This window comes from Leucopleurus acutus (assembly GCF_964270905.1).
Source record: "Leucopleurus acutus genome assembly, chromosome: 2".
NCBI classification, from domain to species: Eukaryota; Metazoa; Chordata; class Mammalia; order Artiodactyla; family Delphinidae; genus Leucopleurus; species Leucopleurus acutus.
In genome coordinates, this window is record NC_139143.1 from 147,956,945 (window position 1) to 148,239,873 (window position 282,929).

The 282,929-nt window shown below is 51.8% G+C and overlaps 4 protein-coding genes and 1 pseudogene across 6 annotated transcripts; 3 read left to right on the forward strand and 2 right to left on the reverse strand.

Annotated features, from left to right (window-relative positions):
* Window positions 1-12,697: 12,697 nt before the first annotated feature.
* Window positions 12,698-13,008, reverse strand: LOC309957207 (transcription and mRNA export factor ENY2-like; annotated as a pseudogene). The gene has a single exon. The product of its transcript is annotated as a transcription and mRNA export factor ENY2-like (transcript).
* A 5,491-nt stretch (window positions 13,009-18,499) lies between these two features.
* Window positions 18,500-183,017, forward strand: SSBP3 (single stranded DNA binding protein 3). 2 transcript variants are annotated; one of them, XM_082833889.1, is made up of 18 exons: window positions 18,500-18,601; window positions 19,617-19,689; window positions 19,912-19,973; window positions 22,532-22,616; window positions 132,905-132,994; window positions 154,807-154,887; window positions 155,787-155,846; window positions 160,003-160,069; window positions 160,184-160,260; window positions 168,664-168,728; window positions 169,438-169,486; window positions 170,117-170,152; window positions 170,634-170,688; window positions 172,121-172,191; window positions 179,862-179,940; window positions 180,178-180,206; window positions 180,321-180,422; window positions 181,279-183,017. In XM_082833889.1, the coding sequence occupies exons 1-18, from the start codon at window positions 18,546-18,548 to the stop codon at window positions 181,306-181,308; spliced, it is 1,167 nt and encodes a 388-aa protein (XP_082690015.1). In that variant the 5' UTR covers window positions 18,500-18,545; the 3' UTR covers window positions 181,309-183,017. The 2 variants fall into 2 exon arrangements, with proteins under 2 accessions (XP_082690015.1, XP_082690016.1); XM_082833890.1 differs by lacking the exon at window positions 154,807-154,887.
* An 8,272-nt stretch (window positions 183,018-191,289) lies between these two features.
* On the reverse strand, window positions 191,290-212,703 carry MRPL37 (mitochondrial ribosomal protein L37). Its single transcript, XM_082834611.1, has 7 exons — window positions 212,296-212,703; window positions 208,965-209,148; window positions 208,755-208,870; window positions 199,173-199,358; window positions 196,667-196,824; window positions 193,383-193,586; window positions 191,290-191,503 (listed from the first exon to the last, which is right to left on the reverse strand). Exons 1-7 carry the CDS (start codon window positions 212,639-212,641, stop codon window positions 191,426-191,428), a joined length of 1,272 nt encoding a protein of 423 aa, XP_082690737.1. The 5' UTR covers window positions 212,642-212,703; the 3' UTR covers window positions 191,290-191,425.
* Window positions 212,704-212,851: 148 nt separating this feature from the next.
* CYB5RL (cytochrome b5 reductase like) lies at window positions 212,852-234,669 on the forward strand. The gene is made up of 7 exons (XM_082834612.1): window positions 212,852-212,861; window positions 217,991-218,266; window positions 219,162-219,310; window positions 222,056-222,143; window positions 225,537-225,641; window positions 229,687-229,890; window positions 233,714-234,669. The coding sequence occupies exons 2-7, from the start codon at window positions 218,075-218,077 to the stop codon at window positions 233,915-233,917; spliced, it is 942 nt and encodes a 313-aa protein (XP_082690738.1). The 5' UTR covers window positions 212,852-212,861; window positions 217,991-218,074; the 3' UTR covers window positions 233,918-234,669.
* Window positions 234,670-246,163: 11,494 nt separating this feature from the next.
* CDCP2 (CUB domain containing protein 2) lies at window positions 246,164-265,436 on the forward strand (the record flags this gene model as incomplete). Its single annotated transcript, XM_082856478.1, has 6 exons — window positions 246,164-246,242; window positions 253,815-254,162; window positions 257,028-257,363; window positions 258,390-258,743; window positions 262,141-262,319; window positions 265,110-265,436. The coding sequence occupies 6 exons, from the start codon at window positions 246,164-246,166 to the stop codon at window positions 265,434-265,436; spliced, it is 1,623 nt and encodes a 540-aa protein (XP_082712604.1).
* Between the last annotated feature and the right edge of the window lie 17,493 nt (window positions 265,437-282,929).

Here is a 282,929-nt window from a genome sequence, read left to right on the forward strand (position 1 = left end):
AGGGGACATGGGTTCATGCCCCGGTCCGGGAAGATCCCACATGCCACGGAGCGGCTGGGCCCGCGAGCCATGGCCGCTGAGCCTGCGCGTCCGGAGCCTGTGCTCCGCAACGGGAGAGGCCACAACAGTGAGAGGCTCACGTACCGCAAAAAAAAAAAAAGAAGAAGAAAGGTGAGAGATGACCTTTTTAGTAAGCTTGCCTACACTACTAGTATCTTGAGGCACCATGTACATACTATGTCTAAACCGAGCTCTTAACAAAGCTTGGGAACACCCATACAAAGCTTCTTCTGGCATTGCCTTCTCAGTACATGGTATCACCATCCTCCCAGATGCCCAAGCCTGAGCCCTGGGAGGTTGCCTCATCCCCTCTCTTGTCCACCACAGCCAGTTCATCACCCAGCCTGGTACCCAACTCTGCCTTCTTACTGTGTCTTGACTTTCTCCTGCTCTCCAACTATCTCACTGCCATTGCCCAATCATCTCTTCCCACCTGCATAAGTCTTTCAACTGATCTCCCTACCCTAACACTCTCTTTCTCTCTCTCTCTCTCTCTCTCTCTCTTTCTATCTCTCTCCCTCCTGCAAATTGTTCTTACCTATTAGAGTGATTTTCCTACGATACAGATTTGAACACATCACTTCACTGCTAAAAACTCTTGGCCAGCTCCCCACTGCCCTCAGGATGAAGTCTTGGAAACCTCATGGCACAATCTTGTCATGACCTGGCCCTACTGGCCTCTCCGTTGTCAGCCCTTGCCGTTCCTCCTTCCCATACAGCTTCCCCTGCAGCCACACTGAACTACAAGCCATTCTCTCTCATCTAGTCCTGGTGCCTAGAATGCTCTTCTGCAATAGTGAGGATTCTTTCAGCTGCGAGTAACAGAACACCTTGACTCAAACTGGCTTAAACAATCAGGAAATGCCTCTCTCACTTGCCATGGAGGCAAGATGGGTCCTAGGCACTATACAATTAGCAGCTCAAAAATGTGGAGGAGTCAGCTCTTTCAGCCTCATTTCTCTGCCACCCTTGGGAGTAGATTCATTCTAAAATAGAATCCTCTCCAGGTTGGAAGAAGATGGCAGTAGATTCATACTTCACTCCTAGACATGACAACATCGACAGGAAGAAAGAGACCATGCCGAGTGTCTCTTTATTAGGCAGTTGGAAACTCTTCTTAGGAGCCCCCTAGCAGACTCCCCCTCACCTCACATTGTTCAGGATTGGAAACACCATTTCTAAACCAATCACCAGCAACAGAAATGAAGTTATAATTGGTGGAAGAGACAGGGGTGGGGGTCAACCTCCATGACTACAACACCTCCCCACTTAATGTGTCTGGCCAATTTATTTCAAAACTCAACTCAAGTGTTATCTCCTCTGGAAAGTCACCAAATAGAAACATTCTTCCTCTTATGTGTCTGTCACCATCACCACCACCACTGCTACCATCCTCACCCTCAGACTGTAAGCTCTTTCACAGCAAGAAGCGCGTTCTTATTTACTCTGTATGCCCAGTGCCTAGCTCAGGGCTGGCATAGGAAAACCTCAATTAATTTGTTGAATATTTCTGTAATTTAAAAAACTCTATTCTTTTTTGGCCATACCATCCGGCTTGCGGGATATTAGTTCCCCGACCAGGGATTGAACCCAGGCCCATGGCAGTGACGGCACAGAGTCCTAACCACTGGACCGCCAGGGAACTCCCCAAAACTCTATTCTTTAAATGAAAACGTATTTTACAATATATTCTCTCTACAACCAAATTTTTCCATTTAACAATACATTATAAAAATCTTTTCATCATATTATATTGTCTTTTAAAATAGCTACATAGTATTTCATAGTATTGACACACTGTACCACAAATTATTTAACCAACCCCTGTGAGTCTTTGGTCATTTAGATTGCTTCCAGTTTTTCTGCATTAGAAACAATGTTGCGGTAAACTTCATTTCACATAAATCTTAGCCACTAAGATAAATCCCATAGTTCCCTATGATAAATCCTCACAAGTGGTGTGTAGTCTAAAAACGCAAATGGTTGCAAATTCTTTGATACTCCTCCTATCAAGTTCTCCCACCTGAAATCTGGGAGAACTTGTGCAGCTTTAACCACTAGAATACAGCAAAAGTGATGCTATTTGACTTCTGAGGCCAGGTCATAAAGATTCATGCAGCTGGGCTTCCCTGGTGGCACAGTGGTTAGGAATCCGCTGTCCAATGCAGGGGACACGGGTTAGAGCCCTGGTCTGGGAAGATCCCACATGCCGCAGAGCAGCTAAGCCCGTGCGCCACAACTACTGAGCCCACGTGCCTAGAGCCCGTACTCTGCAACAAGAGAAGCCACCGCAATGAGAAGCCCATGCACCGCAACGAAGAGAAGCCCCCGCTCACCGCAACTAGAGAAAGCCCGCGTGCAACACAAGCCCGCGTGCAACAACGAAGACCCAAGGCAGCCAAAAATAAATAAATAAATAAAGATTCATGCAGCTTCCGCCTTGGAATTTTGGAAAGCATCCCCTCAAGTCTCTCCCGTTTGAAACACAGGTGACGTATGGTGAAATGTCCAAGCCACACAGAGAGGCCACAACAATCCTAGCCAAAACTAACTTTTGCGTCATCCTAGCCTAGGCACCAGATGTGTGAGAGAAGAAGCCTCTGGAATATTCTAGCCCCAGTTGTTGGAGTCTTGCTAACTGAGTCCCCAGACACCATGGAATGGAGGTTGGCCATCCTTACTGTGCCCTGCCCAAGGTCCACAGAATCCCTGAATATGATAAAACAGCTGTTGTTTACACCACTAAGTTTAAGGTTGTTGATCATACAACAATAGTACTCAGAAAACTGGAAATTCCTCTTCTAAAGAGCATACACATTTTAAAACTTTTGATTCTTTATTAAATACTTAATAAAATTTTACAACTCAGTGGAAGAACACTTTTGCTTCCTTTGAGAAAGTGCGTCTATGACACAGGGGGCATATGTATATCTGGGTTGATATCTTGAGCGACTACACCAACATGCTTTTGATTGGGCTTTCTGCAAACCGACTGACCCTGACTTTGAGTGTTGTAGCTCAAGGTTTATTGGAAAGTGCTCTTGGAAGATATGCCTGTAAGGAAGGTAGGAAGGCAGGATTGGTCACAGGTATAAGCTGACTTGCAATGTGGCTGTAAAGGAGGCCTCAGCTGATCCTACAGAAAGCTCTGGAGCTGGGATGGCCCTTCAGAGGTGTCCCAAATTGAAGCGAGGTAGCTGGGCACGGCAGCTCCACATTAGCCACCCCTGGGAGGGGGCAGACCATTGGGTGAGGACCCCTGCAGCAATATTCCAAGCAGCTTAGGGTGGGTGGGTCAGCCTTAAAGAAGAGATCTAGGTGGGGACCAGAGTGTCCACTACAGAGTGTCCCCTTGCACTGTCCTGATCCATTTGCTTCCGTGAAGTTTGACCCATTTGGGAATCACTTCTCCAAGATTCCAGTTGGGTTTGTTTCCTGGGAAACTTGAAAGAGAAGGTTAGTAGGGTGAACTACAGCACCAGCTGTGGAAGTTGATCTCAAGACTACAACTGATACTAGCAATCACTGTTCTACCACCTGATCTGGAGTCTCCTCACCTGCTCATATCTCTTCTGGTCTAGGCAACTTTCCTGGTGGACACCCAGACCCTCAACCATAAAGGGTCTGAACCCCACCTTACCACACTCTGCCTGTCTTGTTCATGTACCATGAAAGCCAGGCATGTAGCACACAGGAAGCCCCTGTAGATCACCTGAGCATGACACGGATTCTCCTCTGCTCCTACTGTTCAGCCGTACCTCCTCCTCATGACCAGGGTCAATCACCTCTGTCAGGGTGGGGATTCCTCTCCTTGCTGATGAGCTTTAGGTCAAGGAGTTCAAAATAACCGGGCAGCAGCCATATTTGAAGTTCATTGTAACACTTCCCGTGTCCCCGATGGAAATGTTACCCCATTTGGGAACCTCTAGACCCTAAGAGCAGGACTAAGAAGTTCTACTTGAAGGGGAAGGGGGGAGGGTGTCACTTTGGGTGAAGTAGTTCCCTGCGGCCAAAGTCAGTTCCCAGGGAGGAATGCTGTTGTGAGCTGTTGGCAGCCAATTCCCGGAAGCTGAGGGATGAGTGCATTGGTCCTGGAGAGGACATCTCAGTGAAGCACCATCACAGTATCCACTGCAACATCTGAGATTCATTCTCCTTCCCAGAAAATGGGAATAACAATGGCTTATTGGCAAGTGTATTGGTGAGGAAATAATACTATATATGTTAAAAATACCAGATTGTACTCAACAAATGTAGTTTCTATCCCCTCTGTGTCAAGAGCTCCATAAGTGATGTTTCCCTTTTGCCTTGGCCCGTGAGGAGCTTATAGCTTTATTTGGTACTCAGTCCCAGTAGATGTATCATTCATTTTTATTCTCTTTTTATTTCCCTAGTCCTGCTTTCTTTTCTCTCTTTAACTAACCTCAAACACAATCCCTTCGTTGCAAGCTTTTTGAACTGGAATCATGTTTGCAAAGTGGCAGAGGATAAATAAATGCCGAGTAGAGAAACTTGCTGCTCTGAAGACAGTTCTTTCCCAAGAAGTGACAGTGCCTCACCTACAACACCGCCCCAGCACCTTGCTCAAATCTAGCCAAGCACTTTGCTGCTGGGTCTTTGTTTTGGCATCTGCCAGCCAACTAGCACCTAGGCGTGGGAATCCCTTCACTTAGAGGGTGACTCACAGCTCTGACAAGTTGAAAAAAAAAATTTTAAATGGGGGGATTAGTGTTATCAGGCACTTTCATCAGCTAAAGTCACTGCTGGTAATCTCTATTCCCACACTCTTTCCACAAGGAACCCTCCATTCACCCGCAGATGGCTCAGTTAGCAGTCCCATGCTGCTCTCGGAATTGACCTATGTAGAGAATAGAATGGGGCGTATGTGGCCCAGATGTTGTGACTGAGCTGGGTCCTCCCATCCAGGCTATCCATTGGGTTTGAACCCAGCCCCAAGGCATTTGGGGGGCTCCGTCCTGGAGTCTGTAGGCTCCAGGTGTGCCTGGCCTTGTTTTCTGCCATGACATCCTTTCACTGTCTCCCAGGATAATTCTTGTAAGCAAACGCCTCGTCTCTTCCCTCCCTCTGTAGGAGGCCTTGGAGTGCCAGTGGGGTGCCACACCTACTATTCTTGTTTCCATGTCACTATACAAGATGAACCACATTCATGAATAACACTTCCCTGGAACTCACATCAGAAGACACCCTTTTGCTAAAGGACTTCACATGTTCCATTGCTCCTGGCTCCTGGCTCTCCCCACCACTCTCCCAGTCTTTGTGGTTCTATGTCAAGTTCAAGAGCTTGGGGTGTCCTGGATGAGCCTGGGTATTTAGCCTCCCAGAGCAGGGGTTTTGCTCCTATAACTTGCTTCCTCTTGCAATCACATCGTTGCCTAGCAAGAGTGAGTGCCTGAGCTTGTTCAGGGAAGACCTATGGGCTAGGGCTCAACTTCTAAATTTTGGGTGATGATGCCAAGAAAATGGCTGGAGTCAGGATACCCAGGTTCCAGTCCTCACGCTGCCTCCTGCCCGCTGGGTCACCTGGTAAATCACTCCTTCTCTCCAAACCTGGCTTCCTTCCCCGGAAATGGGTGAAATAACACGCACTTTTAGAACAGCTGTGACAGTCAATGAGCTAACATTTGGAAAACTAGTATCATCTAATAGTTCCTGATCACGCAGCAGGCCAGGTACTTGGCCAAGCACTTAGTGCTATTATCTCATTTAATCCTCCAACAAACCTAAAGAGTTGGTGTGACAACCTCTATTTTACAGACGAGGAACCCCAGGCTTACAGCAGGTCAATGACACAGCAGTAAGGGGCAGAACGAGGCCTCACACTTAGGCCTCTCTGACCCCAAAGTTGGAGCTCTTAACCACATAAGACCGGCCTTTACTCCCAGCATAGCACATATTTCATATATCTTTACTCCATTTTTTTTTTTTTTGGCATATCCTGTGTCCTAAGAGAGAAGTGGAAATGGTATTCACTGAGCATGTACTATATGTGAAGTGCTTGATATACTTTACTCTAAATCTCACCCCAAAAGGATGGTATCCTGACCCCCATTCTCCCAATGAGGAAACAGAGACTCAGAGAGGTCAAGTAGTTTGCCCAAGGCCACACAGAGAAGAAGGGGTAGAGCTGAGGTTGAACCAGATCTATTGTGGGACTCCACGGGGTGTTCCTCCATCACATCCCACTATCTCTCAAGTAGGGGCTGTCTACAAGGCTGGTTACCTAGGGGTATACAGCCTCTTTCTCTGAACCCACCACACACTGTTCCCTCATGCTTCTAGGGGCCTAAAACACCTCTTCCTGGGGCAAAACCGTCGTCTTCCCCCAGGCCCCCAAGAAGAAACTTTTAGACAGGCCTCTGAAGAAGGCTGGTGGTGACTGGGGTCCCACAGAGCAGTGAGTGGCTGCCTCAGAACCTTTCCCTACAGCGGATTACTGGGAGGCGCAGTCTTTCGGCCCTGGGAGGGTCTCACTGGTCAGGAGGGGCACCGGGCAGAGGAAGACAGTGACCCAGGAGCCAGGTGAGGGCAATAGAAACAAATCGCTGACCTCCCAGTTTTGCTGTCAGCTGCCCCAGTGCCTGGTCCTGTTTATCATGGTAATTGGGGGTGGGGGGAATGTGTGTAGGCAGCTATCTGAGGGTTGAAGCTGAAAGCTTAACGTTAGACTTCCTAAACCCACATCAACCTAGGAAACGTTTACAGGAAAGAATGCCACAGATGGTTGTGTGTGTGTGTGTGTGTGTGTGTGTGAGAGAGAGAGAGAGAGAGAGAGAGAGAGAGAGAGAGAGAGAGAGAGAGAGGGAGGGAGGGAGGGAGGGAGGGAGAGGGAGGCCGGCAGCAACTGCGAGACAGAACAGGGAGAGAGGGAGAGAGAGAATGAGAGAGACTGAGCAAAAGAGATAGACAAAGACAGAAAAAGAGAGAAGCAGAAGTTAAAAGAAACACAAAAACAGTAGCTGGGCCAAGGGAGGACAGAGAGAGGAGGAAAAGATAAGCAGCAAGGGAGAGAGAGAGAAAAAAAAAGACATATAAAAAGATAATTCATTCGACAAATGTTTGCTGAGCACCTACTACGTGCCAGGTGCTGCCTTAGGCATTGTGGATGCAACAATGGACAAAAGAAAAAACCCTGTCCTCGTGGGTCTCTCTAGTGGGAGAAATAGAGAAACCCAGAGAGACAGATAAAAACCCAGAGAAGCCCACAGAAAGACCAAGAGGCAACTGTATGGAGAGACCAAGAGACAGAAGAGGCACAGAGGATAGGAGTGCAGAGATGGAGAGAGCAGTGGACCGCAAGACAGAGACAGAGCAGAGGGACGTGAAGGTGTAGGCTGGGAGTGCGGGTGGATGGACAGCATTCCAAGGGTGGAGAGGGCACAGCCCAGTGGACAGTGCCGAGAAGCCTTTCTCGTGCTAGCCTGCTCTGTGCTCCCCTCCCCACTCCCAGTGTGCTTGGGGGCAGGTCCCCAGCCCTCAGTGAGCAGGAAGCAGATCTCGGGTTCCAGTGACATCAGCCTTGGAGACTGTGGGCTGCTCTAGGGTCAGGATCCCAGTCTGACCCTGAGATGCCCAACAAGCACGTGTGGACTTCAGGTACTATCTTCTCATTATACGGATGGATGGGTGAACTGAGGCCCAGGCTAATGAGGCAGGAGGGCTGCTGGGCTTCCTGGGTTGGGGGCAGCGCTAGACAAAGGACAGAGTGCTGACCTGGGAGCCAGGGCCCCGTTTTTGAGTCTGGCTCTGCCCGTGATGCCTGGCTCTCCTCCTCACAGAGCGGTGGAGGGTGGGCTGCTACCACCGTGGAGTCTATGAATCACGTGAGAGTAAGTTTTGGAAGAGACCCGTGTTTGAAAGCCGGGACTTTGACAGTTGCTGATGTCTGTTTCCGTGGAAACGGAGCTCAGAATGGGAGAATGAGCTGGAGAGCTCTGCTCTGAGTGTCCCAGATAGCTGGGGAAGAGGGCAGCCACCACACCCTCCTTCATCTGTGGGCTCTGGAGTCCTCAGTGCCCCAGGGGCTGACCCCACGGGAGGGGTGGCTCCCAGGGACATTGACTGAATGCTCGCTGGGTGCCCCGGCCCAGAGTCATGAATGACTCAGATGAGGAAAGCCTGTGGTCTACACAACACTCACCCTCAGGCTGGACGTATTCTGTCTGAGCACAGATCCTTTGTTCACTCAACGCACATGTAAGCTAGGTCCTGGGAGCACAGAGGTGAACGGGACACAGTTCTTGGCTTCCTTCAGGGTCCATGGGTGCCCACACTGGGCCCCGAGTTCCCAGGCTCTCACAAAGTTAATGCAGAAGGTGCTGAAGCTCCCTGGTGTCCCGTCCTTGCACCATGCCACCCCCTCAAACTCCCGAACCAGCTGTGGCACTCTGACCTGTTAGCTGTCCTAGGCATCATGCTGCTCCCTTGCCTGGGATCCCTTTACCACTGCTGGGCTGCCTAGCAAACTCCTACTCAAACTTCAACGCCCCAGCTCCAAGCTTAGGTCCTCTGCAAAGCCCCCTCCACTAGACGGTAAGTACCTCGAGGGCCCAGGCCCAGTCTCCTCATCTCATTCCCAGAGAGGTTCCCATCTGTGTTGGCTGCTACCTTACCATCTTCTTCGGGACTTTGCTCTAACGTCATCCTGGACCTCCACTCAGGACCTCTGGCCTCTCCCACTCTACTCCATCCTTCCAATCAGCATTTACACAGGTCTAGTCTCTCCTGTCTTCAACCCAAATACAGCAAAGCTCCTTACCCAGAGGTGCTAGTCTGTCTCTTACCCCTCACAACCAAACTTCTTGAAAGAGTAGTCTGCACTGATTGTCTCCGCTCCCATGTGTCCATCGCCATGATCTGGCTTCTGCCCCCATCGCTCCCCTAAGGCTGCTCTCACCAGCCCACCATGCCCTCTGCAGAGCACTGTCTGAAAGCCATGTTCATGCACTCTGCTACTCAACCACTGTCAGGCATTCAACATCCTCCCTGCAGCACTGTCTTCCCTGGCACCCCTCCCCAGGCTCCTTCCCCACTGGCCCCTCTGGACAGGCCTCCTCAGCCTCCTTCACCAGCTCCTCTTTCATCAGACCTGCTGGTGCTCCTCAGAGCTCCATCTCCAGCTTCTCCCTGAGAGCGCTTGTCCACTCCCATTGGGGTCCAAGGAAGGCCACCTCCTCCAGGCCACCGTCCCTGACCCCCCAGACCAGCTGAGCATCACTGTAATACGTAAAATGCCTGTATCCTCCGTTGTGACACTTGCCATGTTGTATCATAAGTACCAGTGGAGTTGTCTGCTGTCCCCATAGGCTGCAAAGTCCCGGGGATCACGTCTACCCCTGATGCCCAGGACACTGGTAAGCAACGGGCTGCAGAGGGAGACAGGAGCCAGATCGTGAAGGACCTTGAACTGTTTTTTTTTGGGTTTTTTTTGCGGTACGCGGGCCTCTCACTGTTGTGGCCTCTCCCGTTGCGGAGCACAGGTTCCGGACGCACAGGCTCAGCAGCCATGGCTCATGGGCCCACCGGACCGGGGCACGAACCCGTGTCCCCTGCATCGGCAGGCGGACTCTCAACCACTGTGCCACCAGGGAAGCCCTAGGACCTTGAACTTTTTACTGAGGACCTTGGGCTTCATCCTGCATGAGATAGAGTTTTAAGCACTGAGGAGTTTTAAGCAGGAGCGTGCCATGGCCACATCTGTGCCTTAAACGCATCCCTCTGGCTGTCAAGGAGAGGGCGGGTGGTTGGGGGAGAGTCTGAAGGCAGGGAGATCCACCGGGGGCTGTAATCCGGGGCTCGATTGCAGTGATGACAGTGCAGGGAGGGGCTGGGGGGAGCGGACAGAACGTGGGGTGCTTATTAGATACAGCTGACCAACCCTGGTATTGGCTGGGGGTGAGGAAGAAAGGGAGCAGAGATCCACTCAGGGTTCTGGCCCAGGTGCTGGTGTGGTGTACAGAAATAGGCGCTGAACAGGAACCAGATAGGGAGAAAGAAGGTGCGGTTCTGGATACTTGGACCTTGAGGCACCTGAGGAACATCCAGGTAGGAATGCCTTGTAACTACACAGACATGGTGCTGAGAAAAAGCTCTGGGCCAGATGCAAGAGTCATCGTCACGGAGGTTAGGTGTGGTCCATGCCATGTGCATGGCTGAACTTGCCCAGCGAGAAAGAGGTCAAGGACAGAGCCTGAGAGATGCTCATTTGCGGTAGACTGTGTTTCTGTTTAGCAAACATCCAGCCCCTTTCTGTGGGAGGCATACTCTTCCCTTCCCTACGGAGGCTGGGGTTGGCCATGTGACCTGGGAGGAGATGCGATGCTTGCATGGGTTGGCTTGGCTCCTGGTGTTCTTTTCACCCACTCTAAAAAAATCATGCCAGGCAGCCTCTGCCCCTCAGCCTGGGTCCGGGCAGGGGAGACCCACGGAGCAGGTTCGAACTGCACCCTGAAGCAGAGCCATCCAGTTGACTGCGGACCTGTGAGTGAGAAATAAACGGCTTTTATTATGAGCCACTGAGATAAGGGGGCTCTTTGTTATGTAACATTGGATTAGCAATAGCCTGACTAATAAAATTTTGAGAGGAGGCTGGAGAAAAAAGCATCCTTCAGAGGATAACAGGAGCAACAGTCAGAGGGGAAGGAAGGAAATCAGGAGAGAGCTGCATTCCTGAAACTGTGGTAGGAGCGGGTTTCAGGAGCATGGGGACTGCGGATGCTCCGAGGTCCGCACGGTTTGCACCACGCCAGTCTTCTTCCTGACAGGTTATGCTCGGATCACCTTAGCTACCCTTCCAGGCCTGAATCTAAATTCCAGATGTTGATGACTCTCCCAACTACATCTCCGGGGCAGGCTGCTCTCCGGGACTCCAGGCTCGTTACCTACCTGTCTCCTGGATGTCTCCATCTGGACATCCAATGGGCTTTTCAAACTCATCACATCCCAGACTGCGCTCTTCATACTCCCCCACCCACAGACCTGCTCCCCCACCTGGACTCCCTGACTGGAAGCCCCGTCACCCACGCCAGAAGCATAGGAGTCATTTTCGGCTCCCTCACATCCTGTCAGCTACCGAGCCCAGGAGATTCCCATCCATCAGCTTCTCTCCACCTCGCTGGCCTAGCACCCCTCACCGAAGCTGCGGCCGGGTCCCTCACTGCATTCCGCGCTTGGCTCTTCCACAATGGCCCCCTGAGGGCTCTTTCTGAAGCAGAAATAGGTCACCCCCTGGTTAAAGCCCCTGCCGGCAGGACAAAGACCAAACTTCTTAGCATGACACCCAAGGCCCTGAATGGTCCAGCGTCAGCTGAATGAATTAATGAATGTCGTCCCTTCTGTCTGAAACACATCCTACACCTGCCTCCCACTGCCTAACTCCCACTCAAACTTGGCCCCCACCAGCTTTCTCTGACCACCTCCCACTTCATCCCCCCCCACACACATACACACACTGGGCTAGTTTAAATGCCTCCCACCTTTTTTTTTTTTTTTTTTTTTTTTTTTTTTTTGCCTGCGCTGGGTCTTCGCTGCTGCTCGCAGTCTTTCTCTATGGGGAGCAGGGACTACTCTTCGTTGCGGTGCGCAGGCTTCTCATTGCAGTGGCTTCTTGTTGCCGAGCACGGGCTCTAGGTGTGCAGGCTTCAGTAGCTGCGGTGCGTGGGCTCAGTAGTTGTGGCGTGTGGGGTTTGCTGCTCCGTAGCGGGTGGGATCTTCCCCGACTAGGGATTGAACCCATGTCACTGCAGGCGGATTCTTAACCACTGCGCCACCAGGGAAGCCAAGTGAATTATTTTATTCAACATTTAAGACATTTTTATTGAGAACCTGTTCTAAAAGTGGGGATAAAACTCCCATGTGTGCAAAACAAAAACAAAACTCCCATGCACAGTGCTTAAATTCTAATGAGGGAAATAGTAAGAAAAAAATAAACAAACATATGTCAGGTGGTAATGGTTGCTATGGAGAAAAATAGAACAGGATAAGGAGTGGGGACAGGAGCCATTCCACAGAGGTGCTTTAGGGAGGGTTCCAGTGATGTTTGATCAAGGACCTAGAGGCAGTAAAGGAATGAGGGAAGCCTTGATCTGGGGGAAAGTGTCCCAGGAAAAGGGAATAGCAGGGGCAAAGGTATGGCAGGTGAGTGAAAACAGAGGCATGCTAGTCCAAGGCAGGGTGGAGGAGGCAGGGAGGAACCCTGTCACGGGACTGGACAGAGTTTTACTTTCAGAAATAAAACCACAAAACAACACAATCTCATTCAATCTTTTTTTTAAAATTAATTAATTTATTTTTGGCTGCGTTGGGTCTTCGCTGCTGCGCGTGGGCTTTCTCTAGTTGCAGAGAGCAGGGGCTACTTTTCATTGCGGTGCGTGGGCTTCTCATTGCGGTGGCTTCTCTCGTTGAGGAGCATGGGCTCTAGGCGCACGGGCTTCAGTAGCTGTGGCTCACGGGCTCAGTAGTTGTGGCTCGCGGGCTCCAGAGCTCAGGCTCAGTAGTTGTGGCGCACGGGCTTAGTTGCTCTGCGTCATGTGGGATCTTCCCAGACCAGGGCTCGAACCCGTGTCCCCTGCATTGGCAGGCAGATTCTCAACCACTGCGCCACCAGGGAAGCCCTCTAATTCAATCTTAAAGGCTGGCATGCTGAGCAAGGAATGTTCTTATTCTTTGTAGGAGCTCCTTCTTTACACTGTCAGGTACCAGGGCTCTGCCTTTTGGTGTGATTTCAGCCACCAAGTCATCAACAGTAACGTGTTCTAGTCCTTTTTCTTTCATTACCTCTTTACAGTGTGCCTTCTACTGATCCTTCCAGCCACATTCAATTAATTTAGCTCTCAGCAATTTTTTGAGGCGTTCTCTTTCTCCAGTTTCTATCCACTTTTGGTTAATCGCTGCTCTCATCTACTCATCTTTGTTCATCTTACTAACCACCATCACCGCGGGCGAGGGCTGTCCCTTCCCAGTGACAAAATGACCCTTGTCCTGATGACTGTTACCTACCACACTCTTCAGCTGCCCGGACCTAGACCCTCCATGGAGCCTTCTCCTTGAGTTCATGAGAATGAACTCCATGCTGGGGCACTCTGGACAGGAGGTGAGGGAGGTGTAGCAGGAACCGGGGAAGGGGCAGAGCGTCAGCGTCCTCGCCCTAGCCATCCCTGGCACAAACTTGCTTTGTATATTTTTGTACTTCCCAGTCAGTGTCCCTGACTCAGGGCTCAGCACATAGTAGGTACTTTCTAGACAGAACTAAACCCATCCAAGAAATTGCCTAAAACCCATTTTGCTACAAGGTGGCTCAGGACATCAGAAGGCATCATCAGAAGATGTAAAAACACATTTGATTCTAAACTTAAATCCTCTTCCTTCTTCCTGAGAACCTCTCTGTTTGCTGGCTCTGCTATGCTATAACATCAGGAGTAATCATCTTTTTCGAGTTACAAAATGTTACCCCAATTACTACCTCCTCAGAGCCTCCACACAACCTTCACAGTAGTGACTCTCCATTGTCCAGAGGTGTCAGAACCGTGGGCTCGGCCAACACTTACGGACAGCCCAGCAAAGGATTCCCCGTCAGTTCCCTCATTTAACATCCTCATTTCACAGACAGACTCAGAGACAGAATATCATGTGCCCAAGGTCCAGCAGCGAGGCCCTGAGCCAGGCTGAAGCCAAGTCTCCAGGCCCTGGATTTTGCATCCTCCCATGGAAGCCCCCAGTGCCCTTGAGGAAACTTCTGCTAAAACTGGGGCTGACCAGCCTGGGCCTGAGCCTCCCTGGGCAGAGTTACCCAAGGTATTGACCCGAGGTGCCTCCTCAAAATCCCAGGACCCAGCGGGCAGGAAGGGGATGGGCTGCGTGCTCAGCATCCATTCAAACGTCCCTGGGCGTGGTGTGGAGGACAGTGGGGCAGCCCCCAGACTCCCAGCAGCTGTGGGGAACACAGAAACAGAGCTGCAAACCAGGGAGAGGAAAAGGGATCCTCTGGCATCCTTGGCAAGCACAACCTCCTGGGTTGAGCCCATGGACCTGAAGCCTCATTCCTTTAAGTGCCACCTTCTGGAGGCCTGGCCCCCACCAACCTGATCCCAGAGCCCAGGATTTCTGCCCCCCCAGTTTCTGGCACCTGAGTGAAGGAGTGGTCATCTTAGCCTAAACTTGTAATTCACCTCTCCTTCCCCTCTTCCACCCCACCTGCCTGTCCCTCCACATTCTGGTCACTCAGGTACTCACTTGTTCTGTTCCTTTCACCACTGTTGCTGTGCACTGGAGGTCCACAGGTGAATGATGATCATTCCCTGACCCGGAGGAGAGGTGCTCACATTCCCTTGGGGGAAATGCACACAGGACCACACCCATGCACAGAGGCCAACAGCAATAGGTCATGGTCAGGGAGAGGCAGAGGGGCCACCAGGGGATTCCTAGCCCAGAACAGGAGCCCAGAGATGGCTTCCTGGGAAGGCTTTCCCAGGCTGGATTTTAGAATATTAGAAGTCTGTCACAGGAAGAGCCTTTAGGGCAGAGGATTTCACACCAGTGTAAGCAACATGGCATAAGGATTTCTTTCTAGATTATTACCCAGTGCCTAGAACAGTGCTTGGTACATAGTAGATGCTCAATAAACATGTCCTAAAAGAAAAAAAAGGAAGGGAAGGGAAGAAGGGAGGGAGGGAGGAATAGAGAGAGAGGGAGAGGAAGAAAGAATGAGTATAGGGTGGATGTGTAAAATAGCTTGGTGTATTCTGGGAACTGAAAGTACAGTAGTTGCAAGCTGCTATAGTTTAGGCTGTGGGGCCGAGCTGGGGGTGTGGCCTTATCTAATGTTATTGTTGTTGGTGTGCATTTCTTATTTCCTTACCCGTCCCAGAGCTACTTTGGGGATGAGCTCACTTTTTCCTTTCTTGTTCCCCGTAGCCCCTGGTGCGTACATGGAGTGCTAACTGCACACAGGTACTGAACCTGTGCTGGGTGCTGGAGACACACAGATGACTCAGAGTTAGTTCCTGCCCTCCCAGCCCCCCAACCACCTCTGGCTGGGGAGACAGACAGTAAACAAATGGCCACAACAATGGGCAGAATGAATGGAGAGCTATTCTGGAGGTTCAAGCAAAATGAGACCAAGCAGAGGGTTAGAGGGATGGGTTTTACTCCAGGAGCGAAAAGCCGGGAGGATTTTATGGAGGAGGCATTGGAGGGGATGCAAGCCTTAAAGAATGAGCAAAGAAGGGGGCTGGGGTGGGAGGCACTCCGGGCCAGAAGATGTGGGGGTGGGGTGGGGAAGGTGGGGATTGGGGGATCCAGTGGGGAAAGATAGCCTGGGGGAATGGGTGGGGGACTTGGGGTAAGTGAAGAGAGAGTGATTGCGCCCAAATTTCCCAGGTCTGCCCGTCTATCATGTTAGTCCCTTGGCTTCTCCAGAGAAAGTGCCCTTCTGGGGTAGGGTGTTTGCTTCTGATCTGACCGCATTTTGGATCACTGTGCTAGCAACTGCACACCTAGTTGGGGCTGCTCAGTGGTCCTACTTCCTGGGAACCCATCAGCTCCCCTCTGTCCAGCAGGCTGGGAGGTTATGGCACCCTCCCTTCTCGCTCTGCCTGGGCCCTCCCACTATCTCTTTTAGGTCCACCATGAACCTACCAACATTCTGGGTCAAGCCCCAGCAAAGGGAAGACCACAAGGACAGAGAGCCTGGCACAGGTTCCCCAAATGCATGCCACACCTGCTCGGAAAGGAGGTGCTTGTCCTGTTTTCAGGGTGGGGTGTGGGGAAAGAAAACTATAGAAAGGAAATCTTAGCATCATAGAAGAACATCAGACTCTCAAGAGATATTAAAGATCCCCCTTCCCATTTGACAGATGAGGAAAATGATGCACAAACAGATATACCTGTGTTGCAGCCCTAACTCTGACACAGCATGGCCAACTTGGTAGAGCTGTGATGCAGTAGGGCCAGAGAAGGGCAGTGTTTTCCTTGAGCTGGGACCTAACCCACACTCATGACACTCATAATTTGTGGGCCTTGCAGACCCAAGATGAGTCAGGCTTCTTGTGAGTCAGGCTGTTGACAAGCCATTCCTGGCCATTCCTAGCCCATCAAAAATAGAAGTCCAGGGGAAGGGTATGAGCAGGCCAATTTAATTAGTGTGGGCTCTAAGGTACCTTAAGTTAGCCCTATTAAATTAAAACGCCTGGGGGAAAAAATAACTGTAATTATTTCCTTCTCTCCCCTATCGTTGTATTTCAACTCCCTCCCAACCTCCATGCTTCTCTCATTCACAAAACAACCTTTAAACTGGGAGCTAGCACAGACAACCAGAGACTAGGGTTCAGTTTTCCTTTTTCTGCCCCCTTCCCCTTCCAGCACTAGGTCCCAACAGAGAACACAGCGCGTCCAGAAGCGGTGGTAGGGCCTGGCTATATTCTAATTTAGGGAGGCTGCTACACTGAGCAGAACATTATTCCAAAAATGCACCCAGAGTCTCCTTCCTGAACCAATGCAGATCCGTTTGCTGCGGGGCATTTCTTTTTAAAGCCCCTTTTTCTCTCTTCGACAAATCAAAATAAGCAAACTTTAATGGTAGTGAATTATACTTGATTTTGTTGAATCTAGTTCTGAGTTTTCCTACTTGAAACGTGTTTCCCCAGGACACTGACCTATCCTTTAATTGTTTGGTGCGAGGCATGTTAGGGGGAGGGGCGTTACTTGTTTATTGGAACAGCGCTGTTAAAAAAAAAAAAAAAAAATCAACCTAGGCTAACAGTTTCAAGGCTCCCCTAAAGATGTAGCCAAACAGGCAGCCAATCAGCGCTTACACAGCTTTTTCTGCTTGACTCTTTTAAAGAGACAGTGCCGACAGTGTTTTATCACATTTAAAGAGAACCGCGCTCTAAAAACAGTCTGAAAATGGGGGAGTCTTCCCGTTTGGTTGGTTTTTCGTCTTAAAGAGTCTCTAATGAGGTACACTCAGTGTGTCCTCGGGTTCTCGCCGTGGGCAGAAAGGAGTCAGCAGCAAATAGCTGGGTCACTCTGCCAGCCCCCCCCTCAATTTCCCATTGTACACCTGGGTCACTGACAATGGAAGCTTCCCCTCCCCCCACGCCTGACTCTCGTCCCCCGCTCCCCAATTTAGCTCCATTTATTTGAAGTTCGCAGATTTCTGTGGCGCGCATTCCGCGTAGCGGGGCGCCCAGGTGACGCCCCCCTACCCCGGAATGGCACCGTCTCTCGTGGAGAAGCCGAGGGGCTAACTTGCTAGGGCGGGCAGACCTTGGAAATTTGGGAGCAATCACTCTCCGTTCTCTTAGCCAAAGTCCTCAGTCCCTTCCCCCAGGCTCCCCAAAGCAGTCCAAGGGCCATTTTCGCGCGACTCCACTTTGGGGTTTTCCAAAGTATTTTAATGATCTAGTAAAGGAGCAGCCTCGCGGCTCGGCGCCGGATCGAGCCGCCCAGTTCTCAGCGTGGAGCCCCGGGCCCGGCGCTCCGAAGCCAGACTGGGCGAGAGGGAGGACCGGGGGCGGGGCGGCCAAGGGGTGGACGGGTGGGAGTCTGGGGAGGGGGCCGAGGTCGGAGCCCAAGGGGAGGGCAGGCGAGGGGGAGGGGGAGATAAGGGCTGGGCCGGCGCAGGGCTGAGGCTGGGGGAGGTGAGGGGCAGATAAGGGAAAGGGACGTGGCGGGGGGGAGCCGACGGTGCTCCGCTCAGGGGTCCGCGCCCCCTCCCCTCAGACTACGCCGCAGCGCCACCCCCCCACTCCCCAGCGGTCCAAGCCGCGAAGAGCGCCCGTCGGACCCTCTTCTCGTGGGGGCCGGGGGACTAGATCTTCCCTGTCCCGATTTGTGTCTCCTCCCCACATCTAGAGAAAACGGAGGCTCGCGCCCCCGGCCCCCCCCCCACCCCGTTGGCCCGCAGGAGCAGGAATAGCGGCTCCTCGGTGGCGGCCGCAGCGGGGACTGCCGCGGTCGGGCGCTGACAGGGCGTCCCTCCCGGGCCGCCCCGGCCCCTCCCCCGCGCGCCTATTGGCCGAGGTGCATATCAATCACGGGACGTTGACGCCCGCCTTGCTCCCTCGCCCGGGTAGCCACGTTCGGTTGAGCTCCAAGTAGACCAGCGGCAGCGGCGGCGGCGGTGCCGGAGGCGCTGAGGGAGGCGCAGGCGGAGCCGGGCGGGCGCGCGAGCGAGCCAGTGGGCAGCCGGGCCGGCGGGAGAGCGGCGGCGGCGGCACCGGCACCCCAGGCCGAGCCGGCGCGGGAGGAGTTCCAGGGCGATGGGGCCGCGGCCGGGGCTGACGCTTTGACAGCTGGAAAGAGCGCGGAGCCAGCGCCTGGGGGGGAGGGAGGGGAGCGCGGCGAGGAGAGCGCAAGCGAGCGAGCGAGCGAACGCCGGGGAGGGGGCCGGGAGCGAGGGGGCAGCTCGGGAGCAGCCGGAGCGGTAGCGGCGGCGGCGGCGAGGCTCGGCGCCCTCTTCTCTGCAAACCATGTTTGCCAAAGGCAAAGGCTCGGCGGTGCCCTCGGACGGGCAGGCTCGGGAAAAGTAAGCCCTATTTTCCAAGTGGCGGCCGCGCCGCTGCCGGGCTGCGGGCGGGTGGTGGGAGGCAGGTGGGCGGGCGGGGGCTGCTGAGCCCCGGGCCCCGGCGCCGCCTGCTTGGCCCCTTCCCGAGGCCGCGGCGGGCGGCGTGGGAGAGCCCATTGTTGGGAGCCGGCGGAGGTTGGGGTCTGGGGGCGCCGCCGGGGGAGGGGGCACTTGGTGGCCTTGGGGCGTGCCGGGCGCGGGGGCCCGCGGTGAGGGATGGACGAGGTCCCGCGAGCGAGCCTGGGCGCTCGCTCCAGCCGGGGCGCTCGCCGCGCTGACGGCACTTTGCCTACCGGGCGCGGGCAGGGGGCGCGTGGCTTCTGCAGCCCCGAAGGCTCCTTTTGTCCGCCCGCGGCGTGAGGAGTGCGTGCCGGGGGCTTTGTTCGGCCGAGAGCGCTCTCCCTTCCCTGCCCTTGGCCTCGCCGCCGGCCCCGCGCCCTCCGGGGCGCCGACCTGGGCAGGGACGGCGGCGCCGGCTTGGCCCTAGGCTTGGGGGACAGTTGTTTTGGGGGAGGTGGTGAGGGCGGTGCTTTACTGCCCTCTCCAGAGCTCGCGGAGCACTCCAGAGTCCAGGACTGAGTCTCCCCGGACTCTCAAACGTGGGGAGAGGGTGGATCGGTGGCAAGGAGTGGATCGGGAAAAGGAGCGAGGCTCGGGGGGTTGGGTTGCTTGCGAGTTTGAGAGACCTAGGTGGGTTTGGTCCCGACGCTACTTGGAAGTTCAAGTTCGGGGGCTGCTCTGCAGCCCTCGCGGCTTGAAGTAAACGCGTTTCCTCCTACCCACCCCCTAACTGCTCGCACCCGTGGCCCCAGGCAGGACCGAGCTAGCTGCTCACCTCTGGTTGGGGCCACAATGGGACAGCACGGACAGGCTTGGAGGACAGGCTTGGAGGCCAACTGGCAAGGTCCAGGAGCGAGCGCCCGGTGTGGTCTGACGCGCTCTCTCTCTCTCTCTGTGCCTGCTACCCACTTTCCAGGTTAGCTTTATACGTCTACGAATATTTACTGCACGTAGGAGCACAGAAATCTGCACAGACCTTCTTGTCGGAGGTGAGTGGAACTCCCCCCATCATCCAGTTTCTTGACACCCCTCCTCCTCACTCTTCTTAAAGCCTTTGTTTTCTGGAGCAGCCACTGTGGCCACCATTTTGAATTTTTATCACCTTTTGGCATTTATTGTTAGTTGGTCTTCACAGCCTTTTGGCTCTGGGAAGCCCCTAGCCCACCCCTTCTCTCTGCTCCTCTAAGCTGTCTCTGCTCTCTCCTTTCTAGATTCGATGGGAAAAAAACATCACGTTGGGAGAACCGCCTGGGTTTTTGCACTCGTGGTGGTGGTAAGTTTGTGTGATAGTTTTGTGTGTGCGTTTGTTTTGTTCTGAGCCCCCGGCTTCAAGTGAACAAAGATGGGAGATCTGGAGCGGGTCCCTCCATGCCTTAGTCCCCAGCGTTGCATAGAGCAGGGTGCCGTGGGGCCCTCAGGACTGGCAAATGAGAAGGGCAGACGAGGTCGGTGCCTAAGTTTCTGCCTCCTCTTTGCCCACTGTTGAGAACCCTACTAATCGTGCCTGGTGTTTGCATGGAAACTGTACTTTTACATCTCACTCTGAGGCGCTGGGCATGGGCTTGAAAAAAAAACCTGCATGGGTTTTTGTCAATTCTGCACGTTGCTTTAATTAGAGGGAGTGGGGGTGGGGTGGGTGGAGGGGCACCAGGTCTGTTTTACAACTGGCCTACCCCTTCCTTTTTCTTCTGTGAGCTCAAAACCTTGAGAGAGAAATCCATGGGGACCTTTTCCAGGCACCCTGAGAAAGAGCAAGAAGGGACTGCCACTTCCTTTAAAGATACTGATTCAGACCTACTGGATCTCCCCCCTCCCCCCACTGCTCTAAGTATCCCTAAAACCACCAAGTTTCGTTTTACTGAGAATCTGGCAGAGTGCCTGTAGTTGGTAGATGGGGGCTCTCTCTTGTCTGTGACCCTCTCCCAGGCCCCTGGGCCCTGTCTGGGTGGGACCACTGCCGGTGTGCTCCCGGTTTGCAGCCCGCAGGAGGGAGGCTTAGGGTCAACGGGAAGGAGTTGCTGTGAGTGTAAGTCTTGGGTGTTTTGTGGGACCGATTGGTGGAGTCTTTGACATTCTTTTCAAAAGGAAAAGAGAGCGGAGTGGCTTTTGATATTTTGGTGAAGTTCAGGAAAACGGAGTGCCCTGTCTTGGGATCTTAGCGCGTTTACCTGACCGCCAGCTCACTGGGGTAACTATTTCAAGTGTCTTTGAAATGCATGGGGATGAAGCGTCTGTTCTAACTTGCACGGAGAAAATGAGGTTTTAAGTGCTTTTGCCAACCTCGGAACTGCGGAGTTGGAGGCATTCGGTGTGGTGTAAGGATTCTGTCTGTAGGAGTGGGTGGTAGGTTTTCTGGGGTGGCTTTTGGAGAGGAGTGTGGGGCTGGAGCTGGCGGGTCTGTCCACCGTGGATTTTGCAGAAATTTAGGCTTTTGAGTAAAAGTTACTCAGAAGGGACTGGGGAGTTTGTAGTGTTAGAAATCTTCAGTGTGTGGAGGAAGTTAGTCAGATGTGTGCAGCCTCAGAGCACAGAAAGAAATGTTCTCGAGCCTCCCTCTGCAGTCAGCAGAAGTCCCCGATTATCCTGTTCTATCCTTAATCCCCCGCAACTTCTCCAGCCTTATCTCAGCTCCGGGAACTAAGAGTGCGTCGTGCTGGGCGCAGGCAGTGGTGGCTCTGTGATTTGACACCGACGGTGGCTTTTGGGGTGGCAGGAAGTGGTGGAGCTGATCTGAAGAGGGCCAGGCTGCGTTCTTCACGCACCTGGAGTGAGGTGCTTGTCAGGTGACTGGCAGGGCTGGCTGTCTGTGATGGTGACAGGAGCACTGGTCTGGTAGTCAGACTTCCGCTCTGGTGCACGTTTTACCCTTCAAGCGGGTTCCTATCCCTGGGCCTTGGGCTCCCGACCTGGAGAAGGTTTTTAAGGCCCCTTTTTGGTAGCAGTAGCTACCCTGTGTTTGTATAGGGTTTTACTGGTTGACAGAGGATTTGTATGTCTGTTTTCACATAATGCAAAGTGTTGGGGTGACCATACAAGAATCATGGAGGGGGGTTAGGCAGGGATATCCGCCCCCCTCCTTTTGCTGGACAGGTGGTTGTCTGAGGAGGGCTCTCTTTCAACGTGAAAGAACGAGATACTTGGTTATCCATAACATAACTTTTGGTTAATTGATACACGTTCTTTGGTGGGCAGGGGGGGAATGGTTTCTGTATGAGAACACCTTGGGGGAGGGCCTGGTTGAGAGTCGGGTGGGCTGGAAGGAGATGGGGATGTGGGCTCTGGGATGAAGAACCTGTAGATTCCCTTTATTGCCAGAGTCACCCAGTTTGCTGTGCATATGAGTCATAGTCCTGACTTTGACAATTTAACCTTTTTATGAAGTGCAGCCATTTTGGGTGGAGGTGGGGGGTGGTTACCGGAGCACAGAAGAGACAGGCATGGATTCTCATCCAGATTCCTGTCTCCCATCTGGGCATCAGTGGGTGGGTTACCCTAACCTGCTGGAGCTTTAGTTGCCCCATGTATAACGTGGGGATAAAATCACCTACCTTACAGTGCTGTGGTAGTTACAAGCAGTGTCATGGGCGTGAGGCATCCAGCACATAGTAGGTGTCTGATGGATGAGAGCTATTACTCTTATTACAAATGCCAGGCTGTCAGAAGAGGTTGGGTCTATTTTGTTGTTAGGCTGAGTATGCCCAGTGAAGGCTGGGAAGGTGGGATTGAGCCTTGGGGAGACGTGGTGCTGTTAGCACCGTGCATTGTACACTTGCTGTTGGGCACACAAGTAATAATTAGTAACCTGATCTTATTTTATTTTTCAACTTGCAGCGTATTTTGGGACCTTTACTGTGCAGCTCCTGAAAGGCGAGACACTTGTGAACATTCAAGTGAAGCAAAAGCCTTTCATGATTACGTGAGTAACAAATTTTTAATCCTGGCGATAATTGCAGGGTTGGATAACTTGAACTTCTTTAGTACCAAAAGCAAATACACAGCCAACTGGCAGTGGTCTTTGTTTTCTCCTTGCCTTTCTTTTTGTCCTGCCCACCTCCCTGCTGCCCTCGCCCCGTACTCTCCTCCAGCAGCGGTCTGACTTGGTGAATGGTGTTTCATAATGTTATAATTATGCAGAAGAGTGTAGATACCTATCTGGAGAGTTAAATGGCGTTATGCGGGGCTCAGCCATGTGGGGTTTATGTTCTGATTGGGAGGATGGTGGGGCTGAGCCTCTTTGGTGCTGGTTTATGAAGAAGTTGACCACAACCAAGAAAAATGAAAAGTAAATATGAAACTTGTGTTTTGGAGTAGAAGGTGTGTTTTGAGTGAGAATTTGGTGAAATAGATTCTTAGGTTACTTTCCAGGGAGGGATCTTCCAAATTATGTTTTTGGAGGGAGGTGCGTGTGTCTGTTTATTGGGGGGGGGGGCTTGTGTTGTCCATTAAGACAGTGTGTACTTTGAGGTCCTTGGCTGGTCCATAAACCTGTGTTGAAAATGTTCTTGTGAAGATAGTTTCATCACATTGTAGTGCTTTCTACTCTATCATTCATTCTCCCTGGATGAGTTTCTTAAGATTGTAAGAGAGATGTCTGTCACATGTCCATATCCCACCAAGGTCCCCTTAAAAAAAAAAATTGGACTACAGTTGGGGTGGAGTCGGACTTATGATCAGATGAAACAGGTTAGGATCTTCTGCGGGGGGATGGAAGGGCAAGTGTCCGAAGATCTTCCCAGCCTCCTTTGCTTCCTGTTGGTCTTGTAGAAGGTTAAGTGTGTGTGTGTGCCTGTATGTGTGCACACACATGTGCACTTAAGAGGTCATTTATTGGATTTTGCACTTCTGCATGAGGTGGGAAGAAATGGTCCCAAAGCTCTAGGGCATGGAAGTTGGTTTTTTTGAATGTCATCAGAGCCCACTCACTTGGCAGGGCCATCTGCATCCTCTGCATGCAGTTTTAAACTGGCCTGGGAGACCAGAACCCATTTGGTTGAGTTTCACAAGTGGTCAGATCCCATGCCACAAGTATCTTTCTGGTGAAAATTTCTCCTTGTAATATGAGGACTTAAGAGACTCCCCTGGGGGCTCCCTGGTTTTGAGAACATTCAGTGCGATGAAATTTTGCTATGACTGTAAGGTTAATACCCTTGGAGTGGAATGCTGAGGAAATTGCCCAGTTCTTGTGCCCTCTCCAGGGTTGAAAAAGAGAAGCTGCTGAATGGTACTTATAGCCTGGTGAACTTTTAGTAGTACAAGGTGAGAGGGCTGGTTCACTTGTGATGTGGTTCTTCTGGGAAAATCGGTGGTGATGATCACAGGGTTTCCTGGGGTAGAGGCTAAGAGTTACGTTAGCCATATAAAAATAGTTGGGGAATTTGACTTTTCTACCTAGTAAAAATCGTGTGTGTGTGTGTGTGTGTGTGTGTGTGTGTGTGTGTGTGTGTTTTAACCTGTGGATGGCCAATTCCTGTGTGGCCTGTATCTGACAGCTATGCAAAATGGTTTCATTTTAGAGTGGGGCGGGGGACGTACCTATTTCCAGTCACTCTCTTGATATGGGATGTCTGTGCTATCTTTCAGAGAAGTTAATAATTTTTAACTAAGTTTGGCTCTCTAGTACATAATGTGAGACTCTCTTTGGCAATTTGTGGTTTGGTCTGCCATCTTGGAACAGTATGGTGGTAGTGAAAGTTTACATGGGTTTTCTTTCAGTAATTTGCTGAGGAAGGGCAGCAGAATTGTGTAGAGATTGCTGAGGTCGGTGTAGACATTTAGAAGAAGCTACCAAGAGCTGAAATCACAGTGCCTGAGGCCTAGGATTCACAGATCTTGGGATCAAAACCCTTTCTCCTGGATTGGGATCCACTTGGTGTCCTGTGGCCTGAGAGTCAGGTCATGTGAAAGGAGGGATGGAGTGATGAATGGGGATGGGTAGGGAACGTCTCTATTGTGAAGGAGTTAAGGGGGGGTGGGTATTGAGTTGCAGGGGTGAAGGAGAAACAATGGGAAAATGAAAGAATATTTAAGAAAATGAAGAAAAGGAACCTCTTTTTCTCTTTGCCCTCCTCAAATTTTCGTGTGTTCTCTCCATTCTCATGGCTACTGTCTTGTTCACCCTCATCTTTCTTGCTAGAGTTATTGCTGAAGCCTCTTTGGATTCCCTTCCTTTTGTCTGGGGTGAATGCCTCTCTTATCCGTCACATCCTGTCCACTTTTCAGCTTCTTTGTGGAGGACTTTGGTGATAGTTTGCTGTACACTCTGATCACTCCTTCATCTCAGTGGCTATACAAACCACCTGTACAAACCTTTGTTGGTGGCTTTCCATGTGCTGGGCCCCTGTGCTGGGCACTCTAGGTTCAGGCTCTCATTTCAAGCTGCCAGTGGCCCTGGGAGAGAAGACATGTTGCTAACTCCATTTTGCAGATGAAGAAACTGAGACACAGAGAGGTTATCATGGTTGTAAGAATTAGGATCCAAACTCAGGTCATAACTGACTCCAGAATCTGTGTTCCTAACACTGCCGAGACTTGGCCGCACAGGTCCGTGGCAAATGTCACCCGTTTGCACCTATTCCTGCTAACTTCTCATTCAGGTTTGTCTTTCTAACCACAGCTTATTCATTTTTTCCATGCCAGAGACCATTCATCTAAGAGTTATTCATTTCTGTAGCTCCCACAATACCTTGCACATAGTAGGTACGCATGCTAAATGAATGAAGGTATCAAGGAACTATGGGTAAGAAAAAATACTCATTTTTGGGCATTTTGGTAATTTGGATAGCCAGTAGAATATTGGAAGATGTTCTTTTAGTGACGCGTTTTTGCTGGGTCATCTTGAGCCAGGTGATTTTAATGTGGGTTGACTAGTTACCTTAAATCCTTTTTAGAAGATAAAGTGGAGTGTAAATAAGAGCATGCGGTAACTGGCCTTCTGTTTTCAATCAAGGAGATTCAAAGATTCTCATGGTTTGTCCGTGCAGCTCAGATATACCCGCCTGGGCCTCAGTGGGTAGTGAGTAGTGAGTGTGTGTGGGGCATGGGTGAGGAGGGACTCCTGTGGGGCTGGGAAGGTCCTCATTCGGGAAGATCCTGGTCTCAGCTCTCCTAGAGAAATGAATTTGTGTCCCTGGCCAGTGGTCTCTCCTTCCTGGTGGTGGGTCAGTTCAAGCCAGGCTACAGGGCTGGGAATGAACCAGGTGACTCAGCGGTGGGAGAGGGGGTTTAAATTTTCTCTGAATTGGTGAGTTTTTATTTGAGTCACAGTCTATTTTCCTCCACACACCTGGAAACTTCAGTTTGCTTGGCTCAGTGTGTGTAAGCCGGAGCACCCTGATGTTGACCACACGTAGTGAAGAGCGATGCAGGGTTTGGTACCCAGAATGTACTTTTATGAGAAATTGGTTTACTTGAAGTCAGAAGAGCCCAGAGGCCATGGGAAGAGCTCGCAGGGACCCTGCCTGTGGTTTCCTTGCTGTTGCCCAGAGGCCATGGGAAGAGGCTCGCAGGGACCCTGCCTGTGGTTTCCTTGCTGTTCCCCTCCGGCCAGGGCAGAGGTTCTCTGGTAAAGCCCTTGGGTCCCCTTGGGTCCTCTTAGATGCCGATGTCTGTCTGGTCCTGGCCTTTTGTGGAGTGGACAGTCCCTCCTACTAGCTCAGTGCCTCTGAGTTGAAGGTGCTGGAGAGCAGTGACCCTCACATTGCTGTACTTTTCAAAACGCTTTTTCAGTACATGGTTGTGGTTTGGCTTCACAGCTGTCTGTTGGTCAGGTTTTATTATTTAATCTCACTCCCATTTTACAGATGAAGAAACTGAGGCCTAGAGTTTAGATGGCTTGTCTGAGGGTATGTAGCCAGGAGGTGGCAGAGCTGGGACTAGACCCCAGTCTTCCAAATTCCACCACTGAGCTTTTGACAACCCTCATTTGATACAGAATTCCTGCAAAACAGAGGGAAGATATTATCATTTGACCCAAAGTGTGCTCATGTATAGTCACTGAAGAAATAAATTTAGCAGAGAATTAAACTGAAGCCCCTGAGAGGTGAATTGCAGAGTCACTGGCAGAGGTGGGACCTGGCCTCTGAGAAGGGAGTTTGTTATGGTGCGATGGCTCTTTTGGCAGGGAAAATGTGATATAAAGCTATGGCCTTACCTTCCAGAAAACGCATGTATCCCCACTGGGGAGACTTTGTACATGATTTCAGGAGGTTCATGGCTGCTGTCCCCTCTGTGATCCCCAGTGAAGAAGGTGGGGTGCCAAGTGGATGTGGTCCCATGACCTTGGCGAGTCGTGGGCCTCAGTTTCCCTGCTCTGAAGACCTGCGGTCCCTTTCAGGTCAGCCTCAGTGGGGCTGGCTCTCTTACCCCTGTGCTCCCCCCAGCAGGACCCAGCTGACCCCCCTCCACTCCCAGCTGTGAGCCTGTGTCTTCAGGCGGGTTGGTTAAAGTCGGAAAGCGCCCCAGAGTCCTGGGCGTGGACGGGAGCTGAGGTATTTGTGGCTCTGTGGCAGGGGTCCAGCGTCCTTGGTGGGTTTGAAATAGCAAAGTGATATTTGAGAGGACTCTCCTTGGATGTGCCGAGCTAAGGTTCCTGCCAGGCGGGGAGCGTCCCCGCCTGCCAGAACCCTTTGGGGGCAGGGGTGTGAGAGGGTGGCAGCGTGGGCAGGAGCGGGAGAAGGCTGCAGCTGGGCTCTGAGGAGCTGGGGGTGTGCTCTCCCCCGCGATAAGCCGCTCTAGCTATCTGCCCAGAGGTCCTGGCAAGTTCACGGCGTTGCCTTTGGCTCTGACCCTTGGCACCCTTGTGTGGCGGATTATAAAAACAAAACGTACACACGGTTGTTTCCCCCCAGCCCCCCATTGGAGCTCAGACTGTGTGTTGTGGCCTTTCTTCGGGCTCCCACCCTGTTTGCTGCAGCTCCTCTTAACCCCCGAGGCTGCCAGCCTCCTCTATCGGTAGCTAATTAAACACTAAATGAGTAACTGGAATTGCTTTTTGCCAGAACCCGGGCAGTGTGGCCATCTTAATGGGTTTCAAGTGGCTGCAAGACCCCAAATTGCAAATCCTTGCCCTTTATTTCAAGGCGGGAGGTGGGGCGGGGGGAGCAGGGGGGACCCAAACAAAGTTTTTGGCAGTGGTCACTTCATTTGAACTCCAAGACTAGCCGTGAGCTCCAGTCTGTGCATAATGCCATCTTTGTTAGCTAAGCCTTTGCAGACTTGGACCAAGAGTTAGCTGTGTGCCATTCACCGCTCTGAGGGAGCCGGGAGACACCCAGCTCGATTTTCCAAGGCAAGCTGCTTCTGTAGTGGGGACCTCGGGCCAGAGCCTCCTCGCCCCTTCTCTTGACCTTCCCGCCTCTGTGGGTGAGTGTGTGTGTGTGAGCTTAAGAGGGAGCGGTGGAGGGGAGGTGTGTGTGCTTGAGGGCCTGTCAGCCAAGATAACAGAAATGTTACACTAGCTGTAGCCTTTATAATAGTGTCTGGGGTTTAGAGTATTTAGAAAAATTAATCTTTTTTAGCTTGGTAATAATTCTGACCACGGCACAAGTGCATTAGACGATTCACATAAACTTCTTTAATACATGTTGCTGGGAGCTTACAGCAAATAGACAATAATGATTGTTTGTTTTTGATTCGCCAGGGTAATGGGGTTTTTTGTAGCCTGGGCAAGATGAGTTTTAGGAATGTTTCTCTCTCATGTTATGCTTTTTTCTCCCCCTTGGACCCTGAATCCTCTGGATTTTGAAGGGTTTGGGTTCTGACTGGTGGCTGGGATGCACACCTGAGTTCCAATTCCTGCTCTGTCATTTCCTGGCAGGGTGAACTTTTGGAGCCTTGGTTTCGCCATCTGTAAAATGGGGAAATGGTGAATCCTTTATGGGTTTGTTGTGAGGGTTAAGTAGGATTATATATGTAAAATGGTTGTCTCTCTGTGGCCAGTGCTTGGTGAGTTTGTTTCCTTTCATTTTTTTTTTTTTTTTGCGGTACACGGGCCTCTCACTGTCGTGGCCTCTCCCGTTGTGGAGCACAGGCTCCGGACGCGTAGGCTCAGCGGCCATGGCTCATGGGCCTAGCCGCTCCGCGGCATGTGGGATCCTCCCGGACTGGGGCACGAACCCGTGTCCCCTGCATCGGCAGGCGGACTCTCAACCACTCTGCCACCAGGGAGGCCCTTCTTTCTTTTTATATCCCCAAAGTTTCCCCCAGAACCTTTTAATATGATGGAGATAACAGCATGTTTTTCTGGAAGAGCAAGTTGACCCTAGGGAACTGGATACATTAATTTCCCGATGATGCCCTCCGGTGCCTGGGCTCCTCTGATGTGTCATGGAGTCCTCCCCCAAATACCAGTGTCTTGTCTCCCCACCCCCCAGACCCCTGCCAGGGCCAGAGCAGGCGGTCCTGGCATAGGCTGGCACTGATAAATGCTCCCCTGAGACGTCTGTGCCCCTTATCTGTGTCGGACAGAGTGGTCCTGTCCCATTCCCGTGTGCGGCTGCCACGTTGCTGAATGGGAAGAGCATGCAGCTTGGCACGTGCAGAAACCTAGATGCAGATTTCGGCTTCACACCCCTTGTCAGCTGCGGGGGGCCGCCACTTTTCAAGGTCTGTTCTCTTGACTGTAAGGTTGGCACAAGGGTCATACTAGCTCAGCCCACTGTGGGGGCAACAGTGAGAAAGGCGTAGAAAACTGTCCAGGGAAGGTTACCTGTGCGGGACAGTGCTGTGTCAATATTTGCAGGGATGACCAGCCTCGAAAGCCCCGCAGTTGGGGTCTTGTCTTTGTCCTCTTTTTTTTGCAGTACGCGGGCCTCTCCCTGTTGTGGCCTCTCCCGTTACGGAGCACAGGTTCCGGACGCGCAGGCTCAGCGGCCATGGCTCACGGGCCCAGCCGCTCCGCGGCATGCGGGATCCTCCCGGACCAGGGAACGAACCCGTGTCCCTTGCTTCGGCAGGTGGACTCTCAACCACTGTGCCACCAGGGAAGCCCTCTTTGTCCTCTTTGGTACATACGTTGCCCTGGCCGGCCTCGGGCCTCACTTCACCTTTGAATTGAGTGAGGAGTCCCTAAAAGGGCCCTTAAGGAGAAGGTGAGGAAGGGATGTGTCAGCCATTGCAGGTCCACGGGAAACTGGTTCTGGGTGCCCGAGGCCTTGGTCAGCTGGCCCCCAGACCAGGAGCAGAAGACACTGCCAAGTTTTGAGGTGTTGATTCAGTCCAATTACCGAGTGCCCGCTCTGCTCCGTGTCCAGTGGAGGAGGCAGATGCTGCCCAGGATGCGCTCGTGTGCTTAAAAAACCTTCTCTTTGGAGAGCCCAGGATGCAGAACATCACGACTGGTCATGGGAGTAGGTAAACAGCCCCATTCCCGTGTGGTGGCCGGGAAGGGTATTTAATGTAGTATGTGTAGGTAGCAGGGTTGCAGGTGGTAGAATTGGAGGTCACGTCTTACAAGGAGGTACCCTGAGGCCCAGAGGGGAAAGATGCCCCACCTGAAGTCATCAGTAGGACTCAAACCTATAAACCGTATCAGATTCCATAACTCTTTCCTTTGCCCTATGCTGTCTTGCTGCACTTACAAGCTGTGTGAACTTGGGCACCTTAATTAACCTCTCTGTGCTTCAGTTTCCTCAGGTGGAAAATGGGGTTAATAAAGTATACCTGCCTCATGAGGTTGTTACAAGGATTAAATGAGTTTATGTACGCACACACACATTAAACACGCACACACACGCGCACACACACACAATACATATTGTGTCTGGTACAGCGTAAGTGCCGTAAACGTGTGCTATTTTTTTTTTTTTTTTTTTGGCCATGCCATGCGGCTTGCAGGATCTCGGTTCCCTGACGAGGGATTGAACCTGGGCCACGGCAGTGAGAGCACCGAATCCTAACCAGTAGACCACCAGGGAACCCCCTGTGCTCTCATTCTTATTATCTCATTTCAGGCCTGGTATGAGTCCTGGCTTTCTGATGGCCGAAAGGGGGGGCAGCAGCAGAATGATGCTGGTGTGAGAGGTGTGCTCCTGGGATACGTGACCCACCTGTTGGTTGATTAGCACTCTGGACCCCTGGGTTTGAATCCACCTTCTTCAAGCAACCGCGAGTGACTGGGGGTGGGGTTCATACATGCAGCCTCCAAACCAGCCCCGCTGCTCGTGAGGATGAAGTGCCGACGCGTGGACGCTCCTGGCCAGCGCCGGCCTGTGGTGTTCAGTCAGTGTCCGTTCCCTACTCTTGTAGCCGTTTTCCTTGCTCTGGGAATCTGGAACTTCCCCAGGCCCCTCTGACCCGTCCCTGGTGTTTCTCCTTGGTACTTAAGATGGGTTTTTTGCTCCAGCCCTGCTGTAGAGCACATGCCAACCTGGAATGTGGCTGCCTCTACCAGGCCTGCCAGGACCACCCCTAGGGGAACACCCACCTTTTCTTCTGTCTTCCCCCCGGGAGCTCTGTGACTTTTATTCATTTGCTATTTGCTGCCTGGAAGTAGAGTGATGGGGGTCAAGGTTGTATCTCTTCCTCTCCCTCTTCTAGACTGAAAGCTCCTGAGGGCAGGAGCTCTTATCTCCACCCCCTTTCTGCTGCCCCTGCTCCTGGGGCCTGTTGCAGAGTTTTGAGTAAATCCTGAGGGTGGTGAGCTAGGCTCTGGGCCTTGAGAAGTGAGAAGGGTTTGATCCCTGCCCAGGGATCAAGTATGTTAAATATGCGTTTTAATGGAGATGGACAAGTGGTGAATGGTAACTGTGAGTCATGACCCGTTAGTGCTTTGTGAGATCAACTTAGTGGGTCACGACCTGGCAATTACAAAAAAAAAGAAACTCTGGGGCTTCCCTGGCGGTCCAGCGGTTAAGAGTCCGCACTTCCACTGCAGGGGGCACGGGTTCGATCCCTGGTCAGAGAATTAAGATCCTGCATGCCAAGCAGAGCAGCACAACCAAAAAAATCAAATCAAAACAAAAAAAGAAACTCTGTATCGCAAAGAGTAAACATAAGCATTGTTTCGGGAAACTTCTGTTTTCAGCAATTCATGGGTGCCTATAAACGAACATGTGCCCTGGGTTTTCAATGTGAAATTTGCCTTGTTGCGGGTCTCAGTCTAAACTTTTTTTTTTTTTTTTTTTTTTGCGGTACGCGGGCCTCTCCCTGTTGTGGCCTCTCCCGTTGCGGAGCACAGGCTCCGGACGTGCAGGCTCAGCGGCCATGGCTCCCGGGCCCAGCCGCTCCGCGGCATGTGGGATCCTCCCGGACCGGGGCACGAACCCGCGCCCCCTGCATCGGCAGGCGGACTCTCAACCACTGCGCCACCAGGGAAGCCCTCAGTCTAAACTTTGAAAGCTGCTTACCCAGAAAAGGCTGAAGTTGAATCTTGGGTCTTATAGGCTTGTGTGACTTTGGCCAAGTGGCAAGCGATTGCTGACCTCAGTTTCCTGATGGGTTATAAGGAGGGAGTCATTCGCACCTCTGAGGGTTCTTGGGAGAATTGATTCCCTGCCTTGCTTCCAGGTGGTGCCTGGTGGTTCCTGGGGACCTTTGCCTTTCGTTTTTGCTGCCATATTCTTAGTTCATGGAGCCTGTGAGAGGTGCCCAGCAGATGCTTGCTGAGTGCTGAACAAGCAGTGGCTCCCACTTGAAGTCCGTCGCTTGTTTCTGGTGGGTGGCAGCTCCCTCTGCCTGTCTGCAGTTGAGGTGGCGGCGGGGGCGTGGGTAGTGGTGGTGGTCTCCAGCCCCTTGTGATGGTTGTTGTCTGAACATCTTCAGGGCTCAGACTCTGGTCGCGGCAGGAATCTTGAGGACAGGTCTCAGGGCATCCTGTCTGACCTAGGTTGGCCCAGCTTTCAAAATTCCCTGTCCCCTCCTGGTGACAGCTGTTTGCACAGCTCCGAGGCAGGCTTTGTGTCCCTCGCTCTTTGTGTGTTTGGGTGAAGCGCCTGACATTTCACTTCTGTTTTATAGTCCTCTGACCTTAAGAAGCACAGCTGCTCCCTGGGGCCCCCGTCTGAGGCTTTCCTCTGATCCTTCTCTCCCAGTCACAAAAGGCTGTTTGAGAGAACAGGCTCTAGGGTGGCAGCCCTCCCCACTGCCCGGGATGCTGGCTGCAGCTTTGCGAGTTCTTGGGATGGACAGAGTGTGACTTTGCACACTGGCCCAGGATAGCAGTCTGCTGGTGGGCAGTTATTCCTGTGAGCCTGCTGCATGCATGGCCCTGTGCTGGTTGGTGATGGGACTAAGGCAGTGTCGCGGACAGCACAGAGGATTTGGACTTGGATAACCGGGGTTCAGGTTCTGATTCTTCCAGGTGGCCTTGGGTAAGTCATTTGGCCTCTCTGAGGCTTGGTTTATCTGTGATAACAAATGATGTGAAACAAGGCTTGGTTTTGGTTTTTTTTGCCTCTCAAGATTTTCTTTGAAGCCAGGTGAGAGCATATAAGAATGGTTTGTAAACTGTGGTCTATTTCAAATGTGAACAAATCGTCAAATCATAGAACGTATATCAAGAAAGAGCCTCTCAATTTACAGAGGGGGAAACTGAAGCTTGGGGTAGAGTGGTAGCAAATCTGTGACTGGATGGGCCCCTGATCCCTGTGGCAGCCACTGACTTTAGAAAACCTGCACCTGGGAGGTTGGCGCCTGGGTCTGCCTCTGTGCCATTCGGCAGGAGTTTGCAGCTTTTTTTGGGAGATGTCGTGGGCTTCCCGTGGCTTTGGCCGTGCGGCCAGTGCTGAGGGGGCAGACGGCCCAGTGGGCAGGCCTGGTGCCGGGCGTGTGCACGCGGCCGCTCTGTTCTGCTGTCTTTTAGAAGGCTTCCAGGAGAAAATGTTATCCTCTCTCTGGAGGCCCTTCCTCTTGGCAGTGCCCACTGGTGTTACACGAGCGGTTCTGGCCACAGCTCTGGGCGCAGGTTTCCCTGCGGGTCTCCGGGCTGCGGAGCCACTTCAAAAGGGGATTTTACAGCATGACAGGGAATTTCAGCCACCGTGTTATCTCCGAATTGGCCAATTGATGGTTTCAGCAGAGCATTTCAGCATCGGGGAAGCCAATACAATTTGAGTTAGTCGTGATGGCTGCCACTTTAAATACCACAGTGACTTTCCATCAGCGGGCTAACGCGCAGCACAGGGCATCGCAGAAAACCTGATCACTGGAGTGCTTCAGTCGATTTTGACCCCAAGCTACGGAAAATGAACTTAAATCTAGTGGGCTGTCGCCACATACTTTCTTCAGCATTATTTTGCTAGCAGCATCTTTGTCAAAGGGAACTGGAAGGGAAGAGAGCAGGTACAGATCACCGTGTTTGCCTGTGGCCTCACCCGATTTGAGTGAAAATCTTCCAGGGGGAGTGAGCCGCTGGGAGTCGGGGTGGTGGTTTCCTGGTGAGGTATGAGTTACTAAACTACAGCGTCGTGGTTTAATAATGATGACTCTCTAGTGAAGGAAACTGGTGTTTATTGAGCACTTACTATGTGCCAAGTTTTTATTGTTTTTTAAATGTTCTTATTCTCACCCTATTCAGGCTGGGTAGGGGACAGGACATTCCTCCCATTTCATGAAGGAAGAACTGATAACAACAAACAATAATTGAGTGCTAACTGTATGTCAGGCACCTTTCTAAGTGCTTTGGGTTTTATCTCATGTTGTCCTCAAAGCAGCCCCGTGGGTCAAGTTCTGTTTTTTGGGTTTTTTTCCTTTTAATTATTATTATTATTGTTTTTGGCCGTGTTGCGTGGCATGAGGGATTTTAGTTCCGCAACCAGGGATCGAACCTGTGTCCCCTGCAGTGGAAGCACGGAGTCCTAACCCCTGGACCGCCAGGGAAGTCCCTAAGTTCTGTTTTTTTGTCCTATTTTGTAGAAGAGGGAATTGAGGCAATAGAGGGATTCAGGAATGTTGAAGGTGTACTTAAACTAAAGTGCTCTGCACTGCTCTACCATGCTGTTTCCCTAAGAGTTAATACCAGATTTGGCATCTTGGCTGCTTAAGTAGTTGGTGACCCACTGCCCAGCCCTGGTGGGTCTAGGTGGCAGAACTAGGCGGGAGCGGTCCCAAGGGGGCAGATGACCTGAAGCCCTGTCTGTGGGTCGTGTGGCTCCTTATCAGCGCTGTGCTTCCCGGAGGCAGAGGGGCTGGGCTGGTTTTCAGTGACCTCACCCAGGAAGGAGATATTTTGCTTCAGCCTCATCATATACCTTAAGGAAGAGTTTCCCCATCTCTTCACTTTTAAGCCTCCCTTTTATTAATCCCCTACCACCCTGTGTGGACTCGATGCTTGAAAATATTTCATTTACAAATAGATTATATACATTGTGACCATTAATTTTACTGAAGACATAGGAAAAACAAGAGCTATATAGTTGCTGATTAGAGCATTTCATCAGCTCAGAAAAAATTGGGAATTTGGGATTTATTTCAGTTGAGGTAGACCCGATTTTGGTGTTGAATTAAAAAAAAATATATCAGCCCGACTCCAGAATCCGTGAAGTTTTTGAGAGACCTGGCTGGAGTCCTCAGGCTGGGAACCTCTGACTTAACGTCTGTGCTTCCCCCACCTGCCTAGCAGTGTAGGTGGCTCCTTCTAGCTGTGTTCTAGAATGGCCAGAGTTGGGCTCTGGTGGAAGAAAGGCCCTCACGTTCTCCCCTGAGAGTCAGGAGGGTCAGAGGTCAGAGTTTGCTCTTAGGTCATCTACCAAAGTTCAGGCAAGGCTTCCCTGTGAGGGAACATGTGGGTTGGAAAATGGACACCACAGGTGTAAGCTCCTGGGTGGAGAGCTCCCACCTCTGGAGGATGCTCCAGAGCCCCCACCCCTACACTCAAGTACCATGTTCCCTGATGTTCTGAGCTGGCATCCAGTGGAGGAGATGGATGACTTGACTGTGAGTCCAGAAATCGTTCTTCTCAACCAAGCTCCCCCACTTATTAGCTGTAACCTTTGAGTGGCCATTGTCTTCTTTCTGGGCCTCAGTTTCCCCATTTGTAGCATGGGGACAGGGAGGGATACAGAAGCGATTTCTGATGTAGCAGTGACCAGCCTTTATTGCACACTTACCCTGGGCTAGGTGCCGTGCATGGGCGTGCTGTCTAGTCCTATAACTCTACAAGGCAGGGGCTGTTTTTATCCCACTCCTTGGATGAGTAAACTTGAGGCTCCAAGAAGTGAAGTCGTTAGCCTTGGTTATGAAGTCATTAAATAACGGAGCACAATTTGAACCCAGGGCCCCATTCCTAGTCTTTGAGCCACACCGTTATTTTAATAAACTTTAGGATGACTTTGAGAGATGAGGAACTTTGGGGGAAAAAAATGTTCTTAGAAAGAATTGAATCATTTCTGTAGAAACCCGTAAACATGTGTCTTTAAAAAAAAAAAAAAAAAAGATGTTAGTGACAGTTTGCTTCCCAGTGAGATGAATGCAGATAAACCTATTTTGACTGTTAACTTATTTTGTTGCTTAAAAGCCAGTGACATGTAGTGTTGAATTTATTTTTCTTCACAGCGTTTAAGTGTTTGCCCCTTCTTGAGTGACGTGTGTGAATCTGGGAATTGCCTGTACTTTGGGGATCGAGGCCGCTGCTCGCACTTCAGGATTTTGCCTTAAGAGGGGCGACTCGGGGGAGGATTTGTGCGGGCGCAGGGTGGAGCTGAGAAGTGGCTTCCCAGCCACGCGCTTACCTGAGTTTCAGGGTGCTTTTGGAGCCAGAGCTCACTCCGAAGTTGGGGTCACGGTGGAGAGCTGATCGCAGGAGTCTCTGTGACTAGAAGCCTAAATATTTATTCTGTTCTGTCCCTAATGAAAACAAATTGTCAACAGTTGTTCAGTAACTGACTAAATTAAAATCTGTAATTAGTCAATTGGATTAAAGAGTTGGCACAACCTGATTGTATCATGCTGGTTAGGTTATTAAGAGAAAGGGTGTGATTTTTAATTACTGAATGCTAATTTTGACAGTTTCAAAGAGAAACAGACGTGTTTCTCCCCCCTTTTCCTAATTTTGAATGGTTTGGAAAGTAAAGACACTCGATGTGTAAATTATGTTTTTTTGAAGGAAAATAATCCGAGAAGGCCCTTCTGTAGAGTAGAGGGATTTTAGTTAAGAGGCCACATTGGATTTGGTTGAAAGGGTGAGTTGGAAATCCTTCCTTTCTTGAAGGAAGGATGGCCCGGCGTTTGGCAGCTTTGCTCTTGCTTTGAATGAGAAGTTGGATTTCACATTCAAGCAGTTCAGTCATTGAGTTAGAGTTCTTTTTAGTGTCTCTCCCAGTCTCTCACCTAAAGGGGGTTTTCTGACCGGCATCCTGGAGGCGAGAGGCAATAGGAGACAGAATCCAGTGAGGACACTACTGTGTGTATGAAGCACAGTGGGACCGCAGAGACACCACCAGCACCTGTGAATAACATCATCAGACTTTTTATAAAGTATTTTCTGATATGCTGAGCAACCCAGTGGGAGGGACAGGAGGAATGAAAGTTCTTACTGCTCTCCTTTAGAACTGAGGCAAGTTGAGAGCTGGGGCAGGAGGGGCCCAGGTGTGGCGGGTCCAGGCGGGAATGGGCTGGGGGCTGGTGGGGGAGGAGGGTTGCCAGCAGACAGGCAGGAAGGGAATTCTGTTAGGTAGTGGTTGGGGACAGACAGAGGCCAGAGCGGAGAGGGGCTTCTTGCCGGGGAGGAAGATGGAATCAGAAAGTAGGGCCTGTTTATGGATTTCAGGGTACAGAAAGCTAGCCAGAGAGTTGAGGACGAATTGGGTAGGCCAGTTTTAAAATGGAGCAAGCCCTTCTTCTGTTTTGTTTTTCTGGGGGATGCTGTGTTGTTGCCTCCTCTGTGAGGCTGGAATATGGGTTGTAAGCAGCCTTGGAACTGGGAGTGAGGTCTGAGCTGCTTCTAGCCACAGACCCCAATGTATAGCCTGGATCCCCTCATCTGCAGGGGGGCCCTCCCTTCTCCCCCGCTACCCCCCAGCTCCTGGGAGTTCACGACATGGTCTGCTCTGTAAGGTGCTAGGCCCGTGGGTCGCGTAAATTGGAGAACCTCAAGTCTCAGAGGAGGTCTAGGGATCACTGCAGGAAGGCCACCCAGCCCTCGCTTCTCCTTCCCTAAGTTCTGGGGGCAGCAAGAGGTTAACCTCGGCCGCTGGGCTGCCAGCTCCTTGCAGCCCTTCGGGCAACCTCCCTGTCCTGGGGAAACCTCCCAACGCCCTAGACCCTGTGCGTCCAGGAGCCACGTGAATGGTGTCATCGGTGTTGAAGCACAGGCTCAACTTTCTGCTGGCTGGGTTTTCCATGATCCTTTTTGGAAGCACCAGTTAAAATGGCCTTTTTCAAGCACCAGTTTTCAAGATTTAGTATTAGAGCTGCTAGTGATCTAGAATGAGTCATTTTTTCTCTTTGTTTTTAAAGGAAGCAATTTTGCTTTTTGTGTTTGATGGATATATGGCAGGGATGCTGGGAACCAGGGTACAGAGAACTGGGTGAAGCCACCTGGGTTCAAGTCCCTACCTGGGCCTTTACCACAGTGTGACCTGTGCCAGTTGCTTTACTTCTGAGCCTCAGTGTCCTCATCTGTAAAATGGAGATTGCACTCAACCTGCAGTACTGTTTTGCGGCAGTGGTGCAGAGTGCCCTAGAAGATGCCCGGGAAGTATTTCTGGAATGCCTGAGTGAGAGACTGAAAGGTAGCCAGGGTTCTTGGGAAGGTATTCCTTCTTAGGGAGCTGTGCTGGGTATGTTTAGACGCATGAGTAAATGAGAGGAACAGAATAAAAAGCAGGAAGCATTTACAAGTGGTGGATTGGTGTGTGTTCTGAATTTGGAATTTCTCTTTCAGACTCAGGATCCACAGCCAAGGTTAAAGAGGTGGAGTGTGTGTGTGTGTGTGTGTGTGTGTGTGTGTGTGTGTGTGTGTGTATGGGGGAGTGGATTGTAGCAAATAGAAGAAAGGAAGTGACAGTGCTGGGAGAGAGTTTATTTTAAAAGCTTCCCCACTGATAGATTTGTAGCTCTGGGTAAAGAGGGAAGCTTGTAAAACTTGATTCATTTTCTTCCCAAAGTCTGTTTTTGGTGGGGACTGGGGCTGAGGATGGAGCTTCCAAGTGCTTTTAAGTTAGAAGTGTTTGTGTGTTTCCAGTGCACAGCATGTGCAGGGCCAAGAGCCTTGTTCTCGCCGCTGCTCCCTGCCCCCAGACCATCTTTCCCTTCGCGGAACGGAGTGCCGGTTGCGGGGCTGTGCTCTGGTCTCATCTAGGGATGAGCGAGGACTTCCTGCACTTGCGATGACTTCCTACTTCCTTCCTGGCCTACGCTGTCCAGAACAGATCGGATTCGCTCTTTTCTTTGGGTTAGGAAACATGCCCTCCCCCTTCCCTGCCCAGGCCTGCTCTGGAGACATGGACGGGCAGCTGGGGTGACCATTAGACAGTGGGGAGCTAGGGTGTTTCCTGAACTGTAGGTCTGTGTGAGCTGTTCAGGAATGAGAAGCTCCTGCTCCCAAGAAGCCACTGCAGAAATGGAAAGGTGGTCAGCAGGGAGAGCTGAGGAGGTGGTGGACCTTGTATGTTGGGAAAAAAATTTGGGTAATTTGGAATGTTTCTGTGTTGGAAAATAAAAATTATGACTGTGTATTTCTGTCATTAGGGTGGAGTGTGAACCCTGAGACTTAGATACAAAATGTTGCCAGGCTATAGTTAAGGAAAGGAAGGGCCAGGCTACCTACCTCAGGGCCTTTGCACAGGCATTCTCCCTGCTTGGAGCACCTCTCTCCATTCTCTCTCTCCCTGGGGGATCCCTATTCATTGTTCATGTCTCAGTTTAGACGTCACCTTTTTTTTTTTGTTTTTTTAAAAATATTTATTTGGTTGAGCTGGGTGTCAGTTGCAGCAGGTAGGCTCCTTAGTTTCGGCACATGGGCTCCTTAGTTGTGGCATGCAAACTCTTATTTGCAGCATGCATGTGGGATCTAGTTCCCTGACCAGGGATCGAACCTGGGCCCCCTGCATTGGGAGCGTGGAGTCTTTTTTTTTTTTAATCTTTATTGGAGTATTATTGCTTTACAATGTTGTGTTAGTTTCTGTTGTACAACAAGTAAATCAGCTGTAAGTATACATGTATCCCCATATGGCCTCCCTCTTGAGCCTCCCTCCCATCCTCCCTACCCCACCCCTCTAGGTGGTCACAAAGCACCGAGCTGATCTCCCTGTGCTACACAGCTGCTTCCCACTAGCCATCCATTTTACATTTGGTAGTGTATATATGTCAGTGCTACTCTCTCACATCATCCTGGCTTCCCCTTCCCCCCATGTCCTCAAGTCCGTTCTCTACATCTGCGTCTTTGTTCCTGCCCTGCCACTAGGTTCACCAGAACCATTTTTTTTAGATTCCATATATGTGAATTAGCGTACGGTATTTGTTTTTTGGGAGCGTAGAGTCTTATCCACTGCGCCAGCAGGGAAGTCCCTGACATCACCTAACTTCAAGAAAATTCTCACAATCATCTTTGAGCCCATGGGCTAGGACCTGTAAACTTGGGGGCTTGACACCTGCTGGCTTGATACCCAGTTCATATTTGTGGACTGGAAGAGTGACCAGGAAGAACCCCCACCTCCCAGGGCCCTGTCTCTGTGTTTGAACGGCTCCCTGAAGCCTCAGTGCCCTCAGAACATGTCCAAGTGTGGCTGCCTGCTTTGAGCCCTGGCCTTGGCATTTGCCTTTCTTTCTTTTTTTTTTTTTTTTGGCCACACCGTGTGGCATGCGGCATCTTAGTTCCCCGACCAGGAATCAAACCCATGCCTCCTGCATTGGGAACGTGGAGTCTTAACCACTGGACTGCCAGCGAAGTCCCTGCCTGTGTTTTCTGAAATAGCTTTTTGATGTTGATGGAGCCTTAGACGTGAAGTGTCCTCAGAGATGTGTGCAAAAATAACCAGTATTGAATTATCCCAACTTTTGCCAACTTCTGAGGCCTCTCAGACTGAAAGCCCTGTGATTCTTCTCTTGCCCAGTTTTTGCATTTTGTGAAGAGGATTGAGGAGTGGGTGGGCAGGGGTGTGGTCTAGAATCCTGAACGGTGTTACTCAGCTGGAGTCTTAGGGGGATGTTAACCTCAGATGATGGGAAACAGCCTGGTTCTGATTCCTCTAACTCCCCCTGCTTATCTGTGCAGGAATATTTTATGATTTGACCCCCTGTAATTCAGGGTTGGTGGCGATTTTATCAGCCCACACAAGTCTACAGTTGACCTTTGCATTATCTGAGAATACTTGTGTTTGCTTAGCCACGGAGGATAAACAAGATTCCAGGGGGCGGCTCAAGACTTGGGCTGTGGTTTTTTGTGCAGCAGCCGTGTGGCTTCTAATTGCCAGTGGCTCCTATCTGTGCTTCGGGGAAGGTCTTGGCCACACCCTGTCAGGGGCGGGGTGGGGGGAGTGCTTCTTTGGTTCTAAGCTGGCCATTCAGGCTTTTCCTAGAACATGAAATGCTCACTCCCTTTAAATCACCCCTTTCTAGTAAGGCTACCGTAATGATATCAGTTCAGGAGAACACTTTATCCAGAATCCGCTGAGGGGTCAGTGCACATACTTGTTTTTCCCAGGTATTCATCTGGTCAGTCTAGTCTTTCCTTTGAATAGCTGGTGCCCCTGAAATGTGGCTCCAGACAAAAGGACATGGGCAAATTCTTTGTCCTCAGAGAGCTTACAGACTATTCTTGCCTTTTATCTGGGGCTCATGTGTTTTAAGATGCTAACCGAGCATCTTTAAATGGGAGACATATCCTGCAGGTTCAGATGGCCTTTTCCCCCAAGAAGGCACCGGAATGCATTCTAGCCTCCCCTCGGCTGCCGCTGCTGCCCCCAACCGGAAAACAGCCGGGTCGCCCTTGGCTCCACCTGCCCCAGCCCCCTGTGTCGTGCCAGCCGGCTCTGATTTTTGGACTGGTCACTTGAAGATGACTTGAGTGTTTGCTTCTTTGTCTGTAAAGTGATGGTAAAGGATACCTTTGTGGTCCCGGTGTCTAGTGTGTGGTTCCATGGAGCCAGGCCATCCAGGACCTCGTCAAGGTGTGGCTAAGAGATTGGAGAAGGTGATGATTTGCTTGCACCTTGGAGACAGGAGAGGAGTCAGAGTAAAAACGTTCACGTACGGCTGTTACTCTAGTGAAAATTTTTGAAGAATTGGTTGCTGGAAACACAAATCCACAAGGACATAAACTAAAAGAATGAAGGGTACGCTGGTTTTAAAGAAGCTTTCAGGGGTCTACATTCTCTCCAACCTGAGTTAAATTTCCTAGGCTTTACCAAAAACACAATCTCTCTCCTTGCGGTTGGGGGCTGGGCATTGCAGCCAGGCCCAGGCCACCTCCGAGGCACAGGTGCCTGCCACAGTGCCACCCTTTCCGGTGGGTGAGTCAGTGAGTTTATCCTGGAATATCCCGCCCTGGGGAGGGCCAGGGTCACGGGCTGGGGCCACTCTGGGCCGCCGTTTCTCAGGAAGCCGTGTTGGCCCCATCCAGAACTGCTTCTCAGACTTGAGATACACATGGCTTCTTTCCTACTCCCTTTTTTCTTCCTGAAAATGTTTTTTAACTCGGAGCATGTGTCACCGCAGAGTTCTTTTCACGAGGACAAAAGCTGGTTCTGATCCAGAGCCGACTGTGGCCTGATCCTTGGTCTGATTACTTGGCGGGGCAGTTGCTGGGGCTTGACCAGGGTGTAAATGGGACTCAGCATTGGGCCGGTGGGTGGGGAGAGGTGAGGAGGAACCGTGGGGAGGAGCTGCTGTGACAGTGAAGGGAAGGGTCGGGGGAGGGGTGATTTAGCCTGTCCAGGCCACAGACAGCGCCACTCCCCTCCAGAACAGCAACATCTGCTGCTCTGGGTGAGGATCTGCCCCTGACCCTGATGCAGGAGCCACGGCCACCAGCAGCTTGGCTGTCCAGCCCAGCCCCAGACCAGACCACACAGGAGGGAGGAACCTGGAGCAGCTCTCCCAGCCTCTCTCTGGTTGATTGGCCCGGCTGCCTTCTTCCTCTTCTGGGTACAGGCTCTACCACTCCTCAAGCCCCATTGTCCCCACTGCGAGCCTAGGAGTGTCCCTCCCCAGGTCCCAACAAATGCGTGAGCCCCCAGTGCCTGGCGCACAGTCGGTACTCGTAAAAGTCTTGGTTTAAAACAGTGTGCGTGAAGGACTTGACGTGTTATGAGTGATGGTCTTTTGGGAGGGCGGGGACCGTACTGCCACGTGTCGTGCGTGGTGCATCGCAGGTCCTCCACTCTTTGGGTGAATGGAGTGGTGTCCAGAGAAGCAGGGCTCTGGCGCGGGCAGCAGCATGGAGGGAAGGAGCCAAGCTTGTTTGCATAGGAGGGCTGTGGTCTCTGGAGGGGGCTGCTCCAGTGGCTCCTGGCTCTCTCCTCCTGTCCCTCCAGACAGCCTCCTGGCCTCACCCTTTTAACGGCCCCTTGGTTGGCTGGTTGGCTTGACCTCAGTGTGGATGTCAGATCTGCTTTGTTAATGTAAAATGCGGGGGCGTCCTTTCTCTCCCTTACTAAAATCAAAATCAAACCCAAATTGAAATAAAACAAATCAGGAGCTGCAAGGAAGACAGCCCCGAGGTTTCCCTGACTGTGACACTGAGAGCCAGACAGTCAGGGTCTTTCTGGTCTGACCTTGCCCGCGTTTCAGATTTTGCCATCTTTATTGCAGACCTCACCTTGGTGCTTGGCACGTTCACCGTCACTACAGATTAATCATTACAACCTCCCAGTGAGGTAGGCAGTGGTGTAAAGGGGAAAAACCCCAAAGGACCGAGCACGTGGGATTTTAGAAAGCATCTGAGGGTGCAGAGGGGCACCGGTGTGTGTTGCTGGTGAAAGCCCCCGCAGACTAGAAGAGCCGGCACCTTGCTCCTGCCATCTTGCTTCTGTAGAGAGAGTATCACGTCTGTCACTGGCTGACACTTTGAGGGTTTTTCTTTTCTCCAAATAAATAATTCTTTGTCTCTCTTCAGGGTGTCAGATCAGGGCTGGAGAGAGGCAGCCGATCAAAGGCAGCCTTGCTGACTTTGAACAAGTGGGCTGAGGAGGGGATCTGGACAGGGCGGGGAGGGGGACGATGACGAGGAAAGCCAACACACTGCAGAGGCAGGAGGAGTGACACCTGAAGCCACCACCTCCTAAAACCTGTGATCATGCATTTCTTGCCTGGGGATGTGTGAGTGAAATATTAGGCTCAGTGGAGAGTTCCTTCCTCAGAGGAGAAAGCGGGCTCCCTTTTCCTGTCCCTTTGTCTCTTGTCGCCTTTGTCCCAGCCCTCCAGCTCTGAGGCCTCCCCTCCCCCCCCCACCAGGTTCCTTCCTTTGTGCCCCCGCCACTCACCAGCGAAACTTAACTCGGGCCTCCAGCCCGCCTGAGGCCCCTGCCTCCTCTGCTCCCCATGAAACAAAAGTAGCTGGTAGGTCCTGGCCTGGCTGTCATCACGAGGACTCAAAGGAACCAGGCAGGGGCCTTGGCCCCCAAAGGTGGTGGTTAGTTTTGAAGGTTGCCACTGGCTGTTGGCAGCCCCTTCGGAGGGAACAGTGTTACTGGGGGCACCTGCTGCCCTAGTTAGAGCGGTCTGGGGCTGCAGCTGTAGCTGGGGGACCCTCTTCCCTGGTGAAGCCCCTCTTTCTCCTGCTCTGAGTGGTCTTGGGCCTTTTCACTCATGAGTTCTGTGTGCAGCCCCTAGAAATAAGGACATGCTGAACTCTAAAAGAGCCAAACCTACACTTCTGGGTACGGAAACACCCACCTTTGTTAAAAGATTGTGTTAATCATCTTTAAGCAAGCATTAGCAATCACCTGGGGGGTTAAGCAAAGATTGGGGGAGAAAAACAACGTTGGGGGAAAAACTCTATCCATTAACTTAATTTGCTGAGTATATGGGAAAGGATGGGCTTGATTTCATTTTTCATGATGAAAATGGGAACTTCAGCGCTTGGTTTCTAACCTGATGGCTTCCTGGGTGGTGTGGCCCAGCGCAGGAGAGAGAGAGGGGCCTGAGGCCTGCAGAGGGGGTCGCTGGAGTCTGTGTGCATCTGTGATGCAGAGCAGAACTGTGGCTGGTCGGTGCGGCTTCATTGTTGCTGGCGTGGTTCTCCCTGCTTAGAATGTTGGAGTTCCTAATTTAATTACACGTGTTTAAAATATGTCCTAGAAGATAACGCGTAGATTTAGAAATATTGTATTCTGCCCTCAACTTGCATAAAAAGTATTTTTCTAAGTTTTCACATGCATTTTTGGCATCAGTATCCTAAAGGTTGTCACCACAGCCACTTTTTATCTTCTGACCCACCTTTCTAATGTGTATCATCCACACTCCATCTAAGTTGTTTGAGATAATGTGTTTTCAAATTTACTTATGATTTCTGTCGCTAGGAATTTTATCCGAAAGCCACAGGGACTCATGATAAAGTTTAGACAGTTGAATTTGTAAGATTTGTCTCCTAATTCTATTGCTGGAAATGCTCCAGCAGATAGGAGACCCCAGTTCTGGTGCTGGAGAGTGAGAGGGGGGCACCCTTCCTGAGCGTCCCTGTGTGACCCTGCTGTTTCTCTGAGCCTCAGCGTCCTCCTCTGTAAAAAACAGAGGATAACAGTGCCTAAGGCTCGCTTCTCAGGGTTAAGTACGTGAGGAACGCAGAACAGTGCCCCGTATACAGCAAGCACTCAGCAGACGCATCGCTGGAGGTTGGACTGGTTGGAGCACTCTGGCCCTTCTGGTTTGTAGAGTGACTTTGAGGGCTTATCAGGCGAGGCCTGGGGGCAGCCCTTGTGGGGAAAGCCAGAGGGACCATTGTGCGTTTTGGGAGTGGGAACTTTCCAGGGGAAAAGGAAAGGGGTTGCAATTTCAGCTGATGAGAACCCAGCAATGGGGTGAGGTGAGGCCTGTGGACCCCTCTAATCGTCCCTGTGTCCTGTCCTCTGGCATTCCCAGAGTGGAATGTTTTAAAAGTCCTTGGTTTGGGGCCCCTGTGCCCAGGAGGTAAGAGAAGCCTTTACCAGTCTGTAGTTGGGACTCAGAAAACATTTAGGCTTTGTCTTTTAATGATTTTTATTTCAAAGCTGGCAAAAGCTTAGCTGGAGGTTCAGGCACTGGGTTCTGCGTGTGCCCACAGATGTCTGTCATCATTGTTGTAGTCATTGTTTGCCATCTTGGGGCTGCGGGTGACAGATGACACTCACACCCCCCAGTTATTGGTTGGGATGGAAGCTCCTGGGATGGACAGTGGCCTCGGTGTGTGTGTCATGCGTGCCCAGGTTTACGGGGCAGATTTGCATCGCCGTTTGCATCGCCGTTTGTCAATAAGTCCTGCTTTGAATATCCACCTCTGATGCGCCACTGGTGGAGGAGCTGGGATTCCCAATTTAGACGCTGACGGTAATCTGAAACTGAAACAATCAGAAGTGTGTATCTCATGAAAAAAAGAGCAGGGGGGTTATTAACAGCTCGGGCCGGAAGTTGTCACCTGGCTGCGACTTTCCAGGTGGATGGCAGGGGTCCAGACTGAGCTCATGTGGAGGGTGCCACCTTGAAGCCAGTTTTCCCTCTTCAGATTATTGTATTTCGTTGGGAGAACTGGCGAAACGAAACGGAAACGGGCCGTGTGTTTAGTTACTTTGCGAAGCTTTGAGCAATGCATCCCTTCTTCCATTTGTGAACTTGGTCCCTGGGTTAGCTGTTCCTGGCCCCAAAGTGAGAAAGTAAAATGGAGAAAGAGGCTGGCAAGGGTAAAATCAGGGTAAACTTAATTTCAAAAGACTAAAGGTCTTACAGGAGGGGGTGGGGGGCAGGGGCCTGTTTCTTTTCTGAATGGGTAAGGCCCCAGGGTCCGTGTGTGTGTGTGTGTGTGTGTGTGTGTGTGTGTGTGTGTGTGTGTGTGTGTGTGTGAGAGAGAGAGAGAGAGAGAGAGAGAGGGAGAGAGGGAGAGAGGGAGGGAGGGAGGGAGGGAGGGAGGGAGGGAGGGAGGGAGGGAGGGAGGGAGGGAGGGAGAGGGAGAGAGAGAGAGAGGGAGAGAGAGAGGGAGAGAGGGAGAGAGACCGACAGACAGCAGAGACAAACCTAGAGACCCAGAGCTAGGAGTGGTGGACGGCTCAGGCTCGGGGGAGGGGTCACTATTTGCATAACTGTTGCTCTTCGGGATTGTGATGGGGGATGGGAGGCTAGCACAAAGGCACTTTCCTCCCTCTCCCCTCCCTGACCCCTCCTTTCCCTGCCCTGCTTCTTTCCCTTTTCTTCCCTTCCATCCGCTCCCCTGCCCCTTCCCATGCCAGGCCCCTGAGCCTGGTCAGCACCACCTGTACCCCTGCTAATGGCACAGGGTTGGCCTTGCTTTTGTTGCCCAGTGGACAGGGTTTTACTGCCCCGTCTCCAGTTGCGGGCAGGGCTACCGCAGATGCCTGTCAAGTTAAGATAAAGTCCAAAAGGAAGGCCTCTGGCTGTGCACGTCTCTCTTTAAAGACTGGTGCTTTATAAAAACGGTTTCTGTGTGAGCTCTCAAGTTCTTGCCCCCATCATCTTTTCTGCCTGGAGGCTGGAGGCTTTTGGAGGGAGACCATGTCTGGTGTCCCCTCACATAAAGTGGTTTTCCGGGGCTATTTCCTGTGACCCACAGCATGATACTTGCTGGAAAGGAAGGGGGCTGGTAGCTGGGCTGTCCCGTAGCAGCTTCAACCAAGCCTCAGGGAATCCCACAGAGAGGAGGTAGAGACCCGTGTACCAGCGTGGACGCGAGACTCACCCCTGCAGACCCTAAACAGTAATATCTGGTAGGTCCACCACGCACCTTTGCTAAACCAGTAAACGAATGGGCACATGTCATGTGACCCCAAACAAAAATAAATACTACCTAGCAGTTTGTCATCCACTTCTGGGCTTTTCTGTTTAGCATGTCTGTGTATCAGGTGCCTTCTGGGAGGCCTGTCTCCCTGCCTGGGCCTCAGTTTTCCCATCAGTAAGATGGTGGTGATATTTCTTGCTCAGGCTGTCACGAGACTCAGCTGAGATGCCCCATGATGATTATTGCCATAATGCTGAGCACATTGAGCGCTCCAGGCTCTGACCAGCGCGTCCTCCCCATCATCTGGGGACATAGGGACAGAAGCAGGCCCCGAACAAGTAGAGAACCACGTGGCAGAAAGCTGCTGGGCAGTGCGGGAAGATGACCTGAAGGGGCAGGCGGGGTCAGCATCCTCTGCCTCCCTGTTTCTTTTGCCTCAGGACAAGGGTATGTGTTGTGAGGTCAGACTCCTAGGTTGTACTGGGGAGGTAGGTACCTATTGCCATTGACATCTCCCCGGGGGTGCCCACTCCCCCACCCCCAGCTTGATCTTTGTATTTATGCTCAGTTTGTGGTCCTTTCACACAGTGAGGACTGAAAACGTTAAAGCAAGTTCATGCCTTAGCAGCCAGTTAGCTCCCTGACACCCCAGGTTGGGTTGGGTGGGGATGGTGTTTGAGCCACCAGCTTCAAACCCCTCTGGGTTCCTGCGGGGCTGGGGCTGTGTGCTTGGTATTCCTGGCAGGTCCCCTGCGGGGAGTGTGGGGTTGCCTGGCATCCTTGATGCCAGGCCGGGTGGAGGATGGAGGAGAGGGATGGGGAAGCTTGCTCCACGCGGTACAGTTTCACTGACTGCTTGGTTTCTCTGAGCCGCAGCTTCTTTACCTGTGAGATGGAGAGAATGTAAGTATCCATTGCAGGATGGGTTGAGGGTGGTTGGTGAACAAATTTCACTCCGGAAAACGGTAGGTATTTGGCATTGATAATCCGGGAAAGGCTTGGACAGGTCAAGAACTGATGGGTGGGAGGGGTAGGGCCAGTGGCGCTTGAAGGAATTGATGACGCTGCCCTTTGTGGTTTGTCAACGGGATTAATAACAAAGGTCACTGGGATGAGACAGCTTTCCCAGGGTGTTTGCTCAGAGGGGCCATCTTCCTGGAGCGTATGCCCCCTGGTGAGTAGCTGTAGGAGTGAGGGGTCAGGCCTGCCAGCCACCTGGTTGCTCTGGCCACTGGCTCCAGACACCCCGTTTGCTGCCCACCACCCGATGCCCGCACACATTCCCACTCCCCTGCCTCTTAGCTGCTCCTAGAAAACTGCTTGGATGGCTTGGCACTCTCCGAAGGTGGGCTCCCAGCCCCATGCCTATTGGCCCTTTGAGCCCTCCAGGCAGCTTTTCTTGGGAATTTCCCAGGTGCCGGCTCTCAGGGGAGGCATCAGTAGTAGCCTGTCTTTCTTGTCGAGTAGGCTTACAGTCTAGTAGAGATGACAGAATGAAAGCAATTAATGGTCGCTCCAGCTCCAGTGGTCCCAAATCCCACACACCCCGGAACTGGCTCAGCCCAGGGTACTCGGCCTGGACACCTTGGTGTACAGCCCCTGGGTATAAATAGGCTGGTGGGGGAGGGGGTCTGCTGAGCTAGGGTGCTGAGAGGCGTTCCTGTTTTTAAAAACACTTGCCGGGCCATCTAAATCCATCCCGGGCACCCGCAGAGGCCTGATTGACTGGATTCCCTTAACCCTTCTCAGCTCTATAACCAGAATCATGGAGAGCGGCACCCGCTTTTTATAGAAGTGGAAACTGAGGCCCAGGCGGGGAAGAGGCTGCCTTGAGTGACAGAAAGGGGCCCCAGAGGCTGTTGAAAATTTCCCTCCAGCCCTTAGCAGCGGGCTGGTAGGTCTCACCTTGCTCCCAAGGCCGTTACCATTAGCAACCAACTTCCCCTGTTGGTTCTGGGGGCCCTCGAGGGGAAGAGGGAAGAAGGTGGAAGCCAGGCTGTCAGTCAGTCAGGTGACATTTGAGTGTCTGTGTCAGTGGGTTAGGGCTGGTGACACTGTGCGGAGGGCCGGGGCACACCAGAGTCATCCAGTGCACAGGCGAGATCTTGCTACTAATTGTTCCCAGTACTGGGGAAATTACATGCAGGGACGCCTTGCTTTGTGCAAAAAGATGCCTTCCCCCCCACCCCTTATACACACAAAAGAAATTTGAAGAGAAGCAAAGACAAAGTAAAGGCTAAAGTAAGGTCTGCTTGGGTCAGGCAGACTTTGCTCTTGTCCTAGTCCAGCTGTTCTCTAGCTTTGTGGACTTGCATTAATTGCTTGGCCCCGCTGAGCCTCCGTTTACTCATCCATAAAACAGGGATCAAGGCACAGGTGTTCATTAGCAGCGCTTAGCACCGCCTGACACCCCGGAGCCCTCAGTAAGGGGTTGCTACTCTAAGAAGAATTGGCAACCTGTGGTGGGTGGGTTACCGTTTATTGAGTGACATCTAGATCCTGCCAGAGGCTTGACACCCAGGGGATTCAAAGCTGGGTGAGGATCAGGTTGGTTGTCGTCCAGAAGGGCAGACACATCAATTGACGATTGAATAGGCAGGTCATGGTCAGTGCTGGGAAGGGGACACAGGCAGAATCTGAAGGCAGCCCAGAAAGGGGTGTCGCTGGCTGTTTCAGGGGCTGGGAGGGCTTCCTGGAGGGGACGTTGCAGCTGGGCCTCAAAGAACACAGGAGAAAGTGGAGAGGAGGGCCTCTGAGGCAGCTGCAGAGCTTCGTCTTGAAAGATGTGGACAGTGGACGTTGATAGCAGCTGACATCTCTTCAGCTCTTAGTCTGTGCTGGGCCCTGGTCTGAGTGGTTTGCATGTGTGAAGTAATTTAATTCCCATAACGGACATTGTGAGGCAGATGTGATCCCATTTTGTAGTTCAAAAACTGGGCCATAGGGAAGTTAAAAACGTTTTCCAGACTCACACAGCATAGAAGACCTAGTGTTCAACGCCCGAGACTCAGGCTCCAGAGCCCACACACAGGCTGCTTGAGTCACTGCCTTGCCCTACAGGACCCAGGACTGGTTGTTGGGAGATAGATGCTCGTTAACTAGTGGTATGACCCACTAGTTGGGCAGGTTGAGGAGTCCCCCACCTCAGTTTCTTTATCTGTAAAATGAGAATCGCCCATTTCCGTGAAATGAGATGAGGTTCTTGGGTGGAGTGTGCTCTATGGGCTACATTCGCTGTCAGCCCCAGCTGCTTGAGCAGGCCATGGTTGCAAGGTAGCCGATATTCAGTCTTCCAGCAGCCCCCTCCCCAGCCCCTGCTGGCTGTCCTTGTTCAGGAGCCTGTGGGACTGGGGCAGGATTAGATGGAACGTGGGCAGAGTGCCCAGCACAGCACTGGGAGGCCATAGCCCCTGGAAACAGTAGTCATTTTCATGATTCTGTCTTATCTCTTCATATTAGTAATTACGATTGATGGTCCGCTCATCAGTCCTGTGGGGTGATTTTAGCCACACTTTATTGAAGAGGAAACAGTTTCGTGGGTGAATAATGCCTCCAAAGTCACAGTAATTGGCAGACACACTGAGACTCCCAATTGGGCGTTTCGCACCCCTGTCCTGTGGTCCTGTGGTCCTGTGGTACATCACGGGAAGGCTCCAGCAAACAGGGCTTCCTCGGAGACGGCCTTCCAAAGCACGCTGGTTGTGGAACGTGAAGCATGCTCACGGCGTGTGGTGTGCACACACACTTTTTCTCTCACTTGGGCGCTTGAGCTCGTGAGAGTGTCTCTGCTCCACCAGCAGCGCAGGAGTCCTGTGTGCTGGTGTGTGAGCATACCCTAAACCCAGTCTGGACCCTGGGTACTAAGTCTTCCAAGAACAGGCTGCTCCAGCCCAGATAGTGCGGTGTTTACCTGCAGGGCGACCCGTGTGGTTATAAAAACAAAGCAGTGGGAGAAGTGTCCATAGCTTAGGGGTTGCCTGGAGACCCCACCCCCACCCCCGGCCCTCTGGTGCCCCTGTGGGTGGTCTTCTGGCAGCCACATCATTGCTCTCCTCCCACCCCACCCTGCTGGGAGGAGGTGGTTGGTCCCATCGGTTTGCAAACTGGGCCCCGTGGCCTTGCGTGTTCCCATCTCGGGCCCTGTGTGCCCACAGCCCTGTGCCAAGCAGCAGTGGGAAGAACCGGTGAAGACACAGGGATCCCAGCATCCCTTGGTCCTGTGTGACACAGCAGAGAACCAGGCCCTGAGCCCGTTCCCAAGGGGAGATTCGAGGCTCGCCTCCCTGAGGGCTGCCACTGCTCGCAGCCACCACGTTCGTGCTAATTCTCTGTTGATTTAGAAAGCTCTTCAGGATCGTGTAGTGCCTCGGGGCCACTCTTGTGGAGAGGAGCTGTAATCCCTTAAATATAATAATCCCCCGCGCTGGACATGTTTAAGAACAGCCTCCTATGCGTGAGCCCGTTGGCACCCTCCCTCCAGCAGTCCTCCCGGGGGCGATGGACCAGGCTTGTTATCCCGTGTTGTTGATGAAAAGGCAGGTAGGTGGCTTTTGTGACTTTCCAGAGTCACAGGTCCAAGTATATAACGAAGCTAAGAGTCAGAATCCAACCTGAAGGCTAGTCCTGGCATCCAGGACAGACGGCAGATGCTTGGCACACAGGCCGATGCTCCTCACTCACGTCAGATTTTGCAAGTGGATCACAGTAACTCTCTTCCTTCCGACCCGTGTTCAGAATTCTTTTCAATACAGCATTTTAGTCAGTCGTCATCAGTCAGACAACACTGGCATGCGAGATGAGTTCCTTGTCATCGGTGTCACACTCCAGGCTGGAAGTTGGCCAGTGATGACGTGCGAGTTTCCTGGCTCTTCGAGTTTCCAGATAGGTGAAAGTTGGATGCAGAGCGTCACTGAATTCCAGTTGGAAGCCCCGTACCTGTCTGACAGAGCCAAGCACCAGCTTCCAGGAGGGCCTTGGAGGATCTCGTAGGGCGTGTGGTGTCTGACTGGAGAAGAGCTGCTTGAATTGGAGTGCCCGCTGGCCAGCCAGAAGCGAACGGATGGGGGAGACGGGCCAATTGCCAAAATGTGATTGAACCCTCCTCGTTGGAGGAAGCACGAATGCCCTTCTCTTCCAGACACCCTGAGTTCCACTCCACATTATGATTTCTCTTCGGATGTTCCCAGGATGACCTTTCAAACCACGCAAGACCCTCCTAGGATGTGGCGATCCGAGCAGTGGAGGAATGAGAAAGTCGGGGTGTGTGTGGCTGGCATGGCGTTGCAGGTACCATCCGTGGGAATCCTACCTTGGCCAGAATGACAAGGTCAAGTTCTGAGACAGGTGGGCGAGTCTGAGTTCTAATCCTGTTCTGGTGATCTTCATGTACCAGGTTCGAGCTTTAGGTTGAGTTTGAAGTCCTCATTCAAGTTGAACCTTGGATTCTGCAGCTGCCCTCATATAGCTGGACCGTGAGCACAGGTGACCGCGGTGCTTCTCCTCCTCAGCCTTTCCTCCACGCTGAGTCACAGAAACTGTGCGCCACGGTCACCTAACTAGTGGCTCTCTTGTTTTGATCGTGTAACTCTTCAAACGTTAGCTGATTTCTTGCTGTCAGCCTCCACATGGATATTCTTGACCCTGGTTTTCAAGATGCCTTTTCATCCATCCACTTAGTTGCACGGTCCCTCTCATCTCCCCCAGCAGTGTCACCACTGCTCCCTGCCTTCCTGCCCATAGGCAGGCTCCTTGGTTCATCCCGGCCCTAAACCCGCAGAGCCTCTTTTGCAGTAAGTTCAGAACCCTCGCCTTTTCCAGATAGCCTGGCTTGGCTCGTCTGCTCCCTTTGAGAGGACTTTTTCCCACCTGAAATACAGATTTAAAGAAAGTCAACTGTAATAGTTAGAGGAACCTTACAGGACATAGGCTTCAGGAGTTTTTAACTTACTTTTTTTTTCTTTTTAACTGGAGAGCCCTTTCTTTAAATGAAATCTTAGGTGGAAGGCCAAATAATAAAACAGAAAAACAGAGCCATCTAACAGTTTAGGGGGAGGAGGGTGCAAAGGGTCCTGCCTGCCGAGCTTCCCACCTTTATGCATCCCCCTGTGGCCCCCGTGGCCCTCTGATTTAGTCCAGCTTCCAGATGGAGAGGTTGTGCCCAGGATAAGGAGATGACTTGGCTGAAGATTCCCCAGGAAGTGAGAGACACGGGCATCCCCAGGCCTCCCACCCACATCCAGGGTGCTGTCAAGCTGTCAGCCTTCCCCAGCCCTGTAGTGCGATGTTCAGACATGTTTCAGTAAAGGGCCTGCTGCAGCCGGATCTTGTGGGAAGTGCAGGGTTCAGCAGTTTCTCTAATGTAGGGCTTCTCAAGAGTTTGCAGTGCATTAAGATGCATTGCAGATCTCAGAAGTGGGATAGGACATAGAGGGTGGATAAACAGTGTAAAATACGAGTCTGACAGTTATTTGACCATAGGACCTCATCTCGTTGAGGAATCCTAAAACTTTCATAAATAGTGCAGGCTGGGAGATGACTGGGTTGTGAGTTAGTCCCCGATTTTTTTCGAGATATGGACAGCTGTGCGTCCAGTCGGCACTCACATTTTCCTGGGTTGTATCTCCATCCTTTAGAGCCGTCTGTCTTTCTTCACTAAGCACCTGTTTTGTTGGGTGAAGGACTCCTGTAAGCCTTTGCACTTCCATGTAATTAGATAGTTTCCATCTTTTTCAGTGATCACCGAGTATTCTGCTTCTTGGATGTGACATAATTTATCAGTCCCTCACTGTGGAACATTAAGATTGTTTCCAATTTTCTCACATTGTAAACAGCATTGTGGTGAACACCCTTGTGGCTAAGTGTTTGTGCACATATATGTGATGACGTTCTTAGACGTGGAGTGGTTGGGTCATACGGTATATACAGCACACTTTAGAAACAAAAACCTGGGGACTTCCCTGGTGGTCCGGTGGGTAAGGCTCCGTGCTCCCAATGCAGGGGGCCCAGGTTCAATCCCTGGTTGGGGAACTAGATCCCGCCTGCATGCCGCAAGTAAGTTCGCATGCTGCAACCGAGTCCGCATGCCACAACTAACAAGCCGATATGCCGCAACAAAGATCCCGCCTGCCGCAACTAAGACCTGGCACAGCCTAAATCAATAAGTATTTAAAAAACAAACAAAAAAAACAAAAGCCTGTCAGAACTGCCAGCACATTGCTTCACAAGCTGAGTTTCACTTCCCGGCTTTGTCCCTGGTGCAGTTACTCATGAGTGCCTTTGGAAGGGGCCGACTGCAGAGGTGGCCTAGCCCAGGATCCAGTGCTTGGGAAGTCAGAGCCGGCCTCCTGTCATTGGCTGTGCTGCCCTGTCTGGCCCGTCTGGCACTGGAAGGCTGGGATCAGGCTCATTCTTTGTGCTCTCACCCTTCCGATGTTGTCTCCGGGGCATGGCTCTGTGGGGACTTCATACATATTAATTGATTTAGATTTAGATGCTTTTCCCTGCGTAAGAGCTCGGTAGTGGAGACCCATTTATCTGAATGCTTTTTACATCCCTGAAACCTTGCGTGAGAGGCACAGATTGGACTGCAGAGACAATGGGGCATCAGGGACCTCACTTGCAAGGTTTCTGTCGCCACTTTTATTGCCTGAATCTTGCCTGACTCTGAAGTGCGGGCTGGTGTTCTCAGAAGGGGAGTCTTGGGGGTGGGGATTTATGGGCAGGAGTGGTTGGTGGCATTCTTTTTTTCTTCCTTTCTTTTGCCCAAGTAGATCATTTTGGAGAGGGACAGACTCATGGATATAGATTAGGAATAGACTGGGATTAACCCTTCACAACCAGGGGGAGGCAGCCATACTCTGGCCTCCTGTGGCCGAGTGCCGGAGCAGGACTTCAAGTGAAGCCTCATGGAAATCCAAGGGTAAATTGGGTCCCTGTCCCTTTCTGCACAGGGATTCAAGACTCCAAGAGGTTTAGAAACTTGAACAGGGTCCCTCCGCTGTAAAGAGAGGGGTGGTATTGGGACTGGAAGCCACGTTTGTCTGAATCCAAAGCCGGTTCTTTTCTGTTTTTGTTTTTTTTGGGCTGAGCCGCGTGGCTTGGGGGATCCTAGTTCCCCGATTCCCCGACCAGGGGTCGAACCCGGGCCCACGGCAGTGAAAGCGCGGAGTCCTCACCACCGGACTGCCAGGAAATTCCCCAAAGTCAGTTCTTACCATGCTTTTTGTCCAGGAAAATTGAACAGTTCTAAAGTTTTATTAGAATTAAATCTGAATGGTTTCAAGGTCTTTTATTTATTTATAAATAAACTATAAATAAGCTATAAGTGCCATCAGAGAGGTATTAGTGACACTTGGAGCTCCAGCCTCCAGAAAAGAGCAGCTAACCCACAAAAGGAATTCGGGAAGGCGTTCTGGAGGAAGTGCCCTCCAAGAAGGAGGGGTGGGGACCTTAGTAATGTTATTTAGCTCTTGCTTTGTTCCACGCGGTGTTCTCAGTGCTCCTGTAAATTAAGTCATTTAACCTACACCAGTAACTATGAGGTCAGAACTAGAATTAGTTTCCTAGATGAGGACGTTGAGGCAGAGAGAGGTTAAGTAAACTGCCCCAGGTGACACAGCAGTAAATGTCTGAGCTGGGATTCGAGCATAGGCATTCCATGCTCTTTAACAGCTGGGTTGCACAGCCCACCGGATTTCAAGGAGACTGTGGCCAGAGCAGTATAGGAACAGTGTGAACAAGGCTGGGGAGCAAGGCAGCTGTTGGCAGATCTGGGAAACAGCAGGGTGTGCAGGCGCATGGGAGTGGTGGTTCATGACGCGGTTGGATGGGGTGATCGCAAGCAGATCAGGGGGCGTCCAGAGTCCCCAGTTCCTGTCATCGCTGGGCCTCATCCCACGCTAGCTCCGTCACTTGAGTGGAGGGCACCTGCCCTCCCTGGCATCCTCCATGGGAGTGGCCACTCCCAATGCCTGGCTTCCTCCCACAGGCCACTCGGGAGCTTACAGGCAAGCTTTGGGCTGCGCAGTTCCTGAGCTGTTGTCTTTCACTTCAAGTTCGCCGATAGAAGAGTAACTATTATCGGCGTTTTGGTCATGCTTTTTTGAAAGTAATTTAAGAAAATCTTAACTCCAGACCTGTCTTTCCACTAGCCATTGCACGTACGCACGCACACGTATGAAAGTATGCCTCGCCTTCGTTTAGGGTGCCATGTTGGTGACACGACAGAGCATGTCCTCGCCTCTTGTACCCGTGGCTGTCACGGCCCTTTCAGCATTGTGTGTGATGCCCTTGCGCTTTGATTGCTTCACCGCACAGCACAAGGAGCCTCTGTCAACATGCCAGCTAATTAATTTTAACTTTGTGATGTTGCTCCGTCTCCACGCACCGTTCACGTTGTCTGGTGTTTTCCCGGTGCAGATTCGAGGAAAGGTCTGGAAATGGAGGATGTGGATTCTGACCCTCCCTCTGGGCCCCTCCTCCCCCTTCTGTGAGGGGACCCAGGGGGGTCCTTTCCATCTGCATTTCCCTCTCTGCCTGATTTTCCACAGCTGTTTTGGGGGAAATGCTGGGCACTCCTTTTGGGAGAGGTCTTAATTACTGGGGAGTGTTAAAATTGAGCACAAACCTCACTAATTTGGTCTCTTCGAGGGCTGAGTTGTGTGAGAACCAGGAAAAAACTGCAATTGTAGACAACTGGTAAAAAAAAAAAAAGTCTATTTGGGTTTGGTACTGCCAAGTTCACTATCTGCGGAGAGGCGGAGTGCCTGGGCTGGATTAGCATATGTGCTTCGGGTATGTGGAAGGGGTATTTCTTAAGGGCTTAAAATAGTCTGTCCTATTGGATATTAATTTGCTTAGTGCATCCCATGTTGTCGTGCGCCCCTCCCCATTTTTCACATTTCTGATGTTAAGCTTGGGTCAAGCATTAATATTTGTTTGTAGGATTTGGTTTTCTATTTACGTTTTTCCCTGCTGCTGGTGTTTTGTTTTGAGAAGGCTCACACTTTGTGTTAAATGGAGTCTGGGCTGAAGAGCAGGTGGGACCTGTCTTTCCAGCAGTTGGACCCTGGCAGGTACCTCCTCCTCTCCAGGGCTCAATTTCTACATCTGTAAAGTGGGGATGCTGGACTACCTGTTTGCATTCTTTGAATCCCGTCTACTACTATATCCTTTATAACGGAGTGCATTTGACTCCGGAGTGTAGGGTTCAGCAAACTGTTTCTGTAAAGGGCCGGATAGTAAATATTTTAGGCTTTGTAGATTGTATGGTCGCTGGCACCACCACTCAGCTCTGCATTGTAGCACAAAAGCAGGCACAGACAGTGCAGAAATGAATGGGTGTGGCTGTGTTCCAATAAAACTTTATTTACAGATATAGGTGGTGGGCCAGATTTGGCTCATGGACCTTAGCTTGCCAACCCCAGCTCTGACGTGTTCTCTTTGGTTGCCATAACATCTTCTCATATACCAGGCTAGTCTGTAGGAAAGAAGTACTTGAATTAAGGACCGACCGCTTGAGCCTTCCTGAGGGCTGACCTTGCCAGGAACCTGGTCTCTCGCCCGTGTTTCCTCTTCTGGTAGCTGGGGAGGTGGCCCATCCAGACATCTCTAGAGAGGAGGTGTGCCTACCTCTACGCAAATCTCCGTTTCCTGAAGGATTATAAGATTTGGTAAATCCCAGGTTAAGTCCGATTAAGGAAACTATTACAAAATAATATACCTTTCCCTGTGATATACCTGTACAGTGGGAGGAAAAAAAATCAAACCTTGTTTTTTGCTCTTGTCAATGTTGTGGTTTTATTGACATTAAAAAAAATTGGTGGTGCATAAGGTGGTTTCAGGGACAGTTGTATTGTGCTCTCCCCCACATAACCAACATAACTTCTTGGTTTTTTTGTTTTGTTTTGTTATTTTGCAGTACGTGGGCCCCTCACTGTTGTGGCCTCTCCCGTTGCGGAGCACAGGCTCCGGACGCGCAGGCTCAGCGGCCATGGCTTATGGGCCCAGCCGCTCCGCAGCATGTGGGATCCTCCCGGACCGGGGCACGAACCCGTGTCCCCTGCATTGGCAAGCGGACTCTCAACCACTGCGCCACCAGGGAAGCCCTTCTTGGTTTTTTAAGAGGCTCGCTCTTTGAGAGCAAGAGAAAACTGGTTAGTGGGGGGAAAGGAGTCTAAGTAAAGGTTATCCCTCTTCTTTGTAACTGTTCAATGTGGTATCAGATGGCTGATTTGGTAGTAAGATTGTCTCTCATTTCCTTGAGTTGTGCTAAATACTTTTCTTCCAGGTGAAGAAATGCTCATTATTCACATTGTTGCTGAAGGCCCTGTGTGTCCTCCTTTGTGTTGGGGAGAAGGAACACTTATCCCCTTTTCCCAGATTGATAAAACAAGGCAGCATGCAGTTAAGATTGAAAAGGCAGTTTGCAGTTCTGGATTGAAAATCTCACTGTGATAAGCAAAGTGTCTTTATCATTTTCCCTGTGGAAACAGAACCGTGTCTTAGCAAACAGTTTCTGGGCGTTCAGGGGTGCTGTGCTGGCGGGGGCTTCCTAAGGCCTGGTGCCTCCCTTCCCAGGAATGCCCTCCAGAGAGTGGTGTATCCTGAAGGTGGTGGCTGGGAGGATTATGCCACGCCCCTCTTTCCAGACTCCCCGTGTAAATATGCAGTCTAAGTAAAACTACAGTGTGCTCTGCAAACCCACTTTGAGACAATTCACTCTGTTCCACCACCCCCATCCAATAAAATTAAGACCCCTGGGAAGCGTACAGCTCTTGTAAATATGAGGTATTGCTGTTATCTGGGGAAGAGAATGAGGGGAAAAAAAATTCACCACACTAAAAGCACTACTAACCTCTGGGGCAGCCTAGCATGTGGCTGAGATGCTCTGACGAATGTTTGGACAGCTTAAGAAGATAAACTAGAACTTAAAGAAATAAAACCCCCTATCTGGTCCATGAAAAATTAGAGTTGGGGGCCTGCTATTTCCTGAAGCTTTCAAGGCCAGGAGCTTATGGGGTAGGAAACCTGCCATTCCCGATGGAATAACCTCTTCCCTGGATCTCTGGAGCCTGTGCCTGTGCAGGGGCCACCTAGAGGAGCAGGGGTGGGGTGGAGCTTCCACCTGTTGGGTCCTCACTCACCAAGTGGACTGCCACTGTTTGTGACCTTAAGAGGGGGAGGGGTGGGTCTGAGCCCAGATGCCCCTCCCCCATTCATTAGCTAAGTCACTCTTTCCACAAAGCAGCCCCTGGTGACCCCCACTCTTCGCCAGGTTGTTTTGGGGACATGAGGACTGTCGGTGTAGAGAGTCTGCACTCCTTGACCATGAGGAAGTTTGTTCTTTTTTTGGTTTAAAAATTTTTTTTTTTAATTATTTTTGGCTGTGTTGGGTCTTTGTTGCTGTGCGCGGGCTTTTTCTAGTTGTGGTGAGCGGGGGCTACTTTTCGTTGCGGTGCACAGGCTTCTCATTGCAGTGGCTTCTCTTGTTGCGGAGCATGGGCTCTAGGCATGCAGGCTCAGTAGTTGTGGCTCGCGGGCTCTAGAGCGCAGGCTCAGTAGTTGTGGCGCACAGGCTTAGTTGCTCTGTGGCATGTGGGATCTTCCCGGACCAGGGCTCGAACCCGTGTCCCCTGCATTGGCAGGTGGATTTTTAACCACTGTGCCACCAGGGAAGTTCCTAGGAAGTTTGTTCTTACTTGAGCACCTACTTGGTGCTCGGAGTGTCTAGGGGATGCAGTGCTGGCAGTAACCTCCCCGTGTGCTCCTGGGAGCTCCCGGTGTAGAGTGAGGAAATGAGTAGTGAGAAAAGAGAGAGGGTTTTTTCCTTGCTAGGATGTTTTTGTGGGTGTGTTTATTTGTGGTCTGCTCTGCTTGTCCTAACCGTGGAGATGAAGACCTGGATGAAGATGATTAAATAAAATGCCGGCCTGCGAATGAAAAGATGTAAATTCTAAATTTTGCCTTAAGCCAACCGAGAAACCTTTGTCAGGCCTTGAACCCCTTTTTTTCCTGAGCTCTTTTAATTATTCCCCCCCCCCACTCCAAGTCTCTTTACAGGAGAACTTCTGGTGATACCCTCTTTTAGTGAGGAAGGGAGAACTGAACCCATGGTTGGGGGGATGGTAATACCTCCCAGTCAGGGAGCGTTAAAAATGAGGCGTTTCACTTTTTAATGATACCACATACTGCCCGGCAGCATCACTGTGGTGTGGTGGTCCTGAATGCATCCGGTGTGTCCAGAAGGGTCAGTTATCTTGAATTTGGCTGTCACGTCTGCTGCTCATAGATGCTGTGTTGATATATACCACTGATGAGGGCTTTGCTTGTTTGCGTGGCTGCCAGGCTGTGGGGAGGAGGGTGGGACGGCCCCTGCTCTGTGAGAACAGGCTCCATACCTCCTCTCTGAGGCCACACTGGGACCAAAGCTATCCTAGAGGCTCTTCCGAAAGGCCACGCCTCCTGGGAGGGCCTAGCTCTATTGGGGGCAGCAGTCAGTCTCTGCTTATCCCTTGCTGGCCACCAGTGTGGGTTGAATTGCAGCTTCAGAAGGGCTCTTGTCTTCTTTTTCGGGGTGTTCAATTTTCCAAATATTTCTCCTTCTCTGCTTTAAACTTCTGTCTGTTCAGTCTTCTGAGAAGGGAGCAAAAAGCTGAAGATGAACCATTGTATAAAAATTTATGTCTTCGTCATTAGGACAGGTCAAGTTACAGATCATGAATCTTTGAATAATGATATTTTGTGGACTGGTCTTGATCATCCTTTGTCTTGAATTGGCTTCTCGCATTGAGGGTAGAAGTAAATTGTAAGGTTTAGAGCTGGAAGTGACACGGGTGCCTCTTCATGGGAGGGTTTGTAGAGCCTCGCTCTCTGCTAACCTTAACCCTTGCAAGGTGCTTTTCTATGCATTAGCATCGTGTAATCCAGGCTGCAACCTGCAGAGGTACCTAGGCATGGCCCCTGTTTTGCAGAAGAGGAAGTTGAGGCTCAGGGAAATTCAGTGACATCCCTAAGGTTTCCGTATCCCAAGCTGAGCTGGGACTTGAAATATTTGGGCTCTAAAGCCTGTGCTTCTTCTGTGGGACCACACTGCCTCCTAGCTTCCTCCCTTGTGGAAACACGGGGTGTGGGGGGAGGCGGGGGCGAGGACCCAGGCAGGCTTTCTCTGATCAAAGCCATTCCTAGGCCAGCTTACCTGGATCAGAGACTTTCAAACGCATTAGAACTGGCTGGGGACCCCTGAGCCCCTCTAGCGCTGTCATTTTATGGTTGAGAAAAGACGGCCTAGAGAGAAAAGTGAGTTGTCAGGATCATACAGTGGATATACTTGCTGATTCTTTTTAGATACTTGAGTGCATACCGAGCGCCAGTATTATACCACAAAGTTGAGGATAAAGCAGTGAACAAAACAGACGAAAATTCCTACCCTTTTGGAGCTTAAACTGAGCGTTCCATATTCCCACACCACAACTTTTCTCCCTAAGCTTCTAGATAGCTAGCTCCTTTATCCCGCCATGGACTCGGGGAAGGCAAAATAATTTTAGTGCAGTATTTTGAGCTGAATGCAAAGAGATGGGTGAATCAGCTGGAGAAAAGAAGTTATGTAATTGCTTCCAAAACAAGAGAAAAAGAGCTACTTGGATTACTTATTCGTTTACAGAGCACAAGTTGTGTGCTGGGCCCTGTTCTAGGTCCTGAGAATTCAGCAAGTAAACAAAGCTCTGCAGGATTTGCCACTTAGGACACCGCGCTTGAGTCTCTTGGAAACCTGGTAGTGGTCGGAGGTCCCCCTTTGCCTGCGTGGTGATCACTGAGTTGTGATCTGGACATTTCCCCAGGGTAGGAGGTGAGTGCTTGCTGTGGTCTGCCGTCCACATCAGCAGGCCAGGCTGGGTGCTGCTGGTGTGGGAGGACCAGAGCCAGCTCATCCTCCTAGGATGATGAATGCTGACCCACTACATTTCTTACATGGAGTCTGCTGTCCGAACTTGTTTGCTGATCTGATTCTCTTCTCCACAGAAGCGGCGTAAACATTTGAGTCTTTACATAATGGAGCTTTTCTTACTTATCCAGCATCTCCGTCACCACCTGCAGCTTTTGCCACAAAAACACAGTGACCTCTGCAGCCGGGAAGAAGTGTGGGTGGAGTTTGACCGAGGATATTGGGGAAACCTTCTGTTTATCAAAAGCCCTCCTGCAGGTTAGTGAGAGGCAGGAAGAACATTTCCATATCCCCTTAGGAGTCCTACACTCTTTTTTTTTTTTTTTAAAAGGAAAAGCTATTTTAAAACATGAAGGACTTGAATGATCCCCTTTGTATTTTTCTCTCATCAGCATTTTATCAGTTGATAACCTTTAAAGTCCCTTCTGAATATGAGAGTCTCTTTGGCTCAGGTTTCCTCTACAGCCTCTGCTTCGCCTCCAGTGACGGGGAACTCATTACCTGACAGGACAGCACATTTCAGTTTTAGATGGTTAGAATGGTTAGAAGTCTGTGTTCTTGGTATTACCACCATCAAGTGGAAAGACTTCCTCTTCCTTATGACAGCTCTTTCAAGGGGTTAATTATAGCAACTCATTCATGTTCTCTGTTCTTCCCATAAAACTCCTCCGCCTCCACCAATGGGTTTCCATTTAAAATAGCTCCTGTTGTGTTTTGGAAGACATCTCGCCTGGCTTCTGGCTTGCCAGTGTTCTTCTGAAAGCGTAGCTTCCAGAACTGACCTCCAGCCCCTACGCTTTGGCTGGGCACCCTCGAAGTATCTGCAGTTGGCAAGAGGGAAAAGTGTGGCAGGGGCCGAAGATGCTCTTGAGTCAAGAGCTGGCTGTGATCCGCTTTACTCTGTGGTAGGTATCGAGTACGTTCCCAGGCCTGTTTCCTACTCCCAAATGCCAACAGCTCTGCCTCTTAAGTGAGGTTTAGTTTAATGCCCAACCTTACCTAAATGTTACTTCTATTATTATTCAGAGCCGCGGGTAGAGTTTCCCTGTGTCGTTGAGCACATGGGTGGGGATGTACCAGTAGGATGCTGGCTCTGCTTGGAATCCTCCTCCTGCATCCTTTGTTCCCGGAGCCCTGTCCAGCTCGGATGGTACTGTTCTACTGTTGTTGTTTATTAGGATGTCTTTAGAGATCAGGCTGGACAACCTCCTCGGTTTACCAGCAGGGGAAACCGAGGCCCAGAGGGTCAAAGTCCACCTGTCCCTATTCTCCTGTCACACAGCAGGTTAGCCTTTGTGGCTAGGAGCCAGGCTTGTCTCTTTTGCTGGTGCTCTCTCTGCCCTGCAGTGAGCCCCCAGCTGCACTCCCTAAAAAACTGGGGCTTTAGTTTAGCAGTTGTAGAATTGCTTATGAAGCTTCTGGTTGGTTAGCAGTGGGACTGGGATGTGCACAGAAGCCCTGAGACTCTGCCATTGTTTTCCTCTCCACCCGAGCTTGGCGTGCTGGCCAGGCCTTAGGGGCACACATAATGAGAATCCAAGAGTTCAGGGTATCCATTGTATACCGAGGGCCTACCGTGCACGAGGCGGGAGTGGAGAGCTGTCAGAGCACGACGGTGAGCTGTCAGATAAGAGGTGCTCCTTGAGGGCAGACAGGTGTGTGAGTCTTCATTTTTGAATGCACTGTGCCCGGCACATAGTAAGTGCCCAATAAGGATTTGTTGAATGAACCAAAGGATTTGTATAAATGAGACCAAACAATGCATAAGCTTGGTGGCAGCCTTCCCATCTGGTGGGTTAAAATGGAAAAAGCAGATGCTTTTTTACCTTGCAAATGTTCTTGGAGCTCCTGCCCTGTCCTAGATGCTACAGAGGGATATAAAGGTACGGTCACAGCCCTGCCCTCGAGTAGGTTAGGGAAGGAGACCCTAAGATAAGGACTGTCCCATGCCTGGATGGTACAGGAGGTCCCCTGTAAGCGCTGGTTGCCCACCGGCCTTGGCTGTGGAGGGTCCTTCCTTGAGGGTCCCTCCCCAGCTGCTTTTATCAGTGTCGCATGTGTAACATGGTGCCCAGATAGGTGCCTGTTAAGCGTGCAGCCTGAGGCTAATACTCCAGTTGAAGCTGCGCCCTCCCTCTCCCCAAGGGCAGGGCCCACCCTCACCCCCACCCCCACCCCATGGCCTCTCCTTGGCTCCTCTTTAACCCGACCGACCTCTCGGCATGCAGAAGGGCTGGGTGACCCGTGAACATGCTAATAAAAGTCATCACTCCTCTCCGGGCGCCGGGCCGTTTGTGGTACGTCTCGTTAATTACTTGGCAGAGAGAACATTAGGACTATAATTCGCTGGACTGGCCTTCCTCCCAGGTGTCCCCCTGCACGGGTGAGAGGTGGAGGTGGCCAGGCCAGCCAGGCAGCAGGGTGTGGAGGGGTGTGCGGGGTTGAAGTTGCTCCTTTTTTTCTGCTGATAGTGTCAGCACCCTCTCCCTCTCCCCCCAACCTTACCGAAGCATGGCCCATCCTGCCCTACGTCCCCCTGCCCCACTCTTAGTGGATCCCGAGCCCTCTGTTGGGAGCAGGGCTGTGAGCTGTGTGTGGCCCAGCGGCCTCGTTTATCAGGGGCCTGCTGCCGGGGGCGTGGGGGGAGGCACCGTGCCGGGCTCTCTGGGGAGATGCTGGTGGGCTGCGCCCCTGCCACCACTGCCAGGGCTTTCTCTGGAGCCCCGTTTGCCCCTGAACCTTCCTCGCTCCCTGGCTGCCTGCTTCCTTTCCTCCCCTCCTCCCGTCCTCTTTGACATCTCTTTCCTCTAAATTGCCTCTCCTCTCTGCCTCCCCTCCTTCCCAGAGGCCTTTTCTTGGTCCTTTGGGGAGCCACACAGGCCTCCCGCTGGTCCGTCCCTAGGCCAGTCAGTCAGGAGCCTCTGCTCCCACCAGGAGGCCCATTCGCTCCCCACAACTCCCCCCTGACCCCAAGAAGGTGAGGTGTGAGCTGGGGGGCTTCACCCGCAGTGGTGAAGCCGTGGCCAGCGTTTTTCTGCCTCTGGGTGGTGGTATTCAGTGTCCCCATCAAATCCGATAGGCCGAGGAAAGTCGTTTTAAAGATACATCCTTGAAAGACCCCAGGAACTCTGGTCTCTGAGCACAGAGAGGGCTGAGTGGTTGGCGGGGAGGAAGACTTCCTGCGAAATGGAGAGGGAGTACGGGGCAGTTCAGGGGGGCCCCCGGGCGCACCTCGCAGGGCTTGCAGATGTGGGTGTCAGGGCGGGAGAAGCCTGCTCCCCTGAGCCCTGGCGCTTGGCCTGGCGTCCGTGTCCCTCAGAGCCCGCACTGCACCCCCAAGCTGTGTGTGGGGTTGGGGGCTGGGGAGGGCTTATTTGGCAGCAGGCGCCTATCAGACAACTGGAAAGTGCCAGTGCTTGCCCGGCCATCTGTCCCCATCCGCCTGGCTCCTGGCCGCCTTCTGCCTACCCCAGAAGGCCCGCAGTTGTCTGCCGGCGAGGCCGCGGAGCCTGGCCGGGAGGGGCAGGCGGAGGCCCATCTTGCCTTTGTTTATTCCCATCTAATTTTCGGCTCCTGCGCTTTGGATGATTTGCCAGGTGCGTGAAAAGTTTGCTGCGCGACCGCATCGCGACGGTTTTCTGGCGTGCAGGTGGACAGGAAAGGTGGATGTGTGCCGCGCTTCCTTTCCACGGTTTGTCTCTTGGCTTAACTGGGGACCTTCGCCCCGCACCCGCACCCCTTGCACTCCCTCTGCTGTTTTTCTCTTTTCTTGCTTTAATTTGTAAAAGCGCAGCCTAGAGCAGGCCAACTCTCCCGCCATTTGGGTTCACCCGCACACCACCCTCTCCAAGCTAGCTAAAGGGTTAAAAATTATGGGGAAGTTCAGCCGGCACTTGCAAGATATGGTTGCCGTGGCAACAGGCCTTCTAATCTGGTAGGTGACCTGAAAGACTGGAGAAGATGTAGGGGTTGGTTTGGCATTTCATTATTTCATGAGGCTGCCTCTCCAGCTGGTTTCTCTGCTGAGCTTAAAGCTTGCTGTTCCTGCCACTAGAATTACTGGCACATTCCAAAACAACAGTGTTGATGGCTCGAGCAGTGCATTAATGGGGGTCTGGCCAGGCCGGGTGGGCAGAGGAGAGGGAGCTGGGTTCCAGGAGCGCTAACATGGGACTGTGTCCCTCACACAAAGAGGGGGGTGTGGGTAAAAGGGTGTGCACTCAGGTTCGCTTTCTGCACACAATAGCTGCCTTCTTGAAACACCACCGTGTAAACTGAATCCTGTTTTTTAGTGCCCTGAGAGGGACTGACTTTTTAGGAGGATTTTAGGAGAACTTTAGTTTGCCAAGAATCCTCCTTAGATTTGGTGGTGGTGGGGGGCTGTTTAAAGTAGGGGGAGACTCCCATTGCAATTTCTACACTTGATGCCCTTCTCTTTTATTTACCTTCAGCTGGATGTTGTCCAGAAATTTGGTTCAGTTCAGCACATTAACTGCGTGTCTGCTGTGGACCCGGCCCCGTGCCTGGAGCAGAGAGGCGCAGAATGGAATACCTAGTTTCATTCATTCACTCGGCACATGTTGGTTGGATTGCCGCATTTGGGAGAAGGGGCAGCTCAGATCACTGTCCTGGCGTGAGGGGCTCCGGGTGTGTGAGGGGCTTCTGCCTACCTTGCCCCTTACTTTTAGAGGGACCTTATATTGAGGAGAGGGAGGGGTTTTCTGGCTTGGAAAGGCATGAGGCATTCACATTTCTCAGCCCGCCTTTCTCCGAGGGGTCTGCTCTGTTTGTCCCCTTTTCCTCTTGCCTGTAATTACCCGGAAATCCATGGGCCCGATAAATGGTACGTGTGGATGGCGTGTTCAGAAGTCCAGACCTTCCTAAACACAGAACATGCAGAGTTCTATGTTAGCCTATGCCCAGGTTCTGAGGTATTGCCAATTGGTGGCTTCCTGGGTTTCTCGCTTCTCCGAATTTTCTCCCTTCTGGAGAGGTTGAGCGTTCCTGGGATTTGTGAGGGAATTTTACGTGACTTACTCCCTCTTCCCATCGCAGTCGTGAGCTCTCTGAAGAGAGGTCTGTGGGTTAAAGGCCCAGTGGACAGTTTGGAGGATCACTGCTTCCACTTCATAGATGCAGAAGCAGAGGACCAGAGAGGCGAGAGTGTGTCTATCTTCAGGGCTCTGGGATCTCAGGCAAGGACTTGCCCCACACTGTACCGTGCCCTTGATGGGCTGCCCACCCATGTGTATGGCAGGTGCATGGGAAAGGTTGGGCCAGAATGTGATTCTTGATGGGCGGGAGTTTGGGGGATTAGGAAGTGCACCTACACTGCAGATGGCAAAGGGACGTGCCCCCTTGTAAGACCAGGGGTATCCATGGACAGCAGGACGCACTGGCTGCGGGCTTCAGCTTTCTGGGTTCAGAGGATGGGGCTGGGGGCAGTGGGATGGGAGATTCACCCCTTGCTGGCCAGCCTGGCCTGGCGTTGGGATGCACCAGTGTTCTTGGGAGGGGACATGGTCTGCCACCTACAGCCGAGGCACAGGGTCCAGCTCATCTTCTGGTCCCCTCTGCAGCACAGTCTCCTGTCTGTAAAACACAGGAATTAACCTCAGCATCCTCGGCCCCTTGGGTCCCTCGGTCCATTTCCGTGGATGGAAAAAGCATCTTGGCCAAGTCTCTCTGCTCTGCTGTACCTCAGACTGGCTTCTCAGTGTAGAATGTGGCTTTAGGGTTTTGTCTAGTTTTTATCTGTAATTTCGTCTAATTCAATACATTTCAATAAGGGTTTGTTGAGTGCCACCTCCTTTGTCTTTGAGCTGCAGCGTAGGGGAGAATGGGGGTCAGCCCATACCTTGGGGGCAGCGTCAGGACCCTGCCCATTTTTGTTGACTTCCATGGAGCCTGGGAGAGGGTGGTTGGAATTGGGTTCCGACTCTGCGTATAGTTCACTTGGATCCTCCAAACTCTAGTTTTCCTATGGGGAGAGATCTTCTTGGCTTGGGGTGGTGGTGGTGGCGAGTGTAGCAAGTACACAGGGCCTTTACAGGTGGAAGCATCTCAGAACAGCTAAAAGGAGAGGTCTTCAAGGTTGAAGCCTCTGGGATTGGGCTAGTTCTGTGTGTGTGTGTGTGTGTGTGTGTGTAAGTCACGGGGTGAAGTGGGGGGGGGAGGAGGGGTGGCTTGAGCTGAAGATTTCTGGGACCTTTAGGATGTAAAAGTAAAGGTGACCTGCATCTTTCCCAGTTCGGCTTAGATTTTGGCCCAGAGTTCTTCCTCTCACAAAGGAAGGAATGGATCTGCCCTGTTCTAATTAGAGGGCCGAGGTCTCATTAGATGCAAAATAGATAAAATAAAATGTGTATTCCGCTCCAAAGTTGGTCGAAGCCCTCGGAGAACTGCCTTCACCATTGCGGGCGTGTGGGGGGAACCTTAGTGGATTCCTTGCAGATGAGGAAACCAAGGGCCACATGGGATGGTCGACCACCTGGGGATGCATTACCTGCAGGGCCGCCAGCAAAACCTGGGGCTCCTGAGGGTCAGCTCCTCACTCTCACCCAAATCTCAAGTTTCTCCTGCAGTTCTAGGGTTTGCCATTCAGATAGTGCCCCTCAGAGTCTGCTTATGTTTTGTGCGGGTGGATGAGTTTTGTGCTCTGCTGTGGGGGGTCCTGGTTGAGCCTCATGGGTTTCGTTGAGGTTCTTCTACCATTAGCCATCCTCTGTTCCATTTTTTAATTTAATTTAATTTAATTTATTTATTTATTTAGTGTGGTACGCGGGCCTCTCATTGTTGTGGCCTCTCCCGTTGCGGAGCACAGGCTCCGGACGCGCAGGCCCAGCGGCCATGGCTCACGGGCTCAGCCGCTCCGCGGCATGTGGGATCTTCCCGGACCAGGGCACGAACCCATGTCCCCTGCATCGGCAGGCGGACTCTCAACCACTTTGCCACCAGGGAAGCCCTTATTTATTTATTTTTAAAAATTAATTAATTTATTTTTGGCTGTGTTGGGTCCTCGTTGCTGTGTGTGGGCTTTCTCTAGTTGTGGCAAGCAGGGACTCACCTTCATTGCGATGTGCGGGCTTCTCATTGCAGTGGCTTCTCTTTTTGCAGAGCACGGGCTCTAAGCACGCGAGCTTCAGTAGTTGTGGTGCGCCAGCTCAGTAGTTGTGGCTCGTGGGCTCTAGAGCACAGGCTCAGTAGTTGTGGTGCGCGGGCTTCAGTAGTTGTGGCTCGCGGGCTCTAGAGCGCAGGCTCAGTAGTTGTGGCACACGGGCTTAGTTGCTCCGTGGCATGTGGGATCTTCCCAGACCAGGGATTGAACCTTTGTCTTCTGTATTGGCAGGAGGATTGTTAACCACTGCACCACCAGGGAAGTCCCAGGCGGATTCTTAACCACTGCACCACCAGGGAAGTCCCCATCTTCCGTTTCAGAGTAGGAAAAATTGACAAAGAATTTACCTCCGTATTGAAATTCAGAGCAGTTATACTGTTCGCACATTTCTGTTAACAGTAATAATAGTAGTGAGTACAATGCTGATCATGGTAGTTGCTTGGATGGTAAAAAAGAGGAGTGAAATGCAGCTGCTTCCTGCTACGGATCCTAGCGAGATGAGACTCATCAGATGGTAGCCACCCACATTTTATGTTTGCCTTGTTGTGTTAACGTTGCCATAGTAAGACACGACATGGGTGACTTTCTACTCTAGAGAGTGGGAGGTGAGGGGAAGGGGGGAAAGGGTTTGGAGAAGAAATGGAGCCTCATAGGAAGTGGGGGAGACCTGGTGGGACAGTTTCTGACAAAGGTTCCCTAGGGATGTTTTGTGGAAGTTTGACTTCTTTTCACTGTGTCACTTGAAGAAGCCACCTTGCTTACCAGCCAAGAAATTTGGACCCATTTGGCTTTTCTGGAGGATGTCACTTCATAGGGTAACAAGTTAATTCCTTGCTAGGGGAACTAGGGCTTGAATCAGTTCCCTTCAGGCTTCCTAAGGCGTCCTTTGCTAGTTCTGAAGCTTTGGGCTTTGATGAGCAAAGTCGCGTCTCTAGGCCTTTGGTCCTTTTATGTACCTTGAGCCCTGTCTAGCCCAAGGCTGTGCAGACTGAGGCTACTTGATGTGTTTTGTCTTTCATAATAAGGAAGACTGTTAGTTTGCTGGGAGTTCCCACTGCTTGGCTCACCCGGAGTTCCTTATGGAGAATAAACTTGATGTTTGGATGGATGGGTGGGTGGACAGATAGATTGGGTGGATGGGTGAGTGGGTGGCTGGCTGGGTAGAGGAGCGTGCTCATCCAGGCTGGGTTGAGTCAGGAGTCCTTCCAAAATGCCATGTTTTGTTTGAGGACTTCTCTACAGCTGGATGTACAGGCAGCAAGCAGGTCCCAAATCTCACGAGGGTCCAGCACAGCTTCTGATCATTCCCTTAGGGTATCTGCTGGAGATTCCTTCCTAATGCCCTGGTCCGTTGAGGAACCCTGTCTTACATGCATATCCCACATGCCAAAGGAGTATGGAACAATGAAGGAAGACTGTTTTTAAAGCTTAATTTATATTTAAATTATTACAGCATTGCTCTTGAGATCTGTGAACTTTAGCATTTGTAGCTTCAACAATTCACAAGTGACAGGAGTAATTTGTAACCTCCCTGAGCATCACTTTGATTCTTGGCCCGAGAGTGGCAGGTGGGCTCACGAGTCGCAGAGCTGGTGGGGAAGTCTGGTGCTCTGTCCTCCGCCCACAGCTCTTGGGTTCTGGTTATTTCATGCATGATCTAATTTCATCCTGACAGTAACCCTGGGAATCGGGCATCATTGTTGTGGTTTTACACCTGAGAAAACTGAAGAACTTATGTGTCCCGTACATGCTCATCTTGAAAAGGAGAAGGAAGAAAAAGTTACCTGTCTTTCCACCACCAAGACTAACTTTGTGCTAACTTTTTGGGGGAGTATTTCCTTTCAGGCTCTTTTCCTCCTCTTTCACTTAGCATTTTTTGCATAATCATGTTCCAGTCAGAAAATTCTCATTGCGAAAAGTAACATTTAAGAAGCTGTGTAGGCTCTGTTTCTGTTTCCAGGCTCTGAGTCATTTTCGGTGTTGGTGTGCTTTTCAGAGGGTCTCTATGTGGGGCTGTCTCCGTGCCCCTGGGCTGAGCTCACCGGGGAGCCCGAGTGTTCCTTTCAGCTCAGCATCCCTGGCTCAGGCATTCAGACCCGAGCAGGGCCCTTTGTGTCTAAAGCAGTAGTTGATTGGAGTGCTAATGAATCAATTAGAAAATTACTTGCTGCTGAGATCTCAGCCAAAGGAGGGTTGTGCACAGCCTCCGAAAACCATGGAAGGCCATACGCCTATAAATCTCTCTTGGCTGTGGCCCTTGTAAATCGCACCCCAGCCTTTCTTGGACCTGTTAATCACTTGAGAAAAATGGGACGACTACTGCTTTGCAGGGCTGCCTCTTGCTTGGCATGGTTTTCTAGCTTGTACTTCTGTCCATTCTTACACGGGCGAGAAAGAGAAGACTAGAGTTCCTAGGAACAGCGTTTGTACTGCACTTGTAAAAACGAATCGTTTAGGGGCCATTCTTGTGTTCTTACCTGGAGTCCCCTACACCAACCCTCTGGGAGGTACTTTGCTATAATATATATGCCCGTTTTTAGGAATGGCGGACCTGGAGCTCAGACAGGCTCAAGCATCTGGTCCTCCAGTCACACACTCGAGGAAGGCAGTGGACCAGCCTGTACGCTGTCCCTCTGTCATAAAGCCTTTTTCACATGGGATACATCTGAGTGGGTCTTAATGGCCCCAGGTTGGGAGTGGCATGTGGGGCACAGCCAGCAGGGATGGATATGGTAAAGGCCTTTCCAGTGAAGTACCCAGGGTTGGGGTTTGGTAAGGTTTAATCTGGGGCAGATCTAGAGTTGGAGTGACAGCCAGCAGCCACGGCGGAAGGGCCCCCGGGTGGGTGATGTACCAGGGGGTTCCAGGTGGCACCATTTTGTGTTATGTTTTCCAGGACACTCGCCAGATATGTTTGAACCTGAAATGGAAATGGGTAAAGGAGAGGGAGGTTAAAGTAGATGACTTGCCATGAATCCTGACTGAAGTGGAGCCATCTCTAGATTTTGATATGTGTTTCTGGCCCTCATTTTATGAATACAGTGAAGGCAGCACTAATCTTTACCTGGTTTCTCCCAGAGCAGCCAGCATGCTTCTCCTGAGGCAGTGCAGTGCTGGGCTGCCTTTCTAATTTGGCTTCACTGGGAGGGAACCACTGGGCACCAGGGCCTTTTGTTCCTGGCTGGGGGGGCAGGACTGCTTGTTTACAACCTCATATTCTGTCCTTTCATCGCCAGGATGTTCAGTGTGTCATGGCAGTTTTGATGCTTCTGCCTTGGACAGCCAGCAGTTTTTTCATTCGTATAACAAACATCTGAGTGCCTACCATGTGGCAGGCACCGTTGCAGGTGCTGTGAGCACGGTGGGGAACAGCACAGATGACACCCCTGTCTGTGCTCGTGGGGCTGACGTTCTAGTGGATGGTACAGAAATCTGTTGTGGACCTTGGGTCTCAAGCTGATTTGGAAGATAGGACTGTAATAATTCTAATCTCTCCTTCATAGTGGCTCTTTTTTTATACCCCACATTGTGCGGGGCATCTTAAGTTTGCCATCGTGTTCCATCCTCGGATGAGCTCTGTTAAGGCGGGTATTGTCACCCCATTTTTGCAGATGAGGCCTCAGAGAGCACATAGCAGGTGCTCGATAAATCCTTGTTGGCCAGCTGAATGGTGTGCAGTTTGCAGATAGTGGAGCTGGGTTTCTAGCCCAGCCCAGGTTCTCAACAAGATGTCAGGCTGCCTTTCCAGTGCTGCACCTGTCCTGTGAGGCTGGCTTTATTTTGTAGACTGGCTTTGAGTGTGAGTGCCAGAGCCCAGGAAGATTGTGGTACAGGGTCTTGGTGTGGTCTCTGACCAACTAGATCTGTATTATCGATCATCGCTGCCGCTGCCACTGCTGGAGGATGCTTTGTTTCTGGTGGTTTTATAGAAGTGGAGGTGAGATTTAGTGGCCACTTGCTTCCCCGGCGACTGCCGTCAGTCTCCTGCTCTCTCCACTTGAGGCACATTGGTACTGCCATGTGAGCTGTGAGTGTGGTAGGGGATTGAGACTGGGATGCGCCTGCCCCGATGCCCCGGGACCCCAGGTGACTCTTCTCCTTAAGTGGGCACAGGTGAGGCAACGTGTGGAACCTTGGGCCCCATTCATCTGCCCAGACAACTCTTCGGCCACTTGATGTTGACTTGGCCCCTTCAAGTTCCAGGTATTGAAAATGCAAAACAAATAAAGCCCAGCTTCTGGACGGAATCGGGTTGGCTTTCTCTTTGGGGAAGCTCAAAGTGCAACAGCTGTGTGGGTAGACTGCTCTCCGGGTGTTAACCTGCTTGGCAGGCTGTTGGAGTAGAAAGTTCCAACAGGCGTCATGCGAGTGGGGGAGGCATGTGGCTGGCCATGGGGAGCAGGGGAGATGGGCTACTTCCTTTGCCTCTTGTCTGTGCCCTTGACCTGCAGGCTCTGTTCTGAACTTTCTCCTTTTCTCTCTCCCTTTCTGCTGACTCTTCTAATTTCCACCTACTTTCCACCCCCTCCCCACATCTTCTCTGTATTCCCTAACACCTTGTGCATTGCCTCACACACTCCTTGGCTCTTCTCAGTTGGCAGGGCAAGGGACAGAGTCCACCACCAAGTAAAGGTCACCTTGTGTCACTTTGACCCAGACGGGGAATGGGGACTCTGACCTTTCCCAGATGGTGTTGGTGGAAGGTCAAGGGTGGTTGCACGGTTGTCAAGGTGGCTCACATTACCCTGAACTGGGAGCAGTGCAGAGGAGGAAGAGAGGGGTGGGTATGGTCGTAGCTGGAGGTTGGCGGGTTGGAAATAATTCAGGGTGTATAAGTTTCCTAGGCTGCAGTAACAGACTGTCACAAATGGGGTGGCTTTAAACAGAAGAAATTTATCCTCTTGCAGTTCTGGAGGCTAGAAGTCCAGAATCAAGGTGTCGGCAGCGCCACGTTCCCTCTCAAGTCCCTGGGGGAGAGTCTGTTCTTTGCCTTTCTCTTATTTTCTGGTGTTGCTGGCACTCCTCCATGTTCCTTGGCTTGCATCTCTCCGATCTCTGCCTCTGTCATCCCATGGCGTTCTCCCTGTGTGTCTGTGTGCCTAAATTTCCCTTATATTATAAAGACACCACCAGTCATTGGATTAGGGCCCACCCTAACCCAGTACAACCTCGTCCTAACTTGATTACATCTGCAAAGGATCTGCAGACTTACAACATAGTAGTTGATGGTTCGACTTACAATTTTTCGACTTTACAACGGTGGCAAAGCGATATGAATTCAGTAAAAAACCGTACTTCAGATTTTGAATTTTGATCTTTTCCCAGGCTAGTGATGGGCGGTAGATCTTCTCTTGTGATGCCGGGGCAGCGGCAGTGGCCGCAGCTCCCAGTCAGCCCAGCAACCACAAGGGTGAGCAAGATAACACTGACCACCATTCCATTGCTGGACCACCACTCTCTTTTCACTCTCAGTACAGTATTCAGTATGTTACATGAATTAGCTTTTCAACACTTCATTATAACATAGGCTGTGTGTGAGGTGATCTTGCCCAACTGTAGGCTGAAGTAGGTGTTCTGAGCACGTTTAAGGTAGGCGAGGCTAAGCTCTGATGTTCGTTAGGTTTGGCGTATTAAGTGCATTTCTACTTAATGATATTCTCGTAACCCCATTGAAAGTCGAGGATGATCTGTATTTCCAAATAAGGTCACGTTCATAGGTACTGGGGGTTAGGACTTGAACATATCTTTTAGGTGGACACAATTCAACCCACAACACAAGGCGACAGCGCCTGTATCCAGAGGAGGTATTCAAATTCCTATTTTAAGGGGCCTTCAAGATACTAAGCGACTCTGTAATTGCAGCCAGTCCAGTAAATTTATGTAAGGAATCCACTACGTGCCAGGTTCCGGGCTTGGCCCTGCACAGAGATGAGATGCCTCCTGGCCCTTACGGTGAGAGGCTACTTCTGTGGAAACAGGGTTTTTAAAAGAAAGCTTAAAGGAAATGTTCATGCAAGTGCCTCGGGGATGACCTTAGAAACACCGACAAGCTTTTCCTTCCTGCCCTATTAATTTTGAGGCCACCTCGATCAAGCCAGGACTTACTGTCCCCGCCCTCTGGCAGAAGGAGATGGGGAAGGTGCCCGGGAACCACCACCTTTTGTTTCTGCTGCTCACATTCGGTGCTTCTGTTTCTTCCCTGCCAGTGAGGGTGGGACTTAGAAGGTCTTTGAAGTGTGCTTCTTGGTGTTGTCTGTTCAGGCAGCCTTGGGAGCTAGGAAGGGTTTTATTGGAATGGCAGATACTGGGCGGGGTCAATAAGGAAGTTTTTTTATAGTGGCTACTGTGTTTTTGCTGTGGATGCACGTGGGTCAGCATCTGATGGCTCAGGCCAGTGCCTTGTCTTCCCTCACAGAAGTTTCCCATTCAGGCCGAAGGATCTGACACCGAGTCGGAAAATTCTTCCCATGACTTTACAATCTCCCTGGTCTGCCAAGGATTTCCACACAGGCTACAGGAGTGGAGCAGAAAGCATTTGTAGTTATTGTGTTGGTGAAAAAACCAATGTGATGTAAATAGGAAGTCTGGATTATACGTATCCTCAAGACACTGGGACTGAAAACCACATGCACCCAAAGAAATTTACAGTTGTGCACGGTTCAGAGCGCTGTCTGCTGTGGAGGGCTCAGGTGGTAGGGGTACGTGTTCTGTTCTCCATCCCTCCCCTCCTTGACCTGCCCCTCCCAACCAAAAAAAAAAGAGAGAAAAATTAATTAGGCATTTCCCCCAATTCTGTCACCTCTTTACCAGACCATCAGAATATGTGAGGTCAGCTAGATCCGCCATCCCTTCTAGCCATCATGACAGAGAGGCAGAACTCTGTGTGTGTCCCTGAATGACCACACCACAGAGGACCCACAGAAGTATCTGGAATGTGCTTTAGTCTCCCCACTCGCCCCCCAGAATGATAGCTTTCCCATTCCCAGAGGGGGCCTTCAAGAACCTGCTTTGGGCAGAAGCACAAGTATTTATTAGGCCAAGCCTGATTGTGCGCTTTACCTAGGTGGCTTTGTAAGTAGATTAGTTTCATGTCTTATTTCCAAAAACGTTCACGGATATATGTTCATTGTGAAGGGAATTAGATAGCAAACATAAAATTCGGGCACTTATACTCTCCAAAGATTAATGTTGTTAAAGCCCTGGTTTATGTCTTGTTGATCTGGCTGATTTCCTAAACATGTCCCTGCCCTCAGGAGGTAACATCTGTCCACTTGGCTGATTCAGCCCGACACCTAACCAGAGGTACCTCTTGAGACTCTAGATGGCGGATCTTGAGATTCTAGAACCTGTGTAGCCTGTGGCTTCCCTTCCAGGGGTCTTGCCCACACACCTAACTGCCTGTGGCTCTCCCGACTCTTTTCTCTGGTTGGGAGCTCTTGTAACTGATGTTGCCAAGAACTACTTTCTTTCCCTTGGGGAGAGGGAAATGGGGTGTAATCCTTGCTCCAAATCCTGGAGTCCAGGACTGCCAGGCGGACCTCATGTGTCGAGCAGATAAGCTTGTATGGAGCTATGGTTTTTAACCTTTACGGGCCCACGAGCCCTGTGAGACTTATAAACTCTGGTGCCCTCCGGTACTGCACGTTCACATGTACAAGCAACTGTGCATAATAAGCCCAGGGGTTTGCAGACCCTTTGAAACCCATCTCTGAGGCCCTTCAGAAGCAGACATGCCGCCCCCCACCCCGCCCGCCGCTGGCTGACATGGCCTCTCGGTGTCCATTTTGCCATCTGTAGGACAGTGGCAACAATAGTTACCCGACAGTTTTGCGGTTGTGACAAGGACTGTGGTGGTTGTAGCTGCTCACATTCGGTTCTTTCCCCAGTGCTCACCGTGACCCAGTGAGGGAAGTCTTACCAACCCCATTTCAGAGATGAGAAAACGGAGGTTCAGTTAGGCGAAGCCATGTGCCCAGGGCCATAAGGTGAGAGTCAGGGTTGGAACCCCGGCTGTGTGGCTTTAGAACGAGTGCCGAATGCCTGATTCGCATCAAGGTACACAGTAGGTGCTCAGTAAAGGGTATCAACGACATTAAAAGCGGCAGAGGGTTAGGGCACAGCCAACCTGTTGGTAGTGGGGCTCCCCCTCCCCCACGGCCTCCACCTGTCCTAAGTATCCTCCCGGTGCAGGATCCGGGCTCCGGGGTTTGTGGGGCGGGCGGAGGCGAGCGCAGATCCGCCAATCCTGGGAAATGTGTAAAATCCTGTTCCTGAAAACCGGCCGGGTTCTCAGAGTGTCCTGGCTGGCATGTTTTGCCAGTCACGAAACATGATCCATACGCTGTATTTTAGGACTCCCCATCTGTCAGCATTGGGGAGGGCTTTCACTTGACGGAGCTCAAAGCCTGCCAGCTCACCCGGGGCCGGGGGGTGCGGAGAGGTGGGCAGGAAGGATCTGTGACAGCCGGTGGATCTGTTCCTCCAGGGAGGGTGCCGTCTACCTGGCTGGGGGGCTGGGAGCCCGAGAGAAGGGGTGGGGCGTCCTTGGGTGCCTTGGCCAGCAGCCTCACAGATCCCTCTTCCCATTATTTCACTCCTTTTTTAGACAGATCCCCACTTGTTCCTTAAGCAAATTGAGGTACAGGGGGGTTAAGGCTCTTGTCCAAAATTTTGAAGCTGCTAAGAGGCCAAGCTGAGATTGAACTGAAGTCTTCAGGCTCTGTCCAGTGCTCTCTCCTAGCCGAGGCTCTCCTCCTGTTTCCTGGGTTCTCCGCTCTGGGTGGTGCAGGGCCGGGTGAGAGATGCTCCCTGGGAGAGGGAGGCAGTGAGGAGAGGGAGCGGGTAAGCCTTGCTCTCAGGCCCACCTGGCAGGGCGTGCTCCAGGCCTGCACCCCCGCCCCACCCCTCCGGCCTGCTGGTGGTAGAGGAGAAAAACACTAAGAGGGCTATTGATCCACCCTCTCCTCTGAGGGAGGGCCGCAGCACATTCAAGCTTTCTTTTTAAAAATGCATCAACCTGACCGTAAGCAGGCCCCAGTTTAAAAATAAATAAAAGTAAGAGAAGAAGCAAAACAAGTGGGAATGGGGACAGGAGAAGGGTGTTTGAAGAGGGTCCTTCTCCAAGTCCATGCCAGTTCCAGGCCGGGATGCCATGCCTGGATTCTGGAGCTCGGGACTGCCCTGCTTGCTGTGCCCTGGACCATCTGCATCTCTCCTGACGTCTGTGCAGAGGAAATTTCCCCAAATCCAGAGGTTCCAGGAAACCCTTTGGGGGTGGGGCAGGCTGGAGCGTGGAGGCAGTCCATATTTGAAAGCCTGCCTTGCCAGCCCCCAACCTGGGCAGTTTGGCCTCTGTTTTGGCCCTCGAGCCACACTGGCCTTCTCTTGGTTTCTCAGAAGTGCCTTCGCACATGCTGTTCTCTCTGCCTGCTGCCTGGAAGGGGTGTCCATCTCTTGCCTTTCTCCCTGGGCTGCAGGTTAGCACCTGCACTCATCTTTCAGATCTCAGCCTAAAGGGCACCTCTTGACCCTGGTGGGTCAGGCCTCCTGTTACATACCCCCGAGTCTCCCAGTACTTTCCCCTCTGTAGCTCTTACCACAAGCATAATAAAAGAATTAACTTACATCTTACAGCATTTAGTAATGAAGCTTGAGGAAAGCAGGGACTGGTCTGTCCTGTTTGCTAAGTATTCACTGTCCAGCTTGGCACTGAAAAGGAGCAGTAAATCCTCACGGAATGGGTGGATGGCGGGTCAGGGTCTACTCCATCTGGCCCATAGATACGGTTTGGGTGAGGGTAGAAGGAATAAACGTCGTAATCAGAATTCGCTGTGATTTTCTAATGTTTCCAGAGGTGTGGGCCCACTTTGAGGTCAGGATATGGTTTCAGAGTGGACCCCCCAACCCTTGAAAGGAGGAGACTTCTGCCAACAGAGCAGTAGTTAGGGTGCGGGGTCCCCGAGCTGGTGCCCCTCAAAGGTTGCCTGTTCTCCTGGTGGGTGGGAAGACGTGGGGTCAGAGAACAGAAACCACTTGGCTAGGATCACACAGCAGAGCCTGTGAAGGCTTTTACTTGGGCCCCGGTTTAATTGTTAAAAGGTGATTAATCAAGCACCAGCTACCTACTGGGCAGGCATCGTTTTACTGCCGCGCGTGGTGACGCCAGTTCGTGGAAGAGGAAATGGAGGCTCGGTGAACTTTGGTACCTGCTTCAGAACACAGCAGAGGCAGCATTGGAACTCAAGTCTTTCCGATTCCATAGCCCGGTGCCTCCCAGCGAGCGGGGGTTGGTGCCAGCCTTGGGTTTTGGATTGGCTCTGGGGGGGGAACCCCCTGCCTCCTACTAGCCAGGGGAGTTGTGACCACTTGTAGGAGCCTCCGTTGCTTCCAGCCATCTGGGCTCAGGGGAACGGTGGTTCCCGGAGACCCCCCTCTCCTCCTCCACCTGGCTCACCTCCTTTTTCCGTGTCCTCCCTCTCCTCTGCTGAGGGAGCCTCAGGAATTCCTCTCTCCTCCTACCAGTCGCCATTTCCCTGGGAAGCCACTGGGGATCCTGGGAAGGTTCTGAGGGTGATGAAGCAGAATTTGCACCATTCCGGGAGTAACTTTCCATCATTCGTGGCTAAAAATAAAACGTGTCCTTGCTCCTCACTGCCTGTAGGCTTGCTTTTGGGGTTTCAGTGGGAGCCACTTTTCCGTTTGTCCCCTTTCCCCGTTGACTCTAGGCGGGTGTGGGGCTTCCCACAATGTGGGGACATGGGTGGGCTTGATGCCACTCATCACCTCTGAGAGCAGCGCCCCTGGGGCCTTTCTGAGGAAGCGCTCTGCTTCTCTGTGGCAGCAAACAGCCGCATGGTCGGGCGGGCGCTCTGGCACACGGGCCGCCCGGGGAGGTCTACTCCCTTGGCATATATTACCACAGCCGAAGAGACAAACCACCTTTCGAGGATTTTCTTTGTGTAGCCTGCTTCTTTTTGATATCAGGAATGCACAGAGGCAAGAGAGATAAATTAATTTGTTCGGTTAATTTTGTAAATATTGACCAAGCCGAAGTTTTATGCCAGTCACATGTCAGGGACCCGAGGGCTTACCAACAAGCAACATGACACAGTCCCTTCCTTGAAGGCACTTATCCTCAGGGTCAGGGGAGAAAGATGTGAGCTTTCAGACAGAACTAGAGCAGGGGAGCCACAGAGTCCTGCTCCCCTCACCGCCCTTTCTTCTAGAATCCACTTACGATGTGTGCCTGAGTGGGGAGGTAAAAGCTGAACCGTACCTTGTGCCTTTCGCTTTTTTTTAAGACACTTGCAATTCCCCTCTCCCCTGGTAAATACTTTTTTTTTTGAGTGTTTACTGTGTGCTGGGGCTGGGCACCCTGCTAGAACTTCACTTGTTTTTATTTCACTGGACTCAACGTGCTTGTGTAATTACTACTATTGTCCTTATTTTCCAGTTGGTGAAACTAAGGCCCAGAAAGGTTAATTAACTTGCTTAAGATCCCACAGCTAAAATGTTGCAGAGCCTGGATTCAAACGTAAGCAGATGAATTCCAGAGCTCACTCTCCTAACCGCTAGCTGTATAGACACGTCCTCACTGAGAACGTCTGTCGGTTAAGCATCCACTATCTGCCCAGCGTGAAGTACTCTAAATAGATGCTTTCTCTTTAAAAATTTTCATTATGGTTTCTGTTTGGTCTTTAATATTCCTAGTAACCCTGTGGGATGAGAAAGCGCTCCCCAACCCCAATCTGCACACCCCCCTTTAATCCAAGGTCTCTGTAGAGGGCACTATACTTCAGAGGTTGGAATTAAACCATGTTGTCTTAATCCAGAGCCTCTGGGTGAGAGAAGGGCCCCGAAATCATTCTGCAAACTGTAAAGTGCCCCATGAAATGAAGGGCACGGGAGAAAAGGTGTGTGCGTAGAACACTGACTTGTAACACCAACCTCACGCGTCATACTTGGGGATTTCTAGCACGGTTGTCACGGCCTGGTTTCAGGTACCTGTGAAAAATTATGGTAATTAAAATGTAATTTGGAATCCCCAGTTGACTCCCAGCAGCTGGTCCAGATGTAGGAGGCTGGGGCTGTCTGTGCTGGAACAAGCTGAGGCTTGTTAGGGGTGTCATTTTGTTCTGCCCTTTGTGTTGCTGGGTAGAAGGGTGGGGGCACAAGATACAGGAGCTATTTTTACACCATTCACGTCATGTTCAGTATTACTGGATGTTTGTGGTTGGGTCCCTGTTTAGCCTCAGCCGGGAAGCGAGAATTCCCTTGGCTGCCTGGGTCTGTATGGAAACTCAAGCTCATGCCCCTTGGGTACATAGATTTCGCTAAAGGCGGAGGGACCATTTGGCTGTGCCGTCACCCTGGGTAGTTTGGAGTTGTCTTCTTAGGTTTAGATTTTCCAGGGCTCTTCAGACTCCTTCCTGGAGTGGAGGGGGCAGCATAGGTAAGAGGCCCTAGGCTCATCCCCTCCCTTATTGATTCAACAGATGGTTTTTCAGTTTGAGGTACATGCTAGATCTTTTTCAGGTACTTGCAAAGTGAAGTCAAATAAAGTATTATCCCTCAAGGGTTTTATTTTATTTTTTTAAAAATTTTATTTATTTTTATTTATTTATTTTTATTTTTTTTGGGCTGCGTTGGGTCTTTTGCTGCGTGCGGGCTTTCTCTAGTTGTGGTGAGCGGGGGCTACTCTTCGTTGTGGTGCGTGGGCTTCTTATTTCTGTGTCTTCTCTTGTTGCGGAGCAGGCTTCTCGTTGCGGAGCACGGGCTCTAGGCGCGCAGGCTTCAGTAGCTGCAGCACGCGGGTTCAGTAGTTGTGGCTCATGGGCTCTAGAGCGCAGGCTCACTATTTGTGGCACACGGGCTTAGTTGCTCCGCGGCATGTGGGATCTTCCCGGGCCAGGGCTCGAACCCGTGTCCCCTGCATTGGCAGGCAGATTCCCAACCACTGCGCCACCAGGGATGTCCCCCTCAAGGGTTTTATAGTCTGGTTGGGGAAATGGACAATAAATAAACGTTTGCTTTAGCTTATGCAAGCCGAGCATATGTGCCAGGTTCTGTTGGAGGTTCTGGGGATCCAGTGCTATCATAGTAGGGGGAACAGGGCCGGTGGGAACACAGAAGAGGGGCGCCCAGATCACACGCATGGTCAGAGACGGCTTCCTGGAGGAGGTGATGAGTTGCAGGAGTTGACCTAATGCGTTGGGGGACAGGAGGTTTCACGTGTGTACATGGGTTTATTTGCTGTTGAGCTTTATTTGTACAGTCGGTTCCTCAGTATCTGAGGGGGTTGGTTCCAGGATCCCGTGGATTTGGTGGATGCCAGAATCAATGGATTCTCAAGTTCCTTATATAAAAGGGCCTACTACAGTTGGCTCTCCGTATCCGCAGGTTCCATTTCCGCAGATTCAGAAAACCTGCGTATCGCGCGGATGAGGAACCTGTGCCTGTGGAGGGCCGAGGGTATACATATGTGACATCATGGTTATAGTCGTTGTATCTTATTCAGTTGAGGTCCTGGAATTTTATTTTTATGCCCAAAGGGCTCGCTGCCTTTGAAAAGCACTGTATGTCAGCTAAGCCCTTGTTGCTTCAGAGGTCGGAGATGGGAGGTCAGCCTCAGCCCCGCAAAGCCTGCCCTTGAAGTCTCTGCCTCCTCTGGCCTCTTGGCACTTCCTGCCCCTCTTCCTCTTAAAAGGGCAGGCCTGAGTGGGTTATTGCACAGCAGGGGTCAAGACACCCAGGTCCACAAACCCTGGGCCCTGGCCTGGCTGGCGCACAGGGCCTTGAGCGTGCATGCCAGAGACAGGCATGGGGTCCTACCTGCGTATCCTGCTGATTGGGGTTTGTGGCCCTGGGGGAGGAGGGTGGTTGGTGGATCTCACTGTTTAGACCAGCTGTGGGGTCTGTTGCAAAGTGGAAGTACCAAGAAGCAGGGTGCTCACCTGAGGCTGCTTCAGAACAGGGCTCACACCTGGAGTTTGCAGAATATGTCCTGGTTCAGTGCGCTCTCCACTTCCACTCTGTGCGTATGCATTCATTCATCCAACATAGGTTCTGCCAACGTAGCATCCTGCATAGCATCTCTCCTCTGCCACGCCCAGGGCAGGGTGTTGAGGAAGCCAGTGAATTAGGTACAGCCCTGCCCCTGGGGTAGGTGACAGTTCTGGGTGGTCCCCGCCCAGGTGGCCACAGGGGCCTCATGTGCCTTCTGGGACCCTCTGCAAAGAGCTGGAATGTCTGGAGTGTTCCCACCATCCTTGTGAGCCACATGCTGACACTGCAGCATGCCAGGCCCTGTCTTTGGCGTGGGATTATTTGCAGTTAGTATTCCAAATGTCAAGTTCCCCTTGACTTGAGCTGAGCAGACGAAACAAAATGGCAGGCAGATTAGAAGGGGCTTGAGAAGCCTTTTAGGATTTGAAAACCTTACTTTGTTGACTTTGAAAAGCTGCTGAACCGGGCTGCTCTGCAGAGGCGGGGGCATCTGTCAGGTACCCACTGTCTTCCTGGGCCTGGGAGGGCCTGGCCAGTGCTGCTGTCTCCTTCAGGTACTTGGGAGCTGGGCGGTGCCCACTGAGCTTGCACAGCAATTGAGTCCAGTCCCTTCTCCTTAGTGAGAGCAGAGGGGAGGAGCTAGAGTCTCTGAGGTTTCAGAAGGGGTTTGAGTGGGTCCCCCAAAGTAGGGGGGGGACATGTCAGTCAGTATCTGTTTAAACTCGTGTTTGCGGTGCCTGATGCTAAGACTGGTAGGTAAAAAGGGAAGTAGATGGCCTAACGTATTATAGTCCCTCTGAATGGATGGTGAGAGGTTTAAAAAGCTAGTGCTCACCAAAGGTGCAGAAGTACCTGGCTGGGACCTGGAGTGTCATTGCCTTCTTTCTACAGATGTGCAGAAAGGTGTGGTAGCTGAAGCTCAGAGAGGTTAAGTAATCTGTGCGAAGCCACACAGGAAGTGGTAAAGCTGGAATTTGAGTAGTCTCTCTGGCTCCAATGCCCATGCTTGTCCCATGACATCACATTGGCTCCTCCCTTCTCGTGAGACTCATTTCTCCTGCCCTTCCCCCAACGGCTTCCTTTTCCTGCCTGCATTCTCCAGGAATCCCTCTGTGGGTGCTGCCTCATCCAGCCTGGGAGAAGTAGTAAGAGCTGAAAGTTTGAGAGAGAACCCCGCCCCCAACTGCTTTTCCGCCACATTCCAGGGGACAGAGTGTTTGTCTTCCTGGATCTTACGTGCATACTTGGCTCCTGGGGACAGGCAGAGATGAGGCTCACGACTTGTCGGCCCTCTCAGGGTCCCAGGAAGGGTTTGTGAATCGATGCGTCTGGGATCGGGGAGGTAGACTTTAAACGGTGTGAAGCTCTGTAGCCTGTGGTGGGCAAGTTTTAAGGCTGGCCCGACACATGACCTTGAACCCCAACCTTAAATTGGCCTCTGTTTCCTGCAGCTTTTGCGGGCTGATTGCATAAATGTTCTCGCATGGTGCACAGTCGCCTGGCCCCAGAGTCTGGACGGTGGTTTTTGCCCTTTCTCTCCTTTTTCTTTGCCCACGTATGCGTGAGTGCCTTTTATTCCTAAGATACGCAGCTTTCTCAGTCCCCATCCTGGAAATATTGCTGGAATGCAATAAATCTGATTGTGTTTATGTTGAAGAAATGAAACACATTACTGTGTGGGGAGGAATGCAGGAGATGCCTTGCAAGGGGGCCGTGTTTATGACAACAGTTTGCACATGTGGCTTTATTTTTGAAAGCATGGTACCCCTCCTCCCCCCACTTCCTTGATAGAACCCTGGTAATAAGAGCTGTCTCTTGTATCCGGGTGTTGGACAAACAGAGGGCAGAGCTGGCCAAGACCTTCCCAGCTGTGGCTGTCCCCTTCTCAGTTATGAGAGTCTGGCTTCTTTGGGCCCTGTCATTTCTCGGGGTTTTCAGCTCTTCCAGGGACAGCGCCTCTGTGCTGGTTGAGTCAGAGCTGATTAGTGAATCCTCCCGCTCCCATTCCGGGTTGGAAACGACAGGATGAAATTTAATAGGCATAAATGTAAAGTCCTATAGGTGGGTTAAAAAAAAAAACAACCCAACTTCACAGGCACAGGATGAGGAAGCTTCATTTGAATGGTGAGCAAGAAAGTGACCCTCGAATGTACCAGACAGTCGGTTCTGTGTGCCAGCAGTTGGCCATCACTGAAAGAAAGTGACTCAGGCTCGCTGAATGAGGACTGTGTCCGTAAGGAGAAGGATGATGTTATTGTTAATAATTCATAATAATAGCTAGGTGCTTTACATGCATTATCATTCCATCTTTAAATTCATCCTTTGAGGTAAGTCAGAGGATCTTCTTTTTTTCGGAAGAGGAAAAAAGAAGTTACACTGTGCCCAGTGTTACACTGCAAAAAAGTGGCAGAATCAGCTGGAACCCAGAGCCTGTGCTATTTTGAGTGAAGTAGAGGGTCAGTAGATGGTGGAGCCTCTGAATGAAGAAACGCTGAAGGAAATGATGGCATTTAGCTTGAAAGCAGTTTTAATAATGTCTGACTTTTGTATGGTCCTTGCTCTGTGCCAGGCACAATTCTAAACAGTTGATGTGTGTGTGTGTGTGTGTGTGTGTGTGTGTGTGTGTGTGTACCTCAACTCCATTATTATCTCTGTTTTACAGAGGAGGAAACTGAAACACAAAGTTAAGTGAGTTGCCCAAGATGATATAGCTTCTAAGTGGCTGAGCTGGGAATCAGACCCAACTAGCATGGATAAGTGTTCTTAATTTTTAGACCATGCAGGCTTGGGGAGACTGGTTGGGGTGGGGAGAGAGCCGACTGTGCTCTTTGTTCTTTGCGGCAGACTGTCTGCAGGATGCTGGCTGCTGTGTTTGGATCCAGGGCAGACCAGGGCCTGCGGGTGAGTGTGTAAATGCGAGAGGGTCAGCTCTCCTAAATCTGGATACCAGGTGCCTGTGGAGTAGGCCCTTTGAGCGGAGGCAGTGAGCTCCCTGCTGCTGGGTGACTCCTCACCCGTTTGGGCTCCTGCAGAGGCGAGAGGGTGGAGGAGACCACCTGTGTGGGAGACGAGAGACACCCCACCAGGGCCCACCCATGTAGCTGGCTGGCTCCCAGCCTTTTGTTGAGGACAGGCCCAGCTTTCCTGGCACGTCCCCCACCCCAGGCAGTGGTGCGTCCCTGTGGACCGCTGGAGGGGAAGTGACCGGGTGTCTGCCAGGTCCAGCCTGCCCTATTAGGAAGCCCCGGCTGTCAAGCCCAGCAGAATTGCTGACGGAGGCACCGGGAACAATGCTGCGTGGGAGGAGGTGTGTGCATGCGTTTGCTCGCCTCCTGACCTGTGTGCCAGCAGTGACACACTTTGTCCCCTCTGGTCCCCTGTGGGCACTCAGCCGGGCTCTCTGATGCTTTTGACTCCCACTTGGGCTCCTGGTCCAGCTGCATCTTTGGCTGCAGCCAGGGAAGCCAGTCAGCTGGCTCTAGTCCCTCCTGATGCCAGGGGAGTTGGGGACACTGGCTCTGGTTTGTCCTGATTCCAGGGAAGTTGGGCGCACCCCTTCGGCTTACATGGTCTCCTCAGAGCACTTCCCAAGGAGCCCTGGGAGCCTGGCACCTCCTTGTCAGGTCAGGGAATGGAGGCACGGAGAAGCGGGGTGACTTATTGGAAGCCACATAACCAGCGAGTATGGCTGACGCTGTAATCAGGTCCTGGTGACTTGAAACAGGGACCATTTGGTCCAGACCTCTGATTTTACTGATGAGGAAACAAGGCCCAGATTTGCAGCTTGACCTGGCCAAGGCATCTCAGGTCATCAGTGGCAGAACCAGAAGTAGGACCCAGGTCTCCTGCCCCCAAATACCGTGTCCTCCTTACTCTGCAGCCCCCTCCTCCACTTCTGGTTTCCTGGCATCTCATTTCTGCTGGTGCTTCTGCAGGGCTGGTGCAGTGACTGTGACTGCCACACAGGTTTCCTTTCCCCCACTGCTTCCACTGCCTTCCTTGACTGCCAGTGTCTGATTATCCCAGTTGTCACTTCCTTTGCCTCCTAGGACTGGTAGCAGCGGCTGGCTTATAGGAATTTAGCCAAGTGGAGGGAACGTAGCCTTAGCCAGGCAGCTTTGGGATCCAATCCCAGCTCTTCTACTTGTGAGCTGTGTGACCTTAGGCAAGTTGCTTAACCTTTCTGAACCCTGGTGTCTCATCTGGGAGTTAAGATGGTTTGGACTAGATAACCTCCAGTGGCCTTCCAGTCCTGCAGGTCTTTGACTAGTGATTTTCATGAAAGTGAGTGTGACCCACATGGACCTGCATTTGGAGGCTCTTGGGAAGGGCAGGTGACATAGATTAGCGGGATAAGGCCTGTGTTGGGAGGCACAGGGCATGCATGCGTTTAGAATTCTGGCTTCACCGGAGGACTGTTGCCTTGGCCTTGGGTGCTGGTGGGTGATCGGGGCAAGGGACCCTGCCATTCTTTGTCCCTTCTTTGCTACTTCTTTCTCTGCATGCATGCTGTGGGCATGGACACTGTTTGTCCTTGGTGGTGACCACTCAGAGTAGAGAGGTTGCCGGAGGAGGGTTGGCCAGCTGATGGGCATGGCCTGGTGTCAAATCGTGCAGCCTTTCACCTGGATTGAATGCCGCTGGATTTTGTCGTGAGAGGAACTCAAGCCCTGTTATTAGGCCTGAGAGATCTCTACTCCACATTAGACCACAGGTGTGAGGTGCAGGGAGGGGTGTCAGCGTAAAACCAGAAGCCTTTGGCCTTTCGTCACTGTGTTCAGTCTTGCAATTGTGTTGGCTGTTTACATGGTTTTCATTCTTTGGTTTTTGCCTTGGCTGTGAAGTTGTACTCTTTTCTGAACTAATCCTGTTTCATGTAACCTGAACCCAAGTATCTGGCCATGAAGGGCAAGCTTTTTTCTCCTCTTCCTTAACAAAGGATATCCTAGACTGCAGCATCTGGAAATGATTTGGCATCTGGTTTAAGTATGTGTGCGTGCATGCACACACTTCTAGAATATAACATGCCCTTACCCACATAACATGCCTTTGTCTCTCCATATACCTGTGTTTCTTTCTATGCAGATGACTTTACATATGGAGGTCATTATATCGGGACATATGCTTACGTGTGTATACATGTATAAACCTTTATTTCTACTTAGAATGAGGAAATTTTCAAGGGCTTGATGTTTGTTGTGCAGTGCAAGGGCACTTGCACTGATGGATGTATTTTTCTTTGAAAGGTTTAATAAACCATTTAGCACTGCCTTCATGACTGTAATGAACTGTTTCTGCATTATTCCTAGGCTCTGCCTTAACAGGCCTCCCAAGACCCTGTCCCCACCATAGTGTGGCGGCCCCCACCCAGAGTTGGGTGCTCTAGAGAGATGGCATGGTTCAAGGTGCCCCTTGTTGACCATCTCTTAACGGTATCTCTTCGCTGCCTGGCGTTGGCGTGGATGGGGGCCTGTCCTGGGGATTTCTGGACCTGTTGTGTCCCTCAGATTTGGGCTCAGGGAAGGAATGTTTCGACGGCACAAGGTTGGAGCTGTGGGTTGTATTGAGATTGGGCTGCGTCAGCAGGTAAGAGCCTGTGTCCTCACCTCGAGGGTGATAGGCAGGGAGCTCTGAGAACCTCTGTCCAATCTGGTGGAGGATGGCCAGGGGAGGCGAGTGAGATGAAGGTGGAGGGAGAGGACACCCCCCTCACTCCCCCATGGACTAGGGTTTGTCCTTGCTCCCCTTTGCCCCAAGGGACTGCTGGGAGGCTGATTTATAGTAACTTCTTAGACTCAATGCCAGGAAGACTGTGGTAACCACAAGGGTGAATAAAACAGGAATGGGCCTTGGAGTAGGCAGGGGGAGGTGAGCGAGGCCGGTGGATGATGCCTGGGGCGTGTTATTAACTCGTCTCTGAACTGCAGGTTAAGATGGGGGGTGTAAGGTAAGGTGGGGCTGGTAACAGTCCCTCATGGTGACCCCTAATCCTCTTTCCCCTGGCACTAGCTACCCCTGGGGTAGCCTCCCTCCGTGGTGGCAGCAGTTACATTTATCAATTTTTGCTTTTTTTTCTGTTGACAGTGGAGTTTGGCCCAGGTCTCCCTCTGGCTCAGGTCTGATGAGAGCCCTTGAGAGCACTTTCTTATGCATTTTCAGTCCTGTCCTCTCTGCTTTGGGGACTGCCTAAGGGGAGAATAATGCAGGTCTCTTTCCTCCTTCTGCTCAAGGCTCTGGGTGGGGGTGTGCGTTAGGGACCAAATGATACCTAAGCCAGGATACTTTCATAACAGGCCACGCCATGCATCATTGTGTCAGGGCAGCAGGTGTAAACCCGATTGTTTGCAATGTACGGCCCTTTAGTGAATGTTGAAGGCTCTTGCCGTAGCTTATGGAACATTGGACCAAAATCCACCTGAAAAGCAATCCAAGGTTCCTCTCCCCTGCCCACCCCAGCCCTAGCAGCCTGACGGGAACTGTGAGGTGAGGAGGGCCTTCCCCCAGGTCTCAGGGAGGTGCAGCTGTTTTGTGTAGAGCATTTGCTGCCGTGGCATCCAGATTCTAAGAAGCTGGGGGCTCCCTGCTTGGGATGGTGCCTCGGAACAATTGACGGGGAGCTGGATCCCTGAATTGAGTCTGGAAAATGTCCATTTCTGGTGAACCCTCACAGAGCCTATGGTTTCCTTGAGGCTTTGTTCAGCTCCCCTGTAGCGTGGGGCCTGGGCTGAGCCTCAGGGCCCCGGGGGAGGCAGAGGCCCTTGATAATGGGCCGCGTGTGATTGCAAGCCCCAGCCTGGCCGGCCGGTCTGCCACCTCCAAAACATAACTCAATATTGATTGTGCAGGAAGCCCAGACTCAGTCATATACAGTAATCCTCGCTCCTTGAAGGGAGAAAGGAAGTGGATTTGTCCCTGGTACAACATGCCTTGAAAAATGCATCTTGATTTAGGATTCAGCTTTTTGCAGCATATTTTAAAATGTCAGAGAGATAAATATGCAGGTTTCCTTATGTGTCTGCCTTGAACAGCCTTTAACAAAAAAAGTCTGTCATTCATCCTCAGGGTCACAGGTGTGTTCAGATCCACCCCCACCCCTACCCCGCCTTTGATGGTGTGGTGTGTCCATCTCTCTTCCACGAGCAGAATTTTGTTTGGGCTTCAAAGTCCCTTTCTTCCCAGGAGATACGTTTGTTTCCCCAGTTTAAAGGTGTACAGAGAGTTTCCAAAATATTTTTTGGAACTTTCTGTTGGACCTGTGGAACAGGCACTGGCTTCTAGCTACTTAATCTATCAGGGGACCCTTTTCACTTCCCAACCCACCAGCCAGAGGAGTCAAAGAGGGAAAATGCATGCTCCAGCCCCTGCCCTCTGAGACGGGCGTGCACCGGCTCCTGTGGCAGTAGAACTGAGGAAGGTGGGCCTGGTGTGAGGGGAGCCCCATTCTTGTGGTGGTGCCTTTGGCCAGCACTTCAGTTCCATGGTTGGGGTAATGGTGCCTTCTAAGCTCAGTTCAGATTTGGAAGGGCTTTGGGCCACAGGTGAGGGAGATGCTGCTGGAAGATGAATCGGTCGTGAGGTTTATATCCTGTTGTCATTGTGTGTGGCTTTTAGCAAGATACCCTGGCAGCCTCGCTGGTGATTTTTGTCCCAGAAAGAATTAGAGGGGAACCCCAGGGTTTTTCAAGATGTGAGTGTGGATGTCATGACACTGTTAGGCTGGTTGAGGAACTTAGAAACCTCAGTGGCCAGTGCAGCCTTGTGCCTGGGGGAGAGCTGCCAGGGGAGCTTGTGGTTTGACAGGTAGTCATGAAAGGTTAGGCCTGGAAGGAACCTGGAGGGGTCTCTCTACCCTAGCTCCCGCCATTATGTAGATGAGGAAATGGAGGCCCAGTGACTTGGCCAAGGTCACACAGAAGATCAGCCGCCCGAGCCAGAACCAGAGCCCAGCCCAGCCCAGCCCAGCCCAGGTATCCTGACCCCAGTCTGATGCTTTTCATCACCTTGATTTACTGCCTCAAGTGGGCCTCACTGGTGACTCAGAGGTCCTGACTGCAGCACGTGAACAGAGCTTGGCCAGACACCGGGCTCACGCAGGGCTGCCTACCCTGTTCTGGGTCAGTGGGTTCGATTTCTGGGGACCGTCCCTGTGGCATTGAGGACCTTGCCTGTGCTCATTGTTCCCCTGCTGGGTCCCCTGTGTGTTGCTGTCAGGGTGCAGGGAGAGAGGATGGGAGGGTGGGAGGCATCTTCCTGCGTGCGATCTGCCTGGATATGAGGTCGAGGTGGCTGTGGGACAGAAGGGGGAGACCCTGGGGTAAAAGCCCCCGTCCTCCCTCTCTAGTCCCTCTAGTTGCTCTTCCTCTTCCCCTGAAAACCATTTTGAGGAGCATAACATTCATCATGAGCTTTATTATGGGCGACTCTTCCTCATGTTTAAAAATAAACGCTGGCATACAGAACTATATTTGGTATATGGAAGTCTTTTGCATATAAATGTGCTTAAAGGACAACTGCTTTATTGAAGAAGCAGAGTGAGCCCCAGCTAGCGGGGCACGTGGGGGGTGGGTGCCGAAGGGACCCCGACCGAGGTCTGCCTTGCTCAGGACATTTGGGTTGTAGTCTTCAGTCCTGTTGAATCTGCCGTCCTTTCCCTGGGGACAACTGCCAAACAGGATAACTGGTACTTAAAAATTCATAGAAAATGTTCTTATCACAACGTCATAATTGTTATGACTCAGAAAAGTAGAATTGCCAATCCACTCTGCCTGTCTGCCCTCACTTTTGTTGCCTACCGAGTCCCCAGCAGCAGCTGCAGAATCATAAAGAGAGAGACAGGGGAGAGAGGGAGAGAGAGAAAGGAAGAAAGAAAGAAATCCAGGGCAATGCTTTATTTATGTTAACAGCTACATTTGACTTGAAAATTCCGTCCCCTGAGCCTTGAGGTCAGCACATTACGGAGTGATTGATGGCTGTCAGGAGCGGGCAGGGCGGCAGATTGCAAAGGGGAAGTGGACAGATGATGCCCTGGCTTTCGAGGGCTTAGCAGAACCCAGGCCTTGAAAGGAACTCGGTGGAAAACAAAGCAGATGGAGAACTCTGCTTTGGCCCCTGCCTTTTTCTTTATTCTCTCTTTCCTTTTTCTTCCCTTTTCTGTTGAACGTTAGGAAGTTGGGGGGGGCACCTCACTCCATCAGCACACTCCAGGAGTATCGCTTTTGGGTGTGACGCCGGGTAGGATCCTAGAGAGGCCGGACCCAAGAGGGCGCCCCCATTCGAAGCAGGCGTCTGCTTAAAAACCACCAGGCTCTTCCATCACGTTGCCCGTTGTTAAAAGCCCCGTAAGCATCCCCCACCTTTTCTCCTCGGCCCCATCTTCTGAATCTGAAAACCAAACAGGGAGGACTAACTCTTGGGGCAAATCGTTCCCACCATACGATCTGGGCTACTGCGGATTATGTTTCCAGAGGGCTTCCCGGCTAATCCTTGTGTGTTTTCACCGGTAGAAACAAATGGTATCAGACTCCCAGGCCTGTTTACAGATGGGGAGACACGGGAATGATGGAGGAGCTTTGAATTTTAAACATTAGCTAATGAAATTGCAGACGGGGGCACTGGGTGGAACGGCCTGGGTATTCCCATGGAACGTTTCTCCGTCAGCTGTGAGGGAGAGGTCGGCCGGGCTTGCTCCTGTGCTCCACAAACATTTATGGAGCCCCTTCCCTGTGCCAAGAGCTGCGTGAAGTAAGAGCTCTCGGAGTCCTGCCCTGGGCTGTCCCAGCTCCATCAGATAGAGAACACAGCCTCTGTGATGGGGACTGCGGGAGCAGAGGCACAGCTCAGGATGCTGGGGACTTTCTGCAGGGAGGAGGGTGCTGCTGACACCTCACGAGGAGGAGGGAAAGGAGCCTGACCTGGCTAAAAAAGGGAAGGCACTGGGGAGGGGAGGGCATTCCAGGCAGATGCTGATGCGGGGGAGGTGCTGGGGGAGTTGGAGGTGGGCCTGGAGCACTGTGTCTCTGCTCTAGAGGCCCCGGCAGGATGACGGGAGGCTGGAGTTCGTCATTTCCCCTGCCTCCGCCTTCCCCTCTCATTGCTGCTCCTGTGCAGTTGTGTCAGAGACAGGACTGGCTGTTCATTCATCCGCTAATTGTTTTGATAAGAGACTCTAATTATCCACTGCGATCATCAGATTACCCTGAACTCCAGGAGGGAGATTTGAGTTTGAGCTGCTGTGGCAGCCACCAGCAGCACCATCTCCACTGAAAGGGACCCAGCGGTAGCACCTGGCCCACTGTGCCGCTTCCCAGTCTGTGCCTGCAAAGCCATCGCATGAAGGGGTCACAGGTGCCCGGGGATGGGCCCGGGAAATCCACCCGAAAGCGCAGCCTCTGATGTCAAGCAGGACTTTCCCTTGGATTATCTTTGCCACTGTGTTAAGTCCACAGATAAGAGGTTTGGTTCTGGGGATTTCAAAGCAAGGTTGAGGAGTGTGGAGAAAACCAGAGAAGCAGCAGTAATGCCTCTAATGAATTGACATCAGCAGTCAAGACAAATTCAGATGCCTTTTTGGACCGTTCGATTAAGTTCTACTTACATGTGATTTTGGTATAAAGAGAGCAGTAGGGAAAACACAACCAGGAAGGCAGATTATAAATTAATCCAATCATTGAATCCTCCAGCAAAGGTAATGGGGAATGATGGCATCGTAATTGATCTGATACGGACTCTTACATCAGTGGGAGCTGCAAAGTAAGGGAGCATCATGAGCGACAGTGAATGACTCATGGGAAGATTTGGTAAGGTATGTGTGACCTTACCCCACAGGGCTTGTCAGAGGGGAGCGCCCCCCCGCCCTCAGCTCCCGTGTTCAGGCAGTGTCTGTAGATCCGAGAGGGGCTGGAGAGCCTGGTGATACTTGAGCTAGAAAAACATGTTTCCATCCTGCCTTCTCTCCATGAGATCAGAGGCTCACCTGGGCTGTGGGGTCTGGCTGGGATTTGGAGGGGAGGGTGGGGTGCCGTTGCCTACGTAAAGTTAGGTCCTGGCCTGAAAGAGTGGCTGCCGTGTGTGCTGGTGTCCAGGGCGTTGTCTTCCCGCTGATACAGTGGAGCTGCAGTAGGTGATCACTCAGTTCCCTTTTGGCTGTACGCTCTGAAGCTCCTTTATTCTTGAAGCCCCTTCTCCCACAAATCAGAAAGCCAGAGAACTTCAGTCCAGCACTCCTTGGTTCCACAGTGCCTGCCGTCTGCTCTGACGTACTTTGCTGCATCCTGGAAGAGGGGGCACTCTCCTTTTGTCTTCATATTTGGGGCTCAGCTAGCTGGGAAGTTTGGCAACACGTCAGGCCATATATCTTGAAAACCGCCCTCCAGAAACGACCTCGTTTAGCAGATTTACTAACGTATTGGGCCTGCCTGTTCTCAAGGGCCGCCATCCTAAATCACAGCAGGTCCACTGGACTTGGACGCCTCAACGCAGAACTTTTCAAAAAAATTTCAGGTAGGATATATCACTGCCCCATTAACTCCCTGCCATTAATCTACTCCTCCTAAAAACCTGAAGTTTTCTCAAAAGGACTGGAACGTGGTGAAAAACGGACCCATTTGGTAAATTCTGTAAATCAGGCTGTTTTTCTCCTCTCCTCACTCCCCAGCAGGCCTGCCTCGATCGCGTTGGTGTTGGGATGCCTGGGATGCCACGTGGGCGGGTGAAGCTGCAGCCTCGAGGGGTTTCCGGGGAGTGTCCTGGGGATGGACGGCACTCTTCAGGCCACCCTGACCTGTGGGATCCCTGAGTGAAGTGTTCTCTGAGTGAGGCTTGGGGCTGCCATCAGGATCGGTTACAGAAACTTGCAGTGGGTCCCTAGTGGGAGCACAGAGGCTTAGCTGAGCCCAGTCTTGCTGAGGGGATGGGACCCTGTCAAGGACTGTCTGTGGGGGGGCAGACCCCTTCACTGATTCATCCCTGATTGCTGAAGAGGGCCCTAAAGGCTAATGAGATTCCATCCACACTTTTTTTTTTTTAAACATACATATGTATCTTTTTTTTTTTTTTTCAAATTCTTTTCCCATTTAGGTTATTGCAGAATATTGAGCAGAGTTCCCAGTGCTATACAGTAGGTCCTTGTTGGTCCATCCACACTTCTGGTTCCTATAACTAGAGGTTTCCTCCTTTTGGAAGAAGATGATATCCATGAGCTGGGACTTTGGAGCCCACTGACCTGGGTTTGAATGCCAGCTTTCTTGGTCAGTAACCTCAGGAATTCAGGGGCACTTGAAAAAGAAAAGATACATGACTTGGAAGAGAGGGGGCCTGGGCTGAGCAAAAGGAAGACAAGGAACAGCGATGGTCTCCAGGTCCCCTGTCTCCCCCTCCTCCATCCTGCATCTGTAAAATGGGGATGAAGCTCATTCTGCAAGCATGCTTGAGGATTAAATGAGTCAATTCTTGTAAAATGTCTAAGATAATATCTGGCGCGATGCTGGCTTTCTGTAAATGATACTCTGTAAATCTGATGGGGGGCACACAGCATACCTCCCACACCCCACTTGCTCATCCTGCTGAGATGGGCCCATGGCAGCCTGAAGGAGGAAGTCCTCTTTTTCGGTAAGTCCCCACCGCCCTCCCCCCAGTCTTTGCAGTCTCACTGTACAGGTAGCAGAAGCAGAGTTGGAATGTCTCCGTAGGTCAGGGCCTTCCCTGGCTCCTTCCAGAGTCAGTCCTTTTCACCTCGAGAACAGGTGAGAATTCTGTGAATTCAGTGTATGTCTCTGCTGTCACTGGAATCCAAGATGGGGCTTTTCCCCCAAGCGCCTACCGCCTCTGCAGGCTTTCTCCCTGCCCTCTGCTTGCCTGAAGGCAGATAGCATGGCTGCGAGGCCGGGACCAGTCCTCTCCTGCCTGTTGGGACAGGGTCTGGAGAGCAGGCCAGGACAGGAGGCTGGAACACCCCCTTCTCCAGGGAAGAGGGGGAGCCTCATTCCAGCAGGACACCTTGGCATCCCGCCCTGCTGGAGGAACTGGTTTCCAGGGCCTGACTCCCAGCCCCACCTGCTGTAGGGGTCCTGGGGGCTGGGGCCACGGATTTGGTCTGTGTTTCTTGGAGTAGTTTACTTTTTCCTCCCCCTTTGGCGAAAGTACCTATTATCTGTGCATCTCCTGGCCTTTTGCAAAGCTAATTAAGCCCTAGAGGCAGAGTTTTGGGGCCTAGATTTTTTTCTTTCCCAGCTAAAGTGTTGTTTTAGGTGCTCTGGGAGCTTAATTGACTTGCTCAAGGGCTGATCATTGGATCTAGGGGCTGGGATGGGGGAGGGTAAAGGACCCAGAACCTCTCCCCTCTGACAGCCACCCTCCTGCCTCCTGAGTGTCCTAATAATTCAAATATCCTTGCCATCTCTTTGTCCCGGGAGCCCGGAGTCGCCTCTTGAGTTCCTTGAAATTCTTAGGCTGGAGTTCAGTGAACAGACTGTGTGGAGTGTAAGTCATTATTTATCAGTATTGTCCCGGAAGGCAGGGATCTTGTGTGTTTTTATTCCCAGTGCGCCAGTAAGGTATCTGGTGCAGTTTTGGAGGAACCCAGTGATTGTGTGGAGTGTCTGCCCTGTGACAGGTGCTGCGTTGGACTTTCAAAGCCACCTGATAATGCCAGTTGACCTGGAGGCATAAGTGCGTTGTTGGTTTTACCTGAACCTGGCTGAGTTGATTGGGGTACTGAGGTTGGGGGTGGGGTATGACAGCTGACTTGTTGCTTGGAGCCCATAGCTTCTTTTTCTTTTCATCCTGGGAGGAAGGGCCTTGTCTTCTGCATCTGTTTAGTGCACACCCAGCTTGACTTGGCCTGGCCATTATCTTTCGGTATTCGGTAGGTACCATCTTACATTTATGTGCCAGATGCATTATTAGATGGTGGTGATAAGAACGAGCTACACTGTGGGCCCTTGAGGGGCTTGCCTCCTGGACCCGGGGCAGTGGCTTAGTGTGGACCTGGATCAGAGAAGGCTGGCCCCTGTCCACGCTGGTGGCTGCTGGCCATGGCTGCTCACGCACGTACACCTCAACCCACTGATGCATTCTCCTTGCCTTGTGCCGCTTAAGATCTCAAGTCCACGAGATTCTTTAGTCCTCGTCAACACTGTTTACCACCCCCTATTGCCGGAACTGTGTATTACTCTTTCTTGCCCAGTCCACCTGTCCCGGCAGCCAGGGACATGGGGGTAGAGCAGAGACATGTGACCAGACCAGAGCCTTCTTGTGCAGTGATCTTAAAAACTGCTCCTTGGGAAGGCTACAATGAGGGCCACACCTGTGGAGCTGTGCCCTCTCCCTTCCCCACCTGCAGCCTTGGATGTCAGGTGGACCTACTGAGTTTTTGGTCCTGGAGCTTTGGAAGGGGCACAGTAGAGCTGTTGGCATTCCATTTTTCCAGCCCCTTTCCCAACCAGCTTTTTGTTTTTATGTCCAAGCTATCAAGCAGTGCATAAAACTTTATGGTTTTACTCTCTTCCTTGCTTACCTAACTCCCTCACTTTATAGACAAAAGGGCTCAGATCCCCTGTCTCCCCCCCCCCCCCACCCCAGTCCTCCACTGTGAGGGCCGTTCTATCTATTTGTACCCTGGTGGACTTCAGTTGCCTTTAACTTATCCTGCCCTGAATGATCAGAACAGCACAGAGTAGACACTCCAGGATGTTTGAATGAATGAAGGAGTCTGGTCTGCTGTCCTCGAAGGGCTCATTGTGTGCAAGTCATCGTGCTGAAGTGGTACACATCCTTCATTTGGTGTGCGTAGCAGCTCTCAAGGGTTGGCGTCGATTCCCCTGTTTTGCACAGGAGGAAGAAGCTGGGGCTCAGGCAGGTGAAGACCCTTGCAAGCCCCTGACCCAAGGGCTACACTACAGTATCTGTGGTATACTTGGGTAATGCAGTGAGAGCTTTCAGGATGGAAGCCCTTGGACGGAAGCCAGAGATGGACACCATCCAGCCACTTGACCTCAGGCAAGTGAGGTCCTACCCGAGTTCTCAGTTTCCTCATCTGGAAACTGGAGGCACTGGGATGAATAGGGACTGCCAAGTGCCACCAGAGTTCTCTCCGAAATGCCCATCTGGCTCTGCTACACCTGTGTCTGTATATCTCAAGGAATCTCTGTCTCCTCTGCTTCAGGATGAAGCAGAAGTCTCTCCTTTAATCACGGCATCCCTCATCTCTCAGGCATGAACAGAAGGGCTCCTTGGAGTTCCCTGGACATTCCATATTCCCTCGCACCACAGTACCTTTGCACATGCAGTCCCCTCTGCCCAGGATGCCCGATGCTGCTTTTGCTTGCTTGGAGGGCAAGTGTCCCTTGACAGCTGGGCTCTAGGTTCTTTTCCCAGCAAATCTTTTCTGCCTCCTCAAGGTAGAATAAGCTGCTTCTTTTTTTGTACTTCATTCATTCCACAAATTCACTGGTTGAATGAATGCCTCCTGTATGCCAGGTGTGGTGCTAGTTGCTAGAGTTACCGAGACAGCCTCTGGAGCTTACCTCTGTGGATCGAAGGTATTTATCTGTTTGTCTCCCCCGCCCAGTTTCCTTGAAGTTGGGGCCCATCTCTGTGTCTCTGCCCCAGATTCTTAGCATCTGAATGATGCTCATGATCCTGACTGACTACACAGCAACTCGGGTATTAACTTTAAAACCTGTTTGGTGTTGTCTTTGGCTTTTTTGAAGTCGGACCTCTCCCCTCCTTGGTCTTTTTTTTTTTTTTTTGGCAGTGCCAGCATTTCTTGCCTCAGAAATTGGCTCTTCTTCCACATAACTTTTACTTGGTCCTTCCCCACCCCCCATAAGTCACTGGTATTTGCGTTGAATCTCTCCTCCCCTGGACTGGAAGCCCCTGGAGGCCAGGGACACGTCTGAGTCACCTTGAAGTCCTGCTCCCTCCCACCTGCCTGGGGTGAAGCAGGTACCCAGTGCATGGGTGGATGACAGGAGGCAGGGGTTGTTGCATTGCAGAGGAGTCTGGGAACTGAGGGAGCCCCCCTTCTCCTGTCAGAGCCTGAAAAATTGGGAGGTCTCTCCAGACTCTTGAGTTTGAGACCAGTTTCCCCAGCATTAGTCTTTGTGGTTGGCTCATTCTTTGGACCTCCCAGACCACCTGCCTCCTTCAAAGAGAAGGGCCAACAAAAGAACAATAAAAACACCGGAAGCAGCATGTCTTAGCTGCCTGCCACCACGCCCACATGCCGCCCCCCCCCCCCCCCCCCCCCCCCCCCCGCCAGTGTTCTTCAGGACCCTGTTTTACAACCTAATAAATTGATGCAGAACCTGCTTTTGGCCATTTTTCCTGGAGGTGGTCATTGTCCCTTTGGAAAGCTGGCGCCTGCCTGGAGGGTTGATCATTAACAAACTCAGGCGGGGTCTGGGTGGTAAAGGCAGTAACACAGAGAGTGGACTTGCCCTGGGAGGGGGAATGTTAAGGACCTTTCCAACAGCTGGGCCAAGAGTGGGTTCCAAGCGGTTATAAGGTTCAGCAGGAAGCTGAGCCACGAGGCAGTGCCCTCCTTCCAGGAGAACCCCTGTTAGGGGGAAGACCTCGAGGGTTCCCCTGCCCTGGTTTTTACCTCCCTTCCTCCCCAACAAAAGCACATCTGCGTACCTACATGGTGGCTGGTGTAGACCTGGCTGGGAGCTACACAGGGGTCTACAGTCCCGTTCCTGGAGGAGCTTTTCACGATTAAGCAGTCGCCATGTGGGGGAACGTGGGCTTTATCTCTGATCTAGTTCCGTGACCTGGACTCAAGTCCAGCTCATTACTTGGAAGCTCTGGGAGATGGAAGTCGGCTCATTTCTGAGCCTCAGTTTTCCCATCTAGAGGTTGGGGATGAGGATGTAGTCCCTGCTTCTCCTGCTTGTTATAAGGATTAGAAGAAATGCAGGTAGAAGCACTTGACACAGACTCGGTGCTAATACTGGTTGGTCCCCTGCTCTTCTCCATTGAGCATGGTCTGCAGCAGCCAGTGTGGTGATGAAAACCTAGAACACTAAGGATTCGGCCACAGAATTGCAGCGTTTGCAAGCCTCAGTTGGCTCATCTATAAAATGGAAATACTCATCAGGTTGCTGAGGGGAGAAAATGAAATCATGGGAGGAAGGTGCTGGGTATATCCTGGGACAGGAGATATATATATATGTGCGCGCGCACACACACACACACACTCTCTCTCTCTCTCTCTCTCTCTCTCTCTCTCTCTCTCTTCCCATCACTCCCTCAATAAGTTTTAAGGATATATTAACTGGTGTGTAGGTCAGGTTGGTGCAAATAGTATAATAGTCTAGAAAATTTTTGTAGTAGGAGAGCAGAGGAGGGGGGGAAGATTCCTGACTGGGGGTAGGGGATCTGGAGAGGCTTCTGGGAGGTCTTGCCACCTTCTTCATCAGAAGGAGACCTGGGGGGCGGGGGAAGGCTAGGGACATGGTCCTTTCCCAGCATCCTGTTCCTTTAAGCCTGGGCTTTTAGCTTCTCCACCAGGAGGTGAGACTCTGCAGAGAGCTGCTTGGAAAGCTTCATCTTCCCCCTCCCCCAAACTCTGGGGGTGTGAAGATGAACTGGTGTAACTATAGCTTGGTGTTTTGGTGTCTGTGAGAAAAGCAGAATTGGCTCAAGCTGCTTTCTCAGTTAAGGGGATTTAAGAAGAAAAAAAAAAAATTAATCCAACCCTGGTGATCAATCTGACACCTTCCCTTTGAGCCCCAGATGGCTGATTGGTGTAGAAAGTTGGCCACTGCTGCTGTTGGGGAACGGAATGGTGTCTCTGTCTCTCTATATTGAAAATGATGGCTCTCTGTACGCGCTTGCACACTATTTATAAAGACTGCCTGCCTGGTTTGGTTTTTTGGAGGGTATTTCAATATTCCCAGAAGGATCCTGTTGGTTAAATGTCATTCTTGGAGGTGTCATGTTAACAGGGCTTGAAACCAGGTTCGTTTGCCATGGTTCAGAGTCTCCCCCACCTCTTCTCCCCTTGCTGAAGTCCCCAGCCAGCCTGGAGATGAGGTAGATGGCTCGGAGCAGGGTGGAGACCCAGGTTTTGCTCTCCTCCTACCTTAGGTCTGATGCCCCTTGTCTTTTAAAGACAACTTTAGCGGAAGTTTGGAAAGTGAAAGGAAAACATTCACTCTACCATTATCTTATCACAACTTCTAGACTTGGACAAAACGCTCTCCCGGTCTGCACATGTGTTTGTGGCCTGCTGCTTTTTCTTTCGATAAGCGTGTTTCCAGTTATTCCTAATTATCCTCTGATGGCTGCATAGGCTTTATTTAACCATTCCTCTATTACTGGATATTCCTTCCTGTCCTCCCCCTCCCCACCCCACCATTGTATATAACACTGCAATGAACATCTTTGCATTTCATTTTGGATGATTTCCTTGGAATAAATTCCCAGAAGGGAAATTACTAGGTCAGAAAGTATGGACCGCTCCTTTCAAGATCCTTGTGTCACTTTGCCAGATTATTTTCAAAAGGATCATCTTCATGTATACTGATGCTCAAACAGATAAATGGGTATTCTAACTGCATTTTTACTTGTATTGGGGATTATAAAACAAGTTTTTAAAGGAAGGTCTTTTTTTGCCCTAGATGAAAAATGTTATAACCCGGACTTTCCTACTTTTTGTACCAACCACCAAGTCCAACTGTGGTGTGCTTCTCGTAGTGCCAAGGGGAGCATGGTGAGTGAGTCCTTTCTGTTCCCTGACTGCCAGGGACTCACAGCTGCCCAAGAGAGGAGAGACAGGCGGCTGGTGGGAACAAAGGTAGAGCAAGGCGTGATCTCATGCTGCTGCCTGTGCTCTCAGAGGCTGAGGAAGACCAGGAGAGCCGTGGCCCTGAGGAAGGGGCACGGCCGGTGCCTGCTCTGTACGAGAAGGCTCTGGGAGTGCCCTGGTTCATCATTTTGTTCCACTGTGTATGGGGCCTCCTGGGCACCGGGCTTAGTGGGGATAGGGAGATGGATGAGAGCCAGCAGTCTCTCCAGGCAGACAGAATCACACAGGGAGCTTCTATGTGATGTGACAGATGGCTGGAGAGGGTGCCATGGATGCTCAGGGCCGGAGTGACAAGCACTGCCGTTCTTTTGTTCTTCAGAGTTTTGACTCCCTTCTCCCTTTCCTGAGCACTGGGGGCTTCCCTTACTCACCAGCAAGGAAGGTTGGGCAAATCAACAAGTATCCCCTCCTCGTCCAGTGCTTCTACCCAGCTGACTTTCGACCTCCTGGAATTTCCATGCTGGGAAGGGACGTTGGAAGCCAGAACCCCAGTCCCTGCTGGGGTGCTTGCTACCTAACTAGGCTCACTCTACAGGCTTTTTCTCCAGAGCCCTTGGAGGTCCTTTTTAGGAAGGATCTCAAGCAAAATGTAAGGTCATAGAATATTTGTCCTGGGAAGCAGGGTTAGAGGTTTCAGGCCCAAAGGCCACATCTCTTGGTCACACTGTCATACATAGAAGTGTGCTTATGCCCTTTTTCCTTGTGGGTCTGCGAAGTGGGAAGTCCTTTATTCTTTCTGCTTCTGCGCAGAGTTTGTGCTGCATGGTAGGTCCTCAGAAGAGCTCACACGTTGGGTTGGTGTGGTTTGTCATTGTGTGGTCACCCTCCCCTGCCCCCGGCAGAGAACCAAGTGATCCTATCTCTCCTTGCGGACTGGGTCTAGGGTTACATGTTGGGGGTGGGTGCTCTTTGGGTTCCTGGGAAGAGCCCTAGGATAGGAGGGGAAACCTGGGTGCTGGTCCTAACCCTGCTACTTATTAACTGGATGGCAAGGCCTCTCCCAGCCCCCATTTTCCATCTTGGCCCTTCTGGTACCTTCCAGGCCTGAAAAGTGAAAATCCCAGAGTTTGTGCTTACCAGCTGCCTGAGGTTTGGGAAAGCTGGTTTTGGGAAAGCTTAGCTATCTTGACTCTTTTAAGTAGCATCGACGTAAGACCTCTGTACAGAGGTGATGGGCAGTTTGCAGCCGTGGGGGAGAGGGGGCCCTCTAGGCCTCAGCATGTTCGTATAGGACCCCAGGGGACTTGACTGTGGATGTTAGGAAGCAGCACACAGCAGGCTTTGGTGTGGTCATCTCCCCCCTCCCCCCACCTTCCCCAAGTTCCTGGCTGTGGAGCAGGGAACCTGAGGCAGGAGAGAACTGCACAACCTGCAGACTGTGCCTGGAGAACGGAGGGTCATAGGACCCTGCTCCCAGCTGCCTCTCATTGTCTGATGTGGCAGTGACCGTAGCGCCCCCGCCCCCCCAGTCCTTTTGAGAATAAACATATCAACAGGATTGATCACCCGATCGGTCCCTGGGCAGCTGGCTCTGGCCTGCATCTGGAGCCGATTTCTCTGCTGTCACACACCTATTGTCTTGGATGGTTCACTTCCACAAATCAGAGGTTGGCTTCACCGCCCTAACCCTGCCACGACCCCCAGACGCTTGTTTGTCAGTCGAATGAACACTTCCTGCTCAATGTAGGGAAAAAAAAAAAAGCCTGAAGCACACGTGGGCAGCCCTCAAGTCCCCCCGCTCTGCTCTGATGCAGACAGGATGTTCCCATCCCAGCCCCTCCCAGGCCTCCGCCCGCCCTGGGACTGCCTCTCCAAAGTGGATTCAACGGGCAGGAGTTTCCAGGAAACTGGACTATCACCCCCCCCACCGGAGGGGCAGCTTGGAGGGGAGGGGACACCCAGGGACTTCAGCTGTGTGCTGTCCCCAGGTGGGACCAGCAGGTCGTGAGCCCTGGCACGCCCCTGGCATGGGGGTTGGTCTCTGAACACTGGGTTCAGGATCTAGGACAATAAGATGGGACAGCCTTAAGGGCCCAGGGAGGGTTGTCTCTCGCCTTTGGGCTCGGGGTGGGGTCTGTGAAGGAGTGCATGGAAAGGGTTCTCTGGTCCTCTGTGAAATCCTGCCATTCTTCACGGCTTATCGTGAGCTTCACCCTCCTTGTGAACGGAAGCCCCCTCTGACCACTTGCCCCAAGCACTCTCCCTTTCCTTTGAAATACTACAAAGTTCAGAGCTGGTGCTGTGTGCTGGAGTCCTTTTTCCTGTGGGCCGCTCCTTTGTTGCACAAGAATGAGAAAGACCAATTGGCCAGTGAGTGCTGGAGAGAGGCAGTTGGGTTTAGGCTAAGACAGACGTGTACCAGCGCCTCCACCAGCTGTGGGGAGGCCTGGCTGCTGTAGATGTGAGGCTGCAGAACCCTGGGCTTTGGTAGAGTAACACAAGGACTGTTTCTTTGTGCCGTCGTCTTGCTTTTTCACAGTGATGATAATTTCGCTCATTCTCTAGCTGTCGAAGGCACAGGGCGGTGGGGCTGGGGGCAGAAGCGCTCAGTGCAGTGGGGCTGCTTTCCTGAGCCCGCCGACGTGTAGCTCCCTCCCTGAGAAACCGCTGTGACGGTGGTGGTGACATGGCCAGCTGTCCTCACGTCTTCCCTTGTGGGCTGCCTGTCTGGCTCACGTGCTCCTGATGAGGACCCTGTGAGGTAGGCGGGGTAGACTCGGCTGGGGCTCTTGTCGGTACCGTCCTTTATAGTTGTCCAAGGCCTTTGCTCCTTGGTGAGCCCCATAACAGTCCCACAGATTAGGCAGGGTGCTTGTCTTCCTTCACTCTGCCCCCGCATCCCCCAGGGCCTGGGAGTCTAGTGGGGGTTGGAGCTGACTTTGCACTCCAGGTTCTCCACACCACCTCACTGCCCTCTGGCTTTTGTTGAGGAACAGAGTGTGCTTCCGGCTCGGCTCTTCCCGTGGGTATTTCCAGCCTAAGAGGACCTTGGTCCTCACTCAGAGCTGTGGGTGGGTTTCTGCCTTGAGCCCAGGCTGCCCAGGGCCAGACTGTCACTCTGCTGCCCCCTTCTGGGGTGGCCCGTTCTCTCCCCGTGCCTGTCTCCACCTTGCGTGGCGGGAGCAGGGGGAGAGATCTGTCACTGGTGGGTGTCGATGAAACAGACCCCAGCACATGTGGCTTGGAAGACCTCAAACTGCTCTAGACTCTGGAGAGATGAGGATGGGGACCTGGCTCCTTCCAGCTGCCATCAGCCCTCAGTGCAGAGACCCAGACAGGCAGGCAGGCAGGCAGGCTCACCGTCTCCCTCAGCTTGCCTTGTCCTGTAAAGCGCAGTTGTTCCCCTGCCCGTCACGTGTTGCAGGCATTTCAGTTGTCTGACAGACCAGACGGTGAAAATACCGGAAGGGGGGACCTCTCCTCTTCCCAGGAGTAGGAGATGCAGGGCCCAGTCCCCGGCCTTCCGACTCCCATCCCGGGACACTGCCCACCCCAGCCCTGCTTTTCCACTTAGCTCTCGTTCTCCCTGAGGTCTGGACTAGTACTTTGCAGATCGCATCAGGGAACCACTTACCCCAATTAAAACAGCCAGAGTGGGAGCAGGAGGAAATGGGCTGGGGTGTGTTGGGGATGTTTTAGCTAATGCAGGGAGTGCTTTTTAAAAGGCAGGTAGAAAACTTTTTTCTCTTTGTAGATCAATTAAAGACCCTTCTTAAAATTAACCCCTGGAAGGTGTGTCAGGGCGCTCTGTTTTCCTATGTATACCCAACTCTGTGCAAACTAACCCCCGCGCCCCCCACAAAACCTCCATACTCTCAACGCCTTTAGAAATTTCTGTGACAAAGTGACCAAGTGTTTTTTAAAAGAGCTCCCCCTCTGCGATAAATGCCAGGTAGTGACTGAGCCCGCCCCCATCCCCCCACCCCGGGGAGAGAGAAGAAAGCCTGGCTGAGTGTTGAAGAACTGGCGGAGAGAGGGTGCGAGGCTGGCTGGGCCTCCCTGAAGTCCCCGCGGCCTGCTGGCAGCAGCAGGCACGGAGACGGGCATCTCATCAGAGCCGGGCAGATGGCGTTCACCTGCTCGGGATGCGCTCCCTGGTGCTGGGGCCCTTGGAGTTGCCGGGATAATAACAGACAGCTGCCAGCTCTGGGCTGAGGTCTGCGGGCATTCAAAGGCTGGGAAGTGTGCGGGGAGAGGGAGCGGCTCCCTTGCTCGGGGCCTCCCCACCCGAACGGCTCGCCTTTTGTTTTGAGATTTGTACCCCCCTCCCTCCCACGTCAACATCCGAGCAACAAGAGCGTTTTAATAGAGGACAGTTCTGTTTTGGAAACGACAAGAAAGCGCCTTGTCGAGTGTGACCTGGCCTCTCCTTTGTCCGGCCTCCCCCGCTTTGTGTGCGCCTGCATTGGGTTTTGTTCCAAGGGGCAAAGGAGTTGGACATGGATTTGGTGTGTTCCTGGGGTTTTCTTTCTTTTTCCTTTCTTGGCAGCAGCTAAGGCTTTTGGTTATTTCTGAGCATAGGGCATTTGGGGAGTTGGGGATTTTCGGGACCACTCCAGGGTCTTTGAGTTACCGTGTGGCGTCAGGAACAGTGAGCGGCAGAGAAGACAACTTTCTGACCACCTGGCGTTTTCTCAGCCCATTGTGTACATGTGTAAGGGACAAGTAATTTCTCACAGCGCGGTCGGCCTCAAATCCTAGTAGGAACATTTCCCAAAATGTCAGTGGAACTCAAGGCTGACTGTTTTGAGAACCACCTTCGTTTCCCTTCTCTGTCTGTGCAGAGAAAGGATGCTGGTGTTTCCTTGGTTACCTGGTTACGACGTCGTGGTTAAGTCTGCGCAGGCCGGCGTTGACTCCATCTGGCCTGTCCCGGCAGCAGCAACCAGTCTCATTAGGCTGCTTGCAAAAATGTGTATTGTTTGGGGGCCGCTCAGTTTGATGGGGTCGGGTAGAAATTTTATAACCTTCCTCAAGACAGAGCTCACGCCTCACTCCTTCAGGCCGAGAGTGGAAGGCAGGTTTGCCAAGCAAACTAGTGGTGTCGATAAGATGAGGAAATCTGCTTGATGATCTTCTGCTGCTCAAAATCGGTGTGTTCTTACATGCACTGTGTGTGCCTCATACAGTCTGTCAGAAGTGCGGTATAACTGTGTTACAGTGGTAATCAGACCAGCCGTTCATCTCCTATCCCTAATTATTCCAGATCAGTGGAATTTTTCTTACACAAGCCACTGCCAGAGATTGCCTTTCTCAGATATTCTCTTATTATTATTAATTTTTTGGCCGCACTGTGCAGCTTGCGGGATCTTAGTTCCCTGACCAGGGATCGGACCCGGACCCCTGGCAGTGAGAATGCAGAGTCCTAACGGCTGGACTGCCAGGAAATTCCCTTTCTTATGTATTCTTAATTTTCGGAATGGACCTAGCAGTGAATCCCTGCCCTCCTGATCAGTGGCCCATCCTACTCTTCTGTTAATTGTTGATGAGCAACTCTGGTGAGGGGCTTGGGAGTTGTTTGTTTGGGGAGGGAGGAGATGTGCTTTCAAATATTGCTTAGTTTACTCTGTTTTAAAAATCAATTAATTAATTTTATTTTTGGCTGCGTTGGGTCTTCGTTGCTGTGCGCGGGCTTTCTCTAGTTGTGGCAAGCAGGGGGTACTCTTTGTTGTGGTGCGCGGGCTTTGCATTGCGGTGGCTTCTCTTGTTGCAGAGCATGGGCTCTAGGCACGCGGGCTTCAGTAGTTGCGGCACGCGGGCTCAGTAGTTGTGGCTCACGGGCTCTAGAGTGCAGGCTCAGTAGTTGTGGCACACGGGCTTAGTTGCTCCGCAGCATGTGGGATCTTCCCGGGCCAGGGCTCGAACCCGTGTCCCCTGCATTCGTAGGTGGATTCTTAACCACTGCGCCACCAGGGAAGTCCCTGCTTAGTTTATTCTATAAACTAGGGATTCAAAGATAAATGAAGACAGGGTCTCTGCCCTCAAGGAGCCCACCATCGAGTAAAGGCAGACAGAGCACTGAACACAGTACAGTGGTGTAGGTTCCATGCAGGGTCCGGGCCAGGCTATGTCGGGCAGGGAGAATGGGGAAGATTGGTTCTGCAGGGTCGGGGGAGAGGTGGGGTGGGTATAAAGATTGGTGGAGAAGGTAATTACTTAGGAGTTGAGAATGGGTGTGTGCTGAGCAGCCAGGATGGTGGGGAGGCAATGTGCCCTCGATTCTGGAGCTGGAAGAGCAGGAGGAGAATGTGATGGGAGTGTAGGGTACCCTGAGGTAAGCAGGGCCCGCGTAGCTTCTTAAAGCCTGGGCTTCGTTCATCCTGGGGGCTGTGGGGACAGGGAACGGCTGGAATCCTGTCTGAGTCTTCATTGTTTCAGCATTAGAGTCTGGAGGTTGAGTGTCAAGGTCAGTAACGGTGGTGGGCCCCAGTGGAAAAGCCTGTGGGTGTCAGGTAGACCCCAGCTCTGCCAGCTACCACCGTGTGATCCTCGGTAAGCTAAGCCTCAGTTTCCTGCTCTGTGAAATGGATCTTCTGAAGTATTTATCAGTGTATCTTGAGGTTGGTGGGAAGGTTGATAAAGAGAAGTGATCATAAGTGCTTGGCACCTGGAAGCACCAAATAAACGTGTACTGTGATTATCATCTATGTAATGATACTACCAGTAAGAGCTCTTAAGAAGTGTCAGGGTGCTGGCCTCACTCTGCCCATCCAGCGTCTTTCCCATTCATCCTAGGGATAGCCCAGGTCAGGGGTGAACATGGTCGGTGAGGCCTTGCTGTGGCCGTGGCACTCTCCTTCTGTTACACAGCCTGGTTTCGAATAACCTGATGTTTGCCGATAATGAGCCTGGTGTCCTGGCCTGAAACTCTATGCCTGTTTGGGCCTGTAGCTTTCCCCCAGTCCTCCAGTGGATGCGCTCTGTGACACATGGCCGACACCGGGCTGGGGCTTATCGCACCAAGATGTGCATTATCGTCTTCCTCCCATTCTTCCCCTTTGCACTGCCTCCTTGGGAAGGCTCCTTGGGTTCTGTGCAAGCAAGACTTGGTCTTGTCCTGGGAGGGCTTCCCATTCCAGGAGGAGGAATAAGAAAGGAACCCAGGAGCTGCCAGACTGGACAGAAGGGTGCCAGGAGTTGAGGACAGGGTGGGAGCGGGGAATCCATTCAAGTAGGGAGGAGTCTGGGAGAGGCTGCTGAGGAACGTAGCGTTTCTAAGGACCTTGAAGGTTAGGGAGTTTGCACACATGCGGAGGATGGGAGGGTATCTTGGTAGATCTGATAGATGGAAGAGAGGAAACAGCTAGCAGGTAAGGGTGACTGGGCTTGGGACAAAACTGGGAGAGAGAAAAAAAGGTCTGCTAGATGGAGAACCAGATAGTAATGACCCTCTTTGTGCCCTAAGACCAAGTGAGGGTTTCCTTCTGCCTATGGTGCATCTTTTATAAAAATATCCAAACTTGAGACCCCTTGCTGCCTCTCTGTGTCTCCCAATTGCCTGCAAAGGAAGCCAGTGGCCCCCGGCCTGAAGCTTTCTTCCATTTTTAGGGACCTCCATCGGCCTGTGCTTGCTCACTAAGGTAGCTTTCTGCTCTCCTAACTAGATCTAATTTGCTGTTCCTCAGCCGTGACATCTGATAATAGAAATTTGACTCTTTATTGAATGCCTGTTGTGTGCTGCCCACTGTGCTAGGCAGTTGCTGTGACCCCATTGACTAGGGAAGGGAGGCATTTGGGGGACCAGTGACACTGGGAAGGGAAGGTCCTGGCTCTGTGCTGGGTAATTTACATTTACTGAATCTCTTGGTTCCTCATAAGGACCCTGTGGAGTAAGGTAGCAGTTCCCTTCTTACTTGGTAAACAGCCTGAAGTCTCTCAGCTTGCAACCGTAATCAAAGCTGGGATATGTTACCTCTAGCTGTGCTCCCGTTGCCACACCTCCCCCTAGATGCACTCAGCCCTGTTCTCTGCCCTGTCTTTCTCCTGTTGTGTACGTGCTGGCCTAAGAGTCCTCCACTGAGAGCGGCACCAGGTCCCACACATCCTCGCCCCTTCACAGTGGTGGTGGTATGGGTTTTTCTGTGTTGCCTTCTCAGCAGCTGCTGTAGTGGACCAAGGCCCATCTCAGCAGAGGACAGCTCAGGCCCAGGGGTTGTTCCCATGAGTGAGGACCAGCCTGTTCTCTGAGAGCATCCCCAAGTTCAACCTTCAGCCTTGTACCAGCAGTATTCCCTATTAGCAGAAGATCCTGGGGTCTGGCTCCAGCGACCCCTCGGGACTCTGCTTTTCCAGCTCTGCCCCGGCTGCCCTCTTGCCGCCTGCCCCCTGTGCATGTGGCCTTTGCACATGCTGGACCTTCTGCCTGGAATGATCTGGTTTTCTGGAGCCCCACCTGCTGCACCGTTTGCCCACCCCTACTTCCCAAACCCTCATTCAGGGCCCGCTTCCTCTGAAAGGCCTCTTCAGCACCCCTGTGACCTCCATGTCTGGTGCTCAGTTAGAATATATGTTTCCTGGTCCTCAGGGGAGACCCGCTCTAGAGCTCTTTAGCTCAGGAAATTGAAGCATTGCTGCTGTTTTCTGGAAGGCAGCTAGGTGGGTGACTGGTTCTAGGCCCCTGGAGTCCCATGGAGTCATTGTTCCCAGCTCCCAGTTCCGCACGGTAAACAGCTTGGCTGCCTGTTCTTAGTAGAAGGCCCAGGTCAGAGCCCTGCCCACTTCCCATGCCTTCTGTCATTCGGCTCCCACATACCCCAGCATGCCCTCCCCCAGTTATATTCAGATCTCACCCCTGCCCAGGCATCCTGCACAGGCTCAGGGTCCCTCCACCCCAACCCCAAGCTTCCCCCTGCCCTGTCTTCTTCTTTCTCCTTTTCTCTTGTCTACATCGTCATTCATTCAGCAAACATCTTGGAGGCAGTGCTGTCCAATAGAAATAGAATGGGAGCCACAGATGTCGTCTTAAATGTTCTGGTAGGCACATAGAAAAAGGTAAAAAGAAACAGGTGAAATTAATTTTAAGAATATATTTAGTCATAAGCAAACATGTCCAAAATATCGTCATTTTAAGAAGTGATCAGTATAAAAATTATTGGACTTATTTTACATACTTTCTTCTCATACCAAGTCTTTGGGATCTGGTCCATATTTTACACATCTCAGTTAGAACCGCCCACGTTTCAAGTACTCAGTAGCCCCTTGGGGCTGGGGCTTCCACGCTAGACCTGTGGGTGTGGGGAGTTAAGAGCATGAAGTTTGTAGAGTGGTGGGCTTGTTTTATGTTGTCTCTTGACTCTGCCGTTTATTGGCATTATGGCCTTGGAGGGTGACATCCCCTCTCTGAGCTGGTTATCTGCAAAAGCATGCACCCTCACCTCATGGGGTCGTCGGAAGAACCGAATGAGACGGTGCATTCACGGGCTCAGCACAGTGCCCAGCACATAGTATTGATGATTGTTTTTGCTGAAACAATGACCTCCTGAGTGACTACCAGGGGCTGGCTTGGTCCCAGGACCTACCCCCTGGCCCCTGGGCTGACTATCAAGGTGGTCGATACCGAACTGCCTACACAAGGGCCATGAGGGACAGGGAGATGGGCCTGCTCAGGACAGGAGCTAGCAGGAGCATCGAGGAGGGAGTTGGTAATCAGGAGAGGCTTCCTGGTGGAGGCGCCCCCCACCCCAAGCTTACCTTCTGTCCCTTGGCCTCCAGAGCCCTCTGTGACGACACTGGCGCCCCTGCAGCTCCTGTTTGCTAACTCTTCGTCCTGTGTAATCAGTGCGGTGTGCCTCCCTCTTGTCTCTAATTCTGTTGTACGGCATGTACTTTATTATATCAGGGTATAACACCGTGAGGCTGGCAGTTATCTTGTTCACTAATTGTTTCACGTGTCGGTCTTGTCTGCCCTGCCAGATTACCTGCTCCTTCTGAGCAGCCTGCACCGTCTTCGTGGCTTTTGTCTCCCCAGCCAGGGAGGGCTGGGCATCAGGACCCAGGTTCGAGTCCTGCATCTACCACGCTGATTTGGTCTGTGGCTGCAGACAAGTCACTCTCCCTCCTTTTACAAACAAGCAGGGTAACACGGGGATATTTAAGCCCCATTCAGCCCTAACATCCTCTGATTTAGTGGGTATCCCTCCACTGGCTGATCTTGAATGTGCTCAAAGTGGTGCACGGTCCTCCTTTGCTTAACAAGTAAATAGGGAGCATCCACGAAGTGCCAGCTGTTGGGAAGATCATGATGAACGAGACAGATTTCTGCCCTCAGGATGCTTACGGTTTAGAGAAGGGAACAGATTTAAAGGAGTAAAAATGTCCATATTATATTTAATCAGAGTTTTGATCTGTATTTGTTTAGAAGATCTGAATACATTTTGCAGAGCCTTGCCCCGTACTACGCACTGGAGGTGCCCTCACGCGTACCGGCTGGAGAGGAAAACAGACACACGGACACATGCACAGGAAGATGTCGTCACGCACGTGGGAAGGGTCGGGGGCACCAGGCTAGAAGAATGGAGGTGGGGGGCTCCTGGGGGGGTTTTGCGCCTCCTGCCCAGCGTCCTAAGTGTCGCAGAATCCGGAGTGAAAAGCACAAAGTTGGCGCCTCCTTGCTTCCCGTGGAAGCGTCCTAAGGCTGGGGTGTTTTGCTGCTGCCTTGCATGTATGATTTGGGGGAAGCTCGGGAAGGGCTCTAAACCCAAACCAGATGAAGGCGGTGCCTACGGGTGCCTGGGAGCTGGGGACGGCCCCGGGAGCATGTGGCTGGGTCACCCTTTATAATTACAGCACTGCGGTGAAGGCCCCGGAACCCAGGGTGACGGCGGCCGGGGGATGCCAGCTTCCCATCTGCTTGGCCTCCTTTGGCTCTGAATGGATTAGTTCTGTTTGGGTTGGAGCTTACTGTTGTGTGTGTTTTTCATCCCCCTCCCGCTTGTTCTCTCTCCCTGGCCTGAGCGCCCGCTCAGAGCTGTGAGGGTCCTGGCGCGGAAGGGAGAATTGTGAAGTGGCCATTATTCAAACAAGAAAGGGAATAATTGGAGTTTGTGTTCTTCTGGGCTTCTTTGGAAACTGGGATGTGGCTGGGGGCGGGTGGGAGTGAGGCCTCGGGAAAGTGAGAAGGTGGGAGCGGCCGTAGAAACTGGGGTGCGGTATGGTCTGTGTGAATGACCCCACCTGGTACGGGGTGCCCCTCAGGTTAGTTGGTGCTGGGAAAGCAAAGTTGATCTGGTGTTCTTGCAAGTCGGGTGTCTGAGTGGGCTCTGATTCACACCAGGCGACCCTGGTGAGGCTTTTGTTGCAGGCAGCTGCTCGCAGAGAATGGGTCCTATGGGCTGTGTGATGTGCTAAGAGACTCCGTGTGGGCCTGCCACTGACCTCGTCAAGGGACCTCTGTCTGAGCCTGTCTTCCCAGTCTGTCAAGTGGGAATGGTGATTCCTATCGTGCAGGCTTGTTCAGGGGGGATGTAGGTAAGTGTGTAAGACCCGGCAGACCAGAGAAGTGTTCGGTAGAGCCTAGGAGTGCCCATGCCTTCATGCCACTTCAGGGACACAGGGCACATGGGGGTGTTGGTAGTGCCCGTGGACGCTGCTGGGTTTCTCGTTGGGCTCAGGGAGCTTTTGCAGGTAAAGCAGGCTTGTGGGGAACCAGTGCTCGTTTTACCTCTTTGAAATAGAAGGGCCGTCCATCTTGTCGGGGTCCCTCAGTCTCTACCAGGAGCCCTGCTGTGGAATGGGTGTTTTGGAGAGAGGGGTTGGGGAAGGCAGGAGAAACAGCCGTGGTCTCGGCCTCTTGGAGTCCATGATTCTAGCTTAGAATCAAAATTTTACACATGTAGAACAATTAGAGAAAAATAACAGATGGTGTCTGATCAGATGTCACCGCCCCAGACTGCCCCACACCCCAGCAGAGATAATCCTCCTTTCTCTGGGATCCCGGAACTGGGTGCAGGCCTGCGCGGTATCCTGCGTTGCGCTGGTGTGTAATTGGTCGTTCGTGCCATTAATAGTGCAGCAGCACATGTTTGTTGAGTGCTCCACGTGCCAGGTCCTGTCCTCAGTCCTTCCTCCTGTTTTGGTTAAGCACCTGCTCAGGACACTTGAGCCAGTGTCTCTGCTTGGGGCCTCCAGGCTGCCCTGTGCGTTCCCTGCTGCTGGGCTCCAGAGCCCCTGAGCCGGCTCTTCCTGTGCTGCCTCTCGACCTGTCTGGTGCCCCTCTTTCTTGGATGTTTCATCCTGGTAGCCATCTCCTGAGTTGGGTCTTGCTGTAGGAGCTTTTGGCCGACCTGGAGGAGTCGATGAAGACCCTGGCCAGCCACCGGTCCAGTGCTGCCAGCCAGTGGTGTGATGTCGACGCTCCCTTATCCTCCTCGGGCCTTCGTTCTCCTGACTTTAAAAAGCTGGAGTTGGAGTAAACCATGTCTCTGGTGTTGGTTCTGAGACTTCAAGTTTCTTTTGGAAGTTGTGCTGGCCTGGATATGCCTTTGGTGTGCCGGACCCTTAGCTGGGTCTGGAGATGCCTAAGAGGCCATCTGCCTCCTGGAATCTGATGGTCTAGTGAGAAAGACAGATGTAAGCAGATGCTGATGTTGCTGCACAGGGTTCCGTCACTGCATGTCCCAAGAGAAGGCTCTCCTGGCTCGACCCAGAGGGCTTCCTGGGTGCGGTGGCATTTTGTGTGGGTCCCCAAGAGAAAAAAAGAAGCAGAAGATGATGACTGAAAGGGAAGAGTGTGATGAGAACATTCCAGGGTAAGGGAATAGTCTGTATAAACGCTTGGAAGCTTGAAAAGACTTGCTGCATTCAGGAAGGAAGGCTTGGGGGGGCGGGCGGAGCCAGAGCTGTGAAGGGCCCAGCTGGGCCGCGCGAAGCTTGGAGCAGGTTCCTCTGAGGTTGTGAGCCTGCCTGTTAGTGGCCCGGTTAGGTTTGCTTGGAGAAAGGAGGAGGGATAAGGGGACGACTGTGGCAGATCCACCAGCGAGGAGGCTGGTGCACTGATCCGACCTTGAGGAGCGAGTCCAGTTGAAGGGTGGGGAAGACATGGCCTGGGGTATCGTGTGGAAGCTGGGAGTCAGCCTGGCCTATGGAGAATTGGGAGGATTACCCCCCGACTCTCACACATTTTCCTAATAATTTGGTGCCCTTGTACCCAAGATGGTGGGCTTAGGGGTGATTGTAAACAGCCTGGATTTGCTGAGGGCATTGAAAAAAAATTAAAAGCCACCTCTGTCTAGATTATCCAAAGAGCAAAAGCGTGGTGGAATAAGGAGCACCCTGGCCTGGTCCTGGGCGTGTCTGTCTCTTACTGTGGGGCTCCATTTCCCCTTTGGTGAAGATGGCAGGGGTGGGGGAGGCATGGGACCAGTGCCTGCAGTGTGCTAGCCTGCCCCCATGACTGCCGCCTTTGTTTCCAGGGGTTGGAGGATCATGCAGGGCAGGGTGGCTCCGTTCTTGGCAAGTGGAGTGGGAAATGCCAGTGTCTTAACGTGAGTTCCAGAGGGGGTAGGGATGGGTGTGTGTGTACTCGGTTAGGTGTGCCCCCAAGCATCTCCCTTGGACAGGGCGTCTGTGCTCATCCAGCTTGGAACCTACACGGAGTCCCTTCCCTTCTAAGAGCTCGTCTTCCCTGTTAAACATTAATAATAACTGACCACTAAGACTGAGCCCCCAACACAATCTGGGCGGTTATCGCCTGTGTGTGTATGTGTCGCCACGCCTGTCCTTGACCCAGCATGGCACCCAGAACAGAGCAGAGCACGCCTGTGTGTGTGTGTGTGTGTGTGTGTGTGTGTGTGTGTGTGTGTGTGTGTGTGTGTGTGTGTGTGTGTGTGTGTGTGTGTGTGTGTGTGTTGTTGTTGCTACTTTGGAGCCACTGCAGAATTTCTCATCACTGCCAAGCTACTTCCTCGGGATATATTTAGATAGCGCGAGATGAGCGAGAAGTGGGCGATGTGTATTTGCACAGGGATGTTTGCACACGTTGACCGTGGTGTTTTTGGAGCCGATGTCCAAGAGCTGGCTCCTTGCTCAGCCCTCCTCACATACTTGTCGGGGAAGGGCTGTGCGTACCTCCTTTCAGGGGGACGGGGTGGGTGGGGTAAGGATGGGGGGCAGCACAAGCCTTCTCTTCCAGAGAAGCCATGTGGACCCCAAACCCCAGGCCTCTGCTCTCTCCCTCCCATTGTGAATGAAGTCGGGGTTGAGAGCTGCAGAACGAATGGGGGATGGCAGCTGTGAGGCCTGCACTCTGCCCAGAAGGGCTGCTGTCTCCTGCTGTGGGGTGGACGCCATTATTGCGCCCTGAAAGATGAAGACAATTACTTGGTGGTTTGTATTTATTGCAAGTCGTGGAGACAGCGCCGCTCTCCAGGGTGGGTAGGCAGGTCTGGCCCTGCACCCCTGCTCTAAGCGCTTTCTCCCACTTCCTTCCCTCCTGCACCCTTTGCAGTGTGCCCTTCTTCTTTCAGTTTGAGTGTGCGCCATCCTCATGGCAGCATGGCATGGTAGGGCCCAGAGGGGTCCGACTGCAGCCGGGGGCCTTGGGTCCAGAGCGGTCCTCTCGGACCTCCCCAGACCTGATCAGCTTACAGTGGGGCGGGGCAGTGCTCTTCTGTTATTAAATTCAGAGCCATGGTCTGCATGATGGAGGCAGCTTTAATGAGATTAGAAAGCTTAACCAAGAGGCCAATTAAATCTGGGCCCGTACCTGTTTGGGCGGCTGTCTAAGCCCCGACCTGCATCCGGAGGCTTCCTGCAGGCCTCCTGGGAGCCTGGCTGGGGAGGGTGAGGGGCAGAAGAGGCTGCCCATCTGGCTAGCCACCCCCAGACCGGCGGCTGGTCAGGGCGGAGGCCGGACCCAGGAGGGATCTTCTGGGACATCTGATCCAGGAGCTCCCCAAAGCTGGATCCCTACAACCTTGGGAGAGCAGCGGCTGCGTGGTTGAGAGTCCCCAGGTGATTTTTTTTTTTGGCTGTGCCGCGTGGCATGTGGGATCTTAGTTCCCTGACCAGGAATCAAACCCGCACCCCTTGCAGTGGAAGCGTGGGGGTCTTAACCACTGGACTGCCAGGGAAGTCTCCCCACAAGGTGATTTTGATATGCAACCAGGTTTGGGAACCAGGAGTTGAATCCATCCCCATTGTTTTGTAGGTGAGGGGAAGGGACTCATGGGGGCAACCAGCCAGTGACTCTTAGCCACACACCTTTGTCACTATAGTGTCCTCCTTCCTTTCCAGCCCCTTGGATTGTCTGGGGGCAGGGGATGCAGTTGCCCTTCCATTCACACCCAGTTTCCTGTTTGTTTCTTCACACTCCTGTGTCAGGTAGGCCAGGCGGGGAATGGTGACTTCCCATTTCACAGATGGGCACGTTAAGGTTGAAGAGACCTGCCTCACACTGGTTCCAGCACTGGAGGGCCTGATTGTAGGGTTAAAGTCTTTCCTTTCCATGACTGAAGTCTTCCTTCTGGTTCCCACCTGGTCCCTACAGGGCATGGGCCTTCCTCGGTGGAGAAAAAGTGGAGAGGAGAGTTTAGAAGGAGTGTGCATTCAACAGAGTAATTATCGAGCACCTGATGGATGTAGGCCTGGCACTGTTCCGGGGGAAGCAGAAACTTTACTTTCACAAACTCTGTGAAGCAGGGCGTATTATTCCCATTTTCTAGGTAAGCCTGCCAAGGCATGACGTCTTGGGAGACCCAGGTCTTAGACCTTTCCTGCCCTCCACCCAGGTCCGTGGGCCCGAGGCTGTGTCTATTAGCAGAGGGGCTGGGGGATTCCTTCCTGTTATAAGGTTCTAGATTCAAATTTTCTGGAGGCCTGTGGATTACCCAAATCTGATTGAAAACTCCTGTCTTCAGTGGAGAAGACCAGACAGAAGAAAGCCAGACTCTTTTAGACCAGATTTGCAGCAGAGTGGGAAGCTTGGTCACCATCCTTTAAGGCTGGTCCTGCCATGTCTATGTGACTTGCACCTTTCAAGCTAGGAACAGAACTAAGATTCATATTCAACCCTTTGCCAAGGTTTCCATGTTTCTCTTCTCCAGTGATTGCTTGAGAAGAGAAACATGGAAACTTTTGGAAGATAAGACCCCTTTGTCCCTTTTGACATTTGGGTTTATGAGAGTATGTTCTGTTCTTTAAAGTTGCATCTTTATAAAGGAAAAAAACAAGAAGAAATTTCCCAGAAGAGCCAGACCTAGCCTTGTCCAAAATCTCTCCCACAGCCCCGAGTCATTCAGCGGTTATTGATTATTAGACATAGTAAATATTTGGATTCTACTTTTTGGAACCAGTAGTCCTGCAGGGAGATAGCCTTTGTCCTTGTAATAAGGCCAAGTAGATAGTGTTGGAGGAGTCACAGAATTTCACGTGGACTTGGAAGAAGAAAAAATCATCCTGTCCGGTGCCCAGGGCAGCATGAGGGATGGATGGGTGGATGGATGGATTGGAATGGCAGACACCAGCAGGGAGGTGGGCATTCTGGTTGGAGGGATGGCATGTGCAAAGGCTGGGGACCAACATGTGCTTCTCATGGTTGAAGCTTGGGGAACGAGAAAAGTGGGAGGTTGGAATGGGAGGAAGAGAGAGGCTGAGATGGGATCATAGCCCTTCCCTTATCTCCTTGTTTGCATTAACTCATGCCAACCCCAGTAGAGGTATTGTCTTGTATCGGGGGAGAGTATCTCAAGACAGAAGTGAAGTGTCTGCCTCTGAATTAGCCAGGGAGCTGGGGAGCTGAGGCTCCTCCCCTGGGTCCAGTGCTCTGTTCACTTTACCATGGCAGCCCTTGGTTAGGAGTTCATTGGTATTGAATGTTCCATTGGACGCCTTGTTGAGAGAGTTGCAGGTGGAAGCAGGTATCTTCTAACATTGAGTTCTAGCTCACAAACCTACTCAGGGACTTCCGTGCTTGCTCTGGGCTGGGAAGGAGGGACATTTGAGCTGGGCATGGGTAGGTGACTAGGAGTTCTGTAGGCAGATGAAGGCAAGGTGGTGGAGGAGCTTGTTGAGCAGAGAAAGTAAAAGTATCACATACAGTGTCGCGGGGGGGGGGGTGGTCTTTGCCCACCCTCCGCACCTTCTCTCTGCCTCTTACCCTCCTCTTTTCTCTGCCCTGTCAAGTGAGGGGTTGAATCAGGGAGGAGGAGGAGGAGGAAGACGCATTCCTACTGAGTGAGCTCAGGGCTTGCTCTGTGGCTTGTCCCTGATTCCAAGAACCACGTCTTTTTTAAACCTGTGGCTTGGAGGGTCCAGCGGCGAAGGGCAGTCCTCAGATTGGCAGAGGATTCCTCTGTCTGTGGGGTGCATTTTCTAGGACACAGAGAAAGGCATCTCAGGGTGAGAACTCTGCCTTGATGTCTTCCTCACCTTCCGCCCAGGCGGGACCCCTCCCACCTCCACCTGTCCCCAAGCCCTGAGGTAGTGGGCCAGTTCTCTGGCCCCTCTAAGAAGCCTGTGGAAAAAGTGGCTCTCCCTGGGCCAGCAGAGCAGACATCTGCCTTCAGGGAGGCTGAGAACCGGGGCATCCACCCTGTCTGAGAATAAACAGCAGGCTCTGCTTTGGAGATGGAAGGGAGGCTCGACTCCGAGGGCTGGGAGAGGTGGCTGGGTCTCAGCAGCTCATGAAGACCAATGCGGTACCCTCAACTGCACCCAGCCCACTGGGCCCAGGCTTGGCTTCCTTCCAGAGTGGGAAGGATGGACAATGGCAGTTTAGCTCCTAGAGGCCACCCCACTCCCTCGCATTGCTTTTGTCCTTCTTGGAACTACAGATGCTTTGCCCAGATGTTAACCTAAGCTGTCTCCACAGCTGTCTTGGGAGGGGAGGTATAATGATCTCATTTTACTGACCTGACTCTAGGAGAAGTGGCCACCCAAGTCATTTGCCAGAAAGGCCAATCAGCACCTGTGCCCAGGTTTTCTGAACACCCAAAGCTTGGGTTCTGCAGGGCAGAGGAAACAGCCTGTTCTAAAATGTGTGTGGGGATGGTGGGGTGCGCGCGCGTGTGCACGCGTGTATGTGTGTGTGTGTGTGTGTGTGTGTGTGAGATCATCGTTTGGAGGGGAAAAGGTAATTGTATGGATGTAGCCAAATGGTAAGTTAGTTGCTGACTGAGTTAGCTAGTCTTGCAGTTTGACCTTGTGGATGTGGCGACTATTCTTGATAAGCAGGATTTCTGCAAGAACTTGATTCATCCAAAAAATATTTACTGAGCCGGCACCTTCTCTATGCTGTGCACACCATTCCGGCCCCCATCCCTGCAAAGACAGTTGGCTAATTTAGTAAGGAATTAACAGTCAGATGTGACAAGTGCAGTGATGAGGAACACATAAAGGAGGAAGAGGAATCACCTGGGGGGAGAGAGTGGAGGCGAGTGTTCCAGAGAGAGGAGCTGGCCTGTGCGGTGCGGTGGTTGAGCGTATCCATCAAGTGACATTGGGTGAAAGAAAGGCCTTGTAAGCTAGAGAGTACTAAATATATGTGAGTAGTGATAGGTTATTCTTTTTCCAATGGGACTTAAAGGATCTAATATGTTGGACCCTGATGAAGGTCTCTCTATATAAAGACGTTCCTTTGTGCTTTCGATACCGTATGGATTGATGGGGGGAGTTGGGGGTGGACCACTGTGGGAAATCCCGTGTATGTTTCAGAAGCCAAGTTTGGGTCAGAAGTCGCAGTAGATGAAGTCCCCTGGCCCCTCTGAAGCCTTTGACTGGTCAGGTCATCTCTGGTCCTTCCAGGCTGGGCTCCTGGCCCTACCCCCTTATCAGTTTTCTCACTAGGATCCAAAAGGCTGAATGTGTCCTTGCACGCTCCGGCCCCATTTTGCGGGGATGCTAACAAGAAAGCCCTGCCTTGTGTGCCTGGTAGACACTCAACAAATATCTGTGGACCTCTTTGTGACGACCTCCGAAGGGCAGCCCCACCTTGCCCTGCAGCGCTCTGGCCAGGCCTCAACAGGCCGCAAAAACCCGCTCTGCCAGCCGGGCTGTGTCGAGGACTGAAGTAGTTCTTAGTTCTTAGTTCTTAGTTCATGCAGGACCTACCCCTTTAGCCCCTCTGCATCACTTTTGGAGCAAATTAAACAGTCCACCACCCTTAGAGGGCCTCCTGCAAGCTTGCCAAGGTAGGCTCTGTTCTAGAATGCCACCAGGCAGCGTGGGAGATGAATTGTCTTTGAGGGGCTGATACCTGTAATCACAGAATTTGAGTCAGTCAGACTGGCTGTGTTTGGTTCCTTAGGGACACTGAGTTCCAGAGCTATCACCGTTCCTGCCTCAGAGACAGAGAGAGACGCGTGCACACACAGACGTGTCCAGGATCTGTGACCTCGTGAATCCTCCTGTTGGGGGTGTTAACAGTTCTGTAAATGCCCGTCCTGGCTCCCTCGTCTCAACACCACTCCCTGTGTTTGTTCAGAGCCCCGGGGACTGGGAGCAGGGCAAGACACGGGTACTTTTCTCCAGTCTCATGCAGTGCAGCAAACCTTCATTGTGCACCTACTGGGTGACTGGCCTTGTCCTGGGTAGGCTTCCTGTACCTGCTGCGTTTAGGTTTGAAGGGCAGGTAGCGCAGCAGGGGAAACCATAGGGAAGGCAGGAGCCTTCGCAGAAGGAAGGGAGCGCTAGGCGTGTGTTGATGGTACAGCCAACCCGTCAGCATCACAGGGGGCCAGGGCGGCGGGTGGGGAGTAGAAGGGGCTGAGTTCTGTGATCTCATTCCTTGTGTAGCCTCAGGGCTCACCCACCTTAACCCTGCACCTGGGGCTCCGAGAAGGGGGCGGGGGTCGCCCTGTTCTCATTCACCTAGCTAGTCTTTGGGGCGTTATCATCGAGGTCAAGCTGTAGTGCTGTTTTGTGTCAGCTAAAGAATTTGACAGAGGGGAAGCAGTGTGGGCTTTGAAGTCAGCGAGACCTGGGTTCAGATCCCAGGACTGCTAACTTCCTGGCCTGCTGTGGAACCATGGGCAGATCAGCTCTCCGAGCTTCAGTTTTCTTTTCTGTAACATAGGGATGATAATGCCACCTGCCCCCCGCCCCCGCCCCCAGGAGTTTGAGGGGATCAGAGATAAGTACAAGAGGGCCAGGCATTAGGAGTTACGTGTTACTGTCAGCTGTTGCTGTCCTGTCACTCCTGTGAGCAGTACAGGGAGAGAGGGAAGGTGTGGCCAGAGCATGCCATCTCCGGAGGAGTAGAGCCCCGGCTGGGGCCCTCTCCCTGGCTTCCCCGTGTCCTGGAGGGCCGAGCCACAGGCCCAGCTGTTGCTACCCAGTTGCTGCTGACCTCGCCTGGCAGATGCCCAGGAGCCCTCCAGATGAGCTTCTCCACCTTCTGCCTCTTGGGCAGTACTGACACCTGAGCTGGAGGCAGGCTGGCACCCGGATTGCAGGCAGGAGAGCCAGCAGCTCTGTCCCCCATGTGACAGCTGGGCATGGAGGGCTGCCCAAGTGGACAGCGGCAGACTCTTAAGCGCCCAGCTTCTCGTGGCCTTGTTCGGTCCAGTTTCCTTTGTGTTGTGACCTACATCATCCTTATTTGCTAAACCCTCTGAGCAGGCAGCAGTAATAAATCAATTAATGACTCCAACGAGTCGTTCAGTGGCTGACAAAATAACAGTAAGGCCAACAGCTTGCATCTCTCCAGCAGTACCAAAGGACCCTGGTTGACTGGCATGGGGGATGAAACAGAGACTGTTAGCTAAATTAGCGCAATTAGTACTCGCTTTAAAGGCTTAGGCGGCATCTGCTCAGCGCTGAGCCCGTGCGCCTGCAGACCTTCCTGGCCCATCAAGAGAGCCCAAGGATTCCCGGCTCCTTCGTTTACACCCCTCCCCAGCCAAGTGTAAACTTCCCCACGTTGAGGTCAGGGGACCCGGGTGAACTTTTCAGACTGTGCACCTTGTCCTGTCACAGCAGAGACTGAGCCGAGGGAAGGTGACTCTGTCCCTACTGAATCTGGTGCCAGCTGAGCAAAGTGTGGGTCCCCATTCTTGAAAGGTGCTCCAGGGGCCACACCTTTAACGATTTCTCTTAAACTTAAAAAGAGAAAGTTTCTAAAGTGGGTGGTTTTTTTGTTCTCTGCACACCTCAGTCCTGGCAGGATTAAGTTGTCGTTGGAACTGAGCATGTGTGCAGGCCCATGCCAGGGAATTTTCCACTTTGCAGAAGCAGCTGCCAGTGTTCTTGTTAAGGAGCTGTCACTGGCCACTATGACATGTTTGCAGTTGTAAGAGGCTCCTTTAAGACAGTGTGTGTGTGTGTGTGTGTGTGTGTGTGTGTGTGTGTGTGTGTGTGTGTGTGTGTGTGTGTGTGTGTGTGTGTGTGTGTGTGTTTTGCTAATGGTGTAAACCAGGGCCTGAAGCTCATCTCTCTTTAAGAAGAAAATCAGCGTTGTACAAACAGCGTGCTGTTGATCCACTCCTCACTGTTCATTTGCAGGGGGGACCTATAGCCCTTAATCTCCCTTGTCTCACGTGTACATGCCTAGGACCCGCGCCCTCTGCCACGCGGCCCAGCTGGGGAGGTGTTTGCACACGGGGGAGGGCACTCTGGCCGGCATCCACAGCATAACCAGGTATTAATTACACGGGGCTCCACCTCTCACACAAGCGATGCCCTCTGATCCAATTCCAAGAAGAAGCTGAGTGCTTCCTGAGATGGATGGGGAGGGCCCGGTGGGCTGGTGGCCGTGATCTTCTCAGCACAGAGAAGCCAGTTCCTCTTCCTCTTGGAAATGTTCCCACTGGGGTGCCTTTGTTTCATTTTTTAAAAAAGTAGAGGTCGCTTCTCAGAAGACCGGGTTCTGTCGAGCCGAGGACGTTGTCCTCTGATGGCCCTGACCCCTTCTGTGCCCTGGCCTGCCCCACGTTCATGGAATCATAAAAAACAAGTGTGCCTGTCTTCCATCTGGTGCTGTGTCGCTGGCTCAGGAGTTTGAGCCCCTTATCTGAAGAGTCATATTTAGGTTCCCCACACCCCTGCCCAGGGTAGAGACCCCCCCCTTAATAGACGATGATGAAGGGTTCAGAAAGGTAAAGTGAGGTGCCTGTGTACCCCGGCTACTGGAGAATGGAGGGACTGGGCCTAGAGCCTGGACCTCTCCCCCCACCCCTTTGGGCAGCATCTTTAAGCATCAGTTTCAAAACAGACCAGAGAAGCTGGAACATGGCTGAAAGGTCTGGGCTTGACTTCCAGTTCTGCCTGTTCCGAGCTGAGTGACCTTGGACAAGTCCCTGAGCCTCTGTTTTCTCATCTGTAGTCCCTGCCCGGTTGTTGGGAGAATGGGGATGAGCTGCACCAAGGTTAGCTGGCGAGCTGGGTGGGCAGCCGGCCCCCCTTCCTTGGAAGAGCCTCCCTCTGGGTGGGGGGGAAGTGGATAAGCCCCACGCCCACCCCGTCAACGAGATGGAGTGGAGCTCTGGGAGGGCGGAGGCCTGGCGGGATTTATGCTCTGAAGGAGAAGCTGTCAGAAGACCTGGTTCCAGGGGAGGGCTAAGATGACAGCAGTAATGTCTCACCTCCCTATCACCTCCTGCATCTCCGAGGCTTGCCGTCCTTTAAGGCCCTGGCTTGAGTGCCACCTCTTCCATAAAGCCTCCCTGATCCCCCTAATCCCCACCTCGCGGCGCCTGCCCCTGGAGCACCTTCCCACGTCCCTCAGTTCTCTCCGGAGACTCATTTCATCCCTTAGACCTTAAGGGCAGAGCTGAGCCTCTGTCATCTCCCACCGCGGCAGGCACAGTGCATCCCTGGCGGCCCAGGAGCCAGTGTCTGCTGAACGCATGGACATGTATAAAGCACTCGTAACCTTTTTAAACTCCCCACCTCCCTTGTTTCTCCTTCTCTTCCCAGGGTAATTTGCCTATTAGATCCAACAGACTCTTCACCGAGATCTTGCATTCCTACACACACGCGTGCACACACACACACACACACCCTTAGTGGAGGCCAGCTCAGTGGAATATTTGCCAGAAGGAGCAGAGTTAGAAGGCCAGTCTGCTTTGGGAAGAGAAAAACATGTGGATGACCTCAGATGTAGAGAATGCCTTGTGCTTACCTTATGTTTGTAATGATGCCTGTCGTTTCTTTTCATAAGCATCAAAAAGCACACAGAACTCTCCTTGAGAACTGCAGGGGTTGGTGGTAGAGTGAGGGGGTGCATTATTTGGGTTTCTCAGGCCGAAATTGGAGGTGGAGGGACGGAGAGACGAAAGTTAGAACACTTAGGATAATGCACTTCTCTGGGCCTGTTTTCTTACCGGTAAACAGCAGTGACACCTTCCCAGGGGTGTTGAGGAGTAAATCGTACCCCACTCCCTCTCCCCTGGTGTCTGGGATCAGGATAAAAAGGCGTTTGCTTCTCTCTGCCCTCTCTGCGTTCCTGCATCCATCCTCTCTGCTCAGGGGAGGCAGAAGTGAGATGGGGACTTAGGGGAAGAAGCTGTGGTGTCAGGACAGCCCTCACTTGGGCCTGATGGCCTGGCTGTGGGGCTTTTGTCACCCTTCCTCGGGTTGCTTGGCTGAGAGCTCAACATGATGCCCACTTGGTTCGCTGTAGCAGCAGGACCTCAGCCGCCTCGCTTGGAGCTGAGCAGAGGCCCGGGGGCAGGAAGGCTAGCCCTAGTCACACAGCAGGTGGTTTGCAGCCTGAGCTGGAACCCTGATCGCAGGACCCTCTGTCCAGGGCTCATTCCTCTCCTCATAATCCCCAGAAAACGCCAGGCAGTGCTGGGTAACATGGCTCTCCCCTTTTCAGAGGGGAGGCTGAGGCAGTCCCCGTGGCTCTGTTGTGGCCGAGTAGAGATGGAACCCAGGTACTCTGACCTGGAGTGCGCTTGTGCCCTGTCCCCGCTGAGCCACCCCGAGGTGGCGTGGCCCACTGCTTCCTGTGCTTTCTGTGACTCAGAGCATCTACCTCTGGACCCAGGTCCATCCCTTGGCGACGGGAGAGACGCCCATTCCTTCATGCACGTGACGACCCCCTGGCTATTTGGAGGCAGGGACCCTGTCTCGCTCACGCCCGTGTGTCATCCGAACCTATTTTTAATGCCAGCTGGTTCTGTCTCTTCACGTAGCAACAGCTCTGTGTTTTCTCCAAGCTGCAGAATTAGAGCCTCTGTTCTCCAAACACATTCCCTTCTGTGGTCTGCACACAAAAGCAAGAGGCCTCTTCCTTACCTTCCCCTTTTGACCTTGCTTCTGTCCGTCTTGGCCTTTCCGTCTGGGTGATGAGATTCACTCCATTCCCTCAGCTACATCTTCAGTCGGTTGATACTGCTAAAATTCCCTCTAGGAAACTTGGCCCAGAGGGCTCCAGGTCACTCCAATATTTTGCACAGAATGCTGAAGCCTCTGTCTTGATGACACCTGTGTAAGCATCCCTCCTTCCCCAGGACACAAGCATCCCTCAAAGGGCCTCATTTCTTAGTGCAGGAGTGCCCCCGCCCCCGTGAGAGTCCTCCACTGCCCAGCTGCGAGCACACAGCCACACACCACACACCACGTGCCTCTGGTGTCCTGAGTGCTGGCCACGTGGCCTGTGTTGAGTTTCAGTCAAGGAAGCCTACACTTGGTGGTTTCGCATGTGGGCCCCGTGCTGCTACATGCCTGAGTATTGGGGTGGGGCGAGGAGGGAGGGGATTTGCAGAACAAAGTTCCATTTTGCAGCCTTGTAAACCAGTCAGGAGGGGTTGGCCAACCTGGCAGGAGTCCCGCCGTTCACTCTGAGCATGTTTTTATTCAGTTTTCCAGGAGTTTCGTGTGCATAGAACTACTTTAAAAAGAGAATAAGAATGGGTGGGGGGATTCCCATGCTAGTTTGTGAGTGAGGCTAACTGGGGGTCTCGGGGTAAGGCTGGAAGGTAATATCTTGTAGGGAACATCCCCCAGGTCTCCCCTTCTTGAAGGAAGCATGAATGTTTGTCACCTACCACAAGATACTACAAGATCTGAGGTGGGAGGCTCCTGGGAGCTTGTCACTTGGTCCCTCTGGACTGACCCTGTTGTTCCTTGAGCCGCAGGGGACTCCTTGCTACGGAGTGAGGAAAAGGCCCAGCACCACATCCAGGACTTGCCAACTCCGTTCGTTTGTGGAGCCTTGGGTGCTCTGGGGGTGGTGGGTGGGTTGTCAGTGGTGCATTGGGATGCCTGGCACGGGGTAAGATGGGGTCAGGTGGGATTCTCAGAAGTCCTGGGCCTCTTCTGGGAACTCTGCCCCGTTGCCTAGAGCAGCAAGTCCAGATTCCCTAGCACAGCTTTCAAGCCTCCTCCCAGTAGCTCAGATCCTGAGGCCCCAGGTTTGAGCCCTGCATCTCTACAGGGGGGAAGGGTGGGTGGGGGGAGAACGTGCTTATTCTGGGGTGCACCTCCAGGGGAGGTGTCTGGATCTCCCCTCACTATTGACAACCATATTTGGATGGCAGGGGAGGCCTATAGGTGGAGTGGCATGTGTGAAACCAGCTGATGTGTGTCTGGAGCACACAAACAGAGCTGAGGGGCTGCAGAGAACCCCTAAGCCCCGGTGGCTGTGTAACCGCCCTGGGATCATAAAGAAACGCTACTCTTCAGGGAGAAAGTTGTAGGATGAGCCCTCATTGGAAGTCTCCCTGGCTGTGAACAAAAATAAAATACTTTGCAGGGAGGGGAATTTTCACAGCTTCAGGCAGATGTCTGAAGGCACCTCGGGCTTTCCAAGTGGACAGTATCCTGGAGGCTTGGAGGAGGCAGCTGGCTGGAGTGGTCCACACCGCTTGGTGCAAGGCCTGTTTTCTATTTAGAAAAGAATTTTAGTTAGTTTTTAAAAAATGCCTGAGTTACCAAACTGTGTGCCCTATTTGATTCTGCTTTTTTTATTTTAGTCCATGTATGCACGTATGCATATACGGGTAAAGATTGGTGAGGGGGCTCCTAGGGGGTGCGGTTGGTGCAGGGGAGAGCCCAAGTGTCATCAGCTGTTATCTGCAAACTTCGATAACAATAGGTTTCTAGGCGGTTTTAAAATTTTGACCTCTAAGTGTTCTATAATGAATGGAGAAGAGTTAAAATTCAGGGTCTTCCTGTTCATGCAGGAACTGCTGTTTCCAGTCCCTGCCCCGCCCTGGGTGTATGGACTGGGCTGGGGAGAGCACCTTGGAAGAAGAGCCCTAGAGGTCACCTTCTCCAATTCCACCATTCGACACGTGGAAAGACTGAGGCCCAGAGAGACAAGGGACTTGCCCACGGGCTCCCAGCCAGGACCCGAGCCCACGCAGGTGGTCTCTGGCTCTGACTCCTTCCTCCCCTGCTGCAGCTGGGGAGTTCCATCCTGGGCGCCTACCACAGCCCCGATGTGTAGGCCTCAGTGAATGTCATGGGGTTTCGGTTTGGGTTTTGTGTTTTTAGAGAAAACTCACAGACGCTTTGCTGAGTGCTTTAATGGAGTTCTAACTCCAAGTTGGAAACCACAGGGAGAGGCCAATTCCTAGCAATCCGGAAAGGCCTCGGCTTCAGATGGCCACGTTTGAGCTGGTCTTTGACTAATAAAAAGTTGTAATCATTTATTGAACACCTGCTGTATGACTCACATTGTGCTGGGTCTTAGAGATGGGTAAAACAGCCCCTGCTCTTGAGGAGTGGGGTGAGGGCAGTGTCATGTTGATGGATGTGTGTGTGGGGGTCCCTTGGATTGGGTTTTATGTGCAAGAATTATTTCTTAACCCTTTTGTCACCCTATAACACTGGTTGCTGCTTTCATTCTGTTCTTTGTCCTTTTCTGCTCTTTTGAAAGTTTTCCATTAGGAGCACATGTTCACTTCAAAATCAAAGAATAGCAGTGACTGTCATACTTTAGGACACAGAGTTAAGCATGGCAGAGCTACTTAATTTTGCAGCTGGAAGAGCCTTTAAAGGATAAGGATAAGTTATCGCCTCAGCTTCCTGACATTTGAGTCACCATTAACATGAGCTTCCTTTCATTGGAGGATAGCAAAAGTCCATCCTCCACCCAGATGTCAATGAATTATACTATCCATTTACTAGAACCATGGTTATTCCAGCCCTGATATTCAGAGAACCATGGGCTCACTCCTGATTTCGTAGGAAAATGAGATCTTGGCGTGAGGGAGCCTAGTAAGTCATGAGCCCAGGTTCAAGTTTTCATTTAAGAGGTTTTTAAAAAATTGGTAAGATATCTATATGTCATACCCTTAATATATAAAGAGCTCTTATATATCACTAAGGAAAAAAGTCAAATAACTAAATAGCAAAGGACATGAATGATTTGCCATTTGTTTTACTAAATGGCCAGTGTAAACCGTTTCAAAAGGTTAGTGATCCAAAAGATAAGTCAAAAACACCAGAGATCAAAGAGATATGATTTTGTATCTACTAAGTTAGCAAACACGGGTGCAATGCCCTGTTAATTAAATTGGTTGAATAATGATATTAGGCTCATTGAAAAATCATGTTTTCTTTGGCCATTTAATGAGAGGGAGACAAGTGCTTATGACATTATTTAACAAAATACAGTGACTAATTTTCTTTTTACTTTGCTGTTTTATAATAGGCAAATGTTTTATATTAAACGTTAAATGCTAATTTAAAGAACTGAGTTGCTGAAGCTTTCCAGATCTTTCTTTAAAAACAAAGCATAGTTTCTGAGCTGAAGGCTGAGGAAGAGTAGATATGGACTCTAAGGAGGACAGATAGAAAAAGGCCACCTTCAGCCTGCTCTCCATGTAGATATTTGTTTTCTTGTCTGTAAATTAGGGGTTCTTGTGTCTGCCTCAGAAGGCCGCCTGGGGGTTCAGGGAGAGATGGTGTGAAAATACCCTGCTCGTTTCTGAGCATCAGGCCAGATGGCCCCCGCCATCCACCCCGCCCAGGGTTGGGCCATCCACTCCATCCTTCTCACACTGTTGTCAGGAGCTCCATCTTCTTCATCCTCACCCTGAGAACAAGTCAGTGCCACATTTGCCGAATAACACGTTTAGTCAGTGCAACAGAGGGTTTTGGTTTTCCCAGACGTATCGTCTACACTCACCCGCCTTTCTGATCATTGTCGTTGGTCCAGTCACCATGCTTGACTGGTGACTTTAACAAAGATGTGAATAACTGGAGAAAGATCACATCCTGGGAGGGTGCCTCTGTTTGGGAAAGGTGTCAGTTCTCCTCCAAATTTTTATATATATAAGAACTCTTTTGGTAGGAAGATGACTTTTATAAACAATAGGAGGTTTGGGGGGGTATAAGTAAGTAAAAATAAGCAAGAAAACTTCCACTAAAGAATTGAAGGAGATAATAAAATACATTGTAAAACTCTGATCATTAGAATGGACAGAATTAGGACAGAATTTAAAATATTATATATTTTTTATTTTTGGCTGCATTGGGTCTACGTTGCTGCACACGGGCTTTCTCTAGTTGCGGCAAGTGGGGGCCACTCTTCATTGCGGTGCACGGGCTACTCATTGCGGTGGCTTCTCTTATTGCTGAGCACAGGCTCTAGGCGACGCGGGCTTCAGTAGTTGTGGCACGCGGGCTCAGTAGTTGTGGCGCACGGGCTTAGTTGCTCCGTGGCATGTGGGATCTTCCTGGACCAGGGCTCGAACTCGTGTCCCCTGCATTGGCAGGCGGATTCTTAACTACTGTGCCACCAGGGAAGTCCAGAACAGAATTTTTAAAGCTCAGAAACAGACCCATGCCTGTGTAAGAATTTTTGTCTCTGATTTCAAATGAGTGGGAAAAATTGTACTGAGCCAACTGACTGAGGAGTAAAATCCATATTCTTTACCAGAATAAGTTCCTGAAGGATTAGAGTTAAATGTAAAACCGATCTCTGAAAGAACTTGAAGAAAATATAGGAGGATGTTTACCTCACCCTATTTAAAAAAAAAAAAAACTTTTCTGCTTGTGCTGCTGGGGAGTAATCGTTGGCTGTAAATCATGAAAAGTTGCATTTTCACAGAACCACCAGCCACAAACAAACAATGCAGCTAATGGATAACCTGGCATATTCCCCCAGGCGACCCTCATACTGGATAGTCCTGGGGCAGGGGCTCGGCCTGGCTACGTGTGGCTTCTCCTCCAAGCTGAGGAGGTGGGAACGGGAAGACCTGATCCTGGTGTTTTGGGGTGTTCGTAACACATTACAGGATAGTTGGCAGAATCTCTTTACAGGGAGCGTTGCTTTTCTGTACGCTGAATCATTTTGAAAGGTTGGGCCGGAGTAGCCAGCCCCATCGCACCCTGTTTTTTACCTGGGGTCTGTTAAAACAGCCACTGTGGGCCTGCTGAATCCTCTTTGCTTCCACATTACCAGCTTTCCTGGCTTACAAAACACAGCCCATCCCATTGCTTAATCCTCCCCAACCCTTATGAGCAGGCAGGACCACGGTGACACGAAACGAGTGCAGAAGGGCAGAGTGGCTTGCCATCGTCGTCCCTTCCTAGTACAGGCAACAGTGCTTGAACCCCAATGTATTGATTCCCAGGGCTGTCCGTTTTCTTGCTGCATGCAGTGTGTTTGGGGGATTCACATATTCCCTTATTCCCTTCCACCCAAGTTGAAAGTTAGGAGTTCTGGGTCCTGTTTTCTGGCTGAGGGAGGGGACAAGAGAAGTGATTCCTTCAAGGTGTTGATGGCAGGCTGCATTCGTTTCGTTTCCTGACCCCGAGGGGCTCGCTCTCATCCCAGAGAACCAGTCAGACCCCTGGGAGATGATTGGTGATGCAGCTTCAGAGGCTCAGTCCTGGTGGGGTGTGGGAACCTTCAAGGCTGGAGGCGGGCTTCCTGCAGGAGGAGCCCCTGGGAGGTGTAGAGTCAGTGGGGAGGAGCAGGGCCCAGGTGGGCCAGTCAGGCCTGGGGCTTCCTGATCAGCCTCACCCTCCCATGTGAGCACAGGGCCAGGCACAGACATGCCGGCCACGTGAACAGGTGGGACACAGATTGTCTGGAAGGAGGCCAGGCTGGGAAGAGCAACGTCTGTTCACCCCGGGAGGCATTTGTTGAGGCAGATGTACCAGGTAAATGCCAGAATAGCAGCGTTTAAAAGGAAAAGTAACGACAGTCTCCCCATCGTGTGGCCTACCTCATCTACAGCACCCAGGACCCAGACGGTGCCAAAAACATGCCTGTCTGCCCCCACCCTCCCTGGGGACGTTTCCCAGCTGGGCTGTCTGTTTATTCATTACGTCGTGGGTATTTATTGATCTTCTCCTCTGTACAACATGCCAGCCTCTTGGAGAGGGCACAGGCATTTATGAAGCACCTTACCTGCCCTGAAGGAGCTTCATAAAGCAGCCAAGGGGGAAGCCAGGGCATCCTTGGTTAATAACAGCTACTGTTGCTTGGCTGGCAGGGTGTGTGCACGTGGTGGGCATCGTCCTTCCATTTTAGAGATGAGGAAGTGGAGGCTCAGAGAGTTCATCCCTCGCCCACTGAGTGACACACCTGGGAAGGTGGTGTTTGCGGGGGGGAGTCTGTGGAGGACGTGGGGTGGGGGTGGGAACTCCCCGTCTCTCGATGTGGGTGCAGCCTCTCACTTTCCACCTTCTCTTCCCCACAGAGCGCAGCCGCCGCCCCGAGCCCGGTGCTTGGCAACATTCCCCCCAACGATGGGATGCCGGGAGGCCCCATCCCGCCAGGTTTCTTTCAGGTACGTGCTGGGCCTCCGTCCTTTGCTCCTTTCACTCCAGGCCAGGCCCCGGGCAGGCGGGAGGGAGGGAGAGAGAGAGAAGTAAGTGGTAGCTCAGTTTGCCATGGTCTAAATACAGTTGCTTTATGCTGGTTCAGACCCTTCCCATCCCGTCCCTCTCTCCACCCCTTCCAAAAACCGAGGAGGGGAGAAAAGAAAGATGGAGAGCAGACACCCTCCTGCATGTGCTCTGTCACTTCTGCCGGAGTTTGTTTTCTTCACACCAGCTTCGCACTCACGACACAGCCCGCCCCTGGTCAGGGCGGTGGCGGTGGCGGGCTGCTTCCAAGTCCGTGTAGAGCTGTCTTTTAACAAAAGGCTTTTTTTTTCTTTTTTAAACAAGTAAACTGTTCTTTGTTTCTGTTTTGTTGCTGCTGTCGTTGTCATTGTATACTTTGCCTGTCCAAACTACAAACCTTAGGCGTAATCTAAAAAAAACAAAAAACCCACCATCCTGGCAGGTCTGGGAATCCTTTCCCTCTGGTTAACCACTTGATTTTTTCCAAGTGTGATCACAGACGGCGTCCCACAAGCATCTGTGCCCGTGCTCTGCCCGCCAAGGCAGGAGCAGCTCTCATGTGGGTTGAGAGCCTCGTCTTCTCTGAAAGACACCTTGTTGGGCTGTCTGGGTGCGGGGTGTGGGGAGGTGGCTTTCTGATTTGCTGGGGTGGGTGCACCTGCCTCACCCTCACCCTGCCTCCTCCTCCATCTCCGCTGTCCCCTCCGGGAACTCCTTGGATTTGAACCAGACTGAGACTGGGAAAGGCTGTCAGAGAGAGATCGGTGTCTGGGGCTGGAAGGAACTTTTATGATGAAGCTCTTGAGTGTGACATTCTTTCCAACCTGTCTCCGGCCGGGTTTGAGAATCTGCCTGAGTTCCTCACACCTTTTGAAAGGTTAGCTCCTCCAGATAAGAATATGGAAAGAGCTGTTGTCTAGAAGAGAAGGCAGAGATTTCTCTGTGTAGCTCATGAATTCAAAACTGGGACCAGTGAGGCAAAGTCTGAGGAGCTTTTGGCTTGGTGACAGCCAGAATTTCGCGCCGTGTGCATCTCGCCGTGAGCCGTGGGCCGCAGGAGGCAGGGGCTCCCTGGCACTGGAGGTATCTTAGCAAAAATGGGACAGGCACCTCTTGGGGATTTTAACGTGACCTCCTCCCAGGATGGGAGGTGACCTGGAAGACACTTCTGCTTTGCAAGGTCTCACATCATGGTTGATGTTAACTCCCAGGAGAGGAGGGTTAGGACATGCTACTTACCAGGCAGGAAAGGGAATCAGTGAAGTATGGGTGTTCTCCAACAGAAACAGCAGGTCGCCTACCAAGATGGCAGTGAGAGGAGTGAGAGGAATTTAGGGATGGAAACTCAAGACATTGGATGGCCATGCATGTGTCTATACGCATTCCTAGCATATGGTCCACACTGGGACCTTGTCCCAGGGATGGAAATGGGTGTATAGGCTTCAGGTTGGACCAGACCAGGCCTTGCCTCGGGTGAGGCTTGGGGTAAGGCCACAGACATTGGGAAGAGGGGCCAGACTTCCAAGAGAGAGTGAGACGTTCAAAGCCTTGGAAACCCATGAACCCAAGAAAGACAGGAGCCTGACAGGCTTCTCCCTTTCCCCCAGAGGAGAAACCCAAGGGGCTACTGACTGAGAAGGCCATCCATGCCAAGGGGCAGCCGTCTTCCTGGCCACTGCAGACTGGTGTTCTGCACCCAGCTGGTGGTCTTTCCCATGGTGTTCTCTCTGGCTGGGACTTCTTTCCCAGGCTCACATATCCTCACCAATGATGCCATGGTTGCCCTTCATACAGTGCGGATGTGGCTCTCCTGCCTAGTGGGCAGAGCTCACCCAGGTACCAGGCTCCACCTGTGTGCATCCCCCTTGAGGCTGCTTGCTGGCATCTGGGTGCCCAGTGCAGGCCACTGTGGCAGGAGAGGTGGACAATAGCCAGCTGTATTTTTTTTAAATAGGCCGTCGTCTTCTTCTTTGGCCTGAGTCTGGGGCAAGGAGAGGTCTGCCTGATATGTGGGCAGCTCCCAACTTCCTGCTTTGGTACAATTGTCCATGGTTAAGGCCTAATTCCAGACATACTTCTTAGGCCCTCCCATGTGACGTTCAGGGGTGTGTGGTCAGAAAGCCCAGACTGATTCCTGTCCTTATTTAGCCACTACCAGCTACCATCAAACAGAGGTAACTTTCGGATCCACCCCCTTTTTTTTTTCTTTTTTAAATATTTATTTGGCTGTGTCGGGTCTCAGTTGCAGCACGTGGGATCTTCATTGCAGCATGCAGGATCTTCCCGTTGCGGCGTGCGGGCTCATCGCTGTGGGGCGTGGGCTTCTCTAGTTGTGGTGCGCGGGCTCCAGAGCATGTGGGCTCAGTGGTTGCGGCACTCACAGGCTCTCTAGTTGTGGCGCACAGGCTCAGTAGTTGTGGCGCACGGGCTTAGTTGCCCTGCGGCATGTGGGTTCTTAGTTCCCTGACCAGGGATCAAACCTGCATCCCCTGCCTTAGAAGGCAGATTCTTAACCACTGGACCGCCAGGGGAGTTCCTGGACCCACCCTCTTGACTTGAGGTCTTCTCTGATCCCCAGGCAGGGTGAACCATCAAGAGCTTCCTGGATCATTGAGCAGGGGGCTGTGTCCCAGCCTCTCTGCTTCCTGGGTGACTTTGGCTAGACCCCTACCCCTACTCCCACCCCAAGGGGCATCATTTTTCCATCAGTCAGATGAAGGTGGACGAGGTCCTTCCTAGTCAGGGTGCTGAACTGCTCAGGCTGGGTCACTGTTGCGGGGACAGGATATCTCTCTGGAAGGAGGTAGTGGCTGCCCATTTCCGGAGCAGGCCGGCTCCCAACAGGAGTATTAGTTATTGATTGCTGGCCCTGACCCTCGCGCACCTTGCAGGCAGCCACTCTGATATTAGGAGGGAAGTAGAGATGGTATCGAGGGTTTTATCTCCTGCCAACAATTGCACTTCTTCCCCTGCTTGGTCACGGCCTGGCAGGCAGCTCTGCTGCAGGAGGGGCTTTGCACCAAGGAGCCAGCCTGGCTTGGCTGATCCAGCTTTGGCCAGACCCTGTCCCAAGGTGGCCAGCCTGGGTTTCTGGTCAGGATTCCAACCCTAGTTGGTGCTAAATTTAGTTGAGGACTCCAAGGTGGGTGTGAGGGACCAGCTTTTCACCCCCACTCCTGGCCCTTTAGAAAGCAACACAGAGGACTTACTGCCTCAGGCCTCCGACTGCCAGGCTGCAAGGCTCCACTTGGGGTCAGAAGGTTTGGCCATCTTCACATTAGGTCCCATCTGTTTGCTCTTCCTTATTCGGTGTTGGGGTTTCCGAGGCGGACAGTGCCCGTGGTCCTGTGGCATGAGATGTGTTTGGTAGCAAGCTGAGGGCCGACGGGGAGATGTTTTGGGACCTGACCTGGCTACACCTCACTATTGGGGAATATTGTGGGGTTCTACGGGTCATGGGAGACCGTAGCAAGGACATTCTAATTCTTTGTGTTCCTTACAAAAAGACTGCCTCAATCTTGGCATCCCCAGCACCTGGTGTGCACTGGGGACCCAGGAAATGTTTGAACTGAGTTTGTGTTGCTCGTGTTACTAGGAGTGGAGCCCAACCGGCCCCCAAGCTCTAGGTCCAGCATTCTGACCAGGCTAGGCGGGTCCAGGGGTGGTGGTGTGGAGAGTGGGGAAGGACTTGGAGTTCTGGAGCCCGAGGACACGTGTTCTAGCCCCCTGCTTGTCCATGTGCTTGCTGAGTGACTTTGGGCAAGTTGCTCCCCATCTCTGGGCCCCAGTTTCTTCAGCAGTAGACAAAGCAGGGTGGACCAGATGGTCTCTGAGGGCCCTTCCCACTTGGATTTTCTGCTTTGGATCCAGATGGATTTTACATAATCAAGCAGTGGCATTTTTTTTTCACGCAGCTGAAGTCAGTTGGGCTGCACATCTGGCAAACTCAGCTTGGCTTTGGCCAGGCCTGCTGGTCTGGGTGGGTCCCCAGCTCCTTGGCCCTAAGGTGGTTTGAAGGGAGGCGCCATCCAGTGAGGATTTCTAGGTCCAGAGCTGGAGAACTGCAGGAGGGCAGGGGGTCATGGAGAAGGGAGCATTGGGTACAGGCTGTTTTTGTTCTTGTTTTGTTTTAAATTCCAATAATTGTTTTCAGTTATGAAGTGTTTTTGGACATGCAGCCTGCTTTCATTCTGATCACAGCGTTTCTGGAGAGGAGGCACGGCTGATTGGGAAAGTGAGACTCAGAAAGGTGAATGACCTGCCCAAAGTTATCAACCGAGGGCTGGAATCAGAGCCTAAACCCAGGTTCCTGGTTCCTGATCCTCGTGTTCTTCCACAGCAGTCAGGGTCCTAATGTAGATACATGTCTGATTGTCTAAGAGAAGAAGAGAGAGAGCACAAGAGAAAAGGGGGGAAAAATAATGGAAGGAGAAGGAGAAACTCTAGCCATCTTCTCTCAAAAGGAGCCAATGTTTCCATTCAGATGCCAGCAGAAGTCATAGGTCTACAGACTGTGCCTTCTCTGGAAAAGACAGCCCTGGGGGACCCAGCTCCCTTTGCCAAGCCCAGCCCCTCCTGCTCTGAACATGCCTAGAGACTTTCCGCCACGGTGGGGGACATGTAGGGCTTGACATGTCCCCTGTTCCAGTGAGTCCTCGTCTCTGCTGGGCCAGCCCACCCACCTTTGAAGGAGGTTGAGGTCTGTCCCAGAGAACCCCTCCCCATCAGTTACAGGGGGAGAGAGGAGAAGAAACAAATGATGTGTATAGCCCAGGAAGCAGAGAAATGATCCAGAAATAAGAGGGAGGGAGGTACACATGACCTTGGTCCTTTGCTGTTGAGATTATAGGATACACTTCTCTGCTTATCTCCCACTGGAGTAGCTGGGGTTTCTCTGGGAGAGAAGCAGCCTCAGGAGGGCTCTGATGACTGACTTGAAGTATCTGAAGTTCTGCCATGTAGAAGATATTCAGCCCTGCCTCTGTGAGGTCAGCCCCGTAGATCGCAGATCCTTCTGAGAAAAGGAGAGGGAGACCACTTGAAGTCTTTGTAGGGAAGACATTTCTACCACCTGCTCATTTAATGATGAAGTAGTGAGCTCCTTGACACTGGTGGTAACCAAGCAGAGACTAGATGCCCAGCAGAGATCCTTGAGGACTGTGAGCCTTGGGGTGGGGTGATGTGTCTCCAGGGAAGATCAAAGCCCAGCAGATGAGAACATGCCGGCAGCAGCAGCTCGGGCAGTTCGCAAGAGCTGGGCCGTTTCCTGCCTTCCTGTCCAGCGGGAAGCAGGCAGCAGCAGAGTGAGCTGACATTCTTCCTGCCAGAAAGCTGCTGCAACAGGAAGGACTACTCTGTGCTGATGAGGGCAAGTCTGGGACTAGGGGAGACTTGCGAAGAATTAAACCACCTTGTTTTTGTGGCTTTCAAAGCCTGCTACTAGGGAGGACTTGATGGGTGAGGGCCCAGATCCCCACTGGACAGCTGGTGAATCTGAGGCTAGAACCATGTGAGGCCTGGCCCCGGCTTCTTGTTAGCTCATCGGCCAGACATGGTCTCTTAAGGGCTCAGCGACCTCCCAGCCACCCAGCCGTGCTCAGCACTGCAGACTAAGGAGGCAGCCAGGGAACCTGCCCTCAGTGGCTCACACAGACTGTCTGGTGAAGGAGGCAGGGGTGATTACACAGAGGAGCCAGTGTGCCTGGGCGTGGATGTGAAAGGGTAAGTTTGGGATGGCAGGAGGTCCAGACAGACACACGAAGGACTTGAACTTAAAGACAGAGGGGCGCCGTGGAAGGTCCCTGAGAAGGGGAGTGACATGGTCCCAGGAAGAGCACCAGTGACCTAGAGGGACTGGGCTCATGGCAGGATGGCCAGCATGGAGGTGTGAAGCCCAGGCTGTGGTCCCCATGGGAGGTGGCCAGGCCTGAGCTGGAGTGGTGACTGAGTGCAGTGGCTGGTGCCCCCTGCCCTCGACGGGTGACCCCTCACTGGATGTTTTAGCTGGGGCGGGGGGCGCGGGGAGCAGGGCCAGGAGGAGGCCTGCTTTGGCCTGAGGTGCGGGGTAGGGCAGAGCAGGAGGCAGGTGTGGGGCTGAGAGCCAGCCTCTTGCCGAGTGTCCGGTACCTCCTACCCTGTTGGAGCCTTCCCTGTGCAGGGGACGAGACCCCGTATGTGGTCCCGTGGCTGCCCAGGCTAGCCCTTCCTGGCCTCCCCAGCCGTGCTCGCAGGTCCTAAAGTGGAACTGGCCGAAGCCCTCTCATAGTTGCTGGTGGAGCACCCTCCAGGTCAGCGAAGGCGCCCCGTCTGTGGTCTCCTTTGCCTGTCAGGTAGGCCTGAGAGCTGCTAGCATTCCCACTGTCTGGGTGAGGAACGCGAGGCTCAGCTTGGCCAGAGTGCTGCTCAGGGAAGAGAGGCCTGGGCGGGGTGGTGGGGTTCGGAGCTTCTTGAGGAACTCCCTGTCTGCTGGGGAGCAGATTCCTCCCCTTTCTGGGCCGGCTCTCTGACCCCAGCCCCTTGCCCTGTCTGCTTCCCTGTGGGCGGAGGGGATCTGATAGGTGCACCGGTCCATGGGAGCGGACAGAGGAGCTGTGTCCCGGGTGAGCAGGCGGGGTCCTCCGGGGGACAGAAGCACCCCCTCGTCCCCGCCCCTCGCCCTGCTGTCTGCCTCCAGACTGACAGAAGGCAGGGTCACCCCCGCTGAGAAGGATTAGAGCAGAGGCGGGGCGCCGCAAACGCTGGGCCCTGGGCCACGGCTGGAGGTGGGAGCGCTTGTTGTTCCCACCCCGAGCCCCCCGCCTCTTCCAAACTGACTTGCTGCCTGCAACAGCAGAACCCGCCCCCCCCCCCCCCATTACTGAGATGAAGCCAGGGGCAGCCTTTAAGCCTGAAGACCCCTACCCTGGGAGGTGGACGCCTGCTTTGAGTCCAGCCCCGCTGTTGCCAAACTGCTGTGTGTCCTTGGGGGGCCACCCTCCCCTGTCTGGACCTTAGTTTGCTCATCACTCTAGCGAGGGGTGCCCAAGAGGCCTTTATGAACCCCTGCCACTCTGAAGCGTTGTGCACCGGGCTGTTCCTCCCTTCCCTGCCGTGGACCCACTCGCAGACGTTGCCCCACGTTCACCCGGCCTGTGCGGAAAGGCCAGGGCAGGAGAGAGGGGGAAAAAAGACTTTCTTTCTTGCCAACACTACCTCCACAAAGGTCAGTCTGTGCTCCCGCCCCGCCCAGCAACCAGCCTGGTGCCTAACGTCTGCCCAGCGGCAGATGACCGGCCGGGGCTCCTAGCAACTGTGGACAAAAGGTTACTCCTGACGTGCCAGGCTGCCTCGCCCCCTCGCCCTCCGTCCTAAAAAGGGGGGAAAAAAGTTGCCGCCGTGACCGATGCTTGTGCCTGAGTGCGCGCGTGGGCATGTTTGCGTCTGCACACGCAGGCCGCCTCCCCCTCCCCAAAATGTGAACTCCACTCTCGCTGATGAAATGGAAAGTTGAACATAAATCAGTGTCTGCCACCCTGTTAGCTATGCATCAGCAGTCAGTGCCTGGGAGGTTTGCTCAGTAACAAAGCACCCGGCGGCTCCTCAGGCCTCGACCGCCCCCTGTCGTGGAGCCAGCCCCACACCCAGGATCGCGTGGGCTGCAGCCAGCCCTGCCGCCTGCCCCTGCTGCCCCAGACCCGTCCTGGCTCCAATCCCTCTCCAGGGAGAGGCAGGGGAGAGGCTCCGGAGGGACCCTCAGATGTGGGAGGCCCGGGGGCCGTGCTCAGCTGCTGCTTCTCCCGCCCCGGGAGACCCCTGGGGCCACGACCCCCCCCCCCCCCCCCCCGCCACCCGCTCTGGGCCTCTTCTCTTGAGCTCTAAACCGACGCCCGAATCTCTGACTTTTATGGATCTGATGCCCGAGGATTGGTGTCAGCAGCACCTTCACCTCTGGTTTGTTAAGAGCTTGGGCTGGTTTATCCTTCTCCCCTTTGGACCTGGGTTTCTCGTAGGATTGCATTTCTCCCCCCACCCCCCATGCTGGAGAGCTGCTCTGCCATGGGTGCCTCCGTTCCCCCAGAAGATTTCCCCACCTCTCACGGGTGGGGGGCAGGGGGTGGGGTAGACCTTCCTCAGCTCTTGCTTCCTTCTCCGCAAATCATGCTGAGGGTATTTTTTCCTTTAAAAAAAGAAATCGAATTTCTCAGCCCTGTAGCAGAAGAGGTTTGAGGAAGGGAATTCCAGCGGAATCCTGGAATTAACACACCTTGGCATTACGTGGATTGAGATAGACCCCCTGAATAAGATCGTGCTGCCCTGAAAGGAAAGTGCCCTTTGAGTGCCTTGGGCCCAGACCGGGGGGTCAGAGGGCTTCCTCTCATCTTGCGGAGGTGCTCTTCTAAGAGCTGGGGACGTAGCAGGAGACCCATAGTGTGGATTTGGGGTTCATGTCCTGTTTCTGCCTAGATCAACTCCCCAGCTGACCTTTCCCTGACAAGCTCCTTCCCTTAAACGAAGGCATTGGAATCAGTGACGCCCCTGGCCTAGGCCCACCCCTGGGTTCCAGGAAGCCCCATCTCTTGCTAAGACCAAAAGGGTGGGATTAGACTTTTTAAGAGCACGGGTGGGGCCATGGCTTTCATGAAGTGTCTCTTCCGTGCTGGGCTCTCTAAGGGGCTCCCTGACCCGGGGGACACCACTTCAGCTGTGTCTGCAGTGGAGGGGAGCAGAGGGCACCCAGCTGCAGGAGAGGCCTGGCCGAAGAGGGTTGTCAATGCTCAGTGGCTGTGAGCAGGGGCTTTGGAGCAAGACAGCCCACTGCCACTCCTGGTGACGTGTTCTGGGCGGGTAATCCGAGCTCTCTAGGCACTGCTCTCCTCGGCTGTGCTGGGAAGCAGTCGTTTGGCACATTGCAGTGCTTCCTTTTCAGAGCACTGGTGAGGATTGACTATACACATACACGTATACTCATGTTCAGTGATGGTTTATTACTGCCGTGGAAACGTGACCCAGTGTTGGCCAATGGTCAGAAGCCCAGCGCCTGGGTCCCTGGAGCTTCCACGTGCCTGTTAGTTCATCTGCCCCCTGTGTGTCCCATCCCTCCCTGACCCTCTCTAAACGTGCTTCCTGACAGCCCTGGGGTCATGCAGCCTGGGTTGGCATGTTGGTTGCCTTGGGAAAGTCCATTAAACTCTGTGAACCTCAGCTGCTTCACCTGACAGGTTGGGGTGAAGATATACCCACTACCTCTTGGGGCGGATATGAGGACACCACGAAATGATGCCTGTGAAGCCCTGCCTGGCGCGGGTAAACACTCTGGCTCTCCTGTGTTGTGGATACAGGCAGGGGTGTCCTGGGCTGTTCTTTTCTGTGAGCTAGAGGCCAGGATGGAGGTAGGTCTTCAGCTCAACCAGGAGCAAGGGTCGCCGTGAGTTTTCTTCTTTTTCCATAAGGAATCTCAGGCTCAGTACAGCCTTGGTGGCAGTGAAGTGTGGGAGAGGTTCGGGGTATTCTCGAGATTGATGGGCTTTTTAGTGCTTAACTCTTCGGTTAGACTGACGTTTCTGGCACCTGCTAAGCACCGGGTCTTATTTGGTCCCCTGACGTGTCACCTTCCTTAACCCTGCCCACGTGGCGGTCCCCTTGGGCCCTGCCACCTTGACTCCTTGTCCCTGGTCCACCGACAGGAGCTGACAGGGGAGGTGGAAGCAGGAAAGCAGGTTGTATGTCCAAAAGCCTCTGGCCCTGTTCCTGCCAAGCTCCTCAGGGTGAGCTTGCTATTGTGAGTTACTGTCAGCTCTTCCCCCAGGGGGCTGGGTCTTTGCTTCTACCGTTGTCCCTCGGTACCGACGGAGAGATTGGTTCCAGTACCCCTCACCGATACCAGAGTCTGTGGATGCTCAAGTCCCTTATATCAAATGGCCAAGTGCAGTCCGTCTCCCTGTCGTCGGGTTCTGCCTCCGTGGATGTGGAGGGCTGACTACTCCTGAGTTCTGTCACTATAGTGACTCACCTGAGTATCACTGGAGTTTCAGTTTCCTCACCTGTGAAACAGGAACAGCTCTACCTGCTTCACCAGCTCTGAGTTTGGGAATGTGTTCAGAATGAAAGGCAGATCAGGTGTCTTCACGAGGGCTCTTTCCCAGGGACTGGTTTCTGGGCATCCGTTCCACATACATCCAGGAGGGACAGCTCTCCGCCTGGCCCTGCTCGGCTCCCAGGGCTGGGAGGCAAGGCAGTCCCTGGCTCCAGGTGTTCCTGGTCTGCGTGGCAGACTCCAGCCTGGCCTCTCTGCAGGTCAGTGGAGTGGCTCATCCCCTCCGTCAAGTGGTCTTCTTGTCAGTGGTATCCCTTCGTTAAAAGAATAAAGTCCAGGCTCTTCTTACGACATCCAGACCTCTTTGTGATCTAGCCCCTGCTACCCTCACCCTGTTGTTGAACCAGCTCTTGGTTCCTGGGACAAGGGCCAGAGCTTTTGCTCTCAGACCCAGCCCTGCCCCGCCCAGCACGTCTGCAGGGCCTCTTCTGCAGATTGCAGAATTCTCCCCTCCCCTCCTTGAAGCCTCTTCAATCTCGAGTCATTTTTGTTCAAGAAGACTTTGACAAAGTCTTGTCCCATCCATGCCTCAAGGTAAAAAAATGTACACCCCAAATGGGAATCTGTAAGTGCCCCTTCCTCAGATCAATTATAATATCTAACTCCGAGAGACTTATTCTGGAGTTATGGAAAGGGTCTAAGAGTTTGGAGACTTGCAGTGTGTTCTGGGGCGGTGCCTTTATCTTTCTGGGCCTCAGTCTGCCCATCAGAAAAATGTAACGTTAGAAGGAGTAGACATGGGAGGTGCAGTAGTAAACAGAAGAAGCCCAGGCCCTGTCCTCTGGGGGCATCAAGGGCTTTGGGGGGCACTTCAGGGGCCAGATGGCTTTTGTGGAGTTGGCTGAAGAGCACCCCACATCAGGTGGGGTTGGTGAGGGCCGTGAGTCCAGCCTGAGACTAGCTCAGATTCGGACAGGTTACATGTTAGTGGGCAAGGGGGCAGCTCCCTGGGAGTGGGGTAATAGGAAGGTCTAGTCAGGGAAAGAGGAGCTTCCTGAAGGATTCTTTGGGGCAGAGAGGATCTGAGCACAGCTCTGTGTATCGGCAGCTGCCCTGTGGTGAGGGCTGGTCCCCCGCACTGGACGAAGTACTGGACGCTCGGTATCTGTGGCTCTCTGTGGGGAGGTGGGGTGGCCTGTTTTACGGGCGAGGTTGGGGAGTTTGGGAGGGGACTGCAGACGTGCCCCTGGCCCATGAATCCAGAGCTCTTCCACATGGCTGCCCCTCGTGTTGCCACTGAGGTGCTCCAGGTTTCAAAGCCCACTGCCTGGGTGACAGTGGGCGGGCTTCCTCAGCCCGTCTCTCCCCAGTGTCCTGGTTCTTTCCCTCACCCCATCCTGTTGCTTCTCCTTAGCCAAGGAAGGAAGACAAGACCTTGGGCCATTCCCCAAGCTTCTCAGGGGAGAAGAGGCACGAGAAACCACCCAGTCATCCTGGAAGCCACAAAACTAAAGGGGAAACCTTGGCCAACTTTCCTGTTTTCCTTCTCAGCCCTCTTCTGCCCAGTGGACAGTTGGGGTTGAATTCTAGCATCTGGATTTATAGCTTCCACAGCCTTGGTCTCCCTGTCCTAGTTGGTCGAATGAATCTGTACTTTTTGGATCGTCTGTCTGGGCATAAGGGGGTAGGGCAGGAAGGCTGTGTGCACGCATGTGCCCGGAGAGCTTAAAGTCGAGCAGGAATTATCTGGGTGGACGAGGCAGTGCCTTTTTAACATGCACCTCGCCTTCACTGTGCTGCCGTGATGAACAGTGGAGCCTTAGTGTTGGCGAGAGGTGGCGTGGAGGCTGGCGGGCAGGAGTGGGATGCGTCTTTGCAGCCCTGTCCACTTTCAGAGCAAAAGGCAGTCTTTTGTTGGGGGCTGGGGGGGGAGATTTGGTTCTCTTGGCAAGGTAGGCGTGTCCTCCCTGTGTTCTGCGGGATTGGCATGGCTCTGGATCCTGTGTGTGTCTCTGCCTCTCCCACTTACCCACAGGGCCGGTCTCTACTGCAACCAGTAGACGTCTGGGAGGAGAGAGTGTGCTATCCGGATGTCGGCCAGAAACCCACATGGCTGGGACTGGGTCTCGGAAACCCTCGCCAACATTAAAGAGGGCTGGCTGTTCAGGGCTGTAGTGTGGCTTAGTGGCGGAGCAGGTACACACTCCATGTGTAGTTAGCAAGAGATGGGAATTAGCACCCCAGTTGTGAACTCACTGTTTTCCAGTGGCCACAGGTCTTTATTTCTAACTCGAGGAAGGGCACAGAAACATCTTTGGAAAGGAATGGGATGGATGTGTGCTTCCCAAGACATAGGTCTGATCACCACTCCCTTGCACGAGCTCCCAAAGGTGAATGACCCCACTCCTCAGCCTGAAGGTCCCAGCCCCACGGTCACCATCTTGTGCATGAGCCGCCCCCCCCCCCAGCACCACGCCCACTCTTGCCTCTGCCACACAGATGCCAATCTCAGCCCAGAAGCCCCTTTCATTTCTGCTCTGCCAGAGGACCCCTGTTCATCCTTCCATGCCCTGCCTACGCAATGTGATGGTTCTGTAATCGCACACCTGGTACCTGCCTCTGTTGGAATGCTGCTGCGGTCACAGTTACACCTTGCTCTCTCCACACTGCCTGGGACTCTCTCAGGGAAGGCCAGAGTACTGCTTATTTTTGTGTCTCCAGCGCTTAGCGCACACTCAGCCCAGGGTGCTGGGACCCAGTGGCTGGGTGCACTGCCAGGTGGACGTGGGTTCTGCTCATAAGTTCTGCGTATTAATGCTTTCTCCTGTGTCCCTGGAAAGAGTGCTGAGTTCTGTGGACACAGGTACATACAAAGAATCTTCAGCAGGGAGGCCTCAAGGGTTTAGCAGCAGCAGCTGGAAGCAGAGTCGCCTCTCCTTGCCCCTCCCCCACCCCAAGCACAGCCTTTCAAGGTAGATAGAACCCTTTACTGAGGTAACCCTAGAGAATTCTTCTGAATTCACTGCATAGACGAGGGTCAAACAGCACGAACCTGCTGAAAGAATTCAGGGTTGGAATCAAGACCCCAGAATGTTTTGTGCTGGCGAGCGAGGGAAGAGTATGTTCCCCAGCATTGTGGCCAGAATGAACGCAGGGAAGATGGTTAGCAAGGAGGTGCTGTGGGACCAAACAACTGGTCATGAATGCTGGTTATTGTGTTATAGTAGTGAAAGATCATCTTGTTTAAGGCCAATGGCCCAGAAAACCGGGGCTCAGAGATTGGTCACATGGCATGTTGGTGGGGGAACCAGAACTCAGGTTTGCTGACCCCGGATCCGGGCACTCATTCTCTTGTCGTCAGTGGCATAGATCCTGGCTCTGGTAAATAACGCTGTGTCGCTGGACTTCAGTGTTCTCCTTTGTAAAATGGGGTTAATTTTTGCTGCATTTATCTTATTAAAGAGATGTGAGGTTAAAATCAGAAAGTAGATCTAGCACTGTTCTGCTTTTCCTTGAGAATTTAAAAAGACTCCAGTTTTTTCCCTCTTCAGTCTTGAAAACCATTACTAAGCTCAAGGGTCAGCAAACTTTTTCTGTGAAGGGCTGGATAGTAAATATTTCAGGCTTTGTGGGCCATCTGATCTCTGTCACAACTGCTCAACTGTACTGATACAGCGTGAAAGCAGTCTCAGACGGTACACAAATGAGCGTAGCTGTGTTCCAATAAAACTTTATTTACAAAAGCAGGTGACAGGCCAGATTTGGCCCTGAGCCATAGGTTGCCGACTTTTCCTGTAGCTCAGCCACAGTGGTGGCCGTGCTCTTGGGGTCCTCGTGCGGCTGCTGACCCCAGCCTCCACTCTGGGTGTGGTGCAGGGCGCCAAGCCAGGACTTGGGACCAGTGAGCCCACGTCCCTGGGGCTTGGCTTTCCCGTCTGTGCGCGGGGCTGGGGCAGACTCAGGGAGCAGCATTGGGGGGGACTGTGGTTAGGTCTTGGACGCCGCCTGTACTTTCATTTGCCATGTTTCCTCCCTTTGTTTTGAAAACCGTCGCCTGCTGATTCTGCGTCTCTGTCTCCATGGGACCTCTTGAGTAAAACATGATCTGAGTGCCTCCTGCAGTGTGTCCTGGCGGCCCGTCCCGGGAAGCCAGATTCACAAGCGCACAGACCTCTCGCCCTCGCCACCTGCCCAGCACTGTCCTGGCTCCTCGGAGAGGCACGGGGAGGAGGGGAGGTCAGCTGGGGCCTTTGCTCAGCCGGAAATCAATGAGTCTTTCGCTGATCCTTGCACATAGTGGACCCCGGTGGCTTTGAGGATTCCTGAGGTTATGCCGAGGTGACTCCAAGGGAGACACGTCGTATACTGTTGCTCCTCTCACTGACAACTTCCCCACCATCCCAGGAAGATGGGCCACCACCACTTGTCAGACCTACCTTACCTGGTGCCCACGGAGGGCCGTGATTGCTGTGGGCTCATCTCCCGGAGGCCGGCAGCCCCCTGACTGTGAGCTCTCAGGGCTGTGCTGCAGCCTGGCCGTAGCTCCACGGTTGGGTGTGGCCCAGCTCAGCCCCCTGTAGCCTTGAGTTGGTAACTTTAGCTCTGTCTCCAGCCTCTACTGCCCACGTACACACGTAAAGATGCCTCTTCCCCAGAGGGGACAGATAGAAGCAGGATAGGAAGGCAACTGTCCGAGTCCCTGACAAGTTCGTTCCCATGGATCGAAATGGAGAAATAACTTTTTCTGAGATGAGCTGCATGTCAGCAGCTCCTTGACCCCGCCAGGTGGTCAGCCTCCTGCCACAGGGAGGCTATGGGTGGAGGCACATCGTGCTGACAGATTTGGGATGTCAGTGGCACACGGGCACACCTTGGCCCTCTCCCCAGAATGGGCTTATGGCATTTCCTGTCAGCATTCGTGTCCAAGGAGCAAATTGGATTGTCTGTTGCATGCCTGTTGCCATGTGTATAATTAATGTAATTTTATATTCACTCAGTTACAGTAACACGCCCAACGGGCGGATTGCACAGGTCACCAGTAATGCGGGTCATCCGTTTCCTGCTGCCAGTTGATGAAACCCACCCCTGCATTCTTGCCAGACCACTGGCCAGTATCCCCAGGAGTCGGGGGCTGGGGGGAACAGGGATGTGTGGAGCGTTTTGTTTCTTAGCAACCTAAAACTTCAAGTCCCCTCTCCCCAAAGGCCTTCTGACTAAAGGCAGATTTGACCTTGATGGTAATGACGGGGTGTTCAGCTGTTCCCAGAGCACTCTCACAGCTTTTCTGCAAGGAGAGTGTCACCTGGATTCTTTGCTCCTTACAGAGGAGCAGCCCCATGCCCGGGGCTGTCAGGCAGGACTCCAGCCCCAGTGCCGTGGGCTCTAACAGCCGAGTTCTCCCCACTGGCCCACCTCTGCACCCAGAAAACCTGGGACTCAGTCTCATCTCTGTTTCTCTTGAGAGTCCATGATGTCCAGGCAGGTTGAAGGCAGCTTTGGGGAGTATGGGATGGCATTTGGCGAAGGAGCCGTGAGTTTTGGAAATACTAAACTTAGCATATAGCTTTTATTACCTTTCTCCTTAAAAAAATAAATAAATAAATAAATAAATACAGATTTTCTTTTTTATTTGGTTTTTAATTTTATGGCACTGTCCTCCCTCACTCCCAAGAGTCTTTAGCTCAGAGGACCAGCGTGGTCATTCCTGTTGTTACTAACGTTTCCTCCTGGTTCCTTGAACCCAAAAGTGTTAGATGTGCCCACCCAGGGGCTGGCTGACTGTGGCTGAGGGGTCCGCCTGCTGGCCACGCCTCACTGCTCTGCTCAGGCCCTGCCCTGGACGTCCACGTGGGGACTCTGTCATTGCCCTGGAGGAGCCCACGTGGCATCCACAAATAAGGCAGGATGTCCAAAGAGGATGCACCACGTTTGGAGTGCACCTGGCTGGGTAGAATAGGCCAGGCTTCGCAAAGGAGGATGTGTGGGCTTTCAACAGGCTGAGGAGGGCGATCCCACAGAGTAAGTCTAGCTCTCGCTTGCCCTGTAAATGGGCTGTGAGTGGCTCTGGAGCAGCAGGCGTGGGGACTGTGGAAGCTTGGGGACCTGTGCCTAGCACCGTCAGCTGTACCACCTCCCTGCAATACCTGTAGAATATCCCATTTTCCTTATGAGGAAACCGTACTCACAGCATGTCCTGGAGGAGCTGGGATGGATGCCAGGAAGCTTTCCCCATTGTGCACAAGCATGTCTCTCGAGGATAGCTTCGGAGGGGGGAGTGCATAGGTGGGTCCTGCAGACGGTTCTGAGGTGCTTTTCTGCAGAGACCTTGGATCTGTTGTACTCTGCTCCCCACCACGTCGATGATGGCAAAGGCACTTTCACTCAACTGTCAGCATCTAGGGTTTTAGTGGAATGGTCCATAGCAGAGCCTCCCCGGGCCCTGCCTAAGTGGCTCTCGGAGGCTGCCACCCAGTGCCGAAGGGACAGGAAAAAGAATAAGGAAGCGCGGGAGTTAACGTATTTCCGTAACGTCTGAGGGGAATGGCAAGTCCATTAACAGGGTCTGGGGCAGAGCGAGGCCCAGACAGGAAGTGGGCAAGTCACCTTCCTTTTCCCAGATTCAGTGGCAGGGATTTCCCGAGTTGGGGTGTCCCCTCGGCACAGGTCTCCTTGCCGTCACCCCATGGAGGCAGGACTGTACGATGGGAAGAGTTCTGACCCGCCAGGGACCCCCAGTTCTCATCCCAGCTCCCTGTTGGCCTCTGTTCTGTGGCCTCCCTGAGCTTTGGTTTACCTTCTCTTGGAACCCATGGCAGTTTAAACCAACACTCCAGCCTGTTTGTCACTGTGTCCTCATCCTTCTCCCCAGCTAGCCTGGGAGCTTTCAGGGCCAAGACGAGTCCAATGCACTTATGTGACCCTCCCTCACCCCAGCATGGGCTGGCCAGACACATGGAAGGTCAGCACCCAGGATATGTATGTGGGTGAGTGGCTGGGTGCACCCACAAGTCCTTCAGCCTCTAGGAGCACTGCTCACGGGCTTGTAGAGTGGTGGACCAGCTAGGCGGCCCAGGACTCTAGAATCAGCCTGGACCCACCACTTAATAGCTTTGTAATCCAAGTCAAGTGGCTTCGCCTTGCTGAGAGTCAGTTCTGTGGCTATATAAAATGGAGCAATTAAGAGCCTTTCCAGTGAGGAGTTGAGATGACGTGAGCTGATGCAAGTGAAGGCCATCTGCACCGTGTGGCAGGTGTGGCTTCGTTATTATTACTGTAATCGTTCCCATTTCACTGATGAGAGAAGCGCAGTCAGTGGCAGAGTCAGGATTTGAACCCAGTTCTTTCCAAACCCTGTTTCTTTGTCTGCATGGATGGGGACGTGGTACCATGAAGAGAGTGAGCCCTGGGCTGGAGTTAGGTGATGTGGCTCAGCTGCCAGCTTCATCTGTGTGGCCTTGGACAGATCACACCCCTGTCCTGCACCTCTCTTCTTCCCCATGAACGAAGAGCATTGGAAGCAGTGATGATCTTTCAGGGCTGCCAACAAACAGGTGACTGCTGGGCAGGTATGGTTCTCCCCAAGCTTCTGGTGGGACCCCCAGCCTGGTCCAGCCCTATATTCTGCTCACCTCAGATGTCTGCCCGTATCCATCTCTCTGGCATGTCAGGAGGGTTGATTGGGCAGCACCTAGGATGAAAAGCCTCCAAGGTCTGTGAGGGAGATGGTCTAAATGGAGCTGGATGCAGAGGGTCATCCTGGCCAAGCAGGCTTCCAGATACACCTATTTTGGGTTCTTCTAAAGCTTTCAGCAAGTAGAAGCCAGGGAAGGCCCCACTGGCCGTGTGAGGGCGGGTGGGAAGGGGGAGAGTTGTCCTGTGTGAGAACACTCGGTATTACCAGCTTTAAGACTCCCGCCCTCTCTCACCTTCCACCTCCGTCCTCTCCACCTGCCTGCCAGATCTGTGCAGCATCTGGGGAAGAGAAAAGCCAACATCCCAACAAAGGTCAGAATCTTAAAACAAGTTCTTTTTTTTTTTTTGTCTGCCTCCTACATAGCCTTTTGCTCGAGTGGGTAACAAGTTGAAAAGACTAAAGGTCTGTTTTCTCTAAACCTACCTGTCAGTCTCTTGTTGAGAATGCAGACTGGAAAGAGAAGAACACGTTTTTGTGGTTTAATAAAGCACAGGGCAGCAGATGCCATACCTCCTCGTGGAGGTGGGCAACACGTCTGTCATCATCTTTACACGAGCGAACATTTTCCCACTGCGGAGCCCCATTCTCAGCTCCTGAGAACAAGCCAGGTGTGCAGGGCCCTCCCTGCGCTGTTGCATCCCGTCTCAGGGACAGAACCCGGACACAGATACGGTGACGGAGAGCTGTCAGGCTGAGTGGAGGCAGCAGAGGTACAGAGGATGGAGATTTGGGAGGATGTGGGTAACCCCTTGGCAAAGGTGGGCTTCTGGCTGCACGGAATAAAAGCTTTCTGGCTTTGATGTTCCCAGTAGTGCTGGGGGCCATGCTGGGAGGTACATAAGCAGAGCCTGGGCACCCTGACTGGGCCTGGGAGAGGAGCTTCGTGCCCTGGGAAGGTGAACGCTGAGCTGTATCTTCGCCTGTGTCCAGACTGTGGTGGGCTTTTCTCTCTGGGTGACCGGCTGGCCTGGGCTAGGGTTCCCGTGTCCTCGGCACTCCAAACCCCAGCTCCAAGTCAGAGGAGAGACTTCAGAACCACTGCCCGCTCTCAGGGCTTACCAACCTGCTCCCCACAGCTCCCCCCAGAACAGAGAAGTTGCTGGGCTAGGGCCTCTAGCCCTAGCTAGAGGAGTAGCAGTAAGGGACCAGCCCCACTCCCTTACTGCTACTCCTTGTCGTTTGTCTTAAAGCAGCGGCAGGGAGGCCAAGTTGTTCCCTGTCCACTCATTAGGGCCCAGGCAGCAGGGTCCTGCAGAGAGCTTCTGGGGGAGGTGCAGAGGTGAAGCACACACGCCAGCCCTGCCCCCTGGACCTCTGGGGGCCCAGGCAGCTGGAATGCAGGGCCAAGGGGCAGCTTGGAACGACAAGACTCGGGTTTGAGTGCGGGCCCTTAGCAAGGACTGCTTTGACCGAGGGTCCTGTCTGTGGCTGTCTGAGGGGCTTTACTTACTTTTTCTCTGACCACTCAGCGAGTCAGCTGCTCCCGATCTCGCCTGGCTGCCGGGGTGCACAGGTGTGAGGGACCTGCCCGAGCCACACCGCTGGCCCTGAGGATCACGATGTTACCAGGGAGGGCGGCGAAGGATTGGGAGGGAGGAGGCACTCCTTCCTGCCAAGAACTGAGGACCCGACAGAAGGCCTTTGCCCCCTCTTGGAGACTGGACCTCACCCTTGAACCCTCCTCCTCCGTTCTTTTCATTTTCCTTTTTTTGGGGGTTGGCGTCAAATTATCTTATTTTGTTTACATTGCACCAAAGTTTCACGGTACAAAAGACTTGCAGGTGCAAATATGTCCCGCCTTCATTAACTTCCCCTCCCTTTTTAATTTATGTGATTTCAATTTTCCTTCCCTGTACTGTTAATTAGGGGACCCTCTAATCAGTGCCATTATCACAGTGGTATTCATGTTTAGGAAAGCCGCTAAACAAATGCTTGCAAAATTGCTAAATGGCTAATTAATGTCTGTTAATTAAGAAAATTGCTCATGGTAACAAACCATGCCGTTGCTGGCAGCCGCTAGAAAGACACACACTTGTTGAAATTAGTAGCGTGGCAGGTAGGGGAACATCTGCTCCGCGGAGCTTTTGGGAAGTGAGCAGCCCCTCACTTGGCCGAGAAGCTCCAGGCCTGTCCTGGGCATGGCCCCCTCGCCTCTCTCTGCACACCTCTCTCTGTCTCCATGCCCGCCGGCCCGAGCCCACCCCTCCGCCCTCTCCCAGCTCTGGGCTTTGCTTCCTGAGCCAGCAGCAGGCTGCGCAGCCTGGCTTCAAGGGAGGAGGCTGAGGAAGAAAACCCTGCCTGGGTCTCTCTTTCTTAATGAAACCACACTCATCCCCCACACGTGTTTTGAATTTTTCTCAATTTCCAAGGGTAGCAGCACAGCCCCCAGTGCAAAGAGTGAATTAGGGTGTGCCCTCATCAGCGGGACCGGCCCCCCATTCCCAACGTCCCGAGTGGGCAGCAGGGCACTTCCCTGACTGGATTTTCATGCTTTTTGACTGTGACCCGCAGTAGAAAATACATTTGACACAGTGACCCAGTACACACACACACACACACACACACACACACACACACACACACACACGTATATTTATAAACAGAGATTAATGAAAAGTATCTGCCTTAAAACACACAAGGCTGTCCAATATTTTCTATTCTTTTTTTAAAATTTATTTATTTTTGGCTGTGTTGGGTCTTCATTGCTGCACACGGGCTTTGTCTAGTTGCGGCGAGCGGGGGCTACTCTTTGTTGCGGTGCACGGGCTTCTCTTTGCAGTGGCTTCTCTTGTTGCGGAGCACGGGCTCTAGGTGCGCGGGCTTCAGTAGTTGTGGCCCGCGGGCTCAGAAGTTGTGGCTCGCGGGCTCTAGAGCGCAGGCTCAGTAGTTGCAGCACACAGGCTTAGTTGCTCTGCGGCATGTGGGATCTTTGCAGACAAGGGCTCGAACCTGTGTCCCCTGCATCGGCAGGCGGATTCTTAACCACTGCGCCACCAGGGAAGCCCTCTATTCTGCTTTTTATCGTGTTCCGTGTTTTTAAAAACAATGACTGCAACCCACTGAATTGATTTCACCATCCACTAATGAGCTGCAGCCCACGGTTTGACCAACTCCGTGGTTTAAGGGAATTCATCTGCTCATCTCTTCTGTGGGGAGTCGAGGCCAGCATAGCCCAGGGCTTCAGGGGTCAGCTTGGGATGGGGGTGGCTGGAATGGAGAGCCCCGTCCCACTGCTCCCGCACACACCCGCTCAGGTCTGGCTGCAGGGGTCAGGGTCAGCCTTGGACCCATTGGGCTTCTCCTCCTCTCTCTACCATCTACCGGTTATGTGGCCATGGCCAAATCTCCTCATCCCTTGAGACTCAGTTTCGTCATTGGTGGAAATAGGAATGCGAAACCCATGTCACGGGACCAGTTGCAAGTGAAGGCGTGTTAATGAGTGCGCTGAGTGGGCGCCCGGTGACCGTCTCCTCCTCTTGTCCCCCATGTGTTCAGTCTCTGGCACCACCTCGCTCCTCCTGTCTGTTCCCATTCATCCATCAGGGCCCCTCCCCTCGGTAGACTGGTCACCCGGTCCTGGCCCACGACCCGTCTCCATCTACCCAGCCCGGGAGCTCCCAGAGGGCAGGGCCTCCCGGTCCTTCCGTGGCCGCAGCCCCCCTCCCCGGGGGCGGCTCATGGGTGCCCTGCGGGGTGGGTCAGTTTCTGTGCGTCCCTGTGCTCCGCCCCCATCTCAATCAACGTATTTAACATGGCAAACTCCGCTGCAACGGCCCGCCCCCGTGTGCTTCCACAAAGGAGCTTGATTTTATTTGTCGTGCCTGTAAGTCCCCCGTGAATGTGTTTATCAGCTTCTCTCCCTCCTGCCCGCCGTTCACACCGTTGAGCCGGCGACCCAAGCAGCAGCTTGCACCTCCCCGCCAACCAGAGCCCTCCGCCTGCACGCCCGCCCGCCCTTCGTTTTGGTTTAATTTTTGTTCTTTTAAGCTTCTCCTGCGCTTCTCCATGTGCTGTGATCTATAACCTGCCTCTACTGTCTGGCCTCACAGGGTCCTCCGGGGTCACAGCCCTCGCCGCACGCACAGCCTCCACCTCACAATCCCAGCAGCATGATGGGACCCCACAGTCAGGTAAACGCACTGTGGCTCGCCCGCCCGCCGGGGGGCGCGGGGCACCAGGAGGACAGAGCCAGCAGAGGAAAAACAAAAATCAAAATGTGCTCTAGCCATTGCCTTTGAGGAGATTGACCAAGGAGATTTTTTTCCCCCCCAAAATATATCTTTTTTTCCTAAAGATAGTCTTCATTCCTTGGACATCACATCCCGCTTGGATATGAAACCAAAAGAAAAGGAAAACTATTTCTGTGACCTTGTCAGCGGCCTTTGCGTTTTTGTCTTTTCCTCTCACTTTTGGTTTGGTTTTTGAGTTTGGTTAATCATTGTTTGTAACCAAAGCTGCATCCCTGGCCTTTTCTTTGTGCACTCTCGCTGCTGAGAAAGCTTTCTTGCCCATTCCCCTGCGCCCCCCCCCACCCCCCCACCCCCCGCATTGAGTTAGGGCGCCCGCTGTACCCTCACTGTTTTCATTGTGTACCTCCTCCCCCGCGCTCCCCTTCCCCACCCCCATTGTCAGTGTTGTGAGTGCGTGTGAGCGCGCGTCCAGCTTTGTCTGCACGCTTGAAAATTTTCTGTACAAGTCCCTTTCCGATTCTTTCACTTGCCCTTACCAAGAGCAGAGGTCTCCTCCTTTGCCCTGCATTGCTGTAACCGTTCCTCCGCGTCCTGTGCCGGGTCTCAGTTGCTGCCCCGGCAGGCATCCAGAGTAGATCTCCGCCAACAGGTGCAGGGTATATGCACCTATCACTCCCTCCACCCAAAGGAAGTTTTGCCCGGAGGGAAGAGGCCACCGGGAGGAAGAGAGTTTAAAAGATGACTAGTTGTAACAAAACTGGACTTTGTGGAGAGGAACGCATTTCTGTCTGTCACCGCTGAGTGCAGGCTGTCATTGAACTAATGCCCTGTAATTGCAGCCTTTTATGTCACCGCGATACGCAGGCGGCCCCCGGCCTCCGATCAGAATGGGAAACCAGGTACTGTACCTTTTCATGTTCTCTCCCCTCACTCGGCCACCCGTGAACCCGGCTGGACTTGGACTCAGATCACAATCTGAGAGAAGGGCTGGGAGGTGGAGGGACAGTTTTAATGTGGGAGGCTTATAAACAGGTCCCCATGCAGCCCGTCTCAACATTTCACCTGCCTCTACCGGTGGGCTTTGGGCAGCCAGTTCTGGAGCAGCAGGCGGGGAACGCAGGGTTTCCACTATTCTAGAGAAGGTGGTAACGCCCCAGCCCCTCCCTTCCAGCCCCTTCTTGGAAAAGGGTCTTCCTTCTTAATGAAGTTAATTGACAATGTGCATTTTTTCCTGGAAGCTTTTGAGAATTGCCAAGGCTGGTAAATACAATCCTGCTATTAAGGGGAGAAATGGCCAGTAGGAACGCTTAGATCAGGAGCCTGGATGCAGCGAGGAGGACATTTGTAAGTTTTTAAGCAACGTCTGCCTGCTTCCCAGACCCAACTCAGAATAAGAAAGGATTTGTTCATGTAATTAGAAAAGTGGTCTGCTTACGGGGAGGGGTTTTCAGCCTGGAGTTGTGGGCCTTATCCTGGCCCATTAGGGTTGGCAATTCGAGGTGGTCTGGAGAAATCGGTCCCCAGCTGCCCTACCTGATTCAGCCCATCCAGGGGCGGGAAGAGAGCTGCAGAGGTAAAGATGAATTATCTTCTTTTTAGGGTAGACAGACTTAAAAGAAACTTTAAATAAAAAATCAGGGAAATTTATTTCCATGCCCATACATCTTTGTATACATAATTCTTAGAGTGACCTTGCAGAAACCCTTCAGAAAGTCTGACCAGCAGTGCCAGTACATCCAGCCCTTGTTGCCTTTGGAGCTGGGAGTTAGGTCACCAGCTAGATTGGCATTACCTGAATGTGATCCCTTTCATTCTCAAGGCTCTGCAAGAAAACTCCTGAGTGAGACAATACAGGGACTTTGGAGAGATGCTCATAAGCAGGGGACTCCAATTTTAAAGTTAAATAGCCTACCAGTTTCCACTAATTTTTTTTCTCCAAAAATCTTTTCTTTCCTGTTTTCTCTGACATAAAGGGGAAAAATTCGGACAATAATTAAGAGACCCAGCTTTTTGAGCAAAGAGGGACCCTAGGATATATCATAGATGAGGAAACAGAGGGTCAGGGTGGAGCAGTGACTTCCTTAAGCGTCTCAGTGAGCTGGGCTCATGTCAGTCTGCAGCTCCCGGCCCAGTGCTGTTTCCTCTCCACCTCGCCAGGTTCAGTTAGCTTTCATAGGTGTAAAAGTGCTGCCCCTTGCCTTTGATTTTAACAGGCCATCAAGTGGGCCTTCTCTGCCATCACAGGCACGGACCCCAGCAGCAACCTTCCCTCCTGCCCACCCAGGGCTCTCCTTAGCCCAGACTGGCCTCTGCCCCAGGGACGGAACAGATGCTTCCTTATCATAATTGTGGCCCTTCCTCCAGCAATTAAGGGACACGAGAGGAGACGTTTGTTTCTATTTATCAATTAAGCATGAGCAAGTGCCCAAGAGGGCACATGGAGAATAAATCCATCATCTGTACCTCGCATTACAAATCAGTCGGGCCAGCCTCCCCACCACTCCCCCATTGGAAATCTATACCGATTTCCAGCTTCCTGTGGACTCAAGACATTTCTTTCCTCCAAGTGGGGATGTGTCCCTGTCCCAGGAACTGCCCCTGGGCATCTCTTGGAGAGTGCCTCAGTTGAGGCTGCTGGTTCCACAGAAGCCTCTATGCCACCCATTAGCTCAGCCTTCCCCAGGGCAGGAGGAGGAAGCAGAAGCAGCTCAGGCCCACGTGACCTCCTGGGTTAGGGCAATGAGAAGGGCACTTAGGGAGACCGGGAGCTCAGGGTCGTTGACCTGGCCCTAAAGCCTTGCAAGGCCGTCCTCCATCTGCCTCCCTGGCTAGGGGTTTGGAGCCTTGTACAGAGAGCATTGTGGTGTTTCAACCCAGGGTAGATGGGTGGGCGGTGAGCAGTGGGGTTCAGCAGGGTTAAGGAGAGGAAGGCTAGAGTCTGGGGTTGTCAGGCAGCCCTGACATCACATCCCAGCGGAGCCCCTACCGCACCCAACCCATGGACTCAGGCACGCAGCTGAATGACCCAGCAGATTCTGGTGGGATTTGTCCGTTCACTGGGCAGACACTTCCTGCGCCTGCCCCGTGGTGCTGTAAGCGAGGCGCTGGCCTAGTTCCAGGAGCCTGTGGGACGGCCCCAGAGCATCTCTCTCCCCAGCAGGCCCCCAGGGTGTGTGCACGGCTTGTGCTTGCAGTCCCATATGTGAGCCGTCATTTTTCTCCTTTCTCACGCCTGAGGGCTTCAGCCCTTGCAGTGCGGCCCCTTTTACCTCGGTTGTTGCGCTCCTTCCTTCCCTGGTAGAGGAGGCCCAGACTGCCTCATTTCAGGGTCACTCCAGTGAAGGAAGTGACTCCTGGGTCCGGGTCCCTTCTGGGCCTCCGGGAAACCCTGCTCTGCTCCTGAGTTCTGACACACAGCAGGGTTAGGGGAACCCAAGGAAGAGCCTCCGGCCAGAACTGGTGGTCCACACTGGGCTACCTGGAGAGGACGTGGTTGTCCAACCCCCTACGGCCGCTCCATCAGAGTTAGATGGGGGCTTACCAAGGCCCGGGGTGGGGGTCTCCCGGCACCTCAACATCCCAAGAGCCCCCAAACCAAACAGCCTCAGTGGCAGTTCTTCCTGTGTCCTCTCGGAGTCCTGAAACCAGGCTCGAGAAATATCCCAAACCCCAAGTGGGCAGACACAAGCCAGCCAGGTGATCGAGAGCTTGGGAACTCGGGGGGGAAGCAGAGCTGGGAGAAGCAGGAGGTCGGAACAGCTGAAACCCAGGGCCACAGAGAGAGACTCTCCGCAGCCCCAGGCAGATGGAAGCAGCAGGTGCCGGATGCCACTTCTCAAGCAGCATGGCCCTCCCAGAAGCCTCCCCTCCCCAGACACACGCACACACCCCGTTCTGAAGCTAAACAGTGAGAAGCTGTCCCTTTGTTTCCCACCACCTCATTCCAGAACTGGTTTGGAGTTTCCTGTTGGGCCATCCGCTCCCCACTCGGCGATCATCCCCACAGCACAGTCGGGGCTGGGGGACCCGGGCGAAGCAGGGGGCGGGGGTGGAGGTCCCCGTCACAGGTGCCCAGCTTTCACAGAGGCTTTCCTCTCCAAGCCAAGGACCCGTGCTTAGTCCTAAGGCGTGGGGTTCTAAAAGCGAAGTTCCCTTTCCCTCCCCGTCCCCCAGCTCTGCTTTCCTCTTTTTTCATATTGCAGCTGAAATAACTTCAGTCTCAAATAAATCACTTTGAAGGGGTTTTCGTAGCCGGTGTGCCAGGCGTTCACTCAGGAGACCGCTGGCCCCGTCCTCATCTTCTCTGTAGTAGTCACACCAGCACGCGCCACGGGCACCAGGCTTTGGGTGGCAGGTTGTCACTCGGCATCCTGCTCACCCTCTCCTAGAGGCCTCCTCCTCCACCCCTGGGGTCCAGAGTCCTGGGTGTTCTTCCTGGCTCTGCCGGCAGGTGACTGAGGGCTGACTGGGGGCCCTCAGGCCTCTGGACCTCAGCTCCCTCATCTAAATCTCAAAAGCCACCTCCTCCCCTGCCCCCTTGCAGAAGGCCCTCCCACGGTGGCAGGATTTTAGCTAGTGGGTCTCACGGATCCCCACAGTTGGGAGTTGGGGATAAAACGAGTTACATCTCCACTCTCCACGAGGCAAAGAAGAGACAGGGTTTGGCCTAAACTGTATCAGCTGGAGTTTGGGTGGTAAAAGGGAGGGAGGGAGCAGTGCTGCCTCTGAGGGGGGTGTGGCTGGTGGCCCGGCCAGAGTGTGCCTGGGCTCTGGCAGGTGCACAGACCTGCCGAGACAGCAGCGCTGGGCCGTGGTTCCTCTCCCAAAGACAAAGCACCCATGCTGACCCACCCATGCTGCAGTTTTCCATAACACCAGCTGGAGCTGACTGCTGCTGCCCGGGGACCCCCCAGCCGGCGGGCAGCAGGAGCGGTCTCGGGGAGGCCATGAGCGGCCCTAAATGGTCAGGTGGGGAGCCTGGGCAGGCAGGTGCATTCCCCTCTGTCCCCAGCTCCGGGGAGCAGCCTCTCATCTCGGGTCTTACGTCTCTTTCAGCCTCCGGGAGGAGTTCCTGGGACACAGCCACTGCTGCCCAATTCCATGGATCCCACGCGACAACAAGGTAGACAAGGCAGGGTGGGCCACGGGTGGGGGGGGGGGCACCAGGAGGGGCATCCCCCCACCACTGTCTGCCTCCACCTCCTGCCACTCACGGCTTACCCGCTCTGTCACGCAGGGCACCCCAACATGGGAGGATCAATGCAGAGAATGAACCCTCCCCGAGGCATGGGGCCTATGGGGCCCGGCCCACAGGTAACTGACCGCCTGTCTGTCTGTCCATCTCCCAGCCATCTGTGTGCACCCGCCTTCTCTCCTCTTTCCAAGTCTGTTAGTCTTTCCACGTCTCGCAGCTTGGAGGGGTGAGGGGAGAGGGCGTGACCAGGGCCCCAGCGGCCCGTTCTGCCCACAGCTGGGCAGCTCACCTGGCAGAGTTGAGGGGACCCCCAGCGAGCTGGGGAAGAGGAGCATTTGGGAGCCTTCCATGGGAGGGATTTGAGGAATTTGGAAGGCAGGGGTCTATGTCCGCGAGCAGCGGTGTGGGTCCCCAAAGCTTCCTCCCACCTTTGGGAGGTAGGGTGGGCCTGAGCTGGCTCAACGGTCACAGTTTGTTGGGACCCAAGGCAGGATATTGCATTATTCTGCCTGCAGCTCACCAGTTGTCTGACTCTGGACGAATCACTTTCACCTCGGTGGCCCCAGCAGGCCTCAGCGTCCCCCCCAGTCCAGTGGGGGGTGAATCTGTAGCCGTGGTTCTTGGTGGTACCACCCAGCTGCAAGGAGCCAGGCCGGCCAGGGCCCCGGTGCTCCCTTCCACTCAGAGCTTTTGCCATATTCATATACCAAGCTCCTGCCTAAGCTTTCTTTTGCCCAGAAGGGCTCCACTGCCAAAAAGGACAGTTTAGAAACCTCCAGAGGAAATTACCTCAAGTGCCCTGCCCACCCCTTTATAGCAGCAACACAGTGGTCGCTCCTTGGGGTGCAGCTCCGTACCCACAGGTCCCGGGTCCCACAGCACCATCAGGCAGGGGCCTGGCAGGCCATCCCTGTCCCAGCACCTTCTCACAGTTGGCTCCCGCTCTTCTGAGTGTTTGAGCGCGGCTCTGGGTCCTGCAGGCGCCGTGGCAGAGAGTTTGTGCTCTGCCCTCCTTGGAAATTCTCCGGTATCTGACTATCTAAAGCTAGAAGTCCGAGTAAGGAGAAGGGGCATTTCACAGTGAGAGCAGGAGGATTTTGTTCGAGGCTGTTCCTTCCCTTCGTTTCTGCCCTGCCTGGAGGCCTGCTTGTCTCTCCCACTCCTGCTTGTCAGTGTCGGGATGCTCTGGGCCCCTGCACAGGTTTCCGGTTCCCTGGGCGTGAGGTCATGCCCCCACTCACGCACACATGCCTCCCTTTTGGAGGAAGAGGCGTCTGCCACACCCCACGGCCCTCCACTCTGTCTGGAATTGTATTTACAGCACACCCAGCTGCCGCGGTCTTCTCGGCGATGGCTGCAACATCTGTGGCGTTGAAAGATTTTTAGGGAGGTCCTTGTCTTTCGTCGGCCCCTTAATCCTAAGAGGAAGCAAGCCCACACCAATTGCAGCACCAGTTTTCTTTTCTTTCCTCAAATCCCCCAGAGCTTGTGTTTTCACCAGCTCCTTTTAAGCTCCCAGAGTGGCCCCTTCCTGCCGGGCGGCCGGCTTGAGCTGACCTCCGCAGGAACCCGTGGGAGGGGTGGCAGGGTCTGAAAGCCAAGCGTTCCCTCTCCTGAGTCAGAAACTCTCAGATTCCTCAGCCACACACTAGAGATCCTCTTGGTGTGGAAATCAGCAGTGGCCTTGGACTTCCAGGATGTCTGGGGGGTTGGGGGGGTGTCTAGGGGACACAAGAGGATGGAGTACCCCACCACCCACCCCTCTTGATTCTTGGAGACTGTGCATCTGTAAAATGGGAAGGAGACCAGTACTTCCTTGTACGGTTGCTGAGAGGAGGAGGCTCAAGTTCCTGGCGTGATGCTTGGCCCAGGGTAGCCTCTTAGGAAGCAGTTCGTGTTTTCCAACTTGAGGCCTTAAAACCAGTGTTCAGGACTCGAGCTGCTTGGGTTTGGTGATTGCTTCGTGTTTTATTTTTTCTGGCAAAGGCCATTAACAGCTTGTTAAGTCTGTAGTAATACTGAGGTTCCAGAAGCTGGGAATGGGTAAATTACCAGACGGACCGAGGGCAGAGTGTCCCGAAGTCTAGGACTTCCTCCTGGCTTAGTGGGAGTTTCATCGTGTCCATGTCCTTGAGCAGCAGTCTGGCACACTCTCATGGCACGTTTAAAGAGGGTGGTCCTGAAGGCCGAGGTCTTGCTGAAAAGGGCCCTCCTGGCCTCACCAAGCAGGGTACAGGGGTGGAGCTCTCGTAGGCTCGGAGGTTGGTGCCCAGAGGGGAGGGAGAGGCTAGCCCTGCAGTGAGGCCAGCTGACCCTTTCCACCCAGCCAACCTCAGGGGCTCTGAAAACACCTCTCCTTTTTTTTTTTTCTTTTTTCTTTTTTTCTGGTTTTATTGAGATATAATTAAGATACGGCACTGTGTAAGTTTAAGGTATACAGCATAATGATTTGACTTACATCATGAAATGGTTACCACGATAAGTTTAGTGAACATCCATCATCTTATACTGATACAGAATTAGGAAATAGAAAAAAATGTTTTTTCCTTGTGATGAGAGCTCTTAGGACTTACTCGTAACAATTTTCACGTATAACGTAGAGCAGTGCTCATTCTGTTTATCGTGATGTATGTTGCATCCCTAGTACTTAATTATCTTGTAATTGGAAGTTCGTGCCTTTTGACTGTCTCCATCCAATCCTCCCCCCACCTCCTCAGCCCCACCTGCTGCCAATGGTAACCACAAATCTGATCTCTTTTTCTGTGAGTTCATTTGTTTTTGAAGTACAATTGACCTACAACACTGTGTTAGTTCCTGTTACACAACATAGTGATTCAGTATTTCTGGACATTTCAAAATGATTGCCACAATAAGTCTAGTTACTATGATGGTGTCACCATACAACGATATTATATAGTTACTGACTCTGTTCCTCACACCATACATTTCACACCCGTGACTCATTTTATTTTGCAACTGGATGTTTCTACCTCTTAATCTCCTTCACTTATTTGTTTCCTCCCCCCCGCCCCCCGCCCTCCTCCCCTCTGGCAAGCACCCATTTGTTCTCTGTGTCTGTAACTACTTCTTCTGTTTTGTTACGTTTGTTCATTTGCTTTGGTTTTTAGATTCCACATATGAATGAAGTCATACAGTATTTGTCTTTCCTTATCAGACTTATTTCACTTAGCATGATGCCCTCAAGGTCCATCCATGTTGTCACAAATGGCAAGATTTCAGTCTTTTTTATGGCTGAATGATATTCCTGTATGTGTGTGTGTGTGTGTGTGTGTGTGTGTGTGTGTATACCACATTTCCTTTATCCAAGATGAATGGATAGGTTGCTTCCGTATCTTGGCTATTGTAAAAAATGATGCAGTGAACATAGGGGTGCATGTATCTTTTCTAATTAGTGTTTCTGTTTCCTTCCTTTCCCATATCACGTGTGTCCCTCTGGGTAGGGTGCAGTATTAAATTCCAGAGCCAAACCTCCCTTAGAGCAATCTGGACGTCCTCACCAGCCCCTCACTGGGGGCAGAAAGACCTGGCCTTGAGTGAGCCTGGGCCTGGGCAAGATTGGGGTATGAGATGGATTGCAGGTTCTGGGGTCAGCCAAGGAGTGGGCATCATAGAGCCTGGAAGTTTTAGACCCCCAAGCTGAGGGTAGGGAGAGGACAGGACCTACCCCCCAAGCCCTTTCTCTCTGTCCCCTGAGGGTGCTGCCCTGATCACTCAGAGTGGACTGGAGAGGGACAAGCTTAGTGCTAGGAGCACCGTCCTGGCCTCAGCTCAGCCTGTTTGGGCCTCCAGTCCCTCATCTGCAAAATGGGTGTCCGGGTGATGACCTCACAGGGCTCACCATGGGGCTGCGTGAAACAACAGCTGTGAGACAGACCACAGCACAAGGCTCCGCAAAGCATTGCACGGATCCCATTCCCTCCCAGGGAGGGAGCCCTGTCTCTGCCATGCCTGGACTGTTAAGAAAGGTAACCAAGCCCCTTCAGGCAGTCTTTAGTAAGCACCACTGCATGCACGGGGCCGTGCTGAGACTGGACACAGAGGTGGGAAACTTTCAGCCTGTTATTCCAAGTGGAGAATAACATTGCTAATAGTGGGACCACTCTAGAACTTTCTGAACAAAGAATAGGTACAGTGTGGTCTTGGGGTTACTTTATAGGTTTCAAAACCGAATGGAGTAACATCATACTTTGTGAGGTTGTGTATCATTTTGGCCTAAATGTCACAAAGGAACCAGCAAACTAGGCATCACCCTGCCCTTTGCCCTCAGTTCCTCAGGCAGATCTTATTCTGGTTTTGTGAAGCAGCCAGTGGCGAAAAGGAGGTAGTATTTCCACTTAATTGTATTCTCCCTTTAACGAATTATGCCTATGCCTGTGTCAGGTGGGAACTTCTGGCTCAGTGTTTCAAAAGTGAATCCTGTTGGTGTGAGGCTGAAGCCGGCAGGGCTCTGAGGGCTCCCGCGGATGCCACTTGCAGCGCGTCTGGGATTCCGGTTGGGGTGGGGTCAGCACAGCCTAGAATCAGATCGCCAGCCTGGCTTGTCTGCATTTGAGAACGTTCGGGCGAAGGATAATCCACCATCCCTAGAGACAGTCCTGTGCCACCAGGAGAAGCTGCATCTCCCCCCTGAGCCAGGACAGTCCAAGCTCAGTACCTCTGAGCAGAGACCCCAGAAGGAGACGGAAGGATCATAAACCAGGCCAGGGCACCCTGGGCTGGGGAGGAGAGAGTGGAGCCACTCAAGGCACTTCCCCAGTGGCTCCTCGGAGACCTCCCAGTGGGGCTGGCCAGGCTGCTACGTGATTAGAGGTGGTGGAGGGCCGGCCCAAAGCCCAGGAAACTGCCCAGCAACCTGGAGACCCCTTTGACAGGTCTGTCCTAAAGACTATTCTTTGGGGCCCCAGGCAACATCGAAAAAGAGCCCCTGTGCCGAGGAGTTGCAGGAAGCAGAAGAAGGCCCCAGCCCCTGCCAGCTGCAGGGTGCCTTTTGCATTACCGTGGACCTTGCCCGAGAGCGCAGAGCTGAGACCAAGAGGGTGGGGCCTGACCCTTTATAGTTCCTGACCACGGATCAGCCCCCCTGCCCAGGGTCTGGGGCGCCCTCGTCGGGACAAGGTGTGGGTGTGGGGAGGTAGACAGACGCACTCACGCGCACACCCCTGTGGATGTGGCCGGCTCCACGGCTGCACCAGGGACTCCTCCCAGGTCTCCAGCGGCCCCGTCCCTGCAGAGTAGTGCTGAGGACAGGAAGAGGGGGTGTCTGGCTACGGCCACACCTCAGAAGCCAGTGCTGCGGGCAGGTGGGCACTGGGAGAAGAGAGAACCATTTCTACTGAGTCCGTGAGGCTGTGCTTCTAAGCCCTCCCATCCTCTGTGGAAAGGCCAGGGTCTCTGATTTGAAAACTTGCCTCCAAAACCTGACTGTCAGCCTTACTTTCCCCCCTGATTTACTGTGTGGCCTTGGGTGAGCCTTGGGCTTCTCTGGGCCTCCAGCTTGGCATCTGTGAAGTGGGGGCATGTAAGTGGCCATCGGGGTCTGGGCCTCTGCAGGAGGGAGGACCTGGCAGGCCCGCTCCCTCCTGGGCAGCGGCCGTGCTGACTTTCAGGAGGCTCCTGAGGGGGTTGGGTTAGGGCAGCAGGTGGTGCCCCCGGAGCCTCCCCTGAGGGGCTGCATGTCCAGATGTCTTTCAGGAGTGAGCACCCTGCTTCATCTCCTCCTCGCCACACTCTGCTGCCACGTCCTGGGCTCCCGCCGGCCCCCAGGCCAGCCTTCCACTCCATCCCCACAGTGCCGGCCGCTCTCCTGGGTGTGAGAGAGAGCAGGAAGCAGCTGCAGCCCCTGGAGGAGATCGCACTCTATCTGGAGGACCTTTCTGATTGGCCAGGCTGCACGCAGTGGAAGAGTGGGCTGCCTGGGGAGGTGGTGAGCTTCCTGTTCTGGAGCAGCGGAAGCGAGGCTGAGATTTGTACAGGGGATTTAGTAACTGCACGTGGGCTTAGAAAGGGCCCTTTAAGACCTCATGCTTAAGGCAGCATTAAAGGCTTTGGCGTTTGCTCTGCTAACATCCCAAATCAGTACACACCTCTGAGGGCTGAGGGAGCATTTCAGAGCCATCATTTCATTTGATCCTCACACGGCCCTGTAAGGGTGGGGGCTCTTTGTCCCCATCTTATGGACGAGGCAGCACAGTGGAGGGGTTGCAGCTCTGAAGCCATGATCATAGCTGCTCGAGGGGCCATCACTCTGCTTCTGCGCCTCAGTGTCTTAATCTTTAAAGTGGGGATAGTAGTGAGGTTGTGGTGGTTAAATGTAGGCGATACTAAGCCCGTAGCACAGCCTGGCACGGAGGAAGCATTGTCATTTTTGTGGTTTGCCCAGAGTCAGGTTGTGCTGGGGCAGGCTCTCCGCGTTCTGACCTCAAATCGGTGGCTCTGCTCACCACGCGTGGCATTGTCCGTAGGGAGGGACTGGCCCCTTTGTTCACTGATCTTGCGGCATATTTGCTCCAGGGCAGGTGAGTGTCTTCCGGCCCAGGGACTCAGGCCTGAGCAGGCACGGGGGATGCTGGCGGCCAGAGGAGCCCTCCGCGGCCACCCTCCCCTCCCTCCCCCTACTGCAGGCCTTGCTGTCTGCCAGCCAGCCTGGCGCTGCTGCAGTCATTGTGCACACCCTGTCTGGACACTCTCACTCCAAACCCCTCTCTGGGTGACCAAGCCAAGGAGGTGGTCCCGAGATGGTCCCTGGCTGGAGAACCTGCCACCAGCCTGATGGCGGCTCAGTTTGTCAGCTCTGGCCCTTGAGCCTCCTGTTGTGTCCCCACTCCCACCCTCCTCCCCACCTCCCAGATGTGTGGTGTAGAGAGCAGACCCTGAGGCTCGCAGATCCAGGATTAAACCCCAGCAGAGACATTAGCTGACTGTGAACTTGGGCACATCTTTCTCCCCCCAGACCCTCAGTCTTCTCTTCTATAAAATGAGAATAATACCAGCTTCATGGCATTGTTACAAGGTCCAAACCAGAGACTGTATGTGTTATGTGCTCAGTAAAAAATGGCCAATGCTGGCTGTTCCTTTGCCATCAAAATTCCACGAACCTGCTACTTTCTCCTACAAAGGCAGAGCTCAAGCTACAACCAGCCTCATGTTACTTTCCATTCGTTCACTTCCTCACTCCGTTGATGATTCAGCGCCCAGTCTGTGCCAGTTGATGTGTGCAGTGACGGGGGATATGAAGATGAGTAGGATAGAGTTCCCGCCTTCCAAAGGGGTTCAGAGTCCAGTGGGAGAGATGGACATGTGGCCACGATCATAAGCCAGAGTGCTGCAGGCCATTGGGGGAGGACATTACAAGGCACTCTGGGAGTGACTAGGATGGAGCAGTTAACCCCATGGGATGGAGCAGGGAAGGCCTCACAGAGGAGGTGCTGTTTGAGCTGGGTATTGGAGGATGTGTAGGAGCCTGCCAAGTGGAGAAGGGAGGCAAGATATTTATTCCTGCGAAGAAAATAGCTCTGGAAGAGGCGAGTCGGGGAGCAGTGGTGAAGGAGATGAGCCAGGTGAAAGGCCTGGGTGCCTGGTTCAGTGGCTCTGACCCATCCCACTGCCATGGGGGGTTGTGCCAAGCTGAGTTGGGACTCCTGCAAGTTTCCAAGTTTTGTGTAGACTCTTCTCTTAAATGGAACAGTGATTCCCTTGAGCAGGGAGACAGAGTTTTCCCTCCTGCTCCTCCAGTACTGTGCCTGTTGAGGGCCGCACGTGCTGACACCTGCATCGGGTGACGAGATGGAGGGACAGCCCAGACCCGGGGCGGGGTGGGGTCTGCAGATGCCCGGCCGCGGGACAGGCCTTTTGGGAGTGTGCCTCCCCTCCCACGTGCAGACTCAGCCCTGCCCCCAGCCTGCTGGCTGTTTCTTCTCCCCCGATTTCTAAGGTGGGTGGTGGTCACCAGCTGGTCCTATTACTGAGTCTCTTCCCCTTTCCTGCCTGAGTTCTGAGGGCAGGTGCCAACGAGCATCATGAGCTGCTTCCTGGATGCCTGTGTGCTTTCGGGAGACCCATCCTGAAGCCCTTGAAGTTGCATCTAAAGCTGGGACTGTTCCTTTGTGCTGGCTTGTCATTGTGGTCCTGTCAGTTGGTTCCCACCCAGCATTTTTTTTGCGGTACGCGGGCCTCTCACTGCTGTGGCCTCTCCCGTTACGGAGCACAGGCTCCGGACGTGCAGGCTCAGCGGCCATGCCTCACAGGCCCAGCCGCTCCACGGCATGCGGGATCCTCCTGGACTGGGGCACGAACCCGTGTCCCCTGCATCAGCAGGCAGACTCTCAACCACTGTGCCTCCAGGGAAGCCCCCACCCAGCATTTTTTTAATGAATGTATTACTTTCTCATCAGATCCTTTTCACAGACTAACTCTCTCGCTTATGTTCTGTTTGTTTTTCCTCCTCCTTCTCTCTCCGGTTCCCCTTCTCCTTCTCATAGACTGATGCTTGGTTATCGTTGCAGAATTACGGCAGCGGCATGAGACCACCACCCAACTCCCTTGGCCCCGCCATGCCCGGGATTAACATGTAAGGCCAACCACCCTGCTGGCGGCTCAGAGCCCATGGCTTTCCCCGCCCTTTGCTCCCCCTGAGAGACTTGTGATGGGAGTAATTACTGGCACCTCTCTGGACCTCAGTCTCTCATCAGTAAAGTGAGGATGTTGAGCATACCGGTGATGAGACCTCATACACCCCCCTATAGTGCTTGTCTGTGCCAGGCAGTCTTCCAAGCTTGCTACATGGATTAGTTCACCTGATCTTCAGGATAACCCTGTGAGGTGCTTATTATTATCCCCTGTTGACAGATGGGGTAACTGAGGGCACAGAGAGGTGGAGTAACTGAGGGCACAGAGAGGTGAAGTAACTTGCCCAGGCTCACACAGCTCTAAGTGGCAGGGTCAAGATTTGAAGCCCTGTACGGTTGATCACTCTTTCAGGGACTTCAGTGGTGTAGCCCCTTTGTGGTAGTTAATCCCTATGAGAATCTCTGTATTCCCTTTCTAGGAAAATGCATGTGCAGAGGAAATATTATTTTCACAAATTTTGCACATAATTTATAGGAATCTATAGATTTCTACCCACGGAATTACACATTATTACCCCAGAACAGCTCTAGGAGTGTATGAAGGCTTCCTGTTAGTGATTTCAGCCCTCTAGTTCTGACCCTGCTGGCACTACCCCCTTGGTGCTTATAGCATCATTTTTCATTGTCTCCATCTCTCTCTCCCTCTCTCAGGGGCCCGGGAGCTGGCAGACCCTGGCCCAATCCTAACAGTGCTAACTCAGTGAGTACCCAGGTTGGCGGGGGGAGGCGCTATCTGCTAGGGACTGCGTTCTAGGGAGCAGGGTGGTTCCTGTCCCCAGGTTGGAGGTGTCATGGGGAATGGGATGCAGCAGGATTCCACCTGATGCCTTCAAGGAGAAGCCCACCTGTAAGGCGAAGCGTGGGAGTATCATGCTGGGGCCCTCAGGGGCTCTCCCCGCTGCTCTGCAGAAGCTGAGGTGTGAGCTGCGAGCCGGGCTCAGAGCCCTGTCCACGTAGAGGCTCCTGCCAACCTCCTCTTTCTTGGCAGGGCTGGCTTCCAGCGCTCAGAGGAAGGAGCTGGGAAGGGGCTTAGCACAGACAGTGCCGGGCAGGAGGCCGGGGGTTGGGGAAGCGCTCACTTTCCTGTCCTAGAACTGGAGGGTCTCCCGCGCCTATGGCCCCCCAAGGCTCCCTGCCAAGGCTCTCAGGATCGGTTCAGCATAGGAACTGGACTTGGCTCACATCCCTGGCCCCCCCAGAGACACTAACCAGGTGGCTCAGTGTGTTTCCCATCAAGAGTGGGGTTGTGTCCCCCAAAGGATTTGGAAGGTAGAGCACTCATTGCCTGTCAGAGGAGGTGTCTGAGGTGTCATCCCCCTCTTGTTTCTAGATTCCATATTCCTCCTCATCACCCGGCACCTACGTGGTAAGTGTGTGCAGGTTTGGGGCATCGCGTGTCTAACCTCGTGACTGTGTGTACAAGAGTGCGTGGGGTGGGGGGCCCTGTCTCTTTCCTCTCACAGCATATTCTGAGCACAGGTTCCAAACTGTGCTAGAACTTGCGGTCGGTATTCAGGTGTCTGTACTTCCTGGTGGCCCAGAAGCCCCCAAACAAGACCCAGAGTTGGGACCCCCATTCGGGGGACTGACCAGTAGGCCAGTCAGCTTCCACTACAGGCCTCTGGTTTCACCGGTCCCCATGTGTATGAGCACACGCACACCCACAGCTGCCTCTTGGTTTAAAGAAAGGAAAGGGGGAACCCAGTTCCCCCAAGCCTTAAACACCTGGGCCCCGGGTGAGCACTGGCTGCTGACGTGGCTGGAGCTCAGTGGCCTCTCCCCACGTGTGTCATCACCATGGGCTTTTTACCGTGGGTTTCTGATGTCAGTTTTCATCTCATCTCCAGGGACCCCCTGGTGGTGGCGGCCCCCCAGGAACACCCATCATGCCTAGTCCTGCAGGTAAGAAGGCTGGGGGAGGGGTGCCGCTGAGGGAGTAGGGAGTCCTGGAGGGGCCTGGGTGCAGAGCCAGGGCTTGCAAGCCGCTCTTCCTGAGCAGTGCGCCCCCCACCCGGCATCTTGGCACCAGGGATTTAGTGGGCAGGAGGCCCCAGTGCCACCAACCTGCGATGTGGCCTCAGCCGGGTCACTCCTCATCTCCAGTGAAAGGACAGGGCAGAGCAAGGAGATCCGGAAACAAGGGGTCTCACTGCTTTCGGCTCCCGCTGGTCAGAGAGAATCCTGTCCTGGTTGTCATTTCTCTAGATGACTGAGAAGGGGCTTTTGGGTTCTGGCATCCTGGGACCAGGACTCTACAGCGTGATGCCTCTTGAGTGTCTAGAGCTATTGGCTTCTGGTCCTCTGTATCAAAGATCCCTTTTCCCCTTTTCTTTAATCAGAAGAGGGCATGTGCGCACACCCACACCACACACCACACACACACACACACACACACACACACACACACACACACACACACACACACACACACACACACACACACACACACACACACACACACACACACACACACACACACACACACACACACACACACACACCATCACAACTGTGTTTTTTCCCAGCTAAGAGTAGCGTACCGTCAACTAGAAGGAATTCAACATACTATCTTTACCCACCCCCAAAATAAAAAGTGAGAGGTAGTTGGATCTCTGCCCGAGAAATACTGGTGCCTGCTCCTGATATAAACATGTTAGCTGACTTCCTAAGGAGACTTTGCTGGCTAATTGGGGACACGGAGGAGTCCCTCTCTCCCATCCCCTCAGCTCCCTGTAGCAGGGCAGCTGCTCAGTGGCAGGGGTGGCTCTGGCGGCGACCGTGATATTCCCGCTCCTGTTCCCTCTTTCTGCTGCTGCATTTTTATGAGCTGCATGACCTACATTCAGACTGGGTCACATTAAACCACTCCATATGTTACTGCGTCGCCAGCACCATCCCTGCCTCTCTCTCCTGCCCCATCAGCTTGGCAGGGCGGCCCCGTCAGCTTGTGGTGTTTCTCTTTCCCCGTTTGACTAACACTGCCGGGCGGGGTTGGGGGGAGAGCACAGGTGGTGGTCTGGCCGCCCCTGCATTGCCAGGCAGTGTCTGGGGACCAGATTTGGTTTGGGATGGGGGAGACGGCTTTGCCACGTCCACATTGCTATCCAGGCACCCTGAAATCCTTCCTTTCAGGGTCGAGTGGTTTTCACAGTTGAATTTTCTGCGATTAAAAACTTTGTGAATCTTCATTAAATACAAATTAGCCAGAAAATGGTGGTACTTAGAGGAAATTTTAGGTGATAAAATACAAAAGAATGAGTTCAAGTGCCATGAGTTTGTTTTAATTAAGAAGTGAATTAATCACCCCGACTTGCGGGTTTCCACTGTTCTACAGATTCAACAAATTCCAGTGACAACATCTACACAATGATTAACCCGGTGCCGCCTGGAGGCAGCCGGTCCAACGTAAGTCAGCTTCTAATAATTTACACATCAGGTACTGCGACAGATCCGACTGACCTCGTCGGCTGAGCGGAAACAGGCTTAGCTGATGGCAGCCATTTGTTACCAAAGATGGATAAAATAAACCATCAGAAAAGTGATTGACTCTTGGGCAGCTTGGTTCCCATTTCATAGCTGGCAGCGGGTGGGAGAGAAGCGGGTGGGCTGATGCGCACACCTCTGGTCAGAGCGGGGCACCCAGCCTCACGGTGGGGCCCCCTGCTGGCCCGAGCCGGCTGTGGACGGGGAAGAGCAGCAGGCTGCAGGTGGGCCTGGGCCGGCCCCTGCTCAGCTGACTGTCTGTGCACCTGGGCGATGTCTCAGGTCCGTATCCATGGCTGTGGAGCTTTGGGGGGAGGCCCCCGGGGGCCTGCCTGCTGTGTGCCTCTGGGAGCCCTCAGACCCCCCCATCTTGTAACCTCTCTGCCTCTGCTCGGGCCCTTCCCTCATCTAGAAGCCACTTCCTCCCTTCTTGGCCTCTCGAAGTCCCAACCTGTAAAGATGTTGTCGCTCAAATTCCACTTGTTCTGATTCCTGCTCACCTACTCCCTCTCGTGTTCCCGCGCCCATGTCAGGACTGGACTGTGCAGTGGTGGCCTGTCTCCCTCTCCCGGCTGGGAGTTCCCTAAGGACAGGGCTGGTCTGACCCACAGACAACCCTTCCTTGCCAGGTGGGGGAGGTGAGTCCCACTGGCCTTGCCCTCCGGGAGCTCAGGGTCTGGAAAGGAGGCTGTCATGTGACCACATCAGTAGTTTGTGGGCTGCAGAGCCAGAGGGCGGGCTTGTGGCCCCAGGGTTGGCTCAGGCCCTTAGGGATGCACAGTTTGGTTTTGCCAGTTCGGTTCCTGATGTGCCTCCTGAATCACCCCATGTGTTAAATCCTGATTATGGGCTGCCCTGTGCTGGCCGCTGCGCGTGTTTCATCCTCCAGCAGCCTCTGGGTGAGGGTCATTGCCCTGCCTCCTGGGGGTGCCGAGAGGGACCTTACCCGGGGTCCTGGGACTGAGAAGTGTGGGAACCTCGCTCCTCAACTGCTGCTCCACCACCATCTCTCCCCCTCTCCTGGGCAGCCAGCATCTCCCATAGCCCCTGCCTCTCCCTAGGGTGGCCAGCCATTTGGATTTTAGCACGGAAAGCCCTGTGTCCTGGGAGATGACTTCCCAGGACACAAAAATGCTGGGTTTTGGTAATGGATGCAGGTTGGGCAGAAAAGTGTGAGACCCATATAGTGGTCCCAAAGACAGGACTGAGCACATGAAAGTGGCATAGACTCCCCACTTCCCATGGTTGCCGTCACCATACTTTCCTGAGCACGGATGCCAGCAGTCGTGGTCTGTGGCTCTCAATGATGGACCATCCGTGTTGCATCATTCCGAGGGGTACGACTCGAGCGCGCTGCATCCGGGCCCTGGCGGAGTCCACCTTTGACTCTGCTTGCGGCTTAACTGTTTGTGTCAAGATAGTGCAGTTTTCATTTTTCACATTGTGAGTATCACGATCACGTTTTCTAAGAGCTCAGATAATGAAAATGAGAACGATGAGACCACCAGCACCAGCGTGACCCCGACACCTCCAAAAAAAAAAAGGGGGGGCTGAATGAATTTTAATGACAGGTGTGAGGACACATACAACTGGGTCAGGGAGGCAAATAACCAAACCAGAACATACCGGCAAGTGTGCCGAAAAGATGAGAAGGGATGTGGGTGGAAAAAGGGTGGGAGAGCGCATTGTAGACAGAACTGCACAGTCTAGGACGAGATAGGCACATCCTTCTAAATCAAAAGTTTTGTGCGTCCTCCAAAGAGACCAGCGCTCAGTGCAAAACAGCGGCTGCCACGTTGGCCGGGGCATGAACACCGTTGGCCCTTGAATGAACACCATCGCCATGTTGGTCCATGAACTGAGATGGCTCCACGAACGGAGAAGTTTACATTTCCTGACTCAGAGGCTGCAACTAAGTCCTGTGGGTGAACAGAAGGGGGAATTTTGATGACAAGTGTGTTGGTCCTTTACAGTGTGCAGCTGATTCTGTTGCATCTTCGAGAAAATCAGGGAGCTTCCTTCATCATATCACATGGTTCATCTCACCGTGGCAACAAAAGTCTCCCCAGCTTTTAGGTACTTTGACTTGAAAACTGGAGCTTCAAATCATAATCTTGAATTCTACAAAGAAGATGTTAATGAAACTGCAGAAAACAAATAAAAGATTGTTATTCTCCTTGTCCAAATGCAAACCAGACTTTGCTCGTTTATCTGCATATTTGGCAGACAGTGCAGTTAATTTGGCAAGTTTCATTTAGTCTATAAACTTCTTACCTGCTAAATGCCCCACACACCTGGTCCCCGACACTGCTGTCCAGGGGGGAGATTTGCTTACCTTTGATAATCCAGCTTTCATAATGAAACGTTTTGGTCACTTGTCAATTTGCTCAAAACGTGCAGAAGCACTCAGTGAGATTTTTGAGTTTATAGAAATGGAGAGAGCCTTGGACACACGCCCACAGATGGCTGTTGCTGGCCACAGAGAAGATGTTAAAATGTCAGCCTGCTGTGATGTTCTTCTCTGATTTGGAAATACGATGAGATGAGAATGCAGAAAGGAATGACAGTAAAATAGAAATGTAGTTGCTGCTTCTCCAGAACCGTTTGATGATCTTTAAAGAGGCCATGAGGAACCTAGATGAGGCTGAGTGGCCGGCACTTGAGCTGTTCAGATTCGTAGGGGGTTGTGATAAAGCCTCATACGGCCAAAGTAATGGCTTACCTTTGGCAGTGAGGCTGCTTGAGGACTCAGAGTGTCACCGGTAAGGGCAGCCAAGTTAGAACTTTCCCAGTTTCTTTATTAAAACTGTAACTTATTTAGAATCCAACTTAGATCTCACAAGTTCAGATTACCTTTGTGCTTTAAAACCAGTTTCCCTAAGAGAGGTTTAATCGATAATGATATCCAGTGTGCTCAGAATGTTTAGAAATGATGGCCATCGTAGGCAGGCATAGCCCATCTGATGAGCTCCTAGATGAAAAGGGCCTGACTGACAAGCAGCTGATCTTCCAAAACCCGCTTGTAGATACAAAGTGGTTGGACATCTTTGGAGAGCTGGAAGCGATTCCTACAGATCCAAAAACCTGAGCATGTAAGCAAAATCCTAAGCACTCCATGTGCAGACGTGGTTTTTTTGTTTTGTTTTTTTGGCTGCTTTGGGTCTTTGCTGCTGCGCGCGGGCTTTCTCTAGTTGCATCGAGCGGGGGCTACTCTTCGTTGTGGTGCGCGGGCTTCTCCTTGCGGTGGCTCCTCTTGTTGCGCAGCATGGGCTCTAGGCGCACGGGCTTCAGTAGTTGTGGCTCGCGGGCTCTAGAGCGCAGGCTTGGTAGTTGTGGCGCACGGGCTTAGTTGCTCCGCAGCATGTGGGATCTTCCCGGGCGAGGGATTGAACCTGTGTCCCCTGCACTGGCAGGCGGATTCGTAACCACTGTGCCACCAGGGAAGTCCGTGCAGACGTGTTTGTGGAGAGGATAGTCTGGTGTTACCACGTTGGACTGACACCAGGGCTTGATAAGAGCAGAGCGGCACGTCGGTACATTTTCCATTTGACTCTGTATTCAGTTTTGCCGCTACACGAAAGGAAAGAAGGATGCCCAAGAACCTGCAGGCAATTCAGGGAAGTATTAGTGGAAAAGCAAGCACCATTTGCCCTGTTGGACCCCTGAAAGCAAGACGGGTCCCCAGCAGCTCTAATGGACACCACCCCCGCCACACACACGGCCAGGCTCTTGCTTTGGCCATGTCTTGTCACGCTGGCATGGTCTGGTCCTGAAGCGTGGCCTCAGGAGGTGCCACGAGTGTTCCCGTCAGTACACAGAGGACATAGGACTGAATGAACTTCCTTGAATGGATTACCCAAGACATCTACCCAATGAAAGAAACAATGCTAGCTTTTTGTACGTAAAACTTTTTTTAAAATCTTTAAAAAAAGCAGAGGAAAAATATCCTATTGTGATACAGGACAGAAAAAAGTGTCCGTTTTTAGAAACTAAATATAGGTAGTATCTGTTTAATCAGTCCTATTGTATTTAGGTTCTTTTTTGAAAAACTCTTAACGTGTGTGTTCAATAAATACACAGTAATACAGCCTACAACATTTAACTATCCAGTAAAGAGTTAAAATAATTTGCTGTGTCAGAACACAGAAATATTATAAAAGTGTTGTGTTTTTTCCACACGTCATTTGTTTAACTAGTCCTACTGTTGCCCCTGTTAACTAGTTCAGCTGTTCTTTAATTAATAGCATTTAAGTAACAGAAAAGTAAATAATACAGAATAAAGAAGTGGCGCTGGGACAACTGGATATCCACGTGCAGACAAATGAAGTTAGACTGCATCCTTACAACATACACAAAAATTAACTCAGTGTAGACCCTAGGCCTAAATGTCAGGGCTAAAACTATCAAACACTTAGAAGAAAATGTAGGAGTAAATCTTTGTGACCTGGGTTAGCAAAGCCTTCTTACCTACAACACCAGAAACACAAGGGACAAAAGAAAAAAAGTAGCTGCACTAGACTTCATTAAAATTTAAAACTCAAGGGGCTTCCCTGGTGGCGCAGTGGTTGAGAGTCCGCCTGCCGATGCAGGGGACACGGGTTCATGCCCCGGTCCGGGAAGATCCCACATGCTGCGGAGCGGCTGGGCCCGTGAGCCATGGCCGCTGAGCCTGCGCGTCCGGAGCCTGTGCTCTGCAACGGGAGAGGCCACAACAGTGAGAGGCCCGCGTACCGCAAAAAAAAAAAATTTAAAACTCGTGCTTCAAAGGACACTGTCAAGAAGGTAAAAAGACAGCCCATAGAAAATATTTGCAAGTCATATGTCTGGTAAGGGGCTTGAATCCAGAATATGTAAAGAACTCTTAAAACTCAATAATAAAAAAACAAACCAACTTAAAAATGGCCCAAGGGGACTTCCCTGGTGGTCCAGTGGTTAAGAATCCAACTTGCAATGCAGGGGATGCCAGTTTGATCCCTGGTTGAGGGACTAAGGTCCCACATGCCACGAGGCAACTAAGCCCACACACCACAACTACAGAGCCCGCATGTCGCGACTACAGAGCCCACGCACTCTGGACCCTGCGCCCCACAACTAGAGAGAAACCCACGTGCCACAACTAGAGAAAAGCCTGCGTACCACAACGAGAGAGAAGCCCACGCGCCACGACGGAAGATCCACATGCCGGAACTAAGACCCGACGCAGCCAAAAAATAAAAGCAAATGGGCCAAGGATCTGAATGGACATTTCTCCAAAGATGTACAAATAACCAATAAGCACATGAAAAGATGCTCAGCGTCAGTTATTAGGGAAAAGCAAATGAAAACTACAGTGAGCTATCACTTCACACCCACTAGGATGGCTAGAATCAGAAAGACATAGTGAGCGGTGTTGGCGAGGATGGGAAGAAATTGGAACCCTCACACATAGCTGGAGGGAACGTGGAACGTGAAGTGGTGCAGATGCTGTGGAAAACAGTCTGGCAGTTCTTCGAAAGGTTAAACAGTTACCCTGTGACCCTGCAATTCCACTCATAGGTATCTACCCCAGAGAAATGAAAGCATGTCCACACAATAATTGTACACAGATGTTCACAGGAATACTAGTCATAATAGCCAAAAAGTGGAAACAACCTAACTGCCCATTGACTGATGAATGGGTAATTAAATGTGGTATATACATACAGTGGAATGTTACTTGGCCGTAAGAAGGAATGAAGTACATGATACCTGCAACAACATGGATGAACCTTGAAGACATTTTGCTAAGTGAAAGAAGCCAGCCACAAAGGTCACATATAATTCTGTTTGTATGAAGTGTCTAGAATAGCTAAATCTGTAGAGACAGAATAAATTAATGGTTGAGTGGGCCTGGGGATTCAAGGGGGGCGGGGATGGGGAGTGACTGCTAATGGATGCAGGTCATGAAAACGTCCTAAAATTGACGGTGGTGGTGGTTGCACAACTCTATAAATACACTAACAACCACTGAATTGCATACGTTAAATGGGTCACTTGTATGGTATGTGAATTATATCTCACGCTGTTAAAAAGAATAACAAAAATACACATGTTAAGATACCTGTTTTTTAAATATATGTATGTTACAGTAATGACACATGTGCATAATTGTTTATTGTCACATTTCGGGATTCTTTTGCTCTGGTGTGACTGTGTCTGGGTTTGGCTCCTTAAAAAGTTGGTCACCCTCATCCTCCTATCACTTGGGTTCATAAGCATGAAATTGGTTGCCAGATGGCAAAATGTGCCCCAAAGCCTGCGAGTGGCCCTGGGAGGCCACTGGGGAGGCAAGGATCCTGCACCTACGGGGTGTGTGAGTGGGAGGCGGGGTGAGGAAGCGGCTGGTGCCCCAGCCCCTCCCCTGCAGTCTCGTCACATCAGTTCCTGCTCCAGCCACTCCGTGCTGGCACCTGCTAGGAGGCCTCTTACTTCTGCTCAGGCAGGACCCCTGCTGAGAACAAGGCCATGGTCCATCTCTGCCTGCCCAGATTCTATCCCTCAATTATTTTGACGCTCTGCCTCCTCCTCCATGCAGCCTGTTCTGATTTCTCTGCCCTTTCCTCAGTGCCTCTTTCTAAAGTTGCAGCTGTGCTTTGTCTGCAGCTCTCTTTGGATCTCAGCATCCTGTGGGGAAGTTGGGTGTCCGTGGCTGTGCTCCTCCTTCAGACTGAGGCCCAGGTGTGACTCAGCTCTGTGTCCTTAGTGCCCGGCACAGGCCTCCATTCTGCCACTTCGTCCCCTGTCCACCCTGGCATCCAGTCTGTATCCCTGGGCCTTGGCTCTCCAGACTGGGCTCAGCCATCCCTTGGTGGCCATGCGATGTGACCTCTGGCCTTTGGTTGCTGCTTTGCTGAGATCGGGGGGTTAGTTCCAGACAGATTTGAGAAGGTGGGTAGAGCAGATACACGTCTGGTGTCTGGTCTGTCTGCGCCGTCAGTTCTGCTCATTAGTGAGCTCCCCCACACAGTCCCAGCGAGAGAAGTCCTGCCACCCACGCCCCAGCTCCCCACACATTTCTGAGGAAGAGCCTGGAGGAGGCTAGTGTGATGGTTCCAGGGCCAGGCTGCCCACGGTCCAGCCGCAGCTTCTCCATCTCTCCTACCTGGGAGATCGTGGGCAAAGCATGGTCCACTCTGTGCTTCAGTCTCCTCGTCTGTAAAATGGGGAGGAAAAGCACAAATGTTTTTGTTTCCTGGCCTGGCAGTTGGACACTCCGTCTGGGTGAGGTTCACTGGCGAGCCCCGCACGCTGCCTGAGGGATGGAAAGAGCCTGGGATGGGATCCAGCAGGCCTGGTTTGAGAGCTGTCTCTGGGTGGCCTTGGACCAGTCCCTCTCTCTCTCTGGGTTGGTTCCCTCCCGTGGTGCATAGGAGTGAGCGCCTCTGCCTTGCACAATTCCTAGGGCCGAGGGGAGGCACCAGCTCCGGCCTCCTGGTGTTAAATGCCTGAGTGTGTGAGAGTGGCCCCGCCAGAATGGAAGCTCCCCGGGGATGCAGCTGGGCATGGGAGCCCTGCGAGGGTTGCGGCCGAGCCGAGGGCCCGCTCAGCTGCCACGCTCTGTGCTTCTCCCACAGTTCCCGATGGGTCCAGGCTCGGACGGCCCGATGGGGGGCATGGGTGGCATGGAGCCACACCACATGAACGGCTCGTTAGGTGAGTCAGCGCCCTGACCTCGTCATGCTGCCCCCTGCCCGACCCTCCCGGGAAGCCTTCTCTGCCTTGGCTCCTGGCTCCCCTAGGCCGGGTCCCCACAGGAAGATCCCAAGAGGAAGATGTTGCCTAAGTAGAAGATCCTCTTTGCAGAGATGTTTGGGCTTGGGCGGAAGGGTTTGGAGGCCCCTGCACAGAAGGGTGGGCAAGAAGCTGAACTGGATTCATTTTTCCTTTCAGGGTCAGGTGACATAGATGGACTTCCAAAAGTGAGTGTGTATTCCACGTCTCCTCCCTGACAGCACCACCCAGAAAGCCTTTCCCGCATCTGGGGGGCATGTTGCTGGGGGCACGGGGGCTTACCTCCTCTGCTCTCTCTGCAGAATTCTCCTAACAACATAAGTGGCATTAGCAATCCTCCAGGCACCCCTCGAGACGACGGTGAGCTAGGAGGGAACTTCCTCCACTCCTTCCAGAACGACAATGTAAGTGTGCCTGCCACCACCCTCATTTCACCCCTGGGTCCTCACCGTATCCCCTGGGGCCTGGGGACTGTTGATTTAAGTTTCAGTCTCCTGACCAAGACTTGCCTGCTGGGCCAGTGTCCTGGCAGCTGTGTCGTGGGCCTTTCACCTCGGTTATTTTTCGACACAAAGTGCAGAGCCCTCACCTCCCCCACCCCCCTCCCCCACTGCCTGGCGCTGACCCCTGCTACCTGAGTCTGACCTTCCCGAAGCATCCACATGGAGGCGCAGCGCCTCCAGCAATGAAGAAGCTGACGTGGCTGGACGAGCCCTGGGCTCTGGCCCACTGGGTCTCTGTCCCAGTCTTATTTCCTCCTGTCCTGGGGAAGGAGTTTCACGCAACCAGTGACTTCCGGGGGTCTCGGTGCAGAGGAGCTGGCCGTCTCCTTTTTCACATTGGGCCTCTATTTACAGTGTCATCTGAAGAAACGATGTCATGGTTAAGCAGCTTTTGAGAACCCCAGGCCGGCTCCCCACCCCAGGGCACCCTGTCTGTGCTCCGGCTCGTCAGACCCCGGTTCTCTGCAGTCTGTGGCCCCATGAGGGGACGGCAGGGGCCGCTGCTGCCTTGCTTGGAAAGAAGGGGTGATTTGGAGAGGGAAAGGGGCCAGGGGAGAGGAGTCAGGGGCACAGGCTGGTGCCAAGAGGTGGCTCCTAAGTCCCGCCTGCTGGCCCCCTGCCCACCCAGTGCCATCATGGGTGTCTCAGCCCAGCCACCCCCAGACAGTCCCAGTCCAGCTCTGTGCAGTCAGATCTCCACAGGGCTCTCCCACACCCTGGCCCTCATGACCCTCCTTCTCTGCTTCTCCCCTTCCAGTATTCTCCAAGCATGACGATGAGTGTGTGATCCCCCCTCCTCTTCTCTGAGACGCTGAGAGAGCCGGCATTGCAGGCGGGAAGGTGCCAGAAATTATGCAAGAAGAAGTGAGGTGTCATTACCCAGGAGCTGGGGGAGGGGCATCTCCTGCTCCCCCTCAACCCTCCCCCTCCCCTCCCCCAACCTTTCTCAATTTTAGTTTCATGCAATAAAAAGGCCGAACTTTTTATTCCATAAAACATGAAGGACAAAACTCAAAAATACATTTCAAGTCAATGACCAGAAAAATCCCACCCCTTGCCCTTTCCCAAAAGGACCTTTTATGTACATGACACATTTTTGTTGTTTTTTGTTGGGGGTTTTACCGTTGTTGGGATTTTTTTAATTTGTTTTCAGGGGGGTTTTTTGGGGGAAAAATTTTTAAAAATGGAAGCTTCTAGCAAGCCCCCCCCCACCCCAATCAACCTCTTTGCTTTCTTCTTTAAAAAAAAAAAAAAGGACAAAAAAAAGCAAAAAACGAAAAACAAAAAACAAAAACCCAAGCCCTGTTGTCTGTCTGTACCCAAGCCCTTCCACCAGGAAAGCTAGTCTAGGTGTGAGATCTCACCTGTCTTTGTAGCCATCTAAAAATAATAATAATAATTATAATAAACTGGGCAGTTTACAATCGGTGGTTTCTTTCAAACGGCCTTTTTGGGAAAGAAAAAAGGAGTCACCCTTTTCCACTTGGGGTTTTTGGTTTGTGCTGACGGGCAAGGGAAGGGCAGGAACGTGTCTTGTTTCTGCTTGGTCTCCTGGCGAGGTGGCGACAGCAGCTGCACAGCTTCGACCCCAGACCCCCTCCCCCGTTACGTGGCCGGAGGGGCCAGACCACCGACCGCTTTCAGGATCCCGCCCCAGCGGAGCTGTGCTGCGACCCAGTGGCATGCACTGTGTTCCCAGGACTGCTTCCTCTCTCTTCTGGACCTCTCCCCGCCCAGCATCCCGCCCTCCAGCCCCCTCCTCAGCCCCCACCCCAGTCTTCCCAGTGAGAATCCTGCCAGCGGGGTGGTGGCCTGGAGCGGAGTGGGGGAGGCCGCCCCGACAGGATGGCTATGACCTGGGACTTGGAAACTGTGACCTCCGCGTTCTCATTCCTCGAATCGTCGTCCTCCTGTGTGCGGGCAGTGGAGGGCTGGAGTTTGGGTTTTCTTTTTTTTTCCCCTCTTGATTCTTCTTTTTCAAAAATGGGATATTGACCAGAATTGCTCTGTGTGCGCTTGGAACTGGACAGAGAGACTTTGGAATAGCTGTGGGGGGCAGGGGGGACGCCAGCAACCAAACAGATGTGCTGTTTCCGGTCCTGTTTTTATTTTCAAAAACCAACAAATGCGACAGTGGAGCCTGTCCCCCTCCCAGGAGGGGTGACTTGTGGCCTCCCTCACCTCACCACCCCCCATCGAAACCTCTGTGTCTTGCCCTGAAGACACCAGAATTCTTTGTACATTTACACCCCTCCTCCTCCTCCTCCCCCCCTGTAGCTGGTCTTTGTTTTCGTCCCTCCCTTTCTGATCCATGTATATCATATTATGTGAGATATCATCTGCCTGAAAAAAGACCTTGTGCGGATTATTGGGAACATTGTAGCTGTTTCTGTGTTTTTTCTTACCTTGTAGTCTGGTTCTGAATTAAGAGAGGAAAAAAAAGTAATTATGATACCTTGTAGTTTGTGTACGATATATGTTGATAACGTTTTATTAAAGGGACATCTTTTTTCCGCAGCCCTTCCTGACATGTTTGGGGGGAACATGGGTTGGAGTTCATTATACTGATTACAAAATGCCAGGCAACAGGTTGGGCAGAATTTTTGTTCCTGGTGCAGGGCAAGATTTTGGTTTGTGCTGTTTCAGGAGTCAGCCTTCTTTTCCTGGGCATGTTAATCTTCTGTGGAGAGTTGGGGAAGATGGTTGGGAGGACATTGTCTCACTTCAAATATTCAGGGACATTCTAAAAGGCAGTTGCGGTTTCTCATCTCACAAACGCATTTGGTTTGCCAGAGTATATTTTTCTGGATAAGGTTCCCGGTGTGCTGTTTTCAGTGGAGAGTCAGCATCGGCTAGGCTGGCCCCATGGGCTGCAGCCATGCCCTGCTTTCTCCCTTCAGGTGGAATTTGCTTCACAGGTCCTAGGGTGCCGGGCCACAGGGGCACTGAGTTTTATTTTTTCACCTCCAAGGCAACAGGGAGCCCTTGAAAGATTTGGAGAGTGGCACAGTTTGACTTGAATGTTTGAAAACGGTGCAGGCCACATCCTGGAAGATGGTTGGGTGGGGCTGGACAGATTCGGGGAGACCCAGTCCCAGCTGCTGTCTAGGCAAGAACTACTGCAAGCCCACCAAGTCAGCAGCTGTGGATGCTGATTTGAACAACATTTAGAAAGTAGAACTTTCTGCCTCCCTGGAGCTCTGGGGCCAGGCCCGCAGCAGGAGGGGAGGGAAACACACGATGTCTGAGCAAAGTGTGGCTTCAGCCCGCCTTTACAAGGTCTGAAGGGACCAGTTTCAGATCCTGCAGGATCTGTGTGGCCCTGAGCAAGTTAGTTCATAACCTCTGTCCTCAGTTTCCTCATCTATAAAATGGGGATAATGGTTTACCTATCATGTGGTGGTTGTGAGGATAAGCTGACATTTGTGAAGTGTTTAGAACAGGGCCTTTTAAGTAGTAAGAGCAGCAGTGTTAGCTGTTGGTGGTACTACTCTTTTGGAGAGCATCTAAATGGGTATGAGAAGTAGCTGGGAGGGCCTAGAAAATTCCATTTGTCCTTCCGTCCTCATCGGGGAATAAGGCTTCCTAGGCTCTTCCTCAGCACAGACGTCTTTGAACTACTGGGAAAACATCACTGTTGGACAGATGAGGAGATGCAGGCTGTTACTGACCTGCACTGACAGTCCTGAAGAGGTGTTTGTTCACCAGCACTGAGCATCTGCCACGTGCCAGCCCCAGTGCTGAGCAAAGAAGGTGGAGATGACGGGCAAGCACCCACTCCATACCCTCGCTGCCCTTGTGCTCCCCCGAGCAGGCCTCAGGCACAGGTGGGAGCAGTGGCCTGGAGAAGGGAGCCCAGGTCACAGGGGCCCCTGCAGAGAGGAAGAAAAGGGCCCCCAGCCTGTAATGAGAGCCTGCTGTGTGCCTCACTGCCCACCTCTGCTGGGGGCGGGGTTCAAACACCAGGCACCCTAACACACCCCTCAGCCTGTGATTCCCCCCAGCACCCCCAGAGTTGCCTTTGCCACACTCATGGCCCTGATGAGGGCTGGTTTGGGGTTGGCCTTCTCAGCAAGAGGTCTTTGAGGAGAGGACAGGCTCCTGTTCCCCCCAGTGTTCTCACCACCCTGCCCTGTCCAGGCCTGACTGAGAGCAGGGCCGGGCCAGATCCAGGTTCTGCAGCCAGGATGAGGGTCTCGGAGTGAGAGGCTTTCACAGAGGAGGGCTTTAGCCCATCACTGAAACCTGGGCAGGAGTGGACAAGCCAGGCCAAAGGCCCCAGCTCAGCAGCTGCTTTCCTACTACTCATCACTACCCACAAGTGCCTAATTCTAGAGGCCAGCCAGCCTGGGGGTCAAAGTGAGGGCCCTGTCCTTCCTGGCTGGGCACCCCTCCCTGGATCCAGAAAAGGAGAGCCTTGAGGCAAACTAGCTGATGCCAGCAGGGCCTGCCTGGGGCAGGGGACAGGTGTGTGTGGAGGGGGCCTGGAAGGGGGTGGGTCAGCAACTACCAAGGCACAGAGCCAGAGCAGGACTCCAGTTTGGGCTCAGCTGGGGCCATTCAGCCTGATGCCCTGGGTGACCCTGGGTAATCTCTGACTCCCAGCCTCTGCTGTCCCTTGAGGATTCCACAGACTCCAGGGGCCTGAGCCCAGAGTACATCCCAGGCTTCTGTGAGGGCTCTGCCCTGAACTGAGTGGAGCTGGAGCTTCCCTGGGCTCACTGGGCGGGAGAAACAGAAGACCAGACCAAGCGACGGGGTGCTGAAAGAGGGTCCATCCTGCCCTGTGCTGGCACTCTCCTCTCCATTCCCAGGTGTCTATGGAGCCCCAGTCTTTGGCATCTGTTACCTGGACATTCAGCTACCACCTTGGTTTCCTGCCTCCATCTCAGCCCTTCCAATCCCACAAAGATCTGACTCACTCACTCACTTCTGAGCATCCTTAAACTCTTCCATCCATCCCTTCACATATTTATGGGGCACCTGTTACATGCCAGGACTGTCCTAACACTAGGGATACAGAGGGGAACAAAACGGCTGTGGGAGGCTGGCGATGCCCGTCACCGAGGTGAGGGGGGCTGCGGGAAGAGCAGGTTGAGGTGACGCTTGTTCAACATCCAGGTAAAGAAGTCAAGCGGGCAGGTCCCGGCTAGAGACATGGGGAGTTGTTGGCCTTCAGATGCTCTTGAAAGCCATGAGACTGAGCTCATCTGCAGAGTGAACGGAGAAGGGCCCAGGGACTGGGCCCTGGGAAACAGGAAGAACTAGCAAAGGAGGTAGTGAGGAGAGTGAGGTGCCCGGACACCACAGGAAGAGAGCTGCAGAGAGGAGAGTGCCGCACACGGCCTGGGATCCGGGGCGCGCTCCTCGCCTCATTCAGGCCCTGCGGGCCTCTCCTGCTCGATCTCAACCCTCAGCACTGCATGCTCCAGTGATGCAGCACTCCTTAGGGATCGCTGCCCACTGGGGCCTTTGTTCCTGCTCTTCCCTCTCGGCACGCCTGTCCTACTTGCCCTTTAGAATCCAGCTCACGTGGGCCGCCTTTCTGGAAGCCTTGTAGGCCGAGGTGAAGGCTTTCTTTGAGCCCCCACGACCCCTATGCTGTAATGGTTCAACGTCTGCCTCCCCCATCAGACTGGGAGTTCCTCGAAGCCTGGGACCATGCCTGAGTGTTTGTCCCCAGAGTGAGTGACCCAGCACGAGGCCTGGCACCCAGTAGGTGTTCAGGGAGTGTTCACAGAGTGAGTGGATGCCTGCTGAGTACAGTCACTCCTGCACTCCTCCCCACTGCATGCTGTCACCTGCGGGTAGGCACTCAGGTGTGGGGAAAGAGGTGGCCTTTATGGCTTCAGCAGATCCAAAGGAGACTGACTACTCTGTCACTGCCCACCCGCCAGCTGGGAACTCCTGGAGGACCATGTCTCATCCTGTATCTCTGGCTCCCAGCACAAGGCCTGGCACACACTAGGGACTTATAAAAGGAGCTGAATTGCTGGATCCCCTGGAGGTCTGTAGTGGGGAACCTCAGGGCTCAGTCCCCAATTCTAGCCTATTCTTGGATTCCATCAGCCCAGCTGAGGATGAGGAGACAGATGTGTTTTGTGGGGTGGGTGAGAGAAAGCTGGGTGGGGCTACGCTGCTCCTGACAGGCTAGACTCTTGCCCGGGGCAACAAGCCCGCCCCCTGGATACAGGCTTTGGGTATGAGGAGACATGGCCAGGTCGTCTGGCATGGGATAGACTGAGGATCTCAGGTGGCAACAGCCAAATCAGTGGCCAGAACAGGGGAGAGGCTGGCCTCACTCCACCCTGCCATCCTCAGCCCAGCTGAAGCACTGGGTCCTTGCTCTGTGATACAGCCTGGAGCAGGTGGCTGAGGTACGCTGTGGATTGAGAAACGGCTTAGAGGCTCAGTGGGAGGTAGACACTGGGCTGTTTGGCTTTGAGGCCTATTATTCCCAGCTTCAAATCTCCCCTGGCTCAGGAAGCAGATGGGGTGTGAGGCCCCAGCAGTCAGAGCTGGGACCCCGGAACTGAAGCTAAAGGAGGACATTCCTCCTGAGTGCGAGAATGCTTAGCAGCCACAGTGAGAGGCTGCTTCGAGAGGTAATAAGTTCCGCATCGCTGGAAGTGTGCGAGCCAGTGGGGAGGGGAAGAGGAGGGGGCTACCTGTGTTGGACAAGGGGGCGTTGGTTTCCGGGCTCTCAGGTGGAGGGCAGAGGGAAAGATAAACAAACCCCTTCTCAGGAGCAGAAATGGGGTCAGAACCAGCTCACTCTGACTTCTAAGTCCCTCCCAGCTTTTCAGCTGTTCCATGACCTCTACGAGAGATCTCCATAGACTCTGCTGATGTGACTCGTATTCCTTCTGCCGAAGACCACCCCAGGCCCGGTTCTGCGAGCTCTGCAGAGAAGGGCGGGCTGGCGGTTGCAGGCTGGGTTCGGGGTGGGGTTCTGGTGGCAGAGCCAGTGCTCCAGCAGGGCCTCCCTGCCTCCTCGCTACTCCACAAACACACCAACCGCACGCCCATCTCAGAGCGGTCGCGTTTTCCCCAGCGCCTTCCCAGCCTGCCCCACACTTCGTTCAGCCTCTACTCAAACACCTTCTCACAGAGGCCTCACCCTGTGAGGTAAGGGCCAACACACCCCGTCCCCAGCTGCTGGTGGCTCGGTGTCCCTTCCTGGGTGCTGCCCTGGTCCCCAGGGGACTGCCTCACCCAAGGTTTCAACTCCTCCCAGGCGGTGGCCAGTGGCCAATGGCTGACGTGGGACCACTTGGCCTCGATCTGGGATGGCTCTGAAGGGCCACCCGGTACTGAGCTCTCTAGAGGACCCGCGGGGGTCTCAGCTGCCCCTGCCCAGGCACGCCCTCCTCCTTTCTTCCTGCACTGCCTCCCCACGTTGCAATGCAAACTCCATGACAGTAGGGGCCTTGTTTTGCTCCATGCTCTCTACCTGGGGCCCTGCCTCATGCCTAACCCATACTAGATGCTCACAGACACCCGTGGAACGAACCGAGTGGCTGAGAGCTTATCAACCTGAGCTGAGGAGTGGACACTGGGATTCTCTGCAGGTTCCCAGACATCTCTGGGGAGAGGGTCCCTATAACAGGGTGGTCTTCCAGCAGCCAAGCAGGTAGGCCCCATAAGTCACAGTGATTTGTGTATTCATGTTAAAGGGAAGATGGTATGAGCCACCCAGGTCACATACACACTTTAAGGGACTTTGTCCCGCCACAAAAGAGGAAGCAGGGAGATGCTGTCTAAAGCCTGAGGTGACCCTGGCCTGCTCCTACGCCAGTCTCGGGCCTGCTGCTGAAGGACAGAGCCCAGGAAGTCACAGAGCCTCTGGCGAGCACCTGCCCTACATCCAGCCTGAGTCAGCCTTGGGAGAGGACAGAGACGGCCTAAAGGGCCCCCCGAAGTAATTCCACCTTTTCACGGAGCTTCTGAAAACCTCTAGACCCATCTACTTGAAACCTCCTGGTCAAATGCAGCCTGTTAATCCCAAAGTAGGGAAAACCTGAAAGGGAGGTGCTTTATTCCCACTCTGCAGATGAGGAAACTCAGGATCTGAGTGGAAGGTAGAATATAGGAGACTCTTGGAAATGGCGTTCCCCAGTCCACTGATGCCTGCCAGAAATGAATTGAGCTTTCTAATGGATCAACATGACACTTAAATACGTGACCAAATGAGAGCACGTTCACACGTGCTCATAATACCATTGTCAAAATTTTGGTTCCAAATGCCTGTTGCTTAAAAGTCCAAGTCCCTATAGGGCGACTTTTAGACTAATAGTGGGACATCCCCGTCCACCCTCCTCACACAGTCCTCCTGCTTCCTTCTCCCAGACTGGCTCTGACTAGGTGAGTACTCTGTTCTCAAGTCTAAGGCCAAATAGGGCCTGAAAATCATCCTGTATTTCCTCCCTCCCTGTGTTTAACGAGGAAGGTAAGAGGGTGGGGAGGATGAGGTAGGTGGGCGTTTGGGATTTGGGGAGGTAGGCACAACTCTATGGAGGAAGCAGCTGTCATCACATATGAACTTCCCAGTTCTTCACAATACACCACGTGGTGTCTGAGCCGCAGTCTCCTCACCTGCATGGGGAGGACAGAAACGCCAGTCCTGCCTGCCTCACTTTGCAGACCAGCTGCAAGGTGCTTGAAGGGAGAGAGCAGAGGGTGCCAAGCTCCACAGCTTAGCTGCAAGGTCCAAGGGGACAGACGAAGGCCAACCACTAGGGCTGTCCTCACTCCAGGGGCTGGGATGAGCACCCAGGCCTGCCCTGTAACACTGGCACCCTATCAGGGCAGTCCTCAGGCTGCAAGGTCACCTGCTGACGGCCCACTTACTTGCAGCCTCTGACCCACACGCTCAAGACCCAGGCTGGCTTCGCCCTCCCACTCCCCATTCTCCCACCAGTAGCAAGGGGGCTTCCGCCCCCTCAGCCTGGCTTCAAGCCACCACCACCACTCATCCGAGAATGACCGCAGTGGCCTCCAGCTCTACTCGGTACAGTCGCCCTGCCAACTCGCCCTCCACACGCCCACAGAGTGTTCTTTAAAAAAATCCCTTTGACTCAGCAATTCTGCTTAGGAATTTATCCAATGGCTGTGCTGGCAGAAGTACTCTAAGATACGTGAACAAGGATGCTCGCTGCAGCATTATTTGTAATAGCTAACAACTAGAAATAACTCGAATGTCCATCGACAGGTATTAATGCAGCTGCTCAAAAAAACAATATGGCTTATATGTGCTGACGGGGCAAGATCCTGCGATCCCAAGGTATTAGGTGAAAAAAGGAAGGTGCAGAATGGTCTATAAATAGGATGACACTAAGCAATGTACACATATACATCCTTATTATACATATACATTTTAATGGTGCTACATGAGAAACTCTAAGCTGTGGTTACCCTTGGGGAAAAGGACCAGAGTTGCCTTGGGTGGGGGACAACTTTTATCTGGGGAAGCCTGAAGCGCCAGCATTCAAGGCCCTTGAGAGCTGCCCCTCCAGCCTCACCCCCACCCTCCCTGTGCTCCCCATTTCCAACCACTCCCCAGTGCTCCAGGATCTTTCTCGCCCCCCTGCTTTTGCACACCCGCCGCCTTCCCCAGTAACCCCTTCACACACACCACCACCAGCCCAATCTGTCCTTTTCCCGGTAAACCCTGCCCTGCCCAGCCTAAAAGGTACCTTGTAAAGCGGAAGGAGTACAACCTGGGAGTCAGGGACACGGGGCTGGAAACAGCACTGTTATGGATGGAGGTGACATGGGCTCCCGGACCCCTCTTCAGAGTGATCCTCCCACAGCAGGAAATGTCCTGGCTGCCTGCTCTCAGTAAAGTCCCTCAGGAATCGCACTGAGCCCAAAAAAGCCACCTCACCCGAGGTCTCTCCCGAATTGGGAGCAGTGTTATCCAGTGACTGGCGACAAGTCACTGGTGTTTGTAGAAAGGCTCAGCACCTCGGCTCCATGAGGACAACTCTGTTCCAGGGGGCCCACGGAGCCGGGAACCAGCCAAGGCCTCAGGTGCAAACTCACTGAGCTCAGTCCCTCCTCCACCCGGTGCTGCTATCATCACTCCCCGCATGTGCTGACCCTCAAGGCTCTCCCCAAGCTTTCACCTGCAAATCTCCATCTCCGGGTTTCCTAGGGGAGTCGACCTACAACACCAGCTGCGTGACCTTCAGCAATTCCTTACACTATCTGCACCTCCTCATCTACAGGGCCCAGAATGCTGCCTGGCACACAGTAGGAATTCAACACTTCTCTTGAATATGGAAACATTTACCTTGCAAGGGTTTTGTGAGGACTGAACAAGATGCTGTGTATAAGCTGCCTGGCCCAGAGCAGGACTTGATGCTATCTGAACAGAGGCCAGCTGAACCAGGGATGTACTCAGTCCATTAACCAAGGTACTAGTGAGAAATTTACACTGAATATTCTATTCAGATCTTCTGCAGTCATTGTGGAATGTGTCCACAATTTAAGTAATGCCATAGAACCTAGCGACCATCACAGAACACCTAATATGAAGCAAACAGTGTAGGTCACATTAGCCTCAAGTTTCAGATGAAGAAACTGAAACTCAGAGAGATGAAGATTCTTATTTAAAGTCACAAGATGGGTCACGGACAAAGCTGGGGTAGGTCAGGCTCCAGGGCCAGCACCTGGGCGGAGGCAGGCTCACGGCAAGGGCCCGCACGCATCTGTGGGTGCCCCCCCGATGGCACCCCCACAACAAGCACAGGCTCCAGTGCACCAGAAGGCTCTTTATTGTCAGTGAGACCACCAGCTAGAGGAGCACTGGGCTCCGAGCAGGCCCCAGGCACCACCCAGGCCCCAGGACCCTCAGGGGGAGAGGGGCACAGGGAGCTCCAGGCCTCAGAACGGTCCTTGGCTCACACAGCACCGTGCAAATACAGAGCTAAAAACTTCCTGAATGTCTCTGGCTGGAAACCAGTCGGCCCAACAGGTTCCTGGAAAGAACACAGCCCATTAGGATCCTGCTACTAGGTTTAATGGCAGCAATTAAAACAAAGGTAGGTTTCATGCAAATCCTAAGTGCCTGGATAATAACCGTTTCTTTCTCTCACGACCAAGGAGGAGCGCTGGGGAGCTGATGCCAAGAGATGCCGGGGGCGCTGGACTAGCGAGGAGGATACGAAGCATCCCAGAACCTTTCAGCCAAATCGTCTGTTGACATTGCCCTGATCCCTAATCCTGCTCACCTCAACCACCACAAACCAATGTTCTGTTGCCCCTTTTAATTGCCAGGGACAATAATCCCTCACTCCTTCCACGCACATTTATCAGGCACCTTCTCTGTATCAGAGCTGTGCCCAGTGCTGGAAACCTAATAATGACTTGAATCTGGCTCCCACCTTCAAGGAGCTTCCAGCCAGGTTTGCAATAGTGATAATACAAGGTGATGGGCCTCATAATTGAAGTAGGAAAAAGATGCTAAGAAAACAGGGGAGAAAATAACTAACACATTGACTTCCATACATGGAAGAGAGCATGTATGAATGAGTCTTAAAGGGCAAGTACAACAGAATGGGCCAGAAAGAAAAAAGAAAGGAGACTTTAGAGAGGCCAGTATATGCACTGGTCCGGAGGCACAAATGAAGGTGGGAAGAGCTAGGGCGAGGCTGGAGCCCAGGGTCCGTGATGGTGGAGGTGGGGTGGGTGCGGGAAGAGACAGGTAAGGAGGAGTCACGTGACCACACCAGCACAGGCCTGGCACTAAGTCACTATTTTGGAAGGAAGAGGCTGAAAGAAGAGGACCTGAAGACGTGAAGGGGAGAGGGAGAGCACAACTAAGAGCAGAGGGACGCGGAGGAGGCTGGTGTGGCCGCACAGGTGAGGGACAATGAATGGTGTCTGGGGCCAAAGAGAAGGGACCAGACCAGTAGGCATTTCAAGGGTAGACAATACTGACAGACACTGGAGAACTCATCATTCCACTAACATACAGATAATGTTCAAAGGCTCAACAACTACATTTCAACAAATCTACTGAGGCCCTGTGTGGGACATGGCTCGTCAGCCACAGATCCAGCAGCACCCCACTCTGTTCTGTCTCATCCCCCAATCCTGTTTTGTCTCCAGAGTGCTTATCACTGCCTGATATTACATTATGATTCTATTTAGATACTGCCACTGCCCACTACACAGAACACAGGCCTGCTTTCTGTCAGCTGAGCACTGAAGGTGCAGCAGTGAGCGACAACGCCATGGAGGAATGAAATGAACGCATCATTCATGGACTCAGCCTTTGAGGAAATCAGTGCTCGGTTTAGCAGAGGAGAAGAACACATAAACAGATAACTATAGAACAGCAGCGTGACTGCGCTGTGACTGGGGGGACCCAGGGGCTATGGGAACCCACCCAAGGTACTTAAGCAAGGCTGGGATTGGGATGGTGGGTCTTTATGCTAAACCTGGAATGACAATTAGAGGACAAGCAGATGACAGAGAAATGGCGGAGGCTGGGTGGGGGAGAGGGAGGAGGGAGCAAGAAGGAAGCAGCCTCCTCTGTAAAGGGAACAGCACCTACTGGGATCCTGAGCTACTCAGGCAGCAGCGCGTACTGGACAGCTACAAGGAGCTGGGCGTGGTGGGCACTGGGGAGCACGGGAGGTGAGGTGAAGAGCGGGCTGGGGCCCAGGGTGGAAGGCACTGTTTTTAGGTAATGGGCAGGGCTGAAGTATCCCTCCAGGCAGAGGTCCTGAGCGTGAAGACCCTAAAGCCAGGGCCCCACTCACAAGCATCCCGTCAACCCCAAGCCAGGCTCACTCTGGGGAGGGTGAGTCCTGGCCCTGGGCCCATCACCAGGCCAGAGGCGGCTGGACTTACCACAACTGCCTTCCTTCTGACCACCGGGAGACACCAAAAATGCTCATAGAGGAGCTGATCCGAGTCTATCCAGACTAGATTCTTGACACCCTCATCAGAGGCCAGATCTGTGGTGTTCAGCTGTAGCACCAGGAACTGGAAGACACGTCCATCAGTGCCCACACTTTGCACGACTACTGGCTGCTCCAAAACCTTAGTGTCGTTCTAAGAGGAAAAGAGGACAAGTAAATCAAATCAGAAATGGTGGGGTGAAAGGAGCAGCACAAACCAGGCAATTTCTAGTTCTGGTCTTTGAAATAAACCCCCACCCCTCTTTAGTGGTTCCCCCCCGCAGGACACTGAAAAGAGAATGCGGAGTTGAGGGCACTGTCCAGGGCCAGGCCTTCTCGCCCGCACCCAGCCTGGCTCTGCCTGGCCTCAGATGCCTCGTGGCCCCGGGGTACCTGCTCTTCAACTTGAGCACATTAAAGTACTAATTCCTGCCACTGAGAGGTGATTGCCAGGCAAGCTGCACAGAAGGATGAGCTGGGAGGTTAATGACGGCAAACCCCTCAAACTCATGGCCGTAACCTGATGGTGACAACAGTGACGTCTATCAAATGTTAACCTGGAGGGTCAATTCATATAATATATATAATCTCATTCAGTTCTCACTCCATTTGACAGTTGAGGAAACAGACTGGGTGAGGCAGTGACTCATCTGAAGTCACAACGATGTGTGGCATCAGCACCTACAATGGCTAGTGCTAGACCAGTCACACTTTCCATCTGCCTTACTTTGCTCCTCAGCGCTGGGCATCTGGAATGCCCTAAGCCCACTGGCAGGCACCTCACCTGAGCTTCAGCCTCTCAGTGCAACTCTGAGTATGTGTCAGATTCCTGAGTGTCTACTCCAGCTGTGTCGGCCCCAGGATTCCACCAGTCAACACATTTGCTGATCACCTCTTTCAATTAGTGCCACTTGGTAACAGTAATACTACTAGCAACCATTTACTGAAGGCCTCTCATGTGCCAGGTATCACACCAGTTTTATATAAAGTCACCTCTAATCTCATAAATTCAGTGGTATATACCCACTTAACAGATGAGGAAACTGAGGTTCAGAGAGGTGGTATAATTTGCTCAAGGTTACCCAGGATCAGACCCCAGGCTATTAAATCACTTGGAATCTTACTGTTCTGGTCTACACCTAGTGTCCCATTGTATCTGATAGTAGCTCCTCTGCCATTCTCAAAAGTATACCAGTCTGGATGACAAATCATATGTTCACCCTACTGAGCCTGCAGGAATCCAGTTTGGTGACTGCTATCCACTGGACAAAGATTCAATAGGCAGGCCCCATGAAGCAAAGCATCCTTGATTCAAAGATGCTGCCTACATTCATCGCTCCAGGGCTGAATCTGACATTAGGAATAGCTAATGTCAGACCTCAGTGTAGGCCACACTGGGACTGTTGGCCTTAGAAATACCTGTTTTTAGCTGCATGAGAAATAAAAAAGAAAAGTACCTCTAAGTGTTAGCTGAGAATTCTGTATTGACTCTTGTCTCCCTCTACAGATCAATAAAACTGCAGGTAGTACATAAATTTCTCAGCAATTTTACCTTTTACACAGAGGCTCTTCCCGTAATTGCTCAACTTCACATCCCCAGGAATAATTTGTACCTGGAGGGGTTGGGGGAGGCCTCCTCTCCTACCCAACTGGGTGGCAATTAGTGACAGCATTGCTACCCATGCTCTGCTGGCACAGAAGCTACAATGAGCCTGCAGGCCTGGAACCTGGCATGTGACTATCTCTGCCTCCCTATGCTTGCCCAGAGTCAGGAGGCAGCATGTCCTCTGAGGCTGGAGAGATCAGGGCTCCAATGCTTGCTTCCCTACTTATTAGCTGTGGGATCCTGGGCAAGTTACCAAACCTTCCAGAGCCTTCAGAAAGTATGTCAGAGAATGGGAATTAAGATAACCTCCCAAGGACTGGAAAGACACAAGAAGGTCACATAAAGATGTGACAGCTGCTAATCTCTTAGCTGTGTGACCTTGGGGAAGTTACTGAGCCTCCCTGAGCTTCAGTTTCTTCATCTGTAAAATGAAGCTAATAATATCTGCCACAGGGGGGGTTGCTACAAGGATTAAATAATGCAACGGTTCTCAAATTTTAGTGGAGTGGTTTCCAAATCTGAGCTTGTACCAGCATCACCTGGAGGGCTTGTTAAACGAGACTGCCAGGCCCCACCCCCAGAGCTTCTGATGCAGGATGTCTGGGATGGGTCTGAGAAGTTGCATTTCCAGCAAGTCCCCAGATGATGTTCATGCTGCTAACCCACGACCATATTTTGAGGACCACTGCTGTAAAGAGCCCTAACTAAATGTTTGGCATGTAGCAGATGCTCAATACAGGCAAGGTCCATACTACTCTCTATCTCACTAGGCTAACCACACTGTACCAACCCCACTGAGACCAAGTAAGATGGGAAACAGAACATTCTGAAGTTCATCACTCCTCCAGGAGGGCCTTAGGCTCTAACCAATACCTGGGAGCCCGACAGCAGCCCTCAACATCATCCCTCCCCTCTCGCCCCACAACACACACACAAAAAGCCAGGAATCTGGTGTCCCAGGCCTGCTTGGGGACTCCCATACTGTCATCCCCTTCCTGGAAGCCTTTGCTCCCCCGCCAGGCTTTCCTCCAATCATGGGACAGCACTGTGTGACAACCACTCAGCCTGCATTCTATAACATCTAGGTCCCTGAGACCTCCTCTTAGAATCAAAGGGCTACCATCCAAGTGGTATCTTGGGTCCTCAGAACCTGTCCTGAGTGGGCGGGCAGGGCCATCTCCTGCTTCACTTCCTCCTGCCTGCCCGATGGAGCCTTGTGCTCTGGGCTCCAACAGTACAGAACAGAGGCAGTGTGCTGGAGCACAGACAGCTGAAGCCTTAGGAGCTGGGTCTACCTAGTCCCAGTCCTTTCTCCACCACTTACTGCTGTGTAATTCTGGACAAGCCTCCCTGGGATTCAGAGACATAATCTGAAAAATGGCGATCGCAATGAAACTTTGTGGGTTATTGTGATACAAAAAATGAGGCATCTTATGTTAAAGACAAGCACATCGTAGGCCCCCAGCAGATGGCAGCTCATCTCTGTAGGGTGAGTGGAAGTGCCTCTCCCTAAAACTCCTCAGTCAAGCAAAAAAATAAATCCCTCCATGCCCCCTCTCCTTTGAGTAGTGTAAGGCAGGAAACCAACACAATGTAAGGCAGCTCGGTGGTCTTCTCCACATACGTACCCCATAGAGGAGCCGAGCCTGAGCCAGGGCATTGCCAAAGGCAAACAGGATCATCTTGGCCCGCAGCTGATCGGGTTGAAAGCGGTGTGGTCGTAAATTGGCTGACTCCAGCAAATACAAGGTATGGGGATATGGGTAAGGATAACCCTCCCGGAATCCTGCAAGACATGCCATCATGTGGAGGGGTAGAAAAGATTAATCAGCCTGCCCCAAAGCCTCAGGAAAGTCACCCGACCTCAGCTTAGTGCCAGGCACGACAGAGACTCAGTAGAGGTAGATACTATCACTATAGCTCAGGGGCTGGCAAACGTCAACCTGCCGGCCTAATCTGGCCCGTTTTTGAAAATAAAATTTTTACTGGAGCACACCCACACCCACTCATTTACATATGTCTATTACGTAGCTGTGATAGAGACCATACGTGGCTTGCAAAACCTAAAATACCATTTGGTTCTTTACAGAAAATGTTTGCCAACCTGTTCCAGGTGATTCTTGCAGGCTAGCTCTAACTCCACACCTTTCTCGCTCATTCAAGCACACAGATGACAGCGATATTAGAAGGATAACCTGAAATCTATGGTAATTATTTTTTTAAAAAGCACATCACTTGCAAAATTCAATACTTGATTATTAGTAACAAATGACTTGCCTCATACCTCACAACACTATGCTGAGCATCAAAGTTCAGCACTTGTTCATCTCAGCCACAACCCTGCCAGGTCACCACTGCTTCCCCTACATGGCCATGAGCAAACCCTCGGAGGCTGGGGGCTTCTAGAATGACTCACCTGGATTAGCGAAAGTGGGTGAAACAGAGGCAGAAAGAGCCTGGGAAAGTGTGGGCTCTGAAAATCCCAGAGGAGAGCACTACTTAAGAAAAAGAGACATGACTTTCCTGTCTGCCTCAGTTCCTCCGCACGTGTGAGTACCCAACACTCAGCACTCACTCTCTGCCAAGCTCTAACACAGGAACCAGGAACAGAGCCCACGTGGTGCCTGCCACTGCCTTTGAGGGGCTCACCAAGTCTAGAGGGGAGACAGACAGGAAAACTGATCACATCCACACATGGGACATGTCAAGACACGAGGGAAGCCAGGGGGCTGTGTGAGGACAGACGAAAGGCCCCGGACCAGACTGCGAGGTTGCAGAGCATTTCTGGGAAGAAGTGAGTCCTAAGATCAATTGTGACAGATGAGTAGTCATTAAACGAGACAAAAAGAGGTGAATGGTCAAAAGTGCAGGCAGAGGGAAAAGGAAGTGCCAAAGCATGGTGGTGAGAAAAGCCACAGTTGGAATACAGGGGGCTTGTGGGGGAGAAGACAAAGATGAGGCTGGAGAGAGGCACAGAGGTCAGACGTGAAGGCCTTCATGTGATAAGCTAAGGAGTTCAAACTTTATCCAACAGGCAATGGGGAGGTGGGCATGGAGAGCAATGGGATTAAATCTGTGTTCTATAAAGACTACTCTGGGGCTTCCCTGGTGGCACAGTGGTTGAGAATCCGCCTGCCAACGCAGGGGAGACATGGGTTCGACCCCTGGTCCGGGAAGATCCCACATGCCACGGAGCAACTAAGCCCGTGAGCCACAACTACTGAGCCTGCGCTCTAGAGCCTGCAAGCCACAACTACTGAGCCTGTGTGCCACAACTACTGAAGCCCACACGCCCTAGTGCCCATGCTCTGCAACAAGAGAAGCCACTGCAACGAAGAGTAGCCCCCACTCTCCACAACTAGAGAAAGCCCGCGTGCAGCAACGAAGACTCAATGCAGCCAAAAATAAATAAATAAATAAATAAATTTATCAAACAAACAAACAAACAAAAGGCTACTCTGGAACTGTGAACTAGAGGGACCAGAGAGGAAAACAGCCTGGGTCAGACTAACCTGTCGAGAGGTTGTGGTAATAGGCTGGATGAGAGACAGTAGGGACTGACTGAGGTGTAGCTGTGGAAATGGAGAGAGGTTAAGGAGAAAGGTGCTACCTTAATGACTGAGTGGATGGCAGGAACTGCAGGCCTGTGCAGCCTGACTCCCTAGTTTCTGTCTTGGCTCACTGGGGAGGTGGTGGTGCTTTGTTTGACGGAGGTGGGATGAAGAGCCCCATTCAAGGACTGTGGGGCTTCCTCCATCCTAGCAGGAGGTTGGCAGAGTTTACAGGGTACACAGAGAGGGGGTGCCTTTCAAGGGAACTATGAATAAAGGAAACACCTGATGCCTGGTCAAAAACCCCTCAAGCTACCCATTACAACTGATGTAACAGAATTACTTCTCAGGGGTCAAAAGTAAAGTCAGCCTTTGAGCCAATCCAAACCTCCCTGAGTCTCAGCTTCCTTGCCTATAAAATGGGGTTTACTGGTACCTATCTCACAGGGCTGCTACACGGCTCTTAGGAGAAAATGCACATGAGGTGCCTAGCAGATACTAAGTACTCAGTGTTTCCTTTCTCTTTGGAGAAAGCTTGTCCCTCATCTGCACACTGCCTAAAGTCAAAGGCTTTGATACTTACCTGTGTCATCGTTCACATCATAAACATTGCATTCCTGAAGACCCACAGTGGGAGATATGGGATAGAAGGTCTCAAGAACATGATTCTTAGTAGCTTCTACTTCCTCTTGGGAGGCTATGGGGGGCAGAGGATCCTTGGCATTCAGCTGGGCTCCACTGGAACCATGGACCTGAATAAGAGTAGACTCTAAAGGGGGAGAAAAACGATTAGACTAACCTGGTCTAAAGCCTTAGCTAGGCAAAGTCTAAAGCTTTCATCCTGCCATGCTCCTCAAGTCTTTTACAGCTTTACTATCTGATCTGCCTCATCACAGAAAACAGAACTTTGGAAATTCATCCTTGCGCTTATCATGTAAGCAGGTGAGCCTCCTTCACTTGATGTCTGGGTGCCATCCTCTGCCTCTGCCTCTGCTGGGCCTTGGAGTAGACAAGGAAACATCAGATCCAAAGGACTGAGTGGCCTGGCTGAAGTCACAGAACAAGCATGTAACAGGACCGGAGTTGAAATGAAGGTCACATCATTCCTAATCTAGTGATCTTCATTCTAAAGAATAGAAGGGGACACGAGAACAAGATGGTGGAGGAGAAGGACCTGAGCTCACCTCCTCTCACAAAAACACCAAAACAACTAACTGTTGGGCTTCCCTGGGGGCGCAGTGGTTGAGAGTCCGCCTGCCAGTGCAGGGGACACGGGTTTGTGCCCCGGTCCGGGAGGATCCCACATGCCGCGGAGCGGCTGGGCCCATGAGCCATGGCCACTGAGCCTGCGCGTCCGGAGCCTGTGCTCCACAACGAGAGAGGCCGCAACAGTGAGAGGCCCGCGTACCACACACACACACACAAAAACAAACAACTAACTGCTGAACAACCATCGACAAAAAAGGACTGGAACCTACCCAAAAAGATATTCTACTTCTAAAGACAAAGAAGAAGCCACAACAAGATGGTTGGAGGGGTGCATTCGAAATACAATTAAATCCCACATCCACTGAGTGGGCAACTCACAGACTGGAAAATAATTACATCACAGAGGTTCTCCCACAGGAGTGAGAGTTCTGAGCCCCACAAAAGGCTCTTCAGTCTGGGGGTCTGGCATCAGGAGGAGGAATCCCCAGAGCATTTGGCTTTGAAGGGCAGTGGGGCTTGATTGCAGGAACTCGACAGGACTGGGAGAAAAAGAAATGCCACTCTTGAAAGGCGGACACAGGGTCTTGTGTGCACCAGGACCCAGGGGAAAAAGCACTGACCTCATAGGAGCCTGGGCCAGACCTACCTGCTGATCTTGGAGGGTCTCCTGGGGAAGGGGGGGGGGCGGGGGGCAGCTGTGGCTCACAGCGGGGTCAAGGACACTGGTGGCAGAGGTACTGGAGAGTACTCATTGGCGTGAACTGTCCCGGAGGCCACCATTTTGATGCCAAGACCTGACCCCACCCAACAGCCCACAGGCTCCAGGGCAGGGATGGCTCCAGTCAAACAACCAACAGGGTGGGAACACAGCCCCGCCCATCAGCACACAGGCTGCTTAAAGTCTTCCTCAGCCCACAGCCCCCTCTAAACACACCCTTGACACAGCCCTGCCCGCCAGAGGGACAAGACCCAGCGACACCCACCAGTGGGCGAGCACCAGTCCCTCCCACGAGGAAGCCTGCACAAGCCTACATGTAAGAATGGATACTATAAAACTCTTAGAGGAAAACATAGGTAGAACACTCTGACATAAATTGCAGCAATATCTTTTTTGATCCACCTCCTAGAGTAATGAAAATAAAAACAAAACAAACAAATTGGAAACTAATCGAACTTAAAAGCTTTTGCACAGTAAAGGAAACCATAAACAAAACAAAAAGACAACACACAGAATGGGAAAAAGTATTTGCAAACGATGCGGCTGGCAAGGGATTAATCTCCAAAATATACAAACAGCTCATGCAGCTCAATATCGGAAAAAAAACCCAATCAAAAATGGGAAGATCTAAATAGACATTTCTCCAAAGAAGACATACAGATGGCCAAAAAGCACATGAAAAGATACTCAACATCACTAATTATTAGAGAAATGCAAATCAAAACTATTAAGAGGTATCACCTCACGCCAGTCAGAATGGCCATCATCAAAGTCTACAAACAAGGACTTCACACAGTGGTTGCAGAGTGGTGGCACAGTGGTTGAGAGTCTGCCCACCAATGCAGGGGACACGGGTTTGAACCCTGGTCTGGGAGGACCCCACATGCCACGGAGCAACTGAACCCATGCGCCACAGCTGCTGAGCCTGCGCTCTGCAGCCCGCGAGCCACAGCTACTGAGCCCGTGTGCCACAAATGCTCAGGCCCACACTCCTGGAGGCCGTGCTCGGCAACAGGAGAGGCCACTGCAATGAGAGGCCCGTGCACTGTAGTGAAGAGTAGCCCCCGCTTGCCACAACTAGAAGGAGCCCGCGCACAGCAGTGAGGGCCCAATGCAGCCAAAAATAAATAATAAATACAATAAGTAAATTAAAAAAACAGTCTACAAACAATAAATGATGGAGAGGGTGTGGAGAAAACGCAATCCTCCTACACTGTTTATGGGAATGTAACTTGGTACAGCCACTATGGAGAAGAGTATGGAGGCTCCTTAAAAAAACTAAAACTAGAGCTACTACCATATGATCCAGCAATCCCAATCCTGGGTATATATCCAGAGAAAATCATACTTCGAAAAGATACACGCACCCCAGTGTTCACTGCAGCACTATTTACAACAGCCAAGACATGGAAGCAACCTAAATATCCATCAACAGAGGAATGGATAAAAAAGATACATATATACAATGGAATAATGGTACATATATACAATGGAATATTACTCAGCCATAAAAAAGAATGAAATGATGCCATTTGCGTAAGATGGATGGGCCTAGAGATTATCATACTAAGTGAAGTCAGAGAAAGACAAGTATCATATGATATCACTTGTATGTGGAATCTAAAAAAATGACACAAATGAACTTATTTACAAAACAGAAACAGACTCACAGACTTAGAAACAAACTAATGGTTACCAAAGGGGAAAGGTGGGGGGTAGGGATAAATTAGGTGGTTGGAATTAACATATACACACTACTAAATATAAAACAGATAATCAGGGGCTTCCCTGGTGGTGCAGTGGTTGAGAATCTGCCTGCCAGTGCAGGGGACACGGGTTTGAGCCCTGGTCCGGGAAGATCCCACATGCCGCGGAGCAACTAAGTCCGTGTGCCACAACTACTGAGCCTGTGCGTCTGGAGCCTGTGCTCCGCAACGAGAGGCCGCGACAGTGAGAGGCCTGCGCACCGCGATGAAGAGTGGCCCCCGCTCGCCGCAACTAGAGAAAGTCCTCGCACAGAAACGAAGACCTAACACAGCCAAAAATAAATAAATAAATAAATAAATAAAAAAGACCTCACCTCAATCATCACCTCCTCTAGGAAGCCTCCTTCAATTCTTTCCATAAAAGAAAAAAAGAACAACAGATAATCAACAAGGACCTACTGCAATAATGTATATGGGAAAAGAATCTGAATAGATATGTGTATAACTAAATCACTTTGATACACACCTGAAACTAACAGAACACTGTAAGTCAACTATACTGCAATATAAAATTAAAAATTTTTAAAAAAAGGATTAGTTAAGAATAGTTTTTATCCTAAAAGAAAAAAAACATTTGTTAAGGTGTTAATCCCGGGTTTCTTGAGAGAGGGACTGACCAATGCGCTCTTCTTCCTGTGTTCTCCTTCCAGTGAGCCTTGAGGCCTGGGGATCTCTGTGGGCTCAGAGGCTGTGGGTTCAGACCTTCCCAGGCACCTGCGTTAAGCTGGGGACGCAGAAATGAGTGAGAGTAACTCTCTGCTTTCACGGAGCTGGCTAGGGAGTACAACAAAAGTATGAACCACACTCAGAGAGAGCGGAGGTGGGGACAACGGACCTCTTCTGGGATACCTGAGAAGCTTCCTGAGGGAAGCAATGCCTTTAAACTTGCTTTTGAAAGATGGATAAGAGCGGAGCTTCTCAACATTGGCACTCTTCACATTTTGGATGAGGTAATTCTTTGGTGAGGGAGGCTGTCCTATGCACTGTAGATGTTTGGCAGCATCCCTGGCCTCTACTCACTAGATGCCAATAGAACTTCCACTACCAGCCCCAGGTCTGGTTCAAGTTATGACAAACAAAAATGTCTCCAGACAATACCAAGAGGGTAAAACCACCCTTGGTTGAAAACTGCTGTGTCAGAGTTTGCCAGGCAAAGAAAAGTGAGCAAACTGTTCTACTGAAGGAGGAGTAACATGTTCCAAAGCACAAAGCATGCTGCTCCATGGCAGCGCTTAGGGAAATAAATCCAGATAACTGGAGTATGATATGGTAGGAAGGAGGGATGGAGAGAGAGAAGTACTGAAACTACAGGCTAAGGAGAAAGGCTACCAAATCCAGGAAGAGGGCCAGATTGCCCTCAACAGCTCAGAGTAAAAAAAAAAAAAATAGAGCCAGTCAGAAAGCCTCACTTAAGTCAGATTAGCATATTTGCCACAGGGACACATAGGTATATGAGGAAATGAACTGACATCTGAATGAGCAGCAAGACTGCTCGCTGTGAATGTGTCCAGATGCCCTTCACAGAGGTCCCCACAGGAGGCCAAATGCCATCTGGAAAGACTCCTGGAGAATGGCCTCCTAGGGATTCTCCATGGGGTCAAACCTTCCTTGTGGTGCTTGGGTTCTGAGAAATACAAATCAAATACTACAAAGCGCAATGTGATGGCAACTGACCAAGGCTGATGATCCTATCTGTCTAGAAACTGGCTCGGCCATAGCAAAGATCAATAAAACTAAAAGTTGGTTCTTTGAGAAGATAAACAAAATTGATAACCCTTTAGCCAGACTCATCAAGAAAAAAAGGGAGAGGACTAAAATCAATAAAATTAGAAATGAAAAAGGACAGATCACAACTGACACTACAGAGATACAAAAGATCATAAGAGACTGCTACAAGCAACTATATGCCAATAAAATGGACAACCTGGAAGAAATGGACAAATTCTTAGAAAAGTACAACCTTCCAAGATTGAACCAGGAAGCATTAGAAAATATAAACAGACCTATCACAGGTAATGAAATTGGAACTGTAATTAAAAATCTTCCAACAAACAAAAGTCTATGACCAGATGGCTTCACAGGTGAATTCTATCAAACATTTAGAGAAGAGTTAACATCTATCCTTCTCAAACTCTTCCAAAAAATTGCAGAGAGGAACACTCCCAAACTCTTTCTACAAGGCCACCATCACCCTGATACCAAAACCAGACAAAGATATCACAAAAAAAGAAAATTATAAACCAATATCACTGATGAACATAGACTCAAAAACCCTCAACAAAATACTAGAAAACAGAATCCAACAACACATTAAAAGAATCATACACCATGATCAAGTGGGGTTTATCCCAGGGATGCAAGGATTCTTCAATATATGCAAATCAATCAATGTGATACACCATATTAACAAATTAAAGAATAAAAACCATATGATCATCTCAGTAGATGCAGAAAAAGCTTTTGACAAAATTCAACACCCATTTATGATAAAAACTCTCCAGAAAGTGGGCACAGAGGGAACCTACCTCAACATAATAAGAGCCATATACGGCAAACCCAGAGCAAATATCATTCTCAGTGGTAAAAAACCGAAAGCATTTCCTCTAAAATCAGGAACAAGATAAGGATGTCCACTCTCGCCACTATTATTCAACACAGTATTGGAAGTCCTAGCCACAGCAATCAGAGAAGAAAAAGAAATAAGAGGAACACAAACTGGTAAAGAAGAAGTAAAACTGTCACTGTTTGCTGATGACATGATGCTATACATAGAAAATCCTAAAGATGCCACCAGAAAACTACTAGAACTAATCAATGAATTTGGTAAGGTTGCAGGATACAAAATTAATGCACAGAAATCTCTTGCATTCCTATACACTAACAATGAAAGATCAGAAAGAGAAATTAAGGAAACAATCCTATTTACCATCACAACAAAAAGAATAAAACACCTAGGAATAAAACCTACCTAAGGAGGCAAAAGACCTGTACTCAGAAAACTGTAAAACACTGATGAAAGAAATCAAAGATAACATAAACAGATGGAGAGATAAACCATGCTCCTGGATTGGAAGAATCAATATTGTGAAAATGACTGTACTACCCAAAGCAATCTACAGGTTCAATGCAATCCCTATCAAATTACCAATGGCATTTTTCACAGAACTAGAACAAGAAATTTTACAATCTGTAATGGAAACACAAAAGACCCCAAATAGCCAAAGCAATCTTAAGAAAGAAAAACAGAGCTGGAGGAATCAGGCTCCCTGACTTCAGACTATACTACAAAGCTACAGTAATCAAGACAGTAGGGTACTGGCACAAAAACAGAAATATAGCTCAACGGAACAGGATAGAAAGCCGAGATAAACCCACGCACATATGGTCACCTTATCTTTGACAAAGGAGGCAAGAATATACAGCAGAGAAAAGACAGCCTCTTCAATAAGTGGTGCTGGGAAAAATGGATGGATACATGTAAAAGAATGAAATTAGAACACACCTTAACACCATAAACAAAAATAAACTCAAAATGGATTAAAAACCTACATGTAAGGCCAAACACTATAAATCTCTTAGAAGAAAACATAGGCAGAACACTCCATGACATAAATCACAGCAAGAATCCTTTTTGACCCACCTCCTAGAGCAAGGGAAATAAAAACAAAAATAAACAAATGGGACCTAATGAAACTTAAAAGCTTTTGCACAGCAAAGGAAGCCATACACAAGACAAAAAGGCAGCCCTCAGAATGGGAGAAAATATTTGCAAATGAAGCAACTGACAAATGATTAATCTCCAAAATATACAAGCAGCTCATGCAACTCAATATCACAAAAACAAACAACCTAATCCAAAAATAGGTGGAAGACCTAAATAGACATTTCTCCAGAGGAGACATACAGATGGCCAACAAATACAAGAAAAGATGCTCAACATCACTAATCATTAGAGAAATGCAAATCAAAACCACAATGAGGTATCACCTCACACCGGTCAGAACAGCCATCATCAAAAAATCTAGAAACAATAAATGCTGGAGAGGGTGTGGAGAAAAGGGAACCCTCACACACTGTTGGTGGGAATGTAAATTGATACAGCCACTATGGAGAACAGTATGGAGGTTCCTTAGAAAACTAAAAATAGAACTACCATATGACCCAGCAATCCCACTACTGGGCATATACCCTGAGAAAACCATAATTTAAAAAGATACAGGTACCACAATGTTCACTGCAGCACTATTTACAATAGCCAGGACATGGAAGCAACCTAAATGTGCATCAACAGGTGAATGGATAAAGAAGATGTGGCACATATATACAATGGAATATTACTCAGCCATAAAAAGGAATGAAATTGAGTTATTTGTAGTGAGGTGGATGGACCTAGAATCTGTCATACAGTGAAGTAAGTCAGAAAGAGAAAAACAAATACAGCATGCTAACGCATATATATGGAATTTAAAAAAGCAGTACTGATGAACCTAGTGGCAGGGCAGGAATAAAGACACAGACATAAAAGAACGGACTTGAGGGCACGGGTAGGGGGTAAGGGGAAGCTGGGATGAAGTGAGAGAGTATACACTACCAAATGTAAAATGGATGGCTAGTGGTAAGCTGCTGCATAGCACAAGGAGATCAACCTGATGCTTTGTGACGACCTAGAGGGACGGGGTAGGGAGGGTGGGAGGGAGGCTCAAGAGGGAGGGGATATGGGGATGTATGTATACATATAGCTGATTCACTTTGTTGTACAGCAGAAACTAACACAACATTGTAAAGCATTTATACTCCAATAAAGATGTGGGGAAAAAAACGTGGTTTGGCCAACAGCACTGTCATTTAATTAGCATGTGTCCTCCCTTACTGGGTATGCAAACATCATACCCACACCTCAAGAACAGTTTTCTCAAGTATTTCCTGTTTCCTCACACATAATGTGAAAGGAAGATAAATGTGCCTGGACCTCTCCTAACCCTGGGTTTTAGGTTCTCCCCACAGACCACTCTACTGTGGTTTCCAATTCAATTCCCTCCACATCCCTCCTCCAGCAACAGCTCCAAATGGGGCAGTTTAATTAGAGGTAATACTTGATAATGGGCCAACAAGTACTCCTTTATTAATGAGGTTCACTAACTTCCTTAGTGGTGCCATTACCTCTACAAAGCTGACTCCTTGCCAGGAAGTCCATACTCAAAGGGCAAGTTGGAGAAACCTGACCAAGCAGATGTCCTGAAAACCCCAAATTACTCCACAGCTGGTTTCTCTGCTCCAGGATTCACCAAAGACAGCACTTGTGATCTCAGAGCATCCCTGTCTAAAACATCTGAGGTTTGGTATTAATTCACCCGTCCCTTCAGTCAGCACCTTTTGTGTGGCATGAACTGTTAGACACTGTGGACAAAAATGAATATGACACAGTCTCTATCATCAGAAGTTCAGTTTAGTGGGGCAGACAGATGTTAAATAATCACAATATAGTAATAATGTGTGTTATGATAAAAGTAGGCATATGGACACAAGGAGCACAGAACTAACCTGTGGATTCACATGGGAAGGGGGCTTGAGCTGAGTCATGCAGACACACAGAATTTAGTCAAATGAGGAAAGAAGAAAAGAGCATTCCAGACAGAACGTACAGCACATGCAAAGGCAAAGCTTGACGCCAAAAAGCTGCAAGTGGCTAAGTGTAAACTGGGAATGGAGGTGGGAGCAGGAGAGCAGGAGATAAGACTAGAAAGACGAGGTGGTGGCCAAATCACAGAAAGCCTTGGATACCACGATAAATGGTCAAGCTATTGAGAGACAATGAAGGATTTGAAACAGGGAAGGGACGTAAGACAACCTGCACTTTAGAAAGATCATTCTAGCAGCTATGTGGAAAATGGATTTGGAAAATGAGAAAAGCATGAATGGAGTAAGAAGGCTCTTGCAGTAGAATATGAGCTTTGGAGTGCAGACTATATGTTTTATTACTTCCTTATCTTCAACATTTAGGCACTGAGAGGCACTCAACAGATACGGTTTGAATAAGTCTTGAAAAGAAATGATTAAAAAAGAAAAAGGCTGGGGCTTCCCTGGTGGCACAGTGGTTGAGAGTCTGCCTGCCGATGCAGGGGACACGGGTTCGTGCCCCGGTCCGGGAAGATCCCACATGCCGCGGAGCGGCTAGGCCCGTGAGCCATGGCCGCTGAGCCTGCGCGTCCGGAGCCTGTGCTCCGCAACGGGAGAGGCCACAACAGTGAGAGGCCCGCGTACCGCAAAAAAAAAAAAAAAGAAAAAGGCTGGGTTATGGCTAATGAAATGACACTGAGGATGTCATTTCAATGTCTGAGCCACAAAACTGGACCATGAAGGATGGGAGTGAGAATAGGTATGGCAGCAGGGAAGGGAATATAAGCTGGTGATGGGGCTAAGAGCAGAAAGACAATGAACAGACAAAGGCTTTCTGCTATACAGGAGGACCAACCTCGATTCCAGGTGGTGGATAACGTGTTGTTTTGGGCACAGATCCGTCTGGCCAGAGAAGGATGCTTGAGAATCTGGGATTTACACAGCTGTATCAGACTGTCCACAATGACTGGGCTTGGAGAAAAGAAGAGACATTTGGAGATGTAAAGCAACAGGCTGACTCCAAGATCCATCAGTTGGAAACCTTATTGACTTGGGGGAGACTTACCAGTACGTCTCTCTCTTGGGGATGTCTTCAGTAGAGTGCCAGAGACGAGCGTGAAAGATCACATTCAGAACACATTCATCTTGATTCTCTATGTGGTTCCTTGGATCGTCAGCAAGGCTAAGCACTTTCTCAGGAAGGCCTTCTATTAACTTGGTCTTGGTAAGCCAGAGAGCCTGCTTTACACCTTTAGAGTCATCAGTCACAAAAAAACCAAAACCAAAAAAAAAAAAAGTCATTCAGGAAGAGATGCTTATCCCTGCCGGGTAGCATTTTGGGGAAAAAGCAGCCTTGAGAGAGAGATGGGATTTGTTCCGACATCTGAGGGGTCAGAACTAAAATAAAAAGCAGAAGCTATGAGAGCCAGATTTCAACTCAGCTTCAGGAATGACCATCTAAAGACAGTTAACAGTTGATTGAGGCAGTGAGTACTTGCCTCAGGAGGAATTCAAACAGCCACTAAGATGGCTGAGATCATGAGGCTGAATCTTGCAGGCAAGGATTTGTTTGTTACCTGCAGAATTCAGACCCCAGATTACAGGACTACATCAATAGATGCCAACCTCTCAAAACCTAGATCCTTTCTATTAACCGACACCCTAGTCCCTGACTGGAAAAGCTCATGTCTGCCAAATATACGTCATTTAAGAGATATGGGCCCAGGATTAAGTGCATACTGCTCTATCAAGGGAAAGAGCTTTTGGAAATAATGGAAATAACTTCTGGATCATGAATAGCCTGAGGAGCCCTGAGTTTGGGAGCACTAGATAATCTTTCGCATCTGACTCTGAGATTCTGTACCAAGCTATTTTATAAGCAGATTTTTGTATGAAGCCCTATGAAATGTACTGCTGTATTTGTTAAAAGAATCATACTGAGGATGTTGCTCAATTTATTATGCAGGGTCCTCCCTGAGACCTTCTGAACTTCTCCCTGGCCTCTGACAGGAAGGTTGGGCTTTTCCTGGGTAGAGTACTGTTTTGTCTTTTGGACACGGTGAATTGCATAACTCACAATGTTTCTCTATACCAGGGGTCAAACTTTTTCTTAAAGGGCCAGACAGTAAATATTTTCAGCTTCTGGGCCACAGTCTCTATCACAACTACTCAGCTCTGCCACTGTAGCACGAAAGCAGCCATAGGTAATAAGTAAACAGGTGTGCATGGTTTCACTATAATAAAGCTATTTATAGAAACAGGCAACTGGCCTAGTCAGCAGACCCCATCTCTGTACCATTTGTTGACTGCTAGCAAGCTGAGAGTCAACTTTGGGGCTCCCCTGGACAAGTACAACCTCACAGAATGGATTTTTTGTATTCACTGTTTCATTTTTCCTTTGTGCTGATCCCCTCACCTATTTTTAATTTAATCTGGCTGTGCTACAAAATTTCTGTAAGATGCCCAAAATACTTTTCAGGAAAAGAAGGAGTATAAATAAACTACAAGATCTGATTCAGAGTGCTTAGTCTCTAAAAACTAATTTAACCCCCTTACTCTCAGCGGGATGGGCTGTGGTGCAGGCTACTCATCCCAGTTGAAAAAACATCACTCGACGCAGAGATATATCTTCATTTGAAAAACTATGTCTGGGATTAAAGCAAACTTAGCACACTTTGAGGGAAACACCCTCAGACAATTTCTTCTGTGGTGATAAATGAAAGGTAATGAGACTTTTCACTTTAAGGCTCATAAGACATCAGAAACACAAATATTTAGAAACGTTAACTTCTGGATTTTGTGGTGCAGCAGAAAGAACCCTGGACTGGGGGTCGGGTAACCTGACTTTTAGTCCCAACACTGCCATTGTTCCTTAAACTTGAAAATGGATAAAATACTAAGAATTTATGGTTCACTAGTATATGAATAATATGTAAGAGCTGCCATTTACTGAACATTACCATCTACTCTGTGCCAGGAGCTTTAACTACAAGTTGGATGGGATTTTATGGAATGGAGGATGAAACTCAAGAGACTAAGGAATTTGTTTCAAGTCCCAAACCTTGTAAGCGATGGGGCTGGGAGGAGAACCTGAGTCTATGTTAAAGCCCATGATCTCTCCATTACCCCAATCTGCTTCTCTAGCCCTGTATCTTGCAGTTTTATTACAGACTTTACAGAACCTCTCTACATATGGTGAAAGCATAGGGTATGTTTTCAGCCTAGTCAAACAAGTTAACCTTAACTTCTAAGACACAGCTAATGCATTTCATCCACATGGTAATGTTACCAGGGTCACTCAAAGGTGCCAAGTCTTGTGAGGTCCTTCACAGCACCCTGTGAGGATACTGGAAGTATTTAAAGGCCAAAAAAACAGCTTTCAGGAGTGAGTTTGAGCAGCTTAAGAGGCTAGCCAGTTGACAAGTTTTTTTCAAACCTAGGATTTATTATCTGGCTTAGTCCCCAAATCCTGCCAGGTCTCTTTCTTTCCTAATTACTTACTGGAAAATTCTGCTCCCACTTACCTGGACCATTTTGTGTTTTCAGGACCTGTCCTAACCCCACTCTGATTTAGGGACTAAGGAAGGAAAAAATGGGTAAGAGGACTCTCAATAAACAACCCCCTCCAGGGACTCTGGAACATAATTTCTGGTACTGCCCCAGACATACAGATGGTTTTGGCTAAAGTCATTTTGACCTGTTCTTAGTGAGAGTGAAAGGGAGCAGAAGTGGACTAGATGGATTTTAGGCCCAGATCCTTTCCCTGAAAACATCTCAGCTCTGACCGCTGACAAAGGATATCGACCTGGGAAACCAGAGGTGTAGCCCTGGCTTCACTAGTAACGCACAGTGCACCTGTGAGCAGATCACTGGCAAATCACTTCCCCTCTGTCACAATCACCAATCCTAATTGCCAATTAACTTGATTGACTAGCCTGAAATGAGGCGATAGACCTTCAGATTAAGTACCGTTTCTGTTGTCTCTTTGCACTATAATCCCCCTCCAACTAGTTCTCAAACATAGTTACATCTCCAGGGTGCAAGAGCTGGGTCAATGTGAACCACCTAGTCAAAACCACTCATTTCACAGGAAATGGAGGCTCAGGAAGCTTCAGTCACTTGCCCAAAATCACACAGAGGGTGAGGGGCAGGGCTAGGCCTAGAAACCAGATCTTTTCACTTGGCCACTAAAACTCTAATACTCCCTCACACATACTGCTCTTTACATCTCACTTAATCCTAACAATTCGCAGAAGATGAGAATCAATATCGGGCCACTTTGCAGACGGAGAAACCGAGACCCACTGAGTTTCAACGTCTTGCCCAAGGCCACAGAAGGTCGGGGTCAGTGCTGGGTAGAGGACCAAGGTCCCCTCCCGCCCGTCCTGGGGCCTCACCCTCGAGGAGGCGGCAACGCTGGTGGAAGACGTAGCAGGCCTGGTCTTTGTACAGCGGGTGCTCGTGAAGCGGGGGCAAGCGGCGGAACTTCGGGGGCGTCCAGCCAGGGTCCCAGGGCGGGAAGACTGGCCGCGCCAGACCGGGCATAAAGTGCATCTTCCCCGCGTAGGTGATGGGCTCCAGTCCAGGAATCTCGTACACCCTGTCCGGGGGAGGAGGCTCGGGCTTCCGCGTGGAGCGCACGCCCCACTCGTACGCCCCGCGTCTTGGGGCCCCGAAGCTCCCAAGACCGAGCCGCCCGGGGCGAGCAAGCGCCAGCCTTGCTGACCTCGACGCCAACGCCATACCGATCCGATCTCTTCAAGACCTCCACCTGGACACCGCCATCTTCCCGCGCTCAAGGCCTGCTGGGAACGAAAGGAGCCGAACGCCCAGACTCGTTTTATGAGTGGCAGCCACTTTAACCAATCATCGTCAGGGCATCCTCGTCTTGCCCCACCCTGCAGGCCGTCAGCGATTTCCCACAGGTGGAACCCTGCCTGCCTCCCCGGGGAAGCGCAGGAGGGTAGGTGAGTGGTTGTGATGGGCAGGGGGACTAGGAGAAGAGATTCAGGACTTCAAGCCTGAACTCGGGACAACCTTGATCGCTTAACGAGCAATTGGAGCTTGGGCAGGGCACTTCCTTCTGAGCCTTAAAGTCACTCGCTGTAAAAATAGCGATAGAAACGCCTAAACTAGCGTCTAAACTAGCGCCTAAACTAGCTCAGCACCCAGCGCGCGGTGGGTACGCCGTAAATTTCCTTGCCTTTCCAGCCCTCACGCGGAGCCTGAGCGTGGCCCTTGCACCACGCCAGCGCCGCACCGACCGCGCTGTACTGCACGCCTCCTCCCAAGCGCCCAAAGTGAGTTCCTTTCCTCGGAATGTCGCGTTTCGCCTCCTAGAAGCAGGGCCAGAGCGGCGGAGGTGTACCTTCCTCCCTGCGCAGCACGTATTTATCAAATGCCCACTGAGTGTCAGGCACTGCTGAGCATCGGGTTTACACTGGTGAATAAAACAGGTGTGCGATGTAGAGCGTACAGTTTAGTGGGAGATGCAGACAGAAAGCAAGTAAAGTAAATAAATAGCAGTTGCAACACACACACACACACTTCATATGCCTTTTCCCCCAGTTATTTTTCTCTTCAGTATTTAACACTAACATAACATGTTTTCTATTTTGATTTTATTTAATCACGCTCTCACTGGAATATAAGATCCATGCGTGCAAGGGATTTTGTTTCTTCACTGCTGTGAAACCTGCTCCTAGACCAGTGCCTGGCACATAGTAAATATATGTTTAATGAATGAATACATAATGATGTGATGAATAAGCAAATAGGGTACCTTCTAGAGAATGAGAAGGGGGTGGTTCAGGGAGGGCTCTGAGGGCAGATGACCTTGAAGCAAGGCCTGAGGGTGAGGAGTGTCATCCAGGCAGAGGCAACAACATGTCAAGGCCTGGCTTCTTAGACTGAAAAGGTAGAGGCTGAGAGAAGATGTGAACCTGGCCTTTAAAATTCATGACTGACGTGGCCAGCTTCTCTACTAATTTCCAAAATACTAGGGAAAGTGGGATTAGTAAAACATGGAGAAAGTAAATTTAAGGCAAAGAAGGCTAAATAACCCTCACACTGTACAGCAGTTTACAGTCAATAGGGCTCCTTCACTTACCTCACTTTATCTCTGAAATACCTTTTGGGAGTAAGAAGTCAGCATAAAGAGGGAATCAGATCTCATTCACTCTTAATACAAACCTGGTACATAACATGCAAGAAAAATGGGTTGACCTGATGTGACACCAAGCTAGGCTGCAAGCTCTGTGAAGGTAGAGCCCCTGTTTTATTAACCTCTGCTGTATCCCAGCACCTAGCACTGCGCCTGGCTCCCAGACCTTATATGTAAACTGAGTACTCACCACTCACCTGAGCCTTGCATATGCCAGGCCTGTGCTTGGTGGTAGAATACAGAAAGAATAAGATAACTGCTTGCCCTCAAGGGGTTCTCAACCTGCTAAACCTTCCTGAAATCATAGAACCAGCAGTAGAACCAGGTTTTCTTTCCTCTAAAGAGCAGCCTTTCCTCTATAAGAGAAAGATTTATTGCACACAGAGGAACTACCCTTCTAAAACCAATGATAGTAAGTGGTAAGAGAATTTGGACAAGTTCTGATCAGAAGAACACTGGGCACCACACAAGGAGATTGGATTGTATCTTGTAGGCAGTGGGGAGCTATTGAAGCTTGCTAAGCAGGGGACTGTTGTGATCAGAGCTGGTGGGAGGTGTGCTGATTGATGGTGTAGGGGGAGACTGGAAGCACATCGTTTGGGCCCATGGGAAGCTCCAGTGTAAATGGGCGTGGAAAGCAGGAAAAGTGGGAAAGATCTTAAAGGTTAGGGCTCCTGGGAAGTGATTGGTAACCAAGAAACAGGACTTCACTGTCTTCTAGTAGATGTGGTGGTTTGCTCCTCTGCTTTTGCACAGACTTGGCGCACACCTTGATTCTAGCACTTTATGCACGAATGAAGCTACTGCCCTTGGGAAGCTCCAGGGTGCCTATAAAATTCCGTGGCAGTTTGGCAAGTTGGGTCCCTGTTCTGTGCCAGCCCAGTGCCAGGCACTGGGAATTGGAGACGCAGACACTCTCCTCTGCCCTCTAGAGCATGAAATCCAGGGAGAAAGAGCAGCCTGGAGTCTTAAGAGACCAGGTATGTGCACTAACTTTACCACTCCTGCTTCCTGGCCTCAGTTTTCTCCATTGTGAAATGAGGAAGAGCATGGCCTACTTATGTACAGCTGTCGAGAGGACTGAGTGAGGCAGTGCATCTATCTTATCCCGGTTCTTATCTGTTTAGTGGATGACTCCTCCAGGACAGAGATGAGTGTCAGTCACCTCTGTGTCCCAGCACCTCATTCAGCAGCCCCTGCCCAGTAAGTGTCTAAGAGGCAGGAATGAATAGGAGGAAATCAAAGACTGGAGCTTTTATTTTTTTAATTTTATTTATTTATATTTTTTAATTAATTTATTTATTTTTGTCTGCATTGGGTCTTCATTGCTGCACACAGGCTTACTGCGGCGAGCGGGGGCTACTCGTCGCTGCCGTGTGCAGGCTTCTCATTGAGGTAGCTTCTCTTGTTGCAGAGCACCAGCTCTAGGCGCATGGGCTTCAGTAGTTGTGGCACGCGGGCTCAGTAGTTGTGGCTCACGGGCTCTAGAGTGCAGGCTCAGTAGTTGTGGTGCACAGGCTTAGTTGCTCCGCAGCATGTGGGATCTTCCCCAACCTGGGCTCGAACTCGTGTTCCCTGCGTTGGCAGGCGGCTTCTTAACCACTGCGCCACCAGGGAAGTCCAAGACTGGAGCTTTTGGAGGAATGATATTTACATCAAATAATGCTCTGGGACATCAGACTTCCCCTAAGTTCTGTTCTCAGACAAGAGGGAGAGAAGACCCTCTTTTACTTTGATTTGCCTGTGGATTTTTAAAAAATATTTATTTATTTATTTGACTGCACCGGGTCTTAGTTGCGGCACGCGGGATCTTCATAGCTGCGTGTGGGATCTTCATTGCAGTGTGCAGGATCTTTAGTTGTGGCATGCGGGATCTTTTAGTTGCAGCATGCAGGATCTAGTTCCCTGACCAGGGATTGAGCCCGGGCCCCCTGCATTGGGAGCACAGAGTCTTAACGGCTGGACCACCAGGGAAGTCCCTGCCTGTGGAATTTTCAATGAATAGTTTCCTTACAGGTGAGATGACCAAGTCTATTTCTATATAAACTGTATAGTTCCACATATGAAGACAGAGAACCTTGATAAATCCCAAACTGCCCTCACAGAAACATCTCAAAATAAATTATAACCATTTAAATTTTCCTCCCTGATCTTTCTTTCAGACAATGTTTACCTAATGGCCCTGAAACCAAGCTCCTTTCCTTCTTCCTTTCATATAACATCCATATTTTTAAATGTACACTGTGCTAGTTCATAAAATGAATAAAAAACAGGTCTCTGCCCTCAAGGAGTTCACAGTCTCAAAAGAAGAGAAAACCACGTAAACATGTAATTTCTGAACAGTGTGAAATGCTATAGGGTAGAGATTCATTCACTGGAAGAGCATTTATTGAGCACCTACAGTGACCAGGGCTGGACCAAGTGCAGTGAGTGCTGCAGGAAGCAGGAAGCCAAGCAGGCCTTCAGAGGCTCCAGCCTGTTCTCTTCCTCTACCCACTCATCCCTCCCTTGTTGTCAGTTACCCAGAGCTCCATCTCCAGACTCAGGTACCTAGACCTATTTAATCCAACTGGCAGCTGGATTTTGCCCTTGGATGTCCCACAGGCACTCAGTGTACCTCAAACTGAACTTAGCCATTTCCCCCACTTCCTCTTTCCCCTAAAACTCAGCTTCTCTTGGACCCACTATCCACCCACGGATCCAAGCCAGACACCTGGATGTCCCTTCTATCCCTCTCACCTGCTCACCTCACATCCATTAGTCTCTGTGTCCTGTTAATTACTGCTTCAGGATTTCTCTAATTGACCGCTGTCCTCTCATCCTCCCTGAAGCTCCCCTGGTCCAGGTCCTCATTACCTCTCACCTGGACCATCATGACTTCCTCCTCCTCCTGTTTTCCTGTGATTGAAGAACAATATGTTCTGAGACCAGACAGAGCAGAGTTAAAGTCCCAGTTCCATCATTTGGGGACCTTTGTCACCCTGGGTAAGTTATTAAACCTCTCCAGACCCCAGTTTTCCCATCCATAAAATGACACCTCCAGGACTGGCCTTGTTGTAAAGATTAAATGAGATGCAGCAATTTGACAGGTGACTCACCAACAGTGGTGAGTGAAAGAAACCAGACACAGAAGAATGCATTCATATGATTCTGTTTAAAGGTAGAAACTAAGCAAACCTGATAAATAGTGGATAGGGTTGCAAATAAAGGTGGCACAACTAAGGAAAAACAAGGGAATGATTATATCAAAAGTCAGGGGGGGGCTTCCCTGGTGGCGCAGTGGTTGAGAGTCTGCCTGCCGATGCAGGGGACTTGGGTTCGTGCCCCGGTCCGAGAGGATCTCACATGCCGTGGAGCGTCTGGGCCCGTGAGCCATAGCCACTGAGCCTGTGCGTCCGGAGCCTGTGCTCCGCAACGGGAGAGGCCACAACAGTGAGACTGTGTACCGCAAAAAAAAAAAAAAAAAAAAGTCAGGGTGGTGGTAATGGGGAGCGGGGGTGTGATCAGGGAGGAACACAAATGTGTGGCTTCTGGGATGCCAGCAAGGTTCTTTTTACTTGAGTGAGTGGTGCTTACGAAAGGGTTCTTTTATTTATAATTTATCTGTAATTTATTTTTATAACTTTTATAAATATTAAGTTGTACATAAATGTTGTACTTCATCATTTAAAATATTTTAAAAATTCAATGAGATTTTCTATGTAATCTTAATCCAGCAGTCCTCAGAGCACACGAAGAGGTCAAGAAAGCATGGTTGCCCGTTCCGATCGCTGTGCCCTGTCTCCCTCCCTCCCCCACCAGGCAGCAGATCCCAGGATTGATTCATCCCTGTCCCCAGTGCTCACACAGAGCTTGGCACCTGCAGGCCTCAGGGAGAATGAGCGGAATAGAGGTGACCAGAGTGTAACCACATGTTTTCCCTCTCCCAGGCTGGCAAGGGAGGAGAACCTGGGCCTACTCTGGGAAGAGCACCCAGTTGCCCACACCTCCTGCCTGACCAAGGCCCACTGACAATGGACAAGGGGGAGGAAGACGACGACGAGGAAGCCTGGCTGCAGCTTCGGCCGGTGGAGCCCTTGCCCTCCCAGTGCTGCGGCAGCGGCTGCTCACCCTGCGTGTTTGACCTCTACCAGCGAGACCTAGCAAGTTGGGAGGCAGCCCGAGCCAGCAAGGACAGGAGCCTGCTGAGTGGAGAAGAGACACAGGTGAGGGAGAGCAGCGTCCACTGGCCTCAGCCCTGTGCAGTGTACCTGCTCGCGGAAGCTTCCTTTCACTCTGTACAGCAGAGAGAAAAGAGTGAGCTTAATGGAAGCAGACTGACCCAGGTTCAAAGCCTGGCCTTGAGCTGGGGAATGGGGAATGGGGCAGGTGGCTAGGGGAGGTCCCAGGAGTGAATTGGGTGTGGGCATTTTACAGGAGAGGGAGATCTGTGAGTCGTGGCATTCAGAGAAGACTTCCTGGAGGAGGTAGAGGTGGGGTGGAATATTAAGGACAGTGGCCTGAGACTTGGAAGACATGAATTTGAGTCCCTGCTCATGGTGTGACCTTGTACAAATAAGTCACTACCACTCAGGCCTCAGTTTCCCCACATATAAAATAAGGATATTGGATTAGATCATCCATTAGGTCCCATCAATTTCTAAATTGTGCAAAGGTGGATTTTAGCAGGTTTGAAGGATGGGTAGGTCTTTCGTACACTGGAGATGAGTGTTCTGGGTAGAGGGCACTGCTTGAGCAAATAAAGACTCACAGGTAGGGAGCCGCAAGGTATTCTTGGGGGTACAGAGAAAAGTCTGGTGTCTGATGCCTGGGAGATAAAATGAGACTTGGGGCCCATCCACAGGGCCCTTGAGTGTCCAGTTAAGGACCTTGCACTTTATCCTGGGGCTGACGGGAGCCATACAAGGCTTCAGAGCAGGGTGAGCTCAATGTAAAGTGTTCTGGCATTCTTAGAGCCTGAAAGGGAAGTAAGGTGGGACTACGCTATTACAGAGAAAACTTATTGGCCTTGATAGCCTCTCCTTGTGGGGAGGATGCCCATGGATGCTTGCATGTCTCTTGAGTCCCAGCTTCTAGCTGTTGAATCTTTTCCTGTTGCAGAACTGTCCCTCCAAGCTGAGCCCAGAGACCTTCCTAGCCTTCTGCATCAGTGCCACGGACAGACTCACTAAGGACACCTACCTTGTCCGGTTTGCATTACCTGGGAACAGCCGGCTCGGCTTGCGGCCTGGCCAGCACCTCATCCTACGGTACACTCAGGTAGTGGGAGGACCCAGGCTTTGCAGCCCTGCGCTGCCATTTGCTAGCTGTGTGGTCTAGGGCAACTTGCTTAACCTTCCTTAAACCTCCATTTGTCATCTTCAGAATAAACATAGTAATACATGACTCAGAGGGCTCTTGGAATTGAACTAGATAATGCATTTTCATAATAAATAATAATAACAGTAACAGCAAACACTTTTTTAGCACTTAGTATCCAAGGCACAGTTCTGTGTGCTCATATGTATAAGCTCATTCATCCCTCACAAAATCCTGTGTGGTAGACACCATTGTCATGCCCGAGAGGAAACTGAAGTCAGAGAGGTTTAGTAACTTCCCCAAGATCACACAGTTAGGAAATGTTGGAGCCAGGATTTGAAAGCAAGCAGTGTGGCTCCAGAGCTTGTGGTATTAACCTCATATGATTAGCACCAGTTGATAGAGAAGACACTGTTGTTGAAAATAAGGGTGTTGCCCAGTATCACACAGCTAATAAGGATTCAAACCCAAACAGCCCGCCTCCTGAGTTACACCCTTCATTCCTCTGAACTTCCTTCTTCCTTCGAGCTTACTTTTGTACTCTTCTCCCACCTTGATCCCCACCTCCACCTACACAGGGACAGGACCCTTTGGGACCTCCAGATGGAGGTGACTGCCATGCAGTTGACTCTCTGGGTCTGAAGCTCAGCAGAGAAATCTGAGCTGCAGACGTGGATCTGGGAATCATCCAGGTATATTGTTATGCCTGGATGGCATTTGGGAGCATGTGGGGCATGGAAAGAGGGAAGGAGGTAGGACCGAACCCTGGCAACTCCAGCATTTATGGTGTTGGCAAGAGGAGGCAGAGCCATCAAAGGAGACGGAAAGTCTAGCCAGTACTTGCCTCGCACTGACCCCTGGTGTTTGTGCCCAGCTTGTTCTGGCCTGTGGCCTGGCTGACGGTCCTTAAAGGTCACTGTTCCAGTGGACAAGAGGGGCCACAGGACAGGTCACAGCCCCAAGCAACCCTCCATCCATAAGTCAGGGATGCCCAGAACTACCTGCCTCTAGTCTGGCCCCTCTCTGTCACTCCAGTGACATTCCTAACACATGCAGCTGACCACATCCCTCCTCATTCAGCCCCCTTCTGGTACTCCACAGTGCCTCCCCAGTGACACTGTAACCCAAGGCCCCAGCCTCCTTGCCCAGCAAGGTCTTCTCCACACCCCCCCAGCCACCCCCATACGTGCCCCTTGTTCCAGCCCCGAGGTCCACTCGCCAGTTCCTGGCTTGCCCTACATTATCCTACCTCTAAGCCTTTGCCCAGGCTGTTCCCTCTGCCTGGAATTACTTTACTTCCTGCCCATTGTTACCTGTTAGTGGCCTGCTTGTCCTTTAAGACCTTCTGAGCTCAAGGCCTCCTGACGTTCCCTAGGTGAGAGTGCCTGTCACTTTTACCCCTGTCATAGCAAATGTCACAGTGCCCTTTGCATCCGAGCCATGCCATATGTTCTGTTATTTCCTTGTTTTTTCTGTAAGCATTTATTGAGTATTTCTGCCCAACTTTTGATACATTGGGACAGGCCTTTTTAATCTTTGCATACCTCAAAGAAGAAAATTTTGTACATAGTAGGGCTCAAGAGAGGAGTGCCTAGGTGCTCCAGGGAAGCTCTGAGTAGTGGTAAGGAGCCCAGACCTGCAGGCAGACACAGCTACGGATGAATTCTAGCTGTGTGACCTCAGGCAGGTGACATCCCTTCTCTAAGCCGTGGTTTCCTCATTTTGGTTATTGTTTGAAATAAATGAGATCCTGCATATAGTCTACTTGGTGCATCTTAGGCATTTCCTACAACGTGGCTGCTCTTCTTATTACTCACGATCGTGCTCCCGGCCCCCTTGTTGATAACACTGGAGGGGATTCATGCATGCGGTCAGGCTTTGGACTAGGGCACCCTTGAGGATCCTTTCACTTCTGATGCTCCTGGCATGCGGTCATGTTTGATAAATGTTAAACGCTTGTTAAATATAGTTATTTTTATCTTGATCATTCTGTGGTCGAGGAGAGGTCAGGAAAAACCCCAGTGATGTCCTAAAATAGCTCACATCATCAGTGTACTTTTTTTTTATTTATTTATTTTGGCTGCGTTGGGTCTTCATTGCTGCACATGGGCTTTCTCTAGTTGCAGTGAGCGGGGGCTACTCTTTGTTGCGGTGCGCGGGCTGCTCATTGCGGTGGCTTCTCTTGTTGTGGAGCGCGGGCTCTAGGCGCGCGGGCTTCAGTAGTTGTGGCTCGCGGGCTCTAGAGCACAGGCTCAGTAGCTGTGGTGCACTGGCTTAGTTGCTCCGTGGCATGCGGGATCTTCCCAGACCAGGGCTTGAACCCGTGTCCCCTGCGTTGGCAGGTGGATTCTTAACCACTGCGCCACCAGGGAAGCCCATCAGTGTGCTTTTTGAAGCACTTTTTCATCTGTGACCCCTGTGGAGCTACACAGCAGGGGCATAGACAGTTGTCCCCATTTTACAGAAGGGGCAGCTGAGGGTTTAAATGACCTGCCCAGGGGTCTCACAGCCAGCACGTGGCAGTGGGGGGAGCCCAGTGCTCTTTTCTTCTGCTCCATCTTGCCTGCCCCTCAATGAGGACCCCTGGGGATGACTGGGCCCCCACCTTCACTCTCACCAGCCTGGCACAGATTCGGTACTCTAAGGGTTTGTTGAATAACTGGCTGACTGCCTCACTGAGTGCTTCTCTTTCCCAGAGGGATAGTAGATGGCTTAGAAATTCAGAGAGCCTATACGCCCATCAGCCCTGCCAACGCAAAAGGATACTTTGAAGTTTTAATCAAGGTGAGCCAACTCACACGGATGCTCTAAAAGGCTGTGGACTGGACCTCCATTTGCCAGCTTGGTCAGGGTGGGGCACTGCCCTCTGATATGGGAAAAGCCAGTGCTCACATGGGAGGAGGCTGGCTTGAGGGAAGAGCAAGGACAATGAAAGAGACCTTTTCTCATCTCCTCCTCTCCTGGGGCAAGGAGGCTACTTGGTCCACCAACAGAGGGCATGTTCCTGATAGATTTTATGGAAAACAGGCTTGGACTGAGAAAAGTAAAGCCGTTCCTCCTCACCTTCTTCCCTATTGATGAAGTGTACGCACTGAGCCGGGAAAAGGGGAACCAAGTCATGTGCACCTACTGTGTGCTGGGCACGGGTGTCCAGGGAGAGTCAGACACGGTGCCCGCCCTCAGACAGGGGCCAGACTGGGACATTACAAGGTGGTAGATGCTGTGACAGGAGGCCCCAACCCAACTCAGGGCAGCTGGGGCTGCAGGGAAGGTGAGCTGGGCTTCCCAGAGGAAGCTGTGTGTCTGAGCTCTATGTTTAAGCTCAGGAGTGGGAAGGAAGCTCTGAGTGCTGTATCAGCACGTACTGCGGCAAAGGAGGCATGATTTGGGGAACTGTTAGTCATTTGTCCTGGAACACTTTTGTAGGCAAAAGATGGGACATGGAGGACCTTGGGGGGCAAAGTAACCTGAAATCATCTCGCAGGTGGGTTGGCAGGGGTCGGGGCATTTGAGTTGGGCCTTGAGGGAGGAATACAAGTTAGCAGTGGCATTCCAGGGAGACGGAAAACCGAAGGCAGGGAGGGGTGAAATAGAGCAGGGTCTTCTGGGAACTGTACCCAGTCTGAGTGGCGGGAGGAGAGTTGCTTGTAGGGGCAGCTGAGATGGGTGGGGAAATTGGCAGAGATGAGATGAACAAAGTGGGCTGGATGCAAAATATCCCAGAGACCCAAGGAATAGGCAACAAATGTATAAGACGTCATGAAGGTCCAATTATGTGCAAAAACAGTTAGGTTGAACTACATGAAATTGTTGAGATGCTAACATTTTTGACTTACAGAAACAGCAGTGTCATATGGGTCAGCCTAATACATAGATCTAGATCATTTCCCAAATGGAATCCTAGGGAACACCTATATTTAGGAATAGTTTTCACATCCTTTGTCTCCGTTGTAGGACAGGAATTATCCCCATTTCACTGATAAGCAAACTGAGGCCCCAGGAGGGCCTGAGGCTCCCCAGATAGTAAGAAGTACAGCTGGAAGGTGAGCCCTGGCCTTCTGACTCCAGGTCCCCAGCACCGTCTCTGGCTCCCAACCATCCCCGCCTGCCTTCAGAGCTGGAGTATTTATTCCCTCACACATAAGCTTGGATGGGATCCCTTTTCCACGCAACTGTTTGTCTGGGAGATTCCACAAATCCTCTCCAAATGGCCTGCTTCCCCAAGCTGCTTGTCTGGGTGTGTTTCTATTGAAAGGATAAGCCTGGAGACAGTTCTTCAGGGCAGCTGGATTTCTCCCAGCTGCAAGGCTGATTTTCTCCTTCGTTTACCGGAAAGCCTCTCTTTAGAGAGATGCTTAATTATCCCTAAGCCGCTGGCTGGGAAGATCTGGAAATGTCTTTGCAAATTGGGAAGGCAGGCGGGTTTTGTAAGGTTTACCCTCCCATGTAGATGGAAAGGAGGAGCTCTCATTTCTCTGGCACCTTCTGGGCACCAGGTACTGCTTCTAGCTCTTTATTTTAATTATCTCGTTTCAACCTCATAATCACCCTGCAGAGTAGATATATTCTCCCCACTTTACAGACGAAGAAACTGAAGCCCAGAGAGATGATGTCATTGTCCCAAGGTCCCTGGGGTAATATGATCTCAAGTGGAAGAACAAGTTCAGTGTCAGTTCTGTTTAACAAGTGTGTATTGAGCATTTACTGTGTGCCAGGCTCCGTGTGGGTGCCAGAGGCACAGAAAAATCCTTCCTTTCTCCTTGAGTGCTATCTGTGCCATAGGGCCCCTAAGGCCACCCCTGGGGCTGTGCCTCCCCAAGACTGGGGCCACAAAACAAGGTGTGCGCTGAAATATAGCCTCCAGCAACTTAGGAGAAAAACTGTAGCCTCCTCCCCAGACCTCTTCAGGTAAGCGGAAGACTTGCCTTGCTTTATGCATGTGGTGCCCAAGGAAGGCAGGGATGGTACCAGAAGTAGCTGTGGGTGCTTAAAAGCATGTCTGGTGACCGAAGCCCAGTCTCTCCTTCAAGCCTGGTTATAATTTCTCCAGACACCCTTCCTGGGCTGTCTTACCCCTGACCCTACCACACCTGATGCCCAGAATTCTCTCTGCCCTCCTTCCCGCATCCCCAGTGAGTTTGAGTCTACCCAGTCTTCAAGGTCCAGCTTAGCTTTCCCCTCCAGGAAGCTGTCCTCGATCCCACTCCATTGGAAGTGACTGCACCTCCTCAGGGCTCTCCTACCACTTCATCCTTCTCACGGGGGGTTAGGTGGTCTCTACCTTTTATATGTCTGAGACTTAGGTCCCTCTTAGATTGTGAGCTCCTTAAAGGGAGGGCCTGAATCTGGGTTCATTCATTCATTCATTCATTCATTCAGATGTTTAAGTCCTTTCCATGACTCAGGCACTGGCTGCCTCCATGGAGCTTAAGGTCCAGCTGTCTCCCCTGCAGCCCCAGCATGGTGCCTGACAGAGTCAGGGCAGTGTGCACTTCCCCCATGGAGGAATCCCCTCCACAATCTTCACTTTTTTCATCCAGCCAGAAGACAGTGCAGGGATATGCAGAGATTGCAAATGAGGCGGACTCTAGCCCATAAATATATTTGGTCTTGGCCTGCACAGTGTTTTAAAATTTTGAATTAATTGCCAACATTTCAAAAATGGGAAAATTTTCACAAAAATATGGATTTCCTGCCCCTCTTAGTGAGTCAGAAGATCTGGCATCGCTGGCCCCACGGACTGTGTACTGGAATTTGCAGAGTGGTTTCCTCCTTTAGAAAGAGTATTCACTCACCAATTTACTGTAGTCCCCACCACTCACTCTTGTCTCCCTGATGCTGAGGCTGTTAGTTGCCATCAATCATCTCATACCCAGCTCTTCACTCAGTTCTGTTACCCACATGGCCATTGTAGTTATTTGGCTTGAGACCTCTGTAGTTAAAGCCGTAGGTCTTATGGTTTCTCATCCCAGTCTTACCATTTACCTTCTGTGTAAGCTTCTTGGCCTCATCTGAAAACGGGGAACGACAGTTCCAACTTCATGGATAATTAAGATTAAATGACACAACACGTGGAAAGCACTGGGAGTGCAGGAAGGGCTCCACTTTCGAGGCTGATGTGGTTTGTATTGGCAACATGTGCCTGTCTTAATGAGGTCTCCCTTCGTTTCCTCCCAGTGCTACCAGACAGGGCTGATGTCCCAGTATGTGGAGTCCTGGAAAGCAGGAGACACGGCTTTCTGGCGAGGACCTTTCGGAGGCTTCTTCTATAAACCAAACCAGGTCAGTGCCCGCACTGAGTCCTCAGGAGACCCCTCCCAGCTTAGCTTCCAGGAATGTGGTTCTCATGTTTCAGGCCATAGAATCTCACTGTGCCATTCTTCTTGAGCCCAAACCTAATCCCAAGAGTATCCTTGGGGTTGGACATGGGAGGAGATGGGAATAGGTGCTAAGAAACAAAACTGCCTGCCCATGTTCCAGAACCATCCTTGCCTGCCCATTGCTTGGAAAAATCCAGACTATGAGCTAGGTATTTAGGGCCCTTATGCCATCTGACTCTCAGACATCTTTCCAGTTTCACGTTCCATTTACAAGACTATGAGACCACTCCCTAAATACACCCTGTAGCTCACTGCTTGGGAACCCCCTGCTTCCCAACCCAAAGGCTCTTCCCCTCATCTTCACGGCATGTTCACATCCTCCCCTGACATTCCCAGGAAGAATTAGTAATTTCTCATCAGTTGGTGCATATCTGGAAAGCAGTTTGACAGTATGCACTGGGAGTCTTAGGAATCTTCACACCCTTGACCCAGTGCTTCCACTTCTGAAGTCTGTCCTATGGAAAGAATCCAAAATGCTGCCTCTTGCACATGTTCATTGCGGCTTTATTTATGATAGCAAGAAATTGGAGACAACTGAACATCCAACAACAGAACAGTTAAGTACACTGGGTTACAGATACGTGATAGACTATTATCTTGGATTTTAAAATTATGTTTATAAATGATGTTAATGCTTAAGCTGTAAGCTCAAGTGACAAACACTAGGTAAACTGAATATACAATGTTAGGAAACTAAGTTAAATTGCACAGAAAATATTTATATATTTTTAAAGAATTCCTTTTCTTTCTTTCTTTCTTTCTTCCTTCCTTTCTTCCTTCCTTCCTTCCTTCCTTCCTTCCTTTCTTCCTTCCTTTCTTCCTTCCTTCCTTCCTTTCTTCCTTCCTTCCTTTCTTTCTTCCTTTCTTTCTTTCTTCCTTTCTTCTTCCTTCCTTCCTTCCTTCTTTTCTTTCTTTCTTCCTTCCTTCCTTCCTTCCTTCCTTCCTTCCTTCCTCCCTTCCTCCCTTCCTTCCTTCCTTCTTTCCTTCTTTCCTTCCTTTTCTTTCTTTCTTTCTCTTTCTTGCCACACCGCATGGCATACGGGATCTTAGTTCCCCGACCAGGGATTGAACCCAGGCCCCAGGCCCCCTGCGGTGGAAGTGCAGAGTCTTAACCATTGGACCACCAGGGAAGTCCCCAGAAAAAATATTTTTTTAAAAAAAGCAATAAAATGTTAGCAGCTCTGGGTAGTGGAATTATGGGTGATTTTTATTTTCTTCATTATGTTTTCCAAATTATCCATAATGAGTACCTGTTACCTTTATAATTAGGAAAACAAAGCAAAACAAAAACAAATGGAAAAGAACAAATCATTTTTCCTCTCCATTCTTTTTTTTTAATTGAAGTACAGTTGATTAACAATGTTGTGTTAGTTTCAAGTGTACAGCAAAGTGATTCAGTTATACATACATATATATGTGTGTATATATATGTATACACACACACACACACACACACACACATATACATCTATTCTTTTTCAGATTCTTTTCCCTTATAGGTTATTACAAAATATTGAGTATAGTTCCCTGTGCTATACAGCAGGTCCTTGTTGGTTATCTGTTTTATATATGGTAGTGTATATATATGTTAATCCCAAACTCCTAATTTATCCCTCCTCTCCCTTCCCCTTTGGTAACCATAAGTTTGTTTTCTATGTCTGTGGGTCCATTCTTTTTGTTTAATTTAAAAATAGCTTTCATTGGTATTTTCCTTACTACAAATGCAGTACCTGTTCATTACCAAAAAAAAAATTCAGCAGATATAAAGAAGCTAAAAGAGACTTCCCTGGTGGTCCAGTGGTTAAGACTCTTCACTTCCACTGGCAGGGGGCACGGGTTCGATCCCTGGTCGGGGATGTTCCACATGCTGCCTGGTACAGGCAAAAAAATCTTTTTAAATAAAAAAAATAAATAAAGAAGCTAAAAGAAGAAATAAAGAATACCTGCAGGCCATCTTCCTGGACATACCTTGGCATACCTTACTACCTTGGCATCCATAGACCCCACTGGAAAGCCCTGCACTTCCTGTCTGGGAGGGTGTAGGGCCCAGCCTTGAGGGAAAAGACATGGTGTGTCACACATGAACACTTGGCTGCTGAAACTGTGGCTAAGGCTTGGCTCTGCTCCTGTGAGGATGCTGGGATGTAGCCCAGTCTTGCCATTCTGCAGCCATCTTCAATGCAGATGGATCACATCAGCCCTGAGACATTCCACAGACTTATCATAGGTATTCACCCAGGGCCAGGCCAGTGCTGGACCCTGGGGGCTCAGAGATGGGTCAGATGAGTCCTGTCCTCCAGAAGCTCACAGTCTGATGGGGAGACAGGCCCACAAATAAATGACAACAACATAGTGTGACAAGTGTGAAGAGGGATGCACAGAGGGCTGTTGGAACACAGGAAGGACCCCTCACCTGCCCCTGGCTCAGAGAGGGCTCCCCAGAGGAGAGCCTGAGCAGTGATGGGAGAAAGGGGGAGCATGGCACACCCCGTGACTGGGAGGCTGGGAGAGCATGAACACAGGACAGGATGATGGGCTTGCAGTAGGGCTCAGTGAGGGAAGGAATCTAATTGTATTAAGCCCCATGCTCCATACCAGGCACTTGATTATTTTTTTAATTTTATTTTATGTATTCGGTTTTTTTGGCTGCATTGGGTCTTTGTTGCTGCACGTGGGCTTTCTCTCTAGTTGCGGTGAGCGGGGGCTACTCTTCGTTGCACTGTGATGGCTTCTCTTGTTGCAGAGCATGGGCTCTGGGTGCGCGGGCTTCAGTAGTTGTGGCATGCGGGCTCAGTAGTTGCAGCTCGTGGGCTCTAGAGCACAGGCTCAGTAGTTGTGGCACACGGGCTTAGTTGCTCCGCGACATGTGGGATCCTCCTGGACCAGGGATCGAACCTGTGTCCCCTGCACTGGAAGGCAGATTCTTAACCACTGCACCACCAGGGAAGTCCCATACCAGGCACTTCATGTCATCTCTTTAATCCTCATGACAGTTCTGAGATAGGTGCTATTCTGGGGAGGTGCTGTTATTTTCTTACCAGTGAAGAAACCAAGGCTCAGAGAGGTGAAAGAACGTGCCCAGATCGCGTGACTGGGGGTTTTCCTGCAGATCTGCCAGGCTCCTGATAGTCCAGGAAGCATTCCATGCAGTAGTGTGGTGTGCAGTGACTGTCACTAAAGCTGGTGAACACTCAGACTGCACACAGAGGCCTAATCTCTAGAAGGATGTCGGTGAATACCTCACTGTGCGGGTCAGGCACTAACCTTCTAGGCACTGATCTTAAAGAGGCCTAGAGCCAGGAGACAGGTTTGGTGATGGGGAGCTGATGGAACAGGTGCCTCTTGGGAGCTCACTTTGATTGCCTGGCTCTCTGTGCCAGGCACTGAGGTATAGTATCTCATTTAGTCCAGAGATGAGCAGGCTCAGGGTCCAAGCCAGGGGCCTCCGATCTCTGCAGGGTTGCCCTGGGGCAGAGGAAGCAGCCCGGAGGGCAGGGCTGGGATGGTGGTGGGAGAGCCAAGCTTTGGTGGGAACAGGTGTCAGCTCAGTGTCAGGTGGGAAGCCTTCCCTGGCAAGGGGAGTCAGTCTGTAATGGAGCAGACTTCCTTGGGAGGTAGTGGACTATCTATCAGCAGAAGTATGTAAGCAGAGTCCCGAGGCGATGCTTCAGAAGGCAGCCAAGCCACTTGCAGGATGACTGCACCATCATGTTCCCTTTCAGCCTCCAGATTCCATGATTTCTGTTCCATAGACCTCATAAGCTGTAGCCTTTCACAGGCAAGGATGGTTTTCTGGAGGAGGTAGAGAAGCGAACTCAGATGGGTGGCACACCCAGGAAGGGCAGTGCCATCCAGTTCAGACAAGCCCAAGAAAAGCCCCCGTAGTGGATGGCTGGGGTCAGACCCCTTCCCAGCCCACCCCTGTCATATACCATCCTGTTCCCTAGTATGGTGAGCTCCTCATGCTGGCTGCTGGCACTGGCCTGGCCCCCATGGTGCCCATCCTGCAAAGCATCACAGACAACGCAGAGGATGAGACCTTCATCACCCTGGTCGGCTGCTTCAAGACCTTTGAGGGCATCTACCTGAAAACCTTCCTCCGGGAGCAGGCTCGTTTCTGGAATGTCCGCACCTTCTTTGTACTCAGCCAGGTGAGCCCAGGGGGATGATTTCCTTCCCTGATTGAGACTCTACTGTCCCCTGCACCCGTCTCGAGGACATGCTGTGGGCTCTCTGCCCTGTGCCTTAATAGTCATCCCTGCCACTGGTGGAACCCCCAGTGTGTGCCTGGCAAGGAAGGCAGGTGTTGCCATGTTCATTATGCAGATGAGGAAACTGACGCTCAGAGGTGAAGGCACCAGCTGGTGTCGTGCTGCCAGACAGGGTGAAGCCAGGATACGAACCCGAGACTGTCTGCTTCCAGAGCGCCAGCTCTCACCCACCATGGTTTGCTGCCTGCCATCCACCCTCTGGCATCCTCTGTTGTATGGGCAGGGGGCCTGGGTGTAGAATCAGTGGGCCAGGCACAGACGTCCTCTGGCTGTGATAGCTCCTTGAGGCAGGGACCACGTGTCTGGATCACCCCGCTTTCAATGCTTTGCACAGCACCAGGCATGGAGTAGGCACTCCCCTGGGCAGTGGCTGGTGGAGTAAACCGGGTCCAGTTCACTGCATTTGTTAGGGTCTTTTCCACATCACTTTGTTCCCACCTGGGAACAAAGCTGCTTTCAGATCCTCCAAGTTACAGCCACTCTAGCTGGAAGCGGCTTTGCCTCCGGAGCCCTCTTCCCTCTGGTTCCCCATCCCCTCCATTCATTCAAGGCGCCCCTCTGGGCCCTCCCCACAGGGCCGCAGCGTGGAGGGCTGTCTTGCGCCTCACCTCAAGCCAGGCCCTCAGCTATCTTTGTTCACTGGCCTTCGCCTAGTCTGTAGCTTTATTTCTCTTTCCTGCACTCCCTGGGTTGAGGTTCCCTGCCGGTGCCTCCCCTCCATTCCCTTGGTCAGGGTCAGCCTCATTACCCTGTACTTTGGAGCACCCTTGTCATCAGTTTCCTCTTGAGACAGCTTTAGAGTGTCCCTAAAGACTTACATGATCCTCGACATTGTGGCTGGGTGGGGGAGGGTGTCAGGAAACCAGCGGTCCTGAGGTCCCCGGGGCCAGAGTCCACAGGCCTGTGCACGGGGCAGAATGCTCTGTGGCGTGAACACCGAGAGGGTCGTGCTTGGTGAACATTAGCAGCGACAGCAGTGCCCAAGGTCAGGGATGAAGCAGAGGGCTAAGGTCCAGCCGAGGGGAGAGGGGCGAGGGAAGGGCCACTCCTGCCGGGAGCACGCTCAGCCCTGCCTAAGAGCTGGTCGGGGAAGGTGGCAGGAAGGCAGGCACCTGGCAGAATTGCCCTGGCGGTTGGCCAGCCTTCCTTTCCCCCACCACGTGCCAGGTGCCAGGGATTTAAAAACGAAAATGGGACGTCCCTGGCGGTCCAGTGGTTAAGATTCTGTGCTTCCACTGCAGGGCACGGGGGATCAATGCCTGATAAGGGAACTAAGATCCCACATGCCACACAGGGCGGCCAAAAAAATTTTTTTTAATAAATAAATAAAAATAAAAATGAAGATGGCCTCTTACTGCCCTCCAGGTGCTCATCTATATGTGTGGAGACAGCCACGGAGATGGCTGACAAGGGCTCCCCTTCATCGAGCACCTTCTCTGTGCCTAGCACTGTTCTAAGCACTTCATGTGTACTAACTCATTTAATCCCCACCACCATCTTAGGAGGCTTATACTGCCATCATGGCCTTTTAATGGAAGCTGAGACACAGAGAGGTTAAGAAGCTTGCCCAAGGTAACACAGCAAGTTGGTGGCGAGGCCATGCTCTTATTGCTTGTCAGTGTAAGACAGCACAGGGATAGGTGCTGTGGAGGGTGTTCAGGGTGCTGGAGGCAAGCAGAGAGGGCTTCACAGAGGAGATGGCATTGGAGCCCGGGCTTGAGGGCAGAGTTAAAGTTCACCAGCAATAGGGGACCTTCTACCCTGGGCCGGGGCTTTGATGAGGCCAGTGCCCTGGGGTTGGGCAGGCGAGTGGGCTGGCTGTCAATAGCTGGGGAAGGTGAGGGATGGTGGAGTGAGAGGTGCCTCCTGCCTGTCCATGCTTCCTCCACTCCGGGTGCTGCCTGGGCCATAGCGACAGCATCATCAAGGATCTCCCTGCTCCAGCCACTCCTTGACGATTTGTCCTTCATCCTGCAGCCGGAAGGGCAGCTCTGACCACATCACTGCCCTGCTTCCTGTCCTTCCCTAGCTCCCCACCACTCTCAAGGCTATGTGCCAGCCCTCCACGGCCTCGCCTTCCAGCCCACTCCGGCTGCGTGCTGCGTTCTGGTGTCACTGGTCTGCCTGTGGTCGCAAGTGCTCTGTGCTTTTCTGGCTCCTGGGTCTTTGCTCGTATGGTTCCCCCTGCCAGGCACACTTTTTCCCACTTCTTCACCTAACGTCCACTCATCCCTCGCATCTCTCTGCTAAGGTGTAATTCCATCCTGGGAACTTTCCCTGAGCCTCCAGGCTGGTGTAGATGTTTCTGCTGTCACGGCCCAGGCTCTGCTTCCTAGCACCCACCCCACTGCATCATCATTGTTTATGGGTCCCCTCCCCACTTGAGCAGCAACCAGACCCCATGCATCTCTGGGTGCACAGTCAAGGTCAGCTGCACCGAACCTAACTGACCTAGGGGGATCGGGCATTGGGAAGGAGGGGCAAGGCCAACGGGCCCTACTCGTTCCTGCCCTCGAGGGCCCATTGGGCAGGTCAGAGCACGAAGGGCACGCAAGAAGATGCAGATCATCAGAGAGTGTCCCCTGTCAGCAGCACAGCACTGTCCTCAGAGGCCCTCGGGGTCTGATGAGCTCTGTGAGTGCACCTGAGATTCGAGGCCTGCATTCATGGAGGCTCTCTCAGCGCTTCCCCGTCTGCTGCGCTCATCTCAGTAGCTCAGAGAGGTCATGGCTCCTCACCAGAAAATGGTGGCAAAGCTTGGATTCCAACCCCAACCCCTCTCTCTCCATCCTGTCTCGCTGCTTGGCCCCAGGAACCAGAAGTTCATCTCAACAGGGTCTGCAGAGGTGATGGTCCTGTTCTGTTGCGGGTTCTGTTTTGTTTTGGACGCTGGTTACATGGTTTCTTCTCTTTGTTAAAATTCTCCAAACTATATAAACTTCACGATTTTTATACATATGTTATACTCCAATAAAATGTTTACTTAAAAGATATTCTTCCAAGTAGTGGAGATTTTCTTTTGTGGCCCTGGGAATGAAAGCCACAAGCTAAGTCTAGAGAGGCAGAAAGAGAAGGAGCCTGGGGCATTGCACACCCCCAGAATACTACCTCTAGCCTTTTCATGTGAGAGAAATAAACCCTTCTCTTGGTAAGGGCACTGCAGCCCGGGATCTCTGATACACACAGCCAGATGGGGCCAGGAACCCTGTCTGTTTAGGGCAGCTGCTGTATCCCCATTGCCTAGCACCGGGCCAGGCACAGAGTCACTCAGTAAACATTTGTTAACTCAACAAGCTAATTGAAATCTTAAATGAACAAAAGTTATGCTCCGAGGGTGATGGTGATGGATAACCTTGGAAAGATGCTAGGAGACCCACAGTCATGGTGAGAAAACATTCCCCCCTGAGTGACAGGTGCAGGGGCCCCAGGTTCTGGTCCTGCTGCTGCCCCTGTGTCATTGTGTGCCCTGAGAGGCATCCCTCCTCCCTGTGCATCAGCTGTTGTGGAGGATGACTACCTACCCACAGGCTTCTGTGAGGGTGATGTGAGTCCCAGTGTGAGGAAGTGCCTGGCCTGTGGTGGGGTTGGTGAAGGTTGGCTTCCCACCCCCTCTGCCTCAGTGTCCTTGTTGGCCAGAGAGGAGCTGACCATGTGAACTCCGAGGACCCCCAGTAGTCACCCCCACTGTTTCTCATCCTCCCAGGAGAACTCCCTAGAGCAGCTTCCCTGGAGTTACCGGGACAAGACCCACTTGGGCCGCCTGGGCCAGGACCTGATTGAAGAGCTGGTCGGCTCCTGTCGGAGAAAGCCGTTTGCATTGGTCTGCGGCTCAGCTGAGTTTACCAAGGACGTGGCCGGGTACTTGCTGAGCGCAGGCCTGGCCGAGGACTCCTACTTCCTCTTCTAGGCCTGGCCTCCCTTCTAAAGCTCAGGCCAGGGGCCTGGCACTGGGACGCAGGAAGGGACACAGACTGAAATCCAAAGACATGAATGGAAGACTGCTGCTAACTCTCCAGGTGACCTGGGACAAATGTCTTTACCTCTGCACACCTCCGTTTCTCATCCACCCCATGCGGTTCCTGACTCCCTCAAACAGGCATCCTACTGGGAGGAGGGAGATGGAGCTGTAGGAACCTTGGGGAGGAGAGTATCGGGCTGGGAGTCAGGGAGGACTCCCTGGAGGGAGCCAGGTCCTGGCTGGGTAGGAGTTGGCAGGAGAAGGACTAGCAGGGGCTTTCCTGGTTCCTCAGCTTCAAGGGTTTGAGAGGGGCTCCCACTGGGCCATGCCCTGTAATGCCTGTGCCAAAGCCTGCCTTCCCTGGAGATGTGTGTCTCTTGTGACCTCAGGGCTGGCTCAGGTGAGGTGCTCACTGGTTAGGGAATGACCATAGCGGAGGCTAGAGGAGGCACTTGCTGTATGTACCTCCAGTGCCGTGAGCCTGACACAATGAAGGTCGTGGGTTCTGCGACCTGAGCATGTCTCAGAACAAGGTGGGGCCCTAGATTACCTTTATTTTGGCACCAGGTCTTTTGTGCTGCAAAAGGCTTCACTCTCAGTCTCCTTTTCCTGGCTCAAGAGCCCAGCCCAGAGTCCTTTCCCCAGCAAAAGAGCCATGGAAGCAAATGCCCCTCCCTCGTGCAGGCAGCCAGCTCAGCCGTGCCTTCAGCTGCAGCGCCCTGGTGATGGTTGCCATGGAGATCTAAAGATAGAGCAGGAGTCGGAGACCTGGGTCCTTCTCCCTGCTCTGCCCACTGAGCTGCTGCTGTTTCTGAGGCACCCCCCCCCCTCCAAACCCCACCCCCTCCGTCCTTCATGGGGCATGCCCTCCGCAGGGAACTTAGCAATCCTGGACAGCACAGCGCAGTTCATGAATTCTGCTTTCTGTAGCCTGGGCTCCAGTATGCTGCACCAGCTCAGGCTGGCTATAGGCAGTCCCAGAGTTGGAATATTAAGCCGTGGAATCTCAGAATCAAAGAACCATAGAATCGTAGAGTTGGAATTTTGCAGTCATAGAATCACAGCCCTCATCATATCAGAGGTTAAAGCTCAGGACTCCAAAAAGCATCCCATCTACCAGACTCATTGTATCAATGGGGAAACCAAGGCCCAGCTAGGCCACGTGACCTGCCCAAGGTAAAACAGCTCATGGCAAGGCCAGTGTCAGAAGCCAGGTCTCTAATGTCAGCCCTGTCCTCAGAGTTCTGTACCAGTGATTTTTAAACTGGGCTCTGCAGGACACTACAGTTCCTGGCATGACAGCAGTGAAGGAATGGCCAGGTGGGATCTCCAGGCCCCCTTCCGACCAGAACAGTTTTGTTTTTATCCCATTTATATCTTGGAGCTTGGAGTCATTTTCATTTGTGAAACAGGGTTTTCCTGCACTGCCCAAAAAGTTGCAACAAATCTCCTTGCTGTGCCATGTTCAATAAATAATTATGGCAAGCAGTTGGGGGATGGTGCCAAAGGTTTGAAACCAAGTTTCACAGACAGAATTCCATGGTCAAATAGATGTGGGGAATACTGCATGTGACCTTCACCAGGAATCACGTGCACACGAGCATATTAAAGGCTCTGAAAAGTCCAGTGGTGAAGAAACGTTTTCCATTTTGTTTAACCCAGAGTTTCCTAAGCTTATTTAATTAGAGAACACTTTGAGACCAGCATTCCATGGACTACTTCAGGAGATGCTGGTCTGTTGCAAAGGCTCTTTTCAGCATAGCATAATCAGTGGGGAGGCCCTTCCCTGAGAGGCGGAGGTCCCGAGCAGGAACTGGGATTTCATTCGGCCTCTCCTGTGACTTGAGCAAGGCACTTTCTTTCTCAGGGCCTCTGAATCTATGCATCTTCCTCCACCCTTTCTCCTCCTTCAGTACGTCCTATTGATTATACTCACAAATACTCCTGGGGCCTCTTAGGAGCCAGACTCTTAGGCACTGAGGGAAGAACAATGAACAAGGTGGGTACGGTTCTGGGAAGCTCCATTGGGGAGCTTATAGTCCGACAAGGAAGGCAGAAATTAAAGTTGTAATTCTAAAGGGATGAGTGTGCTGAAAAGGGAAGTATGGAGCGCTAGGAGAATGGGTGGCAATGCTCTAGCCTGGCCTAGGGGAGGCCAGGACGCACCACTGCACTGAGGGTAGAGGCCTCTCACTCACAGTTAGGCGTGGTAGGTGGTCCCCACTTAGGGAGTGAGGGGTCTGGGGCAGTGCTTGTATGTCTGTCTTTTCCCATTTTAGATATTTGATGTTTAGCTATTACGATCCAGTGGTAACCAACAGCCCCTCTTACCCTAGAATGTGTCACCCTCCCCTTCCCCTCACTCCGTGTGGGATCTGTGCGGTCTAGATGCTGGTGGGGTTCCGTATGGGACATTGGTGAAGACCCAGCCACACCCTGGGTGCCAAGATGCCAAAGGGCTCATACCATCCGGAAACTTGAGAGCTCATGGCTGGGTCCTGTGCCTCGAAAGATGATAAGTGAGTCCAAGAAGGGGACTAGGTGGAGTGTGTGAGCATGAACCTCTTTGAATCAGGGTGAGGTTCCCAGCTCAGGGTGAGCTGGCCCATTCCTCCCATCTCTCCTGGTGATGCTGTCAGGGTGTTGGTGGCAAAATCAATGGCTGCCTTGGTTCCGCCCTCATCCTGTTTTGCCTGCAGCATTCCCATCCTCAGCCTCCAACCTCCGGCCTCTCCCCTACACCCCCTTTCACACTGTGGCCAGACCCATTTTTTTAAATGTAGTGGTAACACTGTGTTGGCCAAAAAGTTCATACGGGTTTTTCCGTAAGATGTTATGGAAAACCCGGAACGAACTTTGTGGCCAACCCAATACTTAACATGAGATCTAAGTGTAGGATACTTGTTGAGTGTGAGTCCAGTGTTGCAGCTCTCCAGAGCTCATTCAGACTGCTTCTTCTAACACGCAGATCTGAGCCTATCACTCCCTTGCTTCAATCCTTCAGTGGCTCCCTGCTGCCCTCAGGGTACAGCATCGTGGCTCTGCTTACCTCTCCAGGCTCATTTTGTCTTACTACCCCTCCCCTCAGCTCTTATGTTCCAAGCACGTTCTCTTGCGTCCTTCAGTCCCTTCACATCTGCTGCTCCATCTGCCTGGGCCAGCCTTGCACCCTCCCATCTTCCACTCGCCTAAGCCTCCTTTTCTCTAGAGGACTTAGCTTCGTGTCATTGCCTCTCGGAAGCCTTGCCTGCCTCTATACTCCAGGCTAGGTTACTGAGCAGAGTCTTGCGCATTCTTCTGTTGCTGCACCCATCAAGCGGTCTCTTATGCATGTGAGCGCATCAGGGGTCGTCCCTGTTCGTTGTGTCCCCAGCATGGAAGGGTGCTCAGTACATCCTGGATGTCAAACACCTGAATGATAAACAGCTAACATTTCATGGAGTCCTTTACAGGTTGCAAAAGGCTTTTCACCTACATTGAAGCATGCAGTTGTCACCAAAATGCATGCTATTTTATTACCCCAATTTACTGACGAGGAAACTCAGCTTCTGAGACATTAAACAATTCTCCAAGGTCACGCAGGGGTACATGCTGCAATTGTTATAAAGGCTGTATGTGACACGAGGGTGCACCAGGAGACGTGTTTAAAGACTTTCACTGCTGTACTGTTTGAAACTGCAAAGAATGGAAACTACCTATATGTTCATCGGTAAGAAAATGGAGAAAGGCACTGTTCTATGTAGTCTCACAGTGGAATACCATACAACAGTTAAAGTAAGTAAACTAGATTTACATGTATCGACATAGACTAAATCCTAAAAACAGAATGATTGAGTGAAAACCAAATTGTAAAAGGAAAGGTACAGTAAGATAGCCATATTTGGAAAGTTTAAAAACACAAAATAATACCAAATGCTCAGGAAGGAGATTCACCAACTTCAAGGATAGTGGTGACCTCTGACAGAGAGAAGGGAGGGGGATGGGACGGGATGAGGGCTTTTATCTGTGTCACTTTACTATATAAATATTTGAAATGAATACAGCAGAGTACGATCATCTGGTAAATCTGGGTGATGGGTTCACCGTTGTCTGCTTATTAATGTTCTATCTTAGTCTGTGTTTGAAATAGTTCCATAATTAGAGATTTGTTAAAATAAGATTAAATATTCCTGGTCAAAGTACTTCAGAAACTAGAGGCTTAAAAACATTCATTCCTTCTCTCCCACCTCAGGATAGGCTGTGCCCTTTTGTGCCTCCAAGCTTTTCAGTCTTTCATTTGAAACTGCGGTGAGTACCTACCATGTGCCCTGATTAGTCACAACAGTCAATGGTATAAACCGTGCCCAGCAGCCATAGCTACATGCTGTTCCCTCTGCTTGTCCCTCTTCTTCTCCTCGTAAACTCAAACCAGAGTGGCTTTCCATACACCACAGTTTTGGACTTTTTGTTTTGTTTTATTGTGTTTTGTTTTCATTTTTTAAGTGAGGCAGACCTAGGTTCAAATCTCTTAGTGATTCTATAGGTATACAGGGCAAGTAACTTGGCCTCTCTGGGCCTCAGTTTACTTACTCATCTATAAAGTGGAGATGGTACCGCCATCTCCCAGGACTGTGTGAGGATGAGGGAAACGTATGTGATGCCCAAGCACAGTGCCTGGCCCGGAGCGAGTGTGAGAACCAGCCCCCTTCCTCTCTGCTCCCTGGAGGCCCTCCCCAGCAGTGCCTGGTTCATGCTGGTCTCTGGACGACAGCACTTGTTCTCAAACTTTTCACTATCAAGAACTCCCTTTTTTGGACTTCCCTGGTGGTGCAGTGGTTAAGAATCCACCTGCCAATGCAGGGGACATGGGTTTGAGCCCTGGTCCGGGAAGATCCCACATGCCGCGGAGCAGCTAAGCCCATGCGCCACAACTACTGAGCCTGCGCTCTAGAGCCCACAAGCCACAAATACCGAAGCCCACGTGCCTGGAGCCTATGCTCTACAAGAGAAGCCACCGCAATGAGAAGCTCATGCACTGCAATGAAGAGTAGCCCCTGCTCGCTGCAACTAGAGAAAGCCCGCGTGCAGCGACGAAGACCCAACGCAGCCAAAAAAATAAATAAATAGAAATAAATAAATAAATTTATTTTAAAAAAAAGAACTCCCTTTTTTATTATTTTCCCCATGCTTTGGAAGATTTTGATCCCAAATTGCATGTATTAAGTCATTATTATTTTATTTCCCATTTTTTTATTAATCAAAGACATAGATAGCTGCCCCTCAGAACTTCTGATCTGTACAGCCCGCCAGGAGCCGCACGTGGATGACATAATTCCAGCCAGACGCAAAAGAACTCAGCGGTGTGTGTGGTCTGGGTGGCCCGAGGAGGGCAGATGTAGAGGCACCTGACTCATTTTCTTTTCATTGACCAAGAGCTGTGGAAGCGGCTGGCCTTGCCTGGGTGGGTGCTGCTTTCCCAGGTCACTGACTGATGGGACCGAGTTTTCCCTGCCAGGCTCTAGTACAGGGCCCCATGAAGGTCCCAGACCCTTCATCCCACAGGGCTCAACTCCAAATAGATGGCATGCACCAGTGCCATGCTGAAGAGCGTGGGGTTCACGTAGTGGGAGATGGCAAAGCTGTCTGCATGCGGGTCCCACAGGCACCCGCTGGAGACCACCACGCCGTCCTGTCCCTTGCTCTCGATGCTGACAGAGCACACTAGCCTGTAGCAGGGCGGGGTGACAGTCTTGACCAGGTCCTGGATCTCGGCACAGGTGGGCACACAGGGCCGGATGGTAGGCCACACCGGCCAGCTTGCTGGGCAGGTGAGCCTGTATCAACTCCCGCGCCTGGACCCAGAGGAACTTCACCTCTGGCCTGGCCATCCACAAGAGGACATGGAGGGAGGGGAGGAGGGGGGTGATGGTGGGGAGTCTTTGCAACAAGGCACACAGAATTGGGGCTTGAAGCCTGTATGCTGGACATAGAGCCCTGAGTCTGAGCAGTGGGGTGGACAATGGAATGTAGAACCTGGGACATAAGAACGTAATTGTACAACTCTGTAGTCCTGTGCTTCCAGGGGGCTCAGCCTGTGGTAGGTGCCCTAGCGCCCACGGCCCCGACTCCCCTCCCACTCCCTGCATCCCCAGGCCTCTGGTCCGCACCTGCTCCTGGATGATGCTGATGCGCAGGTGGCGGTTCAGCTGGAGTCGCGACTGTGTTCTCGAAGACGTCCAATTCCGGAAAAGTGAGCATGGAGGTAAGTAGCACCTGCTGAAGGTCTCCTGAGCGCCAGGTCTGAGTCATCTGTTTCAGGCTGGTTGTGCCGCAAAGCTGACTCTGAGCGGTGATGTGGATGCAAGAAGTTTACGTGGGAGGGGATCCAGGGAAGCACGGCGAGGGAGTGGGGAGGGAGGCCAGCCCAGCGTGTGTTGATGGGCAGCTTTCCCACGCACAGCTGGAGCTCATCCGCCGGGGTCCTGCCACTGACCGCAGAAGGCACTCAGAACTACCCGACCCAGGGACGAGGGAGCTGGGGTGTTTATCCACCAACAGCCATTGTCTCTCTGGGGCTGAGGCTTGTTCCAACTCCCTACTCTTGTGGCCTCCCAGGTGTGGGCTCAGCCTGGCAGCCAGAGAAGCCCCCAGGCAGGGAGACGCAGGAAGTCCCCGGTGCGTGTTCCTCCAGCCGGGCCAGGGCGACAGAGGTGGCACATCAACAGTGTCCACTGAGTTATCTCACTTAATTCTCACCATGTTGAGAGCAGTAGCTTCCCTGTTTTATAGGCAAAGAAACAGATGCTCACGGGGTAGAACAGCTGGTGGAGAAAGTGGTGTTGCATGAGGGCAGGCACTGTAGCCTGCCCCGTCCCCACCCACCATCCCATCCAGCACAACATCTGGCCAGTGAGTGTTGAAGGGGCATCAGAGATGTGTGCAAAGGAACAGGTACAGGTGGCTATAGTCACAAAAGGGCATATTCGCACTCAGCAATGGACAGTCACCCACAAAGAGACCAACGTACGTGGTGCCCCATGCATAGACACTAACGTGGGCTCATGAGCCCAAGAAAACAGCGTGACCAGATGGCGACACAGGTGCACCCAGAGACAGCCAAATATGCACAGTGACAGAAACAGCATGGCAGCACAGCACCCCCGGACACACTCACAACGCCCTTTCAGGGACAGCTCTGTGTCCAGTAGCTCTAGGCTGCTGCAGAAAGGAGGGTCCTCTCTACGCCAAGACACCCCTGGAAGTTTGAGGTGGGTCCTCAGGGCTCAGCCGTGGGAGTCTGCACAGCAAGACACTGGAAGGCCCCCGACTGCCCAGGGTGACGGTCCTGTGGATGGCACAGGCACTCCCCAGTGACCCTGGCGGGGTGGCGGCGGGCGGCCTTTGTTCCTTCTCCACCACCTCCCCTGGGGACTGGGAGAGCAGTTGAGGCCAGGCTGCTGATTGGAGGGAGGGGCAGCCAGGCAGGGGAGGCCCCACCCAGAGGTGACTTCAAGGAGAGATGGGTTAGAAAGACATGTGCAAGACCTGGGGTCTGTGCAGCCTCTTTGCAGCCTTTGTTTTTTTAAATATTTTTCTTATTTATTTATTTATTTTTGGCTGCATTGGGTCTTCACTGCGGCGCACGGGCTTTCTCTAGTTACGGCAGGCGGGGGCTACTCTTCATTGCAGTGCGTGTGCTTCTCGTTGCGGTGGCTTCTCTTGTTGCGGAGCATGGGCTCTAGGCATGCGGGTTTCAGTAGTTGTGGCACGCGGGCTCAGTAGTTATGGCACAGGGGCTTAGTTGCTCCACGGCACGTGGGATCTTCCTGGACCAGGGCTCTAACCCGTGTCCCCTGCATTGGCAGGTGGACTCTTAACCACTGCGCCACCAGGGAAGTCCTCTGTGCAGCCTTTGGCATTCACACAGTTGGAACACAGGATAAGGGAAGACACGCATTCCCAGCTTACTGTGTGCTGGCACTCCTCCCATGTCAGAGGTCCCCACCCACCTACCCTCACAACGCCTGGCAGAAATGTCACAGGCAAGGAAATGATGTCTGTAGAAGCAAAGTGACCTGTCCAAGGTCACACAGCTGGTAACTGCCAGAGTTGTGATCTGAACCCATATGGTCCGGGTTCTAGGGGCTCTGGGCTTAACCACAACACCAGACCACCCTGCCACTCCACTGGGCGGGGTTAAAAGCATACGCTTTGGCATAGAGGAACATGGGCTCAAATAGACAAGGACACTTCCTAGCTGTGTGTCCTTGAGCAGTTCAATCTATGAATGGCTGCTGAGCACTTAGCATGTGCTGGGGGAGGACGTGCAGTGGGACGGAGACGACGAAAGGATGTGCTCTGGGTGAAGCTTGTGCTGGGCGGTGGGATGAAAACCCAAGTAGATGGAGGGTATTCACAGAAAAACCAGGCGGCCAGAGCACGGGTTGTCCTCTCTGTGCTAGAGGTGCACGCAGGGAGGGGCACACTCCCAGCTTGGGGTGGGGTCAGGATGACTCCCTGGAGGAGGTGACAGTGTTTTGAAGGATGAGTAAGAGTCTGTCAAGGGAAGATAGAGCAGAAAGAAAGGCAATCCAGGCTCAGGGCACGGTGTGTAGGAGAAGTGAGAGAGATGCAGGTAGCTGGGATGTGATGCTCAGGATGGGGACAAAGTCTGAGATGTGCTCCATGTGTGGGAGGGCGGGGGGTGTCCTGAAGAGGCATGAATGCCAAGCAGAGAACTCTGGATTTTATCCTGAGCAGAGGGCTGACATGGTCAGATTAGCATTTTAGAAAGATCAGAGTAGAGAGTAGGTGGGGTGGGCAAGGAACAGGCAAGAGCGGAGACACGCAGGCCGGTGGGATGGGGAGGGGGTAGTGATGGTTTCAGAAGTTGTGTCAGAGCCTAGAGTGGTGACCAGACTCAAGTGTGACTGCCAATATGGGGATGAGGGGAAGTTGAGGCAGCTCCTGCGTCGTTTCTGGCTTGGTGGGTTGGTTGTGCCGCCACCTTGAATAGGAAACCCGAGGGAGAAGCAAGTTTGGGGGAGGGGTGGCGATAAGTTCATCTGGGAGCTGTGGGGGACCCGAGGGGCACTATGGTGGTTGCCAGCCCAACGGCCATCCTTGCTCTTGCTAACCCAAATTCTGGAGCACTGTGGAAGTGAAATGCCTGATCTTTGGGGATGAATCATGCTAACCTCCTCTTGCCAGTGATGTTCTAGGAGTGGGTGTGCATCCCAGTTTGGGCTCTCCCAAAAGCAGACCTTGAGACAGGATTTGAAAGCACATGGTTTATTTAGGAGAAAGGGGGAACACTGGTGGGACCTAGTGACCAGAAATTGTTGGTGACCAGGACACATAGTTTGACTGCAGTGGGGGAATGCAGCCCAGCAAACCTTGGAAGAGGGAGAGGAGGGGAGAAATGGAAGAGAGAAGTGTAGACACTGCTCTCAAGAAGCCTGGCAGTGAAAGCCAGCAGCTGGGTAGGGTGACAGCTGGAGGGAAACACAGGCTCATGGAAACGGTTTGTATCCCCAGCCACGGTAGGGAGACCTGCATGCGCTTAACTGTGGATGGAGAACGCCAGCTGGGCAGGAGAGGCTGTAAGGATATGGGGGAGGCGAGAGCTACTGGAGAGCTAGGTGCCCAAAGCAGTGGGAGGGCTGGGCTCCCGGCACAGGTTGGAGGGATTGGCCTCGGACAGGAGGTGGGAACACCTTCCCCAGAGGCTGCGGGGAGGGATGTATGAGCATAAGGTGAGGTCTGTAAGGTGAAGGGGCTCCTGCTTTACTGTTTCCCTTTTTCCCTCCACGGGAAGGGAGGGGGTCATCTGCAGGAGACGTGGGGATGCACTGTCTCGGGGAGACTGGTGACCGCCTGGGATGGTGTCTGTGGAGAGTCACAGAGAGAATCACCTGGGGAAACATGGAAAGGCTGGGGGGCGGAGCTGAGACCCTAGACGAGGCTGGAGACCATGAACAACGGGTGCTAATGCTGACTACATGGTGACGGGACTCTGCCCAGCAGCGCCCAGAGGTCCAGACACCTGGCGGAGAGTGTGGCCAGAGGGGCTTGTCCAGCAGATGTCATGAAGGGAGGGCAGGATGACCCTGAGCCTGGAATCTCAGCCCAAGGGGGAAGATGGGGTGAGGAATATGCGAGGCGGGGCGGGGAGAACGGCAGGGAAAGGAGACTGGAGCTTCACGGGCGGGCAGGGAGAGAGGCGCTTGTTCCAGGGGTGGGACAAACACTTAACAGATGAGGGATTCAGGGGGTAACAAGTGGATGCTGTCACAGCCCTGCCCACGCCCTGTGGCCTTCACCATTCCCAAGCTTCTGCTGCGACCCCTGGACACTGGGGCATTCACAGGCAGGTTGGAAATGCCTGGGAGAGGATGGCCTCGAGCGGCCGTCCCCCAGGGGCAGCTGGCAGTGGTGGACAAACACGCTGCCTCCTCCTGCCTCACTGAAACACCATCTCCCAGAGGTGCCCTTGGGGGTGGAGCCTCGGTTGCCCACGGTGGTCAGCCGCTGGCTAACATACCCTGAATCGGCTTCTTCTCACTCCCCTCTCCCTGCCCCCATCCCCTACCTGTGCTTCCGGGGATCACCTCCCGGATAAACGCCTTGTCCTCAACTCCCTGCCACAGGGTCTTCTTGTGAAGCAACTCAACCCACGACAGTGGCTTAAACCCTCTGCACTTCAGCTTCCTCCTCTGCAAGATGGAGAGTCCGATATGTGCCTCTGAGACTGGGGGGACACAAGCACAGGTCTGGGAGGCTCAGCACCGTGCCCAGTACTCAGCAGGCGCTGGGTTAGCGCCCTTACTCATACACACAGTAGGTGTTTAATAAAAGCTCCAGTCCCCTCAGACGGCTCAGGACACAGAACCTCTCTGTTCCTGCCAATCAGGCCCCACCGGTAAGCCAATCCCTCAGGCCTGACCATTCCCGATGCTCTTGGTTGAACACCTTCCAGGTGGCCTCCCTCCCATGCTGGCAGCAAAGGGCTCCCTGGGGACCTCCTGACAAAAGGTTGGGCCAGAGGCAACACGTGGTCTGGAAGATGGATGTCTGAGCTCCTCAGAGGTCAATAAAACTCCTCCTATGTACTGAGCCAGGCACTGGCTTGGGCTTCCCCTACATTATCTCATCTAATCCTCTCCACAAACTGCAGGCACTGCACTGCTCTCCTGTCGTGGTCCAGGAGACTGGGCCTCAGAGAGGCCCCCGCAGCCCAGCAGTGACGAGTAGAGCCTGGATTCAGCCCTTGTCTGTCAAGCCAGAGCCCAGACTCCTCACTGAGAGGCAGGAACATGCCATGTTCACCTCAGATGCCCTGTGCCTGGTGCAGGCTCTGCACAGAGAAGGAGCTTAGGAAATGAGCCTTGGGCCGGACTGAACCAAATAGGGCTCCTAGAGGAAATTGAAAGATCCTGTTTCCTGTTGGACACGGCACCCCTGAGGGTATTGCTGCGGCCCAGCTCCTAGCACAGGGCCTGGCACATAGTGATGTTCAAGCCAGGTTTGTGGATCAATAAAAAGGTGAACATTTAATATCCTTGGCCAGAATTTACACTATGGCCCAGATCCATGACTGCGTTAGGAGTTATCCTATACGATTTTCCCATTCTGTTGCTCCTGCTGCATTCTTCCCTTCGCTCTCCCTCTGAGCTCATCTAAGCATGTCTGAGGGATGCTGTCCCACTCCCCCATCGGTGGGGGATAGGGAAACCTAGAGCAAGCGCTCACTGTGTGCTTTAGCGTATGTTACCACATTTCATTTCCACAATAGCCCTAGAGGCAGGGCTGAATGGTACCACTGGACAGATGACCTAGAGGAGTTGGATGACTTGTTCAAGGTCACCTGGCCAATTGGAGGCTGACGGGAGATGATCTCAGGTCTGCCTAGCCCCCAAACTCGTGCCCTTTCTCCACCACCAAATTCCCTCCCAGCCCTAAGTTGCTTCCCTTCCCCATCCAGTGTGGCCAGTGCAGACCTCCGAAGTGTCAACCTGGTGACACTAGATCCGTCACCTTAGGGTGGAGTGAAGGAAGCACCTGGGGATCAGCTTACTAATTCAAGGTGCTGATGAATTATTCACACCACCATTAACTTGGAGGCCCTTTCAGCCTCACCTCTCTTTCCCCTGCTCCAGACCCTCAGGTCCTGGCCTGCCCCGAGCTCGGCAGACCTGCGGGGCCCCCAGCGAGGAGATGCTGGCAGAGCTGGAGTTCTGTCTGCTGCTGGCAGTGACACTGCTGAGCCCAGTCCCCAGGGCCCAAGCCATGGAAGGTAGGAGCTGCTGGGGACAGGCAGGAAACCTGGAGGGGGGCAGAGGGGTGGCAGGTAGCAGCGGGGTCTCAGGAGGTTTCCATGTGGAAGGCCAGAAAGCGGAAGGCCCTTTTGGGGGCAGTTGGCCGAGTTGAAGATGTGTTGCTTCTGAGATGGGGAAAGACAATATTTATCAAGTGCCCACTGTGTGCTGGGTGCTTTCCACGTATGAATGCATTTAATCTTCACAACCCGCTTCAAAGTGGGTATTAGTCCTCCTTTTTACAGAGGAGGAGACTGAGGAAGAGGGAGGTTAAGTAACCTGTCCGAGATTACATGTTGACCAAGGACGAAGGGAATGGCTCAGAGAACGATTAAAGATTTGTTGTTGGAATGAGTCCTTATTTTCCTCCTGAGGGCCTGCTGTACTTTCCCATCGCCAGCCAAGTGAAATCAAAGTTCCTTATAAAGGCACTCAGTGCCTTCCCAGGTTTGGCTCCAATCTCTATATAACATCCAACCTCGGTTCCCAGAGTCCCTTGGGCATCCCATACTCTGGCAGAGGATCACACCCCCTCCTGGAGATGCTTCACCCTCAGGGCTTTCACCCGCTGTGCCCTCTGCCTGGAAGGTCCCTTTTCTCTTTTTCTACCTGAGAACATCTGGCTCATCCATGAAGCTCAGGTCAAACACCACCTCCTCCAGAAAGACTTCTGCATCCCTTCATCAGCCTCAGAAACTCCCTCCTTGGGGATCTTAGAACCCTCTGCTGGCACCCTGGTCCCGGGTCGCTTTGTGCCGCTCCAGCCCTCTGAGCACTGTGTGCCTGTCTGGGAAGCCAGGGCCGTCTTCAAGGGGTGTGTGTGTAGCGGGGGCTCAGCCAGCAGTTGCCAGTGCCTTGTCTTCCTGCAGGTTCAAGGGGGGCTCAGGAAGGACACGTAACTTTCCAGTCACCTAGTTGGTGGCAGAGATGGCCTGGGCACCCAGGTGTCTCACCCCATGCCTGGGTGGTGGGAGAAGCTAACTGTTCCCATTTCTAGCCACTGGGGCTTCAGTGGCTCTACTTGTGCTGGGACCCAGGGCCTCCTGGGCCACCAGGAGTTCTGCTCCAACCTTCTCACGGCTTTTCCCGTCCAGTGGGCAAGGCTGGGGGAAGGACAAGGACAGGCAATGAACAGGATGTCCCTCTGTCCTCTTGCCATAGAGGCGTGAATCAGACATTGCTCCCGCCCTGGCCTGTCCCCAGGGCCAGGCAGGGAGCCCTGATGTGAACTGGGTGTGCATCTTGTAGCCTCTGCACTGCTTTCTCTCATCCGTGTTCACAGCTGCCCAGCAAGGTCATTATCCCCATTTCACAGATGCGTGACTGAGGCTCAGGTAGGCTAAGTGATTGTGAGTCTGAGCCTTTATTCATGCCATTTCCTCCCTCCAGATCTTCCCCAACTCACAAAGCCTTCTTGCTCCTTCTAGCCAAACTCAAACATCAACTCCCCTGTGTCCCTCCCCCAATAGTGCTGGCCCTGGCAAGACTGCACCCCCTCCCTCTGGACCCCAGAGCCCGTGTGGCCCCAGCACAATCACGCCACATGGCTTTGTCTCACTTGCCTAACTCCCCCCAACTTACCCCACAACTGGGAACTCCCCAGGAAGGGGCCCGTTATGAGTCAGCACAGGCCTGTACAGGGCACATGCCTGGCAAATGTGTCTCTTACAGGAACTTCGGTTAAGTATATTCTTCAGGATGCTTCTGGTTGCAAGGGACAGAAACCTAATCTGGATGAATTTAAGCAAGAAGAGAAATGCAGTGGCTGGTGCCAGGGAGGCGGGAGTATAGCTGAGCTGGGCAGCTTGGGTTCTGGGACATTCCCTCTTTTCACATGGTTCTTGCTATTCGCTGACAAGCTCTCTCAATGGGCCCTGAGCGGGGTCCACCCAGGGCTCTCACTCCCAGCTTAGGTACCAGGGAGGAAAGGGTTCTCATCCAGGCACTCAGCAGCAGGACTCTGGTGGCACAGGCACACCCCACAGGCCAGCCGCTGTGGCAGTGCTGAGGGCCCCAGGATTGCCCAGCTAGGATCCTGTGTCCTCCTGTGGGCCTGGGAAAGACGAGGGAGGGTTACCACATGGAGGCAAGGGAAGGGAGCAGTGTCTAAAATTGAGGGCATGTTCTTGCAAGAGGTGAAGGAATGAGGGCTGGGTGGAACAAAACAGGAGATGTCAGCTACAGCCGTAACTTCCCTTTTCGGGCCTCAGTTTTCTCATCTGTTAAATGGAGTCAATAACACCTGCGCTGCCTATTTTATGGGGATATTGTGAGGATGATATAAGATTGTTCACTGATTCATTCACTCAGGAAATATACACTGAGCACCTGCTTTGTACCAGGAGCTCTTCTAGGTGCTTGGGAGACAGCAGAGAATAAAACAGACGAGAATCCCTGCTCTCATAGAGCTTACAGTTTTGTGGAGAGAGACTTGGCAGTGAACCAAACAAATAAGGAAATAAGTAGTACATTTGACAGTGATGGGTGCTATGGAGAAAATAAAGCAGAAAAGGGAGAGAAGGGGTACAGGGATGGAGAGAGGATTTCAGTTGTAAATATGATGGTTGGGGAAAGCCTCACTGAGAAGGTCATTTTTTTCAACTTTTAACTATGAAAATTTTCACACACAAAGTGGAGAAAATAGTATAATAAATCCCAATGTCTCCATCAACCATCTTCGACAGTTATCAACATTCTGCCTTTCTTGGCTCTTCTGTCCTACCCCTACCCCCATTTTAGGGGGACAGATCAGAGAAACTTAAAGACAATCTCAGATATCACACTATTTCACCCATAAATATTTCAGAGTATATCTAACAGATATATATAGATAGATAGATATTCCCAATATTTTTATAATGATATAATAATTCTTTAATTTTATCTAATACTCAGTTCATGTTCAATTTTCCCCATTACGGCAAAAAAAAAAAAAAAATCCCATTGCGATTTTTTTTTTCAACTCAGAATCCAGACAAGGTCCACACATTGCTTTCGGTTGATATTTGACTCAAGTCTCCCTCCCTCACTCTCTCTCTCTCTCTCTGTCTCTCTCTCTCTTTTTTAATCGACTTCTCCCCTGGCAACCACTTTTCTACTCTCTGTTTCTATGAGTTTGACGCTTTAAATTCCACATATAAGTGATACCATACAGTATTCGTCTTTCTCTGTCTGGCTTATTTCACTTAGCATCATGCCCTCAAGGTCTATCTATGTTGCTGCAAATAGCAGCCTTTTTCAAGGCTGAATAATATTCCATGTCATATGTATCTCCATTCATCTGTTGATGGACACTTAGGTTGTTTCCATATCTCAGCTATTGTGAATAATTCTGCAATGAAGATGGGAATGCAGATGACTCTTTGATACCCTGTTTCCATTTCCTTTGAAATGTACCCAAAGTGGAATTGCTGGATCATATGGAGTTCTAGTTTTAATTTTTTGAGAAGCCTCCATATCGTTTGTCATAGAGGCTGCACCAGTTTGCCTTCCAACCAACTGTGCACAAAGGTTCCTTTTTCTCCACATCGTTGTCAACACTTGTTACTCTCTTGTCTTTTACATAATAGCCATCCTAACAGATGGGAGGTGATATCTCACTGAGGTTTCGATTTGCATTTCCTTGATGATTAGTGATGTTGAGCACCTTTTCATGTACCTGTTGGCCATCTGTATGCCTTCTTTGGAAAACTGCCTATTCAGTTTCTCTACTCACTTTATTTTTATTTTACATTTTTAAATTTATTTTATTTTATTTATTTATTATTTTTGGCTGCGTTGGGTCTTCGTTGCTGCACGGCCTTTCTCTAGTTGCGGCGAGTGGGGGCTACTCTTTGTTGCAGTGCACAGGCTTCTCTTGTTGCGGGGCATGGGCTCTAGGCATGCGGGCTTCAGTAGTTGCAGCACACGGGCTCAGTAGTTGTGGCTCGCAGGCTCTAGAGCATAGGCTCAGTAGTTGTAGAGCATGGGATTAGTTGCTCTGCGGCATGTGGGATCTTCCTGCGCCAGGGCTCGAACCCATGTTCCCTGCATTGGCAGACAGATTCTTAACCACTGTGCCACCAGAGAAGTCCTCTACTCATTTTTTTTTTTTTAATGGAGAAGTGTTGAAAGCCTTCCTCTTTATATTTATTTATTTTTGGCTGTGTTGGGTCTTCTCTGCTGCGCATGGGCTTTTCTCTAGTTGCAGCGAGCGGGGTCTACTCTTTGTTGAGGTGCGCGGGCTTCTCACTGCAGTGGCTTCTCTTGTTGTGGAGCAGGGGCTCTAGGTGCGCAGGCTTCAGTAATTGTGGCTTTCAGGCTCAGTAGTTGTGGCTCATGGGCTCTAGAGCACAGTCTCAGGAGTTGTGACACACTAGCTTAGTTGCTCCATGGCATGTGGGATCTTCCTGGACCAGGGCTCAGAACCCGTGTCCCCTGCATTGGCAGGCAGATTCTTAACCACTGTGCCACCAGGGAAGTCGCTATTGATGGTTTCCTTCACTGTGCAGAGCTTTTCATTCAATGTAGTCCCACTTGTTTATTTTTGCTTTTGTTGCCTTTGGTGTCAAATCCAAAAAATTATTGCCAAGACCAATGTCAAGGAGCTTACCTCCTATGTTTTCTTCTAGTTGAGTCTTTTTTAATATAACAGTTGTGTCTCCCCCCCGCCACCTTATTTACTGTTGAAGCACCTGGGTCATTAGAATTTCCCACATTCTGGACTTGACTGAATGTGTCCTCACGGTGTCATTTAGATTGTTCCTCTAGCTTCCATATTCACTCTAACTTATAGACAGATCCAGAGACTCCATTAGATTAAGGTTCCTTTTCTTCCCCCCAAGAAGATGTTACAGGTGTTTCATTAGGGCACCGATTATTCAGTGTTTCACTTTGACGTTGAGACTGGTCAGTGAGTTCAGGGGTTGTTAGCCTGATCCATCCATTATAAAGTTCCCTATAAAGGTAACTTTTTTGGCATTTTTTAATTATAAAAATTTACAAACATTAGCAAAGGTGAAAGAACTTTACAGAAAATATTTACCTACTCAACCAACTAGGTTTTACCTCTCATCATTTACCTTTTTTCTCAGTGATTAGAACAGACAACGATAATGATGATTCCATTAAGGTTTGCAAAGTTACATTTTTCTAATGTTGTTATTCTTTCTGTAGTCTTCTTTAAATAACAATTTTTCTTCGTCAGCTATTTGGTTATCCTGATATATATATAGTTTGTAACAGGAAAGGCAAAGTAAATGCTTAATTCTTTCTTCATGTAGCAAGAAGAAAACGAGTTCATGCCCGAGCAATCTCTAAAGGAAATCAATAAGCTCCTTTTTAATTTCTTTTAGTTGTATTATGAATTCATTCATTTTTATATATTTGATGGGTTTCAACCCACTGCAATAAATTTTTTTTTTGGCCACTCCCGGCGGCATGTGGGCTCTTAGTTCCCCAACCAGGGATCGAGCTTGCGCCCCCTGCATTGGAAGCACAGAGTCTTAACCACTGAACCGCAGGTAAGTCCCTGCAATAAATTTTTTTGAAGCTCAAATTATACCTTCTTTAGCCAGTGGGAGCCCCTTCAAGAAGGTTTCTGTGTCTTTTGACACAATCCCAGCAGTTCCAATAGTTTCTTTACTTTCTGGTGTGACAAGATATCCCAAATGTATTTTGTATATTTACTGCCCTAGACTAACTATTTCTTTAAGGAGCCCTGCTTCATTTTAGTTAGACATAACGATCCTAAGCTAATTTAGTTGGACATAATAATCCTAATCTAAGTCCAAGTGGTACAAATACTACCAGGATATCATTGTTTTCAGGGTTTTGTTTTGTTTTTTTTTTTTCGGTACGCAGGCCCCTCACTGTTGTGGCCTCTCCCGTTGCAGAGCATAGGCTCTGGACACGCAGGCTCAGCGGCCATGGCTCACGGGCCCAGCCACTCCGCGGCATGCGGGATCCTCCCGGACTGAGGCACGAACCCGTGTCCCCTGCATCGGCAGGCAGACTCTCAGCCATTGCACCACCAGGGAAGCCCCGCTTTTAGGGGTTTTAATGAACAAAGCTAGGAAATTAATATTTTTAGAAATAAAAATAAATCAAATTCGTACTGATGTTTTCAATTCAAATTAAGGATCTCAAGAGTTCTGCTTAGTTTTTTAATTCTATACTTGTATCGCTCTCCTCTTACACTGCAAATCTTAGTTTCTATTGACATTAACATACTTCCTTTACTCCAATATTTAAAATATTGTAAAATAACAGTATTCACTATTACCACTAATAGTAAGTCTACTGAACATAGTTTAATATTTCTTTGTGTTTCATTTTGTTCTTGGGATCTATTCCACTAGGAAGGTACAGTCAAAATAGTGTATTTCAACATCGTTTGAAATCATTTTTCCCCTGTGAATGTGCCTCCAACTTGACATATAGTTAAGTTTATTTGTTTTAGTTTGGCATATGGGTTACTTAAATATTTTTGATAATTTAAAAATTATATTAAAAATTACTCATGATTATAAAGTTAAAATTATCAAATAAATTGCGTTTAAAGAGGTCTAGCAGTCGCGCCTGTTTCCTCCCCTTGGCTTACATCTTCCTGTGTCAGAGAACAATTTTTATTAGTTTCCTTCCATTGTTTTCAAAATATAAGCAAATATGTACATATAAGAATGTAGTTTTGGGGACTTCCTTGGTGGCGCAGTGGTTAAGAATCTGCCTGCCAATGCAGGGGACACAGGTTTGAACCCTGGTCCAGGAAGATCCCACATGTCACGGACCAACTAATCCCACATGCCATAGCTACTGAGCCTGAGCTCTAGAGCCCGCGAGCCACAACTACTGAGCCCACGTGCCGCAACTACTGAAGCCTGCGCGCCTAGAGCTCGGGTTCTGCAACAAAAGAAGACACTGCAATGAGAAGCCCGCATACTGCAACAAAGAGTAGACCCTGCTCGCCGCAACTAGAAAAAGCCCGTGCGCGGCAACAAAGACCCAACGCAGCCAAAAATATAAATAAATAATAATAATAAAAAAAGAATGTAGTTTTAACTTTGTAGTACTCTGTGCACATTTTCACTCAAGATGGCAGCAGGTAATATTATTTTTAATTTTCGAATTCCCCAGTGCACATCTCTAGTGCCTAGCAGTTGCCTAAAATTATAGTCCCACCTGACACTTCTTGTCTCCTTTCCCTGCTTTATTTTTCTCCAGATCACTTATCACTAGTTAATATGCTCTATATTTTCCTTATTATCTTTATTGTTTGTCTTCCCCACCAGAATTTTAGTCTATTTGTTCCTGCTGTAACCCCAGCGCCTAAAACAATGCTTAGCACTCAAACAATATTTCTTGAATGAATAAAAGAATGTTTGGCAAGTATTTGAAGAATAAGTAAATGAATGAACAGCTACATGAATAAATGAATTGACTTAGGGCCATGACCTCATGCTCCCTCATCCCATCCCAAAGAACCCATCCCATCCCAAAGAACCCGCTTTGGAGCTGGGCCACTACCCACGACCCCAGGGCTGACTCTGAGACATTCTTGCCTCTCACCACAGGTGTCAAATGTGGGGGTGTGCTCTCAGCACCTTCTGGAAACTTCTCCAGCCCGAACTTCCCCAGGCTCTACCCCTACAACACGGAGTGCATCTGGCTGATTGTGGTAGCTGAGGGCTCCTCCGTGCTGCTCACCTTCCACGCCTTCGACCTGGAGTACCATGACACCTGTAGCTTCGACTTCCTGGAGATCTACAACGGGGCCTCCGGGGACCCAGGCAACCTGCTGGGGAGGTTCTGCGGCCAGGTGCCCCCACCGCCCTTCGCCTCCTCCTGGAACGTCATGTCTGTTGTCTTCCACTCAGACAAGCACGTGGCCAGCCGAGGCTTTTCTGCAGGCTACCAGAAAGGCAAGGGGGATTTGGCAGTGGAGAGGGTGGCCCTGGGTGGGGATGGGGGGAGGGCGGCGGGGTAAGGTGACGGGCAGGGTCTCAGCATCTTAGCGTGTAGGCTGCTCTGTAACCTGGATGCCCCTGCTCTCATAGCTCATGGGACAAAGGCAGCCTCTGTTGGTAGTGGGTTTTTTTTCTGTTGGTAGTCTTGGTGGTTGTGTGTTCCCACCTTCATGGCAACACTCCCCACGTATCCCTCCGTTATTCCGGGAGTCCTCGGAGGGTCTCACTGTGCTCAGGAATGAGGCCTCTCGCGCTCTCCTATCCTTGTCCTTCTCACCCCATACATGACATCAGGACACTGGAGGGGACACCGGAGGGGACACCGTGCTGCCACTGCTGCTGATCCCTCTGTGGCATCTCATGTCACGGGCACAGGATTCTCTCCCCCTCCCCATCATGTCCTTGGAGTGGAAGGTGCATGGGCGTCTGCATGGAGCTGGTGACGCTCTCCCTCCCAAAGCCTTTCCTGAGCTCGCCTCCTATATAGTGATCCCTAACCCCTCCCTCCCCCAGCCAGGCTTGCAGCCTACCCCTCAGGCTAGTGAGGGGAGCAGAGGCTTCACCCTCCTTGCCTTTCTTTCTCCTCGACTCATTCCTCTTTCCTCAGGCTTCTCTGCACAGACTCAGACCTCCTACCTTCTCCCAAGGCCAAAACCAAAGGCCTTCCTCACAACAGCTCAAGCAATAGGCTCCACAGAGGCTCCTGGTGCGCAGGGTTCACCAACAGCAATCAGGGCCGGGGCGAGGGTGCACACGGTTCTATGCCTCCAAAGCCAGACACCAGCTCCCACTGGCTTTGGAGGCATAGTACTGTAGAATGGTAAAACACAAGAACCACAGACCGATCTAATCATAGCAGTGGAGTTTTAGATCCCTAGATTTCTAGACTCTTAGGGTATCAAAGTTATAATACCATGTGCAATGTTTTCCAATATTTTTTAAAACAGGAGTACCCTTATATCAAATGGAACCTTATGTTAATCCCTGATATGTAAAAGAGATAAAGGCAGCACTTAAAAAAATAAATTTTATTTATTTATTTATGGCTGCATTGGGTCATCGTTGCTGTGCGTGGCCTTTCTCTAGTTGTGGTGAGCAGGGGCTACTCTTCTTTGCGGTACGTGGGCTTCTCATTGCGGTAGTTTCTGTTGTTGTGGAGCACAGGCTCTAGGCGCATGGGCTTCAGTAGTTGTGGCACAAAGGCTCAATAGTTGTAGTGTGACGGCTCAGTAGTTGTGGCACACGGGCTTAGTTGCTCCGTGGCATTTGGGATCTTCCCAGATCAGGGATCAAACCCATGTGCCCTGCATTGGCAGGCGGCTTCTTAACCACTGCACCACCACGGAAGTCCCAAAGGCAGCATTTTTGTTGTAAGCATTTATAAGTTCATATTTTTAACATTTACTTATTATAAGCCAATCATTGAAAACATAAGTAAATATTGATGGCCTCTGATTAGTTAAATTTTTACATATAAGATATGTGACTGTGGATGCTATCTTTCATTGAATTAAAAAATAGTTTGAATACAGAAAAAGAAGGACATGTACACCAGATGTCTGCAAATAGATGCCCTGCAGCTACCGTGGAGCCCCAGAACACATTTTGAAAGTCTCTGCTAAGGGTATTGACAGCGGACGGGATCTCACAGACTGTCGAAACCTGCCCTCTCATTTGACAAACAATACACCTGAGACCAGAGAGGGAATGTGCCTTCCCAAGGGCACACATCTGGGAAGGGGAAACTGGGACAAGAAGTCAAGGCCTTAGCCACCCAGCACAGTGCTCCGTTCACACAGCCATGCCACAGAGTGAGATTCTGGAGTCTCAGGAGACACAACCGAGTGTGCCTCTCCCTGCTGGCGGCCTCCAGCTAGTCCTGGCATTCATTATCACCTAGCTCCCAGTTGTACTGGCTACACGGGGTTCTAAAGGGCTTTCACCAGAAACTTATTAAACTCTGCATGCGTCTGAGCCTGGTGGATCAGTCTGAACAGGTCTTATGATTTCTAATATTCCCATGAGGCTCAGAGAGGCTGAGTTACTTGTCCACAGTCACACAGCAATAGAAGACTGAGCTGAGAGGAGACCTGTCTTCAGATGTCAAGCCCATCTCTACTCCTTTAGATCCTCCCTCTAAGCCTCAGTTTCTTCATCTGTTCGGGAGATTTGATAATGTTCCTGGTCTCAGGTACCTCAGCCTCTATGCTCCACTAGCCTGGTAGGAGGGGACAGTGAGACTGATAAGGTCAAGTGCACAGACTTTGAAGGTAGTCAAATCCTGCCCTCCCTGATACCAGGGGGTGACCTGCTGTCAGGGTCCTGCCCTGTCCCTTGGGGCCTTGCCACTGCAATGGCTCTCGCCAACCTCCACATCTCTTTGCTTCAGGGCTTTTTCCGAAGTTTTGGCAGGTCACCTCTACCCCCAGCGGCCCTCAGCCTCGATTCTGGGGAATGCCCCCGCTCCCCTACCCTCTCTCCCTCGCTGCCCATCTGCGGTCCTCTGTCTCTCCCAGATAAACTACTTGGGCTCAAATCCTTGTCTCGGGCTCAGTCTAGGTGAAGCCCAACTCACACAAGTAAGTTATTTAACTTCTCTCTGCCTCAGTCTCTCAGCTGTAAAATGGGGGAAACCACCGTGCGTTCCTCATGGGGTTATGGTGATGGCCTAGAAAGATGGCCTGTGCCTGTCACTTACCGAGCGCTCAGTGGGTGGTGACAAGAATCCCGTGAACACCTGTGGGTGTGGCATTTCCCAAGGGAGGAGATGGGGGAGCCACAGGGAGGGAGAAAGTTTGGTTCAAGCGGGCTCCCTTGCAGATGTGTGTGGTGGCGTCCTGACGGGCCTGTCGGGGGTCCTCACCAGCCCCGAGCACCCCAACAACTACCCCAACAATGTGGAGTGCCGCTGGGTGATCCGAGCCTCTGGCCCCGCCACCGTCAAGCTGGTCTTCGTGGACTTCCAGGTGGAGGGCAGCGAGCAGTGCACCTACGACTACGTGGCTGTGCTTGGGGGGCCCGGCCCCGCCCATGGGCACCACTACTGCGGCAGCTCCAGGCCCCCCACGCTTGTGTCGCTGGGCCACGAGCTGCAGGTGGTCTTCAAGTCTGACTTTAACATCGGGGGCCGGGGCTTCAAGGCCTACTACTTCTCAGGTAGGAGGGCCGGAGCTACACGCCGAGTGCCCTGTGTGTGCTGGGCTCCTGCCTCCCCATCACACCTGTGGCGGGGTGGGGAGGGGTCGTACTCTTCTGCCTCTGGGCCTAACACTTCCTGCTCTTTCTCTGCCTGAAATGTTCTAGCACACCCTCTCCCGTCTGGCCGATGCCAAGGCACAAGCATGTCACCTCCTCTGGGAAGCCTCCTTGATTCACTCAGAATTATTCCCTTCCTTCAACTCCTTAGAGAAGTTTTCTCATAGCGATGATCTAACACATCACTTCTGTACCTGGTTTGCGTGCTGATTTCCTCTGCTTGACTGTGAGTTCCTATGGACTTATCTTTGTACCTGCTACATAGAGGGTATTCAATTAATGTCTGTATGAATGAATGAATGAACCCTTGGGAATTAAACTGTCTAGTGGAGGAGATAGAGAAGGAAACAGACAATGACAATGCACTGTGATCTGTGCTGTCTAACAGTAAGAATCATGGATGACTTCCTGGAGGAGGAGAGAATTGAGCAGTGCTTTGAAGGTGTTAGCCAGTGGCAGAAGAAAGGGAAGAGTGTTCCAAGCAGAGGGATGAGCATGTGCAGAGGCACGGAGAAGAGAGAGGATTTGTGTGCTTGTACTACTAGGAAATATTTGGTGAGGCTGGAAGGTAGGGCTGGATGAGGGGCAGGGAGAAAAAGGGCAAGGTCAGGTCATGAACCACCTTGTCTGTCAAGTCCAAGTTGGACTCAACTCCGAGGAGAGGTATTAGGCATTGTTATTGAATTCCTATCAGGGTCAACACTCATGAAATGGTTTACCAATTGGAATGACAGTCTCAGCTTTCAGCTAGTTTCAGTTTAAAGCAGGCTTTGGGATCAGTTGTCTGGTTTTCTGGCCATGGTGCCCACAACCTGCCAGGGTGGTTTAAGGACCCTATAGCACCTACTGCCCAAGCTGTAGCTGCAGAGGGTGACGGTCTCCACCCTTCTCACCATTGCTCCTTCTGTCTTGCTCTCCTCAACCCAGGAGAATGCCAAGAGGTATACACGGCGGTGCGGGGCAACTTCTCCAGCCCACAGTACCCCAGCTCCTACCCCAACCACATCCGGTGCCACTGGACCATCCGCCTGCCTCTTGGCTACCGGGTCAAAGTGTTCTTCCTGGACCTGGAACTGGAGGGGCCCAACAGCCTGACCAAGACCTGTGACTTTGACCATCTGGCAGCCTTCGACGGGGCCAGCGAGGAGGCGCCCCTGCTGGGCAGTTGGTGTGGCCACCACCTGCCACCACCGGTCACCTCGAGCCACAACCAGCTCCTGCTTCTGCTGCACACAGACCGTAGCACCACCCGCAGGGGCTTCTCTGTGGCCTACATTGGAGGTCAGCTGGGGTTGAGGGTATGGGCGTGCTGGTGGGGGAAGGTGAGGCCGGGGTTCCTAGTCTTTGCAGCCTCCTTCCTCCATCTCTCCAACTTCTCGGTTGGCTGCACCACTGCGGACTCCCGTCCTGGGACCTCTGAGGCTATATCAACGTGGCCTTTGCTTATTTTCACTATTACAGTGCCCTATTTTTCCAGCTTCTAAATCCACAATTCCTAATTCCTCCCTATCTGTCACCTTCCTCCATGGGCCCCTGGCCTCTCTTGTATTATCATTAATCCTCTGTATCCAGGGGTAATACACAAGATATGGTAATACTATTTATGGAAAAGAATTGATATAATCATGGAGATGCTGACCAACCTTGCTTGTACAGTCATAAGTCCTGACTGACAGCGGTTTGAAAAAATGACCTTTGGTTTCCTTACACAACAAGAAGCCTAGAGCTAGGCAGCTGCTGTATTGGTTCAGGGACTCAACAGTGTCCCAGCTGATATGTCTGGGATTCTCTTGACCTCATGACCACAAGATGGCTGCCACAACTCCAGGCATCATGTCCATGTTCAAGGCTGGAAGAAGGTAGGGGAGGTGCCAGCCACAAATGTTCCTTTATCAGGAAAGTAAAAGCATTTTTTTCGGAAGACCCCAAAAGACTTCTTCTTGTTCTCATTATTTTGAACTTGGTCATAAGGCCATGCCTAGCTGAAGAGCTGGCTAGGGAACTTGGCACTCAGCTTTTCCATCCTCCATAGTGCTAGTTAGATTTGCCAGCTGACAGCAGCTAACATCTATCCCCTCCTCTCATCATCCTTCCCTGGGCCACGGTCCCAGAAATGCCTGTGCTCTGGACCCATTTTGCCCTCTGCCTGACGAGGCTAGAGCCTCTTGTTGTGCAGGTGCAGAGAGGAAACAACTTTCACTGCTGTCACACGGGTAGTGGGTGGCACAGCCAAGGCTAGAACTCACACCCTTGCCTTTTGTGTGGCTAAGCAGGGCCTGGGGAGGAGGCCCAGGACTGAGCTCAGACGGATGGGGGCCTCAGCCAAATGCTGCCATTTACTGACCATCCAATGGTGCTCACCTGTGGGAGGAGTTGATGGATGCTCTAGATAGGCGGTCGTTAAGATGAAATGAGGTATCACAGGTCACAGTGCCTGCCTCCGAGGGCATCCTTGCTGAGTGTGGATTTCTTTCCCTTATGTGTCTCAGTCCTGGTCTGCATTCAAAAGATCTTTCCTCAGGACTTCCCTGGTGGTCCAGTAGTTAATACTCTGTGCTCCCAATGCAGAGGGCGCAGGTCTGAACCCTGGTCAGGGAACTAAGATCCTGCATGCCACACAGTGCAACCAAAAAAAAAAAAGGCTTTCCTCTTCTTTCTTTCTTTCTTCCTTCCTTCCTTCCTTCCTTCCTTCCTTCCTTCCTTCCTTCCTTTCTTTCTTTCTTTCTTTCTTTCTTTATTTATTTTTGGCTGTGTTGGGTCTTCGTGGCTGTGCACGGGCTTTCTCTAGGTGCAGCGAGCGGGGGCTACTCTTCGTTGCGGTGCGCAGGCTTCTCATTGCAGTGGCTTCTCTTGTTGCGGAGCACAGACTCTAGGCGTGCGGGCTTCAGTAGTTGTGGTTCGCGGGCTCTAGAGTGCAGGCTCAGTAGTTGGGGTGCATGGGCTTAGTTGCTCTGCAGAACGTGGGGTCTTCTTGGACCAGGGCTCGAACCTGTGTCCCCTGCATTGGCAGGAGGATTCTTAACCACTGTGCCACCAGGGAAGTCCTTCTTCCTCTTTCCTTACCCATGTGCAAGAGGAGTTTGGGGGCCCAGGGATGGTTAAGGCAACGGTAGAGCTGCAGCAAGCTAGTGGCAGCAAAGTGACCTGGGCAGACGCTCCCTCTGTGGGCCTCAGTTATCTCCATCCATAAACCTGGAGGAGAGCTGTCCCTCTGTTAGAGCGACCCCTTTCCCGGAGTGCACTCAGAGAGCCAGGTGCCATGGGGCTCTGCCCCATCTAGCTGGCAAGTTGCTTTCTCTCTGCAGGTCTCAGTAAAATGAAATTATCAACTGAAGGAGCTGAGAAGTCCCTTTTACTCTGATGATCTTATTTCTGGTCCTGGGTCCTCTCCCAGCTGTGTGTGATCTTGGACAAGCTCCTTCTCCTTTTGGTGCCTCCAGAGACACCTCCCCGACGGCTGTGGGAGCCCAGGGTCAGACACTGCACTAGGGCTGGGCCAGGCTCCAGATGTGGCCCAGGCTGCAGGCGGCCTCCCAGCTGGAGGACAGCCTCGGCATCAATCAGGGGTGACACACAGTTCAGCATCACCAAGATCATCGTGGGAGACGGCGGGCCCATAAATCCCCGACTGCCCGGACACCAGAGGCTGATATATGTCTGAGGCGTTTCCCGGAGAGGGGTTGAGATTTCCAGGCCTCTGCCTACCAGCTCTTTCCTTTTCCTCCTGCCAGCCACCCAGCTTCCTTCCCCCTACCCTCACCCCTGCCCCAGCAAGCACTGCCTCCGTACACACACGCGTGCGCGCACACACAGGCTCGCACGAGCCCAGACACTTAGAGTCACACAGGCCTGGCTGGGAGGGGCTGCAGGGAGCCACCACGTAAGGTGGAGAGACCAGGAACTGTGGGATCTTACAGACGCAATGATTAAAATCCTGGCTTAGCCACTGCCGATAATTTCACCTCTCAGAGCTCCGGGTTCCCAGACTTTCAAATGCGTTTAGTCATGTCCACCTCAAGGCGCCATCATGAGGAGGGAGAGTGGGGCTTCCTTCACCACCCTTTTCAAACTGCAGCCACTGCAGCCCTCACCCACACACGTTGTGCTCCCCCCGCTCCCCGTCTTTCCTCTTTGCTCGATTTTCCTTCGGACTACTCTGACGCTTAGGCGCATATTACATATTTACTGCCTCCTCACTCAACTAGAATGTCAGCTCCAAGAGGGTAGGCATTTGTGGCTGGTTTTTCTCTTTCCATTTCTGCATCTGGTGTTTAGAATAGCGCCTGCACATAGTGGGCCATAAATACTTCTTAAATGATTGAATGAATTGCCTGGTATATGGCAAACATGATCAGCCAATAATAGCTTTCATTATGATTAAGAATATTCATTCAGTCAGTCAGTCAGTCGTTTATTCAGCATTCACTGCACCTGCCAAGCTCTGTGTTAGGCTCAGAGGGCGCTGAGAAGCAGGCAGGGGGCCTGCCCTGGAACTCATAGTTTGATGGAGTTAAATGGAGTAACGCGTGTAAAACGTCCTCGTAGGACTGCTTAAGAGCCATCCCCTCTCTGGGCCTCGGTTTTCCATCCACCACCCTTTGGATAGGGGCTTGGAGAGGGTGGGGGTCAGACCGCCTGCCCCCATGGCCTCCAGCTCCCCACTCCCGTCCATCCTCAGTGGTCCCCATGAACGTGAGTTGCTCCCGCACGGACTTCCAGATCCTGATCTCCGCGCAGGCAGTGGCCCCGCTAGAGCGGACCGAAGTCTACCTGGGCAGCCGGAGCTGCGCCGCTCAGGAAGTCGGCAGCAACTTCCGGATCCAGGCCCGCTTTGACACCTGCGGCACTGAGTCTCAGGTAGGGGCTGTGGGAGGAGGGCGGGCACGAGGGAGCGGCTCTGATCCCTGGGGAGAGGCACCTGCCAGGCCCGAGAAGTCAGCTTCTCTTCCGGGCTCTCGTCACCCCACAAGCTGGGTGCAGAGCTCAGCCCCTCTTGATTCTACCTCAACACACACGCTCAGTGTAGACACAGCAAAGAACTCAGGGGAGGCAGAGAAGGGGTGTCCTGCTGCACAAGCTGGTGGCGACCAAAAGCCCCTACTGGAGGCCCCTCCCTCAAGGTCCTGTGAACTGACTGTTCCTGGGGGCCTTCCTGCTGCCCCCCTCCCCCCTGGAGCTCCCCAGGGCCACCCGGTCCCCACTCCTCTAATGCACAGAGCTGTTTGAGGGCTGCTGCCTCCTGCCCACCCCCTCCCCAACCTTGCGATCCAAATCCCTCGCTGGGCTCCGCCAAACAAAGGGGCCCTTCGAGAGACAGGATCCGCCTCCCTCCAAAGGCAGCAAGGCGTACAAATGAAGTTTTTCTACTATCCTTGTATTTCGGAGGCCTAGAACCCAGGCTTGGGGCCCTCAGAGTCACCTGGTGGTGGCCCAGGAACCCTGGACGTTTGGATTCTCAGGGACAGGTTGGGAAGGGGAAAGGCGGAGAAAGCACAGTGGTCTCCATCGGGGACAACACCCCAGCCTTGGTGACGAATCTGGGGATTCGTTAGACTGTCTTGGCAGAAATCACGTGCTTTCCAGCAACCGTATTTCCCCACCGCCCAACACTAACCGAATGTATGCCTCTGGCCCCTCCAGTCCACCCTCTGCTTCCCCAGCCTCCTGGCAGCCATCATCCTTTTCACCTGAGCAGAGGAGAAGTGGGAGGCCGTCTTAGCTGCCAGGATAATCTGCCCTCACCTCTACAGCATGCCCTAAATCCCCTTGGGGTTTTCTCTGGGGGCCGAACCACGTTCCATAGAGTCATAAAATGATGGAGACAGAGAACCCCAGAAGCAAGGAATCATGAAATCTAGAACAAAGAACTCACAGACACTCAAGGTCTCAAAGTCACAGAACCACCACTAGAACCTGGAGCCACATAATCATAGAATCTTGGCATCAATATCATGGAAACATAAAAACTGAGAGCCTCAGACTCATGGATTCTTAGTGTAACACTTGTAAGTCCTAGACCCATGAGGACCAGTCTCTGCATTGAGTTGCTTTCAAAGATGCATAGTTCAAATGGCCAAAAGCCATGACAGCCTATCTGTGCATCTCTTAAGAACCACAGAGACTTGATTTCATAACCGTAACACCACATTCGTGTGGACTTTCTTTCCTCCTCAAGTTTCACTCATCAAAACCCCATGAAACTTCCCCGCACACCTGTTTTGTGTGATTTTTCCCTCCCTTCTTTATTATGTGGATTCACTTCGGCCCTTTCACTAGGTCCCCTTCCACTCCCAGGTTCTGTCTTTCTTTTTCCGATTCTGTGTCACAAAAGTCCAGGACACCGGTTCTCCTCAGAGGGTGTGGTGGTAGACAGGCTGAGGGCACAATGCAGGAGGCTCCTCTGGGGACATGGACTCAGAGCTTTTGGGAAGCCCAGAGTTGGGAGAGACCCACAAGGTCATCTGGTCCATGAAACTCCAGATCCGTGATTCCCCTTCACTGCCTTCCCCAAAAGGACCACCCAGTGTCCAACGATGGCAGCTTCCTGCAGGTCACGCCCGTTTGCTCTGTTCTGGGCAGCTTTGGATTTTAGAGAAGCCTCAGCTCAGAAGAGCCGTGACTGGACGGGGCAGCTGGGCGGCCTGAGGAGTGTAACGGCTGCTCTAGATGAGGGGTGGGTGGGGAGAGCAGCCCAGCCTCACTGCAGCACCCGATCCAGACCACACCGGACTGCCCGTCACAATGCTGTCCCTCAGTCCCCAGCCCAAACACTCCACTGTCTCAGGGCGTCCTAAGTCCTGCCTCCTTCATCCATGGGGGTGGGGAGGGCAGAAGTGTGACGGGCTCCCCACATCACACTCCTCAATGGCTCTTCCCAACCCCAGGGTGGTGCTACTGGGCTGAACAGCACTCAACCACAGGGACACATAATTGCTGCAGACATAATTGGGCAAAACGATTCCAGAAGGAAAGTCCCGTAACACCAGGGACAGAGCATCTAACTGGGAGGCAGGAGACTCGGCTTCTGGATCTAGCTCTGGGCAAATTACTGCCTTTGCGGGGCCTCAGTAGCCACATCTGTAAATTGCCAAGGAAGGGAGATTGAACTAGATGTCCTGAAATTCCCCTTTGGTTCTACGAGTGAGGTGTGATGGCTAAGAGCACAGTTAAGAATCAGGCAGATCTGGAAGAGAATACGTTCCCTGTCAACTGTGTGCTGTGTGACCTCAGACAAGGGATTTAACCTCTGGGCCTCATTTTCCTTATCTGGCAAATGGGGATATTAATGGTACCAATAAGAGAAGGTTGTTGTGAGAATTAAATGAGATAATGCCCTTAAAATGCAGAGCCTGGAACATGGCAATTGTCCCTGTTGTTACTGTTACTGTCTTTCATAGACACCACGTCCTCCAAGCCAGAGCAAACACTGACCCATCAAGTATATATTGTCTTTTCAGACACCGTCGTAGTGCCTCTTTTACAGGTGGGGACACAGGCTCTGAGCGGGAAGGGAGTCAGTAGCCAAGCTGGGACTGGAAACCAGGCTCTGGAGTTGTGCCCCCTTGGCACTCAGTGCCTACATATCCAGGGGAACAGGGTCAGCCCTGGCCCCTTCAGGTGTGAGCAAGTGCCCCTTGACCCCCACAGAGAAGAAATAACACTTCAGTGATCGTCAGCGTGCTGTACATCGACTTCTCAGCCGGCGGGCAGGAGGATATCCACGAATACGAGGTCCGCTGTGAGCCGAGGCGAAAGGAGGCCTCTGTCCACCTGCTGTCCGGCTCCCACTGGCTTGGGCCTTATGCTGCCACGGCAGAGCACCTTCAGGAGGCACCACCCAGGGACGAGGCAGAGGCACTGGAGGGCCCCGTGGCCATGGTGGCCCAGGACACCAGTGACATCATCTTCCTGGGCCTTTGCATCCTGGCTGGAGTCCTCATGGTCATTGCCATAGTGGTCCTGATGCTGCTGTAAGCAGGGAGGGTAGGGAAGTGGCATCTGGCATCCCTGGGAGGCAGCTTGGGCACCCCACAACAGGGGCAGGACCAGGCCTTGCTGACTTTATGATGACCATGGGCAAGTCACTATCCCCCTCTGAGCCTCAGTTTCCTGGGGACCTTTACTCTGCCCTGCTTATCTCACAGGGCTGGCGTGAGGCTCAGAGAAGAGGATGGATGAGAGCTGCGTAAACTATAGCATGCCATGCATGTGTGTGCAATTGTTGTTGTTGTTGTTATTAATTTTGAAGATTTTCTGCTATAGAAAAGAACTCTGCTGTGTGTATTTGTCAGCATAGATAGTTGTGGTCACTGGCGACAGAGTTGATAAAACTGACTTGTTCTATAACTTGTATGACTGCTTCACCAGCTCAGGACACCAATAAGACCCCTCCTAATTTTCTGACCAATTGCTCATCTTAAGCATTCATTAGCAGGAAGTTCGGTATCCATCCAGGGGCCTCCACTCTCCTGAACTGATCCAGGAACCCTGAGGACTTTATCTAAAGCAGATTGGTCCTGCCTCCAAACTCCAGGAACAGAGAGAAAGGAAGCTGAAACCCCACCTAGTGCTGTTGCTTTAGCCCCTGCCACATGGTGGCGCTGTTGAAGACTGGTCTTGGGCATCCTAGTGGATGCCTGTCCACCGGATGGACAGACCCCTAGAGTATAAACCACAGGCAGGCCCATACTATGCTCAGTAGTGAGGCTGGAGGCTGAGGACTGGTGTCTCTTTCATGTTGGTATTTTTCCTTAAATAAACCATGATCCTTGACTGAAAAACTGATTGAAGTCCCATGTGTCTCTGTCCTCACCCTGATGTTGAGCTCAGATTACTAGCCCATCCTTCTCCTCCAGCTGAGCTCTCTTTTGAGCCCTCTGGACTTTCTCCTGCTATTGGACTTCACTCAGAGCTACTCCAGTCCACCCACATTTTTCTAAGTTCACACCACAGTGACCAGGGGCTGGATTTCCAATGCTTCCCTGTGAGAAGACCTCTGGCATCCTTATGCGAATTGGTCCAGCACTCCCCAGAGCCCTATATGTCAAGAAGTGGAGGGCTCCCCTGGTGGCGCAGTGGTTGAGAGTCTGCCTGGCAATGCAGGGGATGCGGGTTTGTGCCCCGGTCCAGGAAGATCCCACGTGCCGCGGAGCGGCTGGGCCTGTGAGCCATGGCCGCTGAGCCTGCGCGTCCGGAGCCTGTGCTCTGCAAGGGGAGAGGCCAAAGAAGTGGAGCAGTCTTGTTAATGAAAAATAAACAAAAAATACATTTATAATACATGAATTTCCCCTGTTCACCTTTATATTTGCATAATGAATCACTTTCATAATAACAAAAATCTCCAAATTGACCGTGCCGACCACTGACATCAATTTAAAAAATTGTAGTCCAATTACAATCCCTTCAACAATCCAACAAACATCCACTGGTTTCTAGCCTTGTGCCTATTGCTGCACCAGGCTCCAGGCATACAGAGGGGAGCAAGTCAAAAGAGATTGCTGACTTCAAGAGGCTTACAGTCAAGTGTAGCCAAATCAGGGACAGGGAGGGCAGAGAAGTTGGTAATTTGCAGAGAAAAGACCTAGAGAGAAAAGAGCTGATATAGCGAGAAATGAATCAAGCAAGGGAAAAAGAGTAGCCTGCACATTGGGAGAACTGGGTTCAAGTCCACACTCTTCTTTTTAATTGAGTGAGCCTGAGCGAGCCACTTTGATGCTATGAGCCTTGATATACCCACCTGCAGAATGGGACCGAAGTTCCAGGTCTGTTGTGAGGGCATAGCAACATGATGAATTAGAGGTCTGTCAGGGTCTTGTGCCAGCAGGAGACTCTGGGGTGTTTGGAACAGAGGCCCCAGCCTCTTCCTCTCCCACCCACTTCTTGCTCTCAGACTCCTCCAGCCGCTGAGCCAGGCTTCCTTCACCAGCCTGAGTTGTGAACACCTCATAAACTTCCCAGGTCTCAATTTCCCTGTCTGGGCAGGACTGGACACACAGCCTACACTCTCTGAGGACGACCTTGGGTGGGGTTCTGCCTCCCGGGCCCATGAGCTGGGTTTTGGGGTGGCAGCGGGACCTAAGCTTGCCTTGTCCTCATCAGCTCATCAGATGGGGGAGACGATAGGCCAGCCTGTGGCAGGGCCAAGGGCGTCTGCGCACAAAGTTGGGAGCCTCGATCTCCACCCTCAGCAGCTGATCTTCAAGGGCCCCAGCACGGAGGCTGGAGCTGCGCCTCTGCAGACAGACCACCCGGGTTGAACTCAGGCTCTGCTACTTGCTAACTGTGTGACCTTGGGCAGGTCACCTCATCTCTTTGAGCTGCAGCCTTCTACCGGCAAAGTAAGAATAATAATAACACTGACTTCATCAGTCCATTGTGGGGATTAAATGAGATAATGCATGACAGTGCCCGCCCATGGAAGGAGTCAACAAAACTCACTTATTACCATTGACCTATGAGTCAATGGTAATGAACAAAGGCTCTGGCCTCAAAACCCAAGTTCTAGGCCCAGCTTTGCCACTGACTTGCTGTGTGACCTTGGGGGAGCCCATTTCCTTCTCTGGCCTCAGTTTCCCTATTTCCAAAATGTGGCAGGCATCGCTATCACCCCCAGCACCATCACTTTCATAGCTACTATTCTTAAGCACCCCTACATGGCAAGGGTTTAAGATATATCCTCCCACTTAAGCCACCTTGTGAGGCAGATATAGTTGCCCCCATTTTACGATGAGGAAATTGAGGTTTGGGGAGGGAAAGTGCTGTGCCCAAGGTCACATGGCTATGACATGTTGAAACTAGGCTAAGAGGGACAGTTCTTCCCTGTGCTGGGGGGACTATGCAACGATCTGGGGCCTCTTGGGACCCCAGGCCAATGCTCTGAAACACGAGGGCTGTACCTGCTTGGGAAAGGACTGGAATGGCAGAGAAAGAGAGGATGGTTTTATCTTCCTGATCGTGCCCAGATACTGCCATTCCCAGCCCTCCGGGCAGCCAGTGCATTGATCATCTTGCAGGAAATGACAGTCTTTATGACAGCATAGTGTCTCCAGAAACGAAAGGGCTGAAATGATACCCATTAGCCAGTGCGCCCTGGCCCTGGATGTATCGGGCACGGGGGGTGGAGGGGGCGGGCGTGGCGCAGGTTTCCAGCTCACCTACCATTTCCCCTTTTCAGAGGGTAGGGGGCTGTGGGAAAAGCCAGGCTTAGACCCCAGGTCCCTCCCTATTGGCGTATGGCCTTGGGATGTGCCTCCCCCCAGCCTGGAGCTTTGGTTTCTCCTGCCAGCCTGTCCCTGTAGGGCCGATATCATTGATGAGGAAGCCCTTGGCAAATGGCTGTGCTGGTCCTGGGAAAACCTCTCCTGGCCTGCAGGTCAGGCAGACCTGGGTTCCTTTCCAGTTCTTTCTCTGACTCTATGTGACCTTGGGCAAGTTGCTTAACCTCTCTGAACCTCAGTTTCTTCATGTGTGGAATGGGGGTAGAAAAACCCTCCTCATGAGGTCATTGTGAGGACTGAGAGAACAAGGGGGTGTGCCCCACATGGGGCCTCCTCCTGGACCTTTCAGGAAGTGGTTGCTGGCCGGCCCTGGGCTCTTCTCACCCAGAGCTGGAAGGGCCTTACAAGAAAGCAAGTTCCCACCCACTCCTAGGAGTCTCCCCTGCACCCAACCTGCCCTGGCCTCCCGGCTTCCCTGCTGTTCGTCAATAGACCGAGGTCGTTCCCCCCCGCAGCCTTGCTCGCTCCTTGTCCCGCTGTGTGGAAAGTCCTTGCACCGAGCGCCCCCTGACCTGGCTCCTGCACATCCTTCTCCGCCCAGTGGGCCCCCAACCACGTATCTAAAACTGCACCTCCACCCCGTCACTTGGTGCCCCTTTGCTTTGCTTTGTCTCCTTCACAGAATGAACTGTCACCCGAAATGGTGTGAGGGGTGTGCTTACTTTTGCCTGTTTACGCGCGCTTCCCCTCAGTGCAACGCCAGCTCCGTGAAGTCTGCCTTCATCAGAGCCTGGTACACGTGGCCTTCAGTGAGCACTTGTGGTTGAATGAGCGAACAAACAAGTGAATGAATGGGCGATTTCGTTCGACGTGGCGATACCGGTACTTTGGTGCTTTCTGAGTCAAGGACACTTCCCATGTCTTCTGTGTACTGCATCTGGGCACAGAGATGAAGACTGGTTCAGACACGACCCCTCCCTTCAGGAACTCACATCTGGGGGGACGAGCCAGCTGTAAGGCACACAGTGCTCAAAGGGACGGTACCAGCTATGTCAGTCAGGGTTGGCGGGAACCAGCAGATAGCCCACTGAATTCAGGAGTCTGAAGCGTGTTTAATAAAGGGGCCGTTTACAGATATGCGGGCGGGTGCAGAGAAACCACAGGGGAGTGTGCAGAACTTGGGGCTAGTTAACCGTGGGGTCCTTACTGTCCTCTGGCTTGAAAGGTGAGGAGAGGAGACTTGTGCTTGGAGGGACACAGCCAGCCAGGGGACCCCTGGCTCCTCCTGCCCTCTAGTCTTCCGGGGAGACGGGGGGCTCCTCACTGGCTGAACCCAGAGGGATGGGCACAGAGCAGGGTGGAGAAGAGTGACAGTGGATATGGAGACTAGCACAGAAATAAGCAAAGTACTTTCCTCTCAAAGCCTTTTGGGAACAAGACAGGGTTAAAATTACTGACTCAACTTATGCTAGAGGAGCACAGAGAGACTCATGGCGCCAGGAGGCTCAACAGACAGAGGAGGAGGAATGGCATCCAGGCACAGGGAACTGCATGTGCTAACACAGAGGCATGAAGGAGCACATCATGACTGGGAGACAGGAAGGGTGCGGCGGGCAGGGGCTGGGAGGGATGCTGGGGGGCGAAGCTGGAAAGGCAAGCTGGGAAGTTATTATTTAGGGCACCTGGATGACACCAGCTGCTTCTCTCGGAACAATGATGGAAGCAGCCCCTGTGTCCTTGGCTTCAGAATGAAACCCACTGGTTTCATCAATGACGCTCTTAGCTGTCATTGATGTCTTCTCCTGGGACACAGCCCACCACGTAGAAGGGCTCTTAATCTGTTGGCACCACACAGGTTGTTGGGGGGTAAACCAGCTTAGCACCGTGAGCTGAACCTTAGCCTCATGGCTGTCTCTGCCGCTTCCTGGCCAAGTAACCTTGCTTTGTCCATCCACCCGTTCTCTGGGCCCCCTTCAAGAGGCACTTCCCCAGCACCCACCACAAGCCAGGACCTGGGCCAAGGCTCTGGTGTCCAGAGAGGAATGAGGCACAGGTGGTGTCAGGAGCTGGACTTGGGAGTAGGATTCCCATCTTAGCTCTGCCACTAGCTTCCATAACCTCTCCAAATCCCAATTTCCTCATCTGTGAATTGGGAATCATAGTAGAAGCATTTTTTGGAGTTTACTCTATTCCAGGCATTTTTCTAGATTTTTTTTTTTTGCATTTACTTTCTCCTTTAATTCTCTAAACAGTAATTATTATTATTATTTCCTCAAAGAAACAGTGGAGGGAGGATTGAAACCCAGGCACTAGGTCTGTCTGCAGAGCCCAGACCTTACAGTAGACAAGGTGAGGAGAGTCAATGAGAAAAACAGGTAACAACTGTAACTCACGCTTGTAGCTGTAACAAAATTCATTTTAGATATTAATACTGAGCGTTTTGTGCCTGGCGCTCTTCTAAGAATCTGAGCACTTTCCATAAATTAGTGCCTTTGATTCTTGTAATAATGCTATGAGGCATGAGTACTGTTATGAGGCCCATTCCCCAGATGAGGAAACTGAGGCACTGAGGAGTTGAGTAACTTGCTTGAGGTCACAGCTTGTAGCTCTCATTAGGTGAAGGCTAATACTGACAGCAGGAATTGTTCTAGACACGTCACATGGATCAACTTGTTTAGGCCTCACAGGAGAGGAGCTTGGACAGAGAGGGTGGGTGTCTTACCCACAGTCGTATCACTAGTTAGTGGTGCTGCCAGGCCTCAGATCAGGAGTTCTGATTTCAGAGTCCAGCAAGACTAACACTATGGGGCACAGTGCCTAGTGCAGAGCACGTACTCGGTAAGTATTGACCAGTCCCAGCCTGAAGCTACAAAATGACTTGGGGCTCCTGAGGTCCCAGAGAGGCCCTGACGAACTGTCGCCCCATCATGGCTGCCTTGCCAAAGGCTGCTCCCGGTGGAGCCTCCCAGGAGCCCTTGGCTACCCTGGCCTGCTGTTCCGTCCCTGCAGGCCCCGGAACGCACAGCGCCCGAAGCCAGGCCCAGCTGTCCTGGACGCTGAGCCTCAGGGCCTCCCAGGGCCACTCTACATTCCCCTCCAAAGTCAACGACGCCCCAGCTGGCCTCCCTCCTGGAACATCAGTGGGCTCACTGCCCTCTGCTGGCTTCCTCCAGGCCCACCCAGGCTCTGAGAAGGCCGCTCCGGCGATCTCAGCACCCTGGCTCCACCTGGGCCTGGACCCCACGGCTACACTGAACATCCCTGGCTACAGCTCTGGGGGCTGCACTGCAAAGAGCCTGGACGCCATCTCTCTCAGAGTTGCTGCAGAAATGGAGATATAGTAGCAGTTGCTCCTGCTTACTGGCCCCCCAGGGACATGGGTGCTTCAACCACCCTATTCTTCATGACTATCCCGCGTTACAGGTGAGAAAGCTGAGGCTAGCCAGGCTGAGGAGCTCACCAAAGACCACCTGCCTGGTAAGTGGTGGAGGGGGAACTTGAGCCCAGCTCCTGCTGGGGGATCTTTCCATGAAACCAGAACCATATGGATTCTCCCAGATGGTCCTCCTGCTGTTTGTACCGAGAGGACAATTCAGGGGTATTTATTCATGCCTTTGGGCGCCTGGCCCTGAACTTGCGGCTGCTGGGGAGACAGGGCGATGTGAGTGGTGTGGGTAACCTGCTCCTAAACCAGCAGTGACACAAAGCAGGTGAGCGCTGGGGCCAGAAGAGGAGCCCCAACACTGCCTGGAAGCAGGGAGGGTCCCCTGAAGGCAGTGATGCCTGGGCAGGGTCCTGGGGGATGAGGAGGCGTTAAACAGCTGAAAGGGGAGAAAGGGCATTTCAGGCAGGGCACGGCTGTAGATCAGAGATTTGGGAGCCTCGAGGGAACCCCAAGTTCACCAGGTGGGACAGCACAGAGTGGGAGCGGAGAATGGAGGTGGCAAGCCCAGAAAGGCAGGTGGGGACAAAGCCTGGCTGTTGAAATTCTTCCCACACAGCGAGGCCAAGGCCTGGGGGATCTTGGGGGGCCACGTCAGCTCTTGGTCCCCATTTGGTGCTGCCAGACCCCATGGAGTATAAAGGGCTCCGCAAATCATGAAGCCTGTGCACTGGCTTTATAGTCGAAGCCCAGAGAGAAAGCAATTGGCCCAAGGTTACCCTGAGGAGCCAGAATCGCACCCAGGTCGCCTGACTCCAAGGGACACTCTATCCCCGCAGCGCAATCTCATGGCCCTTCTCCATCTTGGGGGGTGAGTTTCCACCTGATCACCGTGGGGGCGATCAGGGCCCCCAACCCCTGGGATTCCCCTGGCAACTCTGTTGACCAGGCCCCACCCATATCACCTGGGTGAGGGAGTTTCCCTGTCTTTGAAATCAAACACAAACAAACCCCAAACAGAATCTGCCCCACACCTGAGCTGCAGGTAGTCGCAGACCAAGCCTGTGGGGTGTACACACCTTCTGGCTCACGCCCAGGAGGGGGAAGGAAGCTGTTTGAATAAAAACTCCCCTGGATGGGTGCCCAGCATTTAACAGTTTGCAAAGTGCTTTCTCCAAATATTCTGTCTTTTTAATCCTCACACCTGTCCTGAGAATGAGGTGTTGCCCATTTTTTAAAAAATTTCATTTATTTATTTATGTATTTATTTTTGGCTGCATTGGGTCTTTGTTGCTGCGCACGGACTTTCTCTAGTTGCAGCAAGCGGGGGCTACTCTTCATTGTGGTGCACGGGCTTCTCATTGCGGTGGCTTCTCTAGTTGCGGAGCACGGGCTCCAGGCGTGCGGGCTTCAGTAGTTGTGGCTCGTGGGCTCTAGATCGCAGGCTCAGTAGTTGTGGCGCACGGGCTTAGTTGCTCTGCAGCATGTGGGATCTTCCCGGACCAGGGCTCGAACCCGTGTCCCCTGCATTGGCAGGCGGATTCTTAACCTCTGGGCCACCAGGGAAGTTCCAAGGTGTTGCCCATTTTGCAGAGGGGGAACCTGAGGCCTGAGAGGTGAAGTGATGTGCTCAAGGTCACACTGAGAGTTGATGACAGATCTAAGGTTAGAAACAAGCAGCCGCAGGAGGCTGCATCTGCTGCCCACACATCCACCAGATGGCTCGTCCCTGATGAGGGTGGTGGGCAAAGCCAGGAGGCATTTGGTCTGAGTGGAACAGAGGAGGTGCCACTGAGGCCGAGTCCTTCAAAGATGCACAGCAGTCAGCAGGCAGAATGGGGGGAAGGGATTTCTGAGCAGAGGGAACAGAGTGAGCAAAGGCCTGGAGGTAGGAAAGCAGGTGGACAGTTCCAGAACAGGGAGTATTCCAAGGGGGCTGGTGCACAGGGGGTGTGGGGATGTGGGAGGTGCTCTCCCTCCATCCCAGGGGCCCCCTTCTCCCTTCCTTTGTCTCCAGTTGCCTCTCTCAACATGTGCTTTGCTGTCACTGTCAGTGTTCAGATCTGTCTCCCCCGTCATTCTGGAAGGTCCTGGAGGTCAAGGACCCTGTCCAGTTCATCTCTGTGTCCTCAGCCTCCAGCACAGGGCTAGCCTGGCATAGAGACGGAGTCAGTGAATGAATAAAAATGAATAAATGAATGAGTCCACAGTGCTGGGGCTGCGTATGAAATAGCAGCTAACAGCTTTTTGAACACCAACTGTGTGCCACCAGGTGCTTGGCTAAAAACTGCTCTTTACATGTATCCTCTCTTTAATCCCTTGAGGCCTGTGCGAGCATTTAAATTGTATTATCCTAATAATCTCCATTTTACAAATGAGGAACCAGAGGCACAGAGAGGTGAAGTAACTTGGACAAAGGCACAAAGCCCAGAAGTATCTCTGAAATTCAAACCCAAGCCACAGGCTCATCGGAGAAATTTTGCACACGCTCTCAGGCATGCGGAGAGATGTCCTCCTGCACACGTATGTGCACACACACACACACACACACGCACATACACAGATACGGATGCACACAACATGGACGCCCAGGCCACAGCCCCATGCTCAGGTGGGCTCTGAGTCTCTCACCCACTTCTCCTTGGGTTGCAGCTCCCTGTCCTTAGGCAACTCTAGTTCTGTCAGGGTTGTGGAAATGCTCTCTTTACAGTCGTCCCTGTCCGCACAAACCCCAACACAAAATGCTGGTTCCCTATCATGAAGGAAGCAAAGATTTCCCATCTGCCTCTGGCGTGCCAGGCCGTGTGCCAGAATCCTTGCTAACAGTGTCACCCCTGGAGAGCACGCCCAAGGTCACCCAGAGTCAGAGGTGGAAAGGGAGCTCCGATTTAAGTGGACGGGACCCTCCAGAGCAATGTGTCCCCCTCTGCCCAAGTTTCTCACCAGGACCCCCAAGCCCCGTTAAGGTCTGCAGAGGGCAATCCAGTCTCAGGGAACAGAGGAGGGACCAGAGAGGGGAAGGCCTTGCCTGAGGTCACACAGCCAGTGGAGGGAGCTAGAACAAGGGCTGGCGGTGGGGGACAGGTCTCAAGAGCACGTGTCCATCCAGAGCTGAAATTGAGGCTGGCTGGAGGCTTGTCTGGAGGTTTGGGGAAACACTGCCTGGACACTGGCTCTCTTTGCCAGCTCCGTTTCAAACCTGAAAGGGACCCTGGAAGGGAGGGGCCCGCTGGGTGTGGGGTGTCCAGACCAGGCCTGCAGTGCTGAGCAGCAGGCGACTTTGTGTGCCTGAGTCCCTGTGCTGCCCTTCACACGTGCGGCTGGACGGGATTCCCCTCGCGTGTGGCTGGGTCACAGGTGCGAGACGCTGCATGTTGCTGCGTGTGCAGGTGTGTTTGGAAATATATGTGTGTGTCTAACATTACCCCCACTGCACTCTCATGTGTGCCCGACCTGCTTCGCTCTATGAAACCCCATCTCCTGCAGCGTTTCATTTGATCCCCACCAAAGGGCTGTGAGGGGGTCGTGGAGAAAGGGAGGTTGAGAGGGAAGCGAGGGGAGGGGCGTTTGACTGCAGGAGACAGCTACATGTGTTCACGTACAGGGGTGTTCCCGTGTGTGTGTGCGTGCATCACTAGACGGGACCGGAAATGGTGATCCCTCAGATGCCTCCCGGCTCTGCCGAGCATGTTCCCGCAGGGCTGTCGGGTTTGGGGTATTTGGGGAGCCTGTGTGGGCAGGAGAGTGTGGTGTACATGCCTGGTGAGAGAGAAGAGAAAACCCCTGTGTGCACTGTGGGTGCATTGGGGTGTCTTCCTCCACCAGACGTTTCCTAAGGGCCCGAGGCCTGGAGAGAATGGGGGAGCCAGCCCAGAGGGTGGGCGGGAGGCCCCTCTGCCCATCCGGCAGAGTCCTGGGCTGGCGTTGGGCACAGCGCCACCTTGTGGAGCCGCAAGGAGGGATCCGTGGCATCACCAGGAAACTGACGGCCTCCCTGGGGAGGACGAATGGTGATGGGGAAGCGTGGCCTGGGGGACCAGGAAGGCCAAACCACCCCTGGAGCCAGACCCAGCCACTACATCCGGGTTGTGCCAGTTTCCCCGCAGGAAAAAGGTTTGAAATGCCTCCTAGAGGGTTTTCTCCAACATCCCAAACACAGCCCTGAATCCTCCTGGCATCCTTCTCCTTCCCCTGACTCTTAAATCCTATTACACTGACCAAATCCTTAAAACTGGGATATGTGAAAGCTGACCAATTGTCCTGGCTTGCCTTGGTTTGCCAGGACTGAGGGGCTCCCCAGGATGTGGAACTTTCAGTTCTAGAATGAGGGAAGTCCTGGGCAAACTGGACTTGCTAGTCTCCTAGATGAGTGAGTGTGTCAAAGGGGAAACAGCCAGTGTAGTGGAGACAACTTCCCAGGAGCTTAGCTAAGTCTGAAGGGTGAGAGGAGGCCTCTGCTCTCACCCAGTAGGGTCTTGGACAATCTTGTTTTTCCTGGGGGTTTTGGTACCATCTTTGTGGTATCTGGTGACTCCCAGCCTGTGTCTCCATCCAGACCTCTCTCCTGGGTTCAGTCCCCTCATGAGCTGCTTTAGATGACAGTTCCAGGCTGCCCCACAGGCAAAGCCACCCCGTAAGCCTCAAATGGAATCATTACGTTCCCCGAGCCTCTTCTTCCTCCTGTGCTCCTATCTCAGTGAGTCACCTGACAGATACCTGGGCTCATCTTTGATCCCTCCCCTTCCCTCACTTCCCACATCCAGCTTGTCAATTCCATGTCCCCATGTCTCCAGTTTGCTCCTGTCTCTCTCATCCCCAATGCCACTACACTGCCATCATTAGCCTCCCCTGCCTCCAGCTATTGCCTGGGGTTCATCTAGATCATGGGCAGACCATGGAGTCTGGACACAGCGTGAGGATGAGTAAAAATGTTAGCTTGGACTTGGTTCCAAGTTCTGGGTCCTGAGAATTCTTGCCATGCCAGCCTGAGGACACTCCTTACCTACCCTGCACTGGAAGGGCTGTGAGGGTCCCATTTCCGTCCTTTAGGGCCTCTGTCTGGGCAGGCTGACCCTGGCTGCAGGACCCTCTACTCTATCTCCACACTGCAGTGGAGATCTTCCTGCTGAGGCCCCACCATGGCTCCCCACTGTCCTCAGGATGAAGGTGGAGCTCCTCAACCTTGCCCACAAGGCCCTGATGCCCAGCTCGCATCACTCTCAGAGTGATGCTTACATCCATTGCTCTACCTGTACCTGCTATGCTGCTGATTTTCTTTTCTTTTTTAAATTTAATTTAATTTATTTTTTTATACAGCAGGTTCTTATTAGTCATCAATTTAATACACGTCAGTGTATACATGTAAATCCCAATCGCCCAATTCAGCACACCACCCCCTGCCACTTTCCCCCCTTGGTGTCCATATTTGTTCTCTACATCTGTGCTTCAATTTCTGCCCTGCAAACTGGTTCATCTGTACTATTTCTCTAGGTTCTACATATATGCATTAATATACGGTATTTGTTTTTCTCTTTCTGACTTAACTTCACTCTGTATGACAGTCTCTAGATCCATCCACGTCTCTACAAATGACCCAATTTCATTCCTTTTTATGGCTGAGTAATATTCCATTGTATATATATACCACATCTTCTTTATCCATTCATGTGTCGATGGGCATTTAGATAGCTTCCATGTCCTGGCTATTGTAAATAGTGCTGCAATGAACATTGGGGTGCATGTGTCTTTTTAAATTATGGTTTTCTCTGGGTATATGCTCAGTAGTGAGATTGCTGGGTCATATGGTAGTTCTATTTTTAGTTTTTTAAGGAAACTCCATACTGTTCTCCATAGTGGCTGTATCAATTTACATTTCCACAAACAGTGCAAGAGGGTTCCCTTTCCTCCACACCCTCTCCAGCATTTGTTGTTTGTAGATTTTCTGATGATGCCCATTCTAACTGGTGTGAGGTGATACCTCATTGTAGTTTTGATTTGCATTTCTCTAATAATTAGTGATGGTGAGCAGCTTTTCACGTGCCTCTTGGCCATCTGTATGTCTTCTTTGCAGAGATGTCTATTTAGGTCTTGTGCCCATTTTTTGATTGGCTTGTTTGTGTTTTTAATATTTAACTGCATAAACTGTTTATATATTTTGGAGATTAATCCTTTGTCCTTTGATTCATTTGCAAATATTTTCTCCCATTCTGAGGGTTGTCTTTTCATCTTGTTTGTAGTTTCCTTTGCTGTGCAAAAGCTTTTAAGTTTCATTAGGTCCCATTTGTTTATTTTTGTTTTTATTTCCATTACTCTAGGAGGTGGATCAAAAAAGATCTTGCTGTGATTTATGTCAAAGAGTGTTCTTCCTATGTTTTCCTCTAAGAGTTTTATAGTGTCCGGTCTTACATTTAGGTCTTTAATCCATTTTGAGTTTATTTTTGTGTATGGTGTTAGGGAGTGTTCTAATTTCATTCTTTTACATGTAGCTGTCCAGTTTTCCCAGCACCACTTATTGAAGAGACTCTCTTTTCTCCATTGTATATCCTTGCCTCCTTTGTCATAGATTAGTTGACCATAGGTGCGTGGGTTTGCTGCTGATTTTCTAACTGCGTTCTGTAGAGAAAGAGGATATGTGTGTAATGGTGTGTGTGTGTGTGTGTGAGAATGGTGTGTGTGTTGGTGGTATTTATGTATGTGATAGTTGTGATGATGGTGTGGTGGTTGGGACGATGGTGTGTGTAGTGGCTGGGACGATGGTGTGTGTGGTGGGGGTAAAGAATAGGGCTTTCAGACCCCTCAAGTCTACCTCAACCAGAGCAGATCCACTTGCATCTGTTTTAATGTATCGGTTTCTCACATGACTTCATTTGTAAGGAGACTTTTGCAGCTCTGAAAGCCTTATGAAGAATCGCTGCCCTAAGATGACTTGCTGTTCTCTGCTCCTCCATGCCAAGCGGGTTCCCATCTCTGTGCTTTACCCACGCTCTTCGAAGACCTCCATCTCTGTCTGTAGAAATGCCGCCCTCTCAAACGTCCCTACCTCCAAGAAGCTTTCGGGGCTCAGTGGCAGGGACGGGATTGCTCCCTCCTCTGTACACCCTGCTTGGCTCCACCTCCTGTATTCTTGTCTTACTCACATGCCTAGGCTGAGAGCTTACCGCCTCAGTAATCTCCACGCTAATATTCCTTCTTCTCTGCTGACTCCTGCACAGAGATGAACAAAACTTCATCAGGGTTTTCCTTCAGCACAAAGCCTGGGGGGCAGGGGGAGATAGACACATAAATGGATGGTACTGTGACATGAGTATCGTATGATGAAGGGGAGCCCAGAGGCCCTGGACCAGGGACCGGTGGAGCAAAAAGAGTCTTCCTAGAGAAAATAATCCCCAAGCATAATTTAAAGGATGGCATGTGAGCCTGAAGAAATGGGGAAAAGTGTCCCATGCAGAAGGAATAGCATGTGCAGGGCACCCAGAGCGTTAGAGAAAATGGTTGGCTTGTCTGACAAGCTATAACTAGAATGTGGACTAAAGAATGTGTGTGGCAAGAAGCAGAACATGAGGCCTGAGAAGTGGGTAGGGAGCCGGGTCATAGAGGGCTTTGGCTGCCAAGCTGTGGAGCTGGGACTTAATCTTCAGAACAATGGGGCCTTTGCGGGGAACTGAAAAGATACTGACAAGGTCAGATTTACCTAAAGAATTTTTTTATTGTGGTAAAATACATATAACATAAAATTTACCATCTTAGACATTTTTTTTTTTTTTTTTTTTTTTGCGGTACGCAGACCTCTCACTGTTGTGGCCTCTCCCGTTGCAGAGCACAGGCTCTGGACGCGCAGGCTTAGCGGCCATAGCTCACGGGCCCAGCCGCTCCGCAGCATGTGGAATCTTCCCGGACCGGGGCACGAACCCGCGTCCCCTGCATCGGCAGGCGGACTCTCAACCACTGCGCCACCAGGGAAGCCCCATCTTAGCCATTTTTAAGTGTGCGGTTCACGGCATGAAATACGTTCACATTGTTGTGCAGCCATCACCGCCATCCATCCCCATAACTCTTTTCATCTTGGAAATCTGAAACTCTGTACCCATTAAACAAGATCTCTCCATTCTCCCCGCCACCCACCCCCCAGCCCCTGGCAACCACCATTCTGCTTTCTGTCTCTATGGGTTTGACCACTCTGAGCACCTCATATAGGTGGAATCACAGTATTTGTCTTTTTGTGACTGGCTCATTTTGCTTAGTATAATGTCCTCAAGTTTAATCCATGTTGTAGCATATTGCAGAATTTCCTTCTTTTTGTAAGGCTGAATACTGTACGTATGTACCACATTTTGTTTATCTGTTCATCCTTCTATGGACATGTGGGTCGCTTCTACCTTTTGGCTATTGTGAATCATGTTGCTATGAATATGGGTGTACAAATATCTCCTGGATATTTCAGTCCTTTTGGATATATGCCCAGAAGTAAAATTCCTGGGTCATACGGTAATTCTATTTTTAATTTTTTGAGGAATCACCATATTGTTTTCCACAGCAGCTGTACCGTTTTACATTCCCACCAACAATGCACAGTGTTCCAATTTATCTACATCCTTGCCAACACTTGTTATTTTGCTTTTTTGATATTAGCCATCCTAATGTGTGCGAGGAGGTATTTTAAAAAATAATTTACTGAGGTGAAATTCACATAACATAAAATTAACCATTTTAAAGTGAACAATTCAGTGACATTTAGTACATTCACACTATTGTGCAACCAACATCCAATTCCAAAACATTTTCAGGACTCCAAAGTAAAATCCCTTACCCACTAAGCAGTTTCTTCCCATTCTTCCTCCCCTCAGCCTCTGGCAACAATCAACCTTCACTCTGTCTTTATGGACTCTTATCTATTCTGGACATTTCATTTATAGAACCATACGATATGAAACCTTTTGTGTCTGCTTTTTTTCCCTTTGCTTAATGGTTTCGAGGTCCATCAGTGCTATAGCATCTATCAATACTTCATTCCTTTTTATGGATGAATAAATTCCATTGTAGGTGCAGTCATCCTTTGGTATCTGTGGGGATTGGTTCCAGGACCCCTGTGGATATCAAAATGCACAGACTCTCAAGTCCCTTATATAAAATGGCCTAGTATTTGCATATAAACTAGGCACATCTTCCCGTATACTTTAAATCATTTCTAGGTTACTTATATTATCTAATCCAATGGACTTAGTTGTAAATACAATGTAAGTACTATGTAAATAGTTGCCAGCCCTCAACAAATTCAAGTTTTACTTTTTGGAAACTTCTGGGATTTTTTTTCCCCCAAATATTTTCGATCCACAGGTGGCTGAATTCACAGATGAAGAACATATGGATACAGAGGGCCAACTGTATAAACCACAGATTGTTTATCCATTTATCCACTGATGGGCCTCTGGGCTGTCTGGGTTTACTTTTGATCCCTCTAGCTATGTCCATGCAATGGTTTGGAGGGGACAAGACTGGATGAGGAAGATGGGCTGGAGGCTGTGTCTGTGATGCAGACCTAGGTCACTGACTGTGGGAAGACAGAAGGGCTGCATCGGTATAGAGGGCAGATGGTTGTAAGATGCTGGAGGGAGGAGTTCAAAATGACTCCCCAGTTCATTGCTTGTGAGACAAGCTATAGGGGAGGAGAACTTTGAGGAGAAGGTCATGAATTTGGTTTGGACCTTGCAGGTTTGAGTTGCTTATGGACCAGATGGAAATGTCCTCCAAGCAGTGAGAGGTGTGAGCCTGGAGCTCAAGAAGAAGGTTTGGGCAGAAGATTGGAGTCTGATAGTCATCAACCTGTAGCTGAGATTAATAGGAGGGAGTGGGGAGGTAGCAGATGTGGGGAGGCTCAGAACAGGACCCTGAGGGTCCCGTTATACTGTGTGCTCTTGAAGGCAGGTCCTGACCATCTTGCTCACCACTGACTCACCAGGCTGAAGCACAATGACTGACACATAAAAGTAACCACATACATCCTAGCTGAATGAATGAAGGAATCCACAGAAGCCCAAGAGACCCAGGAGGAGAAACCAGAAAAATATGATGTTGGAAAAATCGAGAGGAATGTGTTTCAAGGATGAAGTGGTCAGCGGTGCTGATGTTGCAGCCAGCCGTCATTCTGTTAAGATCCAACAGCTTTGACTTGTATTTAGGAAGGAGGAGAGCACTGGTGACACAGGCAAGTGACATGGTGAAGGCGAAGGTCAATGCCCAGTGAGCGTGGAGTCAGATTTGCAGTGGTGCAAAGTTGGGGCAATCCCGAGAGCCCTTGCAGGAGAGGTGCTCGGAGTGGAGAGGGTGAGCTGCAAGGTCCCATCTGGTCAGCCTAGGCCCTGGTCAGGAAGCCAGGATCTGATTGAGTGACTTGGCTGAGTCCCCTCCCCTCTCAGGCATTTGAACAGCTGCTCCTGGAGAATCTGCAGTGACTCTACTACATCCTCACTAGCTGCACATCCCCCACCCCCCGACTCTCCCCAGGACCCCCTTACTTGTGAATGTGACCCAGGCCCCTTGGCTCTGCATAGGGAAGAGCTCCCTACCTCAGGGAACACTGATGGGTCCCCTGTCTTTAAGTGGCCCTGGGAAGCAGGTAAGTGGAGAAGGCAGAACTAGAAGCTTCTGCCTGTTCTGCCAGAGTTTCTAGGGATCCATAGTAGTTTTCCTTCTCTTCTCTGAAGCTGAGATCTTTCATGAGCCCCAGGCACATCAGATGGGAAGAGGAAAGGCATCTGGGAGAGGCCGAGAGACTCTAGGAGCACCTAAAGTTAGAGGGAGGGCTGGCCTTAAGTCCAGATGGCTCACAGGACCCCCACTCCCACCTGCTGCTAGCCCAGAGGTGATGTCCAC

Coding starts and splice junctions, on each gene's coding strand:
- CYB5RL (XM_082834612.1), top strand. CDS start 218,075: ATGGACAAGGGGGAGGAAGACGACGACGAGGAAGCCTGGCTGCAGCTT. Junction 218,267..219,161: donor TGAGTGGAGAAGAGACACAG/GTGAGGGAGAGC, acceptor TTCCTGTTGCAG/AACTGTCCCTCCAAGCTGAG. Junction 219,311..222,055: donor GGCCAGCACCTCATCCTACG/GTACACTCAGGT, acceptor TCTCTTTCCCAG/AGGGATAGTAGATGGCTTAG.
- SSBP3 (XM_082833889.1), top strand. CDS start 18,546: ATGTTTGCCAAAGGCAAAGGCTCGGCGGTGCCCTCGGACGGGCAGGCT. Junction 168,729..169,437: donor GCCATGCCCGGGATTAACAT/GTAAGGCCAACC, acceptor TCCCTCTCTCAG/GGGCCCGGGAGCTGGCAGAC. Junction 172,192..179,861: donor CTGGAGGCAGCCGGTCCAAC/GTAAGTCAGCTT, acceptor CTTCTCCCACAG/TTCCCGATGGGTCCAGGCTC.
- MRPL37 (XM_082834611.1), bottom strand. CDS start 212,641: ATGGCGTTGGCGTCGAGGTCAGCAAGGCTGGCGCTTGCTCGCCCCGGG. Junction 209,149..212,295: donor GCGTTGCCGCCTCCTCGAGG/GTGAGGCCCCAG, acceptor ATGACTCTAAAG/GTGTAAAGCAGGCTCTCTGG. Junction 199,359..208,754: donor ATCCACCACCTGGAATCGAG/GTTGGTCCTCCT, acceptor CTCCCCCTTTAG/AGTCTACTCTTATTCAGGTC.